This window comes from Meles meles, chromosome 2 (genome assembly GCF_922984935.1).
Source record: "Meles meles chromosome 2, mMelMel3.1 paternal haplotype, whole genome shotgun sequence".
In the NCBI taxonomy this organism is placed as follows: Eukaryota; Metazoa; Chordata; class Mammalia; order Carnivora; family Mustelidae; genus Meles; species Meles meles.
The window spans coordinates 110,942,357-111,230,714 of record NC_060067.1 but is presented as its reverse complement, the minus strand read 5'-3'; the positions used below and the strand labels follow the sequence as shown (position 1 = coordinate 111,230,714).

At 35.9% G+C, this 288,358-nt stretch overlaps 2 protein-coding genes and 1 pseudogene across 5 annotated transcripts in view; 1 reads left to right on the top strand and 2 right to left on the bottom strand.

The window, feature by feature from the left end:
* The window catches only part of STPG2 (sperm tail PG-rich repeat containing 2), a 638,369-nt gene extending 623,216 nt beyond the window's left edge, over window positions 1-15,153 (bottom strand). Inside the window, exons 1-2 of the mRNA XM_045997411.1 lie at window positions 15,045-15,153; window positions 3,768-3,880 (exon numbers count right to left, since the gene is read on the bottom strand). Of these exons, the coding sequence (XP_045853367.1) occupies window positions 3,768-3,880; window positions 15,045-15,153 (222 nt within the window). The remainder of the gene's footprint in view (window positions 1-3,767; window positions 3,881-15,044) is intronic.
* Window positions 15,154-23,323: 8,170 nt separating this feature from the next.
* Window positions 23,324-23,930, bottom strand: LOC123936880 (annotated as a pseudogene).
* A 104,979-nt stretch (window positions 23,931-128,909) lies between these two features.
* Window positions 128,910-284,854, top strand: RAP1GDS1 (Rap1 GTPase-GDP dissociation stimulator 1). 4 transcript variants are annotated; one of them, XM_045998132.1, is made up of 15 exons: window positions 128,910-129,102; window positions 156,968-157,075; window positions 194,928-195,050; window positions 201,867-201,992; window positions 231,334-231,480; window positions 245,447-245,575; window positions 257,560-257,685; window positions 265,097-265,240; window positions 265,695-265,826; window positions 267,305-267,439; window positions 268,166-268,291; window positions 269,325-269,464; window positions 275,322-275,448; window positions 279,118-279,246; window positions 284,172-284,854. In XM_045998132.1, the coding sequence occupies exons 1-15, from the start codon at window positions 129,099-129,101 to the stop codon at window positions 284,297-284,299; spliced, it is 1,824 nt and encodes a 607-aa protein (XP_045854088.1). In that variant the 5' UTR covers window positions 128,910-129,098; the 3' UTR covers window positions 284,300-284,854. The 4 variants fall into 4 exon arrangements, with proteins under 4 accessions (XP_045854088.1, XP_045854087.1, XP_045854086.1 ...); XM_045998131.1 differs by having other exon boundaries at window positions 156,965-157,075; window positions 269,328-269,464; XM_045998130.1 differs by having other exon boundaries at window positions 156,965-157,075.
* The last annotated feature ends 3,504 nt before the right edge of the window (window positions 284,855-288,358 follow it).

Sequence of the window (288,358 nt, the reverse complement as noted above, 5' to 3'; positions counted from 1 at the left end):
ATTACACCTCCATCAGAAAGGATGAATACCCAACTTTTGTATCAACATGACAGGACTGGAGGAGATTATGCTGAGTGAAATAAGTAAAGCAGAGAGAGTCAATTATCATATGGTTTCACTTACTTGTAGAGGATAAGGAATAACACAGAGGACATTGGGAGTTGGAAAGGAGAAGGGAGTTGGGGGTAATCAGAGGGGGAGACAAACCATGAGAGACTGTGGACTCTGAGAAACAAACAGGGTTTGGGAAGAGAGGGTATAGGGGGATGGGTGAGGCTGGTAATGGGTAATAAGGAGGATATGTATTGCATAGAGCACTGGGTGTGGTGCATAAACAATAAATCTTGGAACACTGAAAAAAATAAAATTAAATTTTAAAAAAAGGATCATAAAAAGCTAAGGGGCGCCTGGGTGGCTCAGTGGTTTAAGCCGCTGCCTTCAGCTCGGGTCATGATCTCAGGGTCCTGGGATCGAGTCCCACGTCCGGCTCTCTGCTCTGAAGGGAGCCTGCTTCCCTCTCACTCTCTCTGCCTGCCTCTCTGCCTACTTGTGATCTCTCTCTGTCAAAATAAATAAATAAAAAATCTTTAAAAAAAATAAAATAAATAAAAAGCTTAAAGGAAGAAAATGTAATTCTGATTCTAAAAAACAACAAAAAAGAATTTAGCCTAAAACAACCCAAAAAAATCATCAGCAACTGAGTAAATAAGGCACAGTCATTTTTGAAACCAAGTAAATCAATCTTCTCCTGGCATTGGTTTATAGTTTTAAGAAGAAACAGAGGGGCGCCTGAGTGGCTCAGTGGTTTAAAGCCTCTGCCTTCGGCTCAGGTCATGACTCCAGGGTCCTGGGATCGAGCCCCGCATCAGGATCTCTGCTTATCAGGGAGCCTGCTTCCTCCTCCTCTCTCTCTCTCTCTCTCTCTCTCTCTGCCTGTCTCTCTGCCTACTTGTGATCTCTGTCAAATAAATAAATAATAAAAAAAGAAGAAGAAACAGAGAATACTAGAACTCTTTTTCTTAGATTGTCCATTGTATTAAAAACGTACATTTCCTAGTTCCTTATTCTTGAAATCCAAGAAATGTACCCAATTTGGAATAAAATAAAACCTGGTCTAAGTTGCACTTTACATTATTTTATATGTGGAATTGAAAAAAAATCACTATAATTATAATATTCAAACATCCTGATAGTCGTCATACTTAACAAGTTTGAAATCTGCTTATTGTGTATTTTATTCCATTCCCCTCTTGGAATAGTGGAATTACAGCAAGCCCATATACCCATAATATGCTGGCCATGGGCCACAGAGTGGAAGCAGGAATGACACTTCTAATGATGAAATCTAATGACCCATTACTATTTCTTGCTTTTTGTCCTCTAGGTGCTAGTATTCTGTAAGTTTTAAGAACCCAGGAAAGAGACATAAATGTTCCACTGAATTGGAAGTGGAGACCATCAACTGGCCATTCCAGGTTCTGTGTGCTAGAAAACAAAATAAGGAGTGTATTGGCTGAGGTGATTAACCCTCACCAGGACTAACGATAGCCACGCACTGCGGTGGGATGGAGCACGGAGAAACCCTGCAGAGCTTCCTCAAACTATAATGCCCACTGAAAATGGTAAGAGCAAGTTTCTTTAAAGGTTTGAAAAGGAAGCCTGTGAATCAAGAGCTCAGACCCTTTAGAACTAAAGATTCAGGTTACCACATCAGGCTGAAAACTCCACCAAATAAAGTCCCTCTAAAGAGACAGGGAACACAGAATGAGTAATGAAAAAAATCTTAAACTATCTATAGCTTCAGATCAATTACAGAAACTAACAAGTCCCCATCTACATTTCCTTGTTTCCTACATCACTTTCTTTCATTTCCCCTCTCTTTTTTTCCCTCTTCTATTGTAAAATGGCAACACTAATAACAGATAAAAGTTATAAGATGCTACCTATAATTAAGCACTATTCTAAAATGCTTACTAATGTATGTAACTCTTAGAAAAGGTCCACAAACTTAGTATCCATAGTATCCCTAAAGCTCAAAGATATTAAGTAGTTATGATTAAGTCTACCTATTTTGAAATCTGTCTGAACTAGTATGTAGCAGAGACAGATTTCAAATACAGGTTGTCTACTTTAGGAGCCCACACTGCTAACCACATCTTTATAATATCTCACATTATATTTACTTACCATTTAATCTATAGGTTGCAGAATAATGGAACAGGAATGTGAAAAACACGAAAGTAGAAATGGCCTTAATCTAAAGATCCATTTGGTAGTGACAATGTAATATCATCTCTGAGTGCAACAGCTAGACCTTTGTTTAGCTCCTTCGGGGAAGTTATATTTGAAAATTATACATAAAATTATTGTGTTTTTAAATAGTATATGTGGGAAGAAGAATTATATGCATATGTAGTACACATGAGAGAGAAGAGAACTGAACAGTCAAGGGATAAACTGTAATGGTAATCTATTGTTTTTTATCTGTCCAGCATCCCATAACAGCATCCACATTCACCGTTGTTGGGGCAATCAAACCTCCCCTATACTTTGTGGTTTTAGAGAAGCTTCCAAACACAGGATTCCCTATACCAGGAATGACTGGGCCAATCAGAGTCTCCCTACTAAGAATTTTAATCCTAAATGGAGTCACACATAAAAAAAATGGAAGGGCGTTATAGAATTAAGTAATCTAATGGCAGTTCCTGATTGTAGTTCTTACTATTGAAATACCTGGAATTGTCTTAGTCCTGTCCTTCCTTAAGACTTAACTATACAGGGCGCCTGGGTGGCTCAGTGGGTAAGCCTCTGTCTTTGGCTCAGGTCATGATCTCAGGGTCCTGGGTTCAAGCCCTGTATCTGCATCTGACTCTCTGCTCAGCAGAGAGCCTGCTTCCCCCCTCTCTCTGCATGTCTCTCTGCCTACTTGTGATCTCCCTCTGTCAAATAAATAAATAAAGCCTTAAAAAAAAAAGGACTTAACTATACAATTAATCCTTCAAGCCCATAAGCCACCCAAATACCTTTCCTATAAATACTATTGTAAATCTAGTATCTCTCTTAAAATCTATTTTATTGCTTCTAAGCAAAAACTCCTAACTGATAGAATGGTTGCTATTACCATAGCACAAAGTCTAACACAACAATTAAGGCATCAATTATAGCACCTGGGCCTCCAACGGAGGAAATAAAGATCTGCTAAGCTCAATTAGGAGTCATTATGTATGAAGGCAAAATTAATGTGAAAAGGGTAAAAGATGATATTCACAATTATGAAGATATTGGAGTTACATCCACTGTTTCTGAACATGAATGGATCATCAAAGATATTCTGGTCATAGACTCTCAAGACTGTTTAGGAGCCAGATGAGGCAATGACAGTAGCTATACCTTAAGAATATGCACACAAACTATTTTTAATTCTACTGCCATCCTCAATCTATATATCTTGATCATCTGCACAGCTTTCATGCACCATAATTCATTCAATAGTCCTATTATCCCATTCAAGAATCTCAAGAACCACAAAGCATGTAACAATGTTTTATGTCTTTTAGAATACACAGAACAATGGAGAACATCCAACCAGGCAATCAACAATAAACACTTTTAATTTTCTCATATTCTAATAACAAAATACAGATTAAAAGGAGAAAGAAGAGAATATGAAGGGAAAAGAAAATATGACAAATGACATATTAGTCTAGGAGAGGAAGAAGTATAATTCTTATTAACTCTAACAACTATAATAACTATTATAAATTTACCTGTGCTTCTGAAACATTATAGTGTCCTGGCCCTGGAACAGCTTTCTCAGTGTTAGAGGCAACAGTAAAAGTACTTTCTCTGGCAGCCAAAGAAAGGAATGGTGCATAGCCACCTATAAAAGTAAAATCATATCACTGGCAGATAAGATAGGGTCCCAGTGATTTCAGAGAAAAAGCATTCAAAATATATAAAATCATTTAGTAACCTCAACTGTGGAGACTATATTATCATAACTAATGACTAGCCACAGAAGTTGCTGTATTTTTTAAAATTCTGATTAACAGCAGAACATTTATTAACATATATTAAATAAAGAACTTACAAAACTGGAAGTCCCAAACAACAGAAAAAATACTTAAAGAAATAAAAAGCAAAATCCTTTTTTTCTTCTAAGAATATTTGGTTGAGATGAAAACAACGGTTATGTTTAGTTAATAAAATATTTTCACAACCTGAGGGTTTTGAAGGGTCAGGGGTGGGAGGTTGGGGGAACAGGTGGTGGGTAATGGGGAGGGCATGTTTTGCATGGAGCACTGGGTGTTGTGCAAAAAGAATGAATACTGTTACGCTGAAAAAATAAATAAAATGGAAAAATAAATAAATAAATAAATAAAATATTTTCATCCTCAGAAGACCAGCGTTTTACATTTTGGAGCAACATCTATTATTTATAGAGAATAGCATATATAAAGTTGTGGTGACAACTTAGATTGAAACAATTTAAAGTGACTTTACAGCAAGTAATTAATAATGTCTCTTTGCTTTGGTACATAGTTGGTACTCAGTAAGTATTTCTTGACTGCCTGACCCCAAAGGTATACAAATCTAAGATACAAATTTCTTTGGAACAAATAATCATAAAATTAGACAAACTTAATAAACTTAGTAGACAGACTTAGTCTTCTGAAAGACTGATTTTAAAAAAAACAAGAACTGTATCAAGAAAATGAGTATAATTTAAGCAACACAAACATCACAAAAGATATGAGAGAGAAAGAGCAGTTATCTTTAATGGGTAATAAAAGAATGAAAGTGAGGAAGCAAAATTTGTGAGACTCTTATACACTAAAGGAAAATGTACACTACTGTCAGAATATATGGCAATAATTACTACAGTTTAAAATCTTACTAATCTGGGCTAATAATAAAAAACAATCTTTTTGAAACAGGAAATAATGTGTTTCTTTTGAAGCCCACATTTACTAAAATGCAACTGAAATAAAGAATTATTTCTTTGTTATAACTAAAAACGAGCAAACTATGAAAGAGAAAAAGACAAGAATGGATCAGAGAAAATCTTCAGAAACAACCATAAAACAAGCAACAAGATGGCAATAAATATATATCTATTAGTAATTACTTTGAATATAAATGGACTAAAAACACTTCAGTCAAAAGACATAAGGTGACTGACTAAATAGATAAAAAAAACAAGACCCATGTATATGCTGCCTGGAAAAGACTCACTGCAGACCTAAAGATACTTACAGATTGAAAAGGAGGGGATGAAAATACATTATCATGTAAATGGATATCAAAGGAAAGCCAGAGTAGCAATTTTGTACAAATTATTGTACAAAATAAGCCTATAACAAAGACTGTAACAAGAGATAAAGGACACTATATAATAATAAAAGGGACAATCCAACAAGAAAATATAACAAATATGTATCCACCCAACATAGGAGCACCCTAATACATAAAACAGTTAACAACAAGCATAAAGGAAATAATGCATAGTAATACAATAATAGTAAGGGACTTTAACACCCCACTTACACTGATGGACAGATCATCCAAACAGAAAAACAACAACAACAAAAAAAACAGTGACTTGAATGACACACTGGACCAGATGGATTTAACAGCTATATTCAGAACATTCCACCCTAAAACAACAGAATACACATTTCTTTTAAATGCACATGGAACATTTTCCAGAATAGATCACATATGAGACCACAAAACCAGTCTCAACATATTAAAAAAAAAATCAAAGTAGTAATGTGCTTTTTTTCCTGACCACAACATTATGAAATTAGAAACCAACCATAAGAAAAAAATCTAGAAACAGCACAAATACAGGGAGGTTAAATAACATGCTATTAAACAATGAATGGGTCTACTAAGAAATGAGAGAAGAAATAAAAAATTACATGAAACTGAAAATGAAATGGTCCAAACTCTTTGGGATGCAGAAAAAGTGGTTCTAAGAAGAAACTTTATAGCAACACAGGCTTACCTCAAGAAGCAAGAAAAATCTCAAAGAACCTAACCTTACACCTGGAAGAGAGAAAAAGAAGAATAATCAAAATCCAAACCCCAAAAAAGGATGGAAATAATAAATATTAGAGTAGAAATAAATGATATAGAAGCTAAAAAACCAAAAGAACAGGTCAATGAAAACCAGAGGCTGGTTCTTTAAGGGGAAAAAAAAAAAAATCGATAAAATTGATAAATCTCTAGCCAGAATTGTCAAGGAAAAAAAAAGAGAAAGCACTCAAAAAAAAAAAAAAATCACAAATGAGGAGAAATAACAACCAACACCACAGAAATACAAACAATTATAAGAGAAACAATTATAAGAGAATATTATGAAAAACTATATGCCAACAAATTAGACAACCTAGAAGAAATGAATAAATTCCTAGAAACAAATATAAAAACTGAAACAGAAAGAAAGAGAGAATTTGAGCAGACCCATAACCAGTAAAGAAATTGAGTCAGCATTCAAAAACTCCAAACAAACAAAAGTCCAAACCAGATGGCTTCAGAGGGGAATTCTACCAAATTTTTAAGGAAGAGTTAATACCTATTCTTCTCAAACTATTCCAATAGGAATTCTAAATTCATTCTATGAAGCCAGCATTACCCTGATACCAAAATCACCACAAAAAAAAAGAGAACTATAGGTCAATATCTCTAATGAACATAAACGTAAAAATTCTTAAAATACCAGCAAACTGAATCCAACAATACTTTTTTTTAAATCGTTCACCACAATCAAGTGGGATTTATTCCTGAGTTGCAAGGGTAGTTCAGTATTCACAAACCATTCAATGTGATACATCATACCAATAAGAGAAAGGATAAGAACCATATGATCATTTCAATAAATGCAGAAAAAAAGCATTTGACAAAGTACAATATCCATTCATAATAGAAGTCCTTAACACAGTGGGTTGAAAGGGAACATATCTCAGTCTAATAAAGCCCATATATGAAAAATTCACAGATAACATCATCCTTAATCATGACAAATACAGATCTCTCGCCCTAAGGTCAGGAACAAAACAAGGATGTGCACTCTCACCACTTTTATTCAATATATACTGTAATCTTAGCCACAGCAATCAGACAATACAAAGAAATAAAAGGCATCCAAATCAGTAAGGAAGACGTAAAACTTTCACTATTTGCAAATGACATGATACAATATATAGAAAATCCTGAAGATTTTCCACCAAAAAACTGGTAACACTGATAAATGATATTCAGTCAAATTGTAGGATACAAAATCAATCTATAGAAATCTATTGCATTTCTATACACCACTAATGAAGCAACAGAAAGAGAAATCAAGAAAACAATCCCATTTGCAACTGCACCAAAAATAAGATACCGAGGAATAAACTTAACAAAAGCAGTGGAAGACCTGTACTCCAAAAACTATAAAACACTGATTAAAAAAAATTGAAATGACACGAAGAAATGGGAAGACATTCCATGCTCATGGTTGGAAGAACAAATATTGTTAAAAAGTCTATGCTACCTAGAGCAATCAATACATTAAATGCAATCCCTATCAAAATACCATCAACTTTTTTCAAAGAGCTGGAACAAATTATCTTAAAATTTGTATGGAAATGAAAAGATCCTGAAAAGCCAAAGGAAAGTTGAAAAATTAAACCAAAGTTGGTGGTATCAAAATCTGACTTCAAGTTCTAATACAAAGCTGAAGTCATCAAGACAGTATGGTATTGGCACAAAAACAGACATATGGATCAATGGAACAGAACAGAGAACCCAGAAATGGACCCTCAACTCTATGGTCAACTAATCTTTGACAAAGCAGTTAAGAATGTCCAATGGAAAAAAGACAGTCTCTTCAACAAATGGTGTTGGGGAAACTGGGCAGCCACATGCAGAAGAATGAAACTGGACCATTTCCTTACATGACACACAAAAATAGACTCAAAACGGATGAAAGACCTCAATGTGAGACAGGAACCCCTCCAAATCCTTGAGGAGAACATACGCGGCAACGTCTCTGACCTTGGCCACAGCAACTTCTTGCTAGGCATGTCTCCGAAGGTAAGGGAAACAAAAGCAAAAATGGATTATTGGGACTTCATCAAGATAAAAAGCCTTTGTACAGCAAAGGAAACATTCAACAAAACCAAAAGACAACCAACAGAATGGGAGAAAATATTTGCAAATGACATATCTTATAAAGGGCTAATATCCAAAATCTATAAAGAACTGATCAAACTCAACATAAAAAAATAAATAAATAAATAATCCAATCAAGAAATGGGCAGAAGACATGAACAGACATTTCAGCAAACAAGACATCCAAATGGCCAACAGACACATGAAAAAATGCTCAACATCACTTGGCATCAGGGAAATGCAAATCAAAACCAGTGAGATACCACCTCACACCAGTCATAATGGCTAAAATTAACAAGTCAGGAAATGACAGATGTTGGTTGGCAAGAATGCAGAGAAAGGAGAACACTCCTACACTGTTTGTGGGAATGCAAGCTGGAGCAACCACACTGGAAAACAGTATGGAGGTTCCTCAAAACATTGAAAACATAGCTACCCTATGACCCGCAATTGCACTACTGGGTATTTACCCAAAGATATAAATGTAGTGATCCGAAGGAGCATGTGCACCCCAGTGTTTACAGCAGCAATGTCCACAAAAGTCAAACTGTGGAAAGAGCCCAGGTGTTTATCTACAGATAAATGGATAAAGAAGATGTTGTATCTACATAAAATGGAATACTGCCCAGCCATCAAAAAAAGAAAGAAAGAAAAAGAAAAAAAGAACTCTTGCCATTTGCAATAACATGGTTGGAACTAGGGGGTATTATGCTAGGGGAAAGAAGTCAAACAGGGCGGGGCGCCTGGGTGGCTCAGTGGATTAAAGCCTCTGCCTTCAGCTCAGGTCATGATTCCAGGGTCCTGGGATCGAGCCCCGCAGAGAGCCCGCATCGGGCTCTCTGCTCAGCAGGGAGCCTGCTTCCTCCTCTCTCTCTGCCTGCCTCTCTGCCTAGTTGTGATTTCTCTCTGTCAAATAAATAAAATATTTTAAAAAATTTTAAAAAAAAAAAGTCAAACAGGGAAAGACAGTGATCATATGATCTCATTGATATTTGGAAATTAAAAAAACAACACAGAGGATTATAGAGGAAGAGAGATGAAAATAAAAGAAGATGAAATCAGAGAGAGAGAGACAAATCATGAGACTCTTAAGCATAGGAAACAAACAGGGATGCTGGAGGAAAGGAAGATGGAGAGGATGGGATAATTGGATGATGGACATTAAGGAGGGCACATGATGTAATGAGCACTGGGTATTATATAAGACTGAGGAATCACTGACCTCTACCTCTGAAACCAATAATACGTTAAATATTGATTGAATTTAAATAAAAATTATTTTTAAAAGAACACTAAAATATATTTATAAATATTCTCCACGTGTTCAAAGTAGAAGAAAGATGAACATGATGAGGAAATAAAGGGAAGATATAAAAATACTGAAATCAAACTTCTATAAAGAAAAGTACACTGATATAGGGCACCTGGTTGGCTCAGTCAGAAGGGTGTGCAACTCTTGATCCAGGGTCATGAGTTCAAGCCCCACACTGGGTATAGAGATTACTTAAATAAAAACCTTTAAAAAAAAAAGTACACTGATAGGGTTAATGACAAATTTATGTGAGTTAATAACAGATTTTTTTCTCAATTCTTAATCTCTTTAAAAATAACTAAAGCAAAAATAATTTCAAATTATTGTGACATTATAGCATATATAGAAGTAGAATATATGACCACAATAGCACAAAAGATGAGATGGGAGAAATGGAAGAACATATACTAATGTGAAGTGGTACACTGTGATAGGTTAGAGATATATATTGTAAACCTCAGAGCAACCACTAAAAAATAAAGCAGTGTAGCTAGTAAAGCAATAGTCAAGGTAAAAACAAAATCATTTAAAAAATTTAAAAAATGACTAAACTCATTCAACAAGGTAGGGATAAAAAAAGAAACAAAGAAGAGATAAGATAAAAACAAATATCAAGAGAGTAAATTTAAACACAACAATATTGATAAGTAAATTAAATATAAAAGTTCTAAGTACCCCAATATAAACAGCAGAGATTGTCAACTGGATTATAAAGTAAGTCCTAACTTTATGTTGTCTACAGAAAACCCTCATACCACATAAAGACATGAAGTTAAAAATAAAAGGATGGAAAAGATTCACCATGCATCCATGAATCAAAGGAAGCTGGAGTGACTATATTAAAATCAGACAAAGCAGATTTTAGAACAGTGAATACTAGAGATGAGACGTTACATTATGATAAAGGGGCCATTTCGTCAACAGGATTTAGTAATTCATAAAGATCAGCAAGGAAATGATTGCCATAAAAATTAGAACAGGGCTCACCTGTAGGGGAGCAAAAGAAGGTATAATTAAAAGGGAAATTGGGCAATGTTATGTTTCTTGAGTATTTATTTTGATGTTATAATTTTTATGAAATTTTCTATGTGTTTAATCTTACAAGTAAAAGGTTTTGGGTTTGTTTTTTTTTAATTTAGGTTCATACAACATGAGGTAATGTGAGATAAATATGAAAACTAAGAAAGCTAAGTTCAGAATAGCTCTTAGGTAGCTGTCCTAATACCATGGCAGAGAATCTAACTAGATCTACCTAAACAAGTGTGAAATTAATTGCAAAATACTGAAATTCATAGAAAAATAGAAAAGAAGGGGCGCCTGGGTGGCTCAGTGGATTAAGCCTCTGCTTTAACTCAGGTCATGATCCAAGGGTCCCAGGATCGAGCCCCACATCGGGCTCTCTGCTCAGCAGGGAGCCTTCTTCCCCTCCTATCTCTCTCTGCCTGCCTCTCTGTCTACTTGTGATCTCTGTCAAATAAATAAATAAAATCTTAAAAAAAAAAAAAAAGAAAATAGAAAAGAAAAAACAAACACTCAATAGCCCCATGTATTCAAGAAAGCCAGTACTCCAAACATCTTCAGTGAAGCTTTCCAAAATTAATTATATAGAATCTTTCATCAATAGGCTAAAAGTGTACATGAAATGCTGACCTCAAGTAAAACCACAAGAAAAACAAAGTGTTTATACTGATTCGCTCCATGAAAGAAGGGACTTGTCTGTTTTATTCACAATTGTATACATAATGTTTACATTTAGAGTGGCAAACTGTTCTAGCATGCTCAGGATATAGAACTTTCAGTGCTAAATCCACGTTCCCATATAAATCAAGATGTTTGGCCACCCTATCATAGTGCCCTGCATACTAATCAATAAATATAGAATTCATAGGTGATATTCTAAACTACACCTTTGGTCATTCATTCAACAATAGTGAATGCTTTATTGTGTGTGGAGAGATGCAGTGAGGGTATATAATAATGAATAAGCTAAAACTCTGGCTTCCAATAATGGGAAAACCAGAATAATAGATAATTATACTACAAACAGTGCTGCCAATATTTAAGGTATAAAATATAGGAGAAGATGGTTCTGGAGATTTACGGTTAGTGGAGTGTGAGATAAAAGGTTTGATTTGGGACATATGGATATACTGGCATGTGAAGTGCCAACTACAAATGATAAATCAAACTGTCAGGCAGAAAGAAGAAATTAAGAATACAGGAGAAGGAAAGATTTGAAAAGAAAGAAATAAGTTCAATCTGGGAAATATTGAGTTTGAGGCACCAACAGCAGAAGATAAATCAAACTGGCATGAAGCAATAAAAGTTAGTCCATTCTGAGAAAGAAGGTGGGCGTGGGCAGCATGTGATTAAAGGGCAAGTTCCATAGCCACAGCTACTGCCTCAAAACAAAAGGGTCATTCTTCATATAAAAGCAATAACTAGACCTCTGAAACATACTCATCTTCAGGGATATCAACATATACAGCAATCACATATATATTGTTTATTTAAAGACAGATTGCACTCCCTGAGGTGGTCTCCCTAAATTCTGACTGGCGAATAAGATAAATCATATTGGTGGCATAAGCTCATGGGCATGAGTGCAGACCATGGACAGCTCATGCCTCTGTAGCAGGTAAAGCTAACCACTCCTCCATCAAAGAAGAAATCTGGGAAAGAATATATTTAGGAGCTAGTGTTACCCAGCTTAGATAACTGATATAGAACCAATATAGATAATTAATATACAGCTGATGTGGGTGCCATTTATTATGTAAATCAAGTTCAAAAAGCAATTAAATTCTCCTTAGCACAATATGCCAGGAGAAGTCAGATTACTAAAGGTCTACATTTTTATCATATTTTACTAGGCTGGTTGCCTCTGGAGAAAATTTGCTTTGATAAGAAAAAATATCCTTCCTTCTTAGATAAATGTGAGAAAATCAGGAATAGCTCTCAATAATCTGGAATAGGAACATCCAGTCTCTCTCCTACTTGTGAAATCAGAGCAGCTCAGTGTGTTCTTTTTAGGCTGCAAATCCTGGGTTGAAAAGAGTCTCCCTGATTAAATGGCTGAAGGCTGAGGCAATGAAGTTTACAGACTGGGGTGAAAAGAATTTCCTGAGGAAAATGTGAAGATAATACACTGGAGGATTGACCAAGCAGGCTACAGTAAAATGAGAGTGGTAATTAGGAAGGAGAAAAGTTAGAAATAACAAGTATTTGCATCTTTCCTATGAAGATCTAAGGTTATAAGTTCCTCTGCTCTACTGTGGTTCAAGGTAACAAGTTATATAAAGTCCTAACATCTATTCTTCCTACATCATACTCTATAAAAATCTACCTGACCCTTAATAGAATTAACTGTGTATATTTCTCCATAGACCAGTGTGTTGCTGATCTTAAAGAAGGGTAAAACAGAATGAACCTAGGAAAGACATAATAGCTACTTTTAAATTATCCAGTAGAGAAATAATACCTGTACCTTCTATTAATTATCACCATGTTGTCACTAAGTATTGCTAAAACAGGGCTCAATAGGATGCAGCTGCTTTTCGTTGCTAAGCATAGAATTTCCTAGTTTCTTTCACAAGTCAGCAAAGCAAAACTATAAAACAGTAAAAGCAGGGCCTTGCAACACTCCACTTACTGCTTTCTAAGCAGAATTCACATAAGTCATGTAGTGAGTTTTTAATTCTGCTATGTGTAGCGAATTAGACTTTTTTTTAAAATTTTATTCCAAGAATTACATTTGTTATTTTTAAAAAATTTAAAAGCTGATGGGGCGCCTGTGTGGCTCAGTGGGTTAGGCCTCTGCCTTCAGCTCGAGTCCTGGTCTCGGGGTCCTGCGATCGAGCCCCGCATCGGGCTCCCTGCTCAGCAGGAAGCCTGCTTCTCCCTCTCTCTGCCTGCCTCTCTGTCTACTTGTGATTTCTCGCTCTGTCAAATAAATAAATAAAATCTTAAAAAAAAATTTTAAAGCTGAGAATAACAATAAAGCTCATGGCTATTGCCCCCAAGAGAATCACATTTAGTGCGGCAGCCAGATAAATAAACAGATAATTAAGATATAATATCAAAGTCCTATGAAAGAGTCATTAAGGAGTTAAAGAAAGACTTAAGAAATAGTAGAATCAAAGAACAATTTCCCTTTACCTGAGTCTAAAAGAGTAAGTAGGACTCAATGAAGTGAGGAAGGAAGGAACAGCATACTGGGCAAAGTATCAGCAGCTACAAAAGCATGGAGGTGAGTGAGCATGAATTTCTAGAAAACATGAAGTTGAAACTCCTGAAATGTATGTGGGGTGATTGTTGGGTGTAGGTGAGAGAGAATGTGAGAGGCTTACTACTGTCCAAATTATAGTTTTTCCCTTGTTAATCTGCATTTCCTCTATTGTTACACTGTATTTTTAGACAAATGCCATTACTGTGTTTACATGACTGATGACATTAGGGTAGTAGGTTGATTTAGGTTTCTTTGGAGTGCAAATTTGTCATTGTTTTAATTTTTGAATTTTGCTGCTTTTCAGCACCTGATATCAATATCAATGTTCTTGGAGCCTAAGTCTGTATTTAATACAATTGAGTTGTTATAAACATTAACCTCCCTAACAATGTATTAACCACCAACCATAACCCAAAATACTTACACCTGTGATGCTCTTCAATCCTTATTTTATTTTGACACAGCTGAACACTGTCTTTAATTTGTTACACTTATTAAGGTATCATTGCGTTTAACACGTACACAGAAGCGAGCCTGGCTGAAAGTAAGGCGTCTGTCACAGGAGGCTTGCCTTTTCCTACCTCTTACTTTTGGCCTGCTGCTTCAGGAAAGGTACCTGGTAGGATCCAGGACCCACGTGCTCCATAAAATAAACAAGTTAGAAAAGGCAGAAAGCAAATTATAAGTATTTGTTAACTGTCTCCCCTAAGGCACTAACTACAAACATATGAGAGAAAATAATTATTGCAAGTAATTATTTAAATTATCCATTCCCACTCCATCTCTTCAAGTACAGCTTCCCTACACACCCACCCCCCAAATGTGGGCTCTCCTTAGTATGTACAAAAAGAAGATGGATATGGTCAGTTAGGAAGCATCCATCAAAACATACACGGGACTATCTTTAAATCTTACTGCAAAACAGAAATATAAAGATTACACCTTAGTAAATGAAGTGTCTCTGGTTAATGGTAGCAAAGCTGTGTGAAGCAGACAGGATTACAAAGAAAAACAGCAGACGGTAAGAAATAATACAGGATTTGGAGATTTGTCTCGTCATCAGAGCCAGGAAATCAAAAGCCTAGATCTAACCTGTACAACTGAAAGTAGGATGGATAATCATTGTAGCATCAGAAGTCCTAGCCATAAGCTTACTGACCTCGTGAAATGATTGACAAGTGATTTTACCAGTCACCATCTGTGAAATTAGGAGGGTATTTTCCCTGCCTAGTTTATGTTTTGTTACACTTACTAAGGTACCATTATGGTTAACAAGCTCACAGAAGCGAGGCTGGCTGAGAGTGAGGTGTCCGTCACGAGAGGCTTGCCTTTCCTACCTCTTACCTGTTGCCCGCTGCTTCAGGAAAGATACCTGGTAGGATCCAGGGCCCACATGCTCCTCAGTGCTGCCACCTTCAGCCAATCTGAACAAGCGGGGAGCTCGGTCATACATAATTCTGGGAGGGAGGGGCGGAGCCGGAGAGGTCGCAGCTGCAAAAGGGTAAAAACAAGGCGACTAGAGGTGTGGATAAAGGAAGCTGACGACGGTCTGAAGAGGGTCGAACAGAACCTGAATAAATGGACGAGCTAACCACAGAGGCTCTCTCCCTACTGCTCAATGGGGTCAGATTTTTCTCTGGGTCAATTTATAGCCCGGTGGTAAAGTGAAAAGGAGGGCTACCAGGAATAAGATACCCCTCACAACCATCTAACTGTTCACCAGGCGCAAACTGAAGTACTCCGCTAGGAAAGGAGATTAAAAAGTAGGCGCCAGTTCTTGTACTTCCGGTCTTCCCTCTGCCCATTTCTCTCGCCCCGGAAGTCTCTGAGAGCGAGGGGTCGTAGTACTCCTCCCCTGCCAAGCTCTCGGAGCACGCGCACTAAGCTGCGGACGTCCCGCCTTGTTCCGCCCTTCGCTCACCGAGTACTCGAAAGTAGAGCCCGGGTAATGGGGCAGGTCCTCTTTGGGCGCCACCGGCTTTAAGGTTTGTGCTTGTCGGAAGAGCTCTAGAAAATACGTTAGGAGGGGTTAGAGCTCGCTTGACCATGATCTCTTTCTTCTATGAACCAGTTAGAGCGGCAGGAAAGACAATAGCAAAAACTGTGAAAGAAAAAACCATTCCCTCCGAGCAGAGCCTGGATGCCGCAAACTCACCCCCCCCAGCTACTACACCTACATTCGCACCCGCAGAGGGAAAACACCTCTGACTCTGTCGTACAGATAATCCCAAACCACGAAGAGGATCTCAGGAAGTGGTGGTGACAAGAAACAGGGAACCGGAGGAAGGAGAGGAAAAGCTCACCAACCGAAGCACTGCAAAGGCCGAGTAACAGAAAGCTCTGTTTGTTGTCACATGCCAGGCAACGGCAACATTGACTCCTCACTCAGTTTATAACCAAGGGCTTGAAAAGGCCCAGTCCACCCACCCCCACCCCGAACCAATGAGACTCTTAACCTCAGGTAAAAGGAACCTGGCTTGTGCAATGTTCTTGAGTCTGTGTCAGAATCCACCGTAAAGTGTCCTTCTGGCAGTTTTGTTTTGTTTTGTTTTGTTTCCCTAGCAAGAAGCCCTTCCACATTCTAATCATCTTTAAAGGCTTAAATAGATACTGTCTTGACCACGCCTCACCCCCAAATGAGCTACAGTACTTCAACTTGTATCTACTACAAAGTTTTATAGTATTTATACTCTCCAGAACACGATTTGATACCCAGTTCTGTGGGTCATTTGTTATGATAGTTGTTCCATAAAAGTGAGATGTTTTCCATACAAAGCTGTATGCTTCTAAAGGATATATCTGTAATACGTTTTTCTTTTTCCTACTCAGTATCTAGCTGAATAATCATTTTACTTAAAAAACACATTGGCAGGGGCGCCTGGGTGGCTCAGTGGGTTAAGCGTCTGCCTTCCGCTGAGGTCATGATCTCAGGAACCTGGGATCGAGCTCCGCATCTGGCTCTCTGCTCGACAGGGAACCTGCTTCCCGCTCTCTGATCTCTCTCTCTCTCTCTCTCTCTCTCTGTCAAATAAATAAAATCTTTTTAAAAACACACACACACACACACATTGACAAATATATAGAGATAGATAGAGATATAGATATATAGGCATATACTATAGGCTGCTGCTAGGCTATGGGGATACAAAAATAGGACAAGTTCAGCCTCAGGCACTCTGTAAGGAATGGAGAAAGAGATGTGTATCAGCGGTAATATGAGGTGACGAGAGATGTATAAAATAAAAATATATATATAGCAGGACTTTGGAAACTGTCTCTTCCTACTAAGAAACTAGATGCTGATCCATAATCCTTTTTCGTGGACTTACTTCTCCTTGCATGCTTGCAGAAAGCCTCATAATTTCTTCAAATTATTTAAACCTTATTTTTCCAATCTTTCACAGATACGTATTGAGATCTAGAACCCATTTACTACTGCATTTTACAATATAGTATGAAAAGAGAAAAATCTGTATGCTTTGGAGGATGATCCAGTGGTGCTGTAAATTAGCTTTCTAGTGGCGGACATTCCTTAGGGACTTCATTTTCCCTTAACCCAAACAAGAATAGAAACCCAGACTGCAATTTCAAGTCTAAGCCATCTTTGTAGTAAACACTGGTGCAGACTGACAACCTCCTTCTGGCTGTTCAAGTCTGTTGTGGCCTTGATTACTCTTTCCTTGGATATATTTGGGTTTGAGATTGGGAATGGAAGTGATAAAGAAGGGTTTATCTGCTTTTTGTCTGATCTGATTTTTGGCCAGTGAGCCTAACCTAATTTAGACAGAAGGAGTTCTTCGTAGGTTTTATCCTAGCTCATTTGCAGATCTCTAAACAGGACTTTGTGACCTTAAAACCTTTGTACCAGGTACAAATACAGTGTTTTTCTATCTTGCCTTTTTCCTCAGTGCATGTTCTTTTCTCAAGGACCTCATAGAAGGGTAACTGATGAATGGTACTATAATGTTGCTGGGTCTTGTGGCCAGATCTATCTAAATAACACAGCTCTGGGTGCCTCAGTCATTAAGCGTCTGCCTTCTGCTCGGGTCAAGATCCTGGGGTCCTGAGATTGAGCCCCGCCTTGGGCTCTCCATTCAGTGGGAAGCCTGCTTCTCCCTCGTCCACTCCCCCTGCTTGTGTTCCTTCTCTCTCTCTTTCTATCAAATAAACAAATAAAATCTTTTAATTAATAAATAAAATCTTTTAATAAATAACACACCTCTGTATCTAAATAAAGGTACACCCTCAACACTATAATTTTGTAATACTTGGTGTCTCTCAGAATCTCCATTCTTAACACAGAGTCTTTCTTTAAACGTTTTTAGTGTGAAAATCCTTCCTCTATTTCCTTTATCACTGTAGCTGTTCTACCTTTCCCAGTTATTATTTCTTTCTTACGATTCAGTAACAAGAATGGTACACCATATTTCGGGATTGGAAAACCTTTTTAAAGGAGAACAGTAAATCTTTTTCATTATTTCTCATTGTAGTAAATATTTCCTGAATAGTTTTAAATGAATGTGCTGCAGAAAAAAATAAATACATTAACATAGAATTATAATTACATATAAAGACAAAATAATTTGACTCAGCCACTTCTCAGTTCCTGCAAAATAGTCTTAATACTAATTAACCACCCTATACAATTATTTCCATGGTATTAGTAAGAAATGGAACCCATATTTGAACTAAGATTTATTTGACTACAGAATTTGGATTCTTTCCATTCCTCCATGTTGGCTACCACTAGAATAAATAAATCAGATTGATTCTTTATCACATATGTTACCTGCAACAAAGAACTCCATAGTCACCAATTTTTCCATACAACATTCTGAGGATTAAGTAGATAGCGGGTGATATCTGGAGTATTGCATGAGATGTGGGAATTCTTCCTTCAATAGCTTTAAATACCTTATAAATATTATAAAACTGAATTGGTTTTGAAAACTAATTTCTTCAGCCCATTATGATTTGGTTTCCATTGTTTTGCTTTTTTTCTTAAATAAAAATCAAATAATAGTAATACATCACTTGGCATGTATTATATAATAGAATATAGTTTGTCAATGTTATTAGTGGTCACATTGTAAAGTGATATGTATTCAAGTTAAAATGGTGAAAATACTTATGTAATCATTTGAAGCTCATAAAGTATATTTTATGTTCAGTATTTTGTTTAATATAAATTTCTTTCTCTAAATTGCAGATACATTATGATTCTGAAATATGAAAATTTCATGAAATATGTTTTAAAAATTATACCATGTGATCAGTGACCACCTGATTTTTTTTCACTTACATTCATTGAACACCTATTATATGCTAGCACTGTGTGAAGCACCTTATACCAATAATCTAAATCTTTTCTCATATAACTCATGAAGTAGGTTCTATTACTATATTTGTATGCTGAAAGCCACTAAATTTCTCACCCAATATCACATAGTTAATGAATACTGGAGCTGGATTTCAAGCTAGTTAATTTGACTCTAGACCTATTTTCTTCTTATTTTTTTTTTAAGTGTTCCAGTGTGGGGCTTGAACTCATACCCCTGAGCTCGAGACCTGAGCTGATATCAAGAGTTGGGCACTTAACCTACTGAGTCACCCAGGCACCCCTCTAGACTTGTTTTCATAGCCATTATAAGGGACATGTCCCCAGCTATGCTTTACTTTCACACCCAGTAATTTTTTCCTCAGTTCTTATTTGAGATTTGCTGTATGTTTGTTAATTCATCTAAAAAGGAAAGTCTGGAGGTAGTCTTTCAGGAGTGATATGGTGGCTCCTTGGTGGCAGGGAACCAGGATGCTCTATTATGCTGCTCCACATCTTGATGTATGCCTCCCAGTCTAAGTTGAGCTCATGGTCTAAAAATTATCTGCTAGAATTCCAGGCTTTAAAAGCAGCAGGAAGAGAAAACAAAAGTATAGCCCCCCTCCTTTTCAAGGAGACTTCCGAAAAGCAACACATAGAAAATATGTGTTTACATTTCATTGGCCCAAACTATGTCAGCAGGCACGTATAGCTATAAAAGAGGCTGGAAAACATAGCCCATCTCTGGGTATCAGGTTCTATTATTAAGGAGCAGGGAGTTTGTGTAAAAGAGAAACACCACTCAGTTTTTTCCACAATTGCCTATTTGGGAAAGCTTCCTTTCTCTTGGTGTCCAAGGTACTGTACTTTCCAGGTTCTCATTATACTGTCCCTTAACAGCATCTACTATCTCCTCTAATTTTTGTTTTTCTCTCATTTTTCTTTCTCTCCCATCCTCTCTCTTTCCCCATGTGCAATCGTTCATTGTCAAACCACGTATCGCCTTTGAGATTCAGGCATTTCCAAGTATCTGCTCAACATTTAAATGTAAGTGATCCACCATCACTTCAAGTTAAATATTCCCAAACCTTAATTCATTTTTCTTCTCTGAAGGCCTCATCATACTCCTAAGTATGTTCAGAAGAGCAATTCTTCCCATACATCAGGCTTAAAACCTCTTAGACTCCTACTTTTTTTTTTCTCCCACATCTAAACAGCTGCCGGTTCCATTGTTTCCACCTGTAATCTTTCTGAAATCTACCCCTCACTGCGTTCTTGCTGTCATTTTGATGATGTTCTCAACCCTACTGATTTCGTGTATTCTGACATCTCAACTGGAATCCCTTTGGTAACTTGTCTCTTACAAGTTATCCCACACACTGTAGTTAGGTTAATCTTCCTAAGTACCATTTTGAAAATGTCTCTCCCATGCTCAGAAATTTACTGCTACTGTGTAAGTTTGGCACTGGGTGTTTCAAACAAGCCAATCCACTTTTCCATTTCTGTATCTTCCTGCACGCCCCATTCACACAAGTTACATAGCATTCACACAAACCTTGCCCTTTTCATTTCTGTACTTTTGTTCAAGACTTTCTCTGCCTAGAAATGCTCTTCCTTCACGTCTTATCTATGAATGTTAAACTTTAGGGAACATCATTTTTTAATTACAACATTTAGATAGCACATTTTAAAGAGTACATTTTTAATGTTTGTTGAATGTTTTTTAAAAGATAGTAAAAAATATAAAATGAAACACCAACAAAGTAATATTACTTTTGATACCAGGTTAGTACTTTAAAATTAATGAGAAAACCAAAATTTGTAAAAAATATAAAATGAAACACCAACAAAGTAATATTACTTTTGATACCAGGTTAGTACTTTAAATTTAATGAGAAAACCAAAATTTGTAAATGTTCTGAAACAACAAAGGAGTACTGGCTTCTCCTTGAGAAAAAAAAATGAACCATGCTTATATTAATTATTTATCTCCTAAATGTGGTCACAGACATCCACATTTGCTGACAGTTTTTGTTGCCTTTTTTTTTTTTTTTGACAGATAGGCAGAGAGGCAGCCAGAGAGAGAGGAAGGGAACCAGGCTCCCTGCTGAGCAGAGAGCCCGATGCGGGGCTCGATCCCAGGACCCTGGGATCATGACCTGAGCCGAAGGCAGAGGCTTTAACCCACTGAGCCACCCAGGTGTCCCTTTGTTGCTTTTTTAAGAAGTATTGTTCTGGGGTGCCTGGCTGGCTGTCAGTGGAGCATGCAACTCTTGATCTCATTGTTGTGGGTTTGAGCCTTACGTTGGGTGTGGAGATTACTTAAAAAATAAAGTCTTTTTTAAAAAGTATTGTTCTGGATAGCTCAGCAATTAAGTGTCTGCCATCTGCTCTGCTCTTGATCCCAGGGTTTTAGGATCAAGTCCTGCATTAGGCTTCTTGCTCAAATAGCCTGCTTCTCCCTCTGCCTGCCACTTCCCCTGCTTGTGCACTTTCTCTCTCTCTCTGACAAAAATTAAAAATTAAAAAAAATTTTTTTGAAGTATTGTTCTGAGGGTCACCTGGGTGCTTCAGTCAGTTAAGTATCTGCCTTCAGCTCAGGTCATGATTCCAGCATCATGGGATCAAGCCCCACATCTGGCTCCCTGCTTCTCTCTCTTCCTCTGCTGCTTCCCCTGCCTTTGCTCTCTCGTTGTCAAGTAAATAAATAAAAATGTTACCAAAAAAAAAAAAAAAAAGAAGAAGAAGAAGAAGTAGAAGAGGACCAAGAGAAAAAGTTTGGGAATTAAAGGAGCCAGCTTTTCAGATGGAGTACCAAGAATCAGAGTTTTCCACTTGTTAGAGTATATTAAGCATATCCATACTAATAAGCACATCTATACTAAAGTACCAGTTGTTAATATGAAGACATATAAGATCATATGTCTAAGTGAAAACATACTGGGTCAAGAGAAGTAGGAGATAAGCCACAGACTGGGAGAAAATATTTATGAAAGACACATCTGATAAAGCACTATTACTCAAAATATGCAAAGACTCTTAAAACTCAACAGTAAAAAAACAAGCAACCCAATTTTAAAAAAGGACAAAAGACCTAAATACCTCATCAAAGAAGATCTATAGATGGCTAGTAAGCATATGGCAAGATGTTCAACATCATATATCATCAGGGAAATGCAAAATAAAACAAAAAGATACTACTTATGTTGGTTTCTCCAGAGAAACAAAACCAATGATATATATATAGAGAGAGAGCAATTATTGCAGGAATTGGCCCATACAGTTATGGAGGCTGAGAAGTCCCAAGTCTCCAGTCTGCAAGTTAGAGAACCAAGAAATCTGATGATATAATTCAGTACATGTCCAAAGGCCTGAGAACCAAGGAAGCCAATGGTATAACTCCCAGTCCAAGGGCAGAGGCCTGAGAATTGGGGGCCACTGGTATAAGTCCCAGAGTCTGAAGATCCATGAATAAGGGGTTCAGATGTCCAAGGGCAGGAGAAGATGGCTGTCTCAGCTCAAGAGAGAAAATTTACCCTTCCTTTGCTTTTTGTTCCATTCATTCCTCCTATTCATTCCCCCCATGGATTGAGTAATGCCTGCCCACATTGATGAGGGCAGTCTACTGAATCAAATGTTAATGTCTTCTAGAAACACACCACAGACAAACCCAGAAACAATGTTTTACCAGCTTTCTAAACATTCTATGGGCCTGTCAAGTTGGCACATAAAATTAACCATCATATCACTACACACCTATTAGAATGGCCAAAATCCAGGGTACTGACAATACCAAATGCTGACAAGGATGTAGAGTAATAGGACCATTGCTAGTGAGAATCCAAAATGATACAGCACCTTGAAAGACAGTTTGGGAGTTTTCTTACAAAATTAAATATACTCACCATACAGTCCAGCGATCGTGATCCTTGGTATTTCCCCAAAGGAGTTGAAAATTAATGTCCACATAAAAACCTACACACTGATTTTATAGCAGCTTTATTTTTTGGTGGGGGAAAGGGTAGCAGGGGGTCCTTTTTAACTGTTTAATGTGATGTGAAAGATACGGTGTGCTGATGCTCCATCATCTCAATAGAGAGTTCCCAGGAAGGGAAAAGGCTGATGTTTTTTAAAAATTTAAAAAAAAAAAAGAACTGTAAAGAATTCAACAGGAAGTTCTTTAAATTGCAGAAATGTTATTATCCTGTTTCATGACATGTTAGAAGCCTAAACCTTAGAGCTTTCTTGCCTCCACTGCATACAGGTCTGATCATTTCTGGCTAAAATGGGGATTTACTGGCATATTTCAGCCAGATTTTTCAGGTCTGTCCCAGTGCGCTGGTCCAGAAGTCAAATTAAAAGCTCCAGGATAGACTAACAGCTGCCAACCCCTCTATGTAGATTTGCACAAGCTCTACAAAGTGGTGTCATAGCAGATGCCCAGGCCTACTCTGCAGTAAGGAGCATCAGTTTTGGAAAAACTATCACCAGGACTCAATGTTTTAGATTCTTGTAATGTAATTTTCCCAGAAACATCGATGTCAAACAGATGGAGCTTTCTGTGCTCTACCTGTAAAGTTCCATCAGGCCTAAACACAGCACAGGTGTTAAATAATCTCCCAGCATCCTCTTCAAGAATGGAACCTCCAATGAGATATATGCTGCACTCCTTTGCTACTTCAGAAAGCTTCTGTGTGGATTCACCAGGTATTTTCTCTGCATATTCAGGAAAATATTTCATACCAAATTTAAGAATTAAAGCATTCTGGAAGAGCAACTATTTTGGCTCCTTCTCTTGCTGCCTCCCAGACAAGGCCACAGGCTTGAGTAAGGTTATCTGATTTGATGAAAGAAACCTAAAGTTGGATGAGGACCAAATGAAAAGAGGCCATGGCTCTCCAAGGCAGCACCATGGGTGGTGCAACAGAGCAGAGGTCTCTGGGTAGAGAGCTTAGAGCAGCTTTATTCTTAATTGTCAAATCTTGGAAGCAAGCAAGACATCTTTCAGTAGGTGAGTGGATATTTTGCAGTACATGCAAGCATGTTGGAATGTTATCCAGCACTAAAAAGACATGAGCTATCAAGCCATGAAAAACATAAAAGAAACTTAAATGTATATGGCCATTCTGAATGGCCATTCTGAAAAAGGCCACATACTGTATGATTCTGGAAAAGGCAAACTATGGAGACAAAAGATCAGCTACTGCCAGTTGTGGAGTAGGAAGAAGATATGAACAGGTGGAGCACAGGATTTTTAGCACAATAAAAATACTCTGTGTAATATTATAATGATGGCTGTATTTTATTTTACCTTTGTCCAAATCCATAGTATATGCAACACCAACAATGAATCCTAATGTAAACTATGGACTTTGGGCAATTATAATGTGTCAATGTAGATTCATCCTCAGTTAAAAAAAAGAAAGCAATATTCTGGTGAATGATGTTAATAATTGGAGCGGTTAGCATGTATGGGGGAAGGGTGCATATGGAAAATCTCTATACCTTCATTGCAGATTTGTGGTAAAACTAAAAACACTCTTAAAAAATAAATCTTTTTTTTAAAAAGGGATATGAGGAAGAAAATGGATAATAAGCTGATAATATCCTTTTACCCCACTGTACTCTCATTATGATTCTTACATATGTAAAAAGATTCTCAATAAATGTTTATTAAATTAAATTGAATTTCCAGGAATTTCAGTGAAATAAGATGGTTTTTAAGAAGTTAATTGAAAGAATGAGTCTTACACAGGAATCTAGGGCTATAGGAACTTAAAGGCGACCTCTTTCCCCTCAACTACCAACTTTAAGATATCTTACACTCTCCTGAGTAAAACCATTTCTGAGGTGTCTGGGCAGCCAGGTACAGGTAAAGGCTTGGGTTCTATGAATGTTCCAGTAGGGAAAATAGGATGAGGGCTTCCTTCCACATGAGATAGTCATCATCTTCCATGACTCCCAAGAGTTCTATCACTGAAAGCACCAGTGGGGTGCCACCTGACCCCAGTAAGCTAACAAATAAAGATATAATACATCTATGTAATAGATTTAATACATCCAGGTAATCATCTAAGATGATATTCAGAGAGAGGAAGGTCTTTCAAAATAAATAGAATTCAGACCACTTTCTGTAGGTGCTAGCAGAGACAGAGGACAGCTAGTAAAACAAGAGCACTTGAGATGGTTAAGTATGGCACAGGAAAGAGATTGTGAAGCTAAACATATGACTTCCCAGCTGAAAATTACATAGATTAATTGAAAAAAAGGTTAGTAATTGTTGTGACCCAAATGAGCTTGAGACCAATGGAAGAAATATGTCAAAACAGAGTACAAAAAAACATAAAAACACAGAAATGTAGAGGAACAGATAAGAGACCTAGAGATAGATCCAGAAGAATGAATATACAAATAATAGGCATTCTTTCTTTTTTTAATAATAGACATTCTAAAAGCAGAAAAGATAATTGGGGCATTGGAGGAAGTTAAGAAAGAAAGGAAAAGGAATCCTCAGAATAAGACCTGAGTCTTCGGATTAAAAGGACAAAGATTAAGTTGGTATTAATGAGAAATGGCATATATCTGGACATAGCCAAAAAATTCTTATGGAAGAGAAAGAATAAGTTGCTTATAAAGGAAAAGGATCAGAATGAAATTAGAATTCTCATTTTCAACACTGCAACATCATAGACAAAGGAAAACATACAGACTACTAAGGGGAAAAAAGTGGATGGAAACCAAAGGAGCCTATGCCCAATAATAATTTTATGCATGTGTCAGCACATAAATAAGACGTAGATATGTGAGAATTTAGAAAGTACTGTTTATTATTCACGTATAGGCAATGAAGAGACTCATGATATGGCTCTAACCAAAAAAAGAAATTATCTATATAAAACTATATGAAAAGCCTCCAGGTAATGTGTTGTCTTACACAATAAAGAAGAGAGGAAATAGTGTTAGCCAATAAAGTTTCTGTAAATATATCATATTATATTTAAATAATAATACACAATAACTGACCAAATATAACTGTTTATATATGTTCTAAGTAAGGACTCTAGAAACTAAGATGACATAGCTGATGAAAAACTAATTTGTAGTCTGACAAATTATATAGAAAAAACTAGGAACTGGGAGATCTAGAGGAAGAGGTAACACAAAGTATTGTGGAGATCATGGCTGATGAGAAAGAGAAGAAAAGAATAAAGAAAATGAAAATATTCTAGACATTCATCAACAACATTCATCTTACCATGGAGAGTGACCAAGAGAAAAATAGAATATTTTAGTAAAAAAAAAAAAAGACTATCTTATTTTCAACTAATAGTGAGGAAATGTGTCTGATTTGGAGCACAGGAAAGGAGAAGTAATCAATAATAGAATGAAAATCTTGTAATAGAGCATCCACATTAAAAAAAAAATTGAATGAGTAATCACCAAATCAAGCCAGTGTAAATGCATAAAAAAGTAACATAAATAATAAAAATTAAATGAAAGAAATAAAATCAAGCATATGATCATTGCACTAAGTGTAAAGCATTAAATTCTCCCACTAAAAATAGAGATAATCAGATTGACTTCTTTAAAAATCTCAGATAGAAACTACTGTTTATAAGAATCACCAAAATACATTGACAATAAAGGAACGGGAAAATGATACGAGGGAAATTCAGACCAAATTGAAATGAGATAACCAACTATGGGAGATTTAAGGTTAAAAGTACCAAACTAGACTAAGAGAGATACCAGCTACTGATAAAAACCAAATTTATGTCTATTGTACACTTGAAACTTATACAGAGCTGCATGTCAATTGTATCTCAATAAAACTGGGGGAAAAAACAAGTTTATGAAGATGATACAACAGTAGCAAAACCATATGCATCAAATATTACAGCTGTTACATAAAGCAAAAGCTCTTAGAAATGCAAAGAGAACTTGATCAAAATACAGTAGTAGTGGACATATCAAAGCACCACTTTCAGAACTTATTTTCAGAAAAATAAGTTGTGAAAAATAAAATTGGACTTGATACACAAAATACAAAATCTTCTGTTTGACTGTAAAGAAACCTTAATAAATTTTGAAATACAAAGTTATCATGAAATACCAAGTATTTTATGTAGATACTCTCTCCCTAAAGGAAAAGAAATATTCCTCAAATGTTGAAGTTAACACACCAACTTCTCTCAAAGAAGAATGAAGAAAAAAAGAAACAAGGAAAGTCTTGAAACAAACAAACAAAAAAGAACAACTATTGTGGGAAAACCCAGCAAATGCTACCACAGCCAGGTGATCAAAATTAACATCAACATTCATAAGTTGTGTTGACAGTATGTAACTTTGATGTGATGAAAATAGCACTGTACCCTTATGATCTTCCCCTGAAACTCATAACCACAGTCTAATTATGAGGAAAACAGACAAATGCCAATTGAGGGAAATTCCTCAAAATACCTAGCCAGTACTTCTCAAAACTGTCATTGCCATCAAAAACAAGGAAAGTCTGAGAAATTGTCAGAGCCAAAAAGAGCCTAAGGAGACAAAACAACTAAGTGCAATGTAGTATCCTAAATGAGATTCTGGAATAGATAAAGAATACTAGGTAAAAATTACAGAAATCCAAATAAAGTATGGATTGTATATACCAATATATCAATATTGGCTCATTATTATAGCAAATATATCACGAAAATGAAAGATGTCAATAAAGGACATTGGGTACAGGATATAAAGAGAATATCTTTGTACTTCACACCTTTTCTGGAAACCTAAAACTGTTCAAAAATAAAAAGTTTATTTAAAAACAGGCATGAGGGGACGCCTGGGTGGCTCAGTTGGTTGGGCAGCTGCCTTCGGCTCAGGTCATGATTCTAGCGTCCTGGGGTCGAGTCCCATATCGGGCTCCTTGCTCGGCAGGGAGCCTGCTTCTCCCTCTGCCTCTGCCTACCTCTCTGCCTACTTGTGATCTCTCTCTCTGACAAATAAATAAAATCTTTAAAAATAAATAAATAAATAAAAAATAAACACAGGCACGAGGAATGCTTGCATGGCTCAGTCAGTTGAGCGCCCTGCTCTTGATTTTAGCTCAGCTCATGATCCATGGTTGTAGGATCCAACCCCACATAGGGCACCTTGCTCACCGGAGAGTCAGCTTGAAATTCTCTCTCTCCTTTCCGTCTCGCTCTGCCCCTCCCCCCACTCAAGCGTGTGAGAATATGCTCCTTCTTTCTCTTAAATAAATAAATCCTTAAAGAAAAAAGCATGAAAACCAGGTGAAATCATAGCTAAGTCTTATTTAACCTTAAAAAAAAGATAATTCCAATATGATTTCACATACTCCATATTATAAAGCTAGAATCTTCTCATTTTCATTCATGAAACCAGTATAATTTTAATACCAAAAAATGCTCCAAGATTCTACCAAATTCCACCAAATAGTTAATCTCTATAATAAATACATATGCAAAAATTTTAAAGAAATGATAGCAAATAGAATCTAGCGATGTTTTAAAAGATAATTCAATAAGACCAAATAGGTAAAATCTATGATTGCATGAATGATTCAACTTCAGAAACATAATTCTTCACATTAACAAATTATCAGCAAAATTAATATATGTTCATATCAATAGATGCAGGAAAGGCATTTGATGAAATCAAAGAGCAATTCCTAAAAAATGGGGAGAAAATGCGTGTGAAGGAGAAGAGTGAGGAAGGATAGATAAATATCACATTTATTCATTGTTTACCAAAATGAGGGAAATGCTTCAGGATTATTTAATAAAATTTATTGTATGAAACTTTGGTTGAAAGAGACAAAACAGGGAAAGAAAACAGGCAGGGTTGTGAAATGTTTATGTTTTAATGCCATGAGTGAAGTAAAGCAAGAGCATGGTGAGAGGTAAATCAGGAAGTGTTTGCAATAAAGGTTGCAGCAGACCTGCATACATTGTTTGGGCTCGTTTGGGAAATGTGTATCATCCCACCTGATTCAAACAACAGTGATGAGAAAAATCCAATGCCAAATGAGGTAAACAGTGATTGGATACAGAGCCATATGTGGTTTAGTGTGGTCCATCATGGGAGATGTGGAGAGGCATTTGGAGAGTTTGTACTGCAAAACTGTAGAGTCATGAAGGGAAATAAGTTATGTAAAAACGGGTCAAATGAAGTTTGCACACTGAGGAGTTTCTCAGGAATGGACAGATAACATGTTTCTCTTACTAACTTTGACCAAAATCAATCTGCATAATAAATCACCTGCCAGAAAGCAGTGGCAACTATTCATTCTTTTGATAATCTGAAAATTGGGTTTGAGATCAAGGCAGATGCTGTCGGCTGATCCTTAGGTTGCTCTCCCTGTCCTGGTGGATTGCTCTGGGTTGAGTCCTCCTAGAATGGATAGTTCCAGTTAACAGCTGACTGATAATATCTTTTAATGGTGTGAAAATAAGGCAAATGATACCAAATGCAGTACTTTTGCTTTAAAAAGTATGAGTGAAATGGTAAGGTATTTAACTTTTTCTTCTAAGAAAGTTAAAGACTTGTGGGAGGCCATGATAAGGCTTGAGACGAGGACCAAACCAGGCCCTGACTTGTGTCTCGTTTAAAGTCTGAATAGCCTAACAAAAGGCTTAGGACGGAAAAGTTGAGTAGCACTGAGAAAGGGTCTGTGCTATGTGTTGTGCGCTAGCCAACGTGACTTCCCACGTGTTTACTAGTTAGATGAGAGCAAGTTGGTTGGGGTCATAAACACTTAACTGGTCCTTGATGTTCCAGCACAGCTCATAATCACTTTCAGGTTTGCTGTTACTACTTGTATCAATACGGGACAATTGTACTAACATCAGCCATTGCCTGCAGGTGCACCTTGCTCGTTTCTCACTAGTTCTCACAAGAAACTAGAGGGTCTGCAATTAGACCTTGAGAAGTAGGTAATGGGGAAGTCCGGAGGTTTTTTGTGCACGTAGCAAATTCTTTTGTAACCAGCTAAAAATAGTTACTGTTGGCTATATAATGCCTCACTGCCCTGAATAAAGTTGGCACTGTTGGACATCCTCCTCAGTGCTCCTCCTGCCCCCATCTCTTTGTCTCTGAACTTCTTCTTTTCACCATCCTCTTACCCTCACGTTCGTGGTCGATTTGCCGCACTGGCCGCGACAAAGACTAAAAAAAAAAGACTAAATGAAGACTTTTTAAACTACAATGTGTGCTTTTTAAAGATTGAAAATCAGTAAAATTTGACACATCTCATCATTTAAAATCAGTACATTAAAAATGGAAACTACATGATACTGAGGTAGAAATCTCACATGGCTCAACTTATAAATTAATAAAAAATTTAAGAATATGTTTACATGGCATTTTTAAAAACCTGCTGTCTTGCATAATGGTCCCAAAGGAGCTTATTATAGTTTTAGAAGATTCTCCTTTGCTAGAATTCTATCTTAGCACTGTACAGTGTTTTACTAAATATTGTAGCTATATTCTTCTATTATATAGGCAGACCATGTTAAAATGATTTGTAGTTCTCATTCATTAAGTAAATCTCATTAAAATCTCAGTACTTCAAAAGTAATTACCTTTTACGGCTGAATATTACTCAGCCTTAAAAAGGAAGGAAGTCAGGGGCGCCTGGATGGCTCAGGGGTTTAAGCCTCTGCCTTCGGCTCAGGTCATGATCTCAGGGTCCTGGGATCGAGCCCCACATTGGGCTCTCTGCTCAGTGGGGAGTCTGTTTCTCCCTCTCTCTCTGCCTGCCTCTCTGCCTACTTGTGACCTCTCTCTCTGTCAAATAAATAAATAAAATACTAAAAAAAAAAAAAAGGAAGGAAGTCCTGCCACATGCTATAGCATGGATGATACTGGAGGACGTTATGCTGCATGAAATAAGCCAGTCACAAAAAGGCAAACACTACATGCTACCATTTTTATGAGGTATCTGAAGCAGTCAAATTTATAGAAACAGAAGAAAGAGTGGTGGCTGCCAGGGGCTGGTGGAGGAGGAGATGGAGAGTTGTTTATGGATACAGAGATCTGTTTGGAAACATGAACAGATTTTGGAGATCTTTTGCACAACAACATGAATATACATAACACTACTAAGCTATACACTTAAAAAATGGTTAGGATGGTAAATTTTATGTGTTTTTTTCAACACAACAAAATATAAAAGGTAAGGTAATGATCTTAAATGAGTGTTTATGAAATCTCAAATGTGTTTGGTGAAATATACTTTCTTCTCGTGGTTGTAATATAAAGGATTTGTTGACAACATATCTTTACCTGGGTGAAGGAAAATTCTACTCATGCCCAGCAAATAAGGCAACAAGTATATATTAATTCTCTATTATGAATAAGATATTGAGAGGTATGCAACACATTTTTGTAGATATAGATACAGCTGTTGATCCAAGTCCTAAAAACATTAATATTAAAGTGGCAATTCAAGAATCAAAAAATGTCAAGAAAATAATAGAAGTCACAAGATGGTGCATGATCAGTAGTTACATGAAGGTTACTAGATAAAAGAAATCTTTAGCCTAATTGAATAGGCATAATAACTAACACAAGTGATCTCCATATCTCCCACATGTACAGATGGGTAGTTCAAGAAATTTTTCCTAACATATTTATGGTTGAAAGAAATTGATATTCATTACGTCATTATGTTTCTATACAGCTATTTTATAAGGTTCCTGAATTTACGTTTCTTTGCTTTTACCCCTACCTTTCTTTAGCATGTGAAAATTAAGTCTCTAAAAGTCATCAGGTAATTCCAAACTCACACAAACCCAAACCCAGATAAACGTGACTCCTCCAAAGCCTTCTATCAATTAATTTCAGCTACACACTAAAATACAATCTTTCATTTTTTTCTACCTTCTCCCTCACCTCTCCCGGTTTATTCTAATGACAACTCTTTTCCCCTTTCATTAAAACATGCACCATTGCGCAACTCTGTCTTCCCCCAGCTCTCAGGATAGGGCCTGAGGTGGCAATATATCAGACAGGGAGAAGAATCTTTAAGCCTCAATCTTTAAGATTGTCCCTTTCACCACCAACAACTAAGAATCTCCTACTTTGTGCTGTCTTTTCTTAGTCCTACTCTCCACTAATACACACACTCCGCAGAGAATGTTATGCTAGCTGCAGTTAACAGATCTGAGGAAATACTTGGAATGACCACGCCAGTTCCTAGGGATTCACGAGAATCCTTTCCTGTGCCTGGAATACACTCTCCCAGTAACAAGTGTCCTAACTTTATTTTCATTTTTGTACTCATATTTTTATCTCTAGTATTTAGGGGTTGGAAAAATAGATTTCTAGACTCATTTTTAATTAGTATATTTAAGATTCAGTTTCCAGAATCTATCTATATTTAAAATTCTGGAAAAGGTTTTTCAATAAAGGCACTAGATGGCACAATTTCACCAATTTATGCTAATAGTCATTCATCCTCTCATTAATTCACAAATAAAACAATTCAGCTTTATAAATAGTTACATCTAAATAATTTAACAGGAAACCTATATAACAATAAAAAGTTTCTGACAATATAATGTTTCCAATATACCATGTTTTATGGCCTTATTCATGAACACAGGAGCCAGAATTCCAGCATTGGATAAATAATTTAAGTAACCCAGAGAAAATAGTCATCTCTCTATAGTGATATACATCAAAAATCTGTGGATGCTAAATATTAATGTCTATCAAATGTTCATTTTTATATTAATATATAATAAAACACTATAATAAAGTGGACTAATGATTCCACTGACATTGAATACTTCAAATCAGTTGTTAGTGAATTTTTCTTACTTCACTGCTTGCCTTAAGCTAATTATATCCAGTTAGGACCCTTGCTTCCTCATACTTAAAAATGAACAAATTCATCCAGAAACAGCAGAAAATGACTAAGGCCTACCTAATTTAGTAGCCAGTTGACCTTTCGTTGGCTAAAAGTACCGTATTTACAGCAAAAGTCCCGGGTCTAACTGTGTTTTCACTACCACTTCATTTCCTGAAATTATTTATATTTCACAAAGTTTATCAGTTCTTGAGCTATATCTTGACATACAAGACACATATCAGTCAAATAAGCAGAATGTATCCCTCACCTAGACCATCTCCTGACCCTGGTTCAAGCTCTTGAGAAATCTTCCCTAATTACATAGTGACTACCTCTGCCAGATGGTACAGTCAACTGTGGTAAATCCTCATGAAAGGGACTCTAATAGGGAAATGTCTCTCTTACTCTTGCATAATGAGAAGGTTTCCTCTTTGGAGGAAAGTCATCATCATGGGCAAAGGAAACAGCCTCTAGAGGAGCATGTATGAAAAGGGAGGTAAGCAAAATGACATCCTCACTGTTAGATTGTCCTAGGCTACAGTAAGCATTAACAGAGTAAATATAGCCAGATTGCCCTTATATTTCAACAAACTAGGCAGAGCAGTGTGATGCATAGGCTGAGGAAGTGAGAAAACAAGAAGTTAGATAATTACTAGAGAGGAGCTCTCCAAGCAATACTGGAGATCCTTGAAAGTTAATGATTCCATAAATAGCTCATCAACAGTAATGCTAAGTGGACAGTGATTTTTTACAGAAAGTTTTTCCCAGACATCAATGTTTACTCACGTATAACAGCTAAACAAATACCAGCGCCATATCTGCCAAATTCTACTACATGTTTTACATAAAGACATGAAAGAAATTCCAAATCAGCACCCATAACATTGTTGCCATCCATCAACCCAACAGGTTAATAAGCTATCTTTTTAAAAAATACTATGATAGGGTAGGAAAGACAGACTTTGTTCTTTTTTTCCTAAACGCTAGGCTTCACTTCAAAAACTTTTTTCTCCTCCCCTAAAATAATGCATAACTGATATCTTAACCAATGTTTACTATCCATTATGATAAATAAGGAGGAAAATAGAGTACTAACAGGATATATTGTTCTTTGTAAGAAAAATATGTACATTGTGGAGAGAATATATGAGCCCATTTGTCACTTCTCAAGAGAAGCATTATAATATGAGCACTTACTGGAGAACTTTGTGGTTTTTTCCCCAACATATCCATTCCACCCCAGAAAACAATCTGAGCAAATTATGGTAATTCATTCCCCTTGGCAATGATTAGTTCAGAAAAGGGCAAGTGACCCAACTGTGGCTACTATAGGCATAATTCTAAAATTGGCCTTAAAAATGCCGTACCCAGAATAAATGAAACAAGATGGGATTGGGAGGGAGACAAACCATAAATGACTCTTAATCTCACAAAACAAACTGGGGGTTGCTGGGGGGAGGTGGGATTAGGAGAGGGGGAGGGGGCTATGGACATTGGGGAGGGTAAGTGCTATCGTGAGTGCTGTGAAGTGTGTAAACCTGGCGATTCACAGACCTGTACCCCTGGGGATAAAAATACATTATATGTTTATTAAAAAAAAAATATTTGGAAGGGGAGGCGAACCATAAGAGACTATGGACTCTGAAAAACAACCTGAGGGTTTTGAAGGGTCAGGGGTGGGAGGTTGGGGGAACAGGTGGTGGGTAATGGGGAGGGCACGTTTTGCATGGAGCACTGGGTGTTGTGCAAAAAGAATGAATACTGTTACGCTGAAAAAATAAATAAAATGGAAAAAAAAAAAATGCCGTACCTTAATCCCTGAGTCTGTGAATACAGAGAGATGTCACTCTCATGTTTATGTTCTATTATTTGGCACAGTTGTCTCAAGATAGGGAAATTATTCCAGGTAGGCCTAAAATCTAATCATACAAGAGAGATTTCTTTAGCTGATGCCAAAAAAGGAAGAGAGATTCCAAGTACAAGAAGGGTTTAAGGTGAGGGGGGGGGGGGGGTACCTGGGTGGCTCAGTGGGTTAAAGCCTCTGCTTTTGGCTCAGGTCATGATCCCAAGGTCCTGGGATCAAGCCCCACATCAGGCTCTCTGCTCTGCAGGGAGCCTGCTTCTTCCCCTCTCTCTCTCTGCCTGCCTCTCTGCTACTTGTGATCTCTGTCTGTCAAATAAAATAAATAAAATCTTTAAAAAAAAAAAAAAAAAAGAAGGGTTGAAGGGAACCACTTGATGAGGAATGCAGACAGCCCCAAATGGATCAGATCAACCCCTCGCTAATAGCTAGTGAGGAAATGAGGACCTCCATCTTCTAACGACAGGGAACTGGATCTTGTGAAAAATTTGAATGAACCTGAAAGTGAATTTTTTCCTCAGATACTCCAGAAAGAAGCCCAGCCCAGCCTACAACTGGATATTAGTCTTGTGAGGTTCTAAACAGAGAGCCCAATAGAGTCTACCCAGACTTCTGTCCTACAGAACTATGAGATAATAAATGAGTGTTCGCTATAGGCCACTAAGTTTGTGGTAATTTGTTATGACAGCAATAGAAAAAAATCCAGTGTCCATAAGGTTGTAAAATATAGTCTGCTAGTGATTCTGAGGAAGTTGTATTTCTATGAAGGAGCCATAGGACAAAATGATGGTCTCTTCTTTTTTCAAATGTTAGTGTGTCTGGACCTAATGGCTGGAACTGACTTGTGGATGTATAGAATTATTTTGTTGAAATTCCTAAAGCTAAATCACCTTTACTGTCACAGGATAAACTTACTTGGTAATAATGTGTAGGACATAAACATATTAGAAAATAGAGTAAACCTAGGTCCTCAAGTGACTGAAGAGACTAAACTTGGAACCCACTCTACCTCTAGAATAACTGATATGTGAGATTATTTCTTTGTTGTTGAAGCCACTTAGAGCGAGGGTGTTTGTTACAGACAAAATATTCTGATCGACCTATTAATATAAAGCTAGTACATTACTTTAGAGCCTGAAATTTGAAATGAGAAACTTAAGATAACATATATCCAATGGTAATTCTGTACTTATTTAATTTCTCAAAAATTTAATAAAGTATTTAACTTTCTCCCCTTTTTAATCCATCTATCTAATGAAATAGAAAACATTCAAAAGAAGATTATATGGAAGATATTTCTGTAATGACATGAAAAATTTATACCTAATACCTATACATATTGTTCAGTAACTTAAAGTTTGGTCAACAAAAGTGATGCTTTATTATCATATTGTGAAATACCAAAACTTTGCCAATACTCGGGAATTTTTAACTAGTTAGTTAACTAAGTATGAAAGGAAAGATCAGGATTGAGACAGAGATTTGAAAGTCAGCATATGAGAGGGAATTAAACCTTGTTAATGGCCACCCAACATAAGAAGACAAAAAGAGATAAACAATGCCTGAAGATAGGAAGAACCCTCAGAAACAACCAAGAGTAAAGATCTGTAGGCAAAGAGAATCCTGTGAAGGAAAAGAAAAAAATTGGTTAGACATATGTGATTAAAATCGGAATAATGTCAGGAAAGCCAAGAAATAAAGGATAAAGGCTTGAGAACTGTTTGTTCAACAATCACAAGTAAAAGATTCAGTAAGATAAAGACTGAAGTGGATCCATGGAATCTGGCATTTTTAATGCATTATTTATATCAGTGAAAATAATCTCAGTCATGGGGTGAAGAAGGTAGAGGATAAGCAGAAGCCAGATTGCTGTGAGTTGAGCAGTGGGGGGGACACTTCATCTCCTGAGACAGAAAGGAAGGAAATAAGGATGAATGCAGATATTTATCACAATGGAAATATGCAAATGTAGGCACATGGAAATAATACAACAGCAGGGTACCTAAACTCAAGTGAAATAATTACAAGGAGGAACAATGCTCAAGGATTTCCTAAAGACCATCTTACACAATCAGAATATTGATGTCCAGAACATGATGCCAACCTCAATGCAGGTATAGTAAAACATTAATTTACTTTCTGCAAATGTCAGTACAAAGTGCCACTGGGGGTGGTCTCTAAAGAATATGGATATTGGGTAAATAAGATGGTCCTCAAAGAATGAAAATATGTACTTACATACAATTCATTTATAGGCAAAGTCACCTGAAAGACAGAACTCTTGTCAAGTTTACAAGATTTGATGTAACTTATTGAATATATTAGCAAGGCAAATGAAAGAATATATCCCTAAAAAAGGGAAGGAAGTATTGACTGGGTATGGAAGTAAAGAAAAAGGGAATCACCCAGGCAAAGTCACCTGAATACAGGGATGAATATATTTTTCCTGCTGGCAGGGCTATTCCTGGTGGGAAAACTGTAAGGACCTATTTAGAAACTGTCCCTGCTCCCCTTCCCCCAGGGGATTTACTTGGAGACAAGTCCTGGAAACCAGCTCCAGGTAACAGCCCAGATACAAGGGTGGGTCAGGCCAGGTGGAGACATCTGATCAGTGGGGGGTTGCATTACTGTCTCCCTGGTTACCAAGGAGTAGGGACCCCAGCCCTCTGGAAGCCTTTTTGGTGCCAATCCTGATCAAAGTGCAATAGGCTGGTTCTAATGTCTACTAGGGTAAATTGTAATTCAATTGGTCACCTAGCATCACTATGGAGATTCCTGTGTGTGTTACAATTTCATTGGTCACCTGTGCGTGGCAAGGCCCAACCGCATGGCCTTTGCCCTTAAAAGCTAGACTGTGAAACAGAGAAGGGTCATCCTCTGTAAAGGGAGTCCCCGACCGGTCTATTTGACGGTCAGTCTGATTCTCGATGCTTGGCGCGAAATAAAGCTTAGCTTGACCTTCTCTTTAATCAGTCTCGCTCCTTTAATCACGGACCCATTATTGGGATACCCATTATTTGGGCATAACAAAAACCAATAGAGAAAATATATGCACAATACTTATAATCCAGCCTGTTGATGGAGTACCATGGGAATTAAGAGGAAAAGGAGATTACTTCGATTGATCAATGACATCTGAGCACTGAGGCAGGGAGGAATGAAATAAATGTTGTCAGGTATATGGAAGAATTTGCTTCTGTTCCACAATTTTTTCATTTCTGAGTGTTTTGTTTTCTCAACCAAGTTACCAAGTTCTTTCTGGTCAGAGACTCAGAGTAAGATCGTAATTAAAACAAATATAAAAACCTCTCAATATCACTTGCTCTGGAGCAGGATTATAATTAAACTCTAACAGGTTTACCAGCAAATAGGTAAAATATACTCTTTCCCATGACCTCCATGGGAATTTTTGTCAACTTGGCCTTCATATGAAATAGTATCAAAGCTCTTCCTTCTGGGGTTACCTGGTTGGCTCAGTGGGTAGAGCATGCAACTCTTGATCTCAGGCTTGTGAGCTTGAGTCCCACATTGAATGTAGAGATTACTTTAAAAAACAACAGCAAAAAAAAAGCTCTTACTTCTGATTTCCACAGCAGACTTACAAAGTAGGCACATTTCATGTCATTACTGTTAAAGTTGAGATCTTGGGGCTATAGAAAGAAGTAGCAAATGATTAGGTCAAAGTTATATGACCTGTGAAATCAAAGACCCAGCACAAAGGCAGGACAGTACAATCTTCATTTACAAGTCAAATATTTGTTGAGGACCTCCTGAATGGTAGGTCTTGTTTTGGGCACTAGAGAAGCAGAGACATAAGAACACACCATCCTTAATGTCAAGGACATGCCAGTCTAGTGCAGAGATAGATGAACTACAGCCCACAGGCCATACTCAGTCCACTGCCTGTTTTTATAAGTAAAATTTTATTGTAACAGTTGCACTCATTCATTTTCATATTATTGATTAATGCTTTCCAGCTAGAACAGCAGAGTTGGATAGTCACAAAAGAAACCAAATAGTCTTCAAAAGAATATATGTATTACAATTTTTCTGAACTATTGGAAAAAAGTTGTAGACATCATATCCTTTTACCCTTAAATCCTTCCATATTTATTTCCTAACAAGGTAATTTGCTCACATAACCACAATAAAATGATCAAAATCAGGAAATCTAGGGGCATTGGGTGGTGCAATCAATTAAGGGTCCAACTCTTGGTTTTGGCTCAGGTCATGATCTAAAGGTCATGAGACTGAGCCCTGTGTTTGGTTCCATGCTCAGGGCAGAGAGTCTGCTTAAGTTTCTCTCTCCTTCTCCCTCTGCCCCACCCCTCCATGGTCTCTCTCTCTCTCTCTCTCTCAAATAAATAAATAATTTTTTTTTAAATCAGGAAACTTAACATTAAACAATATTATTTAAATTTAAATGTTGCCAGTTGTTCTTATTTCATTTACTGACCAAAAAAAAAAAAAAAAAAAAAAAAAATCTGGAGCAGGATCCAGTCTGGGTCACACTTTACATTTACATTTAGTGTTTGTGTCCCTTTTATCTTTGTTAGTCTAAAATGATTCATTAGTCTTTGTGATATTGGTATTTTTGAAGAGTACATGCCAGTTATATGTCCCCACTTTAGATTCATCTGATGATTAGATTTAGGGTATACATTTTTTACTGGAATACTATAAATGTGAAATTGTGTTTTTATCATTATTTCACATCACAAGGCATATGGTGTTGACTTTTCCCACTATAGGTGATGTTAACTTTGATTGCTCACTTAAGGTGATGTTTGACAAGTTTTTCCATTATAAAATCATTAGTTTTCCTTTTTTAATTAATTAGTAATTTGTTATTAGATACTTTGAGACCATGGAGATACTCAATTCTTTATCAATGGGATAGTTTTAGTACCCATTGGTGATACATACCTGAATCAATTGTCACCTAATAGACTTTTGACTTTCCATTGGATACGACTAAGTCAAAAAGGCAAATGGGTAGAGACTCCTTGACTTAAAGTATTATCTGCCTCTGAAAGACAGTTGAGCTAAGAACTTCAGGTACCTTTCAGACCAAAAATGAAAATTAACAAATGTTAGAACATGCTGCTATTATAGCTATATAGCCATTTATGCGAAAAGGCCCACTAGTTTAGAATAATCATTAAATAGTTAATCTCTACCTAAAAGATAAACTTACATATACCTCCCTGGCTAGTGGGTATTTCTCAGGCCGATCAAAGAAAACAGACAGGAATATTTGGTTCCACATTCAACTTAAGGTGTTCTTAGCCTTAAGCTTTATCAAAGAGAAAAAATAAAGTGACACAGGTACAGGGCCAGCATGAATTCAACCCAGACTGAAAAAAGACTCACCCATGGTTGGTGCACAGAAAGAAAAAGAGGATGTTGTAGGTAAGGGAAAATCTTTTCTTCTACCCATCTTAGTTTCTCCAGCTGGGGTCCTATAAATTAGACTGGCCAAAGACAAATTGACAAGGGAAAAACTGACAGGAGGTTATTAACATGTGCACTGTGCATATACACGTGGGAGTACTCAGTGATGAATAACCCAAATAATTGGCTGGAACTTGAGTTTAAATATCAACAAAGAAAAAGGGGTTGGAGTTTTTAAGAAGGGGAGGCAAATTACGTGGAATTGACTAAGAAAAATATGGTAAACAGGGATTGTTTGGTGAGATTTTTTACGCAGTTTTAAGTTAGTGTCTTCTAGATTGATCAGTTGTCAAGGGTCCTCCTCTAAGTGGTAGGAGAGACTTGAGGACATCTCTAGAAATGAAAATTTCTTTTATATAACAATGATATTAGCCAACTGGAATTAAAATAAAAACTTAATAAAGGGGCACCTGGAGGGCTCAACAGGTTTAGCATCTGCCTTCAGCTCAGGTCTTGATCCTAGAGACCCAGAGACCTCCTTGCTCAGCAGGGAGCCTGCTTCTCCCTCTCCCTCTCCCTCTGCCTGCTACTCTCCCTGCTTGTGCTCTTTCTCTGTATCAAATAAATAAATAAAAACTTAAAAAGAAAACAAAAAAAGAAAATTTCCTTTATAAATGTAATTTCCTTTAAAATAAGAAAACACGTGTCCTATTTTTAAAGCTTTTTCTGCATCTGCTAGTTTTCAATGTCCTCTACTTCAAAATAATCCATATGCCAAAGAGGTATATTTTATGGTGGCATATTTGGGTACCCCTCAATATCTATAAGGAACCATGAATTCTGCTGGTTCTTGCAGTAGCGGAAACCAGAATCCATTTTAAGCTGCCAGAACCTAGTTTTGCAAATAAGGTTGGATGTTCTTTACTCTTTCCCTCCATGAGTTGGGGGGCAAAGAACACACATACAAGGTTCTTCAGGTCATACCCAGTATATTAGGCAAAGCATGGTACTGAAAACTGTAAAGGATTGACATAAATGAAAAGAGATGGAGAAAATTTAGGGGTAATTATTACTCAAACTTTTTTCAACTTGTTTTTATTTGGTAAAATACATATGACATAAAATGTACCATATTAATCAATTTTAAGTGTACAGCTCAGTGCTATTAGGTACATTTATAAGGTTACACAACCATCACCACTATCTATCTCTAAAACTCTTTTCATCTTGTCAATCTAAAACTTTATACCCGTTGAAAAATAAGTCTCCATTTGCTCTTTACATTAGCTCCTGGAAATCACCATTTTACTTTCTATCTCTATGGTTTTGGTTACTCTAAGTGCATCATGTAAGTAAAACCAAATATTACCGTCTTTTTGTGACTGGCTTATTTTATTTAGCTTAATGTCCTCAAGGTTAACCCATGTTGTAGCATGTGTCATAATTTCCTTCCTTTTTAAGGTTGAATAGTATGTAATTGTATAGTATATGACATTTTGTTTATCCCTTCATCAGTTGATGGACATGTGGGTTGCTTCCACATTGTAGCTACTGTGAATTATGCTGCTGTGAACATGGGAATACAACTACCTCTTCAAGATTCTGCTTCCAATCCTTTTGGGCATATTCCTAGAAGTAAAATTGCTAGATCATATAGTAATTCTATTGTTAACTCTTTGAGGACCATCATACTGTTTCCACAGCAGTTGTCCCATTTTGCACATCTACCAGTAATGTACCAGGGTTCCAATTTCTTCAAATCTTTTAGTTTGTTTGTTTAAAGTAGGCTTCATGCCCAGTGTGGAGTCCAATGTAAGGCTTGAACTCACAACTCTGAGACCAAGAACTGAGCTGAGATAAAGAGCCAGAGGCTTAACCAACCAAGCCAACCAGGTACCACCCAGTTTCTTCAAATCATAGTGGGTTTGAGAAGAAGTCTCATTGTAGTTTTGATTTGCATTTCCCTAATGATTGGATATGTTGAGCATCTTTTCATGTGCTTATTGCCCATTTGTAATCTTTCTTGGAGAGATGTCTGTTCAATTCTTTGCTCATTTTTTAATTGGGTTCTTTCTTTTTTATTACTGTGTTCGAGGAGTTCTCTATGTGGTCTGGATATTAATCCCTTATCAAGTATACCTAATTCTTAATATTTTCTTCCATTCTGTGGGTTTCCTTTTTATTCTGCTTATATTGCCTCTTGTTGCACAATTTTTAAAAATTTTACAAAGTTCAGTTTGTCTATTTTTTCATTTGTTTCCTGTGATTTTGGTGATATGTCCAAAAAAAATCATTGCCAAATCCAATACTATAAAGCTTTTGCCCTATGTTTTCTTCTAAGAGTTTTTTAGTTTTCAATTTTACATTCAGATCTTCAATCTATTTTAAGTTAAATGTTGTGTATGATGTTAGGTAAAGATCCAACTTCATTCTTCTGCATGTAGATATCCAGTTTTACCAGCACCATTTGTTGGAAAGACTGTCCTTCCATTAAATGGTCTTGGCACCCTTGTCAAGAATCACTGAACCATATATAAGAAGTTTTATTTCTGGGCTCTCTATTCTATCTCATTGATAATTATGTCTGTCTTTATGCCAGTACCACACTGCTTAGATTATTGTTGTTTTATAATAAGTTTTGAAATCAAGAAATGTGATTCCTCCAGCTTAATTCTCCTTTTTCTTTTTTCTTTCTTTAATATTTATTTATTTATTTGAGAGAGAGAGTATGAGCTGGAAGGCCAGAGGAAGCCTGACATGGGGCTTGGTCTCACAACCCTGAAATCACAATCTGAGCTGATACCAAGAGTCAGATGCTTAACCAACTGCACCAACCAGGTGCCCCTTTGTTCTCCTTTTACAAGATTGTTTTGGCTACTTGGAGTCCCCTGATTCCATATGAATTTTGGGATTGGTTTCCCTATTTCTGCAAAAAAAATTGCTGGTGTTTTGATGGGGATTACATTGAATCTGTAGATTTCCTTAGGTGGTACTGACATCTTAACAATATAAGTCTTCTAATACATGAACATGGGATGTGCTTCCATTTATGTCTCTTTAATTTCTTTAACAATGTCTTATAGTTGTGATTGTACAAATCTTTCATATCCTTGGTTAAGTTAATTTCTAAGCATCTTATTCTTTTTGATGTTGTTATAAATGGAATTGTTTTTCATAATTTCCTTTTAAGATTACTTATTTTCAATGTATAGAAATGCAGCTTATTTTTTGTGTTGATATTATATCTTGATATTTTGTTAAATTAATTAGTTCTAACAGTTTTTTTGTGGAATCTTTAGTTTTCTGCATGTAAGATTATCTCATCTGCAGATAGAGATCATTTTATTTCTTCCTTTTAAATTTAGATGTCTTTTGAAAGGGTGTTAGGGTTATGGACATTGGGGAGAGCATGTGCTATGGTGAGTGCTGTGAAGTGTGTAAACCTGGTGATTCACAGACCTGTACCCCTGGTACTAGTAATACATTATATGTTTATAAACATATAATGGGGCTAGTAATACATTATATGTTTATAAAAAAATTTAAAAATTTAATAAAAAAATTTAGATGTCTTTTATTACTTTTTCTTGCCTAGTGTCTCCAGTTAAAACTTTTGATCAATTACTCATAGTTTTAAATAAGTTTTGTAATTTCATACAATTACAAATTTCATAAATTCTTCATTCAAAGAATTTCATAAATTCTTCATTGCTTGTTTTAAGGCTTAAATTATTTTGTTTTGTTTCATTTTTCAGACTTTGTAGTTACTCAAGCAATCTTGAGGCAGTGCTGGGGGGTAGTGCTGGGGGTAAAAAAGGTAAAGGTATTTATATATAGCCATCAATCAAAGGACACATGTGCCCAGGAAAGCTCAAATAAGCAGGATTTCTGCATTGATCTTTTTGACCATACCCATAAAGTCAACTCATAATCCAGAAAAAGGGAGCATTATATTTCAAAATAACTTGTAGGATGAGAATTAACAGTCACAGAGTGTATAATCTATGACCATCTAATCTTTAGAAGAATCATATAACGTTTTTATTTACAGAAGAGGAAACTAAAGTGCAAAAAGATTGATGATAAATGTGGTTGCTGGGGGGAGGTAAGGTTGAGAGAGGGGGAGGGTATGTGCTATGGTGAGTGCTGTGAAGTGTGTAAACCTGGCGATTCACAGACCTGTACCCCTGGGGCTAGTAATACATTATATGTTTATAAAAATATAAGAAACAAATAAAAAAAAAAGGTGACAAAAAGATGTTCTAAGCTATGCAAAAAAAAAAAGTTCTGAATCTAGAATCCTTTTTACAGTGCTACAGTACTCATGTATTACTTTTATACTAGCAAATATTCATTTGAGAACAGAAGAAAGAAATAAAGTCAAAATAATTTACAAAGTGATTTTTAAATGCTTTTTGCACATTTTTCAAATTTGAGTTATGGTTGTCAGAATTTATGGTTCATGAAAAGAAATTGTTCCATACACCACTGCAATAGTACTAATAGCTATTAGATCCTGATAGTAGTTATTTCTAGTTATTGCTATAGAAAATCCAATTGCTTCTCTAGAGTAAAGATATTTAACAGAGAAGAAATTCACTTGAGGGAATTCTCAAACACTATAGAGACATCAGACTCACAGGAACTACACAGATATAAAACTAAAGAATAAAAAAATCTAAGATAAGACATATGCTATGGTGATGATATTGTGTATGATTTCACTTTCTTTTTAACAAAAGTCATTTGTTACTATTATTGTGTTTATTTTACAATAAATAAACATCAGGGAGAAAAATACTTCAATGGAGTTTGCTTATGAATTGTTCTTCTAGGATCATCAAAAAAAATTATTTTCCTAACTGATTGGAACTGATTGAATACTGAGTGAACTTTCTCCATTTCTTAGAATTAATTTTTGAACTCTTTTTACAATGCAAATCTTTTGGTCTATGTGGAGTCAGTAAATTCTGTCTCCTAGGCAACTTTGTGTAAATCAAAACTGAAGGTCAGACCAAAATTAATGCATTACATTAAAGTAAAATAGGATTTCTTTGCATTTCAACTGGCACTATTTGGTTTTGTATGTTTAAATGTCCCTATTACCACTGCTATTTAATTCTAGGTAGTTTGAATCTCTTGTATATTTGTCTAAAACCTTTTATGTAGAAAAATTAAATTTTAAAAATTAAACAATAGTTAAACAAAAGAACTAATCCAGTGATAAATTTTCATCTTCATTAGTAATGAAAGCCATTGAAATCTAATCAACAATGAAATAATTTTGCTCACCTATCAAATGAGCAGATTTAGAAAATAATACCCAGTATCAGTAACTTTACAGAGAAATGCTTCCTATTTTGGCTTCACATCTCTACAGCCTCCTAATTCAGGTCTTCTTTATCTCCTATCTGGATGATCTCAACAGTTCCCTTTTAACTTGTTTGCCTGATCCTAGTCTTGCATTTCTTAAGTCCAATCTCCATACAGCAAGTGAGAAATCTATTTAAAATGTAATTCTAGGGGCGCCTGGGTGGCTCAATGGATTAAAGCCTTTGCCTTTGGCTCAGGTCATGATCCCAGCATCCTGGGATCTAGCCTCACGTTGGGCTCTCTGCTCGGCAGGAAGCCTGCTTCCCTTCCTCTCTCTCTGCCTGACTCTCTGCCTACTTGTGATTTCTCTCTGTCAAATAAATAACATCTTTTAAAAATAAAAGACATACATCAAACTTAAATAAATAAATAAAATATAATTATAACCATATTATTACCTGTGTTTCTCAGCTTCTCAGTTTCCAAGGTGGAATAGCTAATGATGTACAGTATTTGTAAGGAAATTATTAAATATTCAGTTGCAGTTCAATTTTGCCATGGATAGTACAATAATAAAAAACTTACTCTGAGATTTGTTCCTCTGAAAGTCACAGGAAACCGAGTTAGAATTACTATGATGCCTCATAAGCATGGAATTAGAATGGGGACCTGAGTTGTACAATTCAAATAGTTAGAGGAAATCAGGTTTAAAAACTTGGAGCTCTTAGCTCCCCAGCGATTTTCATCAGTAGGAGCATTCTCTGCCTGGAGAGTGCTTCTTACGGATATTAGTGCCTTTTCATTTTGGAATTCCAAATTCTCTACTCCAAAAAGAACTTATCTCTTTATGCAGGGCAGGCAAAACTTTTTCTCTATCCTCTTAGGGTCTCCAACAGGACCTGACATAAATTGAGAGAAGTCAAACTAACAGAAGAAAAGCATACAAATTTAATTTTCATATGTACATGGTAGTTAGCCTTCACTGGAAAATTAAAACCCTAAAAGCCATTAGGCTTAAGTGCTTACATACTAGGTTAAACAAAGTGTAATAATGTGGAAAAGTATCTAAAATATGTGGGGAAACTAAAGGAAGATGAGGGTTATTTTTAACAAGATTTGTTTGTACAGATTCTTCTCAGTTTTGAACCCCATCTTTTCCTCCAGGTGCAGAAAAGGGCATCTTTTGTATGGAATTTTTCTCTCCTGTTTTCAAAGAGAAAAGTGGAGGTCATAATGCCACTTGCACCTATTGTTTTTCAAGTATCATTACCTTAAAATAGTTACTATACCGGGGCGCCTGGGTGGCTCAGTGGTTTAAGCTGCTGCCTTCAGCTCAGGTCATGATCTCAGGGTCCTGGGATCGAGTCCCACATCGGGCTCTCTGCTCGGCAGGGAGCCTGCTTCCCTCTCACTCTCTCTGCCTGCCTCTCTGCCTACTTATGATCTCTCTCTGTCAAATAAATAAATAAAAATCTTTAAAAAAAAAATAGTTACTATACCAAGTCGGCATATTTGGGGAAGGCATTTTCTGAGCACCTTCATTTACATCATCTCTTTATCTTTTTTTTTTTAAGATTTTATTTATTTATTTGACAGACAGAGATCACAAGTAGGCAGAGAAGCAGGCAGAGAGAGAGAGGAGGAGGCAGGCTGTCCGCAGAGCAGAAAGCCCGATGCGGGGCTCAATCCCAGAACCCTGGGATCATGACCTGAGCCTAAGGCAGAGGCTTTAACCCACTGAGCCACCCAGGCGCCCCTACATCATCTCTTTAAATAAGGTATAATACCACTGCTTAGGGTTTTACTTATTAAACTTTAATCACATTCCAGACTTGCTTCTCAAGATTTTTTTTTTTTAAGATTTTTATTATTTGAGAGAGAGAGAAAGAGAAGCACCAGAAAGGGGGTGAGGAGCAGAGCAAGAGGGGAAAGCAGACTCCCTGCTGAACAGGGAGCCAGACATGGGGCTCGATCCCCATACCTCAAGATCATGACATGACCTGAAGGCAGACACTTAACCAACTGAGCCACCCAGATGCCCTACACCTAAGTTATTTTTATTAGAATTGGAAGCATCCAAACTCTTTAGTCCTATAGTTTGATACAGTCTCTAGGTTTATTACCACAAAGTCACTAATTTAAGCAAATATTTGAATATTTATTCTATGCCAAGCACTTTTTGATGTTCTGGGAATAACCTATGACCTAAACAGACACTATTCTTATTTTTTTGAAAAATGCCATAAGAATAGTTTTCCCAAGAGGCACTCTTACTGTTCTTATTGCTAAGTTCATGGGTGACCTCTCACTGTTATCACTATTAGCAAAAATAGATCATTGGGAAGTTTATTAAAACTTCAAATAATCATTTTGCATCATAAATAAACACCCCCCAATTATCTATCATATATTGGCTTTTCTTAAAATGTAGCAGTGAAGATGATACTAAGTTTTCCATTACCCATGAACTTAACAGTAGATATTTTAGATAACATGTAGAGTAACAGGCTTTGCCTTTAATTCATGTTAAAGAATTTGAATTAGGGACGTAGAGTTTAAAAGTTGTCATTAAATTATTTGCTACATTCACATTCTTCTCTCATTCTTCCCTCACCTGACAGTGTTGAACTTCTACCTGAGCCTGTGTTTTGAGCAGCAATGTATAAGAAATCTTTGTACCCATTTTTGTTCCTGAAAATGACTATCTTCAAAGCATACCCTGGCCTCACATCATCCAGGATGTCTTCATTCTTCCTCATATCTCCCATATTGCAGATGACTTACTTGTTTACCTGCATCTGTAAAACCCAGGTCCCTCCTTTTCCTTTGAGACATTCCTCATTACTACATTTTCTCTCTAGTAGAATCATCCATATGCGATAATCCCTTGAAGTGTCCAACACACTTTGTCTTTTACACAACAAGTCATCATGCTCAGTGCTGCCTTGAGACAAAGTTCAGAGTTTTTATGAGAAGTAAATGATTTAATATTTGTATAGCATTTTAAATAGTCAGAAATCTCATATGTGTTCAACAATGTATTATCTGTAATACCTATATTATCTATTGCTATTATTGGTATGTAGTTGTTGTTAACTACTAATCAATGTTAGAGAAAAAATATTATTCAAATTGTTAAAGAAAAAAAATTATTCATGATACTTCTTTAAGATAGTAAGGCAGACCTTATTCAAAGTAGACCATTGCAGTGGCATAGGGACAATACAATGGGTCTTGTAGCAACTGAGAATTTATAGCCAAGCAGGAGGGTGGGGCTCATTACTAAGAGGAAAATTAGGTGCAAGAGGGAGTAGTAGGATGGGATTCTGGCTAAACCGACCTTATAGGATTCTTGGCAAAGGCAGGCCAGGATGATCAGATATCACCTGGGGGGATAGTGGCAGATGAGGGACCCTATTAGATACTGAGGATGATCAGATATGGAAGACAGATGATTCTAGGTTATCGATTCTGACTTATCAAGGTTCTCCCTAAAATTGGACAATGCTGAGAGAGTCACTGAAGTCTAAAAGTCAGGCCTAGTTGAAAAAGAGTTCAAGAGAACCTGAGGTTGGTCAAGGAAAAAATCTTTGTCATCAGGGAAGGAGTCTGTGAAAAGATCTCATCTAAAATTTTATTGTAGTGCTGTAATCTGAACTAAAGTGCCTAGAAGAAGAGCAGGATAGTCAAGAGGGGAGGTGCAGGGGGAACAGCTAGGCTGAGAGAATTGGTATTCTCCTAGATTCCCAATCCTAATTCTAAGCAATAAAGTAAGCAATTCCCTTCCAGTCTCATCACTTGAAATATATATCCTCAGACCAAATCCCCTCCCCCCACCACATAGCATCACAGCTCTCATCCAGCAGAGAACTCTTCCTTCTTCCACATCTTCAGCCTAGAACAGTCAACCTTCCTCTCTATACCAATCTCCTCTACATCCTAAGGTAATAACAACTCAGTTCCTTTAGTCCATATTTCTTTTTTTCCTTGACTCTTTATACCTCCCATCTCCATTCCATCAGCCAGGAACTTATAGAACTTTACTTTGGTATTCTCACCACAAAATCTGAGAACCCTCAGATTGTTTAAATCAGGAATGCCTCTCTTGTAACATAATTTATTTTTTGCATGTTACATTTCTATTTTCATGTTATAGAGGCTAACTTGCTTTTTACCTTCATCATGAAAAGGCCCTCCTTGCTTTCCAAGACTCTCTTCAAACTCCAGTGTGTCAGGGACATGTTCAGCTTTAGGGAACAGAAAGTGAAACTAAAAGTGGCTTGAATCACATTCCTTGAAGAGCTGTAAATGTTTAAAAGTAAGCTGAAACAGTGATCATTTAATCTTTGGAGTGGGCGCTAAAGATGTGAAAGATTTTTTTCCTGTTCTTGTCCATCTACCTTCATGTAGCATATGGATATTATCATTTCCTTGTGTGCCAAGACATGGAAAAGGATGGAAGCACTAGCTTAAAGGAATGAAGGTTTACTGTCTTATTGACACAAGTGCTGGGGAAGGCAGTTCCACATTCGTACTATGGTCCAACAAAGCCATTGGACACCGAGTCTCTTTCTACCTTCATGGTCTACCAACCTTACCATACTATCATTTTTCCTTTTACTTGTTGCCTCATAGTACCAACTGGTATCAGTGCCTCCAGGCTTCAAACCACAAAGCAGACCAAAAAAAAAAAAAAAAAAGGCCAAGTAGTGATACTGGATCACATCTGCTTATACTCCACTGGCCAGAACCAAGTCATATGGCCATGTTCGTGTTGATAGAGGCTGGGGGATTTTGAGTTTTTAGGTTTTGCAGCTGCTGTAATAGAGTCAGATAAGAAAAAGACAGGGAGGTGGGTGGAATGGGTGTTACATGAGCCAATCAATCTATGATATCTGACACACCAAGTTTCTAAGATGACAGTATTTAATATTGCCATCCCTATCAGAAGTTCAATACCATAGATTTTCATAATCATGCAGTGGACTTATGGTTTCTCACCCAACCCTGAATCTTCCTCAATGTCTGCTTCTAGCCTCTTGTTGAACGTCAGAGTGACGCTGAAGGAAGAATGAGGCCAATACAGTTATTCTCACTCTTTAGTTGAAATCTGACCCTTATTGCAGCTCAGATTTTCTAACACAATCCCACCTGTGGTTATTGTGGATCTTTCTATTTAATGTCCATCTCTTTTCTTCATAAGAATGAAAACAATACCAAATCTGTCTTGTCTCATATCTCAAAACATATAGAGGTGAAAATTCTTCTGATGTTATTAACAATGAATAGAGAAGCTGTCACACACACACACACACACACACACACACACACACGAATATTACTCAGTCATCAAAAATGAAATCTCGGGGCACCTGGGTGGCTCAGTCAGTTAAGCAGCCGCCTTTGGCTCAGGTCGTGATCCCAGGGTCCTGGGATCGAGTCCCGCATCGGGCTCCTTGCTCAGCAGGGAGCCTGCTTCTCTCTCTGCCTACCACTCTGCCTGCTTGTGTGCTTTCTCTCTGTGTCTCTGTCAAATAAGTAAATAAATAAAATCTTTTAAAAAAATGAAATCTTACCATTTGCAGTGATGTGGATGGAAGTAGAAGGTATTATGCTAAGTGAAACAAGTCAATCAGAGAAAGACAACTATCATATGATTTCACAATTTCACCCATGTGTAGAACTTAAGAAATAACACAGAGGATCATAGGGGAAGGAAGGGAAAAATAAAATAAGACAAAATCAGAGAGGGAGACGAAGGATAAGAGACTGAACTATTAAAAAAAAAAAAAAACGAGGGTTGCTGGAGGGGAGGTGGGGGAGGGGATGGGGTAATTGTGTGATGGGCATGAAGGAGGCGACATGATGTAATGAGCACTGGGTGTTCTATGCAACCGATGAATCACTAAACTCTGCCTCTGAAACTTTTAATACACTGTATGTTAATTAATTGAATTTAATTTTTTTTTTTAAAAAGGAGAGGGGAGAGATGCTATTAATATGAACACCAAAAGCAGAAAGAGGAGTAGGGCCCCAGTCAGGAACCTAGTCAAGTGACAAAAACTTCAAGACTGCAGAGTGGGCTAGTGTGAAAATTTAAGCTGAAAGGAACTGATCAAGACTGCAGCTATTTGGCAACAAGGTAAAGAGGCACAACACCCAAACAGAACTATGAGGACTGCATTATGTTCTAAACTACATTATACTTTAACCTCGTCTCTTTTGAAGGCTTCCTTTCCAGCCCCCAAGAATATGCCACAGCACTCTGATCCCACTACATGACACAGTAATTCAACCAAGTACCTCCACTGTAGTTTCTCCTAAATTTATACTTCCTTCCCTTGGCATTTCACTTTATTTCTGTCCTACATTTCTAACTATTCACAGAACAGCCCTACCCAGATGTGTATAAAGTTCATAAGAACATTAAAGTGATATCTGAAGCAAAATGGAAAATAAAGTCACCTGCACTACTACCCATCCCTATGGGCTGAATTCCAACTTGTAGGTCATAAGCTGTGAAAAGTTTCTTGGACAGATTGCCAGGAAAAAGAAAGGCACAGGGCAACTTGAGCTAGAACTCTGACAGAATCTTGACACCTTGGTTTAGAAGACTAGGAGCTAAAAAAACAAAACAAAACTGCCTTTTCAAAGCCGTGAATAGTTTTTTGTTTCACAGAAACAAGATAACATATTTGGGATAAACAACCCCTTTGTTCTGATTAAACCTCTTGAATATTTGTTATTTAAATATGCAGCAAAGACTACAGTTAAAAGAAGAAGAAGAAGAGTTTTGTTTAATTATGTAAAAGATTTTTCACTTGGTGGACAAGAGTTGAATTTCCAGATTTGGTTCCCTTGAGTAACTGTCTCCCCTGAGATTAAGACTCCTTTATACCTGAAAGGGGTTTCTTTTCTTAAGAGATGTGAGTTCAGGACACTATTGGTAGAAGAAAAGGACCTGGGGGCCAGAGGTTGAAGGAACTGTTTATATAAGACACGTTCTGAGCCCTGGGCAGGAACAGCGCTGCTTTCAGCTCCAGATGGTGAAATGTGATACAGCCTCCTCTGCCCAGAATCTTTCATCAGCTAACACCAAGGAATGTCAGCTTTTAGAACCTCAGACCTGGAAACAGCATTCACTGCTTCCTGGTCTCTCTCTGTCTCTCTTTCTGTCTCTTTCCATGTCTCTCTCTCCCTCTCTCTCTCTGCATCTCTGCTATTTCTCCAGTGGTTTCATTATCTCCTACTGCAAACAGGCATTCTCCACAAGACAAGAAAAAGGACCCCTGGCATATGTTTTCACAAACTTCTAACTGTAGTATTCAAAGGTAAGGCTTTCCATGCTATCTCCATCTGGAACAATCCTGGTGTCATACTGTGACTCGGATCATATGACTTACCTCACCAGACAGAGAAATATTCTGACTGACCTGGTTTTAGCGACATGCCTAGAGACAGAAGCTTTGCCACTAGAAGAAGGTATGATGGGAGTTGGCCAGTAATCTGACTGGTGTACTTGGCAGCTAAAAACAGTAGCTAGCTCTTGCATTATGTGAAAAGCTGAGTAAGATTTATTTCCCAACTCTGGGCATATATCCACTGCTTCAAAGCCCCATCTGCGCTGCCTTGTACTCTCAAGCAAACCCTTAAGGAAAGAGACAACAGACATATTATCCAAAGGTTGGAACACTAGCATGAAGATGGGGACCCAAATATTTGTGAATGAAGGAATGAATGAAAATCCTGAATGCATTATTTCTCAGAGCTTTCCTATCATCCACTTTGTTCACCCTGCTTCTTTTCTTCTTGTAATCAGGTCAGGGGAAATAGGTAAGAGGTCTTGTCTGCCATGAGTCTTGACTGGACAGTAAGGGAAAAGTTTGAGGGATACAATTCATCTTCAACATGAACTTGAACCATTTAATCCCAATAAGTCTATGAAGCAGGAATCCAAGATCGTGGATTTTTAAATGTGCAAATCAGTCAGGGTGAATGTGATACAATTTATTTTTTTTTAAAGATTTTATTTATTTATTTGACAGAGAGAGATCACAAGTAGACAGAGAGGTAGGCAGAGAGAGAGGGGAAAGCAGGCTCCCTGCTGAGCAGAGAGCCCAATGCGGGACTCGATCCCAGCACGCTGAGATCATGACCTGAGCCGGAGGCAGCAGCTTAACCCACTGAGCCACCCAGGCGCCCGAATGTGATACAATTTAAACTGCTATCAGATTAGAATGGATTTTAACATCTATTATTTTTATTTTAAAAAATCAAGAAAATTAATTTTTAAAAAGGGAAATGTTTGGCTGTGTAACAGTAATATAATCATACTCATTAAAAGAATTGTTTAAGGCATATTCTTTATTATCATTCAGAACAATAATAATTATGCATTATCATTAATTATGATTCAAATTTACTTTGCAAATTTTTCCAGTTTTGAGACATAATTGACACATAATATTGTATACATTTAAGGTGTACAATATAGTGAATTGATATATGTATATACAGTTGACCCTTGAACAACATGAATTTGAACTACAGGAGTCCACTTATATACAAACATTTTTTCAGCAAATGACAGTACAGTACTGTAAATATATTTTCCCTTTCTTGTGATTTTCTTAATGACATTTTCTTTTTTCTAGCTTACTATAAGAACACAGTATATAATGCTTACACAAGATAGGTATTATTAATATAGGTATATATTAAGATAGGTATTAGCTGTTATCAATATTTATGTTATCAATAAGGCTTCCAGTCAAAAGTGGGCTATTAGTAGTTAAGTTCAGGGGGAGTCAAAATTTACATGTAGATTTTTGACTTTGCAAGGGTTTTGGCACCACATTGTTCAAGGCTCAACAGTATTGTGAAATGATCACAAAAATAGTTTAGTTTCCATTCATCACCACACACAGTTATAAATAATTTTTTCAACTTTCAAATACACTTACAATATTGCTGACTATAGTCACCAAACTGTATATTACTTCCCCAGGATTTATGTGTTATATTCATCTTATAACTGGAAGTTTGTACATTTTAACAACCTTCATCCACTTTCCCCATCACTCAAGGAGGATGTTGGCCTATAATTTTCCTTTCCTGTGCCATTCTTGTCTGGTTTTTGTATCAAGGTAATACTGGCCTCAAAAAAATGAGCTGAGAAGTATGTCCTCCTCTTAATTTTTTGGAAGAGTTTGAGAAGACTGATATCAATTCTTCCAGTGTTTGGTAGAACTCATCAGTGAAGCCATCTGGTTCTGGACTTTTCTTTTTTGGAAGGTGTTTGATTACTGATTCAGTCTTTTTACTAGTAATTGGTCCATTAAGATTTTCCATTGCTTCACAATTCGGTCCTTGTAGGTTTCATGTTCCTAGGAATTTATCCATTCCTTCCTGGTTATCCAATTTGTTGGCATACAATTGTTATAGGAGTCTCACGTCCATTTCATTAAGAACTGTTTGTGGAGTTTTATCTTGTTCTTTTGTTTGGAACATACTTCTTTTTTTCTTCATTTTCCTTGACTCTCTGCATTGGCTTCTGTGGATTACATAAAACAGCCACCTCTCCCAGTCTTCATGGAGTATTCTCTTGTAAATGATGAACATATTTGTTCAGCTTGGCCTGAAGTCTTGGTTGTCTCTCAAACTGTTGTGATTGTACAAGTCATCTTTGTTCTTAATGACGCCTAGCAGCTAAGGATATGCCAAGATCTGTTGGTGTCCTAAAGGGGAGGATCTCAGTCAGCAACTAGACACTGGCTATTTGGAAGCCAAACCCTTGGGCAGCATCCTTTAAAGTATCTAAATACACCTCTTTCTGGGAAAAACTGGGAGATGGGTATTTTTGTCTACTCTCTCTGTGCTGGGCCCTGGGAGGATAGTCAGAATTTTTCTTTGATTGCTACAGTCCTATGGGGATCCACTAATATAAGCTCCATCAGCCACCAGAACCAGGTGACCAAGGGATTTGTCCCCTGGATGGCATCCACAAAAACCAGGGTACCAAATGGATGCACAAGCTTCTTCCAAGTAGACACCAATCACATAGAACAGGCCAGAGGGAGAATATAATGATAGTACCCTTAGCCCTCCATGGTCTCAGGAGAGAATCACAGTCAACCCTAGATGTATGCTAAATTAGAAGACTGATCCTCAGACAACGGTTTTTAAAGTATACAAAAAGTCCTCTTTTAGGGGGACACCTGGGTGGCTCAGTGGGTTAAAGCCTCTGCCTTCGGCTCAGGTCATGATCTCAGGGTCCTGGGATCGAGCCCCACATCGGCTCTCTGCTTGTTGGGGAGCCTGCTTCCTCCTCCTCTCTCTCTGCCTGCCTCTCTGCCTACTTGTGATCTTTGTCTGTCAAATAAATAAATAAATAAAATCTTAAAAAAAAAAAAAAGTCCTCTTTTAGGGACAGGGAAAAACTGGGAAATAGGTATTTCTGTCTGCTCCTCTGCACTGAACCCTAGGTGGATAGCCATAGAGAGTCCTTGTGAGGAAACCAAGAGCTGTTTCTTTGTTTGCTCTAGTCCCATGGGTCGCACAGATACCAGACCCACTAGCTTTCAGAGTGAAGTATTTTGGGGGATGATAACCAACATGGAAGTTTTAAAAGTTGGGTCACTAGATATTAGGTCTAAACCCTTCACTCCCCAGGGAGAAGCTGGGGTTGTGAGTTTCCTCCTAATTGTGTTGTTATTCCAGGGGTGAGGTTAATACCAAGAGTATGTCTCAGCTTTTCCTACCCATTTCCATTTGGGTGTTTTCTTCTTCACCCACTGTGTAGGAGTCACTAAGCCAACTTCTGGATTTCTTTTAGAGAGAATTGCTCTGTGTGGATCAGTAGATTCAGTGTGTCTAGAGGTGAAACGTCACTGTCTTGGACTGGACCCTTTTGCAAATTCTATGTGTTTGTGATGCTTAGTTCTGAATTCTTGGTTGTCAGCTTTGTTATTCATATTGCATGGTCATCTGCCCGCATATTTAAAACAAAACCAAAGAAAACATTGGTCAGTATCTCATCACAAGTGCCTGACTATTCTCAAATGTTCCATTTCTTTTACTTCCCCAAACAGATTGGATATTTCTTAAGAAGGCTTACATCTGAAAAAAAAAAAAAAAAAAGTCTTACATCTGTGATAAGGTAATCCTAGCTCGAAAATTGACACTATGACTCTTGAGAACTCTTGATGGAGACAAGAAAAACAGTCCTTCAAACCAGTAGTTTTAATGCCTGTCAGACTCAACACTCTCTTAAGAACAAATACTTTGAAATGACCACTATATCATCTCAAATATAATTATTTGGTGGCATAACCAACAAACAAATACTTTTGGCCCAAAAAGGCTGTATAGTGCCCTCTCCATAAAACAGAGGAGAAATAAAGTGAATTTTATTTAAAACAAAATTACATATATATTGTTGTTATAAATGTATGTACACAACTAAACAAAAAGACATATAAAGTTCTCTGTAGCCCTTCTTACTTCATAATATAAGATATAACTTACTTGCCATATAATTTATTTATTTAATGAGGCTTTCCCTTTGAAAGTCAGCTCTATGAATGCAAAAAAATCTGTTTTCAGTGCATAAGGTAGTGGCTGACATATGGAAGGAGCACAATAAATATTTCTTGAATAAGTGTGACATTTAGGAATGCTTTTGTTTACAAATAAAACAATTAATGACATAAAGACATTTATTGTTTGTTATAGGAAGACCTGGTTAGTGTCAGAGATTCTCTGCATTGTCATCCTCAAAGGGTGATATCTCCCCTTGTTTTAGTAAGATGGTTACTGTAGCTGCAGACATTATGTCTTCATACAAAAGAATCTCAAGTAGAAAAATTGTAACAGAAGAAAAAAACCTTCTCACTTGTATATTTTCAGGATGATAAATCTTTCCCAAATGTCTACAGTAGACTTCTTCTGAGGTCTCATTGGCCAGAATGATTTCACACTGTCATTTATACACAAATTACTGGCAAATGGGGATTAATAACATAATAAACATATACACCAATCAGGTTTTATGTCAGGGACTGGACACAATGCTGTGTAAACAAAATTGGAATTTTGTCAACAAAGCATTAGTAGACATCGTATCTCCCTACATGATATATAGCTAAATAAACACTTTATTATGAATTTATAATACACAATAAGGTTACCTTTTATCATTACAATAAAATTACCTTTCTATAGTAAGCATTATAATAAAGTTATAATAGGTTATCTTTTTACAAAATTTTAATTCCAGCATAATTAACATACAGTGTATATTAATTTCGAGTCTACAATACAGTGATTCAGCAGTTCTGTACATTACTGTGTTCATCATGGTTATTATACCATTAATCCTCTTGAATAATTCCATACGTTACCAATGCTGGTCATGATAAGTACCCTCCTTAGTCCCTATCACCAATTTCACCCATTCCCCCACCCATCTCCCCTTTGGTAACTACTAGTTCTCTCCATTTAAGCCTTTGTTTGCTTATCTCTTCTTTCTTCCTTTGTTTTGTTTCTTAAATTCCACATACGAGTGAAATCATATGGTATTTGTCTTTCTCTGATTGACTTACTACACTTATTATTATACTGTCTAGATCCATCTATGTTGTTGCAAATGTCAAGATTTTCATTCTTTTTATGGCTAAGTAATATTCCTCTGTATGTGTGTGTGTGTATACCACTTCTTTTTTTTTTTTTAAGATTTTATTTATTTATTTGACAGAGAGAGAGATCACAAGTAGGCAGAGAGGCAGGCAGAGAGAGAGGAGGAAGCAGGCTCCCTGCTGAGCAGAGAGCCCGATGCGGGGCTTGATCCCAGGACCCTGAGAACATGACCCGAGCTGAAGGCAGCGGCTTAATCCACTGAGCCACCCAGGCGCCCCTGTATACAACTTCTTTATCCATTCATATATTGGTGGACACTTGGGCTGCCTCCATATCTTGACTATTGTAAATAATGCTGCAATAAACATAGGTGTGCATATGTCTCTTCAAATTATTGTTTGTAAATACCCAGTATTTAGTAATTACTGGATCATATAGTAGTTCTGCTTTTAACTTTTTAAGGAAACTCCATATTGTTTTCCACATTGGCTGCACCAATTTGCATTCCTACTAATAGTGCATGAAGGTTCCTTTTTCTCCAGATCCTTGCCAACACTTACTGTTTCTTGAGTTTTTTATTATATCCATTTTGACAAGTAAAGTGATATCTTATTGTGCTTTTGATTTGCATCTCCCTGATGATGAGTGATGTTGAGCATCTTTGTATGTGTCTGTTGTCTTCTTTGGAGAAATGTCTGTTCATGTCTTATGCTCATTTTTTAAATTTTTTGGTGTTATCTAAGTTCTTTAAGTACTTTGGATACTAACCTCTAATCAGCTACGTCATTTGCAAATATTGTCTCCCATTCAATAGGTTGTCTTTTAGTTTTGTTGGTTGTTTCCTTTGTTGTGCAGAAGTTCTTATTTTGATGCAGTCCCCGTGATTTATTTTGCTTTTATTTCCTTGCCTCAGGAGACATATGTAGAAAAATGTTCTATGACTGATGTCAGAGAAATGCATCATTCTGTCTTCCAGGATTCTTATAGTTTCGGGTCACACATGTAGGTCTTTAATCAATTTTGAGTTTATTTTTGTGTATGGTCTAAGAAAGTGGCCCAGTCTCATTCTTTTGCATGTAGACGTCCGGTTTCCCCAACACCATTTGTTGAAGAGACTTCTTCCCATTGAATATTCTTGCCTCTTTTGTCAAAGATTAATCGAACATATAATTATGGGTTTAATTTTTGGCTTTATATTCTCCTCCACTGATCTATGTGTCTTATTTTTTCCAGTACCGTATGTTTTAATTACTACAACTTTGTGATATAACTTGATTTCTGGAATTGTCATACCAGCAGTGTTGGGTTTTTTTTCCTTTTCTTTTTTAGATTTATTTATTTATTTGAGAGAGAGAGACAGTAGGGGGAAGGGCAGAAGGAGAGAATCTTCAAGGAGACTCTCCATTGAGTGTGGATCCTGACTAGGGGCTCGATCTCACTGCCCTGAGATCATGACCTGAGCTGAAACCAAGAGGTGGACACTTAACTGACAGAGCCAGACAGGTGTTCTTGTTTTTCTTTTTCAAGATTGTTTTGACTCTCTGGGGTCTTTCCATACAAATATTAAGTTTGGTTTTTCCAGCTCTATAAAAATGGTGTTGATATTTTGATAAGGATTGCAGCATATGAGTAGGTTGCTCTGGGTAGTATAGGCACTTTAACAATATTAGTTCTTCTAATTCATGAGCATGGTATATCTTTCCATTCATTTGTGTTTTCTTCAGTTTCTCTCATCAGTGTTTTATGACAGGTCTTTCACCTCTTTGGTTTAGTCCTAGGTATGTTATTATTTTTGGTGATGTTAACTGCAATTGTTTTCATAATTTCTCTTTTTGCAGCTTTATGATTAATGTATAGAAATCCTATGGATTTCTATATATTGATTTTGTATCTTGTGATTTTAATAGATTCATTTATCAGTTCTAGTAGTTTTTGGTGGAGCCTTTAGAGTTTTCTATATATACTATCCTGTCATCTGTAAATTAATAGGTTACCTTTTAAAATTTAATATAATTGAATAGGAAAAAATACTAGAGTGACAGTGTGTCACTTAATGTTGCATTTAGCTGAATGTAACAGAAACAAGATGAAAATGGATCACCAAAATGTTTTTCTTTTTAAAAGATTTGTTTGTTTATTTATTTATTTGAGAGAGAAAAAAATGAGTGGAAGGGCAGAGGGAAGGAGAGATAGAATTCCAAGCAGGCTGCCTAATGTGGGGATCAGTCTCACAACCCTGAGATCATGGCCTGAACCAAAACCAAGAGTTGGATGCTCAACCAACTGGTGCCACCCAGATGCTCCAGGTTGTTTTGTTGTTGTTGTTTTCTTACAACAAGAATTCCCCAAATAGGTAGTTTCAAAAACTGGTACATAGGCTTCATGATGTTACCAAGACCTCAAGCTTCATTCTGCATACAACTTCCTTTCTTTGGACCATAAAATGTTTGTTGTACTCCTAGCATGTTTGCAGCCCATGAGGAAAAAGAGAGAAGAAGGGAAAGGTCAGAAGATGATTACCAGGCAGTTGGCCACCTTTCAAATAGTGTCTACCAAGTGATTTCTGCTTGTATCTTCTTGGCTGGAACTGGTTCACAAGTCCACCACTCTCAGGGGAAATGAGTATTTTCACTTCATCCAAACAAAAATGTGGGTCTGTTATTAAGAAATGGGGAGAACAGATATTTTTCAGGCAACTAGTAGTGTCTTCTATCTTGGTCACAAAATATTTTAACAGTGGCTACCTGCGAAATTATGGGTGAGGCCTATACCTATTTGTATTGCCTGAACTGTTTTCAACACCTTTTTTTTTTTTAATTGGAAAAAAGCATAAGGAAACTATATATTAATTTTTAAGGGGAAAACAGAAAGTTTGAAGATATTATTTTATAACTTGTACCAAAATATCCCTGACATTAACATGTCTGCTTCAAATGATCATGTCAAAATAGTCTTACATGACCTTCTCTTGTTATTTACTGCAAATAAAGTCACTTTGCATGACAAATAAAATAAAATATTCCATTAAGTTAAAAACAAAATATTCTTACTTAACATGTAACTTTGGTTATATACTCTTTGAATCTTAGTTAACTTATCCTAAGTTAACAACTTAACTTATCCATAAAATAAAGACATTATAGTTAACTTTCCAAAATTACTGTAAACATGAATAAAATAATGTATACAATATATTTAGCACAGTTGTCACCAAATGGTAACTTTTATTTATTAGTGCTTAATACATGGTAGATAATATAAGATAGCTCTTTTAATTAACTTATAATTTATTGATTTTACTTAGCTATATCTTTTATATTTGCTCATTTCCACTGGGCATGTAGTAGGTAACAGGAACCATGCTAAATGTCTTATCTATATTAAGTCATTTAAACCTCAAAATAACTCATGAAGTATGTAGTGTTACTATTACATCTTAAAGTGAAAAAAAACTTCAGCTTAGGGAATTTAAGGAAATTGTCCAAGATTATATAGCTAGGATATGGCAAAGCCTACATTTTGACACAGGCAGTTTGACCCAAAATTTTCATCCTTAAATAGTCTACTAAACAAAAATCTAAAATGCCTCAATTTTAAAATTATGAAAACATCATTAGCCTGGTTACAGATCAATTCACCTAAGATATTAGTCTCATTATTTTAATTTCTGAATTTAGCAAAAGAACCATAGAATCAGCTGAATACATTTTTGGATAGCATTCAAAGTTACAAACCTGTCATTGTACCTTTTCCTCATTATATCACCCTGGTTGATAGTGCTGCATTGAATAATTTCTGAAAATTCAATTCAAATTCTCAGAAGAGTGTGGATTCATAGTTTTTATAAATATTTAAAATGCAAAATTTTCAAGTTAACTCATGTACTGATTACAATTTTTCTAGGTCAGTCTAAAGACTAATGACATTATGAAAAAGAATCAAGCAATCTCCAAGAGAAAAGCAAGAAAAATAGATATTCTTTCTAGATATTTTACTGACATAACTAGTTATATTAACTGCTCACATGATTCCATTCATAATTATGAAATTAATAAAGTGTCAAAAGAATAATGAATTTTTATTTTTAAAAAATACAAGGTGAAATCATTATATAAACAATTTATAAGTTATCTTAGCTGAATTGAAAAGGACTATGTTAATTAGCAAAATACATTGGTAAAAAATTTAGACAATTTTATAGTATTATCTCTGCAAGGCTGCTGCATTTACCAACACAAATAAATCAAGTCCAGTAAAAGTTAACAAATGCCTAATGTCTTCCTGCTGGTTATCAGAAAAAGCTGAAGAGTATAAGAACTAATTTTTTTTAAGTGTTTATGAGGCACAGAGGAGGGAAGGATTATATGTAGATGTTGGTCAGAAAAGCTTTAGATAGGATATAACAGAATGCATGTTTAAAAGATAAACAGAAAACTTTTTTGGAATATTTCCATGAAGAAAAGCCTTCCAGGCAGAGGGACTAATATAAGCAAAACGCAGAAGGTATAAAACAGTAAGGTAGTTTTGAGGAATTCCATGCTTTTCAACACTCCTGAATGTGAATTTTGAGGAAAGAAAGAACATAAGATGTCAATAATAAAGCAGGTGATTAATGGAGGATCTTACCTGCCATAATTGTAGTTTGAATTTTATCCAAAGTCAGTGGGGAGACACGGAAAGATTTATATCCGTGAGGTAATATGGTTATCTGGCATTTTAAATCAATCACTTCCATCACTCTCATGGAAGATTCTTGTATAAAGAAATATCTCTCTTTGCTTCTAATACCACGTTTTGCATTTAAACTGTTTTGATATTAATATAGCTCTACCAGTTTTATTTTGGTTAGAGTTTGCATGGTCTAGAATTTTTAATTATTTTAACTTTTCTGCATCTTTATATTTATAATGTTTCCTTTGAACATATGAATAGGAATTTTCCCCATCTGACAATAGTCTTTATTTAGAATATTTAGAATATTAATCCATTTATATGTAATATAGTTTTACTAATAAAACTATTTGCTTTCTAGTTGTCCCAACCTTTTTTCTTTTACTCTTTTGAGTTAGTCAAATTTTTACTGCTCATTCTCCTTCTCCCCACCATTAGCTTATTAGTACACACTTTTTAACTCTTATTTTAGGAGTTACTCTAGAGCAGGGTTCCTCCAACTAGTCGTGATGAAAATTTAGATAGAACAATTCTTTATGGGATAGGTGGGCTGCTGTTTTGTGTATATTATAGGACATTTAGCAGCATACATAACTTCTACCCACTAGATTCCAAAAATCCCACTGACATCTTACAATCACAACAATCAAAAGTATTTTCTGACATTGTCAAATACCCACTGTGGGACAAAATCTTTCCTCATAACAACCAGTGCTGTAAAGCAAGGCTGCCCAGTGTGTTAGCTAGTAGCCTCGTGTGAGAATGTGAAATGCAGCTAGTCAAAATTGAGATGTGCCATAAGGGTAAAATACTCACAGGATCTTACAAACTTAATGTGATTTTTTAAAACTTCATTAATAATTTTTTGTTGATTTAGAATATCTTAGGTTGGGTTAGAAAATATATTGTTAAAATTAATTTCACATATTCCATTTTAATTTTTAAAAAATTAACTGCTAGAAATTATTACTGATGTCCTCATTTGTGGCTTGCATTATATTTCAGTATACTAGACAATATAACTCGAGATTATCAGTCACTTATTAGAGTCTATTTTAAGTTAATACTATTACAACCTACCAGACAATGCAAAGACCTTAGAACACTTTTAAAAAAATTTTTAATTCCAGTGTTAACATACAGTGTGATACTAGTTTCAAGTGTGCAGTAATGATTCAGCAGTTCTATATATTACTCAGTGCTCATGATGATAACTGTATTCTCAATCCCCTTCATCTATTTCACCTATCCCCCCACCAACCCCTTTTCTGGTAATCATCAGTTTGTTATCTACAGCTAAGAGTCTGTTTTTTGTTTTTTTCCCCCGCCGCTTTGTTTGCTGTTTTATTTCTTAAATTCCTCATATGAGTGAAATAATATATTTGTCTTTCTCTGAATGGCTTACTTCACTTAGCACTATACTCTATATATCCATCCATGTTGTTACAAAAGGCGATTTTACTGTTTTTTATGGTTGAATACTATTTCAGTGTGTGTGTATACATCACATCTTCTTCGTCCGTTCATCTAACTGATGGATACTTGGGCTTCTCCCATATCTTGGCTATTGTAAATAATGCTACAACAAATATGGGGTGCATATATCTCTTCAAATTGGTGTTTCCAAATTTGGGGGGTAAATACCCAGTCATGAGATTACTGGATCACATGGTAGTTCTATTTTTAATTTTTTTATATACAGTATCACATCATCTGCAAATAGTGAGTTTTACTTCTTCCTTACCAATTTAGATGTCTTCTATCTCTTTTTATTGTCTGATTGCTGTGGCTAGGACTAAGACTTCCAGTACTATGTTGAATGTAACTGGTAAGAGTGGACATCCTTGTCTTGTTCCTCACCTTAGAGGAAAAGCCCTCAGTTTTTCCTCATTGAGTATGCTGTTAACTGTGGGTTTTCATAAAAAGGCTTTATTTTGTTGAGGTAAGTTCTCTCTAAATCTGCTTGTTGAGGGTTTTTTATCATGAATGGATGTTGTATTTTGTACTTTTATGCATCTAGTGAAATGATCATATGGTTGTTATCCTTTCTCTTATTGATGTGATGTATCACATTAATTAATTTGTAAATATTGAACCACCTTGCATCCCAGGAATAAATTCCACTTGATCATGGTGAATGATTTTTTCAGTGCATTGTTGGATTCAGTTTGCAAAATTTTTTTTTAAAGATTTTATTTATTTATTTGACAGAGAGAGAGAGAGATCACAAATAGGCAGAGAGGCAGGCAGAGAGAGGGGGAAGCAGGCCCCCCGCTGAGCAGAGAGCCTGATGCGGGACTCGATCCTAGGACCCCGAGATCATGACCCGAGCCGAAGGCAGAGGCTTTAACCCACTGAGCCACCCAAGTGCCCTCAGTTTGCAAAATTTTATTGAAGATTTTTGCATCTATGTTCATTAACGATATTGGCCTGTGGTTCTCTTTTTTGGGGTGTCTATCTTTTTTTTTAAGGTAATGCTGGCCTCATAGAATGAATTTGGGGGTTTTCCTTCCTTCCTCTTCTATTTTTAGAAAAACTTGGGAAGAATACATATTGACTCTTCCTTAAATGCTTTGGTAGAATTTACCTGTGAAATTTGCATCTGGTCCTGGATTTTTGTTTGTTGGGAGTTTTTTGACAACTGACTCAATTTCGTTGCTGGTAATCAGTCTGTTCAAGCTTTCTATTTCATCCTTCCTTGGGTTTGGTTGGTTATACTTTCCTGGGAATTTTCCCATCTCTTCTAGGTTGTCCAGTTTGTTGCCATATAATTTTTCATAATATTCTCTTGCAATCCTTTGTATTTCTGTGCTGTCAGTTGTCATGTCTCCTCTGTCATTTGTGATTTTGGGGGTTTTGTGTGTGTGTGTGTTCCATCCATTTTTTTTAAATGAGTCTGACTAGAGGCTTATCAACTGTTGATTTATTCAAAAAATCAACTCCTCATGTCATTGTGTCATTGATATATTTTATTAATTTTTTAAGTTTCTTTATCATTTATTTCTGCCCTAATCTTTATTATTTCCATCCTTCTGTTGTTTGAGGGCTTTGTTTATTTCTTTTTTCTTTTCTTTCTTTTCTTCTTTTGTAACTCCTTTAGGTGTAAGGTTAGGTTGTTTATTTGAGGTTTTTCCTGCTTCTTGAGGTAGGCTTCTATTGCTATAGATTGCTTTTACAACATCTTTTGCTACATCGCAAAGATTTTGTACTGTCGTGTTTTCATTTTTCTCCATGCAATTTTTTATTTCTTCTTTGATTTTGTGGTTGACCAATTCATTGTTTAGTAGCATGTTATTTAACCTCCATGAATATGTGATCTTTCCAGATTTTTTTTCTTGTGATTGATCTCTAGTTTCATAGTGTTGTGATAAAAAAAAAATGGTGTGATTTACAATCTTTTTGAATTTGTTAAGATTTGTTTTATAGCCTAATATGTGATCTATTCTGAAGGATGTTTCATGCATCCTACATGAAAAAATGTGTACTCTGCTCTCTTAGGGTGGAATGCTCTGAATTTATGTGTTAGATCTATCTGGTCTAGGGTGTCATTCAAAGTCACTTGTTTTCTTTGTTGATTTTCTCTTTGGAAGATCTGCCCATCAATGTAAGTGAGGTAATAAAGTCCCCTACTATTATTGTATTACTATCAATTAATTCCTTTAAGTTTGTTATTAACTGTTTTAGGTATTCAAGTGCTCCCAAGTTGAGTGTCTAGATATTTACAAGTGTTATATATTACTGTTGAATTGTCCCCTTTATTATTATATAATATCCTTCTTTGTTCCTTATTACAGTCTTTGTCTTAGTCTATTTTGTCCAATATAAGTATTGCTACCTTGCCTTTCTTTCAATATCCATTTGCTTCATGATAAATTCTTCTCCATACTCTCACTTTCAACCTGCAGGTGTCTTTAGATCTGCAATGAGTCTCTTGTAGGCAGCATATAGATGAGTATTGTTTTTTGTTTGTTTGTTTTAAAGATTATTTATTTATTTATTTGAAAGAGAGAGAGAGCGCGTGAGCATGAGCGGGGGGAGGAGCAGAGGAAAAGGGAGAAGCAGACACCTCACTGAGCAGGGAGCCTGACGCAGGGCTCATTCTCAGGATCTTGAGTTCACAACCTGAGCCAAAGTTCAGGTCAGCGACCTGAGCAGACACTTAACTGACTAAACCACACAGGTGTCACAAGTATTGTTTTCTTCTCCATTCCATCACCCGATATCTTTTGATGAGAATGTTTAGTCAGTTTACATTCAAACTAATTATGGATATGTGTTTATTGTCATTCTGTTACTTGTTTTGTGGTTATTTTTCCATGATAATTTCTCTGCTTGCTCTCCTTTCTCATGGTTTGCTGGCTTTCTTTAGTCATATACTTGGATTCCTTTCTCTTTGTTTTTTTGCATATCTATTACTACTTTTTGATTTGTTACCATTAAATTCACATTTAACATCTTCTGTGTATAGCAGTCAATATTAAGTTGACAGTCACTAAAGTTTGAGTCCATTCTTTACTCTACTTCCCCACACATTTTAGGTATATGCTGTCATACTTTATGTCCTGTTATTTTTGTGAGTCCCTTGACTGATTTTTACAGACATACTTCTACTGCTTTTGTACTTGGTATTTTTCTTACTCTTACTTATGATCTTTTTCCTTTCCACTCAGAGTTCCCTTTAACATTTCTTGTAGGGTTGGTTTCATGGTTATAAACTCCTTCAGCTTTTGTTGGTCTGGGAAACTGTTTATCTCTCTTTCTATTCTGAATGATAACCTTGCTGGATAGAGAGTATTCTTGGCTGAAGAACTTTTTCCTTTTGGCATTTTGACTATATCATGCCACTTTCTTCTGGCCTGCCATGTTTCTGCTGAAAAACTGCTGATAGCCTTATGGAATGTCCCTCATATGTAACTGTCTTCTTTTCTCTTGCTGCTTTTAAAATTTTCTCTCTATCACTACTTTTTGCCATTTCCTTGGTGTGGACCTCCTTGGTTGATTTTGGGGGTGGGGGGGAAATCTCCATTTCTTCTCAATCTGGATATATGTTTCCTTCCCCCAGATTTGGGAACTTTTCAGATATTATTTCTTCAAATGTATTTTCTGCCCCATTTTCTCTCTTTTCTTCTGGGATCGCTATAATGTAAATATTATTACACATGATGGAGTGACTGAGTTTCCTCAGTCTATTCTCATTCTGCACAATTTTGTTCTCTCAGTTTCTCAGCTTAATTAATTTCCATTACTCTGTTCTCAAAGTCACTATTTTGTTCTTCTGCTTCCTCTAGCCTGGTATTTATTCCATTAATTATATTTAATTTCATTTATTTTGTTCTTCACTCTGATTTGTTCTTTTTTTATGTTTCCTATCTCTTTGTTAATGGTTTCACTGTTGTCCTCCACTGTTTTCTCAAGACCGGCGAGTGTCTTTATGATCATTACTTTAAATTTTCTACCAGACATATTATTTATATCTGTTTCACTTGTGTCTCTCGCTGTGGTTTTGTCCTGTTCTTTGATTTGGAACATAGTCCTCTATCTCCTCATTTTGTCTGCTTCTCTGTGTCTATTTCTGTATGTTAGGGAGTTTAGCTATGTCTCCTGCTCTTAAAAGTAATGGCCTCATGAAGAAAAGTTCCTGCAGGGGCGCCTGGGTGGCTCAGTGGATTAAGCCACTGCCTTCGGCTCAGGTCATGATCTCACGGTCCTGGGATCGAGCCCCGCATCGGGCTCTCTGCTCTGCAGGGAGACTGCTTCCTCCTCTCACTCTGCCTGCCTCTCTGCCTACTTGTGATCTCTCTCTCTGTCAAATAAATAAATAAAATCTTTAAAAAAAAAAAAAAAAGAAAAGTTCCTGCAATGCCCTGCAGTGCCCTGCAGTGCAGTGTCCCCTGTTAACCAGTACCTGGCACTTCAGGGATGTCTCCTATGTATGTTGTGTGTGCTCAGCAGTTGTGGGACTTTTCCTTCAGTCCCATTTTTCACAGAGGCTCTTGGCTCATACTGCTTGGTCCCTGGTCAGGGGGGGAGGAGGCATACAGTTTTAACAAGGTGTGCACCATTCTGTTTGGGAAATGAGACCTACCACCACCCACAGAGACCAAGGCCCCATAAAATGTGCTGGCCAGCATATGGAGATGCTATGTTGGGAAGGTTTACATCAGTCTTCTGGGGGTGGGGATCCACAGTCCCCAGACTGGGGCAAAGATGACTGGGAAGAGTAGAACCACCAAAGCACAGGAGGGTGGGGCTTTGTGTAAGCAAGTTTGGTAGTGAATGTGTGCTGGTTCCCACCGGTGGCCATGTGTTTATGCTGGGGGTCAGAGGAAGGAGGTGGCACCTTCCAGTTTCTTTGTTCCTGGAGAAGTCTTCTGAGAACACTGCCTGTTCTTGGATATGCTCTAAGACAATAAATAACTCTCCCTCCCCGTTCCCTAGGAGTTTTTCAAATTGCAATTTCTATACTGTACCTCTGTGGCATGTTCATTGTGCTTTCTCTTTGAGGGCAGAAACTCGGCTTCCTAAAATGCTCTAGATTCTCCCAGAACTGAACTCGCTGATTTTTAAAATTCTAAGCTTTAAGTCTCACTGGTTGTAAGAACTCACAAAATTTAGCTCCTCTAGTTTTCAAAGCCAAATATTCTGAGGATTGCCTTCCCTGTGCAGGATCCCTAGTGTGATAGTCTGTTTCTTGCCTTTCACAATGTCCATGGCTCCCTCACACCCACCCGCCACAGACAGCCATGGTTTCACTCCCCATACCCTCTTCAATGTGGCCTCTTATCTACCTTTATTAGTGGAGTTTGTTCTGCCAGTGTTCAGGCCATTTTCTGAGTAAAAGGGGTGAAAGTTATCTAGTTTTATCTGTGGGATGAGGTGATCTTAGGGTCCTCTTATTCTGTCTTTTTGTAACTTTAGAAAACTTTCACACTATTAATTTCTCCTTTTCTCCTTTTGTGTTATTACTGTTGAATATTTCAATTCTAGATATTATGCAATTTAACATTACTATTATTGTTTTATACAGTTAATATTAATGCACATTTGACACTTTCAATTGCTATTTACTGCTTCCTGCATTTCCACGCTTCTGTCGGGGATCATTTCTTTCTAACTGAAGCAGTCCCTTTTTTATTCTTTGAATGCACACCTACTATTGATTAATTCCTTCAGTTATTTTTCTGGAAACATCTTTCATTTCAGGTAAAAGAATTTTTATAGGTGAATACACTCATGCAACTACAACCCAGAACAAACACTCTAGAAGCATTTCCACCACTCTAGGAGTTTCCATTATGCCACTCCTAATCAATTTTCCCCAAAAGTAGTACTATCTGAAGTTTATAATAATAAATTAGTTTTACTTGCTTTTGATCTTCATATAAATAGACTTATACGATATGTGTTGTTTTATGCCTGGCTTCTATTGCACAATATTGTGTTTCTAAGATTCATCTATTTTGATGCATGTAGCAATTTTATGAATGATATGCCACTGTTTGACTATATGACACTTAATTTATCCATTATTATATTGATGTAGATTTGGGCTGTTTTCAAATGATTGAGATTATGAATAAAGCTGCTGCAACCATCCATGTACACATATTTGGTGAACATAAGAACTCACTATACTAGGAATGAAATTGCTGAGTTATATGGAAGACTGTTTCATAGATACAATTCATCTTTTATTCTTAGCCTTTCTAGAGGATAACAGTCTTTGAGCTTATAGAAGTCTCATGAATATATTCTGAACTTTGGCTTCCCTTTTCACCTCCTAATGGTATCTTTTGATGAATATAAGTTTTTACTTTTAGTAAAGTCCAATTTTGTTCTCTATTATGGTTATTATGATTGATTTTAAAAACAGTTGCTTCCCCCATAACCATAAAAACAGTTTTTCATTTCTTAACTTACATTCAATTAATTAACATATAAATTATTATTAATTACAGAGGTAGAGATAAGTGATTCATCAGTCTTATATAATACTCACTGCTCTCCTTAATGTCAATCACCAAGTCACCCATCCCCAAACCCCTCCCCTCCCAAAATCCTCAGTTTCCTATGATTAAGGGTCTCTTATAGTAGGTCTCTCTCTGATTTCATTAGTTTATTTTTCCCTCTCTTACCCTATGATCCTTTGTGTTGTTTTGTAATTTCCACATGTCAGTGAAATCATATGGTAATCCTCTTTCTCTGATTGACTTATTTCACTTACTATAATACCCTCAGTTCCATCCACATTTTTGCAAATGGCAAGATTTCATTTTTTGATGGTAGAGTAGTATTCCATTGAATACCAATACCACTTCTTCTTTATCTATTCATCTGTCAATGAACATTTGGGCTCTTTCCATAGTTTGACTATTGTGGATATTGCTGCTATAAACATTGGGGTGCAGGTGCCCCTTTGGATCACTACTTTTGTATTTTTGGGGTAAATATCCAGTAGTGTAATGCTGCATCATAGGGCAGCTCTATTTTCAATATTTTGAGGACTTTAAAAAAAAAAAAAGATTTTATTTATTTATTTGACAGACAGAGATCACAAGTAGGGAGAGAGAGGCAGAGAGAGAAGAGGAAGCAGGCTCCCTGCTGAGCAGAGAGCCCGATGCGGGGCTCGATCCCAGGACCCTGAGATCATGACCTGAGCTAAAGGCAGAGGCTTAACCCACTGAGCCACCCAGGTGCCCCAAAGTTGATGGCGTTTTAATAGGGACTGCATTGAATGTATAGATTGTTCTAGGTAGCATAGACATTTTCACAATATTTGTTCTTCCAATCCATGAGCACAGAACGTTTTTCCATTTCTTTGTGTCTCCTCAATTTCTTCATGACCGTTCTAAAGTTTTCAGAGTACAGATTCTTTGCCTCATTGTCTTTTTTTTTTTTTAATTTATTTGATAGACAGAGATCACAAGTAGGCAGAGAGGTAGGCAGAGAGAGGAAGGGAAGCAGGCTCCCCCCTGAGCAGAGAGCCAGATGTGGGGCTCGATCCCAGGACCCTGGGATCATGACCTGAGCTGAAGGCAGAGGCTTTAACCCACTGAGCCACCCAGGTGCCCCTCTTTGCCTCTTTGGTTAAGTTTATTCCTAGGTGTCTTATGGTTTTTGGCACAATTGTAAATGAGATCCACTCCTTAATTTCTCTTTCTTCAGTCCCATTGTTTGTGTATAGAAATGCAACTAATTTCTATGCATTGATTTTATATTCTGCCACTTTGCTGAATTCCTGGATGAGTTCTAGTAATTTGGGGTTGGAGTCTTTTGGGTTTTCCACATAGAGTATCGTGTCATCTTCAAAGAGTAAGAGTTTGACTTCTTTGCCAACTCAGATGCCATTTTCTCTTATTTTTATTTTTTTTTCTGATTGGTGAGGGTAGGACTTCTAGTACTATATTGAACAGCAGTGGTGATAGTGAACATTCCTGCCATTTTCCTGACCTTAGGAGAAAAGCTCTCAGTTTTTCCCCATTGAGAATGATATTCGCTGTGGGTTTTTCATAGATGGCTTTTGTGATATTGAAGTATGTACCCTCTATCCCTATATTGTGAAGAGTTTTGATCAAGAAAGGATGTTATACTTTGTCAAATGTTTTTTTGCATCTATTCAGTGTGTCATATGGTTCTTGTCCTTTCTTTTATTAATATATTGTGTCACATTGATTTGAAGATGTTGAACCAATCTTGCAGTCCAGCAATAAATCCCACTTGGTTGTTGTGAATAATTCTTTTAATGTACTGTTCGATCCTATTAGCTAGTATCTTGGTAAGAATTTTTGTATCCAGGGGTGCCTGGGTGGCTCAGTGGTTTAAAGCCTCTGCCTTCAGCTCGGGTCATGGTCCCAGGGTTCTGGGATCGAGCCCCCAATCGGGCTCTCCGCTCAGAGGGGAGCCTGCTTCCTTCTCTCTCTCCCTGCCTCTCTGCCTACTTGTGATCTCTGCCTGTCAAATAAATAAATAAAATTTTAAAAAAAAGAATTTTTGTATCGATATTTATCAGGGATATTGGTCTGTAATTCTTCTTTTGGTGGGGTCTTTGTCTGATTTTGGGATCAAGGTAATGCTGGCCTCATAGAACAAGTTTGAAAGATTTCCTTCCCTTTCTATTTCTTGAAACAGCTTCAGAAGAATAGGTATTAATTCTTCTTTAAATGTTTGGTAGGATTCCCCTGGGAAGCCATCTGCCCTGGACTCTTGTTCATTGGGAGATTTTTTTTTTTTCTGCTTCAATTCCCTTGCTTGTTATGGGTCTGTTCAGATTTTCTATTTCTTCCTGTTTCAGTGTTGGTAATTTATAAATTTCTTTCTTTTTTTTTCTTTAAGATTTTATTTATTTATTTGACAGCAGAGATCACAGGCAGGCAGAGAGAGAGGAAGGGAAGCAGGATCCCTGCTGAGCAGAGAGCCCAATGTGGGGCTCGATCCCAGGACCCTGGGATCATGACCAAGCCAAAGGCAGAGGCTTTAACCCACTGAACCACCCAGGCACCCCAATTTATAAGTTTCTAGAAATACATCCATTTCTTCCAGATTGCCTAATTTGTTAGCATATAGTTGCTCATAATATGCTCTTAAAACCGCTTATATTTCTTCAGTGTTGGTTTTGATCTCTCTTTCATTCATGATTTTATTTATTTGGGTCCTTTCTCTTTTTGATAAGTCTGGCCAGGGGGTTACCAATTTATTAATTCTTTCAAAGAACCAGCTTCTAGTTTTGTTGATCTGTTCTACTGTTCTTTTGGTTTTATTTCATTGATTTCTGCTCTGATCTTTATTATTTCTCTTCTCCTGCTGGGTTTAGGATGTATTTGCTGTCCTTTCTCCAACCCCTTCAGGTGTAAGTGTAGGTTGTTTATTTGAGACTTTTCTTATTTCTTGAGAGAGGCTTGTTTGCTATATAGTTCTCTCTTAGGACTACCTTTGCTGCATCCCAAAGTTTTTGTACAGTTGTGTTTTCATTTTCGTTTGTTTCCATGGATTTTTAAAATTCCTCTTCAATTTCCTGATTGGCCCATTCATTCTTTAGTAGGATGCTCTTTAGCCTCCATGTATTTGAGTTCTTTCTAAATTTCCTCTTGTGACTGAGTTCTAGTTTTGAAACTTCATGGCCCAAAAATATGCAGGAAATGATCCCAATATTTTGGTACCAGTTTAAACCTGATTTGTGATCCAGGATGTGATCTGTTCTGGAGAATGTTCCATATGCACTCAAGAAGAATGTGTATTATGTTACTTTAGGATTCATTTGGGATCTCAATTATTCTAATATTGTCTTGCTTTATGGTATCATTTATCTCTCAGATTCTCCTCTTGTGATCCAGTAGTTGCTTATCTTTTTCTTGGCTTCTCTATTCTCCATCATTTTGTCTTCTGTATCACTAATTCTCTCTTCTGCTTCATTTATCCTAACAGTTTGAGCCTCCATTCTTTATTGCATCTCATTAATAGCCTTTTTTATTTCGACTTGATTAGATATTAGTTCTTTTATTTCTCCAGAAAGGGATTCTTTAGTGTTTCCTATACTTTTTTCAAGCCCACCTAGTATCTTTATAATCATTATTCTGAAGTCTAGTTCCAACATCTTATTTATGTCCATACTGATTAGGTCCCTGGCAGTCAGTACTGCCTCTTGTTCTCTTGTTTTCAGGTGACTTTTTCAGTCTTGTCATTCCATCCAGAGAAGGATAGATGAAGGAGAAAACAAAATACAAAATGGCAACAACGACCCCAGAGAAATATACACTAAACAAATCAGAAGAGACTGAAACAAACAAAAATTTAATTAAAAGAAAAAAGAGAGAGAGAACATAATCAGACAGGTGAATAGAATAGAGCAATTACACTGGCTCCTGTGTGTATTTTGGTCTGTTAGAAAACTAGATCCTAAAATTGTAAAGAAAATATACATACAAAATAAAATTAAATAAAATGAAAGGATAGAATGTAACTGTAAAAATGAAAGTAAAAGACCAAAAAAAAAACCAAAACCCCAAAACAGAAGGAGTATAACCATACAGGTGGACAGAACACAGCAATACACTATATTCTGAGTGTACTGGGGTCTGTTTGTTAGAAGAAACTATATCCCAAAATTGTAAAGAAAGAAAAACTTATATAGATACAAAAATAAAATTAAATACAATGAAAGGGTAGAATGTTACCATAGAAATGAAAATTAAAAAAGAGTTGACAAAATAAGAAAAAGAAGAGAAAAAATTAAATTTTTTTCGTTGAAAAAGGAAATAAAAGATTAAAATTTTAAAAAAAATTAAAATTGAGAGGCACCTGGGTGGCTCAGTGTGTTAAAGCCTCTGCCTTCAGCTCAGGTCATGATCCCAGGGTCCTGGGATGGAGAACCACATTGGGGTCTCTGCTCGCTGGGGAGCCTATTTCCTCCTCTCTCTCTCTCTCTCTCTCTCTCTCTCTCTGCCTGCCTCTCTGCCTACTTGTGATCTCTCTCTGTCAAATAAATAATAATAATAATAAAATCTTAAAAAAAATAAAATTGAAAGATGAAAAAATCATGGGTCGGGGGGAACATGAATTAAATATGCTATATTCTCCTTGTGTTGGAGTTTTGCAGTTCTCAGTAACTGGTTAATTTGTTCTTCGCTGGATGTTCTTGCTGATCTTCTGGGGAAGAGGTCTGTTGCATTGATTCTCAAGTGTCTTTGCCCTGGGCAGAATTGCACCACCCTTGCCCAGGGGCCAGGCTAAATCATCTGCTCAGGATTGCTCTGTGTGGCTTTGCTTCCCTGAAGGCCTTCCACATAGCTTTAGAGGATGAGAATGAAAATGACAGCCTCCCAATTTCCAGCCCGGAGCTCAGTACAACCTCAGGTAAAAGCAGTCAATCACTCCTGTCTCCCCAGTCTCCAGCTGCACTCCATGCTCCCCCAGCCTGTGACTGAGCATTTCTACTTCAGGCACATGACTCCACTTTAGACTCCTATAGAGCACACCCACGCCACTCATCCCCAGAGGAGTAAGGCAGGCCTTGCTTCGGTTCTGCTGCTTGCTAGGCCCTTGCTCAGACAGCAGTCACCCGACTGTGTAAGGGGTTCATGGTTTATGGCAACCCTGAGCTGAGAGCCCACTCCTGGGCTAACTGATTGTAGCTGGCTTCCCCGCATTGATGCCTGGGAGCTCTGCCACAGTCAGGCACCCCTAGCCTTCCTGTGACCCCATGAATCTTGAGACCACTAGGGTTCCACCTCCATTAGCCACCTGAGCACCTTTTAGGCAGGGATGTTTCTGACCAGAACAGTCTTCTAAATGCTCTGATTTTGTGCTCTGCTGCTATATCACTTTCCAGTGCTGGCTTACAGAGCCTCTCTCCCCCATGGCTTATCTTCCCATATATCACCTCTGGTTCACTTCTCCACACCTCCTACCTTGCAGAGAGCGGTCGTTTTTGTATTTGTAGAGTTGCAGCTATTCTTTTCTTAGGTCTCTAGTTGAGTTTGAAGTGTTCAGAATGATAGGATAGCTGTCCAGCTGAATCCAGATAAAACTAAGGGCTCCTCCTCTTCTGCCATCTTCGACTTCGCCAAGACAGTTTCTTATTTAGTCCTGAAGTTTTATTATTTAACTTTCACACTTAGTTCTATGATCATAACTGTTAACAGATTTTTTTTTTGTAATTATAAGTCATTCGCTTCCATATGATTACAGACACTATTCTATTGTTTGTTATTTCCATCATTTGTTGAGAAGTCTCATTGTTACTTCTTTAAAGAGAAGTTTCATTGGTTTTTTTTTTTTTCTTCTGGCTGCTTATAAGATATTCTCTTTGTAATCACTTTTAGCAGTTTGACTAATCATGTGCCAAATATGGTTTTCTTTTAATTATCCTGCTTGGAGTTCATAAAGTTTTCAGATTCTGTGACTTGATATATTTCATAAGTTTTAGAAAACTAGGTCATTAACTCTTCAAATATTACTTCTGCTCATTCTGTCTCCTCTCCTTCCAGAGCTCAAACTACATGTACATTAGAAAATGTCATCATGCCCCCAAATTCTCTTATGCATTTTAGCATAAAAATGCATAATGCATCTTTTTTGTATTTCTTCTTTTTTTCTATCTGGATAATGTTTTCTAATTTTTTTCCTAGTTTATTAGTCCTTTCTATACTCATTCTAATGTGCTCTTAAGCTCATTAAGGTTTTATTTGTTACCATAATTTTCAGTTCTGTAATTTTCAAAATATTGGTCAAAATTTCTATTGAAATTTTTTATCTTTTCATCCTTATCTTGAATATATTGACAGTTATTTTAAATTTCATGTGCAGGGAGCATCTGGGAGGCTCAGTGGGTTAAAGCCTCTGTCTTTCGCTCAGGTCATGATCCCAGTCCTCTGCTTGGCAGGGAGCCTGCTTCCTCCTCTCTCACTCTCTATGCCTGCCTCTCTCCCACCTTGTGATCTCTATCTGTCAAATAAATAAATAAAATCTTTTAAAATAAATAAATAAATAAATTTCATGTGCAGTAAATAGAGTAAATGGGTCTCTACGGGTTTCTTTCTTTCATCTGTTGGTTGTTTTGTTTTGTTTTGTTTTTTCTCTCATGTTATGGTCATGTCCTGGAATATCAATAATCTTCCACAAAATACTGAACATCCTGGACATAGTGTATGAAAATTTGTAGTTATAACTTGAAGCTCTTGATGATGCTTTCTTTCTCCAGAGAAGACTTTTTTTTTTCCCTTTGGTAAATAGTTAAAATAGGGATAAATCACCTGAACACACTCTAGGACTGACTTTCAGTCTTTGTGATAGCTTTGTATCTTTTTATTTGTACTAGTTCTAGGATGTATCTATTATAGGTCTCACCTGAAGTCTCAAGTCTTTACCAGGTTCTCTTTCCTTTAATGGTCTCTGAACTCAAAATTTTATCTCCCCAGCATCATGGAACTATGAAATCCCTGGGCAGTTAATCAGCTTCTTGGCCACAGCTTCCCATTTGATTTCTAATCCCCTCATTCTACATCCATCACAATTAACACATGCCTGGAGGGGATAAAGAGCACAGACTGTTGGGATCATCTCAATTTATATACCTTTTCTCCAAAATCTTGGCTCAAGGTTTCTATTTCCTAGTTGTTTCAAAACCTTTTTTAAAGAATTTTATTGAGTTCTTTTAAAGCTGTTCTTGGCAGGAGGGTAATCTAGACAGAAATAAAAATCCTCTAGCTCTGTCTCTGTGGAGTTTGTCTGTGAAGAAGAAAAAAACAGAAGAAAGACTGGTAGGAAGATCATAACCATCTGAAGTACTGAACTTCTTTTCTTTGAGATAAAGCCAAAAGACAAAGAAAATGTATATTGAAAAGGTAAAATTACTAGAATTTAGTGATCAGATATGTAAAAAAGATGAAGAGAAAAGAAAGGAGTCAAGGAAGCTTAGATGATTGATAGTAGTGCCACTAACTGAGCAGGCCACACAAAATAAAACTGGGTTAAGGGGGTCACAGCGGAAAGGGATGTGGTCAAGAGGAAGAGATAATAAATTTTGCTTTGATTATGTTTAAGGTGTTTTTGGATGTTAACCACAGAGATAACCACTAAGCAATTGGATATGGGAAAAGAGGTTTGGGCTATTGATACAAATGTTTAAGTTATCTGACTATAAGTGGTGGTTAAAATTATGAGGTCAGATGCAATTACGCAGGTAGAGTTCTGTATACAGAATAAGTGAACAATGCTTAAGACAATGCTGGAGAGGCACTTGGGTGGCTCAGTCAGTTAAGTGTCTCCCTTTGGCTGAGGTCATGACCTCAGGGTCCTGGGATCAAGCCCCATGTCAGGCTCCATGCTCAGTGAGGAGTCTGCTTGTCCCTTGTCCTCTGCCCCACCCACTTCCCCTTCTTGTACTCACACACACCCTCTCTCTCTCTCAAATAAATTAATAAAATCTTAAAAAAAAAAAAAAAAGAAATCACCCAGGAAGGCTGAGATATGTAAGATAAAGGAGGTAGATAAATAATCAGTTAATTATATACAAGAACACTTCAGTCATCTAAGCAAAGAAACATCAATCCTTTTTTTTTCTTTTTAAGTTATTCAGTGAAAAATCTTATCTTCCCAATGTTATCTCCTCTATAATCTTTCCTTGTACAGTTCTAAATTAACAGGACTGGCATTCAGTAGGTCCACAGGAAAACTGTTAGCACATATTTCCATGAAGATTTATGAATCTGGAACAAGGTACAAACATCAGAAGAATATAAGTGAAATAAAGGTAGCATGTGTAAATTCAAGCTGGAGTAATCTGATATTACTGATTTAGAGAACAGGCTCTGAAGACCACAGGTTATAAAATCTGATGGCCAAATCTGTATCCTGACTTTTCCTACTTACTAGTTGTGTGACATCGGGAAAGATGCTCAATTTCTCAAAGCCCCGGTTTTCTTTCTTTTTTTTTTTTTTTAATTTATTTTTATTTGACAGAGAGAGAGATCGCAAGTAGGCAGAGAAAGAGAGAGAGAGAGGAGGAAGCAGGCTCCCTGCTGAGCAGAGAGCCCGATGCGGGGCTCGATCCCAGGACCCCGGGATCATGACCTGAGCCGAAGGCAGAGGCTTTAACCCACTGAGCCACCCAGGCGCCCCTCAAAGCCCTGGTTTTCTTAATGATAAAGTGAAAATAATAGCAGTACCCATTCCATTCAGTTACTATGGCAACAAAATGAAATAATGTGTGTAAAGCGCTTAGCACAGTGTTGGGTATATAATAAACTATACATGAATATGAAAATTTGTATAACTTCAGACCAATTAAATTACAGAGAGGTGAAACTGGTAGGAACATTAAAACCACAGTGGTATTCAAGCTTAAAACAACTTTTACCCATATCTAAATGCCAGGTGAGTCTCACTGCAATGTTTCTCACCCCTTTGATTATCAAAACTAATTCAAGTTTGAATATCTCCTTTTTCCCTATGTCACCCCCGAAAATGAAAATAAAGATGAGCTTCCCACATAGAATGACCATCTTTTTGTTGAAGCACACACATGACCATGCTCCTTGTTTTAGCTGCCTTTGAACACGTAATGGAGGTAATAGTAATATATGCCTTCCAACTAGAGGAAAGTGTTAATGACTCACGTAAAAGTATATGCTATATTTATCAGGTGTTGGGCCTCAGTCAATCATTCTGTCAAAAGATCTAGATACTGCTTTTATTAAAATTTCACATGACCAGAATACTTCTGCAAAATTAATTCTCCTAAACCAAGAACAAAATTTGTATCTGGCCAAGACGAGAGCTTCACTCTTGAAATCAACAAATGTTAATGACTGAAAAGCTAAATGCTTGCTATTTATCCAAAGATAAAAAGCAAATTTATATTCAGCATTAACCGAAACAATGACTTTACTTTCTTTTGCCTTTAGAGAGGTTTTTAACTTTTTTTTTTTTTTTTTTGCCTCCAATACTGTCTCCACCTGAATGTGATTAGTGTGTACTAATGTATTCAGGAAACATTCTTCTTTCTTCATGAAATCCACTTTACCTAGGTGCATGGAAGAGAAGACACTTGTTTACTCTATACTCTCATTTTCCTTACACTTTACAAATTAGAAATTTTAAAAATGAGGTAACTACATTGTGTTCTTAATACTCTTTCAGTTTTAGGTTAGGAGAAACACAATACAAATTACCTGGTACTCAAAGCAAATGTGTAGGCCAAGTAATTGCAATGCACAAGATTGGTGCTGGCTCAGACACAAACAAATCGAGGGTTTCCAACTGCATCATCACAACCTTCTTCACTATCATCTTCATTGATGTCTCTGTGTGTCTTCCTCTATTTCTCTCATCACTCTGGAAAAATACTTGTGTTGATTTTCTTGTTGCTGCTTTAACAAATTTCCACAACCTTAAAGACTTCAAACAACACAAATTTATTCTCTTTTAGTACTGAAAGTCAGAAGTCCAAAATAAGTCTTGCAGGGCTAAAATCAAGGTATGGGCAAGAATCATTCTCTCCAGGAGTTCCAGGAAAGAATCTGTTCCTTGCTGTGATTGTTAATTTTATGTGTCAACTTGGCTGGGCCACATGGTTTCCAGATATGAGATTTAAATATTATTCCAGGCATGTCTATGAGAGTGTTCTTGGGTGAGACTAATATTTGAATCTGTAGGCTGAGTAAAGTAGATTATGGGTGGTCCTCATCCAATCCATTGAAGATCTGGATAGAACAGAAAAGGCAAAGTAAGGAAGAATTTGTTCTCTGCTTATCTTGGAGATGAACATCAGTCATCTGCCTTCAGACTCAAATTCAAACTAGAACTTCACCATCTGCTCTCCTAGGTCTCCCTAGCTTCCTAACTAAAGATCTTGGGACTTCTCAGCCTCCGTAGCCACATGAGCCAATTCCTTAAAATAAATCTCTTTATGCTTTTTTTCTGTTTCTCTGGAGAGCTCATAAATGCACTTGTCTCCTCCAGTTTTTAGAAGTTGCCAACATTCCTCGTTTGTGGCCACATCACTCTACTGTCTGCCTCCATAGTCATTTTGCCTTCCACTCACTCTGTTCTCCTCCCTCCCTCTTATAAGGATTCTTTTGATTATATTAGGCCCACCCAAAATGAAATATCCAGATGATCCAGGATAATCTGCTCATCTCAAAATATTAACTTAATCATATCTTCAAAATCTCTTTTACTATGTAAAATATCACAGGTTCTAGAGGTTTTTAAATGTCAGCATCTTTGAAGGGCCATTATTCAGCCAACCACAGAGGGTATCTTTTTCACAAATTCTACCAGAAAAGTCCTAGGAAGAACTCTTATTGGCCCAGCTTAGGTAACATGTCCATTCCTAAGTCATTCATCATGGGCAAAAGGATGTCAAGGATTGGCCAGCTATTTGCATGCCCACTCCTCCTGAGGGACTGAATGAAAATCCAGTAACCATGGTCCCATTAGGTTCATAGGAATTTGGAGGGGATGGCTCCCCAAAAGAAGTGCTGCTATTACCAAGAGATGAGAGGAGGGATGGTGGGTAGGCAAAAATGAAAAAACAAAACACAACAGATGTCCACTACATATTTCACTCTTTGGTAACAACAGGAGAACTGTTCTTGTTTAAAAATTCTGTGTGTGAGTTGGTGTACTTAGTCTATATGTTTTGGGTTTAAACAAACAAACAAAAAAAGCAGTGAATAAAGGCATGGGATTTAGAGTTAGGCAAACTTGAATTTATAGTTTGACTCTACCCTTTCTGGCCATATAACATTTGATATGTTATTGAAATTTCTTGATTTTTCAGTTTCCTGGCAGGTAAAATAAAGCTGCTTAGTATACTGGACATGGATGTCCATCATGTTTCCAACCCAGCATATTTGAAAATATATTTATAGTAGTGGAATATTCCCAGTCTTAGAAGTCCTTCTTCCAAAAAATAGAATCAGAAAACAAAACTCCCTGCCTCTCTTGCAGCTAGGACTGGGGCTATGACAGTGGCTCAGCTGCCCCAGTCAGACTCACACACACACCAGAATTTGACCAGTAAGTGAGCAACAAGAAAAGGAGCCTCCAGTCTGAATCCATTTTTGCTGCTTCTTTCAATAGTAGCAGCAACAGTGTATGCCGTTTCTCAGTGGTTTGATGATCAAGTTCCTGGCACAGAAGTGGCATGGGGGTGGTGGGAGGAGTTGGGAATTGGCAGCACCTACCCTAACGCCCTGCATAAAAGCAAGAGAAGCAATGGTTTCCTCTTTGGGCCAACTGTACCATATGGTTTTGGGAATTGTTTCTAGGAGTTTTAAGTTCAAGTCCAGTTCTCTAGGCCTTCCAACAGTTTTGTAAACCAACAAATATCCTTTTAATAAATTCCCTCCTCTGCTTACTTAGCTAAAGGGAATTAGGTTCAGTTCTTGAAATTAAGAGCATTGGCTGATATATCTACTTCAGAGGTTTGTCTTATGATTAAACAAATCTATATATTGTCACATAATTTGGCTTCCTTAATTTGCCTGCCACTTAGGATTATCTCCCAAATATACTATCTGTACCCAAGCTTTTGTTTCAGGGTCAGCTTTTGAGGGAACCCAAGGAAGACAGACATTAATAGAAGCCCAATCCCAAGAAAACAATACAAATTGAATATTTCAGATAAAAAGAGGTATTTGAAACTAAAATTCCATAGTGAGTGCCTTAGCCATTGTTTTCTTCAAGTCAAAGCGCTAAAATATGGAACCTTATCTTTTAAATTTTGGGATGATTCCTATGATTTGCTATGCCATTAATGTATCTGGTATGGATTATTTTCCCCAGAAATGTTGGCAGAATTCCTGAAAGGGAATGGTCTTTTTAATATATCAAGTCATCTTTATCTCAGAAATAAAAGGCTTAAAATTAATATGTGTTTTCACTGAAAATAGTGCTGAGATTTGAGAACGTAGTTAAAAGAAGAAGATTAATATTCAGTAATATTCTACTGGTTGGAATGTATTTTACAAGAAATTTTAATTACTTTTACAGAGTAGTTGAAAACCTTAGATCTAGAATATGTGAATGATTTTCATTTGAACAAATTAAGAGAATTGATTCATCTTTGTTGCAAAGTGATCCAGTTACATTAGTCAGGAAACATTCACAATGTTTGGGCTCTATGTTTCTGGAAACCTAAGAAGAAAACTAGAGCACATTTTCCCTGCAGGCTCTAACTTGAAAATTCAATTAAGATTTATTGATAAAAGACAGCACCAGCTAAAATATATTATCCTAATTTAGGAATCAATAAGCATTTCTGTGATATTTATGCACTATAAATTATATACTTTAATTTATACCTATCTGATGTCCAAATGTGTTGGCAAATGAGATGCCTAAAGCAATGTGTAGGGACAGAATAGAATTCTGTTAATGTTGAAAAGATGTGGCATTTGTATTCTAATCATAACAGAGCTTATGTGGACTGTTTTAACAACTTGCATACTAGGCTCATTGCATTTATATAGTGTCCCTTCTGTCTCTAGTCTTTTACACCTGGCTGATCCACCCACACACCATAAAGACAAGCTGAAAGCACCTAAAGTTTTAGGCAATTGCCTCTACACTTGCACATTTCTCTCTCTCAAAACGTATACCTCTTTCTGGCCTGCTTTGGCTTTTGATAGCCTGCATGTGTAAGAGGGTTCCAGGTGGGGCTGAATTTAGAACACTGATTGACACACTGGCAGTATTTCTTGGTTTAGGTACCTGTAGCCTGTCCCCTTGAAGATCTCTGTTTTGCTCTTAGTGACATAAGATGGTCAGGCACTTGTTCTCTTGGGGGCAAGTCTCATAACCTCATGTTTTTCCTCAAGACTTCTTGGTATATAGAGCTTGCTTTAGTGTAAGGTATAGGGAAATTTGCACACTAATGTAGAAGCCATTTGGGGAAAAAATGAATCAAGATCTGAACAACTTCCTTTTTGAGGCTTAACACTGTTAGAAATTTTCTGACGGATTGCAGTGGTTCGGTTCAAGATTTTTCATTGGAAAATAGCACCAAAGACTTTGAAGTAGAACCTTCCCTCTGAGATTTGTGCTTAAGACCTAGCCAACTCAAGACTGAGCTATCTAAAATAGACACACATGGTGGGGCGGGGGGCACCTGGGTGGTTCAGTGGGTTAAGCCTCTGCCTTCGGTCCAGGTCATGATCTCAGGGTTCTGGGATCAAGAGCCGAATCAGGCTCTCTGCTCAGCAGGGAGCCTGCTTCCCCCTCTCTCTCTGCCTGCCTCTCTGCCTACTTGTGATCTCTCTCTCTCTCTCTCTGGGTCAAATAAATAAGTAAAATCTTTAAAAATAAAATAAGCACATACGGGATGCGTGAAAATACTCTAGTATCTTCCAGTAATGGCCTAGCAATTATTATCAGTTTCGCAGATCAATGACTGGGTGCAAGTATAAAATTCAAAAATTAACTAGGCTATAACTGTACAAGACCAAGAGATCTGGTTAAGGAAGGATATCATTGTAGCAGTGGAAAGTGTTCTTGAGACTGTGCAGAACAGGTGCTCAGTAGAGATACCAACTACAAAAGCAAAACAGTTCGGCTATTGAAGGACTTGATAGACTTTATGACTCTCTCGTTTTCTCAAAGCTGAACTGACCACAGTAGATGGTTTATTGTGGGAAGACCACAAGGAGGCAAATATTGGTGTTTCTGCAAATATGAGAATGAGAATGTCAATCTGATAAATTCAGTTGTGGTTTCTAGCTTTATTAACTTTTAAACTTTTGAAGGTTTCTTCTATTTCTGAGTATTTGGGTATAAGTTACAAATATTGTGAAACTTAGATCATAGTTCTATCTTTTCTATGGGAGCATAATAACTGAGCAAGGAAACATAGTTGATAAATTTACTTTTAAAATATCAACATGACTTAAAATGTTAAGAAAACTTTAAGAAACAGGAAAACAATATATAGACTTACAATAGCCTGTTTTACAAATCAGAAAGTGTTTAAGTGAACAATAGGGAGCTGAGAAAGATGCTGAGATACAGGATTGATTGAATAATAAGAGGCCATTCTGTTTTAGAACGGTAAGTGGCAAGTAGGAGAACTAGACAAAAACAAGAGCAAACATCGCCAAGAAATTGAAGTTGTCTTAACTCTGTACTTTTAAACCTGATTCACATTTCCATTTCTTATATAGCTAGCATCCAATAAAGAAACGAATCTTTGGATCAAAATATGTTAGAAAACAAAGTGAAAGAAATAAAATCAGATTTCAAAAATAAAACACTTAGTATTTTATAAGTAATATAAATATATTATATTATATATTATATAAGTAATAAATACAGAGTATTTATTACTCTTTTGTAAAAGTAATTAAAATTAGTAATAGGTCTAAATAGAAAAATATAAGATCTACTTGGGAAAATATTGGGGAAATAGAGATATACTTTTATAGAAAGACTCAATAATACAAATATGAAAATTCTTCAAAGTTTAATGGGTTAAATCAATGTCATCCCAAACAAAATTCCAAAAAGGTTTCTTTTCTCTTGTTGAACTTGTAAAAATAATACCAGAGTTCACCTATAAAAATCTATGCAAGTAGAGCCAGAATATTTCTGAAAAAGGAGATTAATATAAGGAAATACACCTACCAGATGTCAATATATGTAAATCTTCAATATTAAAGAATGTTATAACGAGCCAAAAAACAGACAACTCTGTGAAACAAAAGAGAACTCAGAAATAAACTCCCAAATATATAGGAATTTACTGCATAGTAAATATATCTTTTTCATTCACTGAGGGGGAAATGGATTATTCAATAAATGATGTTGGAACAACTGGGCTAGCAATTTAATAAAGATCTCACAATAAATTCCAGATACGTACATATTTAATTGTGAAAATGAAAACATAAAAGAACTAAAAGAAAAGATGAGACTTTTTTTTTTAAGGAAAATCCAGAAGTCATTAAGAAAGACATTCGTACGTATGACTAGACAAAAACTAAGAGCTCTTGCAGGACAAAAATAAATACTACAGGGCACCGGGTGGCTCAGTCAGTTAAGCGTCTGCCTTCAGCTCAGGTCAGGATCCCAGGGTCCTGGGATGGAGCCCTACATCAGGCTCCCTGTTCAGTGGAGAGCCTGCTCCTCCTTCTCCCTCTGCCAGCTGCTCTGCCTGCTTGTGTTCTCTCTCTATCCCTCGTCAAATAAATAAATAAAATCTTTTTAAAAATAATAAATAAATACTACAAATGAAGATAAAACATAACCAACCAACTAGAGAAAAAAAACTATTTGTGAAAAATGACCATAAAGTTTTAATTTCTTTAACGTACACATAACAGTTGCTAATCGATAAGAAAAAGGCAACCAAATAGACAAAATTGACATAGGATACAGACTTTCAAATAAATTTAAAATATTTTCTTTAACAAATAAATGATGCAGGCACAAAACAAAGTCTCCTTCATGAATCTCAATTCGGGTAGGCAGGGCTAATAATCAAACGGTAAACCTTCATGTAGCCATGCTAGATGCCATTATGACTTTTACCCAGCCTGATTGGTTTGTGCCCATAACTTTCCCAGTTGTTAAATATTCTAAATATCATCCCTGCTAGAGAGGATTAACAGACAATAAAACAATAAAAATACATACTAGAGTTTCTTAACCTCTGCACCATTGATAGGTTGAACTGAACAGTTCTTTATGTTGGGGACACTTCTGTACATTGTAGAATGGTTTAACATCTCTGGCTCAACCTCCCAGATGTTGGTACTAGCAGCCCCTCCTCCTCAGGTCAATCAAAATTGTTTCTAGATGTTGTCAAATGTCCCTCCCCCTGTTGACAGCCACTAATACATATACTATGCCACGCAGAGTGTTATAAAGAAAAATGAAGATGGATGGCAGAGACGGAATAGAGGGAGGCATGTGCTGCTTTCAGTAGGGTGGTAAGGTAAACACTGAAAAGATGACATTTGAGCAGCTATCTAAAGTGAGTGAGCCAGCCTGCTAGAGAAGAAAGGGAATTCCAAGCAGAGAGAACAGCAGGAGCGAAAACTCTGAAACATGAGCCTGTCCGGCATACATGAGGAATGGTGCCTGGAGCAAAGTGAGAGAGAGAGGGATTGACAGATGAGGTCTGAGAAGGATCCAAGACCAGATCTTTTAGGGTAGTGCCGAGCCTGGAAGGTATTTCAAATTCTACTTTGGATAAAATGGAAAATCACAGGAGAGTTTTGAGAGAAGACTGATACAATCTATCTTATGTTAACAGAAAAATAGGAGCAAAAATAGCTAAGAATCTTATGAAAAAATAATCAACTTCAGTTGTAATTAATTCAAAGGACTTTAAAAAATTGATGTACCATTTTTTTTTCCACCTAGGATATTAGCAAAGATTAAAAAGTTGAAACATCCAGTGATGAGGTATCTTTATGAAAAGAGGCAAATTCCTCTGCTTTTAATGGATGTAAATTGGTACAACTTCTTTGGAGAACAATTTGTCAATACCTATTAAATTTAAAAACTGATGCAGTAACTGCATTTTTTTTTTCTTTTAAAGATTTTATTTATTTATCTGACAGGCAGAGACCATAAGCAGGCAGAGAGAGAGGAAGGGAAACAGGGTCCCCACTGAGCAGAGAGCCCGACGTGGGGCTCAATCCCAGGACCCTGAGATCATGACCTGAGCTGAAGGCAGAGACTTTAACCCACTGAGCCACCAAGGCTCCCCAGTAACTGCATTTAAAAGGAACTTAGCATATGGATGTACTTCACAAATGTGCAAAAACATATTATAAAATTATTTTGTGCAGAATTGTTTGAAATACTAAGAATTCAGCATTTTGCTCTGTGGTCACTAACATTGGACTGGTTATATAAATTACAGCAACTCCATATAATAGAAGCTATGCCACAATCAAAAAGTTTAAGGTAAATCTATGTAGGCTGATATGGAAAGATCTTCAAAATATATTGTTAGTTAAAAAAAATAAAGCTAAATACAAAAGCAGCTTATAGTATAATTCATTGTTATTTAAAGAATTAAAAAGGCAGGGCGCCTGGGTGGTTCAGTGGGTTAAGCCTCTACCTTCGGCTCAGGTCATGATCTCAGGGTCCTGGGATCGAGCCCCACATCGGGCTCTCTGCTCCGCAGGGAGCCTGCTTCCTCCTCTCTCTCTGCCTGCCTCTCTGCCTACTTGTAATCTCTGACTGTCAAATAAATAAATAAAATCTTAAAAAAAAAAGAATCAAAAAGGCATATGTGTTTTGCCTTAAGGATATTCATTTTCTTTATATCTGGTCCTAATTAATTGATTTGTTCCCTGTACTTTTTTTTTTTAAGATTTTATTTATTTGACAGAGATCACAAGCAGGCAGAGGCAGGCAGAGAGAGAGGAGGAAGCAGGCTCCCTGCTGAGCAGAGAGCCTGATGCAGGGCTTGAACCCAGGACCCTGGGATCATGACCTAAGCCAAAGGCAGAGGCTTTAAACCACTGAGCCACCCAGGTGCCCCAGTTCCCTGTATTTTTCATGAAACATAATATAAGATGATCACTAATGAATGGTTCCTTTCCCTTGCATGCTTGATTTTTAGAATTTTGTTTATTTTGTAGATTTATATTGGGGGACTCTGCTTTTTTAAGGTATTACATTCCTTACATTTATATTTTAATATAACTTTCATAATAAACATAATAATACTTCTAAAAGTAGAAATCTGGTGAACTAGTATACAGATAGGAAATATTCTTGGTGGGCGCCTGGGTGGTTCAGTTGGTTAAGCAACAGTCTTCAGCTCAGGTCATGATCTTCGAGTCCCGGGATTGAGTCCCCACATCGGGATCCCAGCTAGATAGGGAGTTGTTTCTCCCTCTGACCTTCTCCCCTCTCATGCTCTCACTCTCTCCCTCTCAAATAAATAAATAAAATCTTAAAAAAAGAAGAAGAAAAAGAAGAAAATATTCTTGGAGAGATACATAAGGAAATGTTAACAATGATTATCTCTGGAGAGTAGAACCAGAAGTGGGTGGAGAAGGAAATTTTATATTTCATTTTATGTCTCCAAGTACTCATTCAAGTTTTTATCTAGTTCATATGTTCTATAATATCAAAAATAATTTAAATTTAAACAAAAGAATAAAATCTTCTAGAATACTAGTGCCATTCCATGAGCAGTCTCTATACCAGTGCATTTGAACTCCTGTTTTCTTGACCTGTCTCCCATTCCTGCTCTAGGACGACCTCTTGGAAATAATAACAAATTTGGTTTTCCTGGTTTTTATGCTTGATTCTTTGCCTCTGATTGCATTTGGTCTAGCTTCCATTTCTCCTAGCACTCCACCTCATGTGATATAACCTGTGATCCACCTGCTTGCTTAACTGGCACCAACTGGTCTTCCATGAAAATGGATCAGACCAAAGTTTTGTAAACTTCCAAGTTCAAGCAATGTTATCACTTAGGAAAAGCGACTGCCAAACAGTACTGATATATAATAGAAATAGACTTCATTAAGATGCTTAATAGCTATATTGTATCCAAGGTAAAGATAAAAACTCATTGCTGTTGCCATGCTTTTATTACAAAATCATCAGTTATAATGAATTTTATACAGTTTAGGGCTATATGAGGAGATGCATACCTTGCTCAGATATCCTCACGCCATATACAAGCATACTCATTATAAAATAGTAGAGGAAATTGGATAATTGTTTTCTTACTGGCCTTCAAAGGGCCCATTTTTGGTGCCACACAGGCCAGAGAATACAGAGGAATATTGTTTCAGATTGCTTTGGGGCCATATGCAGTTTGCAAGGGAGAACTTCTTATCTGTCTGTTACCACCCTCACCCATGGTTAGTTTCCTCTCACTGTTCTTAAACAGCACTTTCTGGCCATTATTCCCACCTCTCGTGTGTAGACTGAATTCTTTTCATCTCTGCTACTATGACAGGTTACCCTGAGTTGTTAACATGTAGCCAATAATCAATGATGGCATTCCTGACATTTTTTCAAGGAATAAAACAATGTACATAGATGTACATGTCAATTTTTTGATGTCCAAACCTATTTCGTGCTGTTTCTAACCTTTATTTATTTTTGCCTTGTATCTAACATCTATTTCTGAGCAGAGTTTTCTAGATAAAAGCTTCCTGATTTGTTGACATCTTCTGGCTAAATAACTGTCAGACTCCCATTTGGCCTTTTTACTTTCTTCAGCTCCAAGTGGATAAACACTGAAGGGAAAAAGCGCAGATATTAAGAACCAGTGTAAATAGAATATGCTTCCTTTTCTGCTCTACCAATGCCAGTAGTGGTACTGCAGTCCTGATTAATAAATGTAGCTTACTGAAGCCAAAAACAGTTATTATTTTTCCAGTAATTATATTAAGACGGTATTAAAATGATTATTCAGGTGCCCCACTCTTTAAGGACTGCTGAGATTCTTTAAAACTGTCTGAAAAACAAATTTGATGGAATCCTATTTGATATTTTAATTATAGTATGGGGATATTAACCATGGAAAACAAATTCTCCAACTGCCTGAGTGAAAAGCTTTCAGGAAAGAAAAGATGGCTTCGGTGAACATTACTGTGGTTTGCTGGCCACTGTCGGATCGTAGCACTCCACATTATCATCACACCCAGTGATCAGCTCTTTTTGCCTTCAGGTTTTGGACATCTGGACAGATCTGAGCAGTGCCTGTCCTCCTTGGTGATCTACCCTTTCATTATTTCCTTCCATTATAAAACGTCAGGAATTTCTATATTGCCACAGTATGTCCCCATTCTACATAAAATTCTCCCATCTCCCATGCTTTTAAAATGTGCTTATGGACCTACACAGATGGGTAACTAACACATGGTATAATGCTTGGGAAAATTTTTTAACTTCAAATAATGTGTTAGTTCCCTATTTTATCAATTTTGTATGTTTGAAGTTTTACATATTGAATAATGGATGATATCTGCTTTGACTATTATTTCATATATAATAAACCTCACTACCAATGTAGAAAGCACGAGCTATAATCAACAGAACTTTATATTCAATCAGCCTCAAAAGGACTGCCTCCACTTTTTATGTGAATATCTATTTTATCAGAGACGTAAAAGGAAAAAACTGAAATTTTACCTGCCATTAGAACAATTATCAGGAACTGATAATAACGTTGTATAAGTCTTTCAAAAACATGATTATATGAGAAATTAAAATGTTTTTAATGTTTTAAAAATAAGTTCTTAAATTTAAATAAGATACATGCATTTGTAATATGGATGGAAAGTTTCTTGAAGTCTAATTTTAAGTACCTGCTTTGTAATGTGTATATTTTGTGATCATGTATAATAACTGATGATGACTAATAAACAGGTAACTCATCAATTTTTTACTTTTTTAATAGTTAAACTGTATTATCAGCTCTGACAAAGAAAAAATGTTTACATTTATTATATTACAGTTAGTTTTTTCTTTTCAAGTACCTTTATAAAATGGGGTCTCTAAAGCTCAAAACAGAAGCAAAAACATAATTTTGACCCAGATCTTTTTCTTCTATATGCCTCATGTTTATTCTCCTTCTAGAATTTCCTTTGAAGAGGTGACAGGCCAAAAGATGGGAGAGGGATGCAATGAAGAGAAATCAAAATTCCACTGCAGCTATTTAGTCCTGTTGTAAAGTCAGTGCCCCAACTTGAAAGGAAAAGAGACAGGAAGTTATGAGAAAAGAGATCAGATAGAATAGTAAACAGAGGTTTGGATGAAAGGCTGGGAAACTTGGATTTCATTCTATAAGTAAAAAGAAGTCTGAAATTCCCCCATCGTGATATTGACATAATAAAAATTATCTTTGCAAGGATTAATCTGCAAAAAATTAACAGGAGTCAAGAGAGGTAGGGAACAGCTCTGTTCTGGTCAGAGGTCCTGACCACCTAGAGTCAAGTAGTTCTGCAGAGGCAGATAGTATTTAAGAAATACTGTGAAGAAGAAATCGGTAGAGCTTTGGGACTAATTGGTATAGGGAACAAATGAGAAGGAAAGATAAAAGCAACTCTCAGGCTTATTAATGCAGCAAAGTTGAATATTTTTTATGTAAGGACATCTTCTGAAGAAAGTCACAGCCACTTACAGGATACTAGTTATAATTTAAAAATCCAATGACAGGGTTGCCTGGCAGGCTCAGTCGGTAGAGCATGCAACTCTTGGTCTCAGGATTGTGAGTTTGAGCCCCATGTTGAGTATACTTAAAAATAAAATTTTTAGAATAAATAAATAGATAGCTAAATAAATCCAATGACAGAGAGAAACACAATAACAAACAAGTGCCACTAACTCAAATAATGCTTTTAGATGAAATTGTATTTTATGATTCTCAACAGCCATATGTGTGTTCACGTTGAGCACTGTTGGATTCTTCTGCACACTGATATTGAGATGAATCCCACCCTGGGGGAGCTGGGTGGGGGAGACTGTGCAGTGCACAAGCTACCCTACCAGAGGCTGTGACTATAGCATCTACAGTCTTTGGAAGCAGTTGAGCAAAACTCGAGGAAACCTATTATCCAGTTCTCAAATACTATCTAGTTAAGAATGGCTTCAGGGATGCTTTGCAAAAACTCCTTAATTCCCACAGCAATAGTCATCCATAGATTGGCCACCAACGGGATGAAGAGAAACAGGAGGGCTACATTACTGCCAGTAGTGATGGGAAAGTTCACAGAAGGAAGGACTCTTCTCATCTCAAATCCCTGGTTTCCTTGCTTTCTGAATAATGTGGGGACTAAGAATTATCTACTATACAATTAGTTTTCTAGAGCTGCTGAAAAAAAAAAGGAAAAAGAAAAAGAAAGAAAAGAAAAGAAAGAAAAAAGATCACCACAGCTTTGCTGGCTTAAAACAACAGAATTTTTTTCTTTCACTGTTTTGGAGGTCAGAAGACTGAAATCAAGGTGTCCATTGGGTCATGCTCCTTCTGAAGGCTCTGGGGAAGAATCATTGCTTTCCTGTTCCATCTTCTGGGGACCTCCCACAATCCTTAGTATTCCTCATCTTATAGTCCTGCTTCATTCCAATCTCTGCTTCCATCTTCACGCAGCTTTTCCCATGCATCTGTGTGTCTTCACCTCTTCGTATTAGCACACCTGTCATTGGATTTAGGGCCTGATCTCAAGAGCCTTAACTAATTACACCTGCAAAGACTCAATTGCTGAGTAAGATTGCATTCAGAGGTTCTGGATGGACATGAATTTTGGGGAAACACTGTTTAACCCACTACAGAGACCTATGTAAAAAACCTAAACATGTCCCAGGCATGTTCTCACATCTCTTAAAGAAAATGTTGCATTTTCACAGTTGCTGAGTTATGCAAAGGTAAAAAAACAACTTGTTCTGATTCTAAAGATCATGTAAGAAAAGAAATAGCCACAAGGCTACATTTGGAGTGGGTTAAAGTAAAATGTTTTATTGACCACAACAACATGGGGCAATAAAGAAAAGGCACCATCTCCAAGCTCCGCTTTAAACTCTTGAGAACACAGCCTTCCCTTGAGTGCTTTCACAGGCCTGCCTTTCCCTACTTGTGACAGACACATTCTGCTTTTATTCACTATGAAATAAGGAAATGAAGGAAAGAAGATACGACATAATTCCACAAGCCTCTTATCGGACTTTCTTCTCCTGTAACAAAAACCTTTTATTTTGTCAACTGATGTTTAATTTGTACAATTAGTCGCTATCTTGATCTTTCTTTCTCTAGCTCAGTGTATTCATCCATTGAAGCCCAACGGGAATATTTTTTCTAAAACATTCTAATTGTTTAGTAACGTTGACTAGGATGTGTGGGATTTTTAAAAAATATCAGTTTGCTATTCTTTTTGAAGTTTGTTTAAAATTGTGCATTTTAAAAAATTCATGTTTTTTATGAACATAAATTCTTTATCATTTGCATAAAAATGGGAAAGAGGTAATGTGAGAAAGGATATTAGATTTATAAGCTATCTTCTTTTTTACTCGTTGCTTTCACATTCTTATGTAGCAAATTAAAGGAAGAATTACATCATTGTAGGAATTCAGTAAACTTTTCCTATGTAAGACTAAATTTGTTCTTCTGTCTGTATTAAATAAGAACAGAAGAAATACGATTAGTCAGGGGCTGATGATAAAAAAGATGAGTAAAACTGTGCCCCTGCTATTGAAGTGCTAAACAAACTAGTGGTAAAGAAATAATTATAATGTGATGTATGCCACAGTGGTGATATTTACATACTGCTATGACATTATAGGAAATAGGCTGGTCAGAAAAGGCTTCCCTGGGAGATGGCATTTGAGCTAAATCTGGAAGGATAAGAAAGACTTTGCCAGGCAGAGAATAAGTTGGAGAAGGATGATCTAGGCAAAATAAACAGCTATGCCAATTCATGAATTGTATTGTGTTCAGAAAATGTTAAGACAATCACTGTGTCTAAAGAATAGGGTTTGTTTAACAGAGGGAACGTAGCAGGAAACAAGGACAAGATGATAAAGCAGACTGAGATCAGGTATGATGTACTTTGTCCATGTAGTAGAGATAATATTTTATTGATACTAAATCGATGCATTTTAATGTTTCCATTAAAGCATATTCTTTTGCTTGCTTGCACTTCCACAGTCAAGCCTTGAGGCTTATCATACCATGATATGGGAGATACCATAAGATAAAATGCCCTTTGATTAGGTTTAAGCCTCAAAGCAGACTTTTTGACTTCTTTAGGAAGGCAGTAATGGAAAGAGTCAGGTTTTATAAGACAGAAAAAAGGTTTTACTAAATTCCTTGATCTTTCCCTCTAATATTTCAAAAGCTAGCCCATACATTTGTGTCAGGGAAAGGCAATCCACACAGGAAGGTTAAGTGGGAAGAGTCTGTCCCTTTCAGTCTTGTGCATTATACAGAAAGATGAGACAGGAAGAGTGAAAAGAGGAGCATGTTTCGTCTCCCCTCCCAGTTCTTGCTTTGAGGCAGCAGAGGAATTGCAGGTGGAGGGTGGAGCATGAGAAGGAAAATAATTTAAAAACACTGAAACAAAAATTATAAAGACCAAGGGCATTAGATCTTGGGACTCCCTCCTTAGGAGCAGTGTTAGCAAGGCCACAGGCCTAGATGAAGCCCACCCTTCACTCAATGCAATGTCCAACATGGCATAGGAACCATGATGTGGAAGGGGGGATAGACGATGGCTGCATAACTAACCTGAGGCATATCTCTGGCTGCTCATGGCTTATGCATGTCCTACAGCAGCCTTAAAAATTCCTGAATGCTTTTGAGAGGGAACCTGAAAGTGCTGAGAGTACCAATAAACCAGCATAGTCTGCAACCACAGAAAGGACACTCCGTGAGATAACTTAAGGGCCCAGAGTCAATGACCAGCCTTCAGTAGCTGGTGCCATCCCAGCCTCCCAAAAGTTGCCCCTCAGTGCTCACCATTCCAAGAAGAATAGTCATCCAGCCTTTTCACTGTAGAGGTTAGCCCATCAGTCAAGCAACATATAGTTTTTGACTAGCTAGATGGTTTGATGTGGGGATACAGAGATAAACAAGATAGGCAGAATTCCTGAAAAAGGGGTACTTGACTTGAGTCCTAAAAGGTGAGAAGGAGACACATACAAATCTGGGAGGATCTGGAGCAAGACAGAGCACTGTGAATTAGGAGGACAGTGGCAGAAGATGAAGTCAGAGAGGGAGGCAAAGGGAGAATATCCAGAACCTTGTAGGCCATGGTACAGAGTTGAGATTTACTCGGATTACAATAGGAAATCATTGAAGGGTTGCCTGAAGGGAAGTGACATGATCTGATTTACCTACTAGAAAGATCATTCTGGCTAACTATGAAGGGTAGGGACAAAAGTGAAAATAGGGTGGCTGGCCAGGAAGCAATTTTAATATTTCAAGTGAGAGATAACAAAAGCTTAGTTATAACAGCAGAGATAGTAAATGGTGTTGGATTTGGTATATATTTTGAAAGGAGAGACAATAAGATTTGCTGCTGAATCTGACTAGGATGTGAGGCAAAGAGAGGAATGGAGGCTACTGGTTTTAACAACTGGGGTACGTGGCCATTACTGACATGGGAATATTTGGTGGGAGATGAGTGAATTTGGGGAGAGGTAGAATCAAGAGTTTTGTCTTGGCAATGTTAAATTTGAGATGCCGGGTAGACATCCAAGTCTCCACTATGAAGTTGCGAGATGAATATACATCTGAACTTTCAGAGCAGGACAATAATAGAGTTGTAGATGAGGGGTCAGTCTACAGATTTTCTGTAGCATATAGTAGTATTAAAAGCCAATGGACAGGATGAGGTCATCTAGATAGGGACCAAGGAACTCCTCTCACCACTACAAGGTCCAGTGAGCTGTCCCACCCTTTCTTCCCACCCCAGATCCTATCAGAGAGTAATGGCAGAGGGAGAAGAAATCTGAGAGATTAAGCATCCATAAAACAGTACACATTTTATCCAAAGGGAGGTTTAGAATTATTTTACAGGATTACATTTACAGGTTTAGATTAAATTTAGATTTCCTTTTACCCACTATGCAGTAAGGCCTTATTAAATCAGCCCTAAAGAAAAAAAGAAATACCATTTTCTTTGATCACCTGAGCATAGTGTGAATAAATTTGAGATCTTGCTTCAATTATGACTTTAAACCAAATTATTCTTACTATAAACAAATACTTGTTCCTATTACTCTCCTGACTGACATTCATGGATAATAAAATTGACCTATACATGGTTCCAAAAAAAATCAATATAATATTTTAATGTCATATATGAGAAAGAAAGGAAAAGTAATTTGAATAAAATAATATGTATTTCAGTATGTCAAGGCTCAGACACAACTATACTAGAAAACATGAAGTAGTCAGACGCTTGCTTCTATCTATAGACTTACCATAAATGTGACAGCCAGAAAGTGGATGTGTTTTTGGCAACTCAAATACCCAAACAGCATCCGCCATCAATAATATGATTCTCCAAAATGACAAACAACTTTTGTAAAATTCTGAACAAAACTAAGTACATACTTCCCTTGATTTACACAGTACTTTCATTCCTATAAAACTGCTGTTTCGATACTTAAACAGGTTTCCACTTAAATGAATTTCTCTGGAGACATTTAAAAGTTATGCAAGACATGAAATAATTTTTTGTTAAGCAAGACTGTCCATGCATTGTAGGACATTTAATTTCCCTGGCTCCTGCCCAATGAAGGTCAATAGTACTCCCAAATCATGGGACAACCAAAACTGCACCCATGAATTTGCAAATATTCTTAGGGAGTAATATTGCTCCCATTGTGGACCTCTCTTTAAGTGACACAAGACAACTTAATTAATAGAGAACCAATGAAAAATTATAGACAGAAAAGTAGTTTGGGGAAGATACCACCAATGGCATTGGATAGATTGAAATGAGTGAAAATCAGTGACTTAGAGTTCCATTAAGTGGCCATTGCAAGATTTCAGATACTAGATAATAAAAGCCTAGATAAAGACCATGGCATTATGAAGGGAGGAGAATCAGAATCTAGACACAATGTAAACACAATGAAAAAATCTGAACGTCAATTATACATAGATTGGGGAAGAGAGAGGAATGCCGGATGGCTCTAAGCTTTCTAATTTGGGAGAAGTGATAATGTCATTCACTGTATTAATGAATATAAGAAGAGCAGATTTGCAGGACGAGGGGATAGAAGATAAGTTATATTCCATCTCAAGAAAAAGACTTGAAGAAGCTAGAGGGCAGTTTTCTTTCTAACCGGTTTCTACCATTACTTTGTTCCCAAGAATGTATTGACTATCAAGTATTTGCCTGTCACTGGGTTTGTAGCAGTAAGACAATCATACTTTCTGCCCTCAAAGAATTTACCATCTAATGAGAGAGAAAGACATTTGAACCAATGATTATACACATATTTTATCGGATTATAATTGTAGTTAGTGCCATTGTGATAAATGCAATAAGGGCTTTGGCATCCAATGAAAAGTTGACTGAATTAGTCTGGGCAGTAAGGAGATGGCCCCTGCCTGAGAGGCTCCAGGAACTTTATGCCTACCAGTTTCTCAGCCATACTCCCTACATTGTTCTGCATTGCTAGACTAATGGTTGACCCTGGTTGAGAATCACTGAGCTGATCTATTGTTTCATTTCCCCAGACATTGTCTTTTTGTGGTCTCTGAAACAGGCCTGAAACCTTATTATATATGGCTTTCAAGTGAGAACAGTGGGGGCTGTTAATATCTTTCACTGGTACAAAGGGAACTCATTGGGGAAAAAAAAATCATTTTTCCCCATCCAGACTTTTTCTTATCAAATGCCTCTAACTCTTGGTGCTGTTGTGACAGCAACTGACCTTTTTGAAGTGTCATATACAAGCATGGAGCTGGACCCTCATACCTGTGACACTATACCAGAGAATTGTCAGTTAAACCTGGAAAAGTCTACCTGCCTCTCAGTGACACTTCCCCCACTCTGTCTGTAAAACTCCACCTCCACTTCCCTCATTCATATGGGCAGCCTACAAGAAAGCTGGTTCTTTCAAAAATTGTCTCAGACTAACAATCTTCAGGGGGCTCATAAGGAAAAGGCCAATCTAAAAAAGTGCAGAGCAGTTCCAGCAAAATCAGTAGGTCCTCAGCCAGATTTCTTGGGTCTGTGGCAGCCCAGGGGAATGCTGAGATTACTTGATACTCCCTATGCCCTAAAGGAGACTCGGCCCAAGGGAATCCCTTCTCACTACCACCTTGTGAAAAGAAGTGGAGTAGTAATTTCTCAAGTGAAAGAGAAGGTTTTAGTTATTATCAGAACAAAAGAGGAAGGTGTTACATAAAGTGGACTTTGGTGAGTAATAAGACTGTAGATGAAATAAATTTCTTATCCTTAAAGTCTGACCAACTGACATTTAAACATCTGTGTTCAAATCACTCAATATTGAACTGGCCAGAGGAAATGTGAGATTTTCCATTTTGCAGTTTTCACTGCAGTGCTGTTTTAAATATAATCTTAGTAAATAAGTCACTACTAACATATAACTCACAGTTTGAAAAATCAGTATTTGTGGGAACTTCTGAATTTTGCCTTTAGACCTAAATCGTAGTTCTCTGACTCTCACTCTGTTTGTCTCTCTCTCTCTCTCTCTCTCTCTCTCACACACACACACACACACACACACACACACGCACACTCCTTTTTTTAAAACAGAACAAATCTAAAATATGATAAGCCAGGCTATAGTGGAAATAAAAATTTCAACATCTATCTGTATTTTTAAAAATCCTAGATCTAAAAGATCATGAATTCATAAAGCCCTGACCATTCTCCAAACACATGTTAGTTCCATTGAGAAAACCTAGGTGATTAGAAAGTTGATAGAATCTTAATTAGTTAAATAGGGGTGTTTTCAAAGGCAAAGAGGACAGTTTTGCATCTGTAATATGCTATTTTACTATCATGATTAACAATTTGAAGACAATAGACACAGACATCTTTTTTTAAAGCAGACAGGATCTATGCAACATCTACACAAGAGTATTTCACTTGTCCTGATGTCTAATTGGAAAATTGTGAAAAATTGTGTACTAAAATACTCCAACTATTTTCAAGAAATATGGTACAGTGTATATGTGATTACACAGAGAAGCACAAGTCACTTTTTTCCTAATTACAGTTTCAATAAAGATAGAATGAGTTCCATTTCTAATATGACAGGTGTGCCTTAAAATGTATTATTTCTCTTTCAGTTACTACAAATGATGACTGCGGAAAATACTGAACTATCTTGATAACTGGGGTCAGAAAAGGGATGATGATAAATAGATTCAAATCCTAGGGCATATATTCAAACTAAGTATGTATAAATAATGAGGTCTCACTTAGCTATAATCTCTTTGGGAGCCTCTTTTCAAATTCAGATGTGAGAACTGGGAAACAGAGGCTGATGCAATATTCTGAAAAATCCTCCAGGGGAAAAAACATCTACAAAACAAGCATATCAAATGAATTGTGTTCAAGAATTTAAACCAAAATGTTAATGCTAAAAGAGCAATACAGGATCATGAAAGTAAAATTATCTTGCATTATCATTTTAGATCAGTCTCTCTGTTTTGGAACTGCAGTAATTACCTTCAAGAATACATCCCTTATACGAAACCTGAAAGCTATAATTATTTTGTCTATCTTGGCTTTAAAAAAAAAAAGACATTACTTTTATGATAGCATTTGACTTGGTAAAAGTAATAAAACTGTAAACTGCCCCCACAAAAGCATGGAATTATTTAAATAGCTCCCACTGGTCACACAAACTTGATAAAATTAAGGCAAGTTTGATGTTACTAATAAATCACATAGGATTTGAGAATATTTTTATGACTATGAATATGAAAGTTCCCATGGAAACATTTGCATTTTGCCACTGCATAAAAAACAAAGCAAATTGCAAATAAGGTAGAGTGAACTTAATTAAAAAATATTTCACCAAATTTTAATTATTGAATACCTACAAAACCATTGTGGTAATATTCTCAGTGACTAACTAACATGGGGAGAAAAAAACCTTAATTTTTAATTTTAAGTAGTTTTCTAAAAGTATAAAAAAATCCTCACTGTAATCATGGTTTACAGTTTAAAATGCTAATATATGATAATGAGGCTACCTTCTGAATTACTCGTGGAAAGTAATCACTGGGATATTTGCTTTTATATTTTAATGTACCCAAAGGGAAAAAAAAAAAGTTCTGTAAGTTTGGCAAGATATAAAAACTTCTGATCATTTTTGTAATTAAGCTTCTTATGCATTATTCAGTACTTATATACTACCGTTTTGCACTGATACAAATAGCAATCTCACAGAGCACTTACAAAATTTAGAATCCTTGATGGAACAGGAAGGACTCTTACAAGTTACCTAGTATAAAACCTACATTAAAAATTTGTTTCTGGGGTCTCAGTGGCTCAGTCAGTAAACCGTCTGTCTACCTCTGGTTCAGATCCTGATCTCAAGGTCCTGGGATCAATCCCTGTGCCTAAGGCTTCCTGCTCAGCAGGGAGTCTGCTTCTCTCTGTCTCTCTCCCTCTGCTCTATCCTACCACTCATTCCTTCTCTCTCAAATAAATAAATAAAATCTTCAAAAAAATTTCTTTCTGAATTATAAAATCAAACATATTCAAAGTATAAGAAAAAAATTATATGTTTAGTATCTATCCATTCATATTTCCTTTGATTCTTCTATGTGTTTGCCACTTCTATTTTTCACTTGGGTTGGTTGATTGAAGGGTTCTTTTTCTATTAGAGACTGACCCATTGTTTAGCAAATGTGTCACAAAAGTTTTTGTAGTTATTTTCTACTACTATTTACTGTATTTATGATAATTTTTCCAAATGCATGCTTATACAGTAACTTTAGATTTGTTCATTTAGCGACTTGTAATTTTCATAATACTCTTTAAAATGTCTATCTCAGGGCACCTGGGTGACTCAGTCGTTAAGCATGTGCCTTCAGCTCAGGTCATGATCCCAGCGTCCTGGGATTGAGCCCTGCATCTGGCTTCCTGCTCTGCAGGAAGCCTGCTTCTCCCTCTCCCACTCTCCCTGCTTGTTCTCCCTCTCTTGCTGTGTCTCTCTCTATCAAATAAATAAATAAAATCTTAAAAAAAAAAAGTCTATCTCAGTCACTCATTTTCTTCTTATACATTTGTGATTTTGTTTAATAAAACTTAAGCCTTTGATTTAGCTATTTTGATTGTTAAGAATAAAGTGAACAGCCCTATTTTTTTATTTTCCAAGAAGGCCACTTACTTCAATATCATCTATAATTTATTTTTCCCTCTGAGTTGAAATGATAATACCTTCTGTAGTACACATAATAATGGTTCCCCAAAGATGGCCACAACCTAATCCCCAGAACCTGTGAATAAATTAGGTTACATGGCAAAGAGGAATTAAGGTTGCATATGGAATTAAGGTTGCTAATCAGATGAACCTGTGATGTGGAGATGATCCTGCATTACCTAGGTGGACCCAGTGTAATCATAAGGATGCTTATAAGTAGAAGAGGGAGAGTTAGAGAGAGACTTCAAGATATTATGCTGCTGGATTTGAAGACTGAGGAAGGGACCACAAATAATGCAGGCAGCTTCTAGAGTATGGGAAAGACAAAGAAATGTCCTCCAGGGCCTCCCAAAGGAATACAGTCATGCAAGATTTTAGTCCAGTGAGCCCCATTTGGGACTTAGACATCCAGAACTGTAAGATAATAAATTTGTATTGTTTTGAGCCAGTATTTTTGTGGCAATTTGTTAGAGCAGTAATAAAAAACTAATATGTCATATTTTACTAGTCAGGAAATAAAGAATTAAAGTGACATTAATTTTCTAATTATTGGTACATTTGGTTAATATAAAGTGTTCCTTATTTTTAGGCCCATGAGCTAAACTCCTTATATTCACAAATAATAAAAATTATTTAAAAATGAGGAAAAAACTAGAACTTAAAAATATAGCACAAATAATTGAAAGCTTTATAAATAAAATGAATAAAAATAGGAGCTAACTACTATGCGTCCTACAATACTAGGAAGACTTATGGTAGAATACCCTAAGGATTGGATAATCAATTCTTTTAACTTTAGAGTATAATATTTTATGGCTGTATGTGACATTTTAAAAATTTCTAGAGCTGTACAAATGAATGGCCATAATAATGATGCCATAAAATAAAGCCTTTACTTATGAGACAATTATGCAACATTATCTTTCCACTCGATGTATGATTTCCTTTCCACATATAGGCTGGACAGAACAACTTCTCATATCAGGGAAAAGTGTCCCATAAACAGAGAGAATCTTTCAAAGTGTGCTTTCTTATCATGCATTTTTCTGGTACAGAGCAAGCATGATGTACTAGGTTTTAAGAGTGTTGAGATTTACAATCAAAATCACACCTTAAGTTTTATGTACCCACGTAGGACCAAAAATGAATCAATAATACATAAAAACATTAAGAGAGAAAACCAAAAGGACATAGCAAACTCATACATGATGTAAGTCTCCATGGATGAGAAACAGAAGAGAAATGCCAGAAGTTCTGCTAGACTCTAAACCCAAAAGTAAGCATTGGTGGCTAGGATTTTGTTTGTGAAGGCTAACAAGGACAAAAAATATTCCATGCAAGATGGAGAACTGAAACCATATCCACTGATCAAAGCTAGGGCCTGGAGTGTAACTCACCTTCTACAAGGAAATGAGAAAACACTTGTATCTGCTGCTTTTGTCATAGTATTTGTGGAGCTTCAGGCCCAAGCAGAGAGACCAACAGGCACAGCTCCTTACCTGTGGAAAAAAAACAAAAACAAGTCATTAGGTGGCTTGGTGAACAGATCTGTAGTACTGCCAATCAACACATACTAAGGACTCCAAACTCTATTATAAAACATTTTTTGGCCCAGGGTTCTAGGCAGAGGCGACCACACAACCACCAGATAGGCAGAGATGAGCACAGAAGTAGAAAGAGTGAGACAGAAATGCAAAGTAAAATTTCAAAATACATTCATGTGTGTATGTGTGTGTGTGTGTGTGTGTGTGTGTGTGTGTGTATCTAAGAACAACAGCAACAAAATCAACAGAGGAATCCATCCCAGATGAAATTAATTTTAGAAAACAGTTTAACAAGTTACTTAAATATTTAGCAAGTTCATTGATATTAAGAAGACATGTTTTCTTTTAAAAAAAAGAAAAAGAAATTTGTACAAAAGAAGACAAAAATAAAAGAAAACAGATAAATATAAGAATCACAGAACTTGCAGAAATTAAAAATGAAGTTATTGGGATTTTTAAAATTCAATCAATGGACTAAAACTCAAAATAGGATATAATGGATACAAAAAAGAGAATTAGCAAACTTAAAGATAATATTGAGAAATTTATCCAAAAGGTAGAACTTAGAAACAAATAGATATAGTTAAAAAGAAGATAGGGGCGACTGGGTGGCTCATTCGGTTAAGCTACTGCCTTTGGCCCAGGTCATGATCCCAGGGTTCTGGGATAAAGTCCCTCATTGGGCAGGGAGCAGGGAGCCTGATTTTCCCTCTGTCTGCTTGTGCTCTCTTTCTCTCTCTCTCTCTGACAAATGAATAAATAAAATCTTAAAAAAAAAAAAAGAAAAAGAAAAAGAAGACAATAGAGGAGTTAAGGGTTAATATTATCTAAAAAGAGAGAACAGATAAGAGACTGAGAAGCTTTACTATGTGTCTAATAAGTATCCTAACAGTGGATAATGGAGGGAATGATAGAGAAACAATTCTTAAAAAAATACCTGAGAAATTTCCAAACTCAAGACAGACATAGTCCTAAGATCAAGAACACTCTAAACACCATGTAAAAAAATGAAACTAAGTTCATACCCAGGCATATCCTAATGAGTATATATAACATGAAGAATAAAGATTAAAAATATGAGATACATCTACAAGCTACTAGAAAGGCTAAAGTACAAGGAGCCACTAGAACTCTCCTATATTGTTGGTAAGAATATAAAATTGGATAACCACTTTCAAAAATATCTGCCACTTCTTTCAAAATAAAACAAACATTTCTATATGAACCAGAAATCACATTCCTAAATATTGACCTAAGAGCAATAAAAGCATACATCTACACAAATTTCTATAGGAGAATGTTTATAGAAGATCTATTTAAAATAGCCCAAACTGAACAACTAAAAAATTCATCAACTGGTAGATAGTGAGTGGATAAATCAACTGTGGAACATCCATAGAGTGAAATGCAACTTAGCAATAAAAACACACAAAGTATAATACATACAACAACATACAATAAATCTCCTAAGTATTGTACTAAAATAAAGTCAAACATAACATCCTGTATCATCCCATTTATGTAGCATTCTGGAAAAGGGAATTCATAGATAGTAATGAGATCACTGTCAGAAACTGGAGATGTGGGAGGGGTTGAATAACAAGGCACATGAAAGAATTTGGGGGTTGATGGCAATGTTCTATATTATTGAGCTATATACACATGAAAAGAGTGAATTTCACTGTATGTAAGCTTCACATCAATAAACGTGAATTTTTAAAAAAGAATATTAAAAGCTACCAGGAAGAGAAAAGGAATACACATTTTAACCCACAGCAGGCCTCTCCTAAAGATATAAAGGGCAACCGAAGGCAAAAAAGTAATAGCTTTAAAGCACTGAAGGAAAAAATTACAAACATGATATTTTATATCCAGTCAAACTATCATTCAAGAATGAGGCAAAATAATTACATTTTCAGATAACAAAGTCTAAGAGAGATTACTACTTGTGGATTCTCACTAAAAGAACTAATAAAAAAATGTCTTTAACATTAACCAAAATCAGACTAGCAGGGATGCATGAGATTTTTTTAATGGTGTATTGACAATTAATGAAAATAAATTTAATCAGTACTAAGTGTAAGAAAATTCATTACTTTTGTATTTTAAAAAAATCAAGCAATTGTAAGACTGAAGAGGATAATAATAGATACTTGAAGCATGATAAGATCATTTTTATGTTTGGAAAAGGATGGAAACACCAAATAACATAAAATCTGTAAGAAAAATCTGTAGTTAAATATCATGCTGAAAAACTAAGGATTACAACTAAAAGACAAAATATATGATCAGGATTAATGACTCAGCAGATGAAAAGTGGAGAATAGAAAACTTTTGGATCAACAGAAGCCAGAAAAAAAATTTTCTTTTTAAGTAATCCCTAAAAAGAATGGTAGGCATAAAATATAAACTAAGTTAGTAAAAATAAGTGTAGACATACTAGAAATATTAATAATTGAGATTATTAGTTTGGACAAAACAACACAAGTCTGCTCTATGCCACTAACAATCCATTAAATGTAAAGACCACACACAAAAGCCTAAAAAAATATTTAAAAAATAAAATCTATCTTAGGAAAATACTAGCCAAAGAAAGTTATTTTAGCAATATAATATTTGAAAAAAAATCAAATTAAAAAAGACCAATTCAAGAGAATAAGACAAATTACAGATTAGGAGAATATATTTGTAAAAGATACATCTGAAAAAGGTTTGTTATCAAAAATATACAAAGAACTCTTAAAACTCAACAATAAGAAAATTAATGACCTAATTAAAACATGGACAAAAGACCTGAACAGATCTCTCACCAAAGAAGGTATACGGATCACAAATATGCATATAAATAGATGTACCACATCATATGCTATTAAGGAATTGCAAATTAAAACAATAACGAGACACTATCACACACCTATTAGAATGGCCAAAATAAAAGAGTGACAACACCAAATGTTAGGATGTGAAGCTTTCATATATTGCTGGTGAGAATGGAAAATGGTAACACTTTGGAAGACTTTTGGAAGTTTGGCAACTTCTTACAAAGCTATACGTATTCTTACCTATTGACCTAGCCACTGTGCTTTTTGATTTCTACCCAAAGAAGTTAAGAAAACTTATGACCACACAAAAATGTACACACGAGTGTTTATAGCAGCTTAATTGCCAAATTTTGGAAGGAACAAAGATGTCTTTCAGTAGGTGAACAGATAAACTGGTATGTCCAGACAATGGCATATTATTCAGCACTAAAAAGAAAGTAGTTATCTAGCTATGGGAAAAAATGGAGGAATCTTAAATGCATATTCCTAAGTGAAAGAAAACCATTTGGAAGGTTACATACTGTATGATTACAATTATATGACTTTATCAAAAAGGCAAAAATATGGAGACAATAAAAAGTTCAGTGAGCCCTAGAAGTCAGAGGAGGCAGAGGTGAAAAGCGGAGCACAGAGAATTTTTAGGGTAATGAAAATACTCTGATTTTATAATGATAAATATAGGTCCATTATACATTACCTATTTTACATTTGTCCAAATCCACAGACTTTACAACACCAAGAGTGAAACTTAAGTTAAACTATGGACTTTGGGTGATTTTTTTTTCCCCAACTCTTTTTAATTAATTAATTTATTTATTTATTATTTTTTCAGCATAACAGTTTTCATTGTTTTTGCACAACACCCAGTGCTCCATGCAATACGTGCCCTCCCCATTACCCACCACCTGATTCCCCCAACCTCCCACCCCCGCCCCTTCAAAACCCTCAGGTTGTTTTTCAGAGTCCATAGTCTCTTATGGTTCGCCTCCCCTTCCAATTTCCCTCAACTTCCTTCTCCTCTCCATCTCCCCATGTCCTCCATGTCATTTGTTATGCTCCACAAATAAGTGAAACCATATGGTACTTGACTCTCTCTGCTTGACTTATTTCACTCAGCATAATCACTTCCATGGACTTTGGGTGATTTTGATGTGACACAAAGGTTCATCTTTGGATAAAAAAAAAATTAACATTCTGGTGAGTGATTTGATAATGAGGGCTACATATGTGAGGGAAAAAAGAATATGAGAAATCTCTAAACATTCTTCTCAATTTTGTTATAAACCTGAAATGTCTCTTAAAAAATTAAGTCTTGGGGTACCGGTGTGGCTCAGTCAATGAAGCATCTGCCTTCGGCTCGGGTCATGATCCCAGAGTCCTGGGATCTGCTTGTCCCTCTGCCTGCCACTCCACCTGCTTATGCTCATTCTCTCTCTCTCTCTCTCTCTCTCTCTGTGTGTGTGTGTGTGTGTCAAATAAATAAATAAATATTTTAAAATGATAAATGGTTTTAAATAATTTTAAATCATTGAAATCATTTTAAAAATGATTAAAAATAAAATGATATATACAGTCTTAGAAAAATAAAGATGCAGTATCTGGGCAGTGGTGTCTTTAGAGGACTAGCTTGGCTTCAGACTTCCAACTTAGTTCCCATTTGTGTAGCTTACAAGATTGCTTCACCTTTCTTTCCAGAGAGTCTGAGAAATATCCAGTATTCTTTAGTATAATTCTTTTCTGCTGATGTCTAGCAGAACTGGTTTTATTGCTTACAACTGGAAACCTTCACTGATACAACTCTGAAGTCCAATCTACCTGGAAAGTAAAGGAAGAGTTCATCCTATTAACTTTGTTGAGAAACAAAGACTGTGCTCTGGGTATCGTGGCACAGGTGAGAGTTTGGATGAACCTAAGAATATGCCCACTTCCACTAAAACTCTACTGAAACTGCTATATGGGCTCACCTATGGCTTTCATACCACTCAACTCAATGGAATCTCTTCTCAAGTTTGATCTTTCTGCTGTATTCAACAGTGTGACCACTCCCTCCTTGAGGCTCTTATCTCTTGACAGAGTGTGTTGAGGGCAGAGATTGAGCAGGATCATCTTTGTCTTCCCAGCACATTGCATTCCGCATTACACATGGCATTCAATGAGATTTCGATGACTGATTAAGTGCATATTGTATTTTTAACTACAACTAAAGGAAAGAGCCTAAATGAATAAAGCACACAGGAAATTTTAGTTGAATAGTGAAAAAAATAACAGTAATTCATTTTGAGTGTTCTGAGCCCATTGTAATTACAGTGATTAATAATGGCATGGAAGCAAATCGTAAAGTAATGCAAAGATACAATGTAATTGTTCTATTTGTTACCATATGTTGATGTATCATTTAGAGAGCAAAAAGAAAATGAAGGAGCTCTGAAAATTGCATGAAGTTGTCAAGATCCCAAGGAACATCAAAAGGCCTATGGATATTCAATTAATCATAGATGCCTTTACCTTAAAAAAACCAAAAGTCCCTTGCTGGTTTAACAATACCATCTCATTTTTTTAGATCTTCAAAGATCACAGACTGATTACCACATCTAGATCAAAATCCAAAGATGAAAGTGATTTTTACCTATACAAAAGCAAACTAGCTCCATAGGAGACTTATAGTTAAATAATATTTACGCCAAGATCAAACTTGCCTCAACCTACCAGATTATCAATCTCATCGATATTGAACTACCTGGAATAGGACTCAGAAAACTAGCCTGTGGACCAGATCCAGCCTTTCATCTGTTTTTGTAAATAAAATTTTATTGGAACACAGCTATGCCCCCCCCCCTTTTAATACATTGTCTATGGCTGCCTTTTCTCTATAACAGCAAAGTTGAGTAGCTGAGATGGAGACAATGTGACCCACTAAGAGCCTAAAATATTTACTATCTGGATCCTTACTGATAGTAAATATTTTGCTGACCCCTGATCAAGAAAATATGGAGAAAGCAGAGGGTCTAATTTAGATTTCTGGACTTGTACAAAGGGCCTTGAAAGTGGAGATTCTTTCTATATTACTGTCAAAACTAAAGTTTCTTCCTCACTCTCTCCCCTCCCCTCCCACTCTCTCCCCTCCCCTCCCTTATAGTTAGGGCTTATGACCCTGAACAGTCTGTCCTAATTATTTGTGATTAAAAACCTATGGTATATGGGGGCACCTGTGTGGCACAGTCAGTTGAGTGACTGACTCTTGGTTTCAGCTCAGATCATGCTCTTAAGGTCATGAGATCAAGCCCCACGTTGGGCTCCTCGCTTAGTTCAGCGTCTGCTTGAGATACTTTCTCCCTCCCTCCCTCTCCTACCCCTCTGCTCCTAATTAAAACAAAACAAAACAAAACAAAAAACCTATGGTATATCAGAATTCCATGTCCACTTGTCAATTTACCTAATTCTTTTTCCTAGGTTCTCACATTGTTCTCACTTGTAAAGCAATAATGGTCTCCTTTTTAGCAACAATCCTTCTTCTGTCAACTCTTGGTCAATTTGTTTCTCTGCTCTTATTTCTGCATAAATATATTTTTTCAAAGATTTTATTTATTTATTATCTCAGAGAGTGATAGCAAGAGAGAGAGAGAGAGAGAGAGAACCCGTGTGAGCAGGTGAGGGGGCGGGGCAGAGGCAAGGGAGAAGCCGGCCCCCCACTGAGCAAGGAGCCTCATGAAGGGCTCGATCTCAGGACCCTGGGATCATGAGCCAAGCCAAAGGCAGATGCTTAACCAACTGAGCTACCCAGTCGCCCCTGTTTGCACAAATATCTTAAATGTAATACTTGCTTGTGTACATTTCTTAGCATTATTTTCTTCCAGCTCCATACTGGTTCATGCATCATTTATCTGCCTCTATAGCTTTCATCATCATTCTGTACAGCTAATTCCCTCTTGCTTGTGACCTTTCCTTTAAACCTCACACCTGCATTTCCAAATGCGTGTTTTCATGTGGGCGTGTTGCTTCCCTACTCACACTTGTCTGGCTTGACATCTAAAACATTATCTCTACCCACAAAAACAAATCATAAAATACACACAAAAATAGCTCAGTTATTCTTTGTTTACTTTCCCTAACTCAGTTAAATACATCACCGTCCTACTGGTTGTCAGGGCTAGAAACAAGGGAAGCCTCGCAAAGGTCTACATCTAACCAAACTTAAAATTCTGAAGATTCTTGAATTTAACATGTATTTGGAAATTGTCTCCTTCATATCGTTTTTATTACTTCATTTTATATTCTCATCATTGAATAACTTAAAAATAGTTGCAACCTGTGTTCCTGTTTTCAGTTGACTATTTCTCTAACTGTTCACTTATATTGTTTCCAGACTTACTAGAATACAAATCTGATCATGAAACATCTCTGCTCCAAAACCTTCAAGATTCCCCATTAGCCCACAAAGCAAAAGCTTTGGAGTGGCATTCAAGGCTGATCACACCCTGAGCTGACTTCTCAGATTGATTTCCACCTAAATCCCATCATAAAACTCAAATCTAGCCATATGGATTATTTTCCATTTTCCAAACATATGTGGTATAAGAGTTGAGCCATTCTTCCCACCCTACTCCTTCGCAGACTCTGCTAAGCACTTGAGGAAAAAAAATAGGTGGTCATAGTTTGGCTGACAATTTCATTTTGGTTTGCTATGAACCCTGTGTAAGCCGGCTGAAGACAAAAGGAGAGTAAAAAGAGGATTGAGGAGATTCTGGAAAGAGAATAAGGCAATTATAAGAAAAAGAAACTCTGCAGAAAGAGTAGAGTTCTACGTTGTTTTGCTGTATGACTCCTTCCTCTGTATTCTTATTAAATCTTGAAGAAGTCTATTTTTCTAAGCAATACTCTACAGGTAGATTTATTTAAGGACTAAAACTGAGTGGCCTGGCCTGAAGGAACACATGAGGTAAGTCCAAGCCAGCCTAGGATTCCACTCAACTGTGTATTTGTTTGCTGCCACCTTTATTTTGTAAGTTTTCTTGAAGGCATGAATCACATTTTATCGTAAGTGATCTCTGTTTATGTGATTGGTTTGGATTCTAGAAGTCTCTAACCTGTATTTTTCTTTAATTTCTAATTAATTTCTAATTAATTAAATTTCTTTAATTTTAATACTATCTCTGTATTGGACTCTCCTTATCCCTTATAGTATAATCAGCTGGACAAATGAATTGACTCCTTTCCACAGTTTTATCTCCTGTATACTGGTATTCCCTGCTTTTCAAAAATTTGTGTGACTCCACTTTAGTTTTATCAAAGACCTACATGAGTCCCGGTTTTCATTAACCAAAAGAAATATGAAGAGGATTTTACTTTGACACACACACACACACAAAAGTGAAAATTGCGTTCCGCAGGGAGACCTTACAGAGGCAGCAGTCTTCCAACAGCGCCACCAAGCTTTTCCCCCAGGAATTACACTCAGCATCTCAACAGGGGGCCATAGTTTTGAACTGTGTCTATACCTGTGCTTTATCTCAATTCATTTTGTGCATCTGTTAGCAAGATATGTCCTAAGGTATGAGAAAAGCCCAAGAAAGATTATTTTGGGGGGGTCTGGGAATGCTCAAAAAGGTGTTTACATCGAAATAAATGGTAATTGCACCATCTCTGCTCACAAAAGTTTTCATGAAAATGCTCTACTTTCAAATAGTGGAGGGGAGGGACCGTAAACCTATCACTATCACCAGCATAGCATATGCTCAGAAGAGCTCCTTAATGTTCTTTATTCATTCCTTGCATCAGAAGTCAAAAGTATGAAAATTCTTTAGCAAACAGCTGTTCCATTAGACTTCTTTCCCACTACCAAACAACTGTTGTTGGGTATGACCCCTTCTCCCATCAAATAGCATTAGCTATGAGACACTTTTAATGAGGCTTATGATATTCTATCTTTAAAGCTCTCTCTTCCAGTGCACTACATTAAAGCATGCGATTGGTATTTAAAAGAAAATCATGCCAGACACTATTTTAACAGTGCTAATTAACTAAAACCTTGTTCTAGTTGCTACGTTCTAGCACAGGGAGAAAACAAACAAATAAATAAAACAAGATTACATCAGACAACAATAAGGCTATGGAGAAAAAACAGTGATGTGATAGTGATTGATTACTTCAGATTTGTTTGTTTGTGGACTTAGAGAAGTGAGGCAACTGAGATAACTGAGCTGTTACCATAAAGAAAGCAGTTATGGAAATGTCTGAGGAACGGGCATTCCTGACCAAGGGAATACTTAGTTCAGTAGCTCTGAGGAGGAATAAACTTGGTGTATTCAAGAAACAGAAGACGGAGAGTTCAAAATGATGACAAAGATGGAATGCATAGGATAGACCACACGAGACCTTGTAAGCCAGGGTAAGGAGTATGGATCTTCTTATAAGTGAGACAGGAAGTTTTTGAAAGGTTTAAAGCAAGGGAGTGATGGATCTGTCTGACATTTTGTAATGATGACTCTAGCTGCTGTGCAGAGATTAGATTGTAAGGGGGACAAGAGGAAAAGCAAGAGGCTCATAAAAAAAGTATAAATGTAAGAAGATGGTGGCTTAGACGAGGCTGGTGTAACAGAGACAGAAGTAGACAGATGTGAAATGTGTTTTGAAAGAAGGAAGAATCAAATATATTGGATGTGGAGGAATGCGAAGAACAGAGAAAGAAAAGAATCAGCCAAAACTTCCATGTTTTTGGTTTAAACAAAATGAGATTGGTAGGGTTGCCTGGGTGGCTCAGCTGGTCAAGTATCTGCCTTTGGCTCAGGTCTTGATCTCAGCATCCTGGGACTGAGCCCCATGTCCAGCTCCCTGCTCAGCAGGGAGCCTGATTCTCCCTCTCCCTCTACCCTCCCCCACCACTCATGTGTGTGCTCTCTCTCTCTCTCTCTCTTCACTCTCTCAATAAATAAATAAGTAAATAAATAAAAAAATTTTTAATGAGATAGTAAATATTTTAAAAAGAGCAGACTGGGGATGAAAAGACTACTGAACTTTCTTTTTGGGGCATATCACATTTGAAATGTTTATAAGACATCCAAGAGAAAATAAAATTGTAGGTCGATAGATACAAATCTGGAACTCAATGTCAAGATCAGAGATGACATACAGACCTGGGACTAAATGGAGACATTGAGGGAGTGTGTGTAGAGGAGAGAAGGGAAGAAAAGCAGAGATGTTTAGAGGATATTTCCGCCAATATTTAGGGGAGAGCAGAAAGGGGCTCTGAGTTGTGAGGCCAAGGATAGTATGAGGTCTCTTTCTTTCTGAGCTCCAGACTCCTACATCCAACATCTATTCTATAATCATCCCCAAACAACCAACAAGATATCCTTTTCCTGTTACTGCTTGAAGAAATTCTAGAATTTTTTGTGAGCCACTGGTCCAATACGCTTGTTTGTTCTAAGGAGACAAATGTTTCCAATGACTTCCTTTTTTTGCCTGATTTTTTTCCTATTGCAAATCACACCCCAGTCATTTCCAAACTCACCATACTCTGTTCCTTGACTTTAGCATCTGGACGCTCACGCTTTCCCTGGTGGCACAAGTCCTGTTGTGCTTTTTGTTTCAGGGGGAATTTTGTGTTTCATGTTTAAGAATTTCGTACCTCATCTTAGTAACTTAAGAGTTTCTTTTTTATTTTTTTATTTTATTTTTATTTTTTAAAAGATTTTATTTATTTATTTGACAGATAGAGATCACAAGTAGGCAGAGAGGCAGGCAGAGAGAGAGAGAGAAAGGGAAGCAGGCTCCTTGCTGAGCAGAGAGCCCAATGTGGGGCTCTATCCCAGGGTCCTGGGATCACAAAATGAGCCAAAGGCAGAGGCTTTATCCCACTGAGCCACCCAGGCACCCCCGTAACTGAGGAGTTTCTTAAGAGAAGTACTTAAGATAGAAAACCTGGCCAATTAGCTTAATCTTTACCACCAACTGTTAGTGTAACTTTGGTAAATCCTTGAAACTAATTTACCTCACTTCTAAAATATATGCTAAAAGTTATGGAAAAAATATTAAGCATATTAATAAATGTATATAATTTGTACCTGAAGACTAGGAGTTAGATAAGATCTCTTTGTCACCTAGAGGTCTTGTCAAACACTAACAGTTTTTATTCTCTGTGATTTGGTGGTTAAAAATTTTGTGTGAGACTGTTAGTGGGAATACAAGCTGGAGCAGCCACTCTGGAAAACAGCATGGAGGTTCCTCGGAAAGTTGAAAATAGAGCCACCCTATGACCCAGCAATTGCACTACTGGGTATTTACCCCAAAGACACAAATGTAGTGATTCAAAGGGGCACATGCACTCCAATGTTTATAGCAGCAATGTCCACAATAGCCAAAATATGGAAAGAGCCCAGATGGCCATCAGCAGATGAATGGATAAAGATGATGTGATATATATATCAAAAAGTTGAAATCTTGCCATTTGCAATGTCATGCATGGAATTAGAGGGTATTATGCTAAGCCAAATAAATCAATCAGAGAAACACAGCTATCATATAATCTCACTGATATGTGGAACTTAAGAAACAAAACAGAAGATCATAGGGGAAGAGAGGAAAAAATAAAACAAGATGAAGTCAGAGAGGGAGACAAACCATAAGAGACTCTAAAGCATAGGAAACAAACAGGGTTGCTGAAGGGGAGCAGATGGGGGGATGGGGTAACTGGGTGACCAGTGGAGGGCTCATGATGTAATGAGCACTGTGTTTTATATAAGACTGATGAATCACTGACTGCTACCTCAGAAACCAATAATACATTATATGTTAATTAATTGAATTTAAATTTAAAAAAATGAAAAAATAAAACTAGAAAAAAATTTTGTGAGAAAAATAATCTAGCAGTATTAATCTCTTCATCCTCTCTTACTCCAATTCTCATCTTCCAATGTGAAAGTCATTGTTACAACCATTGTCTGCATATAGTTGATGCTTAAGAATTGTATTGCAGTGAGACTTTTTGGCATGAAGACTCTACTATATCAACTGTTGCCAGAAGGACCAATAGCTCCAAAGCTAGTTTTACTATTTTACTTGGGACCATATTGCTAGAACCAAGTGCCCATTCTCTTCATCCTACCCAAAGGACATGGTTTCCAAAGTGGGGTGTTCAAAAAATCCATGGGGAGCAGGAATAAAATAGTAAATTTGGCACATATTTATTTTGTGTCTAAAAAATATGAAGGTATTTATACTTTTCTAATCCTTAATGCACTATTGACCTCAATGTTCCACAAGTCAAATACGATAGCAGGTACAATAGGTCCTGCAGGGGTCGTCATGGAGGTGCTCAGAAGTTGATTGTTTTTCCATGTGTTGCATTTACCAGAATTTATGTGCTACACAGAGTGCTGTCAGTGTGGTTCATTTTTATAAGATCAGGTCTTTAAAATAATAATGGAGATTCTGTATACTTTGTCTAAGACAAGGTCTGACCATGAAAATCTCTTTACCACATGCTAGCCAGTTCACTGGCTATCTCATAGAAAGGATTGTCCAACTAAAAGCTGGGTAACACTTATCTTTAAAAAAACTTAACAAGTGTGCCCAATTTGCTGACCTTTTCTATGAATACATGTGACTGTCAGATATTTTTAAAAACAAAGTAATACTCTTAATTTCTTCAAGGTAAAGGTGACATTTTCAATAATGAAGGGGAAAGTAATTGCTCTTCAAAAGACATTTGTGCTACAGAGAGAACATTTGGAAAATAGGTACTTGGAAATGTTTCATTGTTACGTAATTTTGTTGCTGAAAACAATTTAATGTAAAACTTTTAATAACTGCACACTTAAAAATGTGGAAATAGAGTTTTCAAAATGGCTTTTAAAAATCTTCCAAATGAGTAGTTTCGATGGTTTTTGAAAACTGCAATAAGTTCTGATCAGTTCCCAAGAACAACTGACTGATAATTGGGGATGATACATGTTGGCTAGCTGAATTTCAACAAAACCCTTTGCATAATTGGGGATGCAAATGAAAAATAAGTATCATGATTTAGCAAACACAACTAATGGTACACTTCTTCCATCTGGCTGTACCTATTTTTGTAATATAGCTCTTTCAGCTAAAATAGCCATTAAAACCAACAGGGAATAAACTGAACTTAGAACCAGACCTCTGAGCCACTATATCACAAGGTATTAAACCAAGAGTTTTAAAATTGATGTTGCACTGTCAACCAAATTGCTCTCACCAGAAAGGGCAAAGAGATTGCTGAACCACTGATAAATAGAATGAAATAGTATGAAAACTATTATTTACTTAATCTTCTTTTATCCCATCATTCTGAATTTCTATTTTGTTTGTTCTATAGAATACATATTATAGTAGACGTTATTAAATACATATAATTAATAATTACATGATTATAATGCATGAGGAATGTTGAACATTTTTTAGCCAGGAGTGCAAAATCAAAAAGAAATCTGGAGATGACTGCTTTAGTAGAACCAATCCCATGATGCCTCAGATTCTTGTTTACCTCACTCATCTTTGGAAGTACCATTATTATCCATTATTATCCAATAAGTGCCTTTATTATCCATTTCAGCCTGCTGTTCCATTCCCATACTGCTTTGCAGTCTTCGAATCTGACTGAATCCTAGTCCCATCTCAATCTTTCCACTCTGCCCTTTAAAAGCCTGGGTCTGAGTCAACAAACATCTTACGGTAGCTAATCTCACGGATGGCTCCCAGTAGATCACGTCTCCTGGCATTAATATTATAGTGAGCTTCCTCCCTGGAATCTGGACTGGCCCTGTGACTCACTTTAATCAGTAGAATACGGCAGAAGTGATACTATGCCAGTTCTGCATCTAAGCCTCAAGAAGGTCAGGCAGTTTCCAGTTTTGTGCTTTTGGGAGCTCTGAGCTGCCATGTTAGAAATCTAGCAACAGTGCTGGGAAGTTTATGTGGAGATGGAGAGACCCTGAGACTACAGAGAACTCGGGGAATCTAGCTGTCCCTAGCTTTCCAGTCACCACCAGTAAGGCACCAATTATGTGAATGAAGCAACTTGGATTTTCCAGCCAAATCAAATCCCAGGTGACTTAAACCCCACCTGTCAACTTACGAATTGGAAGAATCACCCAGCTGGGCCCAGTCAACCTATAGTATCTCAAGAGATAATAAAAGTATTACTGTAAGCTACTGAGTTGTGGCATGGTTTTTCAAAAAGCATTGATAATAAAACCCTCTGTTACATTCTTAATCTTCTAGAAACGTTACCTTCCATTTTTTGACTGAACACTGACTTTCCATTTGAGGACATTTTACCCTACAACCCTCTCAAGTGACAGCTGCTTTTCCTTTCACACCCCACCTATGACAGGGCCAATAAACTGAGTAGGTATTATTCTCCTTGCTCCCCACTGTCCTCCTGCAGAGACCTCTGCTCTCTTGAAGCTTATGCCATCTGGCTATACCCCTCCTAAATCATGCTGTTGCCATCTGCTGATCTCTTGGCCATTCCTCTTACTCAAAGATAACCTCACCCCTGGCTCACACTCCAATCCTCCTTTTGTCATTGTGTTCTGTAATTTGAACATCCATGTGAATGACTCAGCCTATAACCTTCCTCTCAGTTCCTTGACTTCTTAAGTATTCCTCTCCTCCTCTCCAGCCACCTGCTCCCATGGTCATACCTTAGAACTTGTAAACTGAACCACCTCTGAAATATAAATTTCAAATATCTCATCCTTTTACCTCACATGTGCTACTAACTGCACGGAAACAGTTCTTTGGCCACATCAGAATCTCCAATAAGCAATGAAATGTTGAAGGAAATAGCACAATCAGACTAACCTATATTTTTTCATTGATAATGACAAACCTCAAATAGATATTCAACACCGCCCGCAATACTAATTTCTGCATTAGGTTCGCATTCATAATTTGGACACAACTACTTCATGCCATTTCTTCTCCCCTCAAATAGATCTCCTCTGCATCCCCTCCATTAATGTTGTCCCTTCATGCTTCATAAATAAACACTTATTCAATGGAGACTCCCCATCTTCCTGACAGCAAACCTACCAACCCCCCTGTGTCTGTAGCTTCGCTTCTGTTACAGAGATTTACTTCAGGTGCCTGTCTCTCAGGCCTCTCAGCCCACTGCGAGCTCTGGATCCCATCCCCTCTTGCCTTTCAAAGCTTTTGCACCTCCAACTTCTGTCTAAATTGTATCACTGAGACAGCACCCACTTCAGTGTAAAAACAAAAAAAAATTTTTTTAAATCCCATATCCCCCTTTTTATTGCCATTTCTCTGCTCATCTCCGCAGTAGTACTTCTTTTAAAAATGCACACAAGCAATCACCTACTAGCCCTTCTTCTAACTCTCAGTCTGGCTTCACTTCCCAGTATTCACAAAAATTATTCTTACAGAACCACCCCCAATCTTCTCATTGCCAAATCCAATGGATATGATTCTCTTGCCTTCTTATTTCTCTCTGTTTTCCCTGTTTGAATACAAGGCACCACCATCGATCCAGTCATTTAAACCAGAAAGCTCAGCTGCAATTAGCCCTAATTACTTACACTTCCTTTACTCTCTTGCCTGAATCTAAGCCATCAACAAGCCCAGCCTTTCTACCTCTACGTCTCTAATCCTTTCACTTTTCTCCTTCACTACAGCCAGCCCAGCACAAGCCACATCACCTCTCACAGATCTCTCCCCATCAGCTCTTCATTTCTCACAGCAGCCAAGGTGATCTTTCCAAATTGTAAACTGTACTTCAAGTGAAGTTTAAACTCTGTATCATGACCTATGAGACCCATCTGATGGGATTTCTAAAGGTGGTATTTGTCCTCCCCCTCCACTCCACACATTTCATAGAAAGGAGAGAACCTTCTCTCTGAAGGAAGAAAATTAAGGAAATATTCCTCTTTTCTCTCAGAGACTGCCCCCTCTGCTCTCATCCATAGTAAGCCTTCCTTCCCATGAGAGATTAGAGGGAATTATCTCACTGGTGAGTTGGGGAGAGGGAACTGAGAATGCGTGGTCAGAGATTTCTAGGGTTCTTTCCTTCAGAATGGCTTAATTCTCTGCCCTTCAGAAAATAGCCTCTCTGTGGAGGGAAAACTTGCAGTTCAGCTCTGTTTGGGACAACAGGTTTGCTGGTTTGTTCAGGGCAATGGCAGGGGGAGGAGTACTAGGAAGCCAATTTGGCTCTACTCACCCATGGGCAGAATCTGTAACAGAACTGCTAGTTTGACCTCCATCTAATCTGACTCCTAAATCCTATACCTCACTTATTTTTAAATTCTGGGATGACACAATGGGCTTTTATTTATTGGTGACTGTTAAAACCCCAACTTCCGCATTATTTGACTTTTCATTGCCTCTGCAACTTCATTTTTTTGTCACTCTACCCTACTTATTATGCTTCAATTATTTTGGTCTTTTTTCACTTCCTAAAACACAGACACAATTTTCTTCCTCAGGATCTTTGCACTTGCAGCTCCCCCTGCCTGCTCTGGTTTTTTGCATGATCTGCTTCCAATTTTCAGGTCTCAGATTATCTTGTTCAGAGAGTGGCCTCCCCACACAGTGTTACATAAAGTTACTTCCTCGGTGCCATTTTTGTCTGCAACAGCTCTTTATCCCCTTCTCTCACTGTACTTACCACATGTTTATGTTTTGTTTGTTTATTTAGTTGCTTGTTTGTCCTCCTTACTCAGAAGTGCTCAACAAGGAAAAAAATCTTCACTGTTTTTTTTTAAAGATCTTATTTATTTATTAGAGCATGCACATGAGTGAGAGAGAAAGAGAGAGATTATTAGAGAGCTTGTGCAAGTGTGTGTGTGAGAGAGAGAGAGCACACCAAGGTGGAGGGACAGAGGGAGAGGGAGAAGCAGGCTCTGCACTGAGCAAGGAGGCCAATGCAGGACTCCATCCCAGGACTGTGGGATCACGACCTGAGCTGAAGGCCAACCTTTAACCTACTGAGCCACCGAGGCACCCAGCAAGTCTTCATTGTTAACTCCTATATCTCCAAGTCTTAGCTCACAGTAGGCTAATAATAAGTATTTGTTAAATAAACAAATGACTACTTTGAAATAGCAACCTAGAATAAATATCTGGCTTGCTGATCTGATAATTACAAAGTGTTATTTCCAATAAGTTTCCATGTGATTTTTTCATATTCCTGTAATTGTTTTGCTCCCAGAAAACTGGGAATTGGTTTGTCTATCATAAAAATCGGATTTTGAAAGTGCAAATGCCTTAGAGAGATGGTTATGCCAAGAACACAAGAGTCAATCAATGATGTTCATCGAGAACTTATACATACTGAACTCTTACTAGGTTCTAGGAAGGAATAAAAAAACATAAAAAGGGGATCTGGATAGTGGAATCGGAAAGACAAAAATCCATGAACTGATTAAAGCATACATACATAATTAAAAGTTAGAAAAGTCTGTTTTCCAGCATGATTAGAGAACTAGTTAATAATAAGCTATCGAGTATACTCTCATATACATATCACATATGTATCATCTATACATATAGGTTTTTACTAATTTTTATATATTTGCTATAACGAAGTAAGTTTAATATTAACTACTCAGGTAGGTGGAATAATGCCCCCCCCACCAAGTTGTCTGTATCTAAATCCCTAGCACCTGTAAATATGTTATTTTACATGGCAAAGGGGATTTTGCAGATGTGATTAAATTAAGGATGATGAGATAGGAAGATTATCCTGGATTATCCTAGAGGGCCTGAGATAACATGAAGGTCCTTACCAAGGAAAGAAAGAGGCAGGAGGGTAGGAGAAGACGTGATTGCTGGCTGGAAAGGAGCATACAGGCAAGCTCTGTGGACAGCCTCTAGAAGATGGAAAAGGCAAGGAAACATCTTCTTCTGGAGCCTCCAGAAAGGAATGCAGCCCTGTGGACACCTTGATTTTAGCCTAGTGAGCTCTGTTTTGGACAGAGTGTAGGCCTCTGCTCAGCAGGGAGCCTGCTTCCCCCTCTCTCCCTCTGCCTGCCTCTCTGCCTACTTGTGATCTCTTTCTCTGTCAAATAAATAAATAAAATCTTTAAAAAAAAAGACAAAGTCCTCTTTTTGAATTATTTTATTTAAAAGGCTACTCTCAAAATGCTTTTGTATGTTTCACAAGAGGAAAGTATAAGTCTTTGGCATAGATTACTTCAGATTAGCTTCAGTTAATTTTCCGAAACGAAAATTATTCCTAGATAAAAACTAAACCAGACAGGTAACTTTGCCAGTGTAGAGAAGTAGATAAAACAAGATACAGGTATTTCTTTCTCAAGCAGTGTCACAGTGGAGGTGAGATTAGGGTTTAGAAAACTGGTTGAGATGAGGCAATGTAATGAAATGGAAGGGGTGTGGATTTTGAAATCAAACAGATCTGGTTCAAATTCCAGGTCTACCTTTTCTTGGTTATACGACTTTAGGCAAATTAATCAAAATATTTTGTTTCTCCATTTCCTTATTTTTAAAATACCTAACTCATAGGGTTAGTATTAGAGGTTAGTATTACATGAGATTTTTTTTTTTAAGACTTTATTTATTTGAGAGAGCGAGAGAGAAAGAGAGAGAGCACAGAAGTAGGAGGAGCAACTGAGGGAGAGGAAGAAGCAGGCCCCCTGCTGAGCAGGGAGCCTGATGTGGGGCTTGATCCCAGAACCTCTGCCATCATGACCTGAGCCAAAGGCAGACGCTTAATTAACTGAACCCACCCAGGTGCCCCTACATGAAAGTTTCTGACACATAAATAATCCCAAGGTCATCAGAATTAATGTTAATTATTTTCACTTTTGCCTTAGGCCATGAAATGTTTTGAGACTTGGAGAATTTCTCCAGCAAGTGGGTGACCACGTGTGTATGTGGATAGGTGGGGTAGAGAGTGAGATAATTTTGGGTAATAGAGCTAAACGCCTCTTTCAAAACCAAGCACCATGAAAAAAAAAAGTCCTTAAATTTGAAAGGCAGTTCATGGTTTCTCCCCTTGACAAATATATTCACAGTTTTTACAAAGAATTGAGAGTGAGAGACAATGTGAACTCCCTGAAAAGACAAAATTAACTAGCACAGACAGAGGTCGTTAGAGGTGGAATGGGACTCAACATTCTTGTCTTGAACTCTCTTTCCCTCTATAGCATTGTACTCAACAATCAGTTCTCTAAGTGTTCTGAAGCCACCCATTTGTTTTACTTTGGTACAACTTTCTCATTATTGTGAAATGTGGAACATTTCATTGAAATGCTCCACATTTCACAATGTTAGCCTCACCCTACCCATCTCACTGTAGTGAGATGAGTAGCCTGGGTAAGGAGCCTGTAAACTGAGACCTCATCCTTTTATAAGCCTGTATCTTGTTAATGACCTCTCAGGGACTGACTTAAATTCAAAGTTTAGAGGAAGGAAAGGAAGCAAAATTTTCCCATTATTATCCAATAGTCTAAAAACAGAGTTATAATAAATCCTTGCACATTATGGTTTCGAATCCTAGATGCAAAGCAAGTTTCTAATCACCCCCCTTAAATGCAATAGAATGGCAAAGCCAATTGAAATTAAAATCGGCTAATTATTATTTCAAGAATAAATGAGGCTATATCCTAATCAAAAGTAGCTGTGCTAAATATTCACAAATGGAATATTAGAGTAATACAGATTCTGTCTTTTATATTTGTAAACTTCAGAGACACGGGAACAAAAATTTATTTTAAAGACAATAAAGAAAAAGACAATCTTCAGATAAAGATATTTTACAAGTATTATTTTTTAATATGACGAAGTCACACAAAATATAAGGTATTTTCCCTCAATACATTTATCTACATATCACTGCAGTGAGAACTAGAATCAGAGAGATTTAGATTTTACTTCTGCTTCCTTTATTTACTAGTTATGATCCTAAGTTGAATTACTTAACCTCTCTGAACATGTTTCATTTATCTGTAGAGCTGAGATAATACCTCACTCAGAAAGATGTTATATTATTTAAAATAAGCAACTACACAATACCTAATTAGTCACCAAGCCAATACCACTTCCTTAATATTTCTCAAGACTGTCCATTACTGGGATGCCTGGGTGGCTCAGTCAGTTTAAGCATCTGCCTTCCTCTCAGGTCATGATCCCAGGGTTCTGGAGTCAAGCCCCCCTTCGGGTTCTCTGCTCAGTGGGGAGCCTGCTTCTCCCTCTCCCTCTGCCTGCCACTCTGCCTACTTGTAATTCCTCTCTCTGTCAAATAAATAAGTCTTTAAAAAAAAAAAAAGACTGTCCATTATTTTGTCCCCACTGCTTCTATTTTAGTTCAGCTCACACCTAGAATATTACAATGTTTCCCAGCCTCCAGTCTCGACCTCGTTCTTAGCCACTTCCCACTTTGCAACTATTAAAATATAAATTTAACTATGATATTTTCAAACTTCAAACTTTCAAACCCTTCAGTAACTCCCTGCTACCATCAGGATAATATCCAATACCTCATCTCAGCCATCAAGGCCTTATAAGATTTGATCCCTCTCCTTTACTTTTGTTCCATGACCTTTTTCCTTTCCCCAAATCTGTCTACACCTCACCCTAGCCATTAAGTGCTTGCACATTCTTCAAGACAAAACTGTCTTATTTACACTTGTATACCTAATTCCTAGGGAGCATGGCACATGCTGTCAATAAATCTTGCTTTCTTTAACCTATTACTTCTTTTCCTACCCTTATACTGTTTTCATCATGTTATTACATTTCTCAGAAACTTGCAATGACTCCCTGTTTCTTACCTTATCAAGTTTAAATTCCTTTGCTTGGCTTTTTTAACCCTCACGATCTGTCCCTCATACTAAATTTGTAATCTTATTTCTAATTGTGCCCCAATATGCACCCTTTTTATGGTCTTACAAATATATCTATGCCTTAGCATATGCTGTTTCACTCTCTTGGAATAGATGTCTTTCTTCCAACCTCTCTCCACAAAAATTCTATCCATCCATATCCTCTCCTTATAAAGCCATCTTAGACTAATTTTTTTTCTTAATACGTCAGCACTCATAGACTTAGGAGATTTTCTAATAGGAAAAGACTTTAAAAATGGACTGTTCCCTATTTCTGTTTCACACGATACACACCTATAAGTATCTCTTATAGCATTTAGCATAGTGCTGAGCTCAGAACAGATGATGTTGTATTGCTTTGTTCCATCTAAAAAGTGTATACAATCTAGGGCTATAATTGTTTGCAATATGTAGATATTAGTCAGTTTGAGGTGGCAGACTATGAAAAAAGAAAATTTTAATTTCGTAATATTTAGAAAATGATTAACATATTAAGGGGGGGGACGTATAGGGTTACAACGGGCCAGGGGTTGAGACATTTCTGTTGTTTGAACCTAGACTAGCCTAAGCTCACAGAGGTATTTTGAAAATAAAGAGTTTAGGTAAAAGACTGTTCACTGCCCACTCATTTTTTTCTGTCACTGCAAAGTTCAGTTAACTACTCCAGTGAGATTCCCTTAAATGATATTCAGAACATTGTGGTGAAGGAGAGGCAATCAGTTTCCTATTATTCTTTTAAAGAACATTCTATCTCTTATCTTCCAACTTCCTCTTGCTCTGCCACTCCTAGTACAGTTCCTTTAAAGAATTTAAATCATTTTTTTACCTCTTTATCAAGTTTAAATTCTTACCCAGTTATGTGCATCAATGAGGTAAGTCATATTATAAACCCCGCCAAAATAGAGTGATTGTGAGCTTTTTTAATAAACATTTTCTTTGATCTTTCTTCCCCTACCTCCAACAGCTATCTGCCTAACCATGAACCAAGTTTCAAAAAACCTTGATATACAAATACATTTGTGATACTTAATATATCTTTTAGATAGAATGTGAAAACCTCTGCATTGTGCCAGAATGTCCTCCTTTATTTTGCAGCAGGTCTAATGAAATCCTAACTATTGCTTAACCCTGAGCATGGGCACTAGTAGATTTATTTCTGGAAAACCGTGACATCTGGAGAATATTTTCTAGCTATTTATGTAATCAGTGATTAGAGGTATCCTCAAAGCAATTTTTCTAATATGTAAGCTTTCTGAGGTCAGGGGCTGTAGTTTATTTTTTACCACTAGTGCCTACTATAGTGCCCAATAGAGTAGGCAGTCAATCTCCATTGACTGCGTGAATAAATTGGTACAAAGACCCGTCTCCACCCAGCAGAAGACTCAACAGTTTAATATAGAAATGACACAGATAGCAGCTGTCATCATCATCATTAAAAATATTTATTATCGGGGCGCCTGAGTAGCTCAGTGGGTTGGGCCTCTGCCTTCGGCTCGGATTGTGATCTCGGGGTTCTGGGATCCAGCCCCACATCGGACTATCTGCTCGGCGGGGAGCCTGCTTCCCCCCTCTCTCTCTGCCTGCCTCTCTGCCTACTTTTGATCTCTGTCTGTCAGATAAATAAATAAAATCTTTAAAAAATATATTGTCTAATATTGTCTAAAAATATTTATTACCTAAGTTTACTAGAGTTTATAAAAATAATATTAAAATCAATATTAACATCATCCTCTCAGGATAAAAACTCTGAAAGAATTCATACAACAAATTTTTATTGAGCACTTGCTGCGTACTAGCTCTGTACTAGTGCCACTGGGGATACAATGGCAAATAAGGCAGACAAAAATCTCTGCCTTTGGGGAGCTTAAATTTAAATGGGGGTGAATACCAATAGCAAAATATCTATTATTTTAGTGATAAATGCTAAGGAAAAAAATTAATATGGAACTCAGGATATAAAGTGGGTGTTGAAGTTTTAGATAAAATGGATAGGGAAGTCCTCATGCAACTAACTTTTGAATAAAAAGATGAAGGTAGAAAGTAAAGATATGAAACAAGATGATATTTCTAAAACAGGAGGTGAGGTGAGGAGAACTAGTGTTATGTGTAAAAGGGTAGGTGTTACACTAGCCCACTTCCACATGTAGCATTGAGTATTGGGTCTCACTGCCATCATACATCAGTGCTTTGGGACTCACTATATGCTGTATGCCTAGACAGCCCTATGGTTTTAATTAGTAGGAGTGCTGAGGAAATGGATTGTAGAATGAAGCAGAACAAATAAAGCACTTAAACTAGTGTCAGGTGGGAGGTCACAAAGCTGCTTCAGCAGCTTTTGCTAGTTTGGATTTGTATATCCAAACGAAAGATAGAAGGTGCTCTTAGAAATTATTGTAATACAGAATTAGAAAAGAAAGTAACAGGAAAAATGAAGCAAGTAGATTTGAGAATCTGGAAGAGATTAATAAGAGAAAGACAAAAAACAAGACCAGTAATACAAAGGACCAATAGTGAGCTGGAGAGATCCAAAATGAATGTGGAAAATGGTGGGGGGTGTGTGTGTATGTGTGTAACTTGCATTGGTATGTTATGGATTTGGTCATGTCCCCTGCAAATTCATATGTTTAAGACCTAACACCCAGTATCTCAGAATTTAACCTTATTGGAAAATAGGGTCATTGTCGATATAATTAAAGATGAGGTCATACTAGAGTAGTTGGGCCCCTAAACTACTATGACTGGCGTCCTTATAAAAAAAAAGATACCACATTTGGACATGCCGTGTGTGAAGATTGTGGAGTTATGCCACTACAAGCCAACGACCTATCAGAAGCTAGGAGAGGCTTGGAAGAGATCCTTCATTAGTGCCATCAGAGGGAGGATGGCCCGGACAACACTTTAATTTCATTCAGACTTCTGGCCTCTGGAACTGCGAGACAATTTCTATTGTTCTGAGCCACACCTTTTGTGATACTTAGTTACCCGCAGCCCTAGGGAACTCATTTAGCATGTTAGATTATTTTAAGGCCAACAATAAAAGCATCCTTCTATCACGGAAAGGGAAAGTGCGTAAGAGTGAAGTACCTGATTGTCTTAGGGATAAGAAAGACCTAATAGCTTGGACATCTGTAATTAAATTGTATTTTCTTGTTTCACCCAATCTCTCTTTTTAATTATCGCGTTTCATTTTTGTTTTCAGAAAACTCACATGAAATCTGCTCTGCTTCACGAGTTACAAGGCACTTCTGACCTTTGTGCTTATCGTATCATACAAACGGTAACTGATCTGACCGTAAGAGAGGGTCAGGGCTTAAGGGAGGGAAAGCGCCTTTTATCAGCGTTGAATTCAAAAAGTTGAAAGGGAAAAGCAACCTGGTTTCAGCTATGCAGCATCTCTCTTCCACAGGTTGTACTGCTGACGGCGGCCCTCTCCCCTGCAGGAGCGCGGCCGTTGCTGCCGGGGGAGAGCGACCTGACTCCTCACAACTAGCGGGGGTCAGGGCAAGGCGGGGTACTGAGAACAGGGTTTCCTGCAGCCTCCTCCCGCAGGGCAGAGGAACGAAATCCAGCCTCTTGCTTGCGCGCATGCTCAGTCAGCAGTGCGCCGTCCACAGAGCGCGCCCGGGCTCTGGTCTTCCCCGCAGATGGGGAGGCGCCGGGAATCGGCAGTGGCCGGGCAGACCAAGGAAACTCTGGAGGGCGGGCGGGCGGACTGGCTGGGCGGGGCTGCCGCTTACTCAGCCCGACTTTCATTCTCCTGCCTTGGTAACCCTGTTCCGGCCGCGGTCAAAGGAGTGGGGCGGAGCTGTGCACAGACCGGTAGGGTGGAGCCCGAGGGCACCCTAGTTAAATGGCTTTTCAGGCTTCTGCGGGGAATGGAAGGCCGCGCTTCTGTCGGAACACACTCCCTGAGAAAACCCTGGGGCGATCGCTCTTCTCGACCGCCCAGACCTCTGTTTTTAAACTAGTCACAGCCAAGACAACCCTACTATCCACTGCCGAGCCCGCTGAGGTTAAGAGCCCTCTCAGCGACCACCCTCCTGCTCTCCGCCCAGCGGGCCCACGGACTGCTTGGAAATCGGGCGTCCCCAGGAATCTATCTGCCAGAGGCACTGGCTTCGTCGTCTACACGTCCACTCCAGCTTCGTTTCAGGATGTCCGCTCTGCTTCCCCCACCCAAGCGTCTCCTCCGGGAAATTCCCGCCTGTACAGCAGGACTGTCCCGTAATGAACACGGGCCCATTTTCCGGGTGTGGGCTGGCGGGGTCGGGGAGCAATCCCGGGCAAGCCAGCCAGCAGCATTCGGCACTCAGTATACCCGCGCTCTACCCTCCCTGGCCCGTCCACCGCACCTCAGGCGATCGCCATGAAGGCGCTCCGCGGCGGCTGCAGCTGGTCCGCAAACACGCCCACCCGCACGCTCAGATTCACTTGCCTCGGGGGCGGGGGGAGAGGGGGAAGGGGTGATGGCACTGAGCATGCTCTGTGGAGAGGGCGGGGCCCTCCCGGGCCGCGAGTCCTGGCAGGCGCTCCTTAAGCCCGCTCGGCGTCCCCGCTGCCCGCCCGCTCGGAGCCGCGCCCGCCGCAGGCTGCGCCCGCCCCGCCCCGCCCCGCCCCGCCCCCCGCCGCTCGTCCCCGCCGCGGCCGCGCCGCCTGCAGCAGCAGCAGCAGCAGCAGCTGCTCCTCCCTGGCGGCCGCCCCCCGCGGGTCCCTCCCTGGCTGCGGGAGAGACTGAGGTAGAGGGAGGACTCAGCGCCACGCCGCCCGCACCAGAGACCATCGCCTCGCCCTGCTGGCTCCTCGCCCTCTGGGAGAAACATGGGTAAGTCATCCTTCCTCCCTCGTCATCGCCTGACATTTTTCTCTTTCTCGGCGTGTTGCAGGGTGGGAAGCATTTCTCGCGCAAAGTTGCCGGATTTCTCCAATCCACGCGTGTAATACAGTGGCTCTTCCTCCGGGGAGAGTCGGCGCACGCGGAACGCACGCCGGTCCCCGGGCTGGGAGGGTCCCGAGCGCGGGGTGGGGTCGGGCCGCGGGGCGGACCGCCGCCCGGCTCTCGGGCACCTCGCTGCCGCGCCTCCCCTCCTCCATTCTTCCTGCCCGAGCCGGTGCTCCGGCATCGCGGAGCCTGCCTCGCGGGCTAGCATCCTCTCTGCCCCATCCCCGTTTCTCCGGAGGCCACTCGCTTCCTTTCCCCGGCGTCTGCTGGTGTAGAGGCTCGGTCCCACCGCGAGAGAGACCACTTCGCGTAACTTCCCTGTCAGGGCGACCTTTCCCCGTCTTGAGGACTGTTCTTCCCGAGGCGGGGAAGTGAGAGCAAGTAGTTTGTCAGGGCGATTGTACAACCTGCACGGAGATTATTTTTGATGGGGGAGAACGGACAGCCTCATAGGTTGAAAGGATGACTTGTCAGAGGCCACGAGGAACGTGAGGAGGGATGGATTGAACCGCTAGCTGTTGAATTCGTGCTGGGCGACTACAGTGTGCGATATTGCTGGGCTCTACCCATTTTTTCGGTTCCTTCGCATGTTTGCTGTAGGAGGAAACGCACCCTGTAACATGTTACCGAACTTACATGTTAGTTATTCTTTCCCAGCTTTCCCTGCCTTCATCTACATAATCTGATTTTAGTAGCTTTGTATGCATGGTTAATCTCAAGAAATTGTTTTGGGTGAGATACTTAAAACCAAATATATTTTCTAAACCTACATATAATTTATCTTAAAATTTTTTCATAACATATTGCTGAAGTTTTAAGTTCAGTAATTACAAAAACGTCTGATGAGTTCTGTGATTAAAAGACGAATTTTTTTTTTAATAGTAGCAATTTGGAATACCATACTTCGACATGTTCCTAGTTTGCTTCCACTCCTGTTATAATTTCCTCTTTTTAAAATTTGCTCCATTGGCATCTGTCAACTCGGACTTTTCCCACCCCTTCCGTGCAAGTTATTTTAAGCCTAAAATGAATGTGTGGTTCTTTCATCTGTCAATACAGTGCTCAACACGTCTAGAGTTCAGTCACGGCAACTTAGAATCTTCAAGGAAGTATCTAAATCTAGAAATGGTGTCGATGGAGCTTACTGGAAAAGCAGATCCTCCAAGCTCTGTTTCAGACCTTTGGCCATATATTGGGAAGAGGCTAGTGTTGGAGGAGGAGGTGGTATGAATGAAAAATGAATCTATGGCCCTCAATTTTATTTTCAGTTCAGTTTTTCCCACCCTTTTAATGTACTGTTGGTATGCTAAACAAATTTATGTAAAATTGGGTAACCCATACGGACCTAGCTTTTCTCTAGGAGTAGAATTTTAAATAAGTATTAATTCAGATTATTGAACACATTGTGAATTTTACCTGAACATACAAAAATTTTCTCCTTAATTATAGGCCACAAGTTTGGCCTGTAAAATACATTTACCCATATTTCAAGGTGAGCTAAAAAAAAACCCATTTAAATAAAATTTTAACTTACATGTTGAGTCAGAATCTTTTCAGTAGAAAAAATTCAGTTCTTTTGCAATACTTAAGAATGAAAATACTTAAAATTATTTATTTAAAAATAACTGATCTTCAAAATCTTGAATGTTATTGCTTGATTTCAAAGAATGTTCAGATAGAAACCCATCTCTCATATGAAGCTTCTCAGATACTCTTTGATTAAATCAGTCTCCTCTTAACACTCTATACCTTGTTGGAAGCTTTTTAGCACTTACATAATCTGCCTTATAATGGAGTTGTTTATGTGTGTGTGTTGTGCATTTAGTCATGAGTTCCTGAAGATGTGAATTATGTCTTATTAATTTTTGTGTATCCCATAGTGCTTTCCACATGATAGATATTCAATAAATCTTTGGTGAGTTCACTGTTGAACTTAAAACCTATGTATTATTTTCAGTTATGAACCTGAAAGTATTGGCTCTGAACATTCAGGTTGGTAGATATTATGGAGGTTTGGAGGAATTGGGAACAGAGAAGTATAATTATACTACGAGTCCTCTTCTTGCTAAGAAAAAAAAAGAAAGCTGGGTTGTCTCAGAGGTATAGGTTTTGGGGTAGCCTCCAGGCAAACCATTTCCTTCTGCACTGCTGTCTTCCATAGTAAGGTGGTTTAGTGTTTGATCACTAGGTATATGCAATAACGTAAAATTGAAACATTGTAAAGCAGTTTCATATTTGAAGCCAAGGAAGTTATAACAATTGATACATACGTAAGAGGTATCCTGATTGATGGTGGGAAAGAAATCACTTTTTAAAGTCTTTCTAAGAAATAAATAAAGTGATTAAAAAAAATATTCTCATGGCAGTGATTTCTCTCTGTAAGAAAGTGAAGAAAACTTCCTGTTTTGTCTTATGGGCCATGGCTATAATATATATCTTATCAGAAATTCAGTATGTACTTAATATTTATTGAATATCACCCATGTACAATGAATTGTGGGAGGGCAGAGATAAGACATTCATACTTCAAGTTGCATATAACCTTAATAGGAACAATATGATTCATACACAGATAGCTGTAATAGAAATAAAGTGTAAGTGATATAAAATACCTTTACATGTATTATAGACTCAGGGCACGGAGAGAAGGTTTTAGAAGAAGGATGTTATTTGAACGAAAGGTTGGTTAAGCTTTTGAAAGGTAGAAATGAATGGAGACTGTTAGGATGGGGGTTAGCCGGAGAGACATTGCACAAATTAAGGCATAGAGATAGAGACCACTCAAGGATGATTAAATAGCCATGTTTGGCTGGAGCAAAAGGTAAGGTAAGAGTGAGTGAAAAAAAAAAGTATTTGTAGGTAAAAACCAGATAATGGAGGACCTTAAATGCTAAGTTGAGCTTTTTTGTACTTTGACTTGTCTGTTGAGGGACTATGAAACATTTTTATGTAGTTAAGAGATGGATCACATCTGTGGTTTAGAAAATTAATCTGTTAATAGAAGGATGGGTTAGATGGAAAAATAGAGAACACTTCAGAAGGTGTTTGTTGTAGTTTGGATGAAAATATTTACCAACCAGAGCTAGGCTGTGGAAGTGGAAATAGAATGTTGCAAATGAAGAACAGGATTTACTTGCCAACCAATTGAATACAGAATTAAGAAAGACATATAGTATCACCTAGGCAATAAAGAAAATGCAGAACTATTAATATATATTTAATCCATTGGAAGAGGAAACATGAACAGTCAATTTTGGACCTGATGAGTTGAACATTTAAATTCTCTGTTCATTGATGACAAGGACTCTCATTAGGTTTTGAATACATTTTTAACATTAGTGTCCGGCACATAATAGCCATGCAGTAAATATTTGTTGACTGACTGAAACTAGGTAAAAAAATATTTAGGTAAAAACTAGGTTAAAAAAATTTAACAAACAGTTATTTTAACTTTTAAGAGGGGATTTAAATAAGAAGTTATCCATAAATATCCTGAGATGATATTTCAAGTTAGGTTGGAGGCTGAGAGGCAACAGAGAGAAGAAAATTTGTCCAAGGTTAAGAATCTTGAGGAATGACCCATTGTTGGGGACGAAGAATGGAATGAGACTGAATGACACTGAATGACAGTGAAAGAGAAGTAGGTAGGAGTGAAAGACTAGAATTGGCCTGTGGCTAGTTTCATTAAAGACTAAATGGTCAATAATGTCCGTTGCTTTGGAACAGAGTGGTAAGGACTGAGAAAAGGATTTGTGTTGATAGGGTTTGATTAAGATTTTACCCAGGATTTTTTCTAAAAAGCAGCTTTAAAAGGTATAGTAGATATGGAGGTCAGTTGTAGAGACTGAGTAGCAAGTAAGTAAAACTAAAAATTCACTATGTATTCATGCTATATCCCTTGACCTATTTGAAGATATGTACGTAAGCATAGGTTTCCTTAAACATTTTTAAAACATTGCACTTTACATGGAATGACACATGCTATTTTCTTGCCTGAGAATAATTTGTAATTTCACCATAGTGCTTCACATTTCTTTGACATTCCATTTTTTATGTCATTATGTCTTAGTATAGTATACTTTTTATGCTTGCAATATCTTTCGTGCAGAGTGAGCTTAGAAATGGTTTTATAATTTTATATGGCATTTTACCTAAAATACACTCTTTACTGATGAATGGTTTTATTATTTTTTATTTACTATTAGATTTTGTGAATTTGGGATTTCTCTAGTTATATTTATGCCTCTTACTATTCTCTTAATTCCTGGAGTTTTGTTTTTCTCTATAAATATATATTAGCTTTATAGAGAAATCTCCCCCCCCCCATTTTATTTTTAAGTTCAGAAATGGTTTCACAGATAAATGTAGAAAATAGTACTTTTACTTGTTTTTTTTGTGAATTAGAGTGATACAATTTTTTTTTGTAAAGTGATAATCATTCAAATTTATTATTTTAGAAGAGCATAGATGACAGATTGCCTAGTTCAACAATTTTCCTTATGTTGGCATTATATCTGTGTCCCATATACTTTTTTTTTCAAATGGGAAAAGGGTTAAATTCACTATCTTTGGTAGAGTCATATTCTGAAGTCTCTAGTACTACTATATGGAAAGTTAGGATAGCCTGAATTCATTTTGAGAACTGTTGGGTTTTAACTTTCACAATGGAAGTTTCTAGGTGCCTTTGGGGAAAATAGTGTGGCTTTCCTCTTCAGAGATTCCAGGTCACCTGAATTTGACCTCGGCAATTCTGGTGTTACTGGTGGCACCAGCAGTGGCCATAAGAATTACCCAGATTTTTAGGGGTGCCTGGGTGGCTCAGTGGGTTAAGCCTCTGCCTTTGGCTCAGGTCATGATCTCGGGGTCCTGGGATTGAGCCCACATCGGGCTCTCTGCTCAGCAGGGAACCTTCTTCCCCCTCTTTCTCTGCCTGCTTGTGATCTCTCTTTCTCTGTCAAATAAAATCCTTAAAAAAAAAAAAAAGAATTACCTGAATTTTTAATACTAAAACATCAGGAGGAGTGGAGAGGGAAGGTCCACTCCTTTGAGAACTTCATGTTAACTTTAGATAATCGAATGTTCAGATAATAATTTATACTTTAATATGTTTTAATATTATATTATTTAATATTTAATGTATTTATTAAAATTTATTTAATATTTATTTGATATATTTATTAAATTTATTTATGCTTAAATTTATACTTAATTTATACTTTCCTAGGTATTTAACTTGGCAAACAGTTCTTGTGGAGAAAAGAGCAATAATAAATGAAGCTATCAGTAGGTTATGAAGTCTGTTTTGGTTATAAAATTCTGTGATTCCTTGAAACTGAACTTTGAAATATACTCGATATCATTGTCTTAAATATGCCATAAAGATCCTTATATAATTCATTTTTATTTAGTGTTAAAAGAGTAATGTCTATAGGTAGCACTTCAGGGTTTGAAACAACCTGTTAGCTTTGTCTAACTAAATGGCCTAAAATACCATTACTCATACTGTGTAAGATATGAAGGCTGGATTCAAATTGCAGAGTAATGTCATTCTCTCAGTATATCGATTTATAAAACTTTTGTTGCTAGAACCATTCTAGGAGTTAAAAGTGAGAATTAGAGTAGTGATAAATGGAAGTGTTAAATTGAGCTGTAGCTTACAAACTCCAAAGTCCTCCTAACTTTTTGTACAGAAAATGAATTTTTTCCATATGAGCTCTGTATCTGTCCTCTGCTCTAAAGGCTGTTTTTGCTTAATTTTGTCCATGTTTATGACTTCAACTACTATCTATATGCTATTAGTCCCTACATATGCTATATATGTTTATATATATTATTAAATATATATGTGTGCATAAACTATATATGTAGTCAGTATAGGCATACATATACTATATTTATAGTATATGTAGGCATACATTTAACAATATAGGTTACTACATGTTATATATAATATGTAGGCACTATATATAATGTTTGGGCTATATGTAGGCACTTTATATAATACATGTATGGACTATAACATATGTAGGCACAGGGGCGCCTAGGTGGCTCAGTGGGTTACAGACTCTGCCTTCAGCTCAGGTCATGATCCTGGGGTCCTGGGATCCAGCCCCGCATCAGGCTCTCTGCTCAGCAGGGAGTCTGCTTCCTCCTCTCTCTCTGCCTGCTTCTCTGCCTACTTGTGATCTCTGTCTGACAAATAATTAAATAAATAAATAAAATATTTTTTATTTTATTTTATTTATTTATTTGACAGAGAGAGGTCACAAGTAGGTAGAGAGGCAGGCAGAGAGAGAGGGAGAAACAGGCTCCCCGCTGAGCAGAGAGGCCGATGCGGGGCTCGATCCCAGGACCCTGAGATCATGACCTCAGCCGAAGGCAGAGGCTTAAACCACTGAGCCACCCAAGCGCCCCAAATAAATAAAATATTTAAAAAATATATATGTAGGCATATATGCATGTATGGGCTAGCTTTCTATCTAGGTGATTATTAAATATTTCTACATGCACAGTTAATTCAGACTCATTCAGTTCAAAATGAAATTCATCATGCAATTTTTAATAATGATTAACTAGAAGTGTGCTGGTTAATGTTTAACCAAAAGCCCTTCTCCAAAAAAGCCCTGATTTGTGGTGGTTGTTGATATCCTGTGAATGTATAGTTAGGAAAAGATGAGCTGCAGCAAACCATTATATAGTAGATCCATCATATAGATACAGATAACAGTAAAATGTAGTAAAATAATTAAGTAGTTATGAGTTTTGAGTATTAATACCTTTTTTAACATAACTTATTTAGGCTTATAAGGTTAGTAATGGCTGTTTTAATAATTGCTTCATAAAATTCCTAAAAATTTAATAATCATGTCTCATGGGCTGGTACAAGAGGGTTTTACTACACCAATGAATTAATAATTACTATTATCGTTTAATAAGAATTATCATGTCAATTATGTTAACGCTTTAATTTAATCTTTTCAACAATTCTGTGAAGTAGGTGACACTGTCCGCATTTTACTGATTCACAGAATCAGACAATTTATGCAGGGGGAGAGAACTAAGTCTCTAAAATCCTGTTTAGAGCAGTGATTCTCAGACTCTAGCTTACTTAAGAATCATGTAGCATTTAAAAAAAAAAAAGTACTGGGCCCCACCCTCAGAAATTTTGATTCTGTAGGTGTTGGGTGGGCTGAGAATTTGCATTGTCAAGACATTGCCAGATGATATTTCACTTTCAGTAACAATGCCATAGAGCATAGGTTTGTAGACTTTTTACATAAAGGGCCAGATGCTAAGTATTTTAGGTTTTGTAGGCCAATAGGCAAAATCAAAGATATTACATACATAAGAGAGAAATATATGATGAGAGAAAACAAATACCCACAAATATTTTGTTGACTGAATTCAAAGTACGACACCAAGTGAACACAAGTTATTGCACTTTTTTTTCAGATTCTCTTTTTCAGATAGCATTTCACTTAACTGGTATTCAGAGTTACCTATCATCAGAATTGATTCACATGTTCATTTGTTAATACAGATCTGTCATGTGATTTAATGGATTTTGTCTTTGAAACATGTTTTTACACAGATAGATACTGCCAAATACTGTTATCAGTCATGAGCGTATGATTTTATTGATGAGCATATTCATTTCTATGAAAGGAGTTTATAGAATTCTTTTAGATTCTTATTCTCTTGATATTTGCTATTTAGCATGCTACTACATTGCAGGTTAACTCCTCCGGACAGAAAGGTAGAAGCTCCTCAGTTGCTTAGTTAAGTGTATTTTGATGTTATAGAAGTTTCTTTTGCATTTGAAATGAGGTCTGAAAAACACTGCTGCAACCATAGCCTGAGCTTGCAAAATATATCTGTTGCAAATTTGTATATGCATTGGGATCTTCTTATTTTAACATTTGACTGCACAAGAAGTGCATATAACAGATTGATGGTTACTTGTGTTTCCAACAGTGTTGTCAAAGTGACAGCATAGTTGAAATTTCTCATATAAGCACTATATTGCCTTGATTTTCAGGTCAGATTCTAGGAAATATCAAATCTGCAGCAAATCTAATTTCCAGAGGCATTCATTGTTTGATAATAGTGGTTAAGGTGTATCTTTTTTTTTTTCTCCCAGAAATTCCATCTCACCTTTGAGCTAAAAAATCACAACAAAACTGTATCATTGATTACTAAGCCATTAAACTGTTGTGTGATGAGGCAAGTCAGGGTATTCAGCTTCTACTTACCACGTACGTAGAACTGGTGATGCTTTTGTCTGTGAGAGTGAATGAAATGGATACTACTGGTTCAGTAATACATGATAGTTTAAGATATTTTCTTCATAAAATGCCTGCTGATGAATAATATAATGAAGAACCATAGGCTTTAAATACCTTACATTTCACAAACTTTGTAAGTTTGTTCAGCTAAGCCTTTTTCCATTCGTCACATTTTTATCACCATCAGTTATAGCACATCTTAGCAGATTCCACTTCAGGTTGTACTGAATTAATTTATGTTCTCAGCTTTGAAAATAAACTTGCCTATTGTTCTATGCAGACTCTTCATAGAGGCTAATTCTTTAGTTGTGTCATGCTCGAGATCAGTGTTCCAAAAATAACATTAAGCAGTATCACTAATGTTTGTCAACTCATCAAAAACCAATGAAAATCGTTCAGAATCATGTACCTTGTTTTTTAGTTGAATATTGATATTGCTCCTTGTGTCCTTACATCTTCAAGTAGCTATCATGATAGAAAGGCTATTCTCAAACAGTCATGTTCCCCCCCTACCCACCCCCGCCAAATATTTCTTTGCTTGTTGTATTCAGAACACAGTTCAGCTTACCATGAGTATACAGCTTTCCTTGCTTGGTTAATAAGTGAGCCACTTAGAAACTTACTTTGTAGATTAATTTTCATTTTTTATTTTTGTAAAGAAATTCAGCTGTGATGAGCAACTGTGTTTTATATTTTCTTTTTTTTTTTTAATATTTTATTTATTTGACAGAGAGAAATCACAACTAGGCAGAGGCAGGCAGAGAGAGAGGAGGAAGCAGGCTCCCCGCAGAGCAGAGAGCCCAATGTGGGGCTTGATCCCAGGACCCTGGGATCATGACCTGAGCCGAAGGCAGAGGCTTTAACCCACTGAGCCACCCAGGCGCCCCTGTGTTTTATATTTTCTAATTTCTCTGACAATTACTTTCCCATGAATTGTGAATATGATGAAGGCTTAGTCTGGTAATATAGGTGTAGGATTTTTCCAGCATAGGTATAGTGTCATTGCATGATACATTGGTTTGCTATCTAATGCAATAACAAAATAATCCGTACACCACTTAAAATGCCTTAAAAGCATGACATTTGAAGTATATGATTCCTGTTTTGACTTAATGATCAAAATGAAGTGTTGTGATATGACAATACGCTTGGCATTCAAAACAATGGATGGCTGCATCTGTGCCACTGTAATTTGTAGTACTTCAAACAGTGTAAACTGATATATGATATATATATGGTTTCTGTATACCTACTCAACTCTGCCATCATAATGTGAATACACATATAAACAATAAATAAAGGAGTGAGTTGTGTTTCAGTAAAACTTTGTTAATGGACACTGAAGTTTGAATTTCATGTAATTTTCACATTATGAAATATATTTCTCTTGATTTATTCAGCCATTTACAAATGTAAAACTTTTAACCCTTGGGTCATACAAAAACAGGAGATGGACTGCAGTTTGCCTATTCCTACTGTAGATTAATTGCTATACTACCTCACCTTTACCCCTACTTTTAAAGCCTGTGAATTCCCTAGCTCAGTGAATGGTATCACCACCCATCCAGTCGGTCATTCCTGAAATCTCGTCTTTCTCTTTCTAATAGCCATGAGACTCTCTAAGTTCTAACAATTCTTTGAATCAGTCCACTGTCTACCTGCCAGTTCAGGGTTTTATCACCCCTTCTTGAGACCATTTCATTCTTCTGTAACAGATGTTCTTTCCCCCAGCATTTCCTCTCTTAACCAGTTTTTACATGCTGCTAGAGTACTCTGTTTAAAAGGTGAATCTGATCATTTTTCTCCTTAGATATATTTTTTAATAACTTCCCAACACATGTAGCAGGGTTCCCAAACTCAAATGAAGAAACTATATGATTAAGAAGGGTTAAATGGTAATCTTTTGACACAGGTGCACCCCCGCCATATTAAATCAAAAAATATTTTTTTATTTCCATAAAGATATATGCTTTCTCCCTTTTTCTTGGAAAATGTCTTTCACTTTCTCACTTTTGGTAAAAGACAAAAGTGAGAAAATATTTCTCTACTGTAGTAAGAACAGCAATGAAAGCATGGTGAATGGCAACTAACACTGGGTCTCAGTTGGAGATATGGAATGAAATGGTGGGACTATGGCAAACTGGAGGGTATGAGCTTAACGCAAAAGAGGGGTTCCCTACTCAACTATAACCATTTTGCCATGTAGGAATATGAGTCTAGGGAAGGAAAAGCCTAGGGAAAGATTTGGGGACTTTTAAAAGAAACCAGAAATTAGATTTTTATCTCGATATGATTGGCCCTTGAGCAACATGGGAATTAGAGGCATGTACCTCCCACAGAGTAAAAAAATCCACATGTAATGTTTGATTCTCCTGAAAACGTAACTACTAATAATCTATTCTTGAAGCCTTACTGAGAACAGTCGATTAACACACATTTTGTATGTTATGTATATTATATACTGTATTCTTATAAGATAAGCTAGAAAAAGTAAAATCTTAATTAAGAAAATCATAAGAGAACATATATTTACAGTGCTGTACTGTATTGAAAACAATACAGTAGACTCACTGTTGGGTCCCCCAATAATGGGTCCATGATTAAAGGAGTGAGACTGATACAAAGCGAAGGTCAAGCAACGCTTTATTTTGTGCCAAGCATCGAGAATCAAACCGACCGTCAAACCGACCGGTCAGGGCAGTCTCTTACAAAGAGGTGACCCCTCCCTGCCTTACAACTAACTTTTATAGAGCAAAGGCCATGTGGTTGGGCCTGGCCACACACAGGTGGCCAATGAGATTGTAACACACAGAGAAAGCTGCACAGTCATGCTAGGTCACGCACAGGTGACCAACTGAATTACAGTTTACCCTAAAGTAGCTATTTGAACTAGCCTATCACCATGGTCAGAATTGGCGCCCAAACAGTGCCCAAAAGGTGGGGCCCACACTCCGTGGTAGCTAGGGAGACAGTATGTGCGCCCCACTGATTGGATGTCTCCACCTGACCCGACTCACCCCTGCATTCCGCCGTTATCTCCACTTGACATGACCGGCCCTTATGTTTGGGCTGTTACCTGGGACTGGTTTCCCGGACTTGCTTTTAAGCAAGTTCCCCTGGGAGGGTGGGGGGTAGGGTCAGTTTAAGTTTTACTGCATAAACAAAATCACTGTTTAACTGGATGGAATCGCTCTGGCTAAATAGGCCCTTACACTCACTATAGGTTGGACCTGTGTTGTTCAAATCTGTGTTTTTCAAAGGTTGACTAGACTTAAAATTGTTCATGGCTTTTGGAATTGTAAGATCCAGGGCCTGAAACAACGATATCATGGCCTCTTTCTGTCCAGGGTAGGGAACACCTAAGAGACATGTCCAAGTTCACACATTGAGTTAGGGGTAGTGTCATATCTAGAATCTTAATTTCCTAATCCTTTACTAGTGTTCTGTTCCTTACACTAGGCCAGCTCCAATTTGTTAATGAAAAAAAAAGCACATCTATACACATATATACATCTGTACACATCCACAAATATACATACCTACACACATACACACACTAACATCAAGGATTTACTCATTTACTCAAATAGGTTAATGGAAAACTGTTCTTTTTCTAACATTTCTACTACTAGAGTCTAGGCCCTCATCTCCTCATTCCTATACTGTTGGCCTCCCTAATACTAGACTCTTTGCTCTTCAGTTTTTTTTCTATATGCTACAACCAGATTAATCCTCGTAAAAAGACACTGCATCGATTATATCATTCTCCTCAATAATCTAATACTGCTTCAACTGCCTATCATGTTAAGTTTAAACTCTTAGCAGGTGCCTGGGTGGCTCAGTCGTTAGGCGTCTGCCTTCGACTTGGGTCTGCCTTCAACTCGGGTCATGATCCCGGGGTCCTGGGGTCAAGCCCTGCATCAGGCTCCTTGGTCAGTGGGAAGCCTGCTTGTGTTCCCTCTCTCACTGTGTCTGTCTCTGTCAAATAAATACAATCTTCAAAAAAAAAAAAAATCTATAGAAATCTGTTACCTTTCTTTTATTTCTCTCTCTCTCTCTCTCTGAAATATATCTTCCTTTGACAATCACTGACCCTGAAGTATACTTCATCAATGACAACACCAGGCAGTATACCTTTGTTCATGTTATTCCTCCTTCTAAAATAACTTCTTTTTTCCTCTCTTCTTATTCATTCTCCATAATCTGGTTCATGAAGACTACCAACCTCTCCTACCAACCTCTCAATTTCTCTGGACATCTCACTTCTGGGACTCCTGTAACACATTCAGTAATATAATTTTAGTCACTTAGTGTTCGTATTTCTTGTTGGCATTCAGTAATACTTGTTTGTTCATGTCTAACAGACTTAGGTCAGTCTTCTTATTTAACAGCATTATGCTGTATTGATTATAGGCATGTTTATAATGGGGCTTGCAAACCAGCAGCTAATGGGCCAAATATACTTTACAGATGGATTTTGTTAGGGAAGTTTTAGAAATTGGAATTAGTTGTCAACGTTTAAGTATCAGGAAATTTCTGGTAGAAATCTATTTTGTGACATTTTCTTGAAAAATTAAAATTAAGGATCCCCGAGCCTACCTTCCTATTGGTGATGGTTAATGATAATTGTTTTTAAGCAGGGTATGATGTCCCCAGTTCCATACTTTTTCCTATTACCTTAAATCCTACAGACTTCACTCCGGGGTATTTGTTTATCTGTTTATTTTTATTTTCTACTTTAGGTTTTTTTATTTGAGTATAATTGACACATGATATTATATTAGTTTCAGGTATAGAACATAGTGATTCAGCTTCTTTACATGTTATGCTCTGCTCATCACAAGTGTAGCTATCATCTGTCACCATACAGTGCTGTTTACGATATCACTGTCTATATTCCCTATTCTGTGCTTTTTATTACCACGATTTATTCATCCCATAACTGGAAGCCTGTATCTTCCACTCCCCTTTACCCATTTTTTCCCATACCCCTTTCATCTGGCAACTGTCATTTTGTTTTCTGTATTAATAGGTCTGAGTCTGCTTTTTGTTTATCTGTTTTATTTTTTTAGATTGCACGTATGAGTGAAATCATATGTATTTGTCTTTCTCCGTCTGATTTAACTCACTTGGCATAATACCCTCTAATACCTCACTTGGCCACATGTGTCCATGTGGTCGCAAATGGCAGGATCTCCTCTTTTTCTTTTTTATGGCTGCATGATACTTGTGTGTGTGTGGTGTGTGTGTATGTGTGTATGTACACACACCACATCTTCCCTATCCATTCATCTATCCATGAACATTTAGGTTGCTTCCATATCTTGACTATTGTAAATACTGCAGTAAACATAGGGGTGTGTATATCCTTTCAAAAATAACATTTTCGTGTTCATTGGGTAAATACTCAGTAGTGGAATTATTGGATTTTATGATATTTCTATTTTTAAATTTTTTGAGGTACCTCCATAGTCCCATTGTGGCTGTCCCAATTTATATTCCTGCCTGTACGGCACAGGGGTTCTTTTTTCTCCACATCCTTGCCAACACTCATTATTTCTTGTGATTTTTATCTTTGCCTTTCTGACAGATAAGGTGATATTTCATTGTGGTTTTGATTTGCATTTCCCTAATGGTTAGTGATGTTGAGCATCTTTTCATGTGTCTGTTGGCCATCTTTGGAGAAATGTGTATTTGTGTCTTCTGCCCAGTTTTTAATTGGATTATTTGTTTTTTGGTGTGGAGTTATATAAGTTCTTTATATATATCTTCTGGATAGTAAATCCTTACATATCATTTACAAGTATTTTCTACCATTCAGTAGGTTATCTTTTTGTTTTGTTGCTGGTTTCCTTCACTGTGTAAAAGCTTTTTATTTTGATGTAGTCCCAATTGTTTATTTTTGCTTTTGTTACCCTTGCCTTAGGTGAGGTATCTAGAAAAATGTTGCTGTGGTCAATATCAAAGATATTATTTCTCATGATCTTCTAGAGCTTTCATGGTTTCAGGTCTCATATTTAGGTCTTTAATCATTTTTTAGTTTATTTTTGTGTATGGTGTTAGAAAGGTGCCCTAGTTTCATTCTTTTGCATGTAGCTCTTTAGTTTTCCTAGCACTATTTCTTGAAAAGACTGTTTTTTCCTCATTGTATGTTCTTTCCTTTTTTGTCATAGATTAACTATATAATACATAATAATATATAACATATAATATTAACTGATCATATTGTGGGTTTATTTCTGGGCTTTTATTCTTTTCCATTGATCTATTTTTATGCTAGTACCATACTGTTTTGTTTAGTGCAACTTTGTAGTCTATCTTAAATCTGGAATTATGATACCTCCAGCTTTGTTCTTTCTGAAGATTATTTTGGCTATTCAGAGTCTTCTGTTCCATACTAATTTTAGGATTATTTGTTCTAGTTCTATAAAAAAATGCTGATGGTGTTTTAATAGGGGTTGCACTGAATCCGTAGATTGCTTTGGGTAGTATGGATATTTTAGCAGTATTAATTCTTCCAGTCCATGAGCGTGGATTATCTTTCCATTTGTTTATGTCATCTTCAGTTTCTTCTATCAGTGCTTTATAGTTTTCAGAGTATAGATCTTTCACTTCCTTGAATAAGTTTATTCCTAAGTATTTTGTTGTTTTTGGTGCAAGTGTAAATGGAATTGTTTTCTAAATTTCTTTTTCTGCAGCTTCCTTACTAGTTTATAGAAATGTACCAGTTTCTCGGTATTAATTTTGTGTTTTGCAACTTACTCATGTATTACTTCTGTTTATTCATTTATTATTTCTATTCATTTTTAAATTTCATTTTTCATTTATTCTATTCATTTATTTTATTAATTTTTGGGGGGTCTTTAAGGTTTTTTACCTATAGTATATCATCTGTGAATACTGGCAGTTTAATTTCTCCCTTACCAAAATGGATGCTGTTTCTTTTTTTCTTGTCTGGTAACTGTAGCTAGGACTCCCAGTACTATGTTGAATAAAAGTGGCAAGTATGTATTGATACTTGTCTTGTCCTAACTTTAGAGGGAAAGCTTTCAGCTCTCAATTTTTCACCATAGGGTATGATGTTAACTGTAGGTTTTCATATATGGCCTCTTTTTTTTTTTTTTTTTAAGTAGGTGGAGCCCATTGTGGAGCTTGAATGCACAACTGTGAGATCAAGACCTGAGCTGAGATCCAGAGTCAGACACTCAACCAACTGAGCTATCCAGGCATCCCCCTATATGGCCATATTATGTTAAATAATGCAGGTGGTTATGTTCTCTGTAACTCCACTTTGTTGAGAGTTTTTATCATGAATGGATGTTGAATTTTGACAAATGGTTTTTCTGCATCTACTGAGATGATCATCTGATTTTTAGCTTTTGTTAATGTGACATATGGCTCTTACAAATATTTGAATTTGCAATCTCTGAGATTTCTGTTAAGTCTTTAGTATTCAAAGCTATAATTGTGTTCAAAATTATGGTAAAATCGAACTTACATTACTTTTTCAAAGTTAATAAATTTAGTTTAAAATTAATTACTGCAAAAATTGTTATGTAAGTAGTCAAGAGCAAAACTGATATCTGTGATACATATATTCTCATCATTCATAATTAAACCAAATCTGTAATTGATCAGAATGATATAAGAAATTGAAGAGAGGGGCATCTGGATGGCTCAGTGGGTTAAGCCTCTGCCTTTGGCTCAGGTCATGATCTCAGGGTCCTGGGATTGGGCCCCACATTGGGCTCTCTGCTCAGCAGAGAGCGTGCACTCGCCCACCTACTTGGCGATATCTGTCTGTCAAATAAATAAAGTCTTAAAAAATAAAACAAAATTGAAGGGTTAGAGGACAGAATCTCTCCTCTTTCATAAATTAATTCTGTAGTATAGCCTTTGGCAAGTTACTTAAGCTCTTTTAAATCCCTATTTCATCTGTATTCTTAAAATACTATCATTATTATTGAATAAAAACCAAATAGATTTCAAATAAAAATGGAAGGGGGGAAAAGAGCCCATTTCATAGAGAACTAATACAAATTATAATGTGGAAACCTTCACACTCAGTTACTTAATAAGACTGACTACCTCCCAAAGCCAGATCATTGTATTTTTCCCCCTTTTGGGGGGGAGGGTGTGTGATGGTGTATTATGGTGTATTATTTTCTTGTGTATATTAGAAAGCATTTTCTAACATACAAGGATTATATAAAGTTATTTCAACAATTGTATAAAATAAATTACATAGAATTCTATAATTTTAAAGAATGTAAAACAAGTTAAATTTTAAATTATGTAGAAAAGAATTACATAAAATTATATAAAATAATTTCAAATAACTAGTAAGTTCTCCTAACTTATGGGTGGGGGGTTTGTTTTTATAGTCAGAAAAACAACAACCAGGAATCATTGAACTTTAACAAAAAAATGCTTTCAAAACTGTGAACTAACACCATCTGAGATTGTTTTTAACAGGAAATTGATCAAAAAATAAATTATTTTCTTTAGTTCTTTTGAAAAATATGCCATTTTGAAGATTTCTCAAGTAACTCCATTATAAGAGATGAGACTGATCATTATAAACAAACAAAACTTAGAGGTGCCTGGGTGGCTCAGTTGGTTATGGGGCTGCCTTTGGCTCAGGTCATGATCCCAGGGTCCTGAGATCGAGTCCCACATCAGGTTCCCTGCTTAGTGGGGAGTCTACCTCTCCATTTCCCTTTTCCCCTTTTCCCCTCCTCCCTACTTGTGCTCTCTCTCTCTCAAATAAATAAAATCTTAAAAAAAGAAAAAGAAACAATTTACATTGAAATATTTGTTTTACAGAAATAAAAATGTTAGCTTACTTTTAAAATTATATAATTGGCTTCAAAAACAAAACCAATTACAATAAAGATAGGATTGGAGCTGACTAACTTAATTTGCTTTGGTTATAAGAATGCATTTTTGGCAAGAGTGGTGTGAAGCTCCAAGAAACAATAACTGTCACATTTCTGGTTCTGTATGGTTTGTATAAAACATCATTGGTAAGATCAGAAACAAGAAACATAGGACTATCATATTATACATTACAAAAAGTGACAAGTAATGCAAGCGGTGACAGTTTCTGCTTTTGAAAAGCTTAGAACCTCTAACTGGACGATAACAACATTAAAGAAATGACTAATAGAAACAGATAAGGGTGTAATTTGGATTCTTGAAAGAAAAAACAAGAGCCCTAAGAATTTAAACAAGAGGAACATCATATGTACCATTTCAGCCCTAGTATCGCTTCTCAGGAATATACAGGTGCTCATTATTTGAAATGATCAAGAAAGTAGTTCTTAGAACTTACTTATCTATTTAAACATTTAATGGAAGCTAGAGTATGTACCCAGCATTGAGATACAAGGGCAGAGGCTGCCCCTGCTACATTTCATTGTGATTCCCCTCCCTTCCCAATCAACCCTTTTCTTTTCTTTATTTTGCTGCACACATTCACATACATAGGCAATTAGCTAGTACAACTGTGTAACATGGTTGGGTTATAAATTCATTCTTGAAGGGTTTACATCTCTCTAAAGCAAGAATTAGGTAGACTTCACTTTGCACAGCTCTGATTTTCATGAATTCTGCATGAATTTCATTTAACATGGTAATATGTGGACTGCCTGTTCAGTGGAAAGAACCTAGATGTTGAAGACACACATGTCTGGATTTATCTCACCTTTGGCACTACCTTTCTAAGCAAGTTTTTCAGCTTTCAAATTGAACTTTCTTATCCACTAAGAAATAGTAATAATAATGCCTATTTCATAAATATTAATAAGATAATAACCATATAAATTTTAATTTCTGTTTCCAAAGCTGAGCATACAGTCATTTTGGGGGAAACTGTACCTTGTGTTCAGAGGTAAAACATTCAAAGGATTTAATGCTGTTGGTTGTATTATTTTAACCAAATCAGTTTAGTAAATATTCTTATAGTAGATTATGTTTTCCAAAGATGGCCACAACAATACCTCTTGCCCCCATATATTCTTCTAGAACTTGCCATTCCCCATTGAGAGTTGAAGAGTTCTCTTACTGCTGAATATGGGCATGCTTGTGACTCACTTGTAACCAATAGAATGCACCAGAAGTGCTGTGTCATTTCCTAGGTTTGGTAGTAAAACACAGTGTTGCTTTCACCTTGTTTGTGGGAATATCGGCCTGCTTGGAGCTTTTGAGGCCAATTACCAGAACCATCAGATGATTTAGATGATGCCAGCCCCTGCTATGTAGTCACTCTTGGAGATACACCCCTATCCTTTGAAACTTTACATTGAGGCCCCAAACCTTGTGGAACAGAAAAACCCTCCTCAATGTGCCCATTGTGAATTCCTATTTCACAGAATCTGTGAGTACAATGAAATGGGTTTACTTTATGCCATTAAGTTTGAGGTGGTTTGTTATGTAACTGTAATAATTGGAACAGTTATAAAACCTGAAAGATGCATTGTTTCAGTAAGAAATAAATTGCTATTAAAACTCATCACAGTGGGAACGACCTGATGAATAAATGTTTACTGAGTTTTTCGTTTCATCTCAATGAAAGATAGCTTAACAGAGAATTTTGTCTAGCAAATAACATTTCCCTGTGGTTTATTTAATTTTCCCTTAAAGATATATTTGCTGCCAGAAAAGAAATACACATGTTTAAATAGTTTAAACAATTTCAGTGTTGCTTTATGGTAAATTTTACTTGTTTGGCTAATAAAAAATGTCAGTCAGTACTCTTAATAAGGATAGTTACCACTAAAATCTGTGTATTTTTCTTTTCAAAACACACTAGCCTAATAAAACTTGATGGGAGGGGCACCTGGGTGGCTCAGTGTGTTAAAGCCTCTGCCTTTGGCTCAGGTCATGATCCCGGGGTCCTGGGATTGAGCCCTGCATTGGGCTCTCTGTTCGGCGGGGAACCTGCTTCCCTGTCTCTGCCTGCCTCTCTGCCTACTTGTGATCTCTGTCTGTCAAATAAATAAATAAAATCTTAAAAAAAAAAAAAAACCTGATAGGAAAAAGGAATATATTCATCTCTCCAAATTAAAATGTAGTTGTTATCTTTGGTATTAATTTTAATGTTAATTTTATAATAATAACCTCATATTAGTGTATTTGGAAAAATTAGTTTGAATCTGTATCTTTTCCATCACTTTTTGGGAGACAATGGGTTTTAAGTTCATTACCACTGGAAAAATAATACTTTATTGTACATTAACCAAGGGATTTCAATTATAGGGTCATTATGATTTTCTAAAGTAATAATTTAATTGTAATAATAATGATACTTTTTATTAAGAACATTACCATAGAAAGGTAATCAGTATTATAGTAACATTTGGATTGATTATGCTTTAAAGTTTATATGTGTGTATTTGTAAATATAAAAAAACTGCATACACACACACACACCCGTGTCTTTACTCTGGAATTAAAACAAATCATCGCTAGGGAAAGGGGGAGTATTACCCTATATATAAGCTAAAAGCAAATCTCTAGAAAGAAGAGGGAAATTTTTTATGATCCTAAAATGTCTCCAGAAAGGGAGACTTACCTTTATTATAACTTATTGATTTCCCTTGCTCAGAAGGCCCTAATAGTGCAGGAATATCAAGAAATCCAAAGAGAATGATCTTCCATTACACAGTAATTTAAACAGGAGACATTTAATTTAGAAATTATTAAACAATAATAGGAAAGTAACTTTAAAGGTAGATAGCAAATCTGAAGGGAAATCTAGGGTTATGGGAGCATATCCAAGGAAGGACAAACTTCGTCAGAAGGTGGTAAGAGGCAGACTTGAGTTGTCTAGGGCTCTTGGACAAAGTCCTGCTGCCTGAGTGGAGAACTGGAAAAAATGTATGTTGAAAGCTATGACTTGTGGACTTGTGACACTGGAGAAAGTGATGAAAGCTGAGCCAGAAGGAGAGCACCTTCCTCTTCACTGCTATCCATTGTCCTCCATAGACAAATCTTGTATCATGCCATCTGGCAAAGGAAAAATATTTAAAGGGCCCAGATTCATTTTTATAGATTGGCAGTAAGGGTGAATTTCGAGCTAAGTAACAAGTTGATAGTTGACTTAATGTCTTCTTCATCCTGTTGCTTTAATTTTATTTCTTTCAAATTTATGGTGCATCGTAGCTTTAAGTAAGGGTATTGTTAAACTTTCTGTTTAATTTTTATCTAAATTCTCTTTTGTTTTATCTTGAATCTGAATTTTCCTTTTGCTTTCTGTAGCATTATCCTGGGAAAATATTTGTGGGTTCATAAATAATAGTTCAAATAGTATCTTTTTTTTTTAGATTCTTTATATATACTTATGTTAAACTCACCTGTCACATTTTTGATAACCTGTGTAGGTACCATTTTTTCTGTTTCACATTTTATTATCCGGAAAAGTTGACGTTGCCTAAAAATTTATAAATTTCAGTGTGTATTATCTCTTTCTTGTTATTTATTAGGTTACTAAGTGGAACTATTCCCTTTGCGCCAATCTTAATTAAATACTTTAAGTATGTTCTGGTGAAGAATCTCACTCAGGACTGCTTATATGTCTAAATATACAGCCCGGGGCGCCTGGGTGGCTCAGTGGGTTAAAGCCTCTGCCTTTGGCTCAGGTCATGATCCCAGGGCCCTGGGATCAAGCCCCACATCTGGCTCTCTGCTCCTCGGAGAGCCTGCTTCCTCCTCTCTCTGTCTGCCTCTCTGCCTACCTGTGATCTCTCTCTCTCTGTCAAATAAATAAATAAAATCTTAAAAATAAATAAATATACAGCCCAAACACTTCTCTTAATCTGCCTTATATAGCCTTTAAACATTCCCCTACATTTAGCAGAATTTCATTTTATTCGATTTATATTATCTGCCCCTTGTCTGCTTTTCTTTCCCTGTTAGGTATATCCTAGAGTCTAGGGCAGAGCTTGGAGGGATGATTATCTTTTACTCTTGAATGTAAGTGCCAGAGCTAAAGCCTTGTAGGCAGACACTTAAGTATTATCCTGGAGAAGTAGAAATTCACGGCTAAAAAATAATTAAGTCCTAGATCAATGTTCTAATCTAAGGGAGTATGAGGACCCAGAGATAAGTGGGGACTGAGAAACTGGGAAATACTGGATAATAGAGTAAACTGATAAAATGTTCTGTAAGAATCCTGGTGGTAGGATATTGATACCATGAGAACTCAAGTTGGTTTGCAGGCATATGCTAGGTATAAGAAACTGGAGCAGAACGAATACATTTCAAATGCTTATTTTTATGTTTAGAGAGTTTCTCCTTCGATATGAACTCAGCTTACTTGTATAGAAGTGAAATTTGAAAGTATATAGTTTCTACTTTGTGGCATCTTCTGGAACTCTTCTGTATAAAGATCATTCCAACAGTTTTTTTCTTTTTTAAGAGAGAGTAGGTGCATGTGCTTGAGCTGGGACACGGGTCACAGAGGGAGAGGGAGAGACTCTTAATCTTAAGCTCCATACCCAGCACAGAGTCTAATTCAGGGCTGATCTCAACGACCCTGAGATCATGACCTGAGCCAGAATTCAGAGTCTGCTTAACCGACTGAGCCACCCAGGCGCCTCTGCAACAGTTCTTCACACGGTGTGTTTGTAATGACAGATTATACATTTTCTCCAACATCATTTTAGTATAATTCTTGGCTTTCTTTAAATTCTTCGACAAATACCCTCAAGCTTTGTTGATGTATCTACGTTGTTTTCTAAATTGGCTTATCATATTTTGGGCCTTGACCACTATTTTGTATAGTATTTTAAATCTATTGGGGGTTATTGAGGAAAAGAAATCACCCTCATATTTTTCTTGGTCATTTCTGGAACAAAGAATTAAGCCTGGATCTCACTATAAATCACTATCTAATAAAAAAAAAAAGCCAGTGTAATAACTTATTATATCATGTTATATGCTAAAGCTATATTTGATACCTATAACAACAGTAAAATAATTCTTGAACTCTAAGGGAAAAGGTTTTGGGCATTGTGTGAAATAAAATTTTACAAACTGTATCTTGCTTTTATCCATGATGGCTTAAAGACATTTTTTTTTTTTTTAAGATTTTATTTATTTGACAGAGAGAAATCACAAGAGAGGCAGGCAGAGAGAGAGGAAGGGAAGCAGGCTCTCCGCTGAGCAGAGAGCCCGATGCGGGACTCGATCCCAGGACCCTGAGATCATGACCTGAGCCGAAGGCAGCGGCTCAACCCACTGGGCCACCCAGGCGCCCCTATCCATGATGGCTTAAGACTGTAGTTGTAAAGATCATCTGTCAGACTCTTGACCCTCTAATCAAAGGTGACAAGTTAGACTACAGTGTTTCTGGTTCAAACTAAAATAGACTTTAATACCATTTAAGAATGAAACAAACTGAGTGTTGCTTTAGGGGTGGGAGGTGAGAGGGATGGGATGGCTGGGTGAGGGACATTGGGGAGAGTATGGGCTGTGCTGAGCTCTGTGAATTGTATAAGACTGATGATTCACAGACCTGTACCCCTGAAACAAATAATACATTATATGTTAGTTTAAAAAAAAAATGAATGGTGGCTGCTTGTAAAGTGTTTAACTGATTTCTGAAATAATTAGAATGAGAAAAAAACATAATGAAATGTCATTGTTTTTAGTATACCCCATCCTAATAAAAATATTAATCATGGCAGTTTGTACCATAATTTACAATAAAAGATGCAAGTAACTCAGAAAGTAAGGTAGATTTTCAGGATTTGGTAAATTTCCACTATAGAGGGCAGTGTGTATATCTTAGAAGTTACTGTTCTACAAGAATTTCCCATCTAACAGTAGAAATAAGCTAAGAGTTTTATGAACCTAGGACTATAAAACTAGCAAAATGAAAAATAGAGAAAAGGTAAAACGGAGGTCACACTAACATCGAAGGGGTAGAGAAAGAAGAAGCCTGAGAACAAATGTCCTGAGAACAAATAATGACTGAAGTCAGTAGAAAGTGTACCAAAAAAGAAAAGAGTCTGTTGCTACAAAGATATTGGATAAGAGGATTGAGAAAAAATCCATTGGATTTGTCAAGATATCATTTAAGACCTTGGTGAGAGTAATTTTGTTAGAGTTTAAGAAGACTTGGTTAGGTTGTGGTTTTAAGAGCGAAGAAGTGCTTAGAAGTAGGCGATGCAAAATTAATGACAAAGTCAACTTTGCTTAACTCTGAAAATGTTGTATTTTCTTTCATAAGACAAGCTAGTCTTGTCGTATGCTGTCATATAGGAAAGAAATTCTTCTAAGAAAAAATTTATTTTGATTATTAATACTTCTTAATACTTCTTAATAGTAGAACCTCAATGATAATGAAAATTATCATTCTTGACTTACTGCCTCCCCTTCACCCCTTCCACCAACCAGAAGCTGAGAGATTTTCCATTAGAACAATTTCAGTGTCTTAATGGTAAGAATTTACTGCTGAGATGTACTGTCATAGTTTGAGGGAGTCCAGAAATAATAAATACCCTCTGTTCCTAATTCCCTCTGTTCTATAAGCTAAAATGCACAGATTTTAAGTGGTCAGTTTGATGAACTTTGGAAAATGTATTATATATTCATGTAATCAGCATTCTAATAAAGATATAAAACATTCTAGCATTTTATTTTATAAACTGATTAATGTTTGTTTCAGTACTAACCTGTTCATTCATTTAAAATGCTTAAAATCATAATAAGTTTGTAGTAATTCTGTTTGACAGCTTTGGTTGTCTCTGGATGTAGAATTTAATGAACTTCCCTGAGACGATCTCACATCATTAATAGGCATGTAATTATTCTCATGGAGAGGCTGAATGCTTTTTTACTGACATAAAAAAATCTTTTAAAAGTGGGATGATCTATGTAGTTTTTAGTTACATATTTTATATTTTTTTTTTAAAGATTTTATTTATTTATTTGACAGACAGAGATCACAAGTAGGCAGAGAGAGTGAGAGGGAAGCAGGCTCCCCTCAGAGCAGAGAGCCCGACGTGGGACTCGATCCCAGGACTCTGAGATCATGACCTGAGCCGAAGGCAGCGGCTTAAACCACTGAGCCACCCAGGCGCCCCCATATTTTATATTCTTAAATGCTTAAATTGTCTTCAGTGATTTTTTTTTTTTTTTGTATCTTAAAACGTAAGACACTCTATTTATATTTTAAATTATATGGAGTACATAGTCGGTGCTTAACATGTCACAATTAACTTCCTTTTGCTATTGTCCCACTTTGGCTCTTAAATGTGTGATACAAAGGATGGTAACTAGACAGCTTTGTGCAAAGAACGAACTCAGTCCTTATATTTACTGGGCACTGTGCAATGACTATAATTAAGGTGATGTCCCATAAAATGTAGTGGGGGAGCATATATTAACAGTTAAACAAAAAATATAATTAAAACTTGTGTATAGTGATGTGAAGGATGGATACAGTGATTGAAAATGATCCTGAGGGGTTAAGGCAGAGGAGACTTAGATAAAATGGACAAGGATGGTCTCTGGACTCGTATAATCCAGACTGAGACTCCCATCAGAAGGGGATGTCAAGTAACGAGCTTTGGGGATGGGATGAAGGGAAGGAAGGAATTTAAAAAGACTCAGATGCCAACATCAGTAGTACTAAATGAGTCTTAACCGCCTTTTATTTCTTGTTGACTGATAGTTTTGATGGATTGCTGTAATTCGACTAACTTAAGTCTTATTTTTTTCCTCAGTGTTGGGATAATTACATTTATTACTTTTAATAATATGAACTTAGATACTGTACATTATTCATACTTTATTTCAGGAAAATTAACTTAATATGAACTTAGTTAAGTTTGAACAAGAATATCTGAGATATGATGCCCTACATCTTCTTTTTAGTTTATAGAAGAGAAGAGATACAAATATACTTCTTTTTTAGAATAAAAATCAATTTCTCAAAACTGCTTAACCCCTCTTAAGAAAGTAAATATTAAACTTGGATATGATTGATAATCTGGGATTTTTAATAAAGTATAGATTTAGATTTACTGGAACAGTCAGGTTATATGAGGTGTCCCTAGAGCATGTTATTATTATATTATGTAAAATTTTAAGTCTACTTTTTTTTTGGATTAGCATGGAAAGTAATTATTTCTCATTTTATAATCAGGGATTTCATCATATTTGTAGAATTGTTTTGACCTGGAAATGTACAGAAGTCTATTACAATGTATACCTTACTTTGAAGTAAGAAAATACCTGAAATTCTAACTGCAGCAGCAATGCTAGAGGTCCTTGGTATCGCATTAGGGTGTCTATGAGGTCAATACTGCCTGCATTTGCCCTAACTATGGTACAAAAGCAGTTATGGGTAAAAAACTGAGGATGCTTTAAAATGTATGAATCAGAGCAGTAGTAGTACTGAATTGTATTAGTAATATTCTTCACTGTAACATGAAGTAGAAAAAAATATCAGCTTAAGAATGCCCATTATGAAGCAGGAAAAAAATTAAAAAAAAAAAAACCAATATCTGTATACACATTTTAAAAATATTCTTTGTCATGAAATGGGAGGTACACATAAAACACTTGTTGCATTGCGAAGTCTCATGTTTTGAAGAGAAACATTTGAGCAGTTGTTTATGAGCCGACCAAGGTACTTTTTTTTCATGGAAAGTCATTTTTTATTTGAAAGAATGGACAAAACTGTTTTTTCATATTTGGCAGATATTTTCTCACAAGTATTAGCTGACAGTATTTGTTACTGGTAATGAAATTGAAGTTTGTAAGAGAAAATTAGAATTTTGGGAAACTTGCATGCCTTCAGCTTGGTATTTCTCCAGGACTTACAAAGAGTCTTTTAATAAGATTAGTGATGATACTAGCAAATGTTATATTTTGAAATAGTATAATGAAATATGTCAGTATTTGGAAAATATGCATAACTCCATGACCTAATTTTTTTGATGACCAGTGCTTTGATGATAAATATCTTACATACATGAAAGATTCAAAGTGTAGGAGATCAGTGGGTATGAATATGAGTTGGAAGCATTCATTAATATTGTTTCAGATTTCTTATGGCAACCAACCTTTAAAAAACTACCACTTGTCCAGTTTTGGTATGGTGTCAAAGAATAACCCAATTATCTGAAAAAGCTATTAAAATACCCTGCTGTTTTTCAACTATGTGTGTAAGGCTGAATTTTCTTCATCTGCTTAACCCAAACAACAAATTATAGAAGATTTCAGTACAGAAGCAGATATGAAAACCCAGTTACTTTCTATAAAGGCAGACATTATGGAGATTTGTAAAAAGGTAGAACAATACTATTTTTAATGATTTTTTTGTTTCCGAAATATATATATTTTTAAATATTACTGTTAAATAATTTTATAACTTAGGGTTAAATGAATTACTAAAATGAATCTTTAAAAGTCGCAGTTTTAATTTTTAGTATTTAATTGTCAATAGAAATAATTGATGCAACCTGAGGGTTTTGAAGGGTCAGGGGTGGGAGGTTGGGGGAACAGGTGGTGGGTAATGGGGAGGGCACGTTTTGCATGGAGCACTGGGTGTTGTGCAAAAAGAATGAATACTGTTACACTGAAAAAAATAAATAAAATGAAATAATTGATGTAACTAAAATTTACATTGGATAAATGTGGGGATCTGAATTTTTAATGTAAAGAAATTTTGACAATGTATGGTGTGGGGGAATCCACATACAATTAGGATTAGAGCACGGCCTTATAATCCGAAATGTACATGTTTTAGTTTAGAGCAGTATTTTGATTTGAAGTGTTTTTCAAATGGCAGTGTTAGAGTAGGTTTTATAGGTATCAGCTTTCTATTATTTTAAGTCATATTATTTTGAAACTTTTCTAAACCTTCATTTTCATTTTATGTCTTTGAAATACAGCAGAGGAAGCCAAAAATGAAGCAAAATATTATTTGCAAAGCAGTGTAATCTTTTGGGGACATTTAGTTTTTTTTTCAATTAATCATGGCTGGTTTCCTGAACAGGCTAAATATGGTATAAGAATCCTGAAGAAGATGTTCTGTGACAATCTGTAGTATTCCTGAGTATCAGGGCACCTGGGTAGCTCAGTGGGTTAAAGCCTCTGCCTTCGGCTCAGATCATGATCCCAGGGTCCTGGGATCGAGTTCCACATCGGGCTCTCTGTTCGGTGGGGAGCCTGCTTCCTCCTCTCTCTCTTGCCTGCTTCTCTGCCTACTTGTGATCTCTGTCTGTCAAATAAATAAAATCTTAAAAAAATATATATTCCTGAAATCCCTGATATCTGAGTTAAATGTGGATACATTTTATTTAAAAAATTTGTAATGGTACAGTCAATTGCCATTTTGTAATGTTTGTGGAAGTTACTCACAATAATGCCTGTTAGTGGTAATGGTCATGAAATGTGAGGATCATATGTTAGTGAGAATTCTGATTTCTCTTTTTTTTTATAAGCAGATAATCTCAGTGATACCTTGAAGAAGTTGAAGATAACAGCTGTTGACAGAACTGAGGATAGTTTAGAAGGATGCTTGGATTGTCTGCTTCAAGCGCTGGCTCAGAATAGTAAGTTTCATTATGTTTTAAATGCCAAACAAAAAAATTAAATCAGTAGTCATTCAGAAATTTGTATGTAGTTTAGCACATAACTTACATTCACATAATTTAAATTCTTTTGAATCCCCAGAATACTGAAGTTGTTTTACTTGCTCCACCCTCCCACCCCACCTCCCCACCCCCAAGGTAATAAAAGCCAAGTTGATAGGCAGAAGAAAGGAGGAATTGATTGGTGGTAATGACATTAATACCAGCCCTAGAGAGAGGCCATTCTTTCATTCCTAACAGATAAGCACCATAGTTGTTTTCCTTCTAAACACCTACATTTGTTTGAAAGAGGGGTGTGTGTGTGTGTGTGTGTGTTTGTGTGTGTGTGTGTAAATCTTTTTCTGAGATCTTATGGTCACCTTTTTAATAGTTCTACTTTAAAGTAATGTTTATGAAAAGTAAATAAAGTAATGCTTATGCTTAGATTTAATTGGAAAGAACCATAAGCAGTCATTCAAAAATCCCTTAAAACTGAACTAGGACTTGAGGGGCGCCTGGGTGGCTCAGTGGGTTAAGCCTCTGCCTTCGGCTCCGGTCATGATCTCAGGGTCCTGGGATCGAGCCCCACATCGGTCTCTCTGCTCAGCAGGGAGCCTGCTTCCCCCCCCCTCTCTACTTGCCTCTCTATCTACTTGTGATCTCTCTCTATATATCAAATAAATAAAGTCTTAAAAAAAAACCGGGCTAGGACTTGATATGTGGTAATAATACTAATGATAAAAATTATACAACTCTTCATTGGCTAACACATTGTATTGTTGCATTTGATCCATCATATTTCCATTCATTAATATTTCTATTATCACAGAGAATAGATGGGGGCTAACAATGATTTTTATCTGTTTCCTTAGTTCTGCTTTGTTGTGCTATGGTTTGTGCTGTACTTGTTTTTAATCATACCATTATCTTATTCTGGGATTAGTTATGTAGCTGACAGAGAATTTAGGAGACAGTATATATTGTTAGAGTTTTAATTTCAGGCACTCAGATGTGTTTGTTATTTTTTTTATTTTATTTTTCATTTCTCAGTGAACTGTGCTTAGAAAATCTAAAATAATTGAATGTGGTACTCTTCTTCAAAAAGTACATTTTAAAACTAGCTTGGAAAAGTCTTTTTCAGTAATTCTCTTTGCTTTTGAGATTGTAACTCTGTCAAGCTGTTCAATCTTAGATATGACAGAGAAGGGGTTTGAAATAAGGATTTAAATAAGAGCATCCGAATAAGGTTCACCATGGTAAAGAGAAAGAAAAGGAGTGTCTAAGGCTGTGCTGTCCATTGTAGTAGATAAATGTGGCTATTTAAATTTAATCATTTAATTTAATTTAAAAGTAAGTACCTTAGTCTTATTTTCAATAGCCACACTTGGCTAGTAACTAACTTTTGGGGGACCACAGATATTAAGCCATTTCCATGATCACAGAAAGTTCTTTTGCATAGCATGGTCTAGAAGACTAGAAAGAATCAAGTGATGACCTGAGTTTTATATGCCTGTATAGGCAGATTTACATAATGTGATTGGTCTAAGTAAATTGAATATCTCAAGTTTATCTTTTTTGAAGAGTTGTTGTATTATACTCTTCTTTTGTTTTTAGTAGCCTGTTATTTTTCTCTGTGTTAGAAAAAATAATTTTCTTAATGGACCATTTGTTCAGAAACTGGAGGATATGGAGGCAGTGTTCTTGGTTATATGTAGAGGGTTGCTCAGCACTCTTTGGAAAGACTGATAGAGAACTGAAGTTGAAGAAGAAAAATGAAAAAAGGAAGCCAAAGCTTATAACTTTTTAAAGAATAGATTTAAGAAATAGTGAGAAGTATATAATTGTTGGATTAAATTTCAGATCTATTGCAGACTTACTCATTGAAACTTTTTATTGAAAATAGCCTTGAAATTGTATATTATAAAGTGTTAAGGTCAATAGTCACAAGATGTCAATAAAAACAACAAACTCTACGAATTTAACTATTGACTCCCCAAGAAGGGAGCAAAAGTAATATGTCTTTTTAAGAATCTAACAAAATTCGGGGTGCCTGGGTGGCTCAGTGGGTTAAGTTTCTGCCTTCAGCTCAGGTTATGGTCCCAGGGTCCTGGGATCCAGCCTCGCATCAGGCTCTCTGCTCAGCAGGGAGCCTGCTTCCCCCACCCCTCTCTACCTGCCTCTCTGCCTATGTGTGATCTCTCCCTCTCTCTCTGTCAAATAAATAAATAAAATTTTTAAAAAAGAAAAAGAAAAAAAAAGAATCTAACAAAATTCGTGTGTTCTCATATCTAAGACTATTGACAGAAAAGAATTTGACACAGGAAGAGGGAGTTCATGCAGATGTCCAGTGTTTAACTGAAGAATGATTATTGACTGAGTGCTTATGATGTACTCAGCACTGGACTTGGGGCTTGATCTATTATCTAAATAAAACTTTCCTTTAGTCCCATGAAGAGGTATTCTAATCACCATTTAAAGGAAAAGGAAACAGACACTATGATGCTACTTGCCTTACTCTGACAGAGTCTAGAGTTTGGATTTGAACTCAGTCTACAAAATAAAAAAAATTACATTCTGAGTGAAGTGTGGCTTTTTGCTGAGTTTATAGGCTATGAAAGTGTTTCCAAAAGATATTTTTAATATTGTGTCTTAAATTTTTGTTTTTTTTAACTTATTTTCAAATTATATTATTATAGATGAGAATATGATATGTAAACCATTTTTCTTGAATTATAGACTTATAGATGTTTTATTGACATTTTTTAAGAACTAGTAAGGTGTGGGGAGCCTGGGTGGCTCAACGGGTTAAGCCTCTGCCTTCGGCTCAGGTCATGATCTCAGGGTCCTGGAATCGAGCCCCACATTGGGCTTTCTGCTCAGCAGGAGTCTGCTTCCCCCTCTCCCTCTGCCTGCCTCCTCTCTTCCTACTTGTGATTTCTTTCTCTGTCAAATAAATAAATAAAATCTTTTTAAAAAAATAAAATGAAAACTAGTAAGGTGTTTATTTTCCTTGAAGTGATTGATCCCTTGCTACTTTTATCCTCCTAAAGGTAAAATTATAAAACATTTAACTTAAGTGAATCTGTACTGGCTTTTTTTGCAGAGACCTTCTATTGTCATAATTCTTTCTTAGTGTCAGGTGTTTTACCTAAAAATATCACTGCTTGTACAGAATTGCACCTGAACAAGAAACAATGATTTCTCCATTCTGTACAAGTATAAGATGGTAATATGTGTAATAGAAATCTTAACTTAAAATTTATTTTACAGTCTACTAACCTGTCATTGGAAGGAACAAATCTGAATGGAAAGAAATTATGCTTTTTAAAATTTTTACACTGTGGAAATTTAGTATATTTGAATTGCACATCAAAGATTATCATAATCTGATATTGATATATGACTTCAGAGTGATTTTCTTTCTTAAATTTTTCTTGGGTAACATTAAATATAGTATATATGACAGAATCTTTAGAGATAAGAGTTAGACAGTTTTAATAGTGGGTTTTATTGAAAATATTTTGCTTTAACATTTTGTATAAATTTCTGAACTAAATAATAGAAGCATTCATTCATTCATATAAATACTTTAGATCTCAGTTTTAAAATGTTTTTAGTAATTATTTGAAAGCTACTGTTTAAGAAATAAGATTCTGTTCACTCTTGATTCAGAGAATAGAGGATTCTCTATAAATGTTTATTGTAGTGTGGTTACTGTATTTCATGCTTATTTGAAAATTTAAAACAGTAGGCCGTATTTTATCCCTAAACATTAGGACAGGAATTATCATTAGAGAATATGACATCTAAATCCCCTTGTAAGGCAAACTGCTAGCATAAATCAAACGCCCAAAAACAAGAAAAATTAACAGTCCATTCATAATAAAAAATTCTATTCCATTGTAAGAGCATGGGGACCATGTTCTGTTGCTGAGTGAACCACAAAACAATGCCAGCATGATCACCAACACAGCTTTAAATTCTTGTCCTAAAGAATTAGGCTGTTTTCCTCTGTCTTATTGCCTCATGTACCTTTGTGCTCTAACTTTATTTAATTTTTAGCTTAATGACAGTTCCTATTTCATAGAAGAGTCACAGAATTATTTTCTGTAGAACAACCCAGTTTACTCTAAAGAAAAAAGTATTTAGTTTTTAGTCCACATTCCTAACCTAATATTATAGTCATCCACTTGTTGAATACTTGTTATTCCTTAGCCTTTGTTCTTTTTTAAATTCATTATTTTGATTTTTGGCTCCCTTATGAAGCTATAATCCTAAGCATACCAGGTTATATATATAAGCCGCTAATGTAGATTACTCTGTGAATCTTCTCTAACAGAACTTGCTGTTGTCATTTGCTTTTAGTCTGTTCTATGCCTTCAGTATTTCCGAATTAACTTACTTTTGGGTACCCAAATTATTCCTTTTAAGTAAGAGACTTTGAAACTTGTTATCAACTGTTTTTCAATAGCAATGTTAAATCTGAAATCACTGGACATGAAAGATTACTGCTGTTTTAGTAGAAACAAGAAATTATTTTACTTCTTTCATGGTAATATCTTGATTTTACTTTTTACCCTAAGTTATCAAATGCACCATAGAAGTGATATATTTCTTTTTATTTTTAATTTTTAAAATTTTTTATTAACATATAATGCATTATTAGCCCCAGGTGTATAGGTCTGTGAATCGCCAGGTTTATACACTTCTCAGCACTCACCGTAGCACATACCTTCCCCAGTGTCCATAACCCCACCTCCCTCTCCCTTCCCCCTCCCCCCCCCCCAGCAACCCTCAGTTTGTTTTGTGAGATTAAGAGTCTCTTATGGTTTGTCTCCCTCCCAATCCCATCTTGTTTCATTTATTCTTTTCCTACCCCCAAATCCCCCACATTGCCTCTCAACTTCCTCAAATCAGGGAGATCATATGATAATTGTCTTTCTCTGACAATTGACTTATTTTACTAAGCATAATACCCTCTAGTTCCATCCACGTCGTCGCAAATGGCCAGATTTCATTTCTTTTGATGGCTGCATAGTCTTCCATTGTATATATATATATATATACACACCAGATCTTCTTTATCCATTCATCTGTTGATGGACATCTAGGTTCTTTCCATAGTTTGGCTATTGTGGACATTGTTGCTATAAACATTCAGGTGCACATTCCCCTTTGGATCACTACATTTGTATCTTTAGGGTAAATACCCAGTAGTGAAATTGCTGGGTAGTAGGGCAGCTCTGTTTTCAACTATTTGAGGAACCTCCATGCTGTTTTCCAGAGTGGTTGCACCAGCTTGCATTCCCACGAACAGTGTAGGAGGGTTCCCCTTTCTCCGCATCCTCGCCAGCATCTGTCAATTTCTGACTTGTTAATTTTAGTCATTCTGACTGGTGTGAGGTGGTATCTCATTGTGGTTTTGATTTGGATTTCCCTGATACTAAGTGATGTGGAGTACTTTTTAATGTGTCTGTTGGCCATCTGGATGTCTTCTTTGCAGAAATGTCTGTTCATGTCCTCTGCCCATTTCTTGATTGGATTGTTTGTTCTTTGGGGTGTTGAGTTTGATAAGTTCTTTATAGATTTTGGACACTAGCCCTTTATCTGATATGTTGTTAGCAAATATCTTCTCCCATTCTGTCAGTTGTCTTTTGGTTTTGTTAGCTGTTTCCTTTGCTGTGTAAAAACTTTTGATCTTGATGAAATCCCAATAATTCATTTTTGCCCTTGCTTCCCTTGCCTTTGGCGATGTTCCTTGTGGCTGAGGTCGAAGAGGTTGCTGCCTGTGTTCTCCTCAAGGATTTTGATGGATTCCTTTCTCACATTGAGGTCCTTTATCCATTTTGAGTCTATTTTCGTGTGTGGTGTAAGGAGATGGTCCAGTTTCATTTTTCTGCGTGTGGCTGTCCAATTTTCCCAACACTATTTGTTGAAGAGACTGTCTTTTTTCCATTGGACATTCTTTCCTGCTTTGTCGAAGATTAGTTGACCATAGATTGAGGGTCTATTTCTGGGCTCTCTATTCTGTTCCATTGATTTATGTGTCTGGTTTTGTGCTATACCATACTGTCTTCATGATGACAGCTTTGCAATAGAGCTTGAAGTCTGGAATTGTGATGCCACCAACTTTGGCTTTCTTTTTCAATATTCCTCTGGCTATTCATGGTCTTTTCTGGTTCCATATAAATGTTAGGATTATTTGTTCCATTTCTTTGAAAAAAAAAAGGATGGGTTTTGATAGGGTTTGCATTAAATATGTAGATTGCTTTAGGTAGCATAGACATTTTCATAATATTTGTTCTTCCAATCCACGAGCATGGAACGTTTTTCCATTTCTTTGTGTCTTCCTCAATTTCCTTCATAAGTACTTTATCGTTTTCTGAATATAGATTCTTTGCCTCTTTGGTTAGGTTTATTCCTAGGTATCTTTTGGTTTTGGGTACAGTTGTAAATGGGATTGACTCCTTAATTTCTCTTTCTTCTGTCTTGTTGTTGGTGTACAGAAATGCAACTGATTTCTGTGCATTGATTTTATATCCTGACACTTTACTGAATTCCTGTACAAGTTCTAGCAGATTTGGAGTGGTGTCTTTTGGGTTTTCCACATATAGTATCATATCATCTGCAGAGAGTGATAGTTTGACTTCTTCTTTGCTGATTTGGATGCCTTTAATTTCTTTTTGTTGTCTGATTGCTGAGGCTAGGACTTCTAGTACTATGTTGAATAGCAGTGGTGATAATGGACATCCCTGCCATGTTCCTGACCTTAGCAGAAAAGCTCTCAGTTTTTCCTCCATTGAGAATGATATTCGCAGTGGGTTTTTCGCTTTGATAATATTGAGGTATGTACCCTCTTTCCCTACACTTTGGAGAGTTTTGATCAGGAAAGGATGCTGTGCTTTGTTAAATGCTTTTTCAGCATCTATTGAGAGTATCATATGGTTCTTGTTCTTTCTTTTATTAATGTATTGTATCACATTGATTGATTTGCAGATGTTGAACCAGCCTTGCAGCCCTGGAATAAATCCCACTTGGTTGTGGTGAAAAATCCTTTAAATGTACTGTTGAATCCTATTGGGTAGTATTTTGGTGAGAATTTTCCCATCTGTGTTCATCAAGGATATTGGTCTGTAATTCTCTTTCTTGATGGGATCCTTGTCTGGTTTTGGGATCAAGGTGATGCTGGCCTCATAAAATGAGTTTGGAAGTTTTCCTTCCATTTCTATTTTTTTGACACAGTTTCAGGAGAATAGGAATTAATTCTTCTTTAAATGTTTGGTAGAATTCCCCTGGGAAGCCATTTGGCCCTGGGCTCTTGTTTGTTTGGAGATTTTTGATGACTGCTTCAATCTCCTTACTAGTTATGGGTCTGTCCAGGTTTTGTATTTCTTCCTGGTTCAGTTGTGGTAGTTTATATGTCTCTAGGAATGCATCCATTTCTTCCAGATTATCAAATTTGCTGGCATAGAGTTGCTCATAATATGTTCTTATAATTGTTTGTATTTCTTTGGGGTTGGTTGTGATCTCTCCTCTTTCATTCATGATTTTATTTATTTGGGTCCTTTCTCTTTTCTTTTTGATAAGTCTGGCCAGGGGTTTATCAATCTTACTAATTTTTTCAAAGAACAAGCTCCTACTTTTGTTGATTTGCCCTATTGTTTTTTTGGTTTCTATTTCATTTATTTCTGCTCTGATCTTTATGATTTCTCTTCTCCTGCTGGGTTTGGGCTTTCTTTTTTGTTCTTTCTCCAGCTCCTTTAGGTGTAGGGTTAGTTTGTGTATTTGAGACCTTTCTTGTTTCTTGTGAAAGGCTTGTACTGCTATATATTTTCCTCTCAGGACTGCCTTTGCTGTGTCCCACAGATTTTGAACTGTTGTGTTTTCATTATCATTTGTTTCCATGATTTTTTTCAATTCTTTAATTTCCTGGTTGACCCATTCATTCTTTAGAAGGATGCTGTTTAGTCTCTATGTATTTGGGTTCTTTCTGAATTTCCTCTTGTGATTGAGTTCTAGCTTCAGAGGATTGTGGTCTAAAAATATGCAGGGAAAGATCCTAATCTTTTGATACCGGTTGAGACCTGATTTGTGACCCAGGATGTGATCTATTCTGGAGAATGTTCCACGTGCACTAGAGAAGAATGTGTATTGTGTTGCTTTGGGATGGAATGTTCTGAATATATCTGTGATGTCCATCTGGTCCAGTGTGTCATTTAAGGCCTTTATTTCCTTGTTGATCTTTTGTTTGGATGATCTGTCCATTTTAGTGAGGGGAGTGTTAAAGTCCCTTACAATTATTATATGATTGCTGATGTGTTTCTAGAAGTAATATATTTCTTTTGCAAGCTATATTCATTATGTTCTTACCTTCTTTACATATTTTTGTATCATGTGACTCTTCTAGTTATTGTGTCCATTGTCCATGAGAGCTTATTAGTGGTACTAGTCACAAATTATCAAAAGTTCAGTTTTTACTAAGTAAAGGTAACATTTGTAGAATAGAGGAGACTGAAGTAGTGAACTAACGAGCTGTTGACAACTCTTGATGAATTGAGAATCCTGGATTGCCATTGATTAATGGCAGCTACCTAAATCTTAGTTTTTCCGCACATTCTCTAAAAACTTACACAGATCATCGAAGAGATAAAGTAAAACTAATTAATGTAACCTATGCCTTAAGCATAACTAGAAGACAGACTAAGACCATCTGATTACTAGGGAGATAAAGAAGTATCAAAATCTAGCCTACTTAGCATCAGAGCCCATGATGGAATTCATTGAGACTGCAGAAACTCTTGGAAAAGATGAGAGGAAAGTTGGTTGAACCAGGAGCCCAAGGGTACATAGTTAAAATTGCCTTTCGGAAGAAAAAGTCCTAGCCTGGAACATAGTAAGATAGGGTCTTAGATTCAACACGAGCACTCACTGTTGAGAAATGAAAAGGAAGAGACTTTAAAGTACACAGGACCCTAGGAGCACATCCGATGGGTGCCACTTTTGGGGATGATCTTGTTTTGCCTTGCAGACTTGGTGGTGAAGGGGAAGGAGGAAACAAGATAGGAAAATTAAGTGTTCTGGAGAAATAAGAAAACCATAAAATTAGAAGACAAATTAGTCACCGCCTTTGGTTTAAGTCCAGAATAGAGAGCTTTTGAACTGGAAATCTAGATATGCATCCCAAATCTTTACCCTTCGTACTTAAATTTTTATTGCTCATGAATGGAAAATAAGAACTATACACTGAATAGAATATTGCAAAGGATAAACATACAAATTGCTACAGTGAATAAAACAAAAAATAAGAACCAACATTTTAGCTGTTAAAAGTGTTCTTCCTAAACCAACCATAAAGCCGTTATCAGTAACAGAACACCATAACCTATATTAAATATCTTTAAGCCTTTGCATATATGAAGAGAAAAAATTCCTCAAGTAAGAGTTTCAGATTCTTGAAAAAGAAGTGGATAAATACCAGAGTGATGTGAAAGAAGAGTTGGCCTAGAAGAAATTGAAGAAAAATAACCACTTCAGAAATTAAAACTGGATTATAACAGGAAAGAATAGAGTTGGCTGAAAATTTATTAGGAAGCATTGAAGAAAACAGGCGAATGATTGATGTATAAGACAGGGAAAAGCTCCATTATATACACAATTGGAGCCCAGAAGGAGAAGAACAAAACAACGAATGAGCTAATATTTAAAATTAGAAATTTTTCTGAAGGAAAGAAAGACCAGAATCTGCATGATGTGAAAGAGGCATCCATGTACTTGCAAAAATGGACCTGTAATGGGAAACTCAGAGACTTAGTCTAGTAAAACTTTTACTTATGCATTTATTTGTGTCTAAGTGAAAAACAAAAGACCAGCTTTTTCTTTCACAAAAATTCATTACTTGGTGACCATTAAAAAAAATGTAAAAATTAGTACAAAGGAAAAATTCTTAGGGCCTCCATTCAAAAAGATGAAGTTTTTTTTAAAAAGGAAAGAAAATCAGATTGGCATCAGACTTCTCAATGGCAATATACAAAGCAATTCAATAATGCAACAGTGTTTTTAAAAAATCCAAGAAATAGGAATTTTATATTGCACTAACTTGCTCCATATCAAATCCATTAATAAAAAAAACAAAACCCAAAACCAGTAAACATGGAAAAACCCAGGGATCACTATACTCATTAGTCTTCCACAGGAATCTTCTAAACACATGCTGCCCAGTATTCATTATTTGATGTGGCTGTTGAACGTTTGAAATGAGGCTAGTCTGAATTTAGGCACACGGTAGATTTCAGGGACTTAGTGCCAAAAAAATACATAAACTATTTCATTAACAGTTTTAAAAATATTGATTACACATTGAATCTCATTTTTAAAGTTTTTTTAAAAGATATTTACAAATACTTGATTTCTTCTGCAGCTTTATAGGCCATTGTTTATTTTTTTATTAACATATAATATGTTATTTGTTTTAGGGGTACAGGTCTGTGAATCATCAGTCTTACAGAGTTCATAGCACTCATCATAGCACATACCTTCCCTATAGGCCATTGTTTCTTGAATTATGGGTGATGGCTGATTGAAGTAGTTTAAGAGTTGGGCACCCAGTAACCTATGATGGAAAATGTATGTTGTCAATAAAATCCTATTGGGTAATTCAGTATAAGAAAGGAAGTTATTTAAAATAGTGAACTTGGGTGCCCGGGTGACTTAATCGTTATGTGTCTGCCTTCAGCTCAGGTCATGATCCCAGGATCCTGGGATCAAGTTCCACATCAGGCTCTCTGCTTGGCAGGAGGCCTGCTTCTCCCTCTCCTACTCCCTCTCTCGCTGTGTCTCTCTGTGTCAAACAAATAAATAAATAAAATTTTAAAATAAAATAGTGAACTTAAGTTCATTGTTCAAGGGTTAGAGTCTAAGGAAGAGAAAGCATATAGGTTCCAAGATATATTCTGTACATTTAGTCAAAAGCAGAAAGAGGACAGTGTATATCCAAATATATTGGTATCCAGGAGTTTGTAGAAAGGGACCATGGAAAGGCTTGATCTGATTGGAAGAATGAGAAAGACCATCTTGAAATCTGTCACAGGCCACGAGATTAATAGCAGAAACAAGATATAACTGTGATACTGGTTGCAGTTTGCCCTCTGATGGATTTAAGCTATAATTCATAAGGAGCAAAAAAACTCTTGTTATGTGCAATCTCCAGAAGGAGATAAGCTTCCATTGGTATTTGTACTTTGTGATTAAAACATTGGCAGAGAATCCGGTTTTCTAACATTAGCTATAAATGTTACCATTTTGCTTCTTAAGTTTGCTAAATTTGAAGAACTTCTCATGTTCCTAAGAGAGAGTAAAATATGTAAGAGAAATGTGATTTGAAATGATGCTATATGCCAAATATATACTTAAGAAGATCTGTCCTCAATATTTATAGTACCAGTGCTGACTTACTATCACTGAGAACTACACTTTTAAGTTATTGTTGAGAAGTGATGAGGGTGGTGCTGCTGCGTCTTCTTGACATTCTTTTTCAACAGGATAGGGTTTGTATGTAACTCAGCCTGGACAGCTAGCTGTGGATTTTCCGTGGCCATATACTTGATTGATGTAATGGGCTTCTGGCTTTTTTTTTTTTTTAAGTTTTATTTAAATTCCAATTAGTTAACATACAGTGTAATATTCATTTCAGTTGTGCAATAGAGTGATTCAGCACTTCCATACAACACTCGGTGCTCATCACAAGTGCCCTCCTTAATCATTATCACCTATATAACAAATCCTTCCTCCCACCTACCCTCTGGTAGCATCAGTGTATTCTCTATAGTTGAGAGTCTGTTTCTTGGTTTGGACCGTTCTCCCCCCCCACTTTTTTCCCTTTTGTTCGTTTGTTTTGTGTAACTGCCTTCTTTAATCAATTAAGCACTATCCTGGTATGATTTGAATGTGTTAAAGAGTATGTGGCATATAAATTGGACTTTTTTTTTTTTTTTTTTTATTTGACAGAGAGAGACCACAAGTAGGCAGAGAGGCAGGCAGAGAGAGTGAGAAGGAAGGCAGGCTCCCTTCAGAGCAGAGAGCCAGACATGGGACTCGATCCCAGGACCCTGAGATCATGACCCGAGCCGAAGGCAGCAGCTTAAACCACTGAGCCACCCAGGCGCCCCTAAATTGGACTTTTTTAAAAGATAAATTGGATTTTTGATTGATAACGGTGAATTAGAAATGAATTAATAATACTAGTGTATGACTTGGAATTATATATTCTCAAAAGAAAGGTATAGTTTGATATTTAAAGGAAAATAGCTTATAGTAATAGATTATTATCCAGGTATTCAGTGTCTTCACTGTGATTATAATGTTTGAACCTGATATTAAAGATGTGGTCAATATCATAGTCTTTTTTTTTTTTTTTTTTTTTTTTCAATTTATTTGATACACAGAGAGAGAGAGATCACACAAGCAGATAGAGAGGCAGGCAGAGAGAGAGGGGGAAGCAGATTCCCTGCTGAGCAGGGAGCCGGATGTGGGGCTCGATCCCAGGACCCTGGAATCATGACCACCTAAGCTGAAGGCAGAGGATTAACCCACTGAGCCACCCAGGTGCCCCTATCATAGTCTTCTTTTTTTTTACCTCTGTAGAACTTGATAGTCCATGATGGTTATGTTTCCTCTAGAAAGCTTCCTTACCTGGTTTAAATGCTTTCATTTTTATCTCTTGTAATTCAGAGTTATGGAGTACCCATTTGGCATTGTAGAAGAAAGATTAGAGTTTCACCATATGTAGACACTGAAATCTATAAATGAAATATTTTGTGAAATTATAAAAATATAATGAGTCATCATTTTTCCTAATGAAAGCTTCTTTATTAAATATATATATTCTTATAATTAACTGATTATGTTTAATAATTTATTTTGATATATGGTATAAGGTGAGGATCTAATTTTGTTTCTAAATAATCAAGTTTCTCAACAATATACATTGTTTAATCTACTCCTCATTGGTTGATAACATTCCTTTTATCATATAATAACTGCTTAATTTAATGTAATTGGGCCAGCTTTGAAGTTTTATTCTATTCCATTAATCTGTTTGTCTTTTGTGTTCTAACTGTGCTATTTTAATTATATTAGCTTTATGGAGAAAATTTCTCTATAAATCTGTTAAAAAGTTTTACTTTCATGGATTTAATATACCATAGAAATTGTGTAAATGCACTGTCACATTCCTGAAAATTCCTGTGGGAATTGAGATAAGCTATAAATTAATTTGGAAAGAATTAAAAACTTCTCAGCATTTTGTCTGTCAATCTAAGAACACAGATTATATATCTTTAAGTCTTTTTTGTGTCTCGGTGAGATGTGGTTTGGCTCATGCTTTCTATACATATCCATTTTAAGTATTCCTACATATTTTACATTTTTGGTTGTTGCAAATGGAGTTTTTCCCATTATAACTTCCAAGTGGTTGTTGTTAGAGATCGATTTGAAATGTGTTGATTTTTATATTTTTATTGGTATTCAGCTACCTCCCGAATCCACTTAGTAGTTAAAATAAAACTTTAACTAGTTCTTTTGGGTTTTGCAGTTGGAACATCCACAAAGTGACATTTTTGCTTCTTTTTTCCCTTGTAATTATAGCTGACTTATTTATATTGTTGGCTTGAACTTCCAGCAAAATAGTAAATAACAGTGATGTGAATGATATCTTACTTTAATTTCTGCTAATAATGGCAGTCCTTCTAATGCTTCATCATTCAGTATAATACCTCTTGATTTAATGTAAAAGGTTTTTTTCATATTAAGAAAATTATCTTAATTCAAGGATTTTTTTTTTAAAGATCGAGTGGCTACCTTTAAAACATAATCCTTTAGCCTAATCACTTAATATTAAAAATAGTAACTATTAACTTTTAATATTATAAAGTTTATTTATGATAAAATTATTCATTGGCAGCATTATTACTAGAGGAAGTTTTTCTTAAGAATGGGAAGTGCAACATAGTTTTACAGTCTCAGAATTAAGACCACTTAGTAAACTATGAAGTTCAGTATAATTTTGTATCTTTCGTTGTATATTCAGGGACAAATACTTATCTAATAAGAATTATTACCTAAAGAATAATTAAAATTAACTTGAATTATATATTTTAGAATAAGCAATTATTAAATTATTAAATGGTCTTATAAACATAGGAAATTTCTCAATTTAGTACTATATAGCCCCTAGAGTTTTCAAAACTGCAGAGAGTAAAGCATTACTTTTTTTTAGGGGTGTCATACAATTTTTGTATTAAGTTTTTAATTTGAAGTCCAGTTAACATACAGTATTATATTAGTTTCAGGTGTACAATATTGCAGTTCAGAAATTCTGCACATTACTCAGTGCTCATCATGATGTGTGCCCTTTAATTCCCATCACCCTATTTCTGTTTCTCTCTCTCTTTTTTTCTTTGCTCATTTGTTTTGTTTTTTAAATTTGACATACATGGGGCGCCTGGGTGGCTCAGTGGGTTAAAGCCTCTGCCTTCAGTTCAGGTCATGATCCCAGAGTCCTGGGATCAAGTCCCGCATCGGGCTGTGTGCTCAGCAGGGAGCCTGCTTCCCTTCCTCTCTCTCTGCCTGCCTCTCTGCCTACTTGTGATCTCTGCCTTTCAAATAAATAAATAAAATGAATTTGACATTTGTTTTTGTTTTGTTTGTTTTTTTGGTGTGTGTGTATGTTGAGTTGTATAAGTTCTTTATATATTTTGGATACTAATGCTTTATTAGATATGTCCTTTGCAAATATCTTCTCCCACAAGTTAAATCATGTGGTATTTGTCTTTCTCTGACTTACTTCACTTTAGCATTATACACTAGCCCCAGCCACGTTGTTGCAAATGGCAAGATTTCTTTTTTCTTTTCATGGCTGCATAGTATTCCTGTGTGTGTGTGTGTGTGTGTGTGTGTGTGTACACATACCACATCTTATTTATCCATTCATCTTTCGATGGACATTTAGGCTGCTTCCATAATTTGGCTATTGTAAATAATGCTACAGTAAACATAGAGGTGCATGTATCCCTTTGAATTAGTGTTTTTGTATTTGGGGAGTAAATACCCAGTAGTGCAATTATTGGATTCTAGAGTAGTTCTTTTTTTGACTTTTTGAGGAACCTCCATATTGTTTTCCACCGAAGCAGCATCAGTTTGTGTTCCCACCAACAGTGCATGAGGGTTCCTTTTTTCCGCATCCTTGCCAACATGTTGTTTCTTGAGTTTTTGATTTTAGCCATTTTTGGCAGGTGTAAGGTGATGTCTCCTTATGGTTTTGATTTGTATTTTCCTTTGATGTGTCTGTTGTCTATCTGTATGTCTTCTTTGGAGAAATGTCTATTCATGTCTTCTGTCCATTTTTTAATTGAATTATTTGTGGGTTTGTTCTTTGTTTTTGTTTTTGTTTGTTTTTCTGGTGTGTGTGTATGTTGAGTTGTATAAGTTCTTTATATATTTTTGATACTAATGTTTTATTAGATATGTCCTTTGCAAATATCTTCTCCCATTCATCAGGTTGTCTCTTAGTTTTTTGGTTGTTTCCTTTGCTGTGTAGAAGTTCTTATTTCGATGTAGTCCCAGTAGTTTATTTTTGCTTTTGTTTCCCTTGGCTCAGGAGACATATGGAAAATGTTCATCCATAGAAAAATGTTCTATGGATGATGTCAGAGAAATGCATAATGCTGTCTTCTAAGATTCTTATGGTTTCAGGTCACACATTTAGGTCTTTTATCAATTTTGAGTTTATTTGTGTATTGCATAAGAAAGTGGTCCAGTTTTCCCTACATCATTTGTTGAAGAGACAGTCTCTTTCCCATTGGATATTCTTGCCTCTTTTGTCAACGATTAGCTGACTATATAATTGTGGGTTTATTACTGAACTTGGATCCCATTGATCTGTGTGTCTTCCCCCCCGCCCCACCAGTACCATGATGTTTTGATTACTACAGCTTTATAATACAACTTGAAGCCTGGAATTGTCATACCTCCAGTTTTGTTTTTCTTTGTCAAGATTGCTTTGGCTATTAGGGGTCTTTTGTGGTTCCATACAAATTTAAAAGTTGTTTGTTCTAGGTTCTGTGAAAACTACTTTTGGTATTTTCATGGGGATTGTATTAAATCTGTAAATTGCTTTGGGTAGTATAGACACTTTAACAATATTAGTTTTTCCATTCTATGAGCATAGAATATTTTTTTCCATTTCTTTGCATTGTCTTGAATTTCTTTCATCAGTGTTTTCTAGTTTTTAGAGTACAGATCTTTCACCTCTGCAGTTAAGTTTTTTCCTAGATATTTTACTGTTTTGGGTGTAATTGTAAATGGGATTATTGTCTTAATTTTACTTTCTTCTTCATTTTAATGTATAGGAATGTAACAGATTTCCGTACAGTGATTCTGTATCCTAAAACTTCACCAAATTTATTAGTTCTAGTAGTTTTTTAGGTGGAGTCTTTTAGGTTTTCTATATATTGTATCATGTTGTCTGCAAATAGTTTAAGTTTTACTTCTTCCTTACTAATTTAGATGCCTTTTATTTCTTTATGTTGTCTGATTGCTGTGGCTGGGATTTCCAGTACTATGTTGAATAAAAGTGATAAGAGTAGACATTCTTATCTTGCTCCTGCCCTTAGGGGAAAAGCTCTCAGTTTTTCACTGTTGAGTATGTTAGCTGTGGGTTTTTCATATATGCCCATTTATTATGTTGAGGTATGTTCCCTCTAGACATACCCTGTCCAGTGCTTTTATCATGAACGGATATTGTGCTCTTTGTCAGATGCTTTTTTCCCTGATCTATTGAAATGATTATATGTTTCTTTTTTGAAGATTTTATTTATTTGAGAGAGAGAATGAGAGAGAGCGTGCAAGATGAGGGAGTGTCAGAGGGAGAAGCAGACTCCCTGCTGAGCTTCAGTCCCCATGAGGGACTCAGTCTCTCGACTCCAAGGTTATGACCTGAGCTGAAAGCAGTTGCTTACCCAGCTGAGGCACCCAGGCACTCTGATCATACGGTTTTTATTCTTTTTCTTATTGATGTAATGTATCAAGTAAAGCATTACTTTTAGTACAGGAAAAGTGTTTACAATTGCAGGGTTATATCATATCAGCCTTTGAATTGTGTCCATAGCAATAAATTTAGCTATTTATTTTTTATGTTTAGATGACTCAACCCTGAAAGTGTAAACTTTATTACTTACGATTTTTCTTACTTCAATGTACTTTTTCATGGATTCCTCTTAGTGAGTTTTTAATGTTATGTGAATTTGGGTATTTTAAGATTTAATGGGGGCACCTGGGTGGCTCAGTGGGTTAAAGCTTCTGCCTTTGGCTCAGGTGGTGCTGGGATCTAGGCCCACATTGGGCTCCCTGCTTCTCCCTCTCCCCCTGCTTGCTGCTCTGGCTACTTGTACTCTCTATCTACTATCAAAAAAATAAATAAAATCTTTTAAAAAATGTAAGATTTAATGAAATAGGCATATAAATTCTTTTATAAATTAAAAAAATGTTTTAAATACTTGACCTTAACGATTGTTTTTAAAAGTTTCTAACATTTGGCCTTAGGAGAAGAAAGAAACACCAGCCAGAAAAGTAGGCAATTAAAGAAAATTCTTCTTTTTGCAGTTTGATTTTGTATAAGTCTTACTTCACATAAAACTGTAGTTTACCCATTATGTTAAAACTGAAAGAGATACCACACCATGGGAATATGTTTTATACCAAGTTAATAAACAAGAGGAAAGTTATTTCATTTTTCATTGTGACTCACTTATTATTTACTGCAGTTTTCACTTTTTGAGTTATGAATATATGTGAATATAAATGACCAACTGCAAAATGGTTAAATTGGAAAAAATAGTCATGACGTTAAAGACAAAATAGAGCATAAAAGATTAACTCTTTGCTTGAAGTAGTCAAGATAAGGGAAGAATAGCCAGGAAAAAGAAGAGATCCCAAATTAAGAAGTACTTCTTAGAAGCACATTAAAAAAGAGTGAATCTAGTTGAAGAAATGCATGGTCAGTTATGTATCTTCTTATCTGAATAAAAGATACTATATTATTTTTTGTTTGCTGTACAACTAGATCTTGATGAAGGACGAAAGTATCATATGCCTTTTTCAAACTGTATGTGGTTTGTGGTCATTTTACTCTCTTAAAACAAATCACTAATAACTGAGGAAATAATGAATATTTTGTGTTTTTATTAAGGTAGAGTTTAGGTATAATTTTCTAGTCTAATAGTCATATAATGGACTGTATAATACAGCAAATCTTTATTCCCTAAGTTTTTTAATAAAAGCTAATAGTATTCAGAGCCTTCTTTGACAAATACATTCACTTGGAAATTTGGGCTGTTTTACTACCACTTGACAAACCAAGAGAAACTGTGGACTCTGAGGAACAAACTGAGGGTTTTGGAGGGGTGAGGAGTGGGGGGGTTGGGTGAGCCTGGTGGTGGGTATTAAGGAGGGCATGTATTGCATGGAGCACTGGGTGTGTTGCATAAACAATGAATTCTGGTACACTGAAAGAAATAGAACAAAAATTAAACAATACATCGTATAAGTCTGAGATCTAAAAAAGCTAGCACATTTAGGCAGAACAAACATAATTTTTTTCTTTCTCTGTAGTTATGCAGGGCTGTTGTAGGAGTAGTAGAGAATACTGTGTGACATTTATGATCCTGCACGTCAGTGATTCATGTCTAAAGTAAAAGAAGAACTCCATGTATTGAATGTGGGTGGACCCATTAGAAAATTTGTAGAGTAATCGAATATATTAAGTTCATACTGCCATGGTATGTCCTGCTTTGGTTAAACATTAACTATTTAAAGTTAGATTTGGAGCATTTTGTACAGTCATACTTTGCACATCTTCTCATCTTCAGGTCTTATTCATTCATATATTTAACACTGAGTTTTATTTAGTATGTTGCAAACATTGTGATATCTCCTAATAATGACAGAAATTTAGTCCCTTCCCTTAGAAGCTCATTATTTTGTGATAGAGACTGATGAATAAATGTAAAATTACAACTTTTCACAAGTGCTATAATAGAGGTATGTTTAGTGTCTGGTGGGAGTTTATCTATTTAGTGACCTTAAAGATAGTAAAAATACCTATGTCAAATCAGAAGGGAAAAACCATAAAATGAACTAAAGGCAATATTATTTGATAATTAAACTTTTAAAAAAATATCAATTCTTCAGTTGTTAATTGAATGGGTTTTTGTTTGTTTTAGAAGGCAAGAAGTAGTTATTTTATATGAAACAGGATGAACTAATTTATACTCTGTTGCTCTGTGAATGCCTCTAACAGTATGCATGCTGATGCTTTTGGTTCATTAACAACACTTTTTTTTTCTTTTTAAAACTTGATTGATTTTACTACCTGATTAAAGCATAGGATTTTAACAGCATTATACATAAAATTTTTACATAGAAAACTACATAGCATTTCATATTATATGATTCTGCTTGTTCTTTAAAAAATGTATGCATCCATCGGGCAAGGAATGTTTTTCATTAAATTATCAATATTAAATGCACTTAGTCATCATGTACAGATTAAACAAATAGAGCTAATTTTTACACATTTTAAGTAGGTAAAATATACACTTAAAGAAATATTTGATACAAATGTGCAGATAAAATGCTTACAAAATACAGACACTGAGAAAAAACTATACCTTTGGTGAGTATCTTATTTTGAGAGCAAAGATTTCCAGATATATTCATTCTTCTAAATATTTAGCTTTGGTTTCTTTCTCAAACTACAAAGCTGCTGATAGCAAAACTCCAGGATTTCACATGAGTTCAAGCCATATCTTTAACACAAATGTTAACAGAACTCAGAAAATGCACTATTAAGAACCCAGCTTCTCAAGGGCAAAAATGAACTATTGGGACTTCATCAAGATAAAAGCCTTTTGCACAGCGAAGGAAAACAGTCAACAAAACCAAAAGACAACTGACAGAATAGGAGAGAATACTTGCAAATGACATATCAGATAAAAGAGCTAGTATCTAAAATCTGTAAAGAATTTATCAAACTCAACACCCAGAGAACAAATAATCCATTCAAGAAATAAGCAGAAGACAGGAACAGACATTTCTGCAAAGAAGACATCCAAATGGCTAGCAGACACGTGAAAAAGTGCTCAGCATCACTTGACATCAGGGAGATTCAAATCAAAACCTCAATGAGATACCACCTCACACCAGTCAGAATGGCTAAAATTAACAAGTCAGGAAATGACAGATATTAGTGAGGATGTGGATAAAGGGGAACTCTCCTACACTGTTGGTGGGAATGCAAGCTGGTGCAGCCACTCTAGAAAACAGTATGGAGGTTCCTCTAAAAGTTGAAAATAGAGTTACCCTACAACCTAGCAACTGCAGTACTGGGTATTTACTGCAAAGATACAAATGTAGTGATTGGAAGGGGCATGTGCACCCCGACATTTATAGCAGCAGTGTCCAGAGTGGCCAAACAATGGAAAGAGACTAGAAGTCCATCTATGGATGAATGGGTAAAGATGTGTATGTATGTGTGTGTGTGTGTGTGTGTACACACACACACACACACACACACACACACAATGGAATACTGTGCAGCCATGAAAAGAAAAATGAATCTTGCCATTTGCAACAACATGGATGGAACTAGAGGATATTATGCTAAGTGAAATAAGTCAGTCATCAGAGAAAATCAATTATCATGATCTCTCTTATAATGAGGAATTCAAGACAGAGGATCGTAGGGGAAGGGAGGGAAAAATGAAATAAGATGGAATCAGAGAGGGAGACAAACCAGAAGAGACTCTTAACCTCAGAAAACAAACAGGGTTTCTGGAGTGGAGGGAGGTGGGAGATGGACATTGGGAGGGTATGTGCTATGGTGAACACTGTGAATTGTGTAAGACTGTTGAATCACAGACCTGTACCCCTGAAACAAATAATACATTATATGTTAATTAAAAAACGAGCTTCTGTCTCAACGAATTCTAGACCTGGGCTATCCATAAAGTAGCTATTGACCCCATGTGGCTTTTGAGTACTTGAAAGGGGACTAGTTGAAATTGAGATGATTTATAACCTCAGAGTCCTTAAAAAAAAGTAAAATGAGGGGCGCCTGGGTGGCTCCATCGGTTAAGCGTCTGCCTTCAGCTCAGGTCATGATCCCAGGGTCCTGGGATCGAGCCCTGTGTCGGGTTCCCTGCTCAGCGGGGGGGGGTCTGCTTCTCCCTGTCCCTCTCCCTCTGCCTTGCTTGTGCTCTGTCTCTCTCTCAAATAAATAAATAAAATCTTAAAAGTAAAATGACTCAATTTTTGTGTTGATTATGTATTGCAATGATAACATTTTATATAAGTGTTTATTGAACATAATTTCATCTGTTTCTTTTTACCTTTTTTAATGTGGCTGCTAGAAAACATTGAATTATTTATGTAGCTCACATTATATTTCCATGAGACATCACTGTTTTATACCAATGTTTCTCAAACTTTAGGTACATAAAAACTATTTGGAAGGATTGTTAAAACACATATACTTGGGTTCTGTCCTGAAAGATTCTGATTCAGTAGTTTTATGTGGGGCCCGGCAATGTGCATTTTTAATAAGTTCCCAGTGGATGCCAATGTGCTGATCTTTGGATCGCACTTCAAGTAATAAGGTTCTAACGTGGACAGTATCTTTTCAGTAGGGTTGAAAAGAATGTCTGGGATGAATCAAAGTCCGTATCAGTGTTCACCCAGTCTCTTATTTGGTATAATCTTTTTTTTTTTTTTAAGATTTTATTTATTTATTTGACAGACAGAGATTACAGGTAGACAGAGAGGCAGGCAGAGAGAGGAAGGGAAGCAGGCTCCCTGCTGAGCAGAGAGCCCGATGCGGGGCTTGATCCCAGGACCCCTTGGGATCATGACCTGAGCTGAAGGCAGAGGCTTTAACCTAGTAAGCCACCCAGGTGCCCCTTATATGGTATAATCTTTGAATAAAATACTGTCATCCTGCGTAGAGGAATTTAATTATGAACTTTGTGCTAGACCTTTGAAGAAAAATTTGTGGAATTTTGTCAAAGACTAACTTTTTTATATGAGTATATATTCGTTATTATGTAAATAGGAAAATAAAGAGAAAATTAAAAGCAGCTGTTTATCAAATAGGAAAGTAAGATTCAGTCTGTCATTTCTAAGACCACAGAGTTTATTTACACATCTAAAGAAAGAAGAGGAAGAAAATTTACTAAAAAACGAAACAAAACAAAACATGTAAAGGTGACAGAGAGACCTTTTATCTCAACTATTTGCTTTTTGGACATTTTTCCTCATTTCTGTATTTAAAAAAAATTTTTCTTAAAGATTTTATTTATTTATTTGACAGAGGGAGATCACAAGTAGGCAGAGAAGCAGGCAGAGAGAGAGAGAGGAGGAAGCGGGCTCCCTGCTGAGCAGAGAGCCCCATGTGGGGCTCGATCCCAGGACCCTGGGATCATGACCTGAGCCAAAGGCAGAGGCTTTAACCCACTGAGCCACCCAGGCTCCCCTGTATTTTTTTAATTTTTATTTTTTATTTTAGGGAGCAAGAGAGCAGAAGTAGGAGGGCCTGGGAGAAGGAGAGAGAATCATAAGCAGATTCCATACTGAGCATGGAGCCCTATGCGGGGCTCAGTCTCACAACCTGAGTGGAAACCAAGTCAGATGTTGAACCGACTGCGTCACCCAGGCACCTCTCATTTCTGTATTCTTAAAAACAGTTAAACAGGGGATGATAACATTAGAATGGGGAGAAAGATAAGGTAAAGAGAAGTCAGAGTGGGGGACAATAGTGGAGGATGGAAAAGAATAGTAAATAATAATAGAAAGCAATGAGGACATTGAAGATTGTATTTAAGGTTGGAACAGTTCTTTAATGTCTTCTACTATGATGTTTACAGACCTGTTCAGCTACTTTCAGGGTGAAGGAAGGATTTATTCATGGTTTTACCTTAGCAAATAGTTACTCAGGCTTAAGAAAGAGCCCTAGTCTTAAAGAAAATCTTTCTTTTCCTTTCTTTTTCTTTCCCTCCCTTCCTCCTTCCCTCCCTCCTCTCCTTTCTTCCTTTCTTCCTACCTGCCTTCCTTCCTTCCTGCCCTAAGACTAGAAAGTACTTCTTAAAATTGATCCTTAGTCTTTATCCTTGCCATTGCCACTCATTGGTCCTCTTTCTAGCTCCTGGATAAACAAACAGTATGTTTCCTCCCTAACAGATCTGTATTTGGAGATGACTGTCATATTTCTTACTTCCTCAGTTGGCCCTGTGTGATAACAAAGCAACAGTAATATGTTGATAGAAAATAAAAGCAAAGTTTGAGAATATTTTTTCCTGCTATCTGTATGGCAGATAGAAGATATTGTTACTTGGAAGTATTTGTTTAAGAGGATAAGATGATATAGGGGCAGAGGTACATTAGGGTTCTCAAGAGAAATAGAACCAGTTGTGTGTGTGTGTGTGTGTGTGTACCTATACATATATGTGTGTGTGTGTGTGTACCTATACATATATATGTGTGTGTGCAAGGTTGAGAGAGAATTATTTTAAGAAATTGACTCATTTGATTATGGAGCCTGACACATCCAAAATCTGCAAGGTGGGCTGGTAGGATGGCAACCCAGAGAAGAGCTGATATTACTGTTCAAATTTGAAGGTGGTCTGTTGTCAAAATTTTCTCTTCTTAGGGTGGGGTAGGGATGTATGGTGCAGGAATGGGGAGAAAGGGTTAAGGAGGTCAGTTTTGTTTTATTCAGGTCTTTATATCTGTTTGGATAAGGTCTAACCACATTATGGAAGGCAATTTGCTTTATTCACACTCTGCATTTAAATGTTACTCTTGTCCAAAAACACCCTCACTGAAACATTGAGAATAATGTTTGAACAAATACCTGGGCACCATGGCCCAGCCAAGTTGATAACTTAAAAGTAATATATATTTAATGAAGTATCAAAATGGATTGTGTGGCAGTAATATTATATTTTGGGATAACTACTAGTGAAGAATGATGCCATTAGTATTAAAACTTTCCACACAAGAATCTATAATAGATTTTACTGAGGTTTTCCATGACCTATTTTTTTTTTTAAGATTTTATTTATTTATTTGACAGAGAGAAATCACAAGAGAGGCAGGCAGAGAGAGAGGAAGGGAAGCAGGCTCTCCGCTGAGCAGAGAGCCAGATGCGGGACTCGATCCCAGGACCCTGAGATCATGACCCGAGCTGAAGGCAGCGGCTTAACCCACTGAGCCACCCAGGCGCCCCTGACCTATTTTTTTTTTATATTCATTGGGATAAATCCCAAAATGAAGCTCCAGGAGGCAGAGTGATGGTTTTTTTAAAAAAGCATAGATTCAAAGTCTAGGTTTTAGCACACAATGTTCTGTGAGGTGAGTTCATTTTAGATGCATGTAATTTTCTCTTCCCATAGTTAAGTATTACACATCTTTTCTATTCATTGTACTAAAGAAGCAAACAGAATGTTTTCATTTGGCTCATAATAACTTAGTTATGGATTGATCATCTTTTCCTTCTGATGTGAGCATGTGGGAGGGATAATATAAAGGCCAGGTAATTTTCTGCAATGATTTCTGAAGGTTTAAAGAACATTTTTGCATATGTTTGCTTTTGAAAACATGTAATCTAAGGCCTGATTAGCTTAATGCAAAGTGAAAACTTTAGTCTCTGCATGAGCTAGTGATAGGTAATCCTACAAGAAAACTTGCATTTTTGGTGTGAGAATTCCTAAAATATAAGGCAGTCTCATTATAAACTCAATCTTTTCTTTTAGAAGTAATTGCAACTAATACACCATCAATAAATGTAAAATGGTTGCTCTGTCTTTAGTATTCTGTAATGGTTTATACATCCCTCTGAATTTAGCATATATTAATTGTGTATGCCTTTTTCATATTCAGCTACAAACTCTTTAAGGGCAGGGCAGTTCTTCAACTAGCATTAATTGGGTATCACCATGTATTAGTTGGTACTTTGCCCTGGAGAGTTTAGATAGACAAGTAATAGATAAATTTTATACAGTATAATACATTATATAATAGAGCTGATTACTAAGTACTGGGGAAACAGAGAGCTGGATTCTCTCAATGTGTCACATAGGGACTGACATTTCATCTGGATCCTAATGAATAAATGAGTATTTTATGGGTATACACCACTTCTACTTGCCTCTTCTTTAAACCTTGAATGGTAACCATCTACCTATTTCACTTCCCAATTCTGTTAGCCTTCTGCTGTTGACAAAGAAAAAAAAATCACCCAATGTTACGGAATGTTGCTATTACTATTTAGGGTCTCTAGCCTCAACTGGCAATGCTTTTACATATTCCTCTTTTGTAGAATATATTTTTCTCCTTTTCTGCTTAGAATATGCTTGATTGCCCTTCAAAACTTGGCTCAAATGTTCCTCTTATTGAAAATTTCCATGGTCTTTATAGGGCTGTGATTGCTTCTCACTCTATCTGTTGTATGTAACCTCATTGTAGTATCAGTCACATTGAATTGTGATAATTTGTTAACCTCTCTCTGGACAGCTTTCTGAGGATATGATTTGTATCCTATTTACCTTTTATTCCCAACATAGAAAGGATTCAGTAAAAATAAATTTTTTGAATGATCTCATCTATTCCCAAGTCTTCAACTATCAAAAAGGTGCTAAAACCTTGGGAAATAACTACAATGTTGTGTGTAAGTATTGGAGGAGAGGTCTGAGTTTGACAAGCAGAATCATCACACTGGATTTTGAAAATATAATGCACTTAATCCAGGTAATGTGAGGGCTTAAGGATTAGGAGAAGAACATCCCAAGCCAAAGAGACAATATAAATAAAGTCACAGTGGTAGGAGGAAATGTGGTTCAATTAGAACCTGAAGTTTCTAGTATGGCCAGCAAAAAAAGAAAAAAAAATGTTCAGGGAAGGCTCAGGAGATGATGAATGGAAAAGGGAGTAAGGGTTCAAATTATGAAAGGAATTTTATGCCATGTGTCTTGATCTGCTTAGGCTGCTATAACAAAATGCCCAAGACCTGGTGGCATTTCTCACAGTTCTGAAGGTTGGGAAGTCCAAGTCAAGGCATTGGCCGATTCAGTGTCTCATGAGACCTGCTTCCTAATTCATAGACAGCTGTATTTTTGTTGGAACCTTACATGGTAGAGGAAGCCAAGCATCTCTCTGGAGTCTCTTTGTAAGGTCGCAGATCTCATTTGTGGGAATACCCCTATGACCTAACTTGTCGCAAAGGCCCCACCTCCATCACACTGGGGTTAGGTTTCAACATATGAATGGCAGGGTGGGGAGAGGGACACAAACATTCCATCTGTAGCTGCAAGCGAGGGAAATGAGCAAAAGCAAATAAAAATCAGGTTTGTGTTTTGAAAAGATTTGTGGTAGCAGATTAAAAGAGGAGATGGGGGATAGCCAAGAAGAAGAAAGAGGACAACGATGATGGTTTTTCTTAGGAACAGGAGTTGAGCATAGGTAACGTCATAGAGAAGTTTAGTTGTAAAGGAACAAAATACTTGTACTCTGAATTATCAGGAAAGGTTATCTGTTGGCCATGATGGAGAATATGAGAATATGGCATATATGGAGAATAGTTTATGTTTAGAATTACTGGCTTAGGAGATGTGAAAGGGAAATGACTAGGGATAAATAAAATGGTTACTGAACAGTGTTGAAGGTCCAATTAAGATTGTAAAATGCAATTTGTGTGGTACTACCTTTCATATTTAATAATATTTTAAAATTGGAGAGCAAGAAGAAGTATATGGCTGGATTTATCTAGTGTCAGGGATTGAATGACAAGGTGAAATAGATGAGGTTTTAGAAACAGGTAATACTAGAATTGTTGAAATCATTGATCATTTTATTTTATTCAGAGTAGGTAGGGATGAGATCAGTCATGGAAAGAGCAGATAGATTGGGGAAAGAAGGAAGAGTTGAATAAATAGAGGTTTTAGTGAGATTTAAAAATATTTACGTACTAATAAGGAAATAAAATACATGATAAAATAGAAGAACGTGGTCAGAAAGTGATTTCCTGATTTAAATTTTCAGCTGTGGAGCAGCTCTACATGATGCAGTGGCTCACACCTTGGGTGTTATGTGTGGTGGCTTGTTAAAGAGCAGTGGAGAATTAGGCCATTTATTAAAGTCAGGGAATGTGGAGCCAAGTTATTAGCCACTTTGTGTAAATTCACAGTTGTTCAGAACAATGGAAGGAATTGGAGGGGTGAGAGAATTCAAGAATAAGATCCAGTGTTTTTGAAGATTGGAATGTTAGTAATGAGAAGAGTGTCATTGGATGGTAGAAGTTGAAAAGATAGAAATTGGTATTGAGTCAAGCCAGAGGGTAAATGGTTTAGAAAAGATATTTTTGAGCTCAGAAAATACCAGGTAAGAGTTCTGGGAGGTCTGGTGTTTGTATTCAGTAGTTAAGGTTTCCAAATGGCACAGTGAAGAAGGGTCCAGATGAGGTCTGAAGAGGTTTTGGGATGAGAAAGTTTTGTTTTTTTTTTTTTTTAAAGATTTTATTTATTTATTTGACAGAGAGAGAGATCACAAGTAGGCAGAGAGGCAGGCAGAGAGAGAGGAGGAAGCAGGCTCCCTGCGGAGCAGAGAGCCCGATGTGGGGCTCGATCCTAGGACCCTGAGATCATGACCTGAGCCGAAGGCAGCGGCTTAATCCACTGAGCCACTCAGGTGCCCCGGGATGAGAAAGTTTTTGAACTGACCATCTCAGTTATTCTTTTCCTAGTACTATACTCTGTATCACTTGGGAAACTATCATTTATTTTCTCATTTATGATCTTTTCCAACCTCACTGCTTAGCAGAGTGAATTCTTCTTTGACTAATAGTTCCCCCTTTGTTCTCCTAGATTAGGCACTGTTAATAGACTACCATAACACATTTTTCTCTTAACACTTGCCTTGTTTCCTCTTTTAGAACATTTTACCTTGACCTGTACCCCCGTTGGTTTGTAGAATTTTTACAATTTGCTATTTGTCTTCATTATTATGGAGACCTCAGCAGTGACCTGAGTGGCATATCTGGTAAATCTAGGACCAACTGGAAAAATTTTCAGCATTCATTTTAGGGTGCTACATATTACCATTCCCTACAGTCTGCAAAAGCATTTTAAGTTTTTAGAGCAAAGACATCTCCAGATTGGGGCCAAGGTCACTTTGCCAGTCTTGCTTCTGCGTCAGGGTAATTGGTTGTTATGGTGATAGGACTGGGGAAGTATAATTGTGGTAGGGAACAGAGAGTTTGGATTGTTTTTGAGGATAGGGCAGAGGTAGAAATAGTGTACTTGGAAAAGTGTTTTGACTTCTGCCAGATTCTGTAAGCCAAACTAATTTCTTTATTCTCTAAGCTATAATGGATACTTAAGTGGCCACAGAAGTTATATGTGAGTTATGTATGGGTAAGAAGAGGAAAATGGATGGTGAGGATCTTAGTAATAACAGACCTCATGATATATGCTATTATTTCCACCATGATACCTACTATTATTTTTGAATCCTGATTCTAGCCACCCTGGGTAATATTTTGCCTACTCTTGCTTGGTCCCTAATACCTTCCATTTTAATATGGATTTACAAAGCAATAGAGTATAGAAAATGATAGTTCTCTGGGGAAAATGAGGTTCTGAAACAATGGATGATCATCTTAATATCATGAAAGTTGGGCAGATGGAAGCCTAGACTGGGTTAGGTGCCTCTGTACATTGTCTGCTGTGGGATTTCTATCAAGGTTTATAAGTGCTTTTATACTTGTCTACCTCCCTCACTATACTATAAATAAACTCTTTGAGAACAAGGTATGTATACATTGATAGCCATTTGCCTAGCACATGGTAGGTACTTAATAAGTATTTAAAGCTATGTCAATGCGTGAATCTAGTAATTTTTTTTAGAGTGGTCAAGAAACCTCACAAATGTTAACAGTGTAACTCACATTATGTGTAATGATAATAATCTATTTCATTAGTGCATATGTTTCTTGAGGAAAGAAGTTTCTCAGAAAATGTGGTATATGCTTCCTCATAGCTTTCATTTCATGATGTATGATGTCTGTTGGTTTACTGATAGCTTTTCAATATTGTGTGTGTATTTTAAGAGCCATTATTTAGTTACTATTTTATCAGCAGTAATTAAATCCAACATATAACTCACCCCCATTTTTTGGTAGGTTATGGTGGTCTTAGGTCAGTTTGTCTTCTTGTCTTCTTCTTCTTTTTTTAGTTTTTTTTAAAAATTATTTATTTGATAGAGAAATAGCGAGAAAGGGAACACAAACAGGGGCAATGGAAGGGGGAGTGCCCAATGTGCGACTCAATCCCAGGACCCTGGGATCATGACCTGAGCCAAAGAGAGATGCTTAACGACTGAGCTATCCAGGTGCCCTGTTTCTCTTTTCAAAGTTGATCGGGTTTTTTTGTTACTGCTGTAGCCAAAGTATATTGCAGAGTGTTTGAAAAGTTTACTGATTCTACTCTTTTCAAAATAGTTCAGTGCCCCTGTAGCAATTGTATTGCTAGACTTATTTTGAATAGAATTATCAGCATTTTGCCAGTTCGTTCTTTGTCCTTATTCTTGATGTCTCTAAACATAAAATCATTTAATGGTCTCAAAGTCTCTTATAACTTACTCTGTAATAAGTATTGTTTCAAGTGACAATCTTGTATGTTACTTTTCTTGAAGTGCTTTGGCTTGGTATTTCTTCCATTCATTTCTCAGAATAGGACTTCTTCAGTTTCCCAAATACATACTTTTTAAAATACTGAATTTGCTCAAAATATATTATAGTCAACTACTCCTGTGTCACAGCATATAACCTAGTCATTCCCCCTAATAATTAAAAATCTCTTCTAGAAGTTTACAAAAATTACTGATTCTTTATCGTTTCAACATTAAGTCATCTGTTCTGAAGTGTTCTTTATTTAACCTTTGAGAAATTAACATCAGATTTGTTCTTGGTTAGTAATATCTTCTTTTCTGCTTCCTTATTTTCAACCTTTCGCAATTAACTAGTTAATTCATTCAATTTTATTTGGAGTTAGTTGACACAATGTTACAGTAGTTTCAGGTATACAACTTAGTGATTTGATACGTTGACACATTGTGCTATGCTCACCCTAAGTGTAGCTACCTACCCTCTGTCCTGTTACATTGCTTTTACAGCATCATTGGCTGTATTTCTTATTCTGTGTCTTTTACTCCTGTGTCTTACTCATTCCATACTTGGAACCTTATACTTGAGCCTCACTCCGCAACTTGTAGTTCCTATTCTCTAGGGCTGTCCTTGAAAGAAAATATTTAATTTCCTTCCACAAAACTTTAAACACTTCTCAGTACTACGTAAGCCAACATGATTTCATTTGGATTTGTTTTCTCTTTCTAATAAAACAATAGTAAATCACTACAGATCTTGATTAATTCTCTCTGCTTCTTTTATGCCATGTCACTACATTTCTTTTCCTCCTCTCCCCCCCCCCCCCCAGCTTTACTGTTACTTAAGATTCTCTCCCTCCCCCCACCCCTTTTCCTCCTCCTTTTCTCATTTCACAGCCCTCCTCCTTGGAAGAAGCCATGAAATTTGAGAGAGATGACCACCCTCATCTCCACCTCCAAGGTTATGGTGTCTATTAACTGAAATTGCTTCAGGCCTAAACTGATTGTTACATGGCATGGCATTCATCTGGCCAAATTAATTCAGATTGGTTCAGTTCATTTGAGCCTTGGTACTTTTGGTCCTTATTTTGAGGTGGGGAGGAGAGGTGTGGGAAGAGAAGAGACTTCTGTATTGCTCTCCTATAAGACATGGAACTTGGGACAGCCATTTTTCTTCCATGGTACGAACTCATCTGATAATATCAACATACAGAAGAGGAGAGAATTGAGGAGAACTCAGAGAAATGGAGCAGGAGCAGAAAACCATTCATGAAGCTGGCTATACGTTCAGAATTGTAGCTAATACATTCATCTATTGGAATATAATATTGGACTATATGGTAGTTTCTATTACTTGCAGTAGGTCCTCTTATATACAGGTTTTAAAATAAAAATAAAAATAATTCCAGCATATGGTATAGAACTTAAAAATACAGAAAACAGGGATGCCTGGGTAGCTCAGTTTGTTGGATGTCTGCCTTCGGCTCAGGTTATGATCCCAGGGTCCTGGAATTGACTACTGCATCAGGCTCCTTGCTTGGTGGGGAGCCTGCCTCTCCCTCCACCTGCTGCTCCCCCTGCTTGTGTGCTCTCTCTCTTTCTCTCTCTCTTTTTCTGACAAGTAAATAAAATCTTTAAAAAAAAATCCACATTTACTATGGGGCCATATTTTCAGTACTTTCAACTTTTAAGTGAGTATTTAGGTTATATACTCAACTTTTACTATAATCATTAAAATATTTCCTCCTGGTGTTTACTTTCTCAGTAAATATCTTTTATTTTTTAACCACAGAACTCTTAATATTTTAGCAACTATTTTATGTCCTAGTTAGTTAGTTAGTTAATTTTAAAGAATGTAGTCAAACTAGGAGATCTCCCTGCTTATTCTTGCAGTGATTTCCAAACACGTAACTTCTCCCACTCCCACAGCTTTCATCATCCCTAGAATTGAAATGACTGCAAGACTATCAAAATCATTTATTGTAATTTTATAAAATGACTGTCACAACTTACTCTTTTAAGGAGACCTGTTTCTGATGGTGAGTCATTGTGTAAATGGGTCTTTGTTCTGCCCTCTTTCTTTCCATGACTGCATACATTTTCTTCCCTTTATCTCATGTTCCTTTGCTTAAAATCCTTACTGGAGGAAAAAGGTTTTCACCAGTGAAAGAAATACCATTTTATTTATTTCCCATTCCCTACTTCATATACTTCCATTTTCCTTTAGAAACGTTCAGTTCTTCTTTGTCAAGCCCTTACTTTAATATTATACTCAGCATATTCTTACATGTTTTAAGTCTGTTTTAAATCTGCTTCATTTTCTCTATACTTAGTCCCTTTCTTTCCTTCAATCACTGCCTCAGTTTATCTATCTCAAAATATACATTCCCTTATCAATCGGTTGTATTACTTCAGTTCTTACTCCTGCAATATATGTCAAATAAAAGTATTTCTCACAAAAGACTTCGGTGAATCTAGTCAAGGTATTGTTATCACCACATATCTTTAAGTAAGTTGTGGTAGGAAGAGCACTAGACTGTAGGAACCAGAAAACGTGGATTCTTTTTCCTTTTCCAATATAAGCTTATAATGCTGTCTCACATGACTTTTTAAAAACGATTTAATTAAAAATAAATAGATAAAATAATAATATGTTTGAAGTTGCTTTGAAATTAAAAAAAAATGCTCTCGATATAAATTTAAGGTGGCTGTTACATTGGTCAGATACCATTAGAAAGATTGAATGGCTTTTAGTCAACTATCCTTAAGTGAGGGTACAGGCTCTGAGCAGGTATTATCTAAAGTGGAAGGCGGTGGTGTTTCAGAGAGGAGACGTGCAGTAGGAAGGTATAAGAGAAGATTAATTTGTATTATTACAAGTAATTTAGTGTGGCTAGAGTATAGGATGTCAGTGGGGAAGTATCAGGACACAGGTTGGGAAATCTGACAGATGCGCTTGGCTGTTACATTAAGTGCCGTGGTGGATCATTTAAAGATTTAAGTAGAGGAGTGACATGAAATTTACATTTCTGGAAGTTTATTTTGTTATCACTCTAGGTGATAGATGGGGAATGGGAGCTGAAGTTAAGGAGACTCTTCAAGAGGATATTGGATTTAATAAAGGCCAGAACTGAGAACTTACAGTGACCTGGATGTAGAAAGGATGGATACAAAGACACTAGTGAGATGGAGTCTGTGGAATCTGTGCTCTGATTAAGTGTGGGTGATAGAAAGGCATTTACTAAAAGTGACACATTTATAATCACTCTAGGGCTTCTGGCTTAAATGGATTCCCTGCTATTTACTGAGATAGAGACTAGAATGAATTTGAGGGAAAAGGGTAAATTTGATTTGGGGAGTATTAAATATTAAATATTTATGGCCTATGCAAGTACAAATTCTTTGTTTTCAGTTGGATAAAAGAAGAGAGGATTTGGGACTTTTCCGTGTGGTACTCTGCCCACATTTGATGAAATGATGGCCTGCTTTTGGGTTAGATTGCCTAGACACAGGGTCAGGTCTTTTGTTATACCCTATTCTAAAAATCCACCCCTTGAGAAGTAATACATAGTTCCCTAGGGAAGGAGACACATGGCCCTTTGAGCCATGAGTCATATTCCTGGTCCTTGCAGTCAATCCAAAATCTGAGTCTTATCTTCATAGTCTGTCATAAGGATCCCTTGGATGTAAAGGTACCACTTCTTTATTGTTCCTGTAATTCTAAGTAAAACTTCAGACACTTTTTATTACTCTAAAACAATACTATCCATCTAATCTAAATACATTTTTTAAATGTAATAGTATTATAGTAATAGCAGTCATTTTTGTTTTTCTAACTTGGAGTTTACTATAAAATGGTTATCAGATGTTTTCCATTAATTTATTCTCATGTAGCCTACCTGCTGACAGAACATCATAAATTTAGCTTATCTTAGTAGCATCCCTGAAAACCTCCTCTTGGTGTTTAATTGTAAAGCCAGTTATTTTCATGTATTTACTTAGCAGCTTTGTTGGGAACGTTAGCCTTTGAGTAGTGCTTTAACTCCTCCTAGTTGGCATTATATGGCATTGGCATTGTATCCTCGCTTCTTGATTTACTCTTCTTTCAAGTTTCTCTGACCCTGTTGCCTACTTTTCTTGTTCTTTCTTTCACTGGCAATTTCATAACTAACTTACCTCCTTGCCATGAGGAGGTGAGGTGGAGTGTGGACATAGGACTGCAGGGACAGAATGAGTGCCTGCTGAACTGCAAGGCCACTGTGATGGATATAACTCCTGCAGTCACTCCCACAGATATTACTGTGGAGTAGCAATTGTCCTTCATATATGGGGTCCTTCAAAATTCAAGGGCTGCCAGCTGCCTATAATTTGTAGGCATACTCAAACATTTTTATGACGGCACCTAAATGTGAAGGGGGAGAAAGATGTTGAATTGATTCCTACAAACATTTAAAAGAAGTGTAATTAAAATGTCAATAGTAGTCTGGCTAAAGATAATGAAAAGTCCCCTTCTTCTTTTTTTTTTTTTTTTAAAGCCTCCTGATCCACAGTGCAGGATTTCTTTACAAGTAGTCAATCATTTAGATTGCAAACACTAACCACTGACTACTTCTTAATGTTCTTTTAAAATTATTTCAGGAGTGCTTACAAATACCTGAGAACATCTTTTAGTTCACAGATAAATATATCTTCTGAGATGCAATAGAATGCCAGTGCAGAAAGTAAATATGAAATGAAACTGAAACTTTGTTATTATTTATTGTACAGCGGTATTTTAGTGATAAGCAGTATTTGGTCATGTTTTTATGTAAAAGGAAAGAAGTTCATTTTCAGCTGTTTAAATTTGAAACTTACATAGACATCCACATGCTAGCAGGTTAATAGAGTACCTGTTAGATTTTTTCTAAATTGTATATCAGATTTATATGAAAAAAGAAATTGTTTTCCCCTTTTATTTCTCTGACAGTAGCATTAAAAAATTACTGTTTGCAAATCTTCATTCATTTTAGTAGAGCTATTTTCCCAATTCCTTGGATTGTAACCTGTGGCAAGTCTCATTAGAATATAAGGAGTTGATACTGCTTTTGTCCGTCCCGTCTCCGCCCCCCCCTGCCCCTGATAGTTCAGCTCTGATGTTAAGTCATTCTTTCAGCTCTGGTTAAAATGAGACATGCATGGGTGATTTGCACTTAACTGCTCGCCTCCACACACACAAATGCCTCAGCTTCACATCTAATCGTGATTCATGCCTTATGCCAGACTCTTGCTGTCATCCCAGCATCAGCAGATGGTGGGACAAGACCCCTGGGGCAGTCTGCCCCAGCATTCTGGGGTTATACATCTTCTGGTAGCAATGGTCAGAAAAGGAAGGATTTTAAAATGGCAAATTGAGTTCAGTTCTTTTTGACTTCTTGGGAGGAAAAATCAATTAATGAAAATTTGGTGTCCGCTTTCAGGTGGTATCTTAAAAACTTATTTTTTAGTTCAAGAAACAAAATAAAAGCAAAACATTACATTATATTTTATAAATATGTTTGCTGAAAGACAGCTTCTATGTTTAAGTCCCATCATAGGTAGTTTATGTTTCTAATAATCTGAATTAGGAGAAACATAGTAAGAAACTGCACACAAAGGGCAGGTTTCCTCTATCATGCTTAAGTAAGTTTTCTGTTTTAAACAAACAAACAAAAAACAAGTAGATGCCAGGTAAAACACATGTCAATTTGGTTGTGTCATAGAATCTGAAGTTGCTGTTTATGCTCTGTGATTAGTGTGATCTAGTGACTTTAGACGAGTTTACGTCATCTTTCTGGGCTTTCTTTCTTCACTTAATAAGTAAGGTTATTTTTGGGGCGCCTGGGTGGCTCAGTGGGTTAAAGCTCTGCCTTTAGCTCAGGTCATGATCTCAGGGTCCTGGGATCGAGCCCCGCATCGAGCTCTCTGCTCCGCAGGGAGCCTGCTTCCTCCTCTCTCTCTGCCTAGTTGTGATTTCTCTCTGTCAAATAAATAAAATATTGAAAAAAAAATAAAAAATAAGGTTATTTTTAAATATCTACAAAATTTCCTTTTTATTTTACTACATAAATATAAGAAACTAAAATAGTATTTGCTGTAAGAAAATGTACTAGGCTTATGGTAGCAACAGGAAGTGCATGGATGGAGTTTCAACACTGGATAATCTTGGATACTCGATCTATAGTACTGATGTTTTAGGTGAACACACACATAAAACTAGTTGCAAATAACTTTTTTTAAGGTAATAAATCCATGGAAGTATAATTTTCCATATAACTTTATATTTCTTCAGAGCCATTTCACAGTTCTAGCTTCTTTTGATGATGTTAAGAGAGTGTTAAAGGTTCTTCAGCTCAGAATCCTGCATAGTCAAGGGGTGCACGGAACAGTGGTTTTTAATTTTTTTGACCAGACTCTATTATTAAAACATTTTACGTGGAGTAGTACATGTGCATGCACATCGTTCAAACCAAAGTTACTGTTTTACTTTATTCAAAATTTTTTCCTATTCTTTCTTTGTTGTTGCAGATGTTAATTCCGTTTCTCTTCTTAAGAAATTACTGGTTCATGGGGCGCCTGGGTGGCTCAGTGGTTTAAGCCGCTGCCTTTGGCTCGGGTCATGATCTCAGGGTCCTGGGCTCGAGCCCCGCATCGGGCTCTCTGCTTGGCAGGGAGCCTGCTTCCCTCTCACTCTCTCTGCCTGCCTCTCTGCCTACTTGTGATCTCTCTCTGTCAAATAAATAAATAAAATCTTTTAAAAAAAAAAAAAAAAAAGAAATTACTGGTTCTTGTTCACCAAGTCAGAGTTCCTAATGGATTGGAACCCACAATTTGAAAACCACTATACTAGACAATCAGCACTTACTATAAAGAAATACATTACTTTTGGGGAGTAGGCTCTCAGATTATTAAATATGATTTTCCTACTCTGTGTTGATCATAACAGCTACCATTTACTTAAGAGGTCTTTAGAGTTCCCTTTTATTTTTGTTTATCCAGTGCATATAAAGGATATAGGGGACCAAATTTAAATTGGATATTTTAATGAGCTTAATCACTCTCTAAACACATGCCATTCCTCTTCATGGTTTAGAATCAGATAGTAATGATAAGTTTTATTTCCTTGAGTTTTTCTTTACTTCTATCATCATTCCAGTATTCTTACTGTCTTTTAGTATGGCATGCTTTCACTAACAGGTACATAAGTGGCTTGGTTTCATAGAAAGCCAACTTGTAGTTTAACAAGGAAGGGAAAGAAATAGGGGACTCTTATATTTCTGTATCAACAAATAGAGTTCTGAATACCATGGCCTTATTGCTATTTACTGTTTCTCTTTATTAGTGGTCATTTGAATGAGTGATATGAAAAACATACTAGTCATTGGAACTATATAGTCTTCCCTGTATGATTCCATATAAAATGACATAAGGTGAGTTTTTTGCTCCTTTAATTGCCATTAAAAAATTGCTATAGCATTGTAGGAAACCATAGAAATTAGAATTAAAATTTAGAAGAGGGTGCCTGAGTGGCTCAGTTGGTTAAGCATCTGCTTTCGGCTCAGGTCATGATCTCAGTATTTTGGAATTGAGCCCCATGTCAGGCTCTCTGCTCAGTGAGGAGTCTGCTTCTCACTCTCTCTCTGTGTTCTCTCTCTCAAATAAATAAAATCTTAAAAAAGAAGAAGAAGAAAAAGAAAAGGTTCAGAAGGAAAGTAGGGGAAAAAAGCATTCCTAGTCTGTATAGACCAGGTTGGAACTAACATTGAAAAGTAAATGTGGTATGCAATGGTATATTCAGAAAAGATTCCTTTATAATCTGACTTTAGATAGACAGAACATTGTATTTTAAAGTGTTTTGTGCAAATAAAAACTCAGGATAAAAGCAACTTGTTGAACTGAAGATTATAAATATATTTATACTTATGTAAACATATATACTTGAATGTACATTGAACTAATTTCCATTATGGATGGTGCAAATTCTTGAAGACTTTCTTGTAGATGAAGTTGTCAGTATTAGTGTTGAAGATTTTCATTTCTTTGTATGTATCTCTTTCAGATATGGAAACGAGTGAAAAAATCCAAGGAAGTGGAATACTTCAGCTGTTTGCAAGTCTGTTGATTCCACAGTCTTCCTGCACAGCCAAAGTAGCTAACATCATAGCAGAAGTAGCCAAAAATGGTGAGGTTTTCCTCAAGAGCTTTTCTGCTGGGAACATCTTCAGTTTTACACCTCACTTGTCAGTATGTTTTATTAATTTATGTTTTAATTTTGTAGATTAGACATTGTCCCTTTCCTTCTGTTTCTCTTTTCTTTGACTGTTTTCCCATATAAGTGTTGAAAATGACTATAGTTATAGTCATTCTATTCATACATTTCCATTCCTTCAGAGTAGAATTAAAGGAAAGTACTCCTAGTTCTTTTCACACCTGTGTCATGTATTACTTTGATAATAGGATTCTTGAGCTTGCTACTGAGTCATTCATCTTTATTGTCACAGGAGAGCTCACCTTTATGTTGTTTTCTATGTGTATATGTTTGTTTGTATTATACCCAGATAAATTTCCCTTTTATTTGGGGCAGGGGGTCTATCTGCAGCAATACAGCTGGAACAGATGTTCTATATTCTGTACTCATCTCCATGGGACACATTTATTTCTGAAGTCTTCATGTAAGAATACTATGGAAAAACCTCAATGACAGCAAAACTTAGATTATATAGTAGCTAATCCATCCTAGTAGAGATGGTTTCTATCTAGTGAGAGATCTGTAGGAAGAACTGTATTTTAGCAGATATATTTGCACATGTTTTTATTTCAGTTTGAGAAAAACACTGACTTCTTAAAGCAGTTTTTAAGCCTAAGGGAAGGCCATACTTAATGTAGTATCTTTAGTGTGCCTCCATTTTTGAAGTTTGGTATTATTTTTAGGACTTTTATTTTAGCAATTTGCATATATTATACTTCAAAGAAAAGAAATTTTTAAAATCCTGGCCTCATTTGTATAATGAGTATGGCAGGTGGTCTTGTAAATTACCAGTATGTGTTGTTTTTTGCCCAGTAAAACAATTTTTTCATTTGTGTTACCAAAAAAAAATTGCAATGAAATTTTTTCATTTGTTTAGAGGCTCTCAAAATGTCTTTCAAATACCAATGAAGTTCTATATTGGTACATCGTTTTTTGGTGGTTAAATGAAAACTGGCCACCTATTGTTTGTATGTCATGTGTATGCTACTTAATTATGTAATCATTATGCTGCACTTTGGATTTGAGCTGGTCATAACTGTTCAGATTCCTAATGATAGGGCAATATTTCATGTGCTTCAAGCAGATTTGAACCACTCTGAATAGACAGTGATTACCCTGGGATAACAAAGAACTCCTGAAGCAGAGACTGGAACCCCTCTAGATGGTGTTTGTTAACCTAGATGAACCATTACCTGAATCTCCCTTAGATGCAATACAGCTTGATTTTTAAGATCAGGTGGTTCATTTTTAACTTCATGGGAATTACAGTATAGATTTCCAGAAATCAGTTTTTTCCTTAAAATCTTTTAAGAATGAGTCTATGTACTAAACAACTATAACATAGATTCAGAAATTTTGGAGAGTAAGTTTTTGTGAAATGAATGCTATTCCTCTATGATCTTACTTAATAATCTCACTTCTTATCATACTTTGTCACAGTTTCATACTAATTCTCCTGCTATAGGTTGCTGCTAGTAATACCCTAATAGAAGACAGCTACGTTCTAAAGACATAATAGAATTTTTAGAATTTATACTGCTAATCAGAGGCTTGTTACAGCATATCACTAAGCTCTACTGATTAAAATAAATGGAATACATTTAAATACTTATCTCGTGCTTAATCACTACATTGTTTTTATAAGTGATTGGCTGAGAAAGTGAATTAGAATCTTCTTTCAAAAATAAATAATATCTTCAGAAATAGAGCATGACACAACAGAGTACATTGATTGGGCTTGTCTTTCTTCCCTCTTAGGAACTTGACAATGAAAAAAAGATTATATGAACCAGAGTTAAAAAGAGATTGGAAGTTGATTTGTTCGTCTTCCCTCTGCTGCAAATTTTATGTAACTACAGAGGAGAAATATTAGCATATACTTCTCTTAGATTCAGTTTAATCTTAAAATATAATTATGTTTACTCTTGCGCATACAGAAAACTCTCTAAAAATTAATGTACCTGACTATGTACTAATGTTCAAAATCCAGAGGATTAGCAAGAAGTTTCACGGGCAAGTGTAATGTAGGAGCATAGCTATAAGCATAAAAGTAAAAGGTTATGATACCTTTAAATAAAGTATTCCCCTGTATAATATACTTAAGACTGATTTGAGGCAAAGGACAAATAAGCAAGATGGGAATTATCTATGAGTAGTTCCTCCTTTCAGAATTGTACTCTCAAGGTATAATAATAATAATTTCCTAAAACTGGGTGCTGCTATTAATGTGCCTGCTTGTGCCATGTGTTTTGTACATTATTTCAAATTCTTATAAGAACCCCATATGAGGTGGGATTATTTTATGCACATGAGAAAATAGGTTAATTACCTTGCCTGTCTTTACAGAGCTAGTAGGTGGTAAAGCTGATATTCAAACACTTATGTGATAATAGTTGGAATTTATGCTTCTCCTTGTCTCTTCTTCTCCTTTTCTTCTCTGAAGTAAATGAGATTTTATGATAGAAGTGGAAAGTGTACTGGTCTGAATAGCAGTGTATGACCTGAAAGATTAGTCTGATAACTAAAGTTATCACTAAATGTTATAAACTAAATGTGTACAAAGCAAACAGAAAGTGAACTACTTTGTGTCTCTTCCTCTACTCCTCCAAAACACTAGTTGCCTGCCTTGGACCATCAGCATCAGATTCACTAGGAACTGATTAGGATCCTCCTGTTGGATCCTTCCACTTAGTCCTACTGAATCAGGAACTCTAGGACTGGGGACTGCCATCTGTTTTAACAAGTCTTTCAGGTGATCCTCATGCCTATAAAGCTTGAGAACCAAATCACAGTTTTAAATGATACAGAATCAGTAATTTGGATCAATATTATGCTTTATTTCCCCATCTGTGCTTTATCAGATTGTAAAAGTGTTTATCAAACTTTACTCCTTGAATGCTCTGAACAAAAGAGTTCAAGTGTACATCCAGGATGAACTGGAGAAACCACCATTAGAAACCTGGAAGTCTCCTGTTTTGTCGTATAAATTTGTTTTAATTTTGCCCTCTACTCCATAACAGGTATATGTTTATTTTAGTATTAAATATATGTGTATGCTCTAGAAAAGTAGTTGAATAAAATTGATTACCCGCCCCCAACCAAAAAAGTTCATCATGTTGTCAAGTAGCTTTAAGTATATCTTGATATTGCAGTGTTGGAAGCTTAACCTCAGTCATTTTGTAAGAATTAGTTACAGTTACCAGTATTAACTTTTTTTTTTTTAACAAAAGGGAATACGGTTTAAATTCAAAATGTTAGTTCAGCAACCTACATATGAAAGCCACTGGTTCCTATGTATTCACGCCTCATAGTTGTTCTTGTTCTTCTAATGAAAAACATAAAAAGCTAATAGTTAATAATTATAGGGAGGTTATTAGAGAAAAATCAAACTCAGAATACACATTACTATTTAATCTAATATTAAGGTAGACTCTAATACTCCATATGTTTTTATTAGGCTTATGGAGTTAAAAAGTTTTATTAAAATAGAGATCAGGTTATTTCCTTCAGGAGCTGAAAATGGGGAAAGTATGTATATGTAAGGCTTTTAATATTTGATAAGTAGATATAGGAAAAGTAGATTTTATTAAAAAAACTTTTATGATTTTCATCACAGTGTTGTACTTCATGATGATGCTGAACGAACATGTAATTTAAGTAGGTTTCGAAAAGTAAAAGCAAAAAAGAAAGGAATACTGCGGGGCGCCTGGGTGGCTCAGTGGGTTAAGCCTCTACCTTCGGCGCAGCTCATGATCCTAGGGTCCTGGGATCGAGCCCCGAGAACCCCGCATCGCATCGGGCTCTCTGCTCAGCCGGGAGCCTTCTTCCCCCTCTCTCTCTGCCTGCCTCTCTGCCTACTTGTGATCTCTGTCAAATAAATAAGTAAAATCTTAAAAAAAAAAGAATACTGGATTCAGAAAGAAATAGAAATATTCTATCAAACATTTATTGATTGTTTCACTACAAAGAAAAAAATACTCTTCAGTAGAAATCAACTTTATGTTAATAAATTTGGGTTGATAGTAATACAGAGCAGTGCATATTCCTTGAAGCTCTATATTGAATTTCTATGTTGAAATCCACATTATGCAAAAAACAAAATGAATTTTATCTTGTATAGACACACATAGATGTATACAAATACTTAGTGGCTTCTTCTACTGCATAACGGCCTCCACTGACTATGGTTTTTAACCCACTGAGCCATCCAGGCACCCCCTGACTATGGTTTTTTACTCACTGTCATTCTGCATGTATCTCAGTTTCAGCCTTCCCCTGACAGTCCTTACCTCCCTCCTTAGGAACTTTTTAGTTCTCTGGAGTTCAAATTTAAAAGAAAGGATCTGATTTTTTTTTCCAGTTCATTGCTACTGTCCTTTTTAGCAGATTTTTGAACTAGAACATCTGATAGGCTATTGGCCAGCCGGTATATAGTCTGGCCTCGAGTAAGAGTCTAACCTGCTATGCTCAGGTAACAGGTTCATGTAGTATGAACTAGGGGTATGTGTGGTGGGAATCCTGTTGAACAAGGATGACTGTGACAGCCATTCATTCTATAGCCTCTATAATATTATATATATAATATGTATAAATAAATGTGTGTTAAATATAATATTTTAAACATATTCCTTGTAAGTTCCTGGTCTATTTTTACATATATATAAGTAAATAATGTATGCTTTAAATATATTCCTTTTAAGTTCCTGGTCTATCTTTACATATATCCATCTAAAGGAGGTAACTTCATGTCTTTAAAACTAGCTAAAGAGAGCTGCAGTACTCAGTTAAAAAGCAAACTGACTGAAAAGCAGAAGGTTTTAGAAGGGAATTTGCTTCTTTCAGGGACTGGCAGTGTTGCCTTTACACTGAAAGCCAAGGAATATACTATTTTTATTTTTTTTAATTATATGCTTTTTTTAAAAAAAAAAATTGAGGCACAATTGACCTACTAATGGTATTTGTATGCTTTGGTATTTAAAAAAAAGTTCAGAACAGTTATATTTGATTCTGCAATTTTCCCATAATTATTTACTCCTTATTATTGATTATACCATCAGAATTTTGAAAGCTATGTTGGTATCATATAGAACATTAGAGCATCAAAGCAAAGAAAAATAGTAACTCGTCAATGTTGCCATTGCCTGAAGAATAGCAACAACAAACCAAAGAAGCAAAACAATAAAATATAACAGTTATGAAATAAAAGAGAAATAAGAGTCCAAAGGAAATGAAATTTATGAAATAAGAGTGCAAATCTGACTATTTCTAAATTTCTTATTTTAGTCGTTATTTCACTGTTGGAAACTAAGCATAGGGAAAGGTAGAAAAGATAATGAATATCTATCTTCAAGTTGGTTAATTTGAGTTGGTGACATGTTATTTTAAGATTTGAAATATATAAAGATCCCAAGGAGATCATTAACTTAAGAGGTATACAAGTAGATTGATATGTCATCCCCTATAGAAGATGGTCATTGAATTCTTGAAATTATTTATAGCATAATTCGTTTTCCCAATAGGGAAAACTCCCAATAGGGCATTAAAAAAAAAGAAAAAAAATCAACAGTAGACTTAAAGATTAGCTTTAGAAGTTAAAAGTACTTCTTAAATCTTGGAAGTTTAAATTATAGAGCGTTTTCAATAATACAGTGGTAAGTAAGTAAGAGATGTAATAGGAATGCAATCCTTTGTTTAGGGAGAGAGGAATACCTCTGTGACTCATAACTATGTCATGGGTTAAAGAAGTTGTTTCAGACGTAACAGCTCACATAACAGCCTTATATGATGTGCTCTAGGAATTTGAAAATGAAGAGAAAGAGAGGGAAGATTTCTTATGGTGGTACTTGTGGAACAGACTAAGGAGTGGACCTCCCTTGAAAGTAATAGTGAAAAGACAATGATTTTTTAATTTAGTAGGATGGGTTATAGAATGAGGAATTCTGTCTGTGTTGACTAAGTTCCTTGACTTACAGTACGTCATGATGTCCAAAATGATGGTCCCAATATTGATTATTTGGAGAACTTTCATTAATTGGTATCATTATGATCCCTCAATTTTGTAGTAGTCCGTCATGAGACACTGTAAAAAAATTTATGTCTAATCATCATGACTATGATGGTATCATTGGGAGACAATGAAAGATGTGTTAGAAGTATAAGAAAACTTAACATTTGGTATTTGAGACCTATGAATTTATGGGTATAACAGCAGATGTGAGTGATCCATAAAAATAAAAAGTAGGAATTAAGGAATAGATGATTCTACCAGGTCTTAGCAATTGAAAAGGACCTATTATTTGTAACGATACACTCAAACCTTTTAAAAAATATTTTGTCTTTTTAGAGAACATACAGTGAACATGTGAAAATTTGTACAATTTGATGGCTTAGTTTATAACTGTAGTACTTTAATTATCAGGCTCATGGAAGGAACATTGCCAAGTGTTTCTGTCATCATATATTGCTTCCTAGGCACATTCATTATTATAAGAAAATAGTGATCAATTAGGTATAATGAAATTTAAAAATCTTTTGGGTTTATGATAGAGACTGTCAACAAAGAAAAATATGACCCTACTCATTTTGTCTACCTATTTCACTATTTAGTAGAGTTACTTTTGAACTGAATGTATCCTTCAGATGGTAAGCCATCTTAAACACTTTAAGAATAGGTGGATATTTTATTAAAGGATATGATTATGTAAACTGTGAATTTTTAGATTTTTAATTACATATGTCTCTTATTTTCAGAATTTATGCGTATTCCATGTGTGGATGCCGGATTGATTTCACCACTGGTGCAGCTGCTAAATAGCAAAGACCAGGAAGTGCTACTTCAAACGGGCAGGGCTCTAGGAAACATATGTTATGATAGCCGTAAGTGTTGAAATATCAATGATATACTTAAAAACTTTTTTTTAAGAATTATGGTTTCGAAACTAATTTCATTTTTAGTGTTAGCACTGTCTTTTTTAGGCTAAGATACTAACATGGGCCAGTTATGACTTAGCTATGCTTTCTCAGCAGAACCAGTGGAAATTTGGGCCATAGCATTCTTAACTAAGAAGTTAAGGAAATGAATTCTTTTCCTCTGCTATCACAAATGTTACTTTCAGAGGAAAGTAAGTCAGTTTCTAAGAAATTAGGACTTTTAGTTTTAGAAAAAATATATATTATCTTTTCAGTTAGATTTTATCAAAGTTCTGTCTCTGAATGAGAATGCTGATGAACAGTTTTTTAAAGTATCTAAGTCTGTCCAAATAAATTTTTAATTACTTGAAATTCAATAAATCATTCATAAAAACCATCATCTTCTCTAAAGCTAGATTGGCCTACTGCATTTGCATTGACTCCATTCCTATTTGTCATAATGTCACACTGTCATCCTCACCGCTTTCTAAAATACACTATTCTGCCAGATAGACAGAAAGCAAGAACTTGGGTATGAGCGTATTACAAAATTTTCTACTTCTCCTCTCCACACTTATATAAATAAAATACAAAAAAATCTTGAGTATATTCAGTTTAATTAGCCTTATCTTGGGTTTTCCTTAGGTATATATTTTCTGAGCAAAAAACACATATTTTAATATTTACCTTTAAAGTCTCCTAGGAATTTAGTTCTATTTATGTAACTAGGATAACTTTTACTGTTTATTTTCCCCATTGAGTTCATGTACAAAAGACATAGCCCTTTTATAATAGGCAGTGCTTCAGAAAGTGATTTTTGTATATAAGCCAGATTGAAAATAAGGTCATGAACATACATAACTTATGATTAAAGAAAGTAGAAGAAAGACTGAAACTATAACTTTTCAGTTATGATTTGTAGTATTAATGGTGAGACTAGTCTCATTTATTCTCCTTTCCTTACTTTTTCTGAAACATTTTGTATTACATATTAGGATATAGAAGTCTTAATATGAATTTTAGCTTACAGTTTCTAGTCCCCAGTACTGATATAAATTTATCTACTGTTCCTTTCATTCCTGTGCCTTTTATCCTAGGATATTAGCTTTATTTACAGAATTCTGGTACTTTATAAGTTTGCATTTTTATATTTAGAATTTTTTGGAACATCATGGTTTATTATAATATTAGCTTTCAAGAGTGAACCATTTAAGATACATTTTATATGATTAATTTTAACAATATATACTAAAAAAGCCTCTACAGAGTTAATAGTCAAAGATAGATGGCATGTATTTGGAGAGCATTGATCATTACTATGTTTATTCTTATCCTTCTGTGTATATTACTAGAATTTAAGTCTATCTTAAGTATTCTTTAATCCTTGTTCTGGTTAGTTATTCTTAAATTATGCATTGCTTAACCGTAGAAAATACCCGTTTTGAGTACTTTTGTCCTGGACTTTCCCTTAGTTTTGGCACAATAGGAGAAACACTTATAGTGATCTCTTGTCTCATGTTGCTGTGATTTTTATGGGCACAGAGTAATTTTATTTCCTGTGTACTCTAAGGAACCTTGAAGTTAGGGTAATAAATGTGTGGTTAATAAGATTATCATTTTGATGAAACTAAAGTCCATTATTGCAGTGTTTATCATCTCTTTTTGCTCTGTTCTTATGAGATACGCAGCATAAAGTCAGTGGATGTGCTTTAGGCTATGAAGTTTATTTTTTGGTTTCATTTATTTATAAATATTTATAACCACTTCATTTTCACTTAATTCAATGTAAACTCTAGTTAAGTGGAAAATTAAGCATAACAAATACAGGCTATTTTTTATACTTATAAGCCTTGCTTAAGGAAAATGAAGTTAGTAGTCTTAGGAATGAATAAATACAAAAAAAGAATGAATAAATATAAGGAGTAATTTATTACTGTAAATCATGTGAAAAAATGTGTTCATTGTGCCATGCTGTCTTGTTAATATAATTTCCATAAGTCTGTATGATTTATCCTTTCCTTTGAAATTAAATCTCTGTGAACTTCTTAGTGATGTTTTCAGAATAATTGTAGGAAAAGTACAGCACTTTTATTTGAATTATAAGGATGACATTTTATATCTGTAAATAATGATGCTGTGTGGTTGATTTGAGAATTTACTTGAAATGCATTTCTCATTATATTTTATGACAATGGGGAGCTTGAAAGAACCCAGAAATTAATTTCTCTTTTTAAAAAGTATTGCATAGCTCTATTTTAATTAATTAACCTTCTTCCCTCTCAAGAATGTAATGCTTCATTCTTAAAACAAAAACTGAAAACTACACATGACAGCTTTATAAATACAAGGAATCTTTTTCTTATAAGTAACATCTGTTTTAAAATTCACATTTGTGTTTTATCAGACTTTCCTATCAGACTAATTAGTTTACTTAAATTTTATAAATGTACTCCAAATGGCTAATTTTTTTAATGTGAGCTTATTCAGAATGACACTAGGCTTACAATAGATAAGAAAGCCAATGTATGCAGAAAGCACCAGAAGACATTCACTGTTAGAGATAAAAATTTGAGAAATATGTGTATATTTTATGGATTTGTATTTTAACCCTTAAAAAGTAAAGCAGTTGCTAGCATATTTCAGTCAACACAGTTTACTTGAAAAGGAGGATAGCTCCAACTGTAAAAGGAATTACACTTGCCATAAGATCCATGGAAATCTTTTGAAAAAAGTAGGTCGGGTTTTATAGTTTTACTGGCTTTGACAGTACCCATTTTAGGAACTCTTCCGAATGTAAGGAAACTCTTACATAACATCAGGTAGCAGGCTGATATAACTCCTAAATGGGACTGAGTGAGGCTTTGTTGCTGATGAACTTTTTGAATCCCATTCTCTCTCTTGCGTATAGAGATGAAAGAATCACTGGGTGAGAACATTTTTCATTTAAAATGCCTGGTCTTTTTTCTATTCTTCCAAAAGAACAGAAGAAAAGTACTTCATTTATGGATTTCTCTTTCGAAGTATCCAAACAGACTTTGATATAGGCAACATTTTAAAATAGCTCTTTTGCCTTGAACTTTGCCAAGTAACCCTTTTTATAAGAAGTTTGACATCCTTTAAATCAAAGATCAGAGAAAAATTGTATTTCAATTTAGAAGGAATCAGCAAAGCTGTGATGGGATACACTGGGGAATATAATTTTAAATAAAGAGAAGTTGTATTAAATTTTAGAATTGCATACCTTCAGCCTGTTTCATTATACATTTCTCTCAAAGGTGATATTTTTAAAAATGAGTACTTTTTTCCTCCCTATGTGGCCATCTCTGTAGTAGTCCCTTCTGTCAGTGATTAGTTTTGTTTAAATAGATGTGCACATTTTAAATTGCTGATATAATTAAATGGTCTTGTGATACTAAAGAGCTTCATGTTAAATTCCCATGCTGTATTTATAATTTGTAAGGATAAATTGGTCCTTGGAGACTGAGTTTTCTCTGCAGATGTTACTGCTTGAGGTCAGGAAATAATGATATTAGATATATTTGTTCAAAGTTATGTAGTAGGGACTAGAAGAAAATGATTAGATAAAATTAAATATTTGTGCCTTTTGTATACCAGAAAAAGATTAATATACATCTACATTTAATATATATAAATATAATTGGGGAGAGTATGGGCTGTGGTGAGTGCTGTGAAATGTGTAAACCTGGTGATTCACAGACCTGTACCTCTGGGACTAATAATATGTTTATTAAAAAAATAAAAAAATAAAAAATATATAAATATAAAACATAAATATCCATTTAATATATATTAAAATTAAACAAATATGCTTGTTAAAAAGTAAAATTAATGCTTGTTATATAATTGGTACTGTTATTGGAAAGATACATACTTAGGGAGCTTATATAATATGCCATCTTACATAGATAATTGGATTTGTGCTCATTGATGAATAAATAAATATTCAAAATGAGGTGATAATTGGGCTTGCCAAAGCCAGTATTTATGAAGTGAAATAAGTATTGTTTATTTCATTGACTTCAAGTGTAATTGGAAAGGATACCAAATGTATGCATGGATCTGTGTGTATATTAGTGATTATAATAATGCTACACTATTTTTATATTAAAAATAAAGAATTCATTGTTCTGGTTGCAAATGCTAAAATACGTTTAGCAATAATTCTATAATATTTTGTAGTGTAAGTTGGTTAGATAAGCTTGTATTAATATAATGCCAACATGCTTTGAAATTGCCTAAGTAAGCAAAGTGTATTTGCCACAGTTATATTTAACAGAGACCTATTTATGCCTGGCATTTAAAATAAATGTTTATTTCAGTGGTCTAAATTAGGTTGAGTAATTATATTAAAGAATTTTGCAGGTTCATATGTTTACCCCACTTTTCAGTATTATTCAGTTTTACAGTAAAACAGAATTATCAGCCAATACGTATAAAAATCAGATTCTTCAGCTTTTAACAGTTAATCTGTTGTATATGAATGGGTATATTATCAAAGTATATCATGTATAAGAATAAAAAACTATATGCGACTACTATTTTTGTGTAAGAATAAAAAACTATATGTGACTGCTATTTTTAGAGACAGTAATTATGGCTATTATCACATGAAAATATTATTAAGATATCCTAGGGACACCTGGGTGGCTCAGTCGGTTAAGCATCTGCCTTCGGCTCAGGTATGACCCCAGGGTCTTGGGATCGAGCCCCGTGTCAGGCTCCTTGACCAGCAGGGAGCCTGCTTCTTCCTCTAACTGCTGCTCTCCCTGCTTGTGCATGTGCTTGCACGTGCTCTCTCTCTCTCTCTGACAAATAAATAAAATCTTAAGAAAAAAAGAAACCCTGAATATATAGTTAGAAATAGATGTTGTTTTGTAACATTGTTATAAGCTCTAAAAAAAATTTCATGCCATTAAAGACATCTCTAATATGCACAAAGGAACACAATTTGTTGACCATTAAACGTACACACTAAGTATGTGGGTTTTCGTCAGAATAAAAAAAAAATGATAGGAATAGTAATTGGGGCTGTTTTTAGAAATTAAGCAAATAGTGCTTGCTTATAGAAAACATGTAGTTTATTTTAAAATTAATGTAATTCTAAATAAATGAGATTTTACTATGCCCCCAGAAGGTAAATATTATAGATTGATGAGATTTCCAGTTCTACCATTCACTAAATTGTCATTTAATCTTTCTGAGTTTCAGTTTCCTCACTGGTAAAGTGACTTGTATGGATGAAATCAGGTTTATTTATAGATGAGTAATATAAATGATGAGCTGCTATACAAAGAAAATAATGTAGTATTTATATATGATTGTTTGTCTTCGTTAGGCTGCTGTAACAAACTACCATACACTGGGTGGCTTAAACAACCAGTATTTGTTTCTCATAGTTCTGGAAGCTGAGAAGTCCAACCAATATCAAGGTGCCAGTAGATTTAGTATCTGGTGAGGACACTCTTCCTGGCTTGCCCATAGCTTTCTTCTTATTGTATCCTCACATGGCAGAGAGAGAAGAGAAGAAAAAGAGGAAGCAAGCTCTACTATCTCTTATAAAGGCACAGATCCCATTATGAAGGCTCTGCCTCTGTGACCTAATGACTTCCTCCTATGATCACATCAGGGGTTAGGGTATTAACATTTATGAATTTTGGAAGGTCACAAACTTTCAGTCCATATATCATTGTTTCTAAGACTGTGTGCTATGACATAGTATAATATATACACTAATGTACACAAGATAATTTAAAATAAAGGTATAAAGGCCAGAAACCTTAAAGACAGGCAAAGATAAGTCTACTAAGAATCAAGGCTAATATATTGACTATAATGAGCACTAATTTAATTTGAGCTTCTTGGCAGCCAAGGTGAATAGAAAAAGCTTGTTAAGCTAAATAGTTTTTATTTTGTGCTAAGGAGAAATAGTCTAATTCTTCAATCAAACAAAAACTGTTGAGACAAATACGAAAAGGGATTTATCATCAGGATATCGTTAGTTCCCTAGATGACTCTGTACACATCCCTCTTAAAATATGCAAAGGATATTGGCTGACATTAGAGGCAGCATTTTCAATAATGGCTGTATAAAAATTGCCCCAATATTCTCCATATGATTGTGTCTTGTACCAAATCTTCAACAGAATCCAAGAAATAATACTGAGTACTATGTTTTAATTGGACAAATAGCCCAAATGTATTGTTTTTTAGTAAACTTCAAGCATACAACTTAAAAATTAGAAGTTTTGACATGTATATATTTTCTAATTTATTTTAAACCAAAATACAGTTCTACTTTGTATTCATTGTATCTGCTTGATTTCTGTGTTTTGTATAATAATATATCCAAGTTCTATTTTCTGAGACTAAAAAATATGCTCTGATGTGCGTGAAAGTGAGTATTTTCAAATACCACATATTGATGGTGGTTACATGAATCTATACATGTGATAAAGTTGCTTGGACCCATGTGTTCCAAGGAACTTATGTGTATGTAAGTGCAGAGAAAAACTGATGAAATCTGACAAGTCTTGTAGGTTGTATCAGTGTCAGTGTCCTGGTTGGGATATTGTATTAGAGTTGTGTAAATGTGAACAATAGAGTGAGCTGGATGGAGCGTACATGGGACCTTCATGTACTGCTTTTTTTGCAAATTCCTTGAGCCTCTGATTATTTCAAAATTAAAAGTTTAAAAAACTCCACTTATCCAGGAGGCATACATGCTCTCTCTCCTATGGGAAATGACCTTGCTTCTTTCAACCCTACTTGAGTGTGGGGGAAATATATCACAGAGACACACACACATAAATATATATATATAATAGAACAAATATATAAATAAATATTACATGTATATAAGTACACATTTATGTACATAAACATACACATACAATTTTTTAAAGTATGACCTATAGCAATAATTTTTTTAACTGGGTTTGTGCTATTAAAATGGAGGATACAATTGCCTCTAATTTTTTTTCTCCCTTCAAATTTGACTTTCAGGGAAAAAAATCAACAAAAAATTGACAGTCCCAAAATAAGATTTAGGGAGAGGGAATTTATACTCTCAGGACTTTGATCAGAACAGGTAATGAATAAGTAGTTACTCTAGTAGCATCCGGCTTCTATGTAACCTATGGTGATAGGTTAGATGTTAGCAGTTCTAGTCTCGGAATTTGTGTGTTCATCCACAAGTCTCTACTTCAGGTGAGATTTCTGATAAGTTAGTATCAGCCTTTTAAGTAGTTTATAATTTACCCTTGTTCTAGAAAACTAATGCAAATGATGTGAGGGGGAAATGATTTTGCTGATAATCACTTCTGTTTTATTGTCCAGGTGTGTCTCTGATATTTAAAGAAGTTGTAGTGTATCAAGGTAGTGAAGCATGTATATTAATGTTAAAAAAACAAGGCACTATTTAACAAATGCTGTAAAAGGTTCCATAATATAAATCTGGGGGGGCGGGGGTTCATTTATGTTTGAGCTCTTCCAGTGGTATTCATGAAGAAGAAAGCATTTAATCGGCATAACATTTGGACCTATGGAGAGAGGGAAAGAAAGGGTTTTTCAGGAGCACAGAAAAGCATTTTAAAAGGTAGATAAATGTAATGGAGAGATGTGTCTGGAGCTCATATTGGGGAAGGGCTCATATAATGGGGAGCCACTGAAAGTATTTCAGCAAAAGAATGAAATGCTCAAATTGATACCATAGATAAAGTTAATTTGAAAGAGGTATACATTCTAAGATAGGCAGTCATACTTAACAAGAAGTGTGCATCTGAAACACTGAAGGAACTTTTTCAAAATACATTTTCTTAGCCATATGCTAGAACCAGTATATCCAACCTGTTTTGCAAAAGCTCCCTAAATTATTCTGATGCGCCTTCTTGCTTAAAAAACATTGGGCAGTGGGCTAGATGAAGAATAACCAGTGAGAAGGCTAGTTTTTCTTTTTAAGCTCAAAGAACAAATGAAAGAGAACAGGAAGGAAGAGGGTATGTATGGAACCCAAGAAGATATCAGATAAGAAGAAGGAAGGAGTCTCTGAGTCCAGAATTTGAATCAGGATAACACCAATCATAGAAATAGTGAGATCCCATCTAGGTGGGTGTGTTTGGAGGTGCACTGAAGTGCTGTTGTCACATTCAGGTGACAGAGCTTTGGGATTCATGCACTTAAGAGTGATTGTTGACCCATGAGAAAAGAAGAAACGTTTAAAGGAAAACAGCCACATTTAGGGTGTAGAAGAAATGAAGGAGCTTGTGAAGAAGCACTGAAAGATTCGAGGAAAGTAAGTTTATTGTCATGGATTCCAAAGAGTTGGGTGATAAACAGTGTCAAGTACTGCCAAGGGAAAAAAAAAACCAAAAACACTGAATTTCGATGGTTGGATAAAGGGACATTCATGTTTTTAAAAAACATCTTTGAGTCTGTGTGGAGAGAGAAGTCGAATTTCAAGGACTGTGGTAAGGAATGAGGAAATGAAGGGAGTGTATTAACTTTCTAGAAGTTTAATGAGAAAAGAAGAGATGACTAGTTTGAGGGAAGGGCAGTACTTTGAGAATGAGTAACGTGGAGACAGGAACATATTTGTTAGGCTAGGACCCTGTGGACAAGGACAAAGTAAATTTAGAGGGAATAATTAATTGATAGAGAAGGATCATAGATGAAAAAAGAAATCACAAATTCAGGTAAATAGGGCTGGTATTAGAACAGAAAAGAGCATTTTTGTCTTAAAAAAACTCAGAAGATAGGTGATGTATTAAAAAAAAAATGTTAAGATAGTAAAGAGGACAGTCAGAAGAGTATTTTGTTGGTTAGCCTCCCATCTTCCCAGTAAAGTAGAAGTCAAACCCATTTGTTAATAAAAGTCAGTGACAAAGTAATAGGAAACTTGTGGTGTGAGGGGAAAGTTCAGAATTGGGGTTATGGGACATGTTACCAATATTCATGAAGATCGAATTGTTTAAATAACCAAATGGTAGTGGAGGTTTACTGCGGTTGAAGATGATGTCTGCATCTGTTTGTTAATGTGTGTTGTGCACTTAAAATGTATGTAGGTTAAGGAGTTATTTTGTACTTTGATATGTGGACAGGAAAGAACCACCAAAAATAACTTCAAATAGGTATTCCAGCTTCATAGGAGCATATACTTTGGATCAGAGTGGTAAGAGAAGTGAGACAGAGAAGAGGAAGCCATTATAGTAGGCCAGGTAGGATGTAAAGACTGACTGCATCAGAGAGAATGAATTAAATGTGAAGTAAGATTAGACTCTTTATTATCACTTTGGTTCTTGCAAAGTAGTCCACTAGGTTTAAGAAATGGTTACTTAAGTAACCCTTCAGATAGTTTACACTTTGAGGAATTATGATCTTTCCATTTTTATACTTGATTGTTAACATTCAAATCACTCTTGTTTATTAGAATGGTATTTAAAAGTCTAAGATGCTATAAATTTTTACCTTGATAAAAATTACAGGGCAAAGAACACAGTACTTTTTTCACACAGCTGCTTTTTTCCAGTACTTCATTAGTTTCTAGCTACTGTGTTATAAAAATGTGATTGTCTTGTTAAAAAGAGATGGAATAATTGTTTTCAAGTAGTTGTTACCAGTTTTTTAGATACAAAGGTGGAGACAGCGCATGAGAAAGCATTGCACATGGCAAAAATATTACATGATTTTTCTTAAGTTCAGTGAGAAGTCCTGTGGTTGCCAGATTAATTTTTTTGTCCCTTGGTACAAGTTCCCTCCTAGTCTCTGAATCAAAGTCTGAATGGCTTTTGGAATTTTCCTTTCCTAATAAGAAGCCTTAAATAGGGTGGGGAAAGTCTAATTTACAAAGTTCTTCAAAAATAAGATTTTTGTTCGTTTTTGCTTAAATCTTTTCCCCCTTAACCTTTACTACCCTAATTTCACTTGTCAAAGATGAAGTTAAAGGTTAGCTACATTAGACATAAAATTTTCAGTCTGCTTATAGAAACCCTGTTAACACATATTATCCTCTGCTCTTCTTAATTATGATTTAATTTTTCTGTTTTTCTTCTTTGTAAATGAGCTGAAATATTAAGAACTTTCGGTTTTTAATCAGTTGTCCCTGCTACATGTTGTGGATATTTCCTTTGGCTGTGAGGGAATATAAAAGGTAGATAACTATTTGAAGGTGAATAACTCACATTCTTCTTGCTGGGTGGAATAAATGTGTGTACCTTTTGAGAAACTGCAGTTATCAGTTCAAGTTAAGTTTTAAATTGCAACTATAAATACATATGTGCACATAGACACATACATTTCCATGATCTAGCATAATTACTTAAAAGTATGAAATAGTTTAATACAAAAGCCTCTTTTATATGTAAAATAATTGGAATGAAATTGAATTTTGATCTTGAGTGGTTTGGACTTACAAAGTGGAACATTCAGTTACTTATATTATAACTTGAAGGCTGTTCAGAAGTCATATTATGGAAATAATTGAGTTTGATAAATTATTTTATAAGTTATAATATGCAGATATTCAGCCTTTTGCTAGTAAAACAATAATATAGAAATATAAAAAGAGTAATTTCAGCAATTTTTTGAGCAAAGGTATGGTGATTTATCGATGTTCTGTTATATAAGGACCTTTTGAAAAAAGAATTATCAAGCAGTTTTGACTAATGTGAGAAATCTATTGAGCTGTAGAAATTAATACGGTTATCATCAGGCACACCAAAGCTGTGTCCATCAAATTACATGTTGTGACCTAATTTTAAACAGCATCTGTGGAACTAGTGCTTTCCTCCTGATCCTGCATTATACCTGTAAATATGCAAATTTATTTTAAATTTACCTGCATAAAAACAAAATTTTAAGACCTTGAATATAGTACTATGCCACAAAATTACAGACGTTTATGCTTCTTTTTTGATGTATGAGTATTTAACAATCATGGTGGTTTTTTCTTCATGACTCATTTTTGTAATTTCACTGATGTAGTATTTGTAGCTTTTATTTTTTTTTAAGGTTTTATTTATTTATTTGATGGAGAGGGGAGACCCAGATGGAGAGGGAACACAAGCAGGGGGAGTGGGAGAGGTAGAAGCAGGCTCCCCCACTGAGCAGGGAGCCCGATGTGGGACTCAATCCCCCTGGGATCGTGACCAGAGCCAACGGCAGATGCTTAACAACTGAGACACCCCGGCGTCCCTGTAGCTTTTACTTTTATATCTAATCTTCCATGCATTTTACCTGCACCTGGTTCATTTATAAGTTGCTTTCTAAATTTCAGAGAAGATATCGATGGGTTCACATTTTTCATTTGAATGTTTAAAATACATTTGAATAAACAAAATTTTAACCTGCTGAACCGTCCTTTTAATCAGCCTTCTATATGACATGGGAAAAGATTTATCTCTACTAATCCATATTAGAATTAGAAACATGCTTTTATGTCATTGAAGATATATATTTATGTTCCTGCCTATACAAAGTCTCACTACATACACCATGGGTCATATGATTTGAGTGTTTTTATTCCAGTAGTGATAATGAGTAAATCGCTGGAAATTTTTACTCTATGTCTTTGTATTTTTTCATTTATGTATGTATGTGTGTGTGTGTGTGTAACACACACACCACCCCCAGGTACTTTAATCAACAAATATTGATTGAGCCCACTGTATTCAGGACACTGTGCCAGTGATGAGGAAGAGAAAATAAGAGCAAGAAGTCCCTATCCTTGTAGGGCTTGCATAGGAGGAAATAAGTAATAAACAAGTAAATACTACAAAAGGAATATATTTACCGATTGTGGTCATTGATATCAAAGGAATAAACAAGATGATGAAATGGAGTGCATCAGAAGGTGAAGAAAGTTGTCTTTAGGATGTTCTTTGAGTTGAGGTGTGCAAAATGAGAATGAACTACTTGAAGAGAAGGGGAAGAATATTCCTTTAGAAGTAGAGCAATTACAAAGCCCTAAGTGAGTAAAGAACTTGGTATGTTTAAAGAACAGAAAAGAGATCAAGATAAAGGAGATGTTGTATACAGAAAGAGTATTATGCAAAAATGTGGAAGAAGTAAGCAAGAAAGACCTAGATCATAGAGAACCTGTGGGTCATTCTAAATAATAGGAATTTATGAAAAGGAATCTGATTCAGATTTTAAAACCATCATTCTTGGAGCTGTATGGGAAGTGGATTGAGAAGAATGGAAGTTGAGAATGAAGATGAAAGCATGGAGACCAATTATAAGGCTTTTGTAGTAGTCCAGGCAAGAGGTAATAGTGACTTGGATTAGAGTTATGGTAGTGAGGATGATGGAGGACAGCAGAAATCAAGAAGTATTTGTGGTGGTGGATGAATCAGGAGTGAGAGTAAAAGAAATCAAGAGTAATTTCTAGATTTAGGGCTTGAGTAGCTGGACAGAGATTAGGGCAGTTTACTCATACAGGAAAGAACACAGATTTTTTTTTTTTATGTTTTTCTGACTTTTGTTGTTATTGCTACCTATTTTGCTTTCTTGGGGGCAGTAATAAGTCTGAGTGCTTAGTAGAGAGATAGGCAAGATGAAATGACAGGTGGGCGATTTCTCTATCTTTATGTTTGTATACATTTTGGGGATAAACATCCAAAAAGTTCAAATGATTTCTTGCATTTAGCAAAATGTTCAAATTATAGTTGGGTAGGTGGTGTAGATTCAAGGAACCATGAGAAATTAGAAAGCTTAGGGAATAAAGACACCTAGAATTCATAATTTTTTAAATAATAATTTTTTAAATAGAAGAGACTTTTAGGATTACGTCTTCTACTCCACCCCTTCCAAGTTTTATAGATAAGAAAACTGAGGCCTCAGACTTCAGGTGACTTTTCAGGATAGTGCTGAACTAAAATCCATGTTTGTGGTTCATTGTTTGTATAAGTACTATATTTGAGGAAGTTACCACTTTCATAAATACATACATCATTAAATACATCTATGCTTTAGTATTAATGTTTCTCTTAGAACTGCAGATTTAGGAATATGTTCTAAGAATTTTATGCAAAGCTAATCCTAAACCAACATTTTGTTTAATCTCTTATAAATCACAAAAATAACTACCTAATTGAAAGAAGATGGAGCAAAACCAAATGAAGACGGAAAAAGCTCATTAGTTTTCCCGAATTTGAAAACATTATATAAAAAGTATTATGTGTCCATAAACATGCTTTATCATCATATATGATCCTTTATGTTTGTCCTTTTCTGTAAATGTAGATGAGTCTAAAATTCTAAAATACTAACTTCCCTGTTTATTCACTGGGAAATGAAAGACATTGTATTTGATCAGGATTCTTAGTAAAACTAAGGAAACCAGATGACAATCTGAGAGTTTTATTCTCAATAAACCAATTAGACAAACATGGCTATCCCCTTCCGGTTGTCAGATAAATATCTATTGCTTTGTACTATTTCTTCTGTTTATAAGGTATTTAGATGATGAAAATTAAAATTATACAGTCTTTAATGTCCTGAATAAATTCTTCCATTCCTGGGATAAAGAATGACAGAAAGGAATTTATACACATCTTGCATATTTTTAACAAATATTTTAAATTCTATTTTGTCCAACTTTTACAGTGATACACCCTTTTAAATGTTTCTAATTTATTGGCATGTAAAGTGATCTTTTCCATTTAGTAGCTCACTAGCATAACATTTTTTCTGATATTGTGCTTTAAATGAAATCTTAGTAATGTGTCAAATAAGCAGGAAAACCTTAGTAATGTGTCAAGTAAGCAGCAAAGAAAGTTCTTCAGTGACCTAAAAAACCTTCTTAAAATAAGCAGTGATAAGAAGATAAAAGCACAGGGGCACCTGGTGGCTCGGTGGGTTAAAGCCTCTGCCATCGGCTCGGGTCATGATCTCAGGGTCCTGGGATTGAGCCCCGAATCGGGCTCTCTGCTCAGCGGGGAGCCTGCTTCCCCCTCTTTCTCTGCCTGTCTCTCTGCCTACTTGTGATTTCCGTCTGTCAAATAAATAAATCAGTCAATCAAAAAAAAAAAGATAAAAGCACAGAAACAGGTTCTTTCAATTGAACAGCTTGTCATTTGAGTGAATACAAGGTTTTTGTTTTTTCTCTTTATTCCACATAATATAGGATAGGTCAGTTAACAAGTATTTAATATATGTCATTTGTATCACTTAACCTTTATTAGATCAGGTCAGTATTATAATAAAGCTTTTAATAAAGCTTTATAATAAAGAAATATAAATATAAAATATATTTTTATATATTTTATATTTATATAAATATAAAGCTTTATAATAAAGAAAAGAAAGAAATGGAGATAAGCCAAGTCTTTTTTTCCAGATTGGTATATATTGCAGGAAGCCATTACTGAATGAAAATCATAGGCCATTTTTTAAAAAGTAATTTGATGTTAAAATTGATTGACTGACCACCAAGCCTCCAGGTGAAAATATTTAATAATTTCTGAGAGTGGGAGCAGTACTATTATTCTTGCATGAAGATATGATTGTATTTTTCTTCTTCAGATTTCTGAATTGTCATGACATAATATCTATTATTTCTAGAGTTTTTTCTTATCAAGACTTACTTTTCTCATTTTGTGATTTGGATAATTATTTGTTATAAAATTAATTAGAAAAGTTATACATGAAAAGTAGTTTTGCAGAATGGGACTGATACTTCTTTGTAGTGGCCAAATTGATTTTGGAGAAGGAGAAGCCCTAGGCTTACCTAGTTATGAAGCAGCCAGAGTTTTACTTCAGTTTGATGAGCACTTAAAGTGTTTCTTATATGCTCAAGAATACTTAATTGTGTTTTCTTTTAAGATTGTCAGTTTTTACAGTATTTGAAAATTTCTCTTTTTTTTTTTTAAAGATTTTTATTTATTTGACAGAGAGAGACACAGTGAGAGAGGGAATACAAGCAGGGGGAGTGGGAGAGGGAGAAGCAGGCTTCCTGCTGAGCAGGGAACCCAACACTGGGTTCGATCCCAGGACCATGGGATCATGACCTGAGCTGAAGGCAGACGCTTAATGACTAAGCCACCCAGGCACCCCTAGTATTTGAAAATTTCTTAAATAAAACTTTTCAGTGGCACATCACATTTTTCTTTTAAATAATAGTGTTCAATAGTGATAAACTCATAAACAAATACCATATGGTTCAACTATTCCATTCCTGGATATTTACCCAAGTACTTGTATGTCAGCATTCAGTGCAGCTGTATTCACAGTAGCCCCAAACTAGAAACAATACAAATGTCTATCAATATAGGTAAATGGAGTAAAAAAAAAAATAAAAGGGTGATAAAGAATAAAATCTTTAAAAAATAGTCATATATCCATACAGTGGAATACTTTACTTTAGCAGTAAAGATTAAACCACTTACATACCTGACCCTGTGGATGAATCTCCAAATCATTAAACTGAGCTAAAAGAGTATTAGACCTGAAAGAATACATAGTACATTAATCGATGTATATAATATATGTATTTATATCTAATATATCTAATATGTTTATATCTAATATATCTAATAATATATCTAATATATGTATCTAATATATGTACCTGAAAGAATACATAGTACACTAATCGATGTATATAATATATGTATTTATATCTAATATATATATCTAATATCTAATATATGTATCTAATAAAACACACACAGTGCAAAATAATCTATACTGACAGAAAACAGTTGTTCGTCTGAGGCCAGATGTGGAAGGAGAGATGTCTTGTAAAGAGACTTGAGGACTATTTCACTCTCTCTAACAAAGAAAGTCTTAAAAAAAAAAAAGAGAGAGAGAGAGAGAAACTTGAGGAATCTTTTTATTTTTTTTTATTAACATATAATGTATTATTAGCCCCAGGGGTACAGGTCTGTGAATCTCCAGGTTTACACATTTCATAGCACTCCACATAGCTCATACCGTCCCCAATGTCCATAACCCAACCACCCTCTCCATACTCCCCTGCCCCCAGCAACCCTCAGTTTATTTTGTGAGATTAAGAGTCTCTTATGGTTTGTTTCCCTCCCAATCCCATCTTGTTTCATTTTTTCCTTCCCTGCCCCCCAAACCCCCCACGTTGCTTCTCAATTCCTCATATCAGGGGAATCATATGATAATTGTCTTTTTCTGATTGACTGATAGACTATTTCGCTAAGCATAATAACCTCTAGTTCTATCCACATCATTGCAAATGGCAAGATTTCATTTCTTTTGATGGCTGCATAGTATTCCATTGTATATACATACCACATCTGCTTTATCCATTCATCTGTTGATGGACATCTAGGTTCTTTCCATAGTTTGGCTGTTGTGGACATTGCTAATACAAATGTTGGGGTGCACGTGCCCCTTCAGATCACTCCATTTGTATCTTTAGGGTAAATACCCAGTAGTGCGATTGCTGGGTCATAGGGTAGCTCTATTTTCAACTTTCTGAGGAACCTCCATGCTGTTTTCCAGAGCGGTTGCCCCAGCTTGCATTCCCACCAACAGTGTAGGAGGGTTCCCCTTTCTCCGCATCCTTGCCAGGATGTCATTTCCTGACTTGTTAATTTTAGCCATTCTGACTGGTGTAAGGTGGTATCTCATTGAGGAATCTTTTGATTGTGATCAAATATTTGATATATTGATTAGTGGTTTCTAGGGTATACAGAACTGTTGAAACCCATCAGTTATATACTTTAAGTCCGTAGTTTATTTTACATAAATTTTCCTCAGTAAATAAGGAAAGGAATCAGGATTTAAACACAGAAGTACACTTTTTTTTTCTTTTTATATATGAAATAGGTGTTTTGAAAGACATTCTGGAAAACATGACCATGGACCTTTTTCTAACCCTTTCATGTAAAACGAACTTATTCCATTATACTCTAAAAACTAAATTTTGTTTATTGCTTAAATATTTTCCTTCATACTTTTTTCTCCATGACTATGAATTAGCTATAGCTCAAGTTTATGAAGAATCATAGGTACCCCCAAAAAGTTGATAAATAAAGAATAAATTAATGTTAATTTGGTCAAACTTTTGAAACACCTCAAAATGATTATGTAATATATATGGTTAGTCAGTACTTTAAGAATTATTGCTCCTATTAAATAATAATTATATTACAGATAAGCTAGAGAAAGCACTTAATTTTACTGTATAAATCTTACTATGAATTCATAATTTATAGGTAACTACACTTATATTTATCATGGGCATGAACATTTAATTTCTGTGAAGTCTTATGTAAACCACCTTTCTTGTTTTCCTTCATCTGCTCCTCCAGAAGACATATACCTTCTCTGTGCTTCCATAGCACCCTGTAAAAACTGTACTGAAACTTTTATTCTGTTTACTACGGCTTTTTTCCTCATGGGAATAGAAACTCTATGAAATAAAGGCCTTAAATCTCTGTTTTTATCCACTGTGCCTGGTGCAAAGGCTAAGTTAACATTTAATAAGCACCTATTCTATAATTGAATGTGCTAATCTCTCTAGCTCTGTGTTATTATTTTGTAAATATTGAAGGTCTATTTAGGATTGTCCTGTCTGCTTAACATTGTATAATGTCCTACTTTATCCCTGGTAATACTGCTTGTTCTGTGTCTGCTATGTCTGACCGTATAGATGCAAATTTCCTTTGATTAGTGTTTGCCTAATAAATCTTTTATCATTCCTTCATTTTTTTTTATCTGAATACATTTATATTCAAAGTGGGTTATTTGTAGATAGCATAGTTGGATCTTGCTTTTTATCTAATCTAATCTCTACCTTCTAAGTGGGAGATTTAGACCATATGTATTTAAAGTGACTTTTGTATGGTTGGCTTGGCTTGAAATCTTGCTAGTTGTCTTCTGATTTTTTTGAACTCTTATTCTCTCTACCATCTTTTTCTGATTTCTTTTGGAAAAACTAGGTAATCTTTATTTTTCCCATTATTAGTTTATTAGCTGTACCTTGTTTACATTTTTTAGTGGTTGCCCTGTGGTTTGCAATATACATCTTTAACTTACCAGTTTACCTTCAAATACTATATCAAACTGCACATAGTTTAATAGCCTTACAACTGTATACTTCTAATTCTTCCTTCTTACACCTTGTGCAATTATTGTTACAAATTTTGTTTTTCCACAGGTTAGAAACCCCACAATACATTGTTCTTTTTACTTGAGACAGTTTATTATCTTTACATATAGGAGGAAAGCTTTTTAATATTTATTATCATTTTTGTCATTTGCAGTGTTCTTCATATGGGTAGATACAGATTTTTAGTATTGTATACCTTTTGCCTAAAAAACTTTTGTGAACATTTTTTGCATAGCAGATTTGCTGTCAGTGAATTCTCTCAGCTTTTGTTTGTTTGAAAATTCTTTGCTTCAGCTTAACTATTGAAGATACTTTCACTGGATAAAAAATTCTGGGTTGACAGTTTTTAAAAAAAAAGTTTTAAAGCACTGTATCAGTATTTTATAGGTATCATTCCATTGTCTCCTAGTTTGGCTAGTTTAGATGGGATATCAACTGTTTTTCTTATTTTTGCTATCCCCAAAATAATTCCCACCCCCAACCCCTCACCCTGGCTGCCTTCAAGAGATTCTTTTTTTTTTTAAATTTTCAGCAACTTGACTGTTTTGTGTTTTTATTGTTTGTTTTGTTTGGGATTCCCTAAACCTCATAGATTTGTAGCAGGATGTCTTTCATTATTTTGAGAAAAGTCTTGGGCATTCATTCTTTAAGTATTTCTCCTACCCTGTTCTCTGTCTCTTCTGGGATTCCAGTTACACTTACATTAGATTGTTTGCTATTTTCTTTCAGTTCTTAGGTGCTTTAGGTTTTCCCCTTACTCGTTTTGTTTCCTTGTGTTTTAGTTTTTATAATTTCCCTTGATCTGCATTTACTGAGTCATTTGGTTTTCTTGAGTCTACTGTTCAGCCTCTTGAATTAATTCTTCATCTTTAATATTGTTTTTCATGTGTAGCATCACCATTTAACTCTAAAGTTTCTATTTCTCAGCAAAATTCCAAATCTGTTCATGAATATTATTTACATTTTACATTAGATCCTTTAATATATTAATCACAGTTATTTTAAGGTCCTATCTGATATTTCTAACATGTAGGTCACCTATGAGTCTCATTCTGCTAATTGGTTTATCTTTTGATAGTGGGTTATTTTTTCTTCTCTTTTTTAATATATCTCTTAATTTTTTTATTGAGTGCTAGACATTGTGTATAGAAAAACAGTATAGAGACTGAAATTAACAGTATTTAATCCCCAGAAGTAAGCAGTTAATATAGTTAACATAGGTTAATATAGGTTGGAGCTTCAGCCAATCTAGTCAGAAGTTGAACTGGGTTCACACTTTGCTGTTGCTAACTTTATTTCAGTGCAGTAGTCTTCAAACTCTCTTAGTAATGGGCTCCTCTTACCTGTGCTTAGATAGGGGTGGTTAGTGTTCTGGCTTTCTCTTCAGCCATCTATGCATGCCTAAAGGTAGTATGCATATACCATATGTGGTATGCATGTACCACAAAGGGATTCCCTCCATATTCCTATTCCTCTTCCAACAATAGACTGGTTCACAAGCACCATGCAGATTCTCCATCATCATTACTATTAGTCCACAGGGTAAAAACCCAGTTCTAAACATTTTGATGCTAAATAGAAAAAAATTTCAAAGACAGTAGATTAAATAATGAGGAAATAACTAATTTTCTTTTGGATGTGCTAGTATCAGTTTGCACATGTATACTGACAATTAATTAAAATCTTATATTAATTATACTTGAAATATATTGTTAGTGATCCGTGAAATCATAATTTCAGTGAAATATATACAAATATATAGTAAAGGGTTACTTAAATGTCAAATTTTTTTTGTGGTATGAAGCTTGAATATTCCACATTGTTTATGTGGAAAAGTGTATTAGTTTTCTATGAATGCTATAATAAAATACCACAAACTGGATGGCCTAAAGCAACAGAAATTTATTGTATTGTAGTTGGGGAGGCTATAAGTCCAAAATCAGGGTGTCAGCGGGGCTGTGCTCCCTCTGAAATCTGTATGCAAAGAGGCCTTTTTTGTCTTTCCTAGCTTCTGGTGTCCTCAGGCGTTCCTTGGCTTGTGGCTGTAAATGCCATTCTCCTCTTTTGTTTTTACATGCTGTCTTCTCCCTTTGTGTTTCTGTATGTTCCCAAGGCATTCTCCTCTCTGCATCTCTCTCCTCTTGATACCAGCCATGGGGCACCTGGGTGACTCAGTGGGTTAAGCCTCTGCCTTCGGCTCAGGTCATGATTTCAGAGTCACGGGATTGAGCCCCGCATTGGGCTCTCTGCTCTGCACAGTACCTGCTTCTCCCTCTCTCTCTGCCAGCCCACTTACATTCTCTTTCTCTCTCTCTCTCTCTGTCAAATAAATAAAATTTTAAAAAAAGAAAGAATACTAGCCATATTGCATTAAGGACCCACCTTATTCTAGCATGACTTCATCTTATCTGTTCACATCTGCAGTGACCCTGTTTCCAAATAAGGTCACAGTCTGAGGTCCTGGGTGTTAGGACTTGAACATATATTTTGGAGGAACACAATTTAACCCATAATAAGCAGGAATAATGTCTGTGTCTCAAAAGCATACTCCTAAATCAGTAACATTATCTCAAACAGGTAAGAAATTAAACTACCGAATTTGAAAGGCAAACTAAAAATATACTCATGAGTAAATCTTTGTGTCATGAATTTAACTTTTGGAAGAATTTTGATATTTGATTCCTTTTCAATTCAGGTAAATTTGGGGAAAAAGCAGCTAACCTTTTAAAAGTCACATTTAATGAAAATATTTATAAACTATCCCATTTGCTGCTTATTTGGACCATTGTTTACATAGAGTTCTGTTAAAATTAGGCAATTCAGTCATTTCCTTAGTGCAGTAATAGGAAAGTTTGGGAATTTTCAGTAATATTGTTCATTTAGCTTTCTAAGACATCTGAATTTCATAACACATGTGGCTGGCATTCACTGAGAGCTAATGGGCTATTTGAAATTTAAAATCTAGTCTCTAGTTATAGTTTAATATTGACTAAGAAGACTCAGAATAGTATTTGCATCCCTGCATTTAAGAGTCTAATTTATGTTGCCTATTGTTCTCAAATCCTTGTTCAGAATATATTTACATGTGTTCAGGTTCTATCATAATAAAATATTTACTCTTAGAGTTTAAAAGTGGCAAAGTAGTGGATTTTGAAGAAAAGCAATGTGGAACTTGATTAAAATAAATTTTATCATGGCATCTTTTTAATGCCATTGCTTTTTGCAAACTAACACTAGTAAGGACTTAAGTTATAATTGTTTTGACTTTAAGCATCTGCTCTGAATCGCCTTTGTGTTTGCCAAGAAAGAGCACTTCAAAAATTATTATTTCTTAACAGTATAATTTTTCACAACTCAGCAGGAAAAAAGCCAGGTCTCAGCTTTCCAGCTTAGCTTGTAAAAACAATGTTTCATTTATTTACCATAAGTCCTTATAGTTTCTAGTAATAGTTACTTGGGGAATATAAAAATAAGTGCCTGAATTATAATGATTAATGATTGGAAAGTTAAAATAGCAAGATTTGATGGTTTTTTTTAATACATTAAAAAACAAAACCAAACACAGCATACACTAGCAATGCCTGCATTCATAACAGAGAGTAGAAATAGAAGTTGAAATAGAAATGAATAAGAGATTAAGAGTCATTTATGGTTTGTCTCCCTCCCAATCCCATCTTGTTTCATTTACTCTTCTCCTGGGGGTTGCTGGGGGGAGGTGGGATTGGGAGAGGGGGAGCGGGCTATGGACATTGGGGAGGGGAGGCGAACCATAAGAGACTATGGACTCTGAAAAACAACCTGAGGGTTTTGAAGGGTCAGGGGTGGGAGGTTGGGGCAACCTGAGGGTTTTGAAGGGTCAGGGGTGGGAGGTTGGGGGAACAGGTGGTGGGTAATGGGGAGGGCACGTTTTGCATGGAGCACTGGGTGTTGTGCAAAAAGAATGAATACTGTTACACTGAAAAAATAAATAAAATGAAAAAAATGAAAAAAAAAAAAGAAATGAATAAGAGAGTGTCAGATCTAAAAAGAAACCCAGCAGTCTTCTTCCCTGCTTCCCCCTTTCCCAGAGCAGGAAGCACATCAACAGATATTAAGAGGCTTTCTTATGGTCAAACATAACAAAACTTACAACCTGGAAATTACTTCAGTGATATTATAGTTTTTCTAATATTAAAAACTTCTGCCTTTATTGAAATTCTTAAGTTAACATTTCAAATTTTAGGTAACAAATTCAGATTCCCACTCTCAACGAGGACTAGTCCTCGGTTTTAATTATTAAATGTTGTTTGCATTCAGCTCCTTGGAGACCTTAGCTTATGACATGTCTACAGCTTTCTTTACTTAAAGAGTAAAAGTTTTTCCTTATTTTGAAAATAATTCTCTTTCTTTTCTTTATCTGTATTTAGCTATAACTGAACTTAAATTACAACAGGGGATACTAAAAGTGTTTGGAAAAGGATACATATGCTCCTACATCTAATAGTAGAAGGAGGGTGAAAAAGTGAGGAAGATTGTGTCTTCTGTTTTCTCTGTGGAGCAGGAAATATGGTTTCTGTTACGAATGCAGCTGTTGAGAAAGGGCGGGACTTAAGGAAGTTGGGACTGGGTGGGTCCTCATGGGTGATGTGACAGGGACATGTGAAAAGATACTGCAGCACAGTTTAAGACTTTGTCCATGCTTATGAGGCTTATAGTTTTCAAAGTTTAAGAAAAGATTGTGTGGTTTGCTCATTCTTGCTGTGTTTCTAAATATTGTTATTAAAAGCACATTCTCTAGGAGTTTTAGAAATATTTCACTCTCAAAATGGATCTCATTAAATGGATTAGTGACTGAGTTGGACGTACAGCTTGTGTTACTATACCGCACCTCTTTAAGCTTTTAACCAGTTTTATGTGAAACAGATTTTATCATATCAACCACTCTTTGTTTAGTGTGCATTTTGGATAGCTGTTATAGTGTATAGATTAGACTTAATATTTGTTAAGTTCATGGATACTCTAAAAAAGTTTCGAGAGGGAAGATACCAAAAAACTCTTCCAAAGTGAATCTCCAAAACTAGATTTTTTTTTTTTTTTAAGATTTTATTTATTTATTTGAGAGAGAGAGAGAAAGAGAGCATGAGAGGGAAGAGTTCAGAGGGAGAAGCAGACTTCCCACCAAGCAGGGAGCCCAATGCGGGACTCGATCCCGGGACTCCAAGATCATGACCAGAGCCGAAGGCAGTCAGTCACTTAACCATCTGAGCCACCCAGGCACCCCCAAAACTAGAACTCTCAATTGATACTAGACAGTGCTGTTGTCTTAATGAAATGAAGGGCAAACTATTCCATTCTACTTTTTTTGTGTGTGTTTAATGAGGGAACATGGAATTAAAATTCAGATTTCCCAAGTTTTAATTCAGAATGCTGGTATTTAATCATGATCTCTTTAAGCAAAGTCTGAGTTGAAAAAAGGGGAAAAAGAAATAAAGTTTATAATTTATATTCTTAGGTCACTTATCCTAATATCTCTAAAGTACATTTACAATATAAGTCATTTGTATTTATCTTCTCCGTGCCTTAGCTTTCATTTTTGCCATTAGTAACCTTAAAAAGCCTTTATAGCTTTATCCTCTGTTCCACTTTTAATTATACAAAACACTCTAGCACTTACTATAGTGTTGTGTGCAGCCTGTGTTCAGCCAGCATCATTAATGAGCTTTTGCAGATCATTATGTGCAGGAAGCTTTTATAGAAAACAGAGAGGAAGGTGGTCACAAACCTATGGCCCTTCAGAATGGTAAAGGTGAACTCTTTTTATTTGATACAATTTCTTTTAAAACATAAAAGCTAATTATTTAACACTATCTCCATACATACATATTTTTCTCATGTTTCTCAGTAGTAATTTGTAACAAAATTTAGATGAGATATATATATTATCTATATTATATGATATATTATATATATCATATTATATATAAATATACAGCTCCTACTGTATATTTTTCTCATGTCACCGTTTTCTGAGGTGTGCATCATAGTCATCACCACAGTGACCACTCCTGATGTCACAAAGGATCCTTACTTTGGCTAGTACATTTGAGCAAATGGATGCATAAGAAACCAAGATCCTTATTACACAAATAATCAGAGGGTGGGAGGAAACTAGTATCAATTATGTATGTAGGTATAAGTTTTTAAATGGATTTTTCTTTTTAGAGAATTTTTTTTTAATTTTATTTATTCATTTGACACAGAGAGAGAGATCACAAGTAGGCAGAGAGGCAGGCAGAAGGAGAGGGGGAAGCAGGCTCTCCGCCGAGCAGAAAGCCCGATGAGGGGCTTGATCGCAGGACCCCGGGACCATGACCCAAGCTGAAGGCAGAGGCCCAACCTACTGAGCCACCCAGGCGCCCCTTTAAATGGATTCTTAAATTTGTATTTCATACTGAGAATTTGAGAAGAAATATGAAAAAGGTGATGTTTAAATCACAAAGGTGGAAGCAGCATGTTAATAGAGACTTTTCAAATTGTAAAAAATTAATTTTAGATAAAATTTGCTATTGCAGATTATAGGCTGCTTTTACATCTAGTACCATTCCCTCCTCAGTGTTTTCAAATACTTGGACCATATCTTCTCTTTTGGAAATCTGGTGATGATAGAAATGACTTAAAAAAAAAAAAAACAGTTTATTTGCTGATGTTATTATACGGCTTTTCTATAAAGCATAAATGTAAGAAAGTTGCAGAATTGCACCTAGTCTTATCTTTACATAGGCTTGATAGGCACCTTTTACTAGCTACTTAGCTGTCTTTCCTTTTTTTTTTTTTTTTTTTTTTTTTTTTTCAAATTCTAACATCTGGTTATCTGCATTTATCTGTTTCTTTCTCTCCTTTTCTGCTTGAACTGTTATGGGTTGGGTTTTGTTTTTGTTTTCCCATGTAATGCTATCTACACTCAATACCAAATTAATTGCCTTATTGAAAGTACAGAAAAGTAGATGCTAGCAAAGACCTGGCTTTTGTATAGTCTGGAATAGGTTTGACCTTACCTACCAGATTTCCTAAATCTTGAAAATAAAATAATATCCAAGTAGTAGTGGAGGGCTGAAGCAATGAACTCACATGGCTGCTTGAGGGAGTGTGCACTGGCTTTGGCAACCTGTTTGTCATTATGGAGAAAGTGGAAGTTACGCAAATTCAGTGAACCAACAGTACCATCTGTGTATTATAAAGAATAGCCCAAACCTAGGAACAACCCAAGTAACACTCATCAGAAGAATAGGCCAATAATTGAGATGGGTTCATTCAATGAATATTATGTATCAGGAAGCATGTAAAGAATGGATAAATTTCACAAATGTAATATTGAGTATAAGAAGGTAGGCACAAAAGAATAAATGCAACGTGATTACATTCAAATAAAGTTCAAAAAACGGGCAAAGCTAAACTATTCCATAACCATATTGTGGTAGTGAAGACAAAAGCACATAAATGATTTTCATTCTCATTCTCTCTCTCTCTCTCTCTCTCTCTCTCACACACACACACACACACACATTCACTCACTCACATTCATCCTTCAGGTGAATGATAATTTACCGCAATTTAAGCAGAGGCCCCATTTATTCAGTAAATACTGAGCGTCTACTATTTACTAGGTATTTGTTGCCCAGAACAGAGAGAGAGCCTAGTTAGGAAAACATACAAGTAAATCTGAAAATAGAATACACTGTTACGTGTCACAGTGGTTGTATTCAGTGGTTATTTTAGGTCCTTTCCTCAGCCTTACCCTATACTTGTACTTGATAATGGAGTATCAGCTTGGTAACTTTTTTTGATAACATTTTTTTTCTCATTTGTGAGACATAATTACCATGACATACAAGTTTTATTGCTTCCTGGTTTTGGCTACTGAAGAGTAATGGAAGTGTAGTATCTCTTTAGATTTATAGCTCTGCTCTTACCTACTGTGAAGAGATACCATACTTGTGCTAGAAACTTCCTTCATATGACAAGTCATCATTAAAGAATGTAGCAGGCAGGGCGTAGAGAGTTGGTGGGCTGCACTTTCACCAGTGTTTGGATAACTCACAATTATGGGAAATTAAAATATATTTCTAGAAGTGACAGTGCAGGATGCTTCTCAAGTTAGGAGTTACTTATTATGAGAAGAGTTACAGTCAGCCTATATTTCAGAGATAAGAAAGTTTAGGATAAGGGAGCTTTTGTAAATTATTTTTAAGTGAACAGTAATAGTACTCATTTTAATATTGTAACATAAAACTATAGAACTACCTTTATTGTGGGAAAACAATTTATATGGACTTGTGCAATGACAGATGATCTAGTGTGTATTGTAAATGAATGATTCATAAGATACCCGTAAAAGATGAGTTGGCCATAGAGTTGAGGGTCGATTTCTGGGCTCTCTATTCTGTTCCACTGATCTATGTGTCTGTTTTTGTGCCAGTACCATGCTGTCTTGATGATGACAGCTTTGTAATAGAGCTTGAAGTCCGGAATTGTGATGCCACCAACTTTGGCTTTGTTCTTCAATATTCCTTTGGCTATTCGAGGTCTTTTCTGGTTCCATATAAATTTTAGGATTATTTGTTTCTTTCACTGGTTTTGGTAGAGTAATAGAATATAACATTGTCATTTATTCTTTTGCATCCTCTAATTCTTTAAAATATGTTGATAAATTTATCTTTAACCATATTTCCCTGTATGACTTGTCAAAGGTGGGGTGAGGGGGGTGGGGAAGGAACTGCATAAACATTCCTGTAGTGGTGGTTAATACTTTTTTAGCTTAGATTATCTATTATTATATGTGCTTTATTTTTCTTCTCAGATTTGGTATAATGTAATTTCTAATACAGAGATTAAGTTTATGTTCTGTAACCTACTGCTGATAATACATGAGTGAAAAGCTATGTTGTACATAATCAAAACAGGGCAGGGAGGGAGGAAGGGAACTGAAGAAGGAAAGAAAAGAAAAGAAGAAAAACACTGTGGCTCTCAGACATAAATATGTGGTTTGCCTTCTAATTGCAGTTATATTCTTTTTTACTGCATTATTAAATTTGATAAATAGATTTGTTGGATAAATTTGTATTGAAATTTATTGCATTATTGAACATTTTGAATATTGAATAGTTAACTTTTTTTTTAAGTTTCATTCATTTATTAGAAAGAAAAAGAGTGAGAACATGAGTTGTGGGGAGGACTGAGGGAGAAGCAGACTCTCCATTGAGCAGGGAGCCTGAGGCGGGGGCTTGATTCTAGGACCCCGATATCATGACCTGAACCAAAGGCAGACATTTAACTGACTGAGCCACCCAGGCACCCCAGGTAGTTAACTGGTGTTAGGAAGCCAGCTTCACTTTTAAAATTCACTACAAATAGGCTCCACAAAGTTTCTAAGTCTTAGTTTCCTAGGATATGAATTTAAGGCTTAGTTTAGCAGTTTTCTTAAGATTTCTAAGTCCTAAGCCTGTGTGATTTGTATTTTGAATGCCCATATTTAATCAGCAATCTGGATCAAAGACTATTTGAGCTTCACATTTTAGGTATGGCATGTATTGTATATTTATATTGTTTAAGGTCTGAACATTTAGATTTATAATCATAATGTTCACTTTTCTCTGATATCATACCTATACAAATTGCCCAACAATTGAGATAATTTACATTTATGTTATTGGACAGTGAAACTTTGGGTGTTAAATTTCAAAATGGGTTATGACCAGTGTTCTTGACTGGCTTATCTGACTAGTTACTTTAACAATTCGGAGTTTTCTGTGATCTTATTAGCTGATGAGCATAGGTTCCCATTCTGCAACTGTGTAACAACACAACAATGCTAAGTGGACAAAAATACGTTATTTCACTTTAGTATGGATTTCCTGAAAATTTTTCAAAGTTATCAAGCAAATATTTATGAGGCCGTGCTATATAAGGGTGTGTGTGTGTGTGTGTATACTATAAGAACTGATATATATTTTCATTGTCTAATATGATTCAGGAACAATTATAAAGATATGACCTTAGTTTCAGTTTTCTTATTAGAAAGATGAAAATCTTTCATTTACTTAGTGGTTATAATACCCTTGTGAGCCATTTCTTTTACTGAACTTTTGTACTATGCTTCAGTAGCTGCCTTGTCCAGAATGGTGGCCATGAGCCAGATTTGGCTATTAAACAATTGTGAAGTGTGGCTAGTCTGAATTCACATGTGACTGTAAGTGTAAAGCACACTCAGATTTCAAAGATTTATCACAAAAAAAGACAGTTTAAAATAATGACTGCATGTTGGGATCATGTTTTATTGGGTTTAATAAAATAGATCATTAAAATTAATTTTTTACATGTTTTTGGTTTTTTTTCATATGGCTACTAGTAAATTTAAATCACGTATGTGGCTCATACTTATGGCTGTCATGTATCTTTTATATGAGGAAAGTCAGGTTTAGAAAGACAGATACTTTCTTTCATCTCTTTCCATTCCTACATTCAGGGGTTAGAAAGTATTCTAAAGCTCTTTATATATTCCAATCATTAAATGACATCTGTTCTATATAATATTTATGTATACATAACAGAAGGTATGTCTGGCCATCATTTTGACCACTGGTTGTAATGTTGAAGTATACTAGTATGTTCTAGAATGGAGGGAATAAGGAAAAATGAAACACAAAATAGCAAGAATTGAGAAAAGGAGCATGTTTGTAGACTATAGTAATGCCATTAAAAGGATGCTTACTGTGATATAGAATTATTATGTGAGTTAGATGGTTTTCTTTGATAACTAACTTTGAAATAGGTATACTTAGTGGTTTCCAAGCTCAGAAAAAAATTTTCTATAAAATATTAGTTCCTGTTTTTTTTTCTCTTACACAGAATTTTCATTTGTGAAAGAGGAGGTGAAAATTTTCACATGAGATAGTTATACATTCCTAGGACACAGAGTTCTTTAAGCTCCTATATGATGCCAATGAGAATAAACTTTTTTTCTCTGAAAAAGCGATTGTCTCTTTTCCCCATCCCACCCCCATTTCCATGTTTATTTGTTTTGTTTTTCCAAAAAGACATACTTAATGCCCAGCCTAGGTTTATTTTCTACTTACTCACTAAATAAGGAATAACAATGTTATGTTTTATATTTGAAATTGTAAGGTACATTTCTTTTTTCTTTTATTTTTAATTTAACTCTTTGTTTTACAGATGAGGGCAGAAGTGCAGTTGACCAAGCAGGTGGTGCACAGATTGTAATTGACCATTTAAGGTCACTGTGCAGTATAACAGATCCCGCCAATGAGAAGCTCTTGACTGTCTTTTGTGGCATGCTGATGAACTATAGCAATGAGAATGGTAAACAAAATTGAAAACTTGCTTTATCTCTGGGGGAAGATTAAAAATAATCATTACTATAGCACAGACCAAAAATATTCAGAAAAATTTTGAGCAAAGAATTCATAAGTGACAAGTAAAATTAATAATTAGCCAACATTAAATCACAGTGTTTCAAAAATATAGAATGTTCTAATTTATTATATGGGACAAGTTTTTGAAGGGTTACCCATGTTAATACCAAAAACGAAAACAACATGTAATGGTATACTGTAATATTTTTCACGCACATTTTCTAAATAAGCAGTATTAAAATAGTTTCATGTTTATTACTTTATATTAATACCAGGAGTAGCTTTAAAACACAGACATGCTGTTAGTAAAATTATTTTATCTAGATACTAGATTTACTTGTCAGAATAGAAAAAAATCTTTTAATAAAATATGGCATTAGAAAAATAAAATTCAGAGTAATTGTGGTTTCTGATTTTAGAAATTTAATAAATACTTCAATAGAAGTTTCTTTTCTCTGTAAAACATTCTTAGAACTTGGCAACAAATGACATGTCAAAATTTTCAGATAACCTATACGGTTGTTAATTAAAGGAACATAAAAATGGTGATATGAAAGCTTCAATATACTTTTAGATGTCACAAAAATTGTATCTTCTTATATGAATTACAGCATGGATCAAACACTCAAAAATTCTGATAGATTTCTGGGCTATAACACTCTTCAGATCTTTTTGTGGTTTGTTTTATAATGGCATCTTAAGCTGTAGTCTTTGACAGAGACCTATTTTACTTGCATATTGAACATGTAATATTATTATTCATTTTCATATGTTCTAAAAACACATGAAACTTTAGGCATATTTTTCATTTTTCACTTCTGGTAGTCATGAGTCCAAAGAAATATTCTCAATAATTAAAAAAAAAAAGATAAACATTGATGATGAATGGCTACTGACATCTGTCCTTGGTGTTAGTGACAAGCACAAACAGTGAGGACTATAGCCCTTGTCCCATCGAACAGGGAGAGCCACTCCCCTCCCCTAGTCTATAGTTTCTGTATGGCAGTTTGGCCAGCTACTTCCATATCTTTTCATTTGGAGATTGGGGGGATGGGGGGAGCTGCAAATGTAGCTTTTCATGTGATGTCTGATGTTTATTTTTTATTTTTTTAATTTTTTTATTTTTTTTAATTTTTTAATTTTTTTGCAGGTTTTTTTTTTTTTTTGATGTCTGATTTTTAAATAAATGCTGGATTACATGTGTTTTTTTAGCGTGGTACAAGCTAAACTTAGAATGTGTTCTCAGGTCATATCCTATACAAAGGATACCTGTTTTTACACCTCTGAATTAAAACTTCCAGTAATAGTAGTAAATAGTTTTTAACTGACAAATGGCTAGCCAGTTAAACTCAAGCTAGTAACAAATGATAGCCTTTATAGGGTCAGCTACCACTTTTTTTCCTCCCTCCGTAGTGGACTCACTTTTGAAGAAAAAATGAACAGGAGAAACAGAATGAGTCCACATGATCCATAAAATGAATAGCTGGTTCCTAAATAATTGAAATTTGACCATTATGCACACATATCTGAATTGCATTAAGCAATCATTGGCCAGTTGTTCATGGCGCTTTGGCTTCATTTGGGACATCTTGGACATCCATCTTCATTGGATGTTCATCTTGGACACCTGAAAAAGCTGCTAAGTGGAAGAATGGTTTAGAAAGATAAATGAAAGAAACTAGCCATGAAGTTATTAGAGCAGCTTTGGATATAAAAGAATTAGTCTTGTTAATGGATTTATACTCGTTGCTTAGTTGTTTAAAGATCTGTATAAAAGCATATCAGATGGCCAAATGGTCTTTAAAAATATCACTCATTCTAATCCAAAGGAGACTGGTTTTCTTTGAGTCTCTATAGTAAAATATCAATGTGTAGACATATGTGTATTGAGAAGGAAATGATTAACAACATGCAGAGTCCACAGTTGAAATGCATAGTATATTTGTTTTGTTAAGGGTAGACTTTTTTCCTGGCAAGTATTCACAAAAATAACTTAGATATTTTGGAAACCTTGATTAACTTTCTCAGAACATTATCAGAGCAGAAGTGTTTTTGTTCCACTATTGTAAAACTGTGATTGGAATGAAGCTTTCAAAACTTACTAGATAAAATAGAAGTAAAGTTATCTTTAGTTTTTTAAACAGGTGCCAAACATGTAACTGTCTTCATTCCTCTGCTTGCTTGTATTTACATTTGTCTGTCATGGGGCTCACAGTTTGTGAAGTGCTTCTTTTTCTCCATAATACTCTTTAACTTAAATTATATTCTTTTCGTTTTGCTTAATTATTATATCTTTGTTGTTCTCTTAATCTTTAAAATGTGTGTTTAAAGATCTGCCTACTTAAATATTAGGTCTTTTTGGCTAACTTTAGATCATTTGATACTGACTGTGTACCCCTAGATGAGTCACTGAGGAAAAAAAATAGAGCTTTTTGAAATTGATGGGGCAATTTTTATTAGCATGGGAAAATGAAGTTCCTTTTTATGTGTATTTACTATTGCATTTCAGTACATAAACCTCTGCTGGTGACTGAGTAGAATAGTTGAGTGATAAATTATTACTCTACCAGAAAAGTTAACTGTGTCCTTAGCCCCAAGAGCATAAGCCTTGTTCATAGGGAGTTATTCCTTTAGCGTCACAGATAAATTTTTTTAATATAAAGATAAGAGAGTGCTGAAAATGGTCACAAAGATCTACCAACATAGTTTCTTTGATGATAATGTTTTTAAATTGTATATTAGTCCTAAAAGTAAATTGACACCAGACTGACACTTAAGATATCTTGATTCCTGTCCATCTGGTGGACAACTGTGAGCATATTCAGTTTAAATCCATTAAGTAGGGAATTAAAAAAATTCCTAATCACATGCAAGACAGATAAATTATAAAAATATGTATGTGGTAAAGGTATTTTTGTACTCTTTGATAAAACTCTATAAAACTCCAGGTTCATGAGTTTTAAAATCTTGAACCAGCGCAGGACAATACACTTTTAAGCTATGAGCTGGATATATTCTTTTGTTTCTCCATTTGTGAAGCAATTAAAATTTTTTATACCCAAACTCGTAAGTGTGGAATGTCTGAATAGAAAAAGTTATAATTGCTTAGCCAGAAAAGTTGTATCCATAATATTATATAAATAAAATCATGTTTAAATAGAATAAGAAACTTTTTTTTTCCCAGTAAAAATAATTTAAAATTTATCCTTTTGGGGAAAATCATACCTATTTTTCACATGGCAGAAAAGCACTCTTTAATTCTGTGGCTCTCCAAAATAGTCTCAGTGTTTGACAGTTCTGGTTAGAGCAAAACATGTTGACAGTTTGATAGTCAGTTTTAGGAAATATGCAGAACTTCCTATATTTGCTTCATCTATTACTTATCCTATAAACAAGAAACTCGGACCTATTATTATAGTTATTTTTATCTCATTAGTTTCTTGGGTATCTTTTTTTCTACCTTTGGTTACCCAATGCCAAAATATTGCAGCAAAGACTAAAACTTTTGTTCTTAAGATTTTATTTATTTATTTGACAGAGGGAGATCACAGGTAGGCAGAGAGGCAGGCAGAGAGAGGGGAGGGAAGCAGGCTCCCTTCTGAGCAGAAAGCCCGATGCGGAACTCGATCCCAGGACCCTGAGATCATGACCTGAGCTGAGGGCAGCAGCTTAACCCACTAAGCCACCCAGGCGACCTGTTCAGATCTATTTTCAAACATAACGCTGTTTTAGCTTATAGTAGAAGTTTGGCAAATATTTTATTTGCTTCTGGATATTTAGTATTGTCTAAAAATTTTTTATTAACAAAATCAGTACTTGGAAGAAAAATGGGTTATTGGAATGTATTTTATTAATTTAGAAACATTATAAACTTGCCCACTATGTTACTTGATCTTCCCTATTCACGTTCATTCTAGTAGCAAAAAGTAGCATTGAAAATATCCTGATGGTGGTGTCAAAAATTTACTGTAGGTGATCCACAACTTAAAAAAAAAAAAAAATCTGTACATGTATACTTGAAAATTGATTGCAGTTTGAATGGAAACAAACCAGTAATCAAAAGCAAAGCACCATAGTTATTTAACACCTTGTTCAGGAATCTGTTGATGGTCACCATTTTTGTTATCTTACCTATAATATGTAATAACCATGGTGACCATAATTAATCAGTAAATATCTCTTGGAAAACTCAGTAATTGAGAATTTAATTTTTTTCTGAATATAATGTATGCTAGAGACATAAAATATAGGGAGAAGTCTGTTATAATTCTATTTTCTTTTATTTTTCAAAGTCTGACTTTTTATTTTATTATGTTATGTAATCACCATACAGTACATCATTAGTTTTTGATGTAATGTTCCATGATTTATTGTTTGCGTATAACACAGTTCTCCTTGCAATCCATGCCCTCCTTAATATCCATCACAGGGGCCAACCCATTTCTTCATCCCTCTCCCCTCTAAAACCCTCAGTTTGTTTCTCGTAGTCCACAGTCTCCCATGGTTTGTCTCCCCCTCTGATTTCCCCCCTTCATTTTACCCTTCCTTCTCCTAATGTCCTCCATGCTAGTCCTTATGTTCCTCAAATAAGTGAAACCATATGATAATTTTCTTTTTCTGCTTGACTTATTTCACTTAGCATATAATTCTTAAAATTATTGATGGTAAGCACTAAAGGAAGGACTAAAGTTACTTGTTGTACATAAGCTATGCCATAAGACAGAAACAGAAGAAATAAATGTGCCATCAAGGAAGGAAAAATCAGTTTCCTTCTCAAATGATTAACATAATATACACAGTTAATGACTGGCTTCTTTATATAAGCTATATTATATATATATGTGAAATATGTATACATATGATAGCAGTTTGAGAAATATCTATATTGGATATTTGGATATCAGTTTGAGGAATATATATGTATATACATGTGATCTATATTTAATTGTGTATGTATATATGATTTTTCAAATAGAGCTCATTTTTCTCTAATATCTTAATTGTTCCCTGTTATCGAAAAACTAATTAACTAATTTCTCTTTTTCTGCGGCTCCTAAAATCTCTCTGGGATACTCTAATAATAATTCTCACATTTATTTGCTGTACAGACTCATGATAAGTGAACTATGTTTGAAGGGAGGCCATCTGTGTGGTTTAGGAAATTGAGCTCAAACGCATGGGTGTATTACTGGAGTGTAACAATTGAATTTAAGTATTCAGTCCAGTATGTAAATTCAGTTGTTTAAAATAGGCCTGTAAAGTATTTTCTCTCTAACTTAAAGGTTACTTAATATGTAATTAATGTAATTAATTGTAACTACATTACAATTAATGTAATTAATTATATCTGCTACCTTCATTTCAACCAATAGCAGCGATTTCACAATTTTAATCATACTATTAATCATTTTCCTGGTAACCTCAGTCTAGTAACTGGCTTAGTTTTTCTTCATACTTAAAATAGGAAGAATGGAAGTTAATAAGGAATAATACTGATTAAAAACTGAAAAGCACTTTGACCTTAGCTACTTGTTTATTTTTATGTTTATTACAGGTGAGAAAGAATACTTCCTACATATTAGATGTTTAGAAAATGATTTGGTTTGCATAAGTGAGGAACTGTTTCCATAGTTTATTTACTATGGGTACAAGCTAATTAATAATTTTTTTTAAGATTTTATTTATTTATTTGACAGAGATCACAAGCAGGCAGAGAGGCAAACAGAGAGAGAGGAGGAAGCAGGCTCCCTGCTGAGCAGAGAGCCTGATGCGGGGCTCAATCCCAGGACCCCGGGATCATGACCTGAGCCTAAGGCAGAGGCTTTAAACCACTGAGCCACCCAGGCGCCCCAAACTAATTAATAATTACATATAATTCTTAAATAATAAAAAATTTTTGCCTACCTTTAAGGTAAAAAAAATAAAAATATAAAATTTTATCTTTGTAACTTATTGTCTTTCCCCATAAGTATATTAATTTGCCAGTATACCATTTCAGTGTATCTTCTGTTCATTTTCCCCCCCTTGTTTATAAAGGCCTGGGAGATGTGCTTTAAAGTTTGCATGTTTTGAAGTCCAGTTTGTCAAATTAAAATACTTGAATGTGTTAAACAGATTGTATTATAAGGCTTATGATCATTTAGGCTTTAAAAAAATATATGGTATAATTCTTTATTTACTGTTTTCTCTTTGTAAAAAGTTTCTGAATTTTTACTGTTTGTCTAACAGAGCATTCTTACTTACTCAGCCGGATTGAGTTCAAGAAGTTCTGCTACAAATGTCATTTTAAACAAATTGTTTTACTGAACGACAGAACGGTTAGTTGTTCTTGTACCTCCTGCTAATTCAGTCTATTAAATTTGACCTATTGGATTAGCTTAGCTTTTCATCATAATCCTTCTTAAAAATTACTATAATAATGCTCTTACTTAATGGATAAGCTAGGAATTTGTTTTTTAGTAGAAGTATACAAAATGCACATTCGGTTTAATTCCACATGGTCAAGTAGTGGCATTAATATTTAGCTTTGACCATTATAGAATGAACTTCTAAATATAAGAATCTGAAATTTTATCACACAAAATGAAATTATTGTTACAGTTTTTTCATTAATGATTTAAGGTTTGGCTTTATATTACAGAAATATTACTTAGCAATTTTAGCTTCCTAGATTTTCTTATAATCATAATGGTGCATTTAGCATTGTGATACTAAATAGATACCAAATTATAACTAAAGGCAGTAGTGTAACAGATATGTTTGGGGTTCCTCATTCTCTAACATGTTTTTCTTTTTGATTTATGTCTGGATTGAAGATAATTAATCATAGATGTTATTGAATATTATTTTCGAGATTTGCCTCATAGTGAAAATTTGAGGTGGCAGGTTTGGCTTTCTGACTTTAATTCATCATCACAAGATATAAAGAATTCCCAATTTGCACTTCTTTTTGAAAGATTCGTGGCCTGAACAAAATTAAGTAACTAAAAATTAAAAACAGCTCCTAACATTTATTTTATGTTGTAAATTCTAAAGATGGTAGGAAATCTGATCTCTGTTACTCTGCCTCGATTTAATTTTTTTACATTTGCATAGTTCACCATTATTAGTTATTGCCACATTTTAAATATTGCAATATAAATATATATTTACATTTCAACTAAATGACAGAATTTCAGCATATGAAGCACATAGGGAGATTTTCTCTATATATGGAATGCTTACCTATATTTAAAAATGAATATTTAGGGGCACCTAGGTGGCTCAATCGGTTAAGCTGCTGCCTTGGGCTCAGGTCATAATCCCTTGATCTTGGGATGGAGCCCCACGTCAGGCTCTCTGCTCAGAGGAGAGCCTGCTTCTCCCTCTTGTGCTGCTGGCTCTGCCTGCTTGTGCTTTCTCTCTGTCTCTTTGCCAAATTAAAAAAAATCTTTTTTAAAAATAAAAAATGAATATTTAGATAGTAACAGTAAAAGTGAAAGACTAGGCCTTGTTTTTATACTGATGTTTCTACACCAGTTGAAACTTGATGGTATCAAGCCCATGATTATTGACCGTGTATAGGTTTGTAGGAAACACCACTGAAGTAAGTATTGAGATGTTTGGCCTTCCGAGAGCTAAGGCTAAAGCCAGAGATGAATAATGGATTTTGGCCACATATCAGTCCATTTTCAATGTGGACTGCTTAAAATAGCCATTCAGAGAGAAACTCAAGGCAGAGAAGTATCATACATAAAATCACTCGTATAGAAATTAGTAATACTGCTTTCTAACTACAAGTAAAATCCAGTTAAGACAAAACTGCCTGTATTTTGTTAAATGAAAAAATTTTAAGTAAATACTGTTTGAAAAATGAGGATTGGCCAGAAATCTTTTGGTTATGTAGATGTATCTTTTAACGTAGCTGTGTATTGTAAAGAACATCTGTGTAATTTTAAAGTGTAAAAACTTAATAATAGTAACACTTCAGTGTAACTAGTAATATTTGGGTTTTTTTTTAAGCCAGTAAATCCTTCTGTAAAACAAATAATTTTTGTTTTTAAACATATCTGTTTGTAAGCTATACATATGGTGGTATAAATTAACCTGGCAATGAGCTTAATTTGCTATACAAAACTATAGACATAAATTTACACCTCATATGGATATGGCCTTCCTTCCGGCAATGCCATTTGAGAGCAGAGACAGATGTATTTCTCCCACTAAGAGCTGCTTAAGCAACAGCTGGCAGTAATCCTCTTAAAAGAAAACAAAAAAGTTTTGATCTTTAAAAGACAGTTTCTTTCTGAGATAAAAGCATAGACTTTCCTTTAATCAGAGTAGACTTATCTGTAGAAATTTCCTTGCTAGCAGTACTCATTACAAGAGTTGATCTGTAGTAGTAATTTAACCTGAAGGAAGTCCAAGAGGGGAGAAATTATCTACTATATTAAGATATAATCACTCTACGTGTCTCTGGATTGAGAACAGTATATGCGTAGATCACTTAAGAATAATAAAAAAACACTTTTCCTTTCTCTTGTGATTTTGCTTTGGAGTTTTGTTTTTACTATTATTTTATGTCATACTCACTTGTTTTGTCATTATTTCTAAAACATACAAAAGGGAGATTTTGCTCTTATAGAGTCTTATTTTCAGAATCTAAGAAAAAAGTTTGAATTCTTCTCTATTTTTTATTTAACTGTTAGAAAACAATTGTGTAAATGTATTGTTTTAAACCTCCAGTATTCTCAGTGCTAATGAATTTTGATTTTATTTTTTCACTGAAATTACTATTTGTCATTGAAATGTATACCTGGGGCTAAAATTATAGGGATAATCTGGGTATAGAACATGTAATGCATATTTTGATTTGAAGAGGACTTTTAAAATAATTGATTCAAAGTTAATTTTAAACATATGTAAATATTTTTACTTTTATGTGTCCATTACTAGGTTTAGAATAAAAGTTCTCCACTTTTCTCCAGTTTTCTCCTTTAGTCAACAAAAAGATATTAAGTAATAAGTAACTGAAAACTGTACCTGCATATGTGGATGTGCAAAGTTTTTAACCAAATCATCCTCTTGGTAGCTGTAAAGTCAGCTTACTTTTCACTAATTCCCTACAACTTGTTTGAACTTAACATTTCTATTCACTGTTTTACATCATTTTTAATTTTTGTTATCCTTTTTTGGAAATATATATATCATTAGTCAGGGGCAATTTTCTTCAGTCTTTATTATGCCCAAATGGTTTTTATCTAATTTGTATTATAAGTCACCGAGATTTATATTTTCCTGTGTTTATTGTGTCAGCTGTGTATAATTTACTTGATTATAGATTTTTTTTATGCGAGCTTGTAAATAGGAATGTTGTACTTCTTTACTATGAATAGTATACTATATATACATACTGATGTAGAGACTATGTATTTTGAATTGTGTATATCTTATTTTGACAAAGTTTCATCATTAAGTCCTAATTACTGATAAGCTTAATAATCTTATTGTCTGTAAGGGCCTTTTCTTATGAATAAGGTAAATATGTGTTGCAGTCTTCTTAAGGAACTTATTCTTTATAATACGGATCAACATAACTTCAGTTGAGTTACTGGGATTCTTTTCTGGACCTATAATCTATCTATACCAATGTTTTAAACATTAAACTTAAAACTCAGGGGGAAAAAGGTTCTTCAACTTAAGATCTTCTCTCCAGATCTCCATTCTTTGGAGTTTCCATGAGTGTGACCTGAAGAACTTGGAACCATTGAAATTCAAATGTAGGTAGGTAAGTGTTCACACCAGCGCATGCGTTGATTGCCTTATATCTCTTTGTATATGCATCTGTATTGCACCCCCTCAGTGCCTTTCTTCCTCTTCCTCCCCATAGATCATGTAGGGCCTGTGTCATCTTGATATTTTGTAATTCTGTATTTTGGTCAATATTTGTCTGTGATGTGTGTCAGGAGCAATCTTTAAAAGTCTTCAGACGTTTATGACATTGTGCTGTCTAAAGACTGTCTTTCACACATAAGTGTTTGCTATGTACGAGCCTGGGTTGCATTTTGTGAATTGTGTTTGTTGAGTTCTGATAAACATTCCCCTGGAGTTGCTGATTGGTATTCATTGAAGAATGCAAAAATTCTCAGTCCTGATCTGTTGTTACACTTTTTCAGTTCTAGAGAATATGAACTAGTTCTGGTTCTAAGAATGTCTTCCAGTTAGTTTTTGATTTAAAAGTCATACTCCTGATAACCATTCATAATATCATGAGTATCACCTATCATCCTTTGAAGTCCATTCACAAGCTTTCTTTGGGCAATGAGAAAAAGTGATTAAACTTAATCATTTGCTTCCAGTAATAAGAATTCATACCAGTTTATTTCATATAAACCGGACCCCTACTTAACCCTATCCCTCCAAACAAACAAACAAACAAACAAAAAAACCCCACAAAAACAAACTATGGATAACATACTAAGTTGTAACTGAAATAGGCAAACAGACCCAACCATGGAATATTCTCCAGGCTTAAGTAGTGTTTCTACTCAAATAAGCAAACTAAGATGTTCAAGTTCTTAATGTATTTTGCTCATAATATCCGAATACCAAAATCTGGGGTTCCTACCATGCTTTTAATTTTTATTTCTTTTCCTGTTATTTCATCTACCAAGCACATCACTGAATTTCAGAATCTCTATTCCATGTTCTGTTTTGTTTCATTTTCCATCTCCTATAAAATCTAGGTAATCCTTTGGCAGTGGTTCTTAAACTTTTGGTCTCAGGACTCTTTAGACACTTAAAAATTGTTGAAGACCCTATAGAATTTTTGTTTATAAATATTTATACCTATCAATACTTATCATATTAGATATTAAAATGGAGACAATTTTAAAAATTAATACTGCATTTAAAAATAACTCATATGCCACATGTTTTGTGAAAAATAACTCTTCAAAATTAAAAATATAGCTGGGGCACCTGACTGGCTCAGTCTGTAGAGCATGTGACTCTTGATCTCAGGGTTATGAGTTCAAGCCCCATGCTGGATATGGAGCCTACTTGAGAAAAAATAATAGCAAAAGTAAAAAAATTGCTGAGAAGAACAGCATTTATTTTACTGTGAATGTGTGGTGGGGAAGAATATGATGACCACCAACAGAATTCGATGCCACTGACTAGGTTCATAATAAAGCCTCAGCAGTTTCACCCACCACTGTTTCTGTACCATTGTGCAAATATCAATACAGTGAAAAGGCATAGAAAATCTTGGTATTTTTATGAAAGTTTTGATTTTGTGATCCTCTGAAAGGGTTTTGGGGACCCCATTTTGAGAACCATGTTCTAGGATGCCTGCTTATCTTGAAATGAAAATTTGTATCAGTCTGTTTGAGTAAAGTTTTTTTCTCATTTGGGCCTTCATTATCCAGGAGAATGACTTGCCTACAATTGATATGAACAGATTTTAGAGTTATTTGAGTGTAATTTTTTTGTTTTAGTTAGCCTCGCAGGAGTGGATATAAAAGAAAGCACCCAAGTGGTCAAAAATGAGTATGCCCATTGGATGACTATATAATTTTTCTCTTTACTTGTGTGTGGTATGTGTGTTGTATGTGAGTATACAATTAATTTGGCTCCTGGGTAGCTTTAAAACACATTTTGCCAAAGCAAAGTGATTTTCATAAATTAGGGTGATTCACACCTACTGCCATTGGGCTATGCTTCTTTTTCTCCTGATCTACCACAATTTCAAATATTATTGCTTCAATTTGTATGCCAAAGATTTTATGAAACTGTGCAACATTTCCCTTTTTTTTGTTCCTCATTTCCCTGGAACCAAAATTCATAATACCTTAAAAGCAAGTCCAGTAAAGTGGTAGAGGTGCCAAGTTAGAATATGAAGAACATCACCCTCTTAGTGGTATTATTCTCCTGTTGAGTTATCCCCTTCATTAAAATTTGTTATTTCTCTGATGTCCCTGGACTGTTGGATGTTTATACTTTGGTACCAACAGTACTGAGGGGGTGTGTGATGCTTACATATATGCAGACATATAGTGGAGTTTGACTCACACTCAATGCATGCGCTAGTGCTCACGCTTACATACCTGAAATTTAGTGATTCACAGTTCTGCAGTATTTGAAGAGGTAGTCAAAATGAGTAATTAAATGAATGTTAAAAATACTGCTAAAGAACAAAGATCTGCAAAGGTGATCCAATAATAAGGAACTTCACTGGTAAGTAATCAAAGTAATTTCTGACTTGGAAAGCTTATTGGTGCATGACCATTGTAAATACTATAACCATAATACAAGTATTCTGCCGATAAAACACATAACACTATACCTTATAACCTAAGTAATTTGCTTATAAGATAATACAGATATTGTGAATCATCAGTTGCTGAATTGTATAGTAAGAAGAAATATGTAACATTAAAGGCATAAGAATAAATCATTTAGTTGAATATACTCTTTTATTCTTTCTTTTTAGAACAGATTTCATAATTCCATTGCAAAATTTGAAATTGTTTTAGACTATTTGAACTCTAAATGTAAACTTCCCTTTTTCCCAGGCCTGTTTTCTTGTTTTGGTAATAGGCCCCCCACAACTGAACCAGATAGTATACGAAATTAACCACTCATCAGTTTTCAGGGTGATAAGCCTCTGTTGGCTGTCCCCTTCATACTTTACTCTAAAAGCAGGAAAAATTGACTTCAAAGACCAACAGGCATATAATCATCTGGCATGTGAGGCAACTCAACCCGCCTTCTTGTTCTTATCTGATAATCACCCAACCACCTCCTTATCAGTTAGTTAAGAACTGGAAAGAGTGATGAAGAGATTAGTAGGCAGACTATCAAGGGATGCGTGCTCTAAGGAAAATGTGTTTGTAATAAACAGGATTTTTATCTTTAGATTCCCAATAGGTAACTAAAAAAGAATTTGGAGAAAACTATTAGCTTGAAAATGGCATATAATTTTTAAAAGAAACAATTTTGAAAGCATTCTGTATCTTTGGATGAAACAGTTATTAATAGTAATAGTGTTTTGCATAGGCATGTGAATGTTTATGTCTTTCTTAGCTTATTGTAAGAGGCAGAACTTTTGATTTTCATTTGGCTTATTTACCTTCAGCTTTGCTACAGGTATTCTGCCGTAATTTGTTCATGAAGAGCTATTGTGGAAATCCCAGGCCTGTTAAGTACTTTAAAACTAATTAGTTTTCTTAGAAAATGAAGGCAAGCAATGATGACAAAGTGTATTGATCTCATTCTCTTCACCTCTCAAGCCAAATTTTCCTTTCTTTACTATGATGCTTGTCACTATTATTAAAACTTCAAAAAGAAAACTTTTAAATAACACATTTTCTTCCTTATAAAACTTTCCTTCCTAGCAGTCATCGAAGAACATTCTGCTACAAATAATCAGAATGATTTTTGTATATTATATATATTTTTCATTCTTTACTATAGAGCAGCTGTTTTAAGGGATTCTAAGATTCTGTTTTCTCTTGGTCTTTGTTAACTGTTTTTTCTCTGCTTTTCGGATACTCTGCTTTCCTATAATACAACATAATACAAATATTTTGTCTAATCTTTTCACATAATGATCAGTGGTAATGTTTAATTATTTATATATTTTTAAAGCTTACTCTACAAAGGTATAAGACCCTGTTGTGTTTTTTTTTTATGTTTTGACATATTTGAGTTCTGTTCTTTTCTAAATTTCTTTTAATCATTGAAAAGATTCAAAACTCAACTCTTGTGAACTAATGTTTTAAGATTTTTCATACAGTTGTATGGATGGACTTAATCTTGTTTTGCTGTAATTGAAAATGGTATTGATCTTGCAATAGGGAGAATAAGAAGTGCTTTCTTCTTACTAATGTCCATTTGATACATAAACACTCTTGTTTGTTTGTTTTTTACAGATTCCCTTCAAGCTCAGCTTATCAATATGGGTGTTATACCTACCTTAGTGAAATTATTGGGCATCCATTGCCAAAATGCAGCTCTTACAGAAATGTGTCTTGTTGCATTTGGCAACTTAGCGGAACTTGGTAAGTCCTAGTCGTGAACCACAAATGTAATTAACTTTATTAACATACTTATAATAAATTTTCCTCTAGCTGTTAACAACCTGGAGATCCATTTAGATTATATATTTTTGAAGCAATGCCAATACTTGCTTCATTGTTTAAAAAAAGAGGGCCAATTATATCTTATGATTATTGTTTATAATTGGAGGTCCTTTGCTTCCCTCATTGTTTTATTTATCAAGGTTTAAAGTTTCCACTTGTATATTATTTAATAGAGTTGAATATTTAAAATGATCTCCACTTGACTTTAGTATTCTTACATGAGAGATGTTCTTGAAATCAAGTATTGTTTTTCCAGGACAAAAATAAGGGATTGTTAATTATTGCATTTTATATAAATTGTTTATCAGGTAAAAAGGAACCTAACAGACTAAGGTTTCTCCCCGCTTTTAGAAATTCCCTAAAAATGATAGAGGACTTTTTCATAATAATATATTTGTAGCAGCATTAGAAAAAAATATTAGAAATCCTTGAAAATCAGAAGGCCGACAGAAACAGACCAATACCGGAAACACAGCCCAGTCACAACAGAAAAGACTGATGACACCAGCATCCTTGTCTCTTTTCTCTGTTACGTTTTTCTCTGTATCATTAATAGTACTCTCTTCTTTCTGACCTTCCTTCCTGTGATTCTTATAAAGTTACAATGCCTGGTCTGAATCTACCCCACAACCATGTTCATAATAAATTTTGTATAATGGGGACAGTGAAACCAAATGATATTTTGTCATAACTAAATATAATAGCTAAAGCAAACAAATTAATTCTGTTAATTATACCCACTTTATAAATAAATAAATTTTCTGAGAGCTCATTTTCTTACATACTACACATTTAGATCTTGATCTCAGTACTTTCTTTAGCTTAGACTTTAAATGCTTCAAATTTGGGGGCACCTGGGTGTCTTAGTGGGATAAGCCTCTGCCTTCAGCTCGGGTCATGATCTCTCAGGGTCCTGGGATTGAGCCCCGCATCAGGCTCTCTGCTCATCACAGAGCCTGCTTCCCCCCACTCTCTACGCTGGCTTCTCTGCCTACTTGTGATCTCTGTCAAATAAATAAATAAAATCTTAAAAATAAATAAATGCTTCAAATTTAAAGGACTAGAGATTATCAGAGCTAGTTTTTAAGTTTTTTTTTTAAGAAAACAGCAACATGAGCTAATTTTTAAAATTGGGTTTTTTTGTTTGTTTTTAAGAACAGCAACATATTTAGATTGAATTTCTTTTCATGAGATAGGAATTTGAGTTTCTTCTTTTAGTACCATTGATGCACGGTGTTAAAAGTCATCCTTATTATATATATATTCTTATTATATATGTATTATATTCTCATATATATATTCTTATTATATATACCCAATTATTCCGATTTCATAATCTATTTTCAGCTGTTACTGCCTTTACCCCAATTGGAGGGTGAAAGGATAAAAGAGAAATACACCTTTACGTACTAAGACCTCTAGAGGTTATATTATGAGTCTGTTATGTCCATGTAATAGCTAGGTTATACATCAACACTGAAATTTAACATGTGTGACCCAGAATACTTTTCCTCTTTCCAGTGTGTGTTTTATTCCAATAAGTTAAGAAATCCACAAAGCATTATTATTACTTAATAGGTAAATATCAAGTTCCCATTACATTTGTATTACATGCTTCTGAATATGACATATTAGTATATGCTAAAGTTATTTTTAGTCAAATTTATTAATAAAAATGTTAAACAAATTTTTGTGGTTTTGCTCACAAAAGATACAAAGGCAAAATACAGAATAAGTATAATCTATTACAGAATTGGGGACAAAAAAAGGAAAGTGTACTTTTTGTTTTCTTTGAGTCCTAGTTTTTTTGTTTTCTTTGAGTCCTAGTTTATAGGACTTCCTTTTTATTTGGCTCCAAAATCTTTTATAATGAAAATTCCTGCTTAATGTATTAGGATTTGGGGTATAGAAGTGTTAGAATAAAAACTTGTATTTAAATTCACTTCTTTCTGGAAACTAAAACTACAGTAAAGGGATACTTTTTTGAAGACTTAAATCCACAAGGAGAGGGGAAGAGATAAAAGGGAGAGGAGAGGACACTAAAGTATTTTAGGACCTGGGAAGAAAGACAAGCAATAAGTAATTTAGCAAAACTTTGATGTATAACTCCTAGATTAGAAAGCCAAGAAGTAACCAATTTGCTCTTTGGAATCTTCAAAAGGATCAGAATTTGGTAGTATTAAAATATCATTCCCTTTCCATACTTTACTTCTTTTTTATTTTATTTTACCCAAATGTGTTTATTGAGATAGTTTCCCACTCATCTGATTCAGGGTGATTAGTGCTCCTTCGCATCTTTCTTTTTTTTTTTTTTTAATATTTTATTTATTTATTTGACAAAGATCAAGGTAGGCAGAGAGGCAGGCAGAGAGAGAGGAGGAAGCAGGCTCTCCAGCAGAGAGCCCAATGCGGGGCTCGATCCCAGGACCCTGGGGTCATGATCTGAACCGAAGGCAGAGGCTTTAACCCACTGGGCCACGCAGGTGCCCCTCGCATCTTTCTTTAAAACTTGCTTTTCCTGCTATAGACTGGCAGAAGACAGTGGAGGACCCAACCCACAAAACTACCCCTTGTGCATGGCCAAAGTGATTTTGTAGCATCCTGGGCACATAACATCCATGAAGTAGGGGTTGAGGCTCTGCATAAAACACTTCTTGTGCCTTCCCCTTTTCATCTTCTGGGACAAGTGGAAGAGGTCCTTCGTAAGGGGCGTGTTCTCATGGGGAGTTCACTACTGCCAGAAAGCCCCTTTCCACACTTTATAGTAACTACCCCTTCCCATGTAAACAAAGGTTGTATATATTCTCTAGAAAGGCTGCAAATAGAAAACTTATAGTCTGGGGACATCAGACTAACTTCAAGTAACAGGTACCAGATTACCATTCCAAAAATAGTTTATGTGAAAATACTGAGAACCCCAATGTTATTACCCCATTCGTTCTGCAGAACATAAAGATATTTATACAGAAAGGCCATCGGACTGCCCTTACAGATAATCTTGTAGTTCACAAGACTGCTTATGCTCATAGCACATAATTAGTTTTTAAATCCTTTTTTTTTTTTTTTTTTAAATCATGATGAATATACTCTATTTCCTACTTCCCTATTTCCCACATCCCCCAACCCACCTCCCCTCTGGTAACCATTAACTTGTTCTCTATAGTTAAGAGTCTGTTTCTTGGTTTGTCTCTCTTTTTTCTTTTTTCCCCTGCTCCTTTGTTTTGTTTCTTAAAATGCATGTATGAGTGAGATTGTGTGGCATTTGACTTTCTCTGACTGACTGACTTCACTTAGCATAATACTCTAATTCCATCCATGTTGTTGCAAAGACAACAAGGCAAGATTTCATTCCCTTTTATGACTGAATAATATTCCGTTGTAAATATATACCACTTGTTCTTTATCCATTCATCTATTGATAGAAACTTGGGCTGTTTCCATAGTTTGGCTATTGTAAATAAGGCTGCAGTAAACATAGGGCTGAATGTATCCTTCTGAGTTAGTGTTTGTGTATTTTGGGGGTAAATACCCAGTAGTGTGATTCCTGAATTGTAGGGTAGTTCTGTGTTTAATTTTTTGAGGAAGCTCCATACTGGTTTTCACAATGGCTGCACCAATTTGCATTCCCACAAATAATGCAAGAGTGTTACCCTTTCTCTGTATCCTCACCAATACTTCTTTCTTGTGTTTTCGATTTTAGCCTATCTGATAGATGCAAGGCAATATCTTATTATAGTTTTGATTTGCATATCTCTGATGATGAATGATGTTGAGCATCTTATGTGTCTGTTAGCCATCTGTATGTCTTTTTTGGAGAAATACATGTTTGGGTCTTCTTCCAATTTTTAATTGGATTATTTGTCTTGAGTATTAAGTTGTTTGGTTCTTTTTATATTATAGATACTAACCCTTCATTGGATATGTCATTTGCAAATATTTTCTCCTATTTAGTGGGTTCCCTTTTAGTATTGTTGATTGTTTCCTTTGCTGTGCAGAAGTTTTTTATTTTGATATAGTCCCAGTAGTTTACTTTTGATTTTATTTCCCTTGCTTCAGGACACATTATCTAGTAAAATGTTGCTATGGCCAATGTCAGAGATTACTCCCTGTGCTCTCTTCTAGGTTTTTTGTAGTTTTGGATCTTACATTTAGGTCTTTCATCCATTTTGTGTTTATTTTTGTATATGGTGAAAGAAAATGCCCCAGTTTCTTTCTTTTCCATGTAACTATCCAGTTTTCCCAACATCATTTGTTGAAGGAACTTTCTTCTATTGGATATTCTTTCCTCCTTTGTCAAAGATTAATTGACCATATAATTGTGGGTTTATTTCTGTTTTCTGTTCTAATCCATTGATCTGTGTGTCTGTTTTTATGCTAGTACCATACTGTTTTAATACTACCACTTTGCAATATAACTTGAAGTCTGAGATTTTGATACCTCTAGTTTTTATTCTTCAAGGTTGCTTTGGCTATTCAAGGTCTTCTGTGGTTCCATAAAAATTTTAAGATTGTTCTAGTTCCATGAAAAATACTTTTGATGTTTTGATAGGGATTTCATTAAACCTGTAGGTTGCTTTGGGTAATATAGACATTTTAACAGTGTTTGTTTTTCTAACCCATGAGCATGGAATGTTTTTCCATTTCTTGAATTGTCTGGAATTTCTTTCATCAGTATTTTATAGTTTGCAGAATACGGATCCTTCACCTCTTTAGTTAAGTTTATGCCTAGATATTCTATTTTTGATAACTATAAATGGGATTATTTTCTTAATTTTACTTTCTCCTGCTTCATTATTAGTGTATAGTAATACAACAGATTTCTGTACATTGATTTTGTGTTCTCCTACTTTACTGAATTCATTTACCAGTTCTAGTAGTTTTTTTGGTGGAGTCTTTAGGGTTTTCTGTGTATAGTATCATGTCATCTGCAAATACTGAGTTTTATGTCTTCCTTACCAATTTGGTTGCTTTTTATCCTTTTATGCTAATTGCTGTGGCTAGGACTTCCAGTACTGTGTTGAGTGGAAGTCTTGAGAGTGGTATCTTTGGCTTTTTCCTGACCTTAGGAGAAAAGCTTTCAGTTTTGCAACCATTGAATATAATGTCAGCTGCAGGTGTTTCATATAAGGCCTTTATTATGTTGAGATAGATTCCTTCTAGAGCTACTTTGTTGTGGGTTTTTATAATGATTGGATGTCTTTCTTTGTCAAATGCTTTTTCTGCTTCTATTAAAGTGATCATATGGTTTTTATCCATTTATTAATGTGATGTATCACATTGATTGTTTTGAAAATATTGAACCACAATTGCATCCCAGGAAAAACTCACTTGATTGTTGTGTATGATATTTTAATGTATTGTTGAATTCAGTTTGTTAATATTTTGTTGAGGATTTTTGCATCTATATTCATGAGAAATATTAACCTGTAGTTTTCTTTTCTTGTACTGTCTTTATCTAGTTTTGGTATCAGGGTGATTGAATTTAGAAGATGTGCTTCCTCTTGTATTTTTTTGAATAGTTTGAGAAGAGTGGATATTAAGTCTTCTTTAAATGTTTGGTAGAAATCACCTGTGGAACCCTCTGATCCTGGACTTTTGGTTCTTGGAAGTTTTTTGATTGCTGGTTTAATTTCATTGCTGATACTTGGTTTGTCCAAATTATCTATTTCTTCCTCCTTAGTTTTATAGGTTATATATTTCTAGGAATTTATCCATTTGTCCTATGTTCCTATGTTGTCCAATTTGTTAGTATTTGGGCCCTCTTTTTTTTTTTTTTTAATGAGTCTTCCTAGAGGTTTGTCAATACGATTGATCTTTTCAAAGAACCACCTCCTGGTTTCATCCATCAGTTCTATTGTTCTTTTCGTTTCTATATCATTTATTTCTGCTCTAGTATTTATTACTTCCTTCCTTTTGTTGAGTTCGGCTTTTGTTTGTTCTTCTTTTCTAGCTCCTTTAGGTATAAGGTTAGGGTTTTTGTTTGAGTTTTTTTTTTTTTTTTTTTTTTTTTTTTGCTTCTTGAGATAGGCTGTATTTCTGTAAACTTCCTTTGTAGAACCGCTTTTGCTGTATCCCGACGACTTGGGACCATTGTGTTTTCATTCTCATTTTTTTCATGCAATTTTTAATTTCTTCTTTGATTTTTGATAGACCCATTCATTATTTACTAGCATGTTATTTAACCTCCATGTATTTGTGCTCTTTCCAGATTTTTCTTATGATTGAATTCTAATTTCATAAGATTGTGGTCAGAAAAGATGCATGGTGGGGCATCAGGTTAAGCATCTGCCTTCAGCTCAGGTCATGATCTCAGAGTCCCAGGGTCAAGCCCCACGTCGGGCTCCCTACTCAGCAGGGAGTCTGCCGCTCCCTCTCTCTCTGCCCCTCCCCCTGCTCATGCTCACTCTCCCTCTCTCTTTCTTTCAAATAAATAAAATCCTTTTAAAATCCTTTTAATTTAATTTTAATTTAATTTAATTTTTAAATTAATTTTTAAATTTTAATTTTTAATTTAATTTTTAAAAATCCTTTTAAAAAAGAGAGATGCATGGTATGACTTCGATTTTTTTTTTTTTTTTTAACTTATTTACTGGGACTTGTTTTGTGGCATAATATGTGATCTGTTCTGGAAAATATTCCATGTGCACTTGAATGTATATGCTGGAGTGTTCTGGATTTGTCTGTTAAATCCAGTGTGTTATTCAAAGCCATTCCCTCCTTGTTGATTTTGTGTTTGGATGATCTGTCCATTGATGTAAATGAGATATTAAAGTCCCTTGCTGTTATTGTATTACTGTTGATTTGTTATGAACAGTTTTATGTATTTGAGTACTTCCGTGTTGGGTACATAAATATTTATAGTTGTTATTTCCTCTTATTAGATTGTCCCCTTTATTACTATATAGTATCCTTCTTTGTCTTGGATTCCTTTGTTTTTTTCATATCTATTACTGCTTTTTGATTTGTGGTTACCATTAGGTTTGTGTATAATGTCTTCTGTGTATAGCAGTCTATATAAATTGATGGTTATGTAAGTTTGAGTCCATTCTTTACTTCCCCCCCCCTCACAGTTTTAGTATATGGTATCATACTTAAATCCTTTTGTTTTATGAATCCCTTGACTGATTTTTACAGAAATATTTCTTTTTTTTAATTGATTTTGTGCTTTTTATTCTCCATATTCTCACTGTGGTCTTTTGTTTTTCACCCAACGAGTCTCTCTTAATATTGTTTGTAAGGCTGGCTTAGTGATCATGAACTCCTTGAGAAACTTTTTATCTCTCTTTCTGTTCTGAATGATACCCTCGTTAAGAGTATTCTTGGCTGCACATTTTTTCCTTACGGCACTTTGAATGTATTATGTCACTCCCTTCTGGCCTGTGAAGTTTCTGCTGAGAAATCCACTGATAGACTTATGGGGTTTCCCTTGTATGTAACTGTCTTCTTTTCTCTTGCTGCTTTAACATTTTTCTTTCCTTATACTACCTTTTGCCATTTTTATTATTAATGTCTTGGTATGAACTTCTTTGGGTTGAATTTTTCAGGTGATCTCTGTGCCTCCTTGATCTGGATATCTTATTCCCTTCCCAAAATGAGGGAAGTTTCCAGCTATTATTTCTTCAGATAAATTTTCTGTGCCCTTATCTCTCTTTCTTGTTTTTCTGAGTTCCCTATAATGTGGATGTTGTTATGCTTGATGGAGTCACTAAGTTCCCTCAGACTGTTCTCAGTTTGCATAATTTTCTTTCCTTTGTTCAGTTTGGTTACTGTCCATTACTCTGTCTTATAGGCTGTTCATTTCTCTGCTTCATCTAACCTGCTATTTATTCCATCAAGTGTATTTTTAATTTCATTTATTGTGTTCTTGATCTCTTATTGGTTCTTTTTCATCTCTGTGTTAAAAGGTCTTACTGATGTCCTCCACTCTTTTCTCCAGTCCATGGAATATCTTTATGATCATTACTGTAAATTCTCTACCAGGTGTAGTACTTATATCTGTTTTTGCTTTGGTCTCCTGCTGTGGCTTGATAATGTTCCTTTGTTCAGAGATGTTTTTCTGTCTTGTTTTATCTGACTTCCTGTGTCTTTTCCTGTGTGTTAGGAAAGTCAGCTACTTCTGTTGTTCTTAACAATAATAGCCTTATGAAGAAGAGCTCCTATAGTGCCTTGCAGTGTCCCCTGTTCCCCAGGGCCTGGCACTTCAGGGACAGTCTCTTAAGTGTGTTGCGTGTGCTATGCTGTTGAGTCTTGGCCTCTTTTTCCTTCAGTGTATTGTCTGCAGGGGCTCTTGCTCTACTCTGCACCTAGGTATATGGTGGTCTGCTTGTAGAACTAGAACTGCCCCTGCCAAGACCAAGGTCCCACAAAATGGGCAGGTCAGGAGTTACGGTATTGGCAGGGTTTGCACTGGTCTTCTGGGGAGAAGGATGGGGGGTGGACAGCACTGGGACTGAGGTAAGCGTGACTGGGAAAGGTAGATTGCCAAAGTGTGGGGAGAAGGGAGTGCTTAATGCAACCAAGTTAGGTAAGGAGTGTGGATACCAGCCTGATTCCACAGGTGGCCATTCTTTATGCTGTCAGGGGAAGAGGGAAATGGTACCTGCCAGGTACCATTTTGTTGCTGGAGGAGTCTTCCCGTGATCCTTGTCTCTCCTAGCTGTGCTGTGAGATGAGCGAATTATTCCCCCTTCTGTCTGTCCCCTAGCATTTTTTAAACTGCTGGTTTTATACTGTAACTGCACAGTCTGTTTGCCGTGCCATCTCTTTAAGGGCAGGAAGTCCACTTCCTAATGCTTTCTTTTTTTTTTTTTTTTTAATTTTATTTATTTAACAGACAGAGCTCACAAGTAGGCAGAGAGAGAGGAGGAAGCAGGCTCCCCACGGAGCAAAGAGCCTGATGTGGGGCTCGATCCCAGGACTCTGGGATCATGACCCGAGCCGAAGGCAGAGGCTCAACTCACTGAGCCACCCAGGTGCCCCCCTTTTTTTTTTTTTTTTTTAAATTTTATTTATGATAAGGGTTCTTGCCAAGGGTGTGTTAAGCATCCATGACATTTAATTCAAATATGTCCAAATCATACTTCATGCTGCCTTTTCTCTGTATCCACCTTTAGGATATATACAGATCTTGTTCTTTAATATGTGTATTAATCATAAAGCATTCTTTTCCCTGTGGTGGCAGATGACCTGAATTACTTAGCAGAAGTGATTTGGTTTTAGTTTATTAAGTGCAGGGGTAGAATATGAATTGGAAAAAAGAACACTAACCCTATTATTTTTAAAAAGAATGAGAGCACAGAGATAAATGTTGATGTCTATCTACTTCACCTATGATTTTATGTCACTGAAATTCTTCCCATTTGAAGAACTGCCTGAAGCAAAGGAGCAACCAACAGTCCTCAGGACTTAAATCATCCCTATTTATATAAAGCTCACTTTATAGGGTAAGGTGTGCTGACATTTGTAGAATATGATCTCTGAGGGTTTAGGTAGCTTATTAGAAAAGACACTCCACTCCTACTTCTTTTTTATGGCATGAAGAATTCATACAGTTTTGGGGTAGATTTTCATCATTTTGGCATAGATCTGATGCAGGCACCAAAAGCAGTGTAATTGAAATGAATCCAGAGCTATGAAGCCCACAAACTGAGGGTTTGGGAGGGGAGGTTGGGTGAGCCTGGTGGTGGATATTAAGGAGGGCACGTATTGCATGGAGCACTGGGTGTGATGCATAAACAATGAATTTGGATCACTGAAAAAAAATTAAAAAACAACTATGAAGTCATGTGAAGATTTGTGTTTCTCCTTTCTCTTTTAATGTTGAATTTGCAGTATTTTTTATTTGATATCAACAGAGATTTACCTGAAACTAGAGAGCAGAATCTACCTCTTATATTTATTTAATTGTTCATTCAGTCACACATTCATTCAATCAAGCATTATTTTGAACACCTGCTGTGTCCTGGGCACTATACTGTACACGGTGTTTGTGGTAGTTAATACACATCGTCCTTGCCCTCAAGGAGCTTATGGCTTAGTGGGTGAGATGGAAAAATTTGAAACAAATTTTATAAACAATCATATAATTATAAATTGTGATAATTGCTAGTATGAGAAAATAATGGAATAAGGTGAGGGACTAATTTAAATTAGAGGCACAAACTCTAGGTGGGATAAAGCATTTTCAGACAGTCAGGATTTTAAAATATTTGTCTCCTGTATGCAGTATAATAAGAAGTGTATTTGGAAGCTGCTGGAGGATGCTTATACCAAATTGAAACAAGTGAAGGCAAAAGGATATAGATAATAGAGTATGTAATACTGGAAGGAAAAGAAAGTATCTATCAAGATAATGATAAAAAAAATTCTAGGATATCACTTGTGCCCCCAAACATAGAGTAACAAATCTAGATTGGATTTGGTCAGAATTTCTAAAAATTCTGGAAAAAATTTTAGGACATCTGAGGCAGCAAAAGAAATTAAGAAGATAATTGGAGAGAAATGGAATGGATTCCAGTTGTATTTTTGGAAGCAGATTAGTAGAGTTTGGTAATTCACTGGAGGTAAAGTTGAATGAGAACAAGTGAGCAATGACTGCTAGGTTTTTGCCTATGTAGATGGATAGATGAACTGTTCATTTAACAACTAAAGGAAGTAAAGGAACTCTGGAAGAAATACAGATTTCAGATAGTACCAAAAGTCCTAATTTTAGACATTGAGTCTGGATACCAGAGGGGGATATTCACATGGAGATGTCAGGTGGTCAGTTAAATAAGTAGCTTGAAGTATAGAAGAGGGTGAGAGATAGGATTATGTAAGTATCAACATACAGGTACTGTTTTGTTGCTGTGGAAGAGAATTAGATTGTCTGGGATGAGAGGACCAAAAAGATAAGAAAAAAAAAAAAAGGATCAATTCCCAAGGAACTGGAATTTATAGAGGTTTGGTAGAAGAGGAGGAGCAGGTGGGCCGAAATTAGTTTGAAGTAGGTTTAAAAGCAAATGTGAGTTCAGAAAGTAGAGACAGTATATATAGATGCTATCAAGAAACTGGTTTGTGAAACTGAACAGAGATTGGATGGTAGTTGAAGAAAAGTAAAGTTGAAGATGGTTGTTTTTCTTTTTTTAAAGATTATTTGAGAGAACATATATGTGTGAGTGGGAGGAGGGGCAGAAGGAGAGAACCTAAAGGCAGTCACCCTGCTGAGCATGGATCTCATTTTGGGGCAGGGGTAGTGGGGGGTGGGGCGCTCAGTCCCACAGCCCATGAGATCATGACCGGAGCCAAAATCAAGAGTTGAAGGCTCAACCAACAGAACCACCCAGGTGCCCTGAGAAAGCTATTTTTAAGATTGCTTTTTTTGTGAGAAATATTAGAGCATATTTAAATGTTGATGGTGGGTCTCTGGAGTGAGGAGAGATTGGAAGTGCTGAAGAGGCAGGAGAGAATGAGACCCCAAGTACGTGTGACGAATTGACCTTTTAATAGTAGGCATGTCAGGACCAGCACAAGAACATACCATTTTAATGATCCTAAATGTAATGATGATAAGTCATCTTTACTTCAGCCATTTAAAATGCAGACTGTTATGAGCAGTTTTTCTTGAGTAAAAGCCTTGAAACTATGATTTATAACTTAGTAATTTAATTGTTGCTATGGTTACCTATACATTATGCTAGTGAACATTTTTTTATAGACTTGAATAAAACAGGGTTGAAATGTTTTCTTTAAAGCCAGTTTTCCTTTTCAGAAGCATGTAAGATGTATCTGATAGTTCCTGTACTTGAGGAGTATTTGTATTTATCAGTAATGGTACAAAATGAGCGTGAATTGAAAGTAATAAAAAACAATTTCTGCATTTAATTTTGTGTGTTTGCTCTAAGATCACCTCTCCTGTTTTGCAGAGTCAAGTAAAGAACAGTTTGCCAGTACAAACATTGCTGAAGAGCTGGTAAAACTCTTCAAGAAACAAATAGAACATGATAAAAGGGAAATGATTTTTGAAGTTCTTGCTCCATTGGCAGAAAATGGTGAGAAAATAAATGCATCTCTGGATTTTTTTTTTATCATATATGCTTTTTCCATTTTTCCTAATATTACTTAATTGCTAGCTATTTAACTCAAAAGTCCTTTTTGCTTTATTAATGATGTGGTGTTTTATTTTGGTATCTATAACTTCAGCTACTTATCTGCTCTGTAACTATATCTCCATTTGCCAAAACTACTTTCCAAGTTTCTTTGATTATAAAGTCTTGGCAAAAACATGATTCTGTGGCTTACACATTTTTATGCCTATCTGGAAAAGGCAACTGAGAGGTTGAATTTCACTTATGAAGCCTTGTAAGGCAAAAGGACAGTGTGGACACTGGTAAACTATTCCCATTTTTGGTAAAAAATCTAAAGGAATACACCATAGGAATAAGAGTGAACCAGAGTAAACATACCATCCCATATAAATAATTTTTCAAATACAGTATCTAGCACATAATCAGTAAGGATGAGATACATGAGGAAACAAGAGAGTGTAAGCAAGAACCAGCACAAAGAACAGGCAACAACAGCAAATCTCCAAATACTGGAATTATTAGACATTGACTCAACGTAGGTATGCTTATTATATTCAGAGAGTTAAAAGGAACCTTGAAAAATTTAGATGGAAACTAGAAACTATAAAAAGTGACATAGCAGATTTGAAAAACAATTGGAAATCCCTGAATTGAAAAAAATACAATCCAAAATAAGAACCTAATAGATGGATTTAGATTAAATATAGTCATCTTAGAGAACCAGTGAACTGAAAGATTGGAAGAAAATCCAGAATGAAGTATAAAGAGAGAAAAAATAATCAATATACACAAAAAGAGAATAAGAAGTACAAAGGGTACAGTGAGAGGCTCTCACGTACATTTTTTGGAGTTCCAAAAAGTGGTGAGGGAAGCAGAGGCAATATTTTTTAAAATTTTGACAGAGAATTTGATAGAAATTATTAATGTAAGATAACAAATATTCAAAAACCCAAAGGAATCAAAACTTGATAAAAAGGAATCTACATATCGATATAGTATCTTGAAACTATAGGAAACTAATGACAAAAATCTTAAAAACAGCCAGGAAAAAAACAGATCATCTTAAAAAGGGTGACAGTTTGGCTGATTGCTTATCTTCCAGCACAACATGAAATCCAGATGATGATGAAACATCTTTCACATGCTGGAAAAAAAAGTGCCAACCTAGAATTCTAAACCCCATGAAAACATCCTTCAAAACTAAAGGCAAGGGTGCCTGGGTGGCTCAGTTGCTTAAGTGTCTGCTGTCAGCTCAGGTCATGATCACAGAGTCCTAGAATGGAGCCCCTAGTCGAGGCTCCCTGCAGGGAGCCTGTTTCTCCCTCCTCTCCCTTTTGCCTACTGCCTGCCCCCTGCCCCTCATTTGTGCTCTCTCTATTTCTCTTTCTGTCAAATAAATAAATTAAAATTTTAAAAAAACACTAAAGGCAAAATTTAAAGATATTTTCAGAGTAAAAACTGAGAAAGTTCACCAACTTTTTTTTTTTTTTTTAAGATTTTGTTTATTTGACAGACAGAGATCACAAGTAGGCAGAGAGGCAGGCAGAGAGAGAGGAGGAAGCAGGTTCCCTTGCTGAGCAGAGAGCCCGATGTGGGGCTCGATCCCAGGACCCTGGGATCATGACCTGAGCCGAAGGCAGAGGCTTTAACCCACTGAGCCACCCAGGCGCCCCAAGTTCACCAACTTTTAAGGTGATTACTAAAATAATTTTTAAAAACAGTGTGTAACTGCCAAACTAATGGAAAGATTTATGGAAAGTTTTTTTTTTTTTAAGTACACCTTCAAAATAACAGAAGAGAGGAGAGTAAAAGGAACATGGAAGGGGTACAAATAGGGCATACAAAATATACTAGGTTTAAGACCTAGTTTTTCAGTAATTATATTAAATGCATTTGACCTAAATTCTTCAATTAAGAGACCAGTTGTCAACTGAATTTTTAAAAATCAACTATACTTTTTAAAACAAAACTTGTTAAATATAAGGAGATTTAAAAGGTTGAGAATAAAAGTATTTTAAAAAATAAAAATCACTCAGGAGAGCGTGGGTGGCTGTCAGTTGAGCATCCGGCTCTTGATTTTGGGTCAGGTCATGATCTTATGTTCTGGGATGAGCCCCACATCAGGCTCCATGCTCAGTGGGGAGTCTGCTTCTCCCTCTGCTCTCCTTTACTCCCTTCCTTTCCCCACTTCTACTTGCATGGGCACGTACTCTCTCTCTAAAATAAATATATCTTCATAAGTCAATAAATCATTCAAACTTTAAGAAGGCTGAGATAGTTATATTTAATATCAGATAAAAAACTTAAGATTAAAAGACTTAATAGAGGTAAGGTGATGAAAGTTCTGATTCACTTGGGAACTGTAAGTATACATTACCTCAAAATATATGAAGCAGAAATACTCAGAATTATGGAGAGAAATAGACAAGTCCATAAATATGGGAGCTTTATTACCTCTTTCAGTAATTGATACAACAAGCAGATAAAAAAACAACAAAAAGATTATAGAAAAGATTAACAACATGATTAAGAAAATTGACTTAATGGACATATTGTGGAATACTGCACCCAGCTACAGGGCCCTTTCTTTTCAAGTACACATGAAATATATAAAACACATATAGTCATGAAAAAGTTTTACATTGGTGAGGTATTAGGCTGAGTGAAATTAGTTAATCAGAGAAAGGTAAATACGGTTTCACTTATATATGGTTCACTCATATGGTTTCACTCATATGTGGAATTTAAGAAACAAAAGAGATAAACTTAGGGGAAGGGAAGGAAAAAATAAGTTGAAATCAGAGAGGGAGACAAACCATAAGAAACTTAACTATAGGAAACAAACAGGGTTGCTGGTAGGGGGGATGGGGTAACTGGATGATGGACATTGAGGATGCTAATGTGACGTAATGAGCACTAGGTGTCATATGCAACTGATGAATTACCAAACTTTACCTCTGAAACTAATGATATGCTAAATGTTTAATTGAATTTTTAAAAGCTAATTAAAAAAAGTTTTAACCAATTTCAAAGGCAACCTTATGGAGTATGTGTTCTGACTTGAGTGAATTTTCTAATAAAAAGATAACTAGGAAATCCCTTTATATTTAGATATTAAAAAATATACTTCCAGTACCTCAAAGGTCAAAGGAGAATTATGACGGAAATTGGAAATATTTCTTTTTTTAAGATTTTCTTTATTTGAGAGAGCAAGCACATGCACAAGTGCATGTAGTAGAGGGAGGGGAAGAATCTCAAGTCTGATCTCAGGGCATGATCCCACGACCCAAAGATCATGACCTGCGCTGAAACCAAGAGTCAGATGCTCAACCAAAGAAGCCACCAAGACGCCCTGGAAATTAGAAAATTTTCTAATAATGAAAACAGTACTATATCTTAAATCTTATGTGATGTAGGTAAAGCCATACTTAGAGGCAAGGAAATCTAAAGAGCTGAGATTAATAAAATAGAAAATACATAATACAATGTAAGCATATAATCACCAAGGTTGAGTCTGAGAGACTAAATAAAAACTGCTAAATCACTAATAAAATTTGTCAAGAAAAGAAAACTTCATTCTGATGAAACTGTAGTAATTAAAAGACAATGTGGTATTGTTAAAAGGATGGATGAGCCAGGATACCTAAAAACAGATGGATGCATTAACAAGTAATTATTTTATTAGGAGAAAAGAACAAGTTGTCAATGCAAAACAGTGCAGAAAGAACAGTCTTTTCAATGAACAGTGCTGGGAATATGGGAAAAAAATACAAATGAAGACACATATGTACACCCATACTTCATACTGTATTAAAAAAAGTTTAGGTAGATAATTACCTGAATGGGAAAGTAAAAACCAGAATACATACCTTAAAAATGTAAGATAGAAGAATATTGTCATGGCCTTGGAGTTATAGAGAATTTTCTTAGGCCACAGAAATCTCTGACCATAAAGGAAAAGTTTGATAAATTTGGCTAAAACTTCTAATGAAAATTAAAGACACCAAAAGCACTACTAAGAGTGAAAAGCACCACAGTGTGTGAGAGAAGATATCTACAACACACATAATCAATAGAATGTGTACAATTTATAAAAACTCCCACAGATCATTAAGAAAAATGTAGAAAGCCCAGTGGGAAAACATAAGAGATTTGACAAAAGATAAAGTCCAAATGGCTAATAAACACATGAAAATATGCTTAACTCATTAATAATGGGGATGCAGAATGAAACACTACGTACCCACTGGAAAGTCTAATAATACCAAATGTTGATGAGGGTGTGGAGCAGTGGGAACTCAGTAAGTGCTGGTGGGTGTGTAAATTGGTACAATTTGGAAAATGAGTTCAAGATTGTATTCTGTGTGATTGAGCAATTTTGCTCTTAGAATATAGCCAGAAACATGTACATGTCGAACAGGAACCACTACAGAAATGTTCTTAGCTTTATCTATAACAAAGGAAAAATTAGAAACAACTCCTGTCCATTAACAGAATAAATAATCGTAGACACATATAATGGAAAAAATTATACTTAGGAAAAGAAATGAAGACAACTTTAACAGTAGTTAGATAAATCTTTAAAACATTGATAGAAAAAAGCCAACACTACAGGATACCTGGGTGGCTCAGTCAGTTAAGCAGCTGCCTTCAGCTCTGATCATGATCCCAGGGTCCTGGGATTGAGCCCTGCATTGGGCTCCCTGCTCAGTGGAGAGCCTGCTTCTTTCTCTCCCTCTGCCTACTGCTCTGCCTACTTGTGCTCTCTGTCTCTTTCTCTCTCTCTGTCAAATAAATAAAATCTTTAAAAAAAAAAAAAAGCCAACACTAAAAATATGTATTGTGAGGTTCCATTTATATAATAATTCAAAAAAATAAAATTAAACTGTAGTTTTCAGGAATGCTTATTTATTTAGTGAAATAGTAAGGAAAATTATGAGTGTGTTTACAATAAAAATCAGGGTAGTGATTTGAGAGGAATGGAGGGAGTAAGCAATAATACATGATGGGAAATGGGAATGAAGAGAGGGGCTCCCAGGGATGCTGGCAATGAATTTCTTGATCTTGGTGGAAGTTACATGTTTATTTGCTTCATAGTAATTGATTAAACTAATATGTATATTTTGTACTTTATTCCTTTTGTGGCATTTTTTCACCATTTAGAAAAGATTTTAAAATATATGTATGTACATAGGTGTTTAGGTATTTATATATAAGATACATCTGTATGTATACTTACATATATATGCAAATGGTGGCTATAAAAATAGATGTCCTTGGGCAGAATTGTGTTGATAAATGTGTGCTGGGCTATCTGCTTTGGCAGACTGCTTTGCTGATCCTCCTTAGTAAGGCTACTTAAAGCCTCCCACATATATGTGATTACAGTCAAACTGTGAGAGATCTGTAAACTTTATTCTTGACACATTTTTTTTTTTTTTTTTTTTTTTTTTTTTTTTTTTTTTTTTTTTTTAAAGATTTATTTATTTGACAGATAGAGATTACAAGTAGGCAGAGAGGCAGGCAGAGAGAGAGGAGGAAGCAGGCTCCCAGCTAAGCAGAGAGCCCGATGCGGGGCTCGATCCCAGCACCCCGGGATCATGACCTGAGCTGAAGGCAGAGGCTTTAACCCGCTGAGCCACCCAGGCGCCCCTATTCTTGACACATTTTAAATTTTCTAAATTCTTTACATCTTATTAAAGAGCAAAGAATAAAACTTGTTTCTCATCTCATTTGGTGATTTGGCCAAATGAAATTTTTATTGTGACCTTCAGTCAGTTTTATACCAGAGAACTACCTGTAACCTTTCTTGCAATATGTCAAAATAACAAGGTTTTTCTTATATCTGTTTCCTCCTTTACCACCTTCACTTCTGTTTTATAATTGTGCAGTGAATTGAATGATACCTTTAAAAACTTATTTCTGGACTATCCTTAGTGTTCATCTTTGGTTTTCCTTGTATGCAAAGAAGACATTAAAATTGGGATTTGTTTAATTCAAGGTTTTTAGAATTTTAAGGCTTTTTCTCATGACTTTCAATTCTAGTCACCACACATTTCTAGCCCTAGCATTCTGTAACCAAGGAAACGCCCTACTTTCAGCATGGCACAGTGCAAGTGTACCTTAAAAAAAAAAAAAAAAAATTCCGGGTTGAATATTCTGTGTATTCTGAGATAATATTCTAAAGAGTATCAGTGGTCCTAGTGTTTGGGGGAGGGGGAACCTAGATTTTTATATCTTAAAATTAACTAAAAGAAAATGTCATTTATAAAAAGGTCTTTGTTTCTCCCAAATAACAACCTAAAGCTGCCATTGCTATAGATGTGTACATATACAGCTTAGGGAAACCAATGACTAAAATAAAATCCAACTAAAAAACAAGACTTTAATTATTTCTATAGAGCAAATGTTTCTAAGGTCAGTTGATCTACATTTATCTTAAGTGCTATAAAAAAGACCCAAAGCATTTAGGTAAAACAGTTTAGGTTAAAATACAAGGAGGTATAGTGCCTACTGTAATGGGGGAGACACATATGGATATAAATATAAAATCTGCGATGAAATAAGCTCTGTAATAAAAATATGTAAGTTATTAGGGGTGCAAATGATCTGATATGAGTAGGGCTTGCTCTGAAGAGAGTTTTTAACAATATAATTGGGATGTAAATTTTGTTGTTAAATACCTTCACATTGCTGGTTATCCATCAGAAAGCTCAAAAGTTATTTTTTTCTTTCAACTTTTAGCATGAAAAATTTAAAACCCATGCAGATGTAAAGAAAATATAGTATAATGAACCACCATGTATCCATTACTCAGGAAAACTTTAAATTCATGAAAATCTGAAGACCTTTTAAAAAATATGGGTTTTGAAGTTCAGAAAGTTGTAGGTTTATTAACTGCCTTGGAAAAAATCACATTTATACAAATATGAATCCAAATATATTTAGGTATAGTTTGAAATTTACTAATAGCTCTTTACCTTTCAATAACTTCCTATACAAATGCCATTAGTGGATAATACTTTAACTCTGTATAACAGGCATATGTGTTTTATTTTAAATGGTGTGGGTGTTTTATAGTATTTTAAACATGAGCATGATATCTAGAATGACAGTGGAGTGCTATTCTTTCCTTCAGAGTTGAGAATCAGTTGTTTAGGTGCTGCTGGACATTGTAAAACGTGACCTAATTTCAAGTTAAAAAAAATGAAATAGAAGTATTTCAAGGTGTACTCTGTTTGTTTTGAAACTTAAATCTTTGAAAGAGTATTATCTAAATCATGCATTTTCTTTATTATAATTCTTCATAATGTATTACTTATAACAACTTTTATTTCATCTCAAGTTTTGGTTATTTTGTTCACATATTCTTTAGATGCTATTAAGCTACAGCTGGTTGAAGCAGGCCTGGTAGAATGTCTACTAGAGATTGTTCAGCAGAAAGTGGACAGTGACAAAGAAGATGATATTGCTGAGCTCAAAACTGCTTCAGATCTAATGGTTTTACTACTTCTTGGAGGTGAGTTATAATTTAAGTCAATCGAAGAACATGATTATCATATTTTTAAAAATGTATTGTCTCTTTCATGAACACTATATACATTAGGCATTTTCTCATTTTCCTGCTTCATACAATCCTGTTGATGTGATGATATTGAAGCCTTAAAGGCATCATGGAGAGAACTAGAGATAATGAACCTGGAAAAAAGGAGTCTTCCTTATCTTCGTTATCTTAGAGAGCTGTCATAGGAGAGCGGTGGCACCAAAAAAGGCTGAAAGGAGTTTATTTGGGACTTAAATTAGAAAAATCCTCAACTCTTTTTCCAATCTCTACTAAAAGCTTATTATAAAAAGAGCATTACTTTTCCTTCTATGAATTATCATTTGTGAAATCTGTAGTTATCCAGTAGGATGGTTATATAGGAATATGAATTTGTTATTCTTTTCCTCTTATCTGTTTCTTTTACCTCCAGATGAATCCATGCAGAAATTATTTGAAGGAGGAAAAGGTAATGTGTTTCAAAGGGTATTGTCCTGGATTCCATCAAATAACCACCAGCTACAGCTTGCTGGAGCATTGGCAATTGCAAATTTTGCCAGAAATGGTAAGCATGTTATTTTGTCCTTTTTAAATTGGATGTTCTCTCTCTCTCTCTATATATATATATTTTAATTTTTGCTTTGCCATTCCATGTAGTAAAACTGGAACAGTTTAGAAGTATATGGTGTACTGCTACCTTAATTTTTAGAGAAATGAAATATTTCTCTTCTTTTTTTTTTTTTTTTTTAAGTAAGCTTTGCTTCCCAGCCTGGGGCTTGAACTCCCTACCCCGAGATCAAGATTCTCATGCTCTACTGACTGAACCAGCCAGGCTCCCCTACTTAGTGATTTTTCTAACAAATTACATGTTTTGTGCAATTTAACTAAGTTCTGGTAGTTTAAAGATCATGAACAGTGATCATAAAGTCCTTCTTTGAGTACTCTGCACTTCAAAGATCATTAAATTTGGGTCTCATTCTAATATGCATCTTATCTGAGAGGATATGCTCTCTTGCCTGGTGGTTGATTTAATAATCTGAGTATTCTTTGTAGGGTTATTGTGCCTTAATTTATACTTTTGTGCCTCTAAAACTTAAGTGTGAGTAATCCTCTGGTTTAGGGTAGAATCTTTAATTTGGTTTAATAACATTTCTAAGGTAGTAGACCTTCATTTTCATTTCTGAAGTCTGGAACTCCTGCTATTTAGTCTAGAAACTCATTCTTAGGGGCGCCTGGGTGGCTCAGTGGGTTAAATCCTCTGTCTTCGGCTCAGGTCATGATCTCAGGGTCCTGGGATCAAGCCCCACATCTGGCTCTCTGCTCAGCAGGGAGCCTGCTTCCTCCTCTCTCTCTGCCTCCCTCTCTTGCCTACTTGAGATCTCTGTCTGTCAAATAAATAAATAAAATCTTAAAAAAAAATAAAACTCATTCTTAGACTGTGACTAGGAAATATGGGCTTATTTTTTATTTTTAGTTTGATTTTATTCCACTTTTAGCTGTGTAACTATAACGGATGTCATTCCATTTTATTTTTGAGGACGATCATTCAGTCCTTGTGATGTAATTAATAATAGTAAAATATGGGTAACTTGCAGCTAAACATGGAATAAATAGTGGTTCATTATAATATTCTCTGTGCTTTATACATGTTTCAAAAATTCTGACATTAAAAAATAATTTAAACATCAGCTGTGATGGCATTCTGTATATTGTTTTACTGTAACATTGGCAGAACTCATGCACAGTTCACTATAAGTGAAAACTACTGGTAGACATTTTAAGCGTATGATTTCTACTTTTTATCTTCTAATATATTAACAGGCTGTATGCTAGAGATTTTTCTTGTCATGACTTCTTACTCAGAAAAGAAAAAAACTCTATGAATTTGATAGGAGAAGCAATTGGAATTCATTGTATTTTCTTGTAGCTCCATTTTCCCTAACGTAGATAATGGATAGGCATCACTACTATAAAATATTTAATTAATTAATTAATTAATTTAATTATAAAGAGGAAAGAAATAAATCTTTTTGTTTCATTCAGATGGAAACTGTATCCACATGGTAGAAAATGGAATTGTAGAAAAACTTATGGATTTACTGGACAGACATGTAGAAGATGGAAATGTAACTGTACAGCACGCAGCATTAAGTGCCCTCAGGAATCTTGCCATTCCAGGTAGGTCTTAAGAATGGTAAGCAACTGTGTATGAAATAAGGTCCTATTGTTTAGGGAGGTATTTATTTTATGTGATTTGTGTACCTATCCTGACTTGTCTATAAGCAGACATAATCCTTTAAAATAGCTTTAATGTGTCTTTGGATTAAAGACACTCTGAGTGAGTGATGAGATCCCATTATCATGGGAAATAATACAGGAGATAGTTAAAGCTATTATTCTGCTTCCTAAAAATAAATTTCTGATTAGGTGAAATAGTATAACTGTATGAAGATACAATCCATAAGAAATCAACTTGTTTCATGTAACAGATCAATATTATTTATTAATATTGTCTAGAACATCTGTATTAACACAGTTGGGTCAAGGACAGAGGTAAAAAGAAACATTTACTAAAGTTGAGGAATTATGCTGTTTTGTAAATAAGACAACAATCTCAGATTTCCTTTATAAATTTTTAAGTGTTTTGAGGGTAGGTTTTAAAAGCCAGTACATATTATTTCATATGCTCCTACAGATGAATAGAATAATTATGTCCCACCTCCAGTCCTACTCTTAAAGTAACAAGACTGACTGCTTTTAAATAGAAAAATGTAATATGGGGCCTTAAAAATAGTAAGAGAATAAATATGTATTGAATTGAATGACTACAGTCAAGAATGCTAGCACCATTCTAACTGTAGTTTCTCTCTCTCTCTCTCTCTCTCTCTCTCTCTCTCCCTCTAGTTGTAAATAAAGCAAAGATGTTATCGGCTGGAGTCACAGAGGCAGTTTTGAAATTCCTTAAGTCTGAAATGCCTCCAGTTCAATTCAAACTTCTGGGAACATTAAGAATGTTAATAGATGCACAAGGTAAAAGAAATGTTTTTGCAAGGTACATTTTTGGTATGATAGTGTGCCTTACTTGAAAAGGACTTGTTTTTAGCTTTCAGAATTCTGTAACCATAAAGATAAATGGCAAGTAAAAGGCAAAGAGAGATTGGTTTTAGAGCTCCATTCATTAATTTCCATGCTTGTTATAATTGACTTCAAATGGAAATTGTATTGCATCTCTAGTGTACATATAATCCTGATTTTACATTGATTTATTAGCAGTTCTGAGGGGTTTTTATGTTTCAGCATTTCATACCCTTTTTTTTTAAAGATTATACTTATTTATTTGACAGAGAATGAGAGAGCACAAACAGGGGGAGCAACAGAGGGGTAGGGAGAAGCAGACTGCCTGCTGAGCAGGGAGCTTAACGTGGGGCTCTATCCCAGGACCAAAGGTAGATGCTTAACCGACTTAGCCACTGAGGCACCCCATTTTATACCCATTTTTAACTTGTCTTGAAAATCACGTTTCAGTACACTGACAGTCAAAATTTTTAAAATTTATTTTGTAAATAGGAAGATCATTTTTCTGTTTACAGGGGAAAAAAATGATGAAAACTACTCCTTGGAATGAATTGTGTTTATTTACTTATTTCTAAATTCTAAACCTTTCTCTAAATTGATTTCTCAGAGTCCTTCTAATACCTTTTGTTACAGTTTGCTAGACTACTAACATACTACCAGGCTGAATCATTAGAGTATAACATCGTTTTGTATTTTTGTGTTTTGTATGAAAGTCCACAACTTTGTAGAAAAAGCTAAATAGTCCATCAGATATGGAGTACTTGCAGTTCTTGCTTAAAGATCATTGCGTTGTACAATTACATATATATGCATGCATACATATATATACATATGTATATATATATAAAACATATGTACATACATACATACATACATACATATGTATATATATATAAAATTTTCTTTCACAGTCTTACATCTTCACCAGTTATTTCAGTTGGTTGCCTATCAGTGATTGTTTCCTTTGTGGTTTGACTTCTTTCTATAGCAGAAGCTGCTGAACAACTGGGAAAGAATGTTAAATTAGTGGAGCGTTTGGTAGAATGGTGTGAAGCCAAAGATCATGCTGGTGTGATGGGGGAGTCCAACAGACTGCTGTCTGCCCTCATACGACACAGTAAATCAAAAGTAAGTTCCAGAGAAAACTGTCCATTAAACATACAAGTGGCCTTTTTGGAAATTCCGTATCATAGATCCTATATCATAAGCTTGCATTTTACATATTTATATATAAATACATTTATATTTATAGATTTATAGATCCTATATCATAAGCTTGCATTTTACATATTTATATATAAATATATTTATATTTATATATAAATATATTACAGATAGACCTCAGAGGTATCATAGTTTCTGTTTCAGACCACTGTGATAAAGCGAAATTTGCAAAAAAGTGAGTCAAATGAATTTTGGTTTCCTAATGCATATAAAAGTTTACATTATACTGTAGTCTGTTAAGTGTGCAGTAGCATTATGTTTAATATAATAATTTGGATACCTTAATTAAAAAATACTTGATTGCTAAAAAAAGGCTAACCATTTTCAGTGAGCTTTCAGTGAGTCATCATTACCGATCACAAATCACCGTAACAAACAGAGTAATGGAAAAGTTTGAAACTTTGTGAGAATTACCAACATGTGATACAGACATGAAGTGAGCAAATGTTTCTGAGAAAATGGCGCCGACAGACTTACTTGACACAGGGTTGCACAGACCTTCAATTTGTATAAAACAGTATCTGTGAAACACAGTGAAGTGAAGCACACAGTAAAATGAGGGATGCCTGTGATCCACAACCCTGAAAAAGTTGAAGATTGAGCTTTTTGTATTTAGTTCTATTCCATAATAGTTAATTCCATAAGGCTTTGGAATGAAACAGATGAGTTCGGATTTTATCTCCACCATTTACTTGGTCAGGTGTTTCACATCCCAGTATCTCAGTATATTAAACCTGGGCTAATGCCTACCTGAAAGTTTTGTGAGAATGATTCAATGAGATCACATATTCAAAGTGCTCAACTTACTTGTACTTACTTGTACTCAAGTACTTACTCAACGTACCTGGGACATAGAAAGCACTCAGTAAGTGGAGTCGTTGTAAATGTTGCTGGTGTTACCATTTTTACCACTACACTCAGTGTCAGATATCTTCTGTGGACCAGGCACTGACCAAGCTAGCTAGTGATATTAAGAAATTAAATGATATCAAGATAGTATGTGATGCTCTAAACTCACAAAGTTGGAGGAAATCCATTCTCAGAGCAGTGTCCAGCCTAGGATGTGTCTGACATGTGGTTGCTAACCTGTTTGTTGAGTGAATGAATACATGAATGAGCAAATAAACTATTATAAGGATCACAGTGTTGGGAACGCAGGCCAGCAGGTTAGGAGCTGATTTATTATCTATATTATATGCCTTTTATTTTTCTATGACCTGTTTTCTAAAGTGAAACTTCGGCATTTCACTTATGCCCTTGAGAAAATGCATCACAACTTCTTAACCAAATCTTGGAGCCAAAACTGTTCAATTGCTATATTAATTGAGATTTGAGGGTTTTGAGGCTTTTCTGTTAGTATTTATCACAGATTTCCCTGTCCCTCATCTATACCCCCATTCCCCCACCAGAAAATAAAAGCTTTCAAGTACCCATTAAGCATCGTCATCATGTAGGTGTTTTGAAAAGACCAGGGAAATGGGGCATTGTACCTTTCTAGGGTGTGTGTGTGTGTGTGTGTGTGTGTAACAAAAAAGCAATTTGAAATGATACAGTTCAATGATAATTTTAACTTCATGGTCACATAGTAACTGTATGTTTACAGTTCACCCCTGCAGGTTAGGCTTTTTGTTTGTTTGTTGCATATGTTCCCTACAGTTAAGTGTATACTGCTCCTAAGCAGCATTAGGAGCCTTGATTTGCATACTTTAATGATCAGAACATAAGGCGTGTTCCCTGTGAGCTCCAGATCAGAACTCTTAAATTATTTTTAAATTTTGCAAACAATAAAGTAGAATCAGTGATACCTTTTGAGAATCAAAGCAGTTCTCAGGATATGTTCCATTGAATAATACCCTAAAAAACACTGCACAAAGAGAGAACGTTGTATGATCAGATTAGTTAGGAAGTAGTTCATTCCCTTTCCTTGCCTTTGGAACTCACAGCACACATTAGTACTACTCTAAAAAAACCTTAACTCTGTTTCCTCCACTGATCCCCAAACTATCAGACAATGGGTTTCTGCAAGTTGCATCTATCAAATACATTCCACTAGACATACTTCAGAGAATCCTGCTCTGCAAGAAGCTTTTAAACACTAGGCACAAGTGAGTCACATTCTTGTAGATCCATAACCAACTGTTGGGAATTACAGTTCTCTCCTTATGTTATTTTTAAACTTTGAAGATCCTACTCCTTTTAAAGTCACACTGAATTCTATCTTAGAGTCCAACCCTCTAAAAATTTGCACTGACTCACAAGGTTTCACACTCGCTTAGTCATCCCAGCCATATACAGTGTCTTCCTGCGCTACTGCCAAGAGGTCAATTCACATCTTCCCTCGAAAGAATGCCCCAGGCTAGGACTCTTGAGCAACTAGCTGGACCTTCTGACTGTAGACAACAAAACCAGAAAAGTACGGTTTGCTTCTACAGTAGGAATATAAAAATTGCTGCCTGTCAAGGCACTCTCCTTCCTCCTTTAAGGGTAAAACATTCTTCAGTTATCAAGCTAAAAACTTAATGAAACAAAATTTATTTCAGCATTCGCTCATACACATCTGATTTCCCGTGCTGGGAAGTAGTCTTTTTTTTTTTTTTTTTTTTTAAATTTTATTTATTCATTTGACAGAGAGAGAGATCACAAGTAGGCAGAGAGGCAGGCAGAGAGAGAGGAAGGGAAGCAGGCTCCCTGCGGAACAGAGAGCCCGACGCGGGGCTCGATCCCAGGACCCTGAGATCATGACCTAAGCCGAAGGCAGCGGCTTAATCCACTGAGCCACCAGGCGCCCCTGGGAAGTAGTCTTTGATGAGAAAGTTTTTGTTAGGTGATTCAGTGGCTGTGTTATAAACTGATTATCTTGAATTTAAGCCTACTTCAGAACATTACATTGTAATCAATATTACACAGTTTTCAGCAAAGTTTGTAGCTGGATTATCTCAATTATTAAGGGCAAATTGACTATAAAAGCTAAATACGTGAAACTCTTACATACATAATTTGCCTTAGTTGTGTATGTACCCAAATTTAACTTTCTATAAGAAAACTCCTTACGAAATAGGATTGCAAAATAATACATCATTTAAACCTTTATAAAGCATTATAAAGTATGTCCAAAATTTTTGGAGATTTTGCAGGTGCACTTAGGGCTTAGAAGGATTACCCAGAAAAATGTCTTCCTGTATATTTCTCCAGTCTAATAAATGAAATGGTTTCAGAAAAGTTAAACTCTCTAGGTTAATTTTAGATGTGTATTGGTTAAAGTATTTATAATTCTCTAGATGAACCTTACTCTGTGGAGTGATGCTAATATCCTTTTTTCCCCCTAATTTCTTGAAGGCGCCTGGGTGGCTCAGTGGGTTGAGCCGCTGCCTTCGGCTCAGGTCGTGATCTCGGGGTCCTGGGATCGAGTCCCGCATCGGGCTCTCTGCTCAACAGGGGGCCTGCTTCCCTCTCTCTCTCTCTGCCTGCCTCTCTGTCTACTTGTGATCTCTCTCTGTCAAATAAATAAAAAAAAAAAAAAAAAAATCTTTAAAAAAAAAATAAAATATAACTTTAAAATGCATTCACAGAGCCTCTGTAGAGCACATTGTGACTAGCTATATATGACACTAATGATGTAAGTTCATCATTTTTGTGTAGACCCTAGTGATTAGGAACAAGGAAGTGAGAAGCAAACTGCCTAGATTTGAGTCTTGACTTTTTTACCACTTAATCACCAACTTTGGACAGATTTCATAACTTAATCTGAGCTTCAGTTTTTTCATCTGTTAACTAAATGAGGGGGTTTTCTGGGAGGATAAGAATATGCTAATGTCTGTAAGCTACCCAGTATAATGTCCAATGTGTAGTTGTTGCTCCACAGAGGGTAGCTATCAGTATTATTCTCTTTGGTCATACAGCACAGGAACAAGGCTTCATTTGTCTTTTACCTTCCATTCTGTCAGGCAAAGCAACTTCCTAGAGGAGCTATTCAATAAATGTTTACTGAGGTAGGAGGAGAGAGGGCAGGCACTTTAAAAAGCAATACTCCATATTCTGTTCAAAAAAGTGAGATGGAGGGGCTCCTGGGTAGCTCAGTCAGTTAAGCATGTGACTTGATTTTGGCTCAGGCTGTGATCTCAGGGTTGTGAGATCAAGCCTCGTGTCAGGCTCTACACTCTGCATGGAGCCTGCTTGAGATTCTCTCCCTCTGCTTGTACACTCTCTCTCTCTAAAATAAAAATAAAAATAAATAAAATGAGATGGTAAATGAGCTATGCTTGAATTTATAGGGAGCTCTACTCACTTCTGATACACAGTTTCCTTCTTCATTTATTACCTGCCTCTCCTTCTACTACAGTGGACTCTCCGGGGTGAACCACAAAATAAAGGATGAAATGCTAGTCCAAGAACCTTCATTAAGTGACTGCATATGTATCTATAAACCTCCCTCTGGTCGTCTTTACTCAAGAAGCTCCTTTGTGATTTTTATAAAATTCTTTACAAATTTTAAGTTTCAAATAAAGTGCCCACCAAATAAATTGGGAGGCTTTCTTTTTGTTAGAAAGGGCTTTAAAAGACAGTCTCTCACTTACTAAAAGAGGGTAATGGTAAAAGGCTACTTAGATGCCAGAATATAGCCACCATAAAAATTCAGTACTAGGACTTCAATGATTTAGAATATTTGATCTCTAAATGTGTTTGGGCTCAAAGCAAAGATACTGTCTATAAATAGTTTTCTTAAGAATTTATATAAGGTAGAAGCATAAAGGAAACCCCTTTTCAAATATTTTAGCAAATTAATTTGAAAAATATTTCTAATTACAGTTAGTTTTATACCGTTGAAGCTAATGCAGACAGGCTACTTAATATCCACTTAAATTACTAAAAGTAGCGAGAACAAAGAAAATTGCTTTAAAAATTCTGTAATTGAGACTTTCTACTAAATCACATTTAATCCAAGAGTTTGTAGGAACCAAAACTGAGATAAAAACAAATATGAATACTAGAAATAAATGTGCCATTTAAAAAAAATCTAACTTTTGCCTTGCCATATATTCCTATATGTGTTTTTCACGTAATAACTTTGTAATTATCACAAAAGCCTATGATAACACTATCCCAGTATTATAGATAAAGTCACTGAAATGCAGAGAGGTTCAGTAATTTGCTTAGTCAATGTTGGCACTGGTGTTTTTCAATCTGGAACCCACAGTCTATTCTGCCATTGAAGAAAACCGCTGTAGATGCCATGAGAAATGAGGAAGACAATCTGAAGTTCCTCTCAAGTCCTTTGACATGTAATCCAGTTCTGTCAGATCCAACAAAGGGGTAAAAGCTAAAAAACATAAATGAAACTTTACCTTGATCATCTGGAAAACAACTGCCTGGTGCTGTAATAATAATTTGAAAAGAAGAACTTTGTTGTTATTGTTGTTGTTATTCTAAATCTTGCTCTCTTTTTTTGATCCTGTGGTAAGTCAACATTTGAGGCAGTCACACTTATTTTTTTGACTGATTGCTTCTGGGACTCTCTATTCCTTGCTATGAACTGCAGTGGTCTTTTTCACTTAGGTAATTTAAGTTGTCATCTTTTGATGAATTTATTTAAAGCTAAAAGCTTTTTCCTTTTCTTCTATGATGAAAAAAATTATGGTTAAATGTAATGATTCATACAGGACACTGTCAGAAAACCACTCAATTTAACAATGAATCGACTGACTATAATGCAGTTTCTTTATGTTTAAAATTAAAGTTTATAACTCTGTGATATTTATTGCAGGATGTAATTAAAACCATTGTACAGAGTGGTGGCATCAAGCATCTAGTTACCATGGCAACTAGTGAACATGTAATAATGCAGAATGAAGCCCTTGTTGCTTTGGCACTAATAGCAGCTTTAGAGTTGGGTAAGTACCCCAGTGTCAAACTTATTTTCTCCTATTTTTATCTTGGATGAAATGAAATACAGGAGTGGAACAGAAGTCGACAAAACCTTAACTAGAAGCATTGTTCTAGCATGTGTCTGCACCTATAGCTAAGTATATAGGAAATCACATTCTATAGATTGCCACCTCAGCTTTTGCTTTGGTAACATTTTTAGGTCAGTGCTTGACTCTTTTTAGAGTTTGCATCTTAAATGTTATTTCAAGTTATAAGCACTTAGTAAACAAAGAAAATACTGTCAGCGAGAAAGGAAACTATATTTGGAATACAACAGCAGGTTTAGAGTATGCTACCCTTCCAGTGACCCAGACCTTCTCTTCTATCTCTACTACTGAATCTCTCTCTTGCTTATCTCCTTCTATCACCATGTTGCTCTATAGCATTGCCCTCATTCTAAATTCTCACCATCTGTGTCATTCCTCTGTGTTTTATATTCAAAACTCCCCAAAAGCAGAGTTTAATAATTCATTTGGTATCTTTCTAGCATATAGCATCCCTGTTGGTCAGGGTCATTCTTCTTGAGAAGGGAGTTCATAAGCATCTAGCTCTTACGGATAGTAACCTTTGTCCAGGAACCAACCTCTGATACAGTCAGCTGGGGACAGTCAGTCACACAGCCTGTGGTTAAGGCCTGAGACTGCCTTACACAAAGGAGGACCATAGACTTAGTAGGTCTGTCCTGTCTAGTTCAAAGCCATTTAGGTAAACACTGTTAACTGATGACTTCTTAATTTCCACTGATGATTTAGTCCTTAATTCTCATAAGCAGCAAGTGGACCCACCAACCTCTATACCAGGAAGCCAAAAGATAAACATGGTAGATCTTTCTCTAGTTTCACATTTACTCAGATTTTAGGTATGAGAGATTCGCATTTTTGTCTTAAAGGGTTTTGAATTTTAAAACAATTTTTTAAAAAATTATAGGTGTAAGTAGGATGTAAAATTTTTTTTGAATTTTAAAGATGAAAGACTCCAAGAAAATGTATGCTGATTCACAGCGACTTCGGCCTATAGTTAGAAATGCTTTGGAGGTCACTTTGGGTCCTGGCTTAGCCATGTCTTCACACGTGGTTTGAGTAGAGTCAGCCTAGAAGTCCAGACATCATGAGGGGAGCTATGTTAAAGGGGCGGGAGTCTATGAGGACATTCTGTACCAAACTGGGTTCATGGGCTGGTTTTAAGTGGTTTAAAGTAATGGGGCAGTTTCAGAATATGCTTGATGACCCAGCCTGGGGTGAATCTGGTTTTGTGCCAGTATCTTCCAAACAAGGTGTAATTTCATCAGCTTCCTGATAGCTAAACATTTGCCTCAATCTGGTCACCTTACCATACAACTATATAAAATGTGATACATACTTTTTTTTTTTTATTGTTAGCTATGGTTTCCTAGGCTCCTTGGGCTTAAGATATAAAAATAAGCCCATACTATCTTTTTAATACACAACACAACTTGAAAATCATATTTTTCCAATCTTGTTTTGTTGTAGAATATTTGATGTTAGGGAATTATAAATTTTTTGTATGATAATAGTATTTTTTAAAAGATTTTATTTATTTATTTGACAGACGGAGGTCACAAGTAGGCAGAGATGCAGGCAGAGAGAGAGAGAGAGAGACAGGGAAGCAGGCTCCCTGCTGAGCAGACAGCCCGATGCTGAGCTCAATCCCAGGACTCTGGAATCATGACCAGAGCCGAAGGCAGAGGCTTTAACCCACTGAGCCACCCAGGCGCCCCGATAATGGTATTAAAGCACCATTTTTAAGACTTTTTTTTTTTTTTTTTTGATAATTGTAGATTCACATGCCATTGTAAAAAATAGAGATCCCTTTTATACTTTACCTAGTTTCTCCCACTGGTAACATTTTGCAAAACTATAATATTTCAGCTATTGATACAAAATTTACTAGTCTTATTCAGATTTCCTAGTTTTACTTGTTTTCATTTTTGGGATATGTAGGTTTGTGTATCAACCACAATAGTCAAGATACTGAATAGTTTAGCACCATAGGGATCCCTCCATTTATAACCATACTGGTCACCTCCCTCCTTCTCCTGCCCCTTACCTTGTTCTCATCCCTGGAAACCGCTAATCTGCCCTTCTTTTCTAAAATGATGGTATGTGACCTTTTGGGATTGGCTTCCTTAATTTCCTAAACAGTCATCTGATTTGCTTTGTGTATCAAATTTTTTTTTTAATTGCTGAAGTGTTCCATAGTTTGTACATACCAGAGTTTGTTTGACCATTCCTGTCAAAAAACATCTGGGCTGATTCCACTTTGGGGCTTTTAAAAATAAATAAATGCTATAAATATTCATGTGTAGGTTTTTATGTGAGCATAAATTTTCATTTTTCTGGATAAATGCCTTAGGAGTGCAGTTGCTGGGTTGTATGGTGACTATATGTTTAATTTTTAAAGAAATTGTCAAACTGTTTTCCAGAATGGCTATACCATTTTACATTCCCAAAACAGCACTGTATGAGGGCTCTAGTTTTCTCCACATTCTCACAAATATTTGGTATTGTCACTATTTTTTATTATAGCCACTAATAGCTGTGAAGGGTTATCTCATTATGTTTTTTCTATTTTTCTAATGGTAAGCATATGAAAAGATGTTCCTCACTTTTTACCATCTGTATATATTCTTTGGTGAAATACCTATGGATAATTTTTGCTCATTTTCTAGTTTTTTAACTATTGAGTTGAAAATTCTTTATATATTTTAGAAGTTTTATAGTTTTACATTTTACACTTAAGTCTGTAATCCGCATTGAGTTAATATCTGTATAAAGTGTGTGGTTTATGTCAGCAATTTGGGGGGGGGTGGGGATGGCCTGTGGAGGTCTAATTGCCAGTGCTGCTTGTTGAAGAGGCTGTCTTTCCTCTACTGAATTGATTTAGTACCTTTGTCAAAAATCATTTGAACATATATGTATAGGTGTATTTCTGGGGTTCTCTGTTCAAGTCTCTACCAATACCACACTCTTGATAACTACTATATGGAGCCTTAACATCAGGTAGAATTCCTCCCATTTTATTTTTTTATCAAGATTATTTACCTGTTCTACGTAATAGAACAGGTGGCTTTCCATACAAATGTTAATATAAACTTACAGATTTTCTACAGAAAATCCTCTGGGATTTCAATAGGAATTGCATTAAGAGTCTTTGTCTCTTAAAAATACATACTGAAATACATAAGGCAGAAACTATGTCATTTTTTAGGATTTGCTCCAAAATAATTTGGGACAGGGAAGAGTAGGTGAATGGAACTAGAGATGGATGAAACAAGATTGGCCATAACTCTTTATTAAGATAATAGTAAATAGTGTATCATTATATAATCTTTTCTGCCATTGTGTATGTTTAACCTTTTCCATAATAAAGATTTTTTAATTGCCTCATATTAAAAGGAATATTTTAATACTAAATCTTAAGCTTAAACTATAATAGCTGCTGATTTTAACTCTATTTTAGCAAGGTATGAATTTGATATTCTATCTCTAGGTCATCATTATTTATCAGTTCCTTTTGTTTTATATGGTCAGTTCTAGAAAAGGAATGAGTGTTTAGCCACATTGCACCAGGTTCATAAACAGTGAATATAACGGATACTTTGTTTCATATTCTAGGTGCTGCTGAGAAAGATCTAGAAAGTGCTAAACTTGTACAGATTTTACATAGACTGCTAGCAGATGAGAGAAGTGCTCCTGAAATCAAATATAATTCCATGGTCCTGATTTGTGCTCTCATGGGGTCTGGTAAGCATTTCTTCTATTATATGAGATCTATCAACATAAGGTTGACATTAAATATAGAATATAATAAATGGTGGCTTAGGGCTTCAAAAGCATTAGAAATTAGTTTATGGAGATTATAGGATTACTTTTACTTGAAAATATTTCCAGAAGATTCTCACTAGAATAATAAAAGTATCATGGGGCTCAGGAGGGTTCAGTCAGTTGAGTGTCCAACTCTTGATTTCAGCTTGGGTCATGATCTCCAGGTCATGAGATCGAGCCTTGCATGGGGCTCCACACTCAACAGAGTCTGCTTTTGAGATTCCCTCTCTCCAAAAAAACCCTTTAAAATATCATATGGGAAATAGGCAAAAATCATGTTAAAAAATTAATACCTGTAAGTTCCATGAACCCTTAAATATTTTATATAAAGAACAAGGTCTAGGCACTGGATGGCTCAGTCAGTTAAGCATCTGCCTTCAGCTCAAGTCATGATCCCGGAGTCCCCGGATCAAGACCCCCATCAGGCTCCCTGCTCAGCCAGGGAGTCTTTGTCTCCCTCTGGCCTTTGACCTTGCTTGTGCTCTCTTGCTTTCTCAAATGAATAAATAAAATCTTTTTTAAAACAATAAAAAATCATAAAGAACAAGTTTTGGTTTTGTATATTGTGATATCAGCTAAGGAATTTGTTCAAGAAATCATTGGCATATTTTGGTATATGTTCCATGAATACTGAAAAGAAGGTGTATTCTACTAATTACTCAGTGAAGTGTTTTTGTTTTTTTTTTTTTTTGACAGACTGAGAGAGATCACAAGTAGGCAGAGAGGCAGGCAGAGAGAGAGGAGGAAGCAGGCTCCTTGCTGAGCAGAGAGCCCAATGCGGGGCTCGATCCCAGGACTCTGGGATCATGACCTGAGCCGAAGGCAGAGGCCTTAACCCACTGAGCCACCCAGGTGCCTCAGTTTGCTGTATTCGTAGCAAAGAGAATATATTGATACTCTAATTGTTTTGTCAGTTGTTGAGAATGAGGTATTGACATCTCCAACAATAATGGTGGATTTGTCTGTTTCTCCTTTTAGTTCTGTAAGTTTTTGCTCACGTTTTTTTAAATTTTATTTTTTAAAAGATTTTATTTATCTATTTGACAGAGAGAGACACAGCTAAAGAGGGAACAAAAGCAGGGGGAGTGGGAGAGGGAGAAGCAGGCTTCCTGCAGAGCAGGGAGCCCAGTGCGAGGCTCGATCTCAGGACCCTGGGATCATGATCTGAGCTGAAGGGAGACACTTAACAACTTAGCCACCCAGGGGCCCATTGCTTCACATGTTTTACAGATCTTTTGGCAAATAGATACACCTTTTGGATTGCTATTGTCTTCCTGGTGGATTGACTCTTCTATCATTATGTTCCTCTCTGTTCTGTTAACTTTTTTCTTCTGAAGTCTGCCTTATCTGATATGAATATAGCTGCTTCTACTTTCTTTTGAATAACATTCATGGGATCTTTTCCCACCCTTTTAGTTTCAATCTGCTTTATCATTATACTTGGACGTGTAGAGAGCACCTTTTTAGGTCATGTGTTTAATCCACTGGTAGTCTTTTTTAACTGATGTATTTAGACCAGTTACATTTAATGTAATGACTGTGATGTTATGGCTAAGTCTGCATTTCATTTTTTTATTTTCTGTTTCTCGTTCCTGACTTCTTTTTGATTGCTTGAGGATTTATTCCCATTACCTCCCCCCATTTATAATTTTCTCAGATATATACATTTAGAACCACATTAGACATTGTTACAATTTTTGTTTTCAGTCATCAAACATAATTCAGAACACTCGAGAGAAGAAAAGTCCTATTTATCTACACCTTTGCTATATGTGTTGTTCTTCCTTTCTGATGTTCCAAAACTCCTCTTTTTAAACATTCCCTTTCTGTTTAGAGAACTTACTTTAGCCACTCTTTTGGGTTAGGTCTGCTAGTGACAAATTGTTTTCTGTTATTTTAGAATATCTTAGCTTCTCTACCCGTCATTTGTGAAAAATGTTTCCTCTGGGTAGAGAATTCTGGGTTTGACAGTTTTTTTTTTCCAACACTTAAAAAATGTGCCATTTTATTCTGGCCTCTGTGGTTTCTTAAAAGAAATCCACAGTCTTCCGATTCTTCCCCCCCCACCCCTTGGTAAGGTGTCATTTCAAGATTTTTTTGGTCTTTAATTTTCAAGCTTGACTGTGATGTGTCTTGGCATGGATTTCTTTGGGTTTATCTTGTTTCAAGTTTGAGTAGGCAGGCTTATGTCTTCTGCTAAATTTGAAAGTTTTTTTAACCATACTTCTTCTTCAGGTACTTTTTCAGCCCCACCCTATTTCTCCCTTTCAGGTCTTCTAATGGTACAAATGTGAGATCTTTAGTTTTATCCCAAAGGCTCCTGAGGTGTTTGTTCATTTTTTTCACAGTTTATCTCCTCCCTTGTTCAAATTGGGTAATTTCTGTTGTCCTGTTCACTGATTTTCCTGTCCCCTCCATTCTGCTATTGAGCCTCTCCACTAACCATAGTTTTAAGGTCTAAAATTCCCATTTGCCCCTTCTTTGTGTCTTCTGTTTCCTAGCTGAGACTGTTACTGAGGCATTTTTTTTTTTTTTTAATATTTATTTGACAGAGAGAAATCACAACTAGGCAGAGAGGCAGGCAGAGAGAGAGGAGGAAGCAGGCTCCCTGCAGAGCAGAGAGCCCGATGCGGGGCTCGATCCCAGGACTCTGGGATCATGACCTGAGCCAAAGGCAGAGGCTTTAACCCACTGAGCCACCCAGGTGCCCCATGAGGCATTTTTTTTAATGTAAGATGTACATAAAATTTATGTAAAATTATAACCATTTTTAAATGCATGGTTCAGTGGCAGAGTAGTACATTCAGACTGCTGTACAACCATCACCACCTTTTTTTCCCCTCAAACTGAAACTCAGTACTCTTTAAAAAATAACTCCCCAATCACCTATTCCCCCAGCTTTTGGCAGCCACCATTCTGTCTCTATTAATATGACTATTCTAGGTACTTCATGTAAGTGGAATCATACAATCTTTTTTGTGTGGCTTATTTCACTTGCCATAAGGTCTCCAGGGCTCATCCATATAGTAACCTATGTCAGAATTTCATTCCTTCTTAAGGCTGAATAATGCCCCATTGTATGTATATATCACATTTTGTTTATCCCTTCATCCTTCAATGGACATTTGGGTTATTTTCACCTTTGGGTTATTGTAAATAATGCCACTATGAAAATGCGGGTGCACAAGTATTTTTTCAGTTCCTGCTTTGAATCATTTTGGGTATATACAGAAGTGGAATTGCTGGATCATACAGTATTGGCTACATTTAATTTTTTGAGGAATCACCATACTGTTTTCCACAGTGGGTACACAGTACTCATTTCTACCACCAGCAATGCTCAAGGGTTGCAATTTCTTACATTCTAATGTTTGTTATTTTTTTCTTCTATAGTAGCCATCATAATGGTTATGAAGTGCTATCTTACTGTTCTTTTGATTTGCATTTCCCTCATGACTAGTGATGTAGGGGATCTTTTCATGTGTTCGTTGCCCACTTGTATATCTTCTTTGGGGAGTGTCTCTTCAAGTCCTTTGCCCATTTTTTAATTGGGTTATTTTGTTGTTGAGCTGAAAGGGTTCCTTATATTTTGGAGATATTAATCCCTTATTGGATATATGATTTTCATATATTTTCTCTCATTGTGGGGGTTGTCTTTTCAATCTCTGGATAGTAACCTTTGGTACACAGAAGTTTCTAATTTTGATGAAGTCTAATGTATCGGTTTTTCCTTTTGTTACCCATGGTTTTGATGCATATCCAAGATACAACTGCCAAATCCAATGTCATGAAGTTTTTCCTTTGAGTCTTATTGTTTTAGCTTTTAATTTCATTTTTATATAGAAGGGCTTATGGTTCTCCAGTTTTACCAGCACCATTTGTTGAAAAGCTGTCCTGTCCTTATTGAATGTCAAAACTTTGTCAAAAATGTTTTGACTATATATATGAGGGTTTATTTCTGGACTGTTTTATTCTGTTGATCTGTAGGTCTCTCTTCATTTCAGCACCACACTGTTTTATTACGGCTGTAGAGTAGGTTTTGAAATTAGAAAGTATGAGACCTCCAACTTTGTTCTTTTTTGAGATTGTTTTGTCTATTCAGAGTCTCTTGAGATTTGATCTGAATTTTAGGATGCATTTTTCTGTTTTTACTAACAACATTTCTAGTTTTAGACCTCATAGTCTTATTAAAGTAAATATATCAGTGTGAGGAAGGTTGATTGCATTAAACTTACTAGACATCAGTTTTCTCAAATAGCAGTCTCCAAGTCTTAAAAGCCTTGTATTTTTCCTGTAATTGAGGTTAAAGAAAGGTAGAAAGTGAGAAAGAGGAAGATTAGATATCAAAAGGGAAGCCTATTGTCACAGAAATTTGTTGAAGGGATATGAAGTATAACCTTCTTAATTTGCCACAAAATTATTTTGAAACAAATCCAAGATTTTTTTTAAATCATTGGACTTCATATTTGAACTGATGAAGGGATCAAGGGGTATATAAATCAAACGAGATTATACAGTGAGCTGTGTTTCATTATTACTCATTAATCAAACTTAGACTTATGAACTTGACAATTTATAAATATGGCAAGCAAAGTTCCTCTAATTTATTATAACACATCTCTAATGAAGACATTTCTAGGCTACTGCTATGTCCAACACTTGTCTTTAAAAGTGTTTTAGCATTTCTGGACTGCTACAGTTTTTCCAGAATTGCCCCTAGTTTTATACTTGATATCATCCAAATAAACATTTTGGGTATACGTACTGGAAAGATTGTATATTAAGATTAGAACAATTTAACACAAGCATATATATCACTTTTTTTTTTTTTTTTTGTCTTCCAGAATCTTTATACAAGGAAGTACAGGATTTGGCCTTTCTAGATGTTGTATCCAAACTTCGCAGTCATGAGAACAAAAGTGTTGCCCAACAGGCCTCTCTCACAGAGCAGAGACTTACTGTGGACAGCTGAAAACAGCCCCTCCCTGATACATGGCATTACCCCACCTCTGATTTCCCCTTTGTCCTCCATCCAGCTGCCTCTTCTGCTTCATTTTCTTCCATATCACTTGTGCATGCGTGTAATGTTCCAGTACCAATTGAAGAACTGCTGTAGGTACCTGCCCAATAAGATTTCTAAACCCATAGTTAGTGTAAACATGAATTTGTCAAAAACAAGTCTCCACCCATAACTGTTCTCTTGTGTTCCTGTTGCTTGAGCTACATTAAGTAGAATGTGCATGTTGTAGTCCTATGATGATGTAAACTTGGTACTACATAATGACTTGCTCCTCACACTTGGTAAACTACATAATAATGTACTGGTAAATTAGAAACAAGCAAGAATGCAGCAGGATCTGTCTAGCTTACTAAGGATGGAACTGAATAGTAAAAATAGCTCCATTTTTTTGGTGCTTGGGAAGCACAGTGACCAAAAAACTATATAGTTGCTCATTCATTAGTCTTACCTACTAATGTCAAACCCATGGTACCTAGAGTTAATAAAATCCAGTGCTCTCACTCTTTACCCTATGGTTTCTCCTTCTTCCTAACTATGTAGACTCCTGAAACTGCCATAAACTTGGCAGGACTTCCCTGAGGTTTTTAAATTTCATTTGTAATTGGCTGTCATCATTGGAGCCTAACATTGAAATCATTTGTGTTTTTTCAGCATGGAACTAAGGGGTTGAAGAATCTGTGTTACACTAAGTAACATCCTTTTTGCTTTTGGGGGCTTATATTTTAGAATCTGATCTACGTACATTCTGACATCAGCATTGTCCAACACTTCTCTCTTTAAAAGTTCACTTGGCATTTGTTTTCAACTGAGGAACTTGAGTATAGCTCATTGGAGGGTGGGGTTGTTGGGTGTTTTGTTTTTTGGTGGTTTTTTTTTTTGCTGTTTTTCATCATTCAGCTTGAAATGAAAGCAAGAAGTTTCCTCTGTCATAGTCCTTTTAAATCTTACACTAGAACTAGCAGGACATAGGAAAAAAAGATTAAGAAAATAGAACTAGCAGTACATAGAAAAAAGATCAAGAAAGAAGTTTGTCTATACTGAAGAAAGGAAGCAGGTTATAAAAGCCATAGCAGCCAGTCCAGTTCACTCTGCAGATGGCCTCATACCCGGTAGCTGTTAGTTTCCCACCTCCACTTGCCACAGAAAACTGCAATAGATCTTAAAGCTACCAGAAAAGGGGACAACGCCAAGACTCCAGAGATGAGAAGACCCTCTTGGCGAAATACAGTGTACCTTTCACTGCCACTACCATCACCAAATGGGTTTTTAGAACTTTGAAACACAATCTTTGTAAATTAATCAAAAGCTCCCTGTGACCTGCGTATCTTGTCCCCATGCACAAGTTTGACAAATCCTGGCTGAGAGGTCTGATGGGCTCCAATATGGAAGGACTGCAGGACAGTGGAATGGGTTGCCCTGGGTGACAGGAGCTCTCTCCTCTCCAGTGGGAGATGCTGCACAAAGCTGTGGGGTGATTGAAGTCGGACTTTTGATTGAAACAGCTACAATTCAAGAAAATTAAAACCTCAGTGGAGGTAAAGAAACTTCGATTGATTGTTCCCTTCGATGTCCAGGAAAGGGACTGTTACTGTGAGTGCTTATGCTACACTTACTGTAAGAACGATCTCGTTCATTGTCTTCTTCTGGGCTGGATAGTGGACTATATTTTATTATAGGTTTTGAAAAACATCTGTAATGTTGAATAGGCTGTCCATATTAATAACTAACTAAATAAATAGTATATCAAACCGTAATGGCATCATTTGGTTTGTTTGTGTATCCTACTTCTATTTCCAGCTCTTAGAACAGTGATTGCTCATTGTTGGTACTCAGTAAGTATTTGTTGATGAATTCCCACTTTTATAAACTTCCAGGCTCCCTAAACTCATTCTGGATAGATTGTTAGAGAAATGATTTAGATATTTATCTGATTTTGGAGAATATTTTTTTAATAGGTTTGGTCCCTATTGAAAATCATCATACAGAAAACCTCAGAACAGAAGTATCCAAAAATTAGAGATTTCAGAGAAGCCATCATCTGGACCAGCTACCAGCAATCGAAGTGCTAGGAATTCCCCTCTCCAACAAAAACGAAGTACATTTCTAATCACTTTTTCTGCAGAGACCAGAGAAGACTATGCCCTCATGGTGACAGAGGTCTACCAAACTATGTGATGTCCAGCTCTGCCATGGCAGAAGGTGGGAGTCTACAGACAATACTAAATATCCCACTACTTGATCTGAGTTCTAGAGGCCACCTTTAGTTTGCTACCCACCATGAATGCTTTCTGAGGGAATGGGAGGAACTGTACAGCATAGCCTTAATTATCACTATATTTCAGGATTAGAACATAGCTGAAAAACAGACCAAGAACAAGAAGGGAGATGTCTCAGTGAAATGCACTAAAATGTCTTCCCTCCCTTCTGGGAAGGAATCCCATTCACTCCTTGGGATCTTGCTAACCACCCTGCAGACTTTAACCTCCTTGTGCTCAAAGCAAAACTGATTGAATGCTGGCCCATAGGAAAATGAAGGGGATGGGAATCAGGGAGACGAACCATGAGAAACTATGGACTCGGGAATCAAACTGAGAGATCCAGAGGAGAGGAGAGGGAGTGGAGGAATTAAGGGTTAGCCCAGTGATGGGTATTAAGGAGGGCACGGATTGCATGGAGCACTGGGGGTTACATGGAAACAATGAATCACAGAACACTACATCAAAAACTAACCCAATCACAGACCTGTACCCCTGGGGATAAAAATACATTATATGTTTATAAAAAAAAAAAAAAATTGGAAGGGGAGGCGAACCATAAGAGACTATGGACTCTGAAAAACAACCTGAGGGTTTTGAAGGGTCAGGGGTGGGAGGTTGGGGGAACCAGGTGGTGGGTAATAGGGAGGGCACGTTTTGCATGGAGCACTGGGTGTTGTGCAAACAATGAATACTGTTACGTTGAAAAAATAAATAAAATATAAAAGAAAAAAAAAACTAACCCAAGTACTGTATGGTGACTAACATAATAAATTATTTTTAAAAATGCTGACCCATCGGGGCGCCTGGGTGGCTCAGTGGGTTAAAGCCTCTGCCTTCGGCTCAGGTCATGATCCCAGGGTCTTGGGATCGAGCCCCATATCGGGCTCTCTGCTCAGTGGGGAGCCTTCTTCCTCTCTCTCTGCCTGCCTCTCTGACTACTTGTGATCTGTCTGTCAAATAAATAAATAAAATCCACTGGAGATACAAAAATTTTTAGTTCCAAAATGATCGTCTTAGATGGAACAAGATGCAGCTCTTAGATATAACCACTTGTGTAAAGTGTTCTGAGAACCCCTGCATGTGAAGATTTCAAAAAGAAATGCTCTTTGATATCATTAGAAAGCTTATCTAATTCTGCTGACTATAAGGGATGAAGATATTTATTACTTAGGTAAGTATTCCCCCTTTGTATTCAGCTGTTGCTAGAATCAGTAAGCTTCAAAGTCTTAACACTAGGAAACTATAATACAGGAATCACACACGTGTCTATTAAAGAGCACTTAAGGATATTTGGGATGAACCTGCAGAGGTGTAACCAGGAAAACAGAGGTGTCTTCTTAATTTATATACATATAATAATTAACCATATGCCATGTAGCTTCACAGGAAGATGTTTTTATAGGTGTGTCTGACAAAAGTGAAAACTTTATTAGTGTGATTAGTGAAAAGAGTCTTTGAAGTCTTTAAATACTGTCTGATCTGAGGTCATGTTCTGGTTCTGTTAACGTACTGGCTGTGCAGCCATCACAGAGTTACTTAAACTCTCTGGGCCTGCTTTCTCATCAATATGATGAGTGTAATAATCCCTACTTCCCAGGTTTTTTGTGGTAACTGAAACTTGAAGCGTTGAAGGTAAGATTGGATGGAACTGGGATACTGGTGACATCTTATGGCCTATCCCGCTTCCACCCGGAGGGTTCCCAGCTAATGAAACTCAAAGAACAGCCAAATGGGAGATACTGTCTATTAACAG

What these genes read in the sequence shown, in the direction of transcription:
- RAP1GDS1 (XM_045998130.1), top strand. An exon ending in CAGGAATCTTGCCATTCCAG is followed by an intron (nt 267,440 to 268,165) that starts GTAGGTCTTAAG and finishes CTCTCCCTCTAG; the next exon opens with TTGTAAATAAAGCAAAGATG. An exon ending in AATGTTAATAGATGCACAAG is followed by an intron (nt 268,292 to 269,324) that starts GTAAAAGAAATG and finishes TTCTTTCTATAG; the next exon opens with CAGAAGCTGCTGAACAACTG.